The sequence below is a fragment of the Molothrus ater genome, chromosome 2 (assembly GCF_012460135.2).
Source record: "Molothrus ater isolate BHLD 08-10-18 breed brown headed cowbird chromosome 2, BPBGC_Mater_1.1, whole genome shotgun sequence".
NCBI lineage: Eukaryota > Metazoa > Chordata > Aves > Passeriformes > Icteridae > Molothrus > Molothrus ater.
This window is the reverse complement of record NC_050479.2, coordinates 99793293-100015546: the sequence shown is the minus strand read 5'-3', so window position 1 is coordinate 100015546 and position 222254 is coordinate 99793293. Positions and strand designations below refer to the sequence as shown.

Genomic DNA, 222254 nt, shown 5'->3' with positions numbered 1-222254 from the left:
TTTTCCTTTAGAAATTTGTGTGGTTTAGGAAGTATGATATTTGATTGTGTTGTAGAACACTGCTAGGCACTGGGAGGATGACTCCTTAAATGAGTGATAATAGTTTCTAATAATTGATATTTTTTTCTCCACAAACAAAAGTATTCTCTAAAGAACATCCCATTTAATTTTGAATGCCTCTTAAAAAAAAAAAAACTAATAAAAATATTGTTTCCATGTTATGCCAAAAAACTAGGCAAAAACCTACAAAGAATTTGAAGTATAGAATTGGAAGTGTTGTCTTCTTTTACTAATTAAGCATCCTGTCTCTAAGTATTTCAGATGTGAATAAAATGCTGTTATTGCCAACACTGAACATCTCTTGCTTGATATAGAACACTTTCAGCATAAAGCCCCCCCCCGCCCCATCCCTCCCAATTATACATTTCATGGCTTTTTTTTCTTTCATCTAGGAATCCTAATTTCAGAAATGGAACAAATTAAAATGATCTTTTTCAGGTAATATGCTACATTATTACAGGAACAATAGTTCAGCTCTTATCTACACGTGGAATGTATTTATCTTCATAGTATAGTGAACTTTGGTATTGTTTGTGATATGTGGGCTTTAGGGATCACAAAGTTTCTTGTCAACACTTTGGAAACCTTGCTTTGATAAAGAAATGGATTGGAGAAGGACTGAATCATCAGTACAAAGGTATGTAATACAAGTGGCAGAAAGTATAATGGATGGAAACATTCACTTTTCCAGATTTTTCCCATTTTTTTAAAGCAAAGATTTTTTCATTGAAAATACCCAAATATTTTCTAAATACTTTGTAAAGTTTAGCAAAGAAGCCTCTCGAACCATGCCCCTCCTTCTCCTTGAAATGTTCAGAATTAAAATTTGTATCATGTTCACCTTCTCTGACTTCCATTTCAAATTCTCACCTCCATTTTCAATCTCCTTACTGCTAGTTGGACCCTCTTCTAGGTGGGGACAGAGCTCTCAGCAAGGACAAATACTACAAAAACTAAACAACTCTTACATTTTCCTTGTCCCGGCAGAAAATAGATATTACAGGAAAAGGTGTCTTTTCAGAGGCATCTTTAATGCCAGGAAATAACTAAGCACAGTTGTGCTTTCGGTAGCTTTGCATAGGCACCGCTGTGGGAAGCACGGGCACAGCGTGGCCTCAGTGCTGAACGAAAATGGGCAGCAGAAATCGCAACGATCCCTGAGCAACACCAGTCCAGCTCCAGCAGCTCTGGGACAGGCACCCTTAGGAATCCATTCCCGCACCTTCCATTGACAAAACTCAGGAAATTAGCTGCAGATTCATGTTTTTTGTCTCTTAGGGTGTTATGAATTGTTATAAATGATCAATCAAAAGCCAAATTATAAAAAATGTGAAACGATTGATTTATCTTTTTCCGAGACCAAAATACGGTCCTCAAAACCACCACAGCCAAAGAGACAGTGTCAAGCCCGGGATCAGCGCTGTGTGAACCTGGATCTGACCTCTATTCCATCGAACCCCTGCCCTGTTCACGAGAGCTGCTTCTAGCGGAGATGTTTTATACAGTTTATTGTGCCCGAGGCGAAGGAGTCCAAGTTTCTTTTGTAACTCTTCACATTCATAGTTGGTTCTTTCACTGTACAGAGCTGGACAATCGTTGTTTCCTGGTTGATAGCCAGCATTGATTGAATCCCGGGAAGTTGCGTACTCACGACTTCATGTATCTTTCTGGCGACTTCGGCTATCTTGATCGATGTTATCAACAGGGTGATGATCGCTCTTAGGATCGCTCTTCCGCTCTTCCGATGACTCGGGATAGTGGTGATCATCGTGCTGGGAATGTCTATTCTTGGGCTAAATGCCGATCGTTATCTGGCCAACTCCAGGAATTTTGGAGTTTGAACAGACATCCGTCCCTCAGGCTGCTTGTGGTCAGAGACTCGTTTGGATTTAATAATCTTTATAAAATACATTCTTTTATAGCATGAATTATTTCTAACATATATTACATAAGTGATCAGCCAGAAATCCAAATTAACAAATGCGAAAGATTTTATTTTCGCGATCAAAATATGGCCGTCAAAACCACAGCCAAAGAGGCAGTGTTGAGCCTGGGATCAGCGCTGGGTGAACATAGATCTGACCTCTATCGCACCGGATCTCCTCTGTTCACAAATGCTGTTTCCAGCAGGGCTCTTTTATACAGTTTTTTATGCCTGAGGCAGAGGTGCCCCGGTTTCTTTTGTAACCCCACATATGTATGAAATTTTCTTTCATTGTGCAGGGCTGGACAATGGCTGTTTCCTGAGTAGTAGCAAGCGCTGGTCATGTCAGGGGAAGTTGCGTATTCTTCGGTTATCTTGATTGATGGTATCTACCAAGCGATGATCGCCCTTGGGTGTTCCCTGGTGGCTCCGGAGGAAGCCCATCTCCATTAGTAAGCGAGGCATTGTTCTCCTGCTGCCACCAGGAGTTTCCTAATTCCAGTGTAGTAATCTGTATCCAGGTTGCTCGTAGTCAGAGGCTTGTTGGATGTTAGATTCTTTTTACAATTTTTATTTTATACATTCTTCCCTTAAGCATGAATTACTGTATTACATATATTACAGGGGACAAGCTCTGAATGCAAGACAGAGGAGTATGGGAGGGAGTGGGAGGGAGTGAGAGGGTGTGAGGGTGTGTGCGGCTACCAGAGTAACGATGAATGACCAGGATGAATGACTGTGTGTGGGTGTCTAGCAAGTCTAACAAGTACAGGAGAATTTTACGGCCCGTTTTTTTATCTGAGCACCGCCAGCCTACGAAGGCCGAGGCTCATATTTCGAAAGAAGCCCTCTGTGAGAGCGCAGCCTCGCTGCGGCAGCGCTGAGGTGGCACAGCGGGTGAGGAGGAGCCGCCATGTCGGCCGGCAGGGGGCGGGGCCCAGAGCGGCGCAGCGCGCACGCGCGCGGCTCGCGCAGGCCCGGCCTCGCTCCGGCCCCTTCTCTCTGCCCTGCCACGTACGGGCGGTGGCGGCGGCGGCCGTTCCTGGGGCTGGACGAGGGGGCTGCACCGGCGGGACGGCGGAGAAGCCAGAGTAAGAGAGCCAGGGCTGCTCCCGGGAGCAGCCGCGTGTGGAAGGTGGCGGGAAGGAGGGAGAGGGGGGCAGCTTTGGGTCTGGGGTGAGCCCACCGCCCCCTCCTCCCGGCCCCATCGTTCGCCGGTGCCAGGGGCGACGCGGCCCCTGGCGGAGGGGCCGGGAGACCCCTCGCGTCCCCCCGGCCGCGGCTGAGGGAGGCGGAGAGCGGCCGCGGCCTCCTGGGCCCGGGGAGCGGGAGATCCCGGGATCCCTGCCCCTGCACGGCCCGCTGTTTCCTGGGTCACCCAGCCGCAAGAGCTGCGGGCTCCTCGCTGCCAGGCAGGGATTGACTGTGATTCCTGGTCCCCTTTGGGCCGGGCCTGCCCGAATGGGAACTGGAGAAAACCGAAAAGAGCTCTTCTCTGTTCCGCTCCCTCGCGTCACCCCCCCCGCCTGCCTTGGGAAAACTCATGGTTCTCTCTCGGGTGGCTTTTGGAAGGCACTCCTGCTTGCTCGTGTTTCTGTCGGCGTCACTCTAATCCTGAACCCCGTTTTGACAGAAAAAATTAAAGCAGGAGTGTCGGTCCCTCCCTCGCCTGGGCAAGGCTGTTTTTCTCTGCTGCTGCGCAGAAAAGGTAGTGAAATGCAACGTGGTCATGAGATGCTGGTTTTAGAGGGGACCCTGAAGTGACTGGCCTAGATTGGGCAATCCCTGTCCACATGCACCACCTAGATTAGTGCATGATGTGAATGGAAAGTGAGCCAGGAGGGGAGGAAAAGTCTGTACCTGCAAAATGCAAGTGGTACACCAGGAAGGTTAGAAAGATGTCAGTGTGATTCTTATGGAAAGCAGCCTGTAGTCTGAAAGATGGAGACGTAAATGGTTGGTTGCTTCCTCCCCGCCCCAGGAAAGTAGACTCTGATTTTGTTAAAAAGCTCATTAGTGTGCGTTCTGGATGTGTTCTCTGTAAAACTCGCTCAGTGGAGTCATCCATTCAGCTGTGTCACAGTGAGGGAAAAAGCTTTAGTGCTATGTAAGTCAGCAATCTGAGTATTTCACATGGTTTTCTGTAACAGTTGCAAGCAATTCCTGTGTTTAGAATCTGTGTCTTTAAATCTGGACACCTTCAAGCAGAATGGAGAACAGCTAGACCCAAAAAAGTGCATTTATTCTCCTGTTACCTTTTCGCAGTCAGTGATGGACAGCAGGTTTCTGTGAGTAATGTGGGTAAATAAGGCATTACAGTAGCTCCTTTCCTTGCACAAAGAAATGAACGATACGTTCAATCTGTTGAAAGGCCACAGGAGTTCAGCTGTGTCCACCGAAATGTGTGTATGTTTAGGACTTAGAGACGAGGTTCAGTTCTTACTGTTAACAGTTCCTGAGTAGCAAATATTGTAATGCTGAAGAAGCAAAACCAGTGCCCAGATCTAACGCTTAAACAAGGTGAGGAAGTAGCTAAATGAACTCTTTGGTTCAAGCACTCTTAGATGCATTATCTAAATAAATATAAATAAATATTATATATATATATATATATATAATAAATAAAAATATACAAATATTATGTGTTTATCCAGTGCAGTAAACTTACCTGGAGCTGTAGCAGGTCTGGGATGAAAGGGATGCTGTCTTCATGCCTTATTTCATAAAATGTGAGTGAGGCATCAGAAAAGTAGTCTCTTCGTGTTCCCCTGCTTCGTGTGTCACAGCAATCTCTCACTGTCAGGAGCAGGCACAACCCTTTTTAAAGGGGAGCATTTCCTACCCAGGATGAGAGGAGCAGCTGCCAGTCTTTGAGGACCAGAGTGGCTTTGTGTCTCTTCTGGGGTCTGCTTGTTCTCTCCCTTCATCCTGTATGTTCTACTTTACTTCCAGATGAGTTGAAAGAGGTGAGCTGGGAAGCCCAGCTTTATGTGAATAAAGGGGAACCTACTTTTTTTCTCTGGTTAGCAGTGAATCATCTAAAAATCAGATTATGGATTGTTGAAATTGGCTGTGCATGTGAAAGAGAGGAGTCGCCAGGAGGGTACACCCATGGGGTCAAAAGGGAGGAGCCAGGGATGTTCCCTATTGGACTGTTCTGTATGCTAAATCATCTCTTGATCTTAGTCCTGGAAAGGAATACATTACTGTTAGGAATTCCTACATGCCATTAGAAAATTAAAAAAAAATAAAATCTTTTTTTACAAAATTAGAAGTCTTGTTTGAGATCTCTTTTAGGTGAATGCAAATTCTACAATACTCAAAAGTGTAAATCTGATTGTTACATTATGGATAAAGCAAGGGTTTTTTATATTGGGTATATTAACTAAGATGTTCTAAAGTGAAAGATTGATGTGAATTGTGTCATTCCAGGGAAGTGTGACTGTAAATATGTTTATTTTCTGATGCAGCTTCCTGTTCCCTGCATTGATAGTGCATGGCGGCTTATCCTAACTCTGCCCTGAAGTGAGGTGGGAAAACTGTCCAATAATCCAGCATCACTAAACAGACAAGGTAATAATAAATGTATATTTTTGGAAAGGAGATTGAAGGAAACCTGTGGGTCGATACTGTTTTATTTTTTAATGCCAAAATTAAAAAAAAAATCCCAACAACCAACTTGTGCAAAACCCTATGCTTTTAAATGTAATTTAGAGTTAATTAGGTTGGGTTGATGTGCCTGCAGTCAAGACTCCTCTGTTGCAAAAGCTGAATAATGCATTAGTGAGCATTAACAGTACTATAAACCTCTCAGTTTGATCACAGTGCCTCAGCAGCAAGGTGGCTTTGTTAATTGCTGGTCCCTTTTCCCTGCAGTTAGGCTGTATCCACCTACCTCTTGTTACTTGTGATGAGAAGAGTTTTGATCAATAATTGCTTGTATCTTTTTGGGCTAAACAAAGGACTTTGCCTGGAATCTTTGCTTTGTATTAAGTTAATTACCAGCGCCCCCAGAAATTTAATTGCAGTCTAAAGATGACATTATGCTCCATCTTTTTAATGCAAAATATTGTCACTGAAACATAGAGGTGCATCAAGGAGTGTATTAAAGGCTTTAGCTGAGTGTCTTCTTTCTGACAGGAGAGAATTTTCAGTGCAGTACTTCAAAAATAGACTGACTATAGCAAAATTCATTTTTCTCATGAGGCACTGTGTTATAACATCCTTTAAGGTAAAAGAAAAATAGTTGCATGTCTCTGAGAGTTCTTCTTGTGCAAGAGAATGAACAATATACTTGCCTGCATCTGGCTTCCGAAATCTTGACTTGGATATGGGCTGCCTGTGTTTTAAGATGTCCAGTAATTGTCAAATGTTAAGTGTCCAGATGTCCAGTATGTCAAATGTTAAGATAACTGCTTCTTTAGTTGCCCCTCATTCCAGATGTATTGTTTTGGCCCTGTCCAAAACAGTGAAAACAGGAGGGGACATTTGACTAACTACCTGGATCTCTTTTTGTGTTTTTTTCCCCTCTTATTCCTTTTTTTGAGTAACTTCACTGTAGTTTCAGATTTTTAAATGTAAAGCCTTTGTGTTTTTAAATGAGAGATGCGTAATACAAAGTAGTAATGTTTAAATTTTCTTAACTAAAATGTTAAAGATATAGAAGTATATGCTGTGTGCTGCTAGGACACAAGATGGATACTCAGTTGGAGCAGTTGGTCACCTCTTAAAACACTGAGAGTAACAGACTGTTGTGACCATGTGTTGAGCCCAATGAGTAGCTAATGTGTGGTCTATTGAGCTGCTTTTAAAAGTCTAAAATCTTGGTTAAAATATCCCAATCAAAGTTTTCAAAAATTAAAAAATTGGGTATCTTCCTTTCTGGAGAGGAACCTTCAGTGAGTTCTGATCATCCGTGTGATAAAACCAATGTTTAGCTCTGCACTTCTTTGTTTAGACAATCATGCATGATTCAGCTTGATCCCCTTAGTAATGCTACCTTAGAGCCTGAAATCTTTGACATATTTTCTCTGGCAGTCTTTTCTTAAATGAAAAAAAAAAAAAAGCCATTTGTTCTTTTTTATAAGGGAGGGGCATGTAAAAGTAATCGAATTAGATGATAATGTAAAGCTTCAGAACTGTCATCAGATAGATTAAAATAACTAACACTTCAGTTTTCTGAAAGGTTCTTAATGTTTTGCTGCTAATAGGTCTGCAGGTGATAAGGAATCCACCATGAATGGGCAGCTGGACTTAAGTGGGAAGCTGATCATCAAAGCTCAGCTTGGGGAAGATATTAGGAGAATCCCTATTCATAATGAAGATATCACCTATGATGAATTGGTGCTAATGATGCAAAGAGTTTTTAGAGGAAAACTTCTGAGCAATGATGAAGTCACAATAAAATATAAAGATGAAGGTAAGGTTTAATTACTACTGTTGAGGTTTAATTGGCTGTTGTTGCTCTGATATGGTTTATCAATGGATAGAAACTTTGACATTTGCCTTTTAGAACTGTCCAATGTCACGGGCAAATGCAAGTGATTTCTTGTGAAATCTTTTTGATCAGATAATAGAAGCTGTATTTCATTATCTCCTGTTATGGTCTCTTAACAGCATTTCTTCTGTTTCTTTCCTGAAATATTTCCTCAATTTTTCTCTCTGAAAGTGCACTTTTTGCTGTTGCAAGAAGTTGATTACAGGTTCTCATCTGTTCATTCATTTTATCATTTTCTTTTGAGTTTTCAGTGGTTTTGAAAGTGTAAAGAGAATTAACATGTATGACCTAACACAAGTTCTTATAAGACCGAAAACTTGATCTAGGTGGTAGTAATTCTTGATTGTTTTTCTCCATCAGTAAAGATTAGAAAAATAATTTTAACTTGAAATAATGCATTAAAAGTTATCTTTCCTCTCTGGGACCATTTGAATCTGTTGCACATTGGTTGTTCCAAAGAAAATATTGATCATTAGTGTTAAAACAAACATAACCTTAAGGACTTCCACAGAATGAGGAGTGAATGAGCCTTTGAGATGCATAGAAACAAAAAGTTATGATTGGAGGGCTTTTCCTCTTTGAATGTCAATGGGACACGAATAAGTTACTTAATTTGGGACAACATAAAATGAAACTTGGAATGAAGTGATAAAATCCAAAGTCTCTTAAAGACTGATGATTATGCTGTTGCACAGTAAAAAGTGCCATGTTACTGAAGCATTCAGATTCATTTCTCTTTATAGCCCTAGGAAACTTTAGTGCTGCTTGTGCTGCCTATAATGTCAGCTTTTGTTCATATATCTAAGCAATAAAATTTCACGCCTGAGACCTTTTTTTTGAGGTTCATTAAATTTTTGAGATGCTGCTTATCAAAATTGTAAGTAGTGTATGCCTTGGGTTTTGATCTTTAGTTAGAATGAGCTCAGTGGATTTGTGGTTGTTTTGTTTTCCCTCTTACCACATTTTTTCCATTCTGAAATGAGAAAGGTGAAAGGAGATGGGATGCTTTTACATCAGATTAAATCAAGTTAGTTACTTTGGTTTTTTTTGCATTCTTACCCATGCTTTAAAATATGGTCATTTGGGGGTTTTGGTGTATACTACTCTGTTTTATTCAAAATAAGATAACGATGTATGATGGAGACAGTAATTACAGTTTCATTCTTTGGTTGTCTTTCACAGTCTAGACACTTCCTGCTTTCACTTTTAGTTCTCTTTGTCTCAGAATTGTATTTGCATGGCCAGGTTTTGGTAGTGGGGGGGCTACAGGGGAGGCCAAAGTCAGGCAGCTCCAGGACAGGCATGCCACTGGCCAAGGCTAAATCAGACATAGTGGTAATGCCTCTGTGGTAACATACTTAAAAGGGGGAAAAAAGTTATGGCACAGATGTAGTTTTGGCCAGAGAAGAGAGGAGCAAGAATACATGAGAGGAATAGCTCTGCAGACAAAAAGGTCAGTGGAGAAGGAGGAGGCAGGAAGTGCTCCAGGATGCAGTCACATTGGAGAAGTTTGTGGAGGACTCTCCCACAGGAGGGACCCCAGGCTGCAGCAGAGGAAGGACTCCTCTGCCTGAGCAGTGGCAGAAACCATAACCTTCGTTCCCTGTGCCTCTGCACCACTAGGGAGGAAGAGATAGAGCTGAAAAGGAAGGAGGGGTTGATAGGTGAATTATCCTGCTTTGATTTTGACTGGTAATAAATTCAGTTAATCTCCCCAAGTTGAGTCTGTTTTGCCCATGAGGGTCGTTGATTTGTGATCTCTTCCTGTTCTTATACCTTGTCCTTTATTCTCTGTCCTGGCCACTTGTGGAGGGGAGTGATGGAGTGGCTTTGGTGGGTAGCTGTCATCCAGCCAGGGTAACCCACCACACAGAATGTACTACTATTCCACTCTGGTTTCAGTGTGTGTTGTGCTAGCTGATCATCACTGCTGTAAACTGTGTGGTAGCTGATCAGCACTAATCTAAACAAATAAATGTTCTTGCTATCAGAGTTGTGCGTGACCAAGGAAAAGGTTAACAAGGCTTCAGTTTGCTTGTTATATGAGAGCTGTTACATCCTTAACTTCATTTCAGCTAAGCTAAGATTCTTCTTTAAATCTATTTCAGTCGTTAGATGCATTAGATAATGTATATAATAGATATAATATATACATTTTAGCAATTTATGTTTTGTCATTTATCCCTGCAGATCTGCAGGAATGCTTGTCTGGATCTCTTATGAGGAGATACCTTAAACTGGTCTAACAATGTCCACTACTTCCATAACCTCCATCTGTGTCTTCTCTGAATTCATATGCACAGTCTTTCAGTGTCCAAAGAATGTTTCACCTACCCCTGCATATTCCTACATTATATTTAGATTATGTGGCGCTTTTATTAATTACCAGAGAAAAGAAGCCTCAGGTTGAATGCTGCTTTGTGAAGTCAAGTTTTATATTCAAGCTTTTGAACTCCTGAGCTAAGGAAATTGCTCTGCTAGATGTGAAACAATTTTCATATGCTGTTTAAAGTTCTTGAACACACATAACCCAATGTCAGCTAAAAAACCTCAACCCCAAACAAAATAATGAGGACTGTCAGCAGTGAATTTGTATGAATCAAAGAGTAAAAGTGCATCTTAAACAAACCCTGTAACTGAGTTACACATGCTAAAAGGCCCTATGGAGCCAATAAGAGGAACTTTACTTTTTTTTAAGTTTTGCTTGAATTTAAAACAGGGTGTAATGTGAGATTGGCCTTTTTGCTCTTGCTCTTCATTACCTTGTAATAGAAGATTGTTTACTCATGCTGCATGTATTCAAGCTGCTGTGCTAGTCAGTAATCTCTCAGCCTTTGGTAAATTTACTAGAGTGAAGGAAAACTACATTTTGATGTAGTGTGGTTTTTTGATTGTGTAGGGTTTTGTGGTTTGTTTTTGTTTTTTCAAAAATGGACTAAATGAGAAATAAAAGGGTGGATAAGTCTAATAGATAATGAAGCTTAGTAGATGAGGAAACAGCTGGCAGGGCGAAGGAATGAGTCAGATTTCTAATATCATGAATACTTCATGGTGATGCAGCATTAATGCTGAAATACCTTGCAGCCCAGTGGTTAGTTTAAGGGAGTCACTAGTTTATAGAAAGAAAAAAGTTAGAATTGGCATAGCAGAGAATGTGGTACATGGGAAATTGTAGAGAGAGAAAGCAGTGTCCCTTGTAAAAATGAAAAGGATAAATCTCTAAAATAACAAGATTAGAAGGGAAAATAAAGGAAAGTATGTTTTATTTTTCAACAGAAAATAATTAACATGCTGTAATTCTATCCGTGTCATGGTAACAGGAATTAAGCTTCCTGAAGATGAAGAGTTTTTTTGCTATATCTAATATACTTAAATTGTCAGACACTTCTATGGCTTGACATATACCTTATGAATCCTAGCTTATGCTCTACTTGGATAATAATTTGATGTCTGTCAATAAGAATCATAGAACTGACTTTATGCATCTAACAAGATTTTGTACTTGGTACTTGTCAGCCTTTTTTTTTCTGCTAACAATTTAAAATAGAAAATTTGTTCATTATTCTTAATGCCTTCAACCTAAAGGTTAAAATAGATGAGGGAGAATGAGGATGGAATGATCCCAGTTCTTTTGGGTGACATTAATCTATGTAAGCCATGTGTATTGATGTGCTTTTTGATTTCACTGTGAAGAATAGACTGCTAAGAACATGCATCTTGGTTCAGGCAGTGAATCTGACTGTTGACTGGTATGACAGAAGAGCATCAAAGGATGGTTTACCAATTTTGTGGATTGCTAAGAGAAGTAATTATAATTTATTGTGTTAGCATGATGATAGGGAATAGAAGGGCTTTGTGTTAAGACACTGGTGGATTTTGATATCAGCATTTAGGAAAGGCTGTTGAAAAGCTGGAGAAAGTGTTGAGCTGGAGGGAGCACACACCTCATCACACCCCTCTTTACTGCCAAAGTAAAAAAAGATCTGTTTAACTTTGGTAGTCTGATTGTCCAAGTCCTGTTATGGATCATAATGGCAAACAGGGACACGGAGCCTCCTCTTCCTGGCATTGGTGAGATGGCACCAGGGAGGATGCATGTCTGTGCTCACTTCTAATGTGTGCACTCCAGGACAAAAAGAACTTGGGAAAGCTGCAGAGGGGTCTAGCAGGGTGTGGTGAGAACAGGGAGGGGCTTCGTGCAGGTGGGAGCATTGGAGGGAGCTGGGCTTATTCACTGTGCTGCAGAGGGGGCTGAGGGCAGAACCAGTGGAAGGGGAGTTGCAATGTGAGCATTGAGTGCAGTGTGACCATTGAATGTGAGCAATTTGCAGTAGCACCAGGCGGCAGCAGCCAGAAATTGCAGTTTGAGAGGCTGAGCATGAGTTTTGGCCAGGAGGGCAGTGTGTCACTGGAACAGGCTGCCTGGTGGGGTTTGGAGCCCTTGCTTCTGGAGACTTTCCAGTCTCTACTCAGAGAGAAAATCCCTGACTGATACTGCTATCAACAGATGTCTTTTGAGATTGTGAAAGTGAAAACAGGACATAAAAAAAAAAACTTGGGAGGCAACACTATTTCTTTCAGGAAAACTTGAAAATTATTTTATATGCCATCACTTTATTAGTGTTAGTAACTTCATTTTGTTAGAAAGCACCTTCTTTGAAGACTGACAGGCACTATTGAGGTGTTACTAATAGTAGTTAAGAAAGCCTTCCTTTGCAGAGGTGTTACTTGTAGTCAGGGATGACAAAATTAGAATATGTAGTTCTTCAAATTCTGAGCTGTTTCTACTTGATATCATGTGTTTTATTACTATTCATACTGAAGCATTATCTTCTTTGAAAATTTTCAGCGTAGCTTAGATACAGTTTGCCCTTGTCACCAATGTGTAAGGAATTTATATACACTCAGAATTTTTTGGCAGTAATCTGTAATGAAAAACGTGTTCCTGTGTCTGTCCACAGAGCCCCCTTGCTACAGTGTTTTGTGGAGGAGTCTGGGCAGCCTGGAGTTGGCTTTGTTCCAAGCTGCGTGGCATTTATCTAAACACTGTTGCTTTTCAAGGTGAAACTTCACTCGGTGGTGTTTCACCTCAGTTATGAAACTGATCAGGCAGGAAGTGTTCCTGCTATCCCTTGTGCCAGTACACATATTCCTGATAATGTGCTCTCACTCTTTCCTTTGTGCTGCTTAGCTTGGGTTCATTTAAGCTATGAACCTGTTGAACATGTTGAACATGTTAAACACCAGAAAATCTGTCCTGCCAAAGACAATAGTCTTGTTTTAGTTGTGGTTTTGTTGAGTAAGCAAAGATACCTTTCCTTGACTCAAAAATCGTGAGAGACCAGACTTAATGGGAATTTGGTATCTCTTTTGAGGATTAATATGATTACAAGTGATCAGTGCTTTGTGCATAGCCCTTTGTATCTTAAGAATAAATGATCCCATTCAGTTCTAATATAGTTCCTGGGACAGATGCCAATGTGCAAATTCATTAGGATCCTCTGACATGTGACATAGAAGAAATCCATGCCTAAGAGTAGTCACTTTGTGTAAAATTCCTGTTTGAGAGAAGTTTTCTTCTCACTATTTGGGCATCTTCATGTCTTCATATTTATTTGTGAGTTAAAGCTGAGAGAGATCTTTACTATTCACTTCTACTTATGAACTTTGTTTTTCAGCAAGGGAATGATAAGTCTTGCAACTCATGTTCTGAATATATACCTGAGGAAGTGTTCTAGACATTTGAAATTTTATTTTGGTTTTTAAAAATTGAATTGGGTTTGGCTTGTGCCATTTATCTGACTCTTGTCTGTTCATGAACAGCACAGTTCTAGAGCCACTTGGTGTAGGCATTTCACTTACAACTGGTAACATCATTCTTCCTGGTGTTGGACTTGATGAACTCTTAGCTCTAATATGTCATCCTGTATGTAAACATAAAAGAACGATGAACTATATGGAACATCGAAGGGCTAATGTCAGAAGATTCCCTTTTGGAGCCATTCATGTTTCTGTCTTACCTTCTGGGCACAATTTCTCTGCACACTGCTTCTTGCACTAAAATAATAAACATTTTTTTCTAGTGAATTCACAATCAAATAGGAAGGTTATTTTTGAGTAATGAAGGAACACTTCTGTCCTGATATGAAGCTCAGTAGTCATAGGCTGTGATTTTAATGTAACTTTTTCTTGTTCTTTTCAGATGGAGATCTTATAACAATTTTTGATAGCTCAGATCTCTCCTTTGCAATTCAATGCAGTAGGATACTTAAGCTGACATTGTTTGGTAAGTATAGAATACTATGTTTTTCTATTTCTTTTAAATAATATTTATTAAAATTCGGGCAGTGAACTTCACTGAGAGGTACAAAATACTTTAATTGTCACCTCAGAAGGTGAAGAAAATGCAATCAGTAAGTTGGTACTGCTGAGTTAATACATAATACCTGCTTTCTCTTGATGTTTTTCATGAGACTTCCAAACTTAATGGAAATGGAAACTACTGCTTTTTTACGCTTGCTCAAAGTGTAAAAAGCATTAAAGTATTTGGCATGTGTGCATATACATGTGATCAGTGGTTCTTTCTTCCTTAGTGCCCTTTTCCATGTTCTCTTCCACTCTAGCATTTGTGGGGTTTTCTTCACAGGTGCAGGAGAATTTGAAGCTGACATCACACAGTGGTACACTGCTCCAAACTAGTGCTTGGAGTTGAATAGATGTTAACGTTTATTCTTTGGCCTTTGTGCAAAAGTTCTTTATTTTCAAACTACCATAGATAACTTAGCACATAGTTCCAAGCCTTTAACTTGGACACTGACCTTATTTATGAATTGCAGCAGTGTTGTGTGGACTGTGTTAGTTCTAAAGGGACACTTTCCAGAACCACTGCATCATTCAGGGTATATTCAGGGAAATGAGTAAACAATGCAGAGACTTACTGTGGACTTTGATACTTTTTAGCTTTTCCTGAACTGAGATTATATTAAAGGAACAGTAAGCTCTAGAATGAGTTCAGTCTGTGTGGACTAAACTTTGTCACTTTAAACTTGGCAAAGGACGATAATGCTACAAGCAAGTAAAAGTTGGAATTTTTTGGTCATCTTAAACTGGATGTTACTACAGTCTTAAGTTTATCTAATTGCTGTTTTGCAGTGAATGGCCAGCCAAGACCCCTAGAATCCAACCAGGTGAAGTACCTGCGCCGAGAGCTGATAGAACTTCGCAATAAAGTCAATCGTTTACTGGACTGTTTAGAACCGCCAGCGGAACCAGGGCTTTCCACCAACCTGCCTGAGAGTGGTAGGCAGCCTGGCAAAGAGCTGTTTGCTTTGATTTGCAGAGTGGTGTGCTGTTTACAAAGTGAAATATGGATAATTTTTAATTGTTGCTTGATGGCCCAGAACCTAATTTTTAATGCTTTAGTTATTTCAGAGACAGAATTTTTGTTCATGTATCTGGAGTAAAGCCCTGAACTAACTTAGGAATGAAACTGCAGAATCCGAGGTTTTGTTGCAATGTACAAAAACACTGTAACTAACACCTGTGAACTCCAGCAATGTCTTTTGAGGGCTTTTAGCCAAATTAATAGTTTGTTGTTGCTGAAGAGTTCTTGCTCGCAGTTGAGTAGTCCCTCTGCTTACTTTGGGCTAGCTCTGGTGCTTATCTTGTGTTGCTAAGTTTGATTCACTAAAACAGTAAGAAGTGAATTCAGCAAAAATTGTATTCACTTTTTTTGCCAGGTTAGGAAATTGAATCCACACATTTTGCGCTCAGACCAGCATCAGAGCTGTCTCAGGGTAAGCAGCACGAGGGTGCAGGTAGGGGTGGGAAAGGATTTTTGGGGGAGGGCAAAATGGGAAAGAAAGTCTTATTCTCACAGTTTTGAGGTATTGATCCCCTAGCTTAGGGCAATTGTACTGCAAATACTGTATCTCTGTATGCCTAACTACAGAGTTTAGGTAAGCTGGACACAGAAAATAATGACACAAAGCCATGAAGTACAGTGCTCTTAGTAAAGAGGTGAACTGAGAACATCAGCCTGCCTTTTAGGAAATGTTGCTTTTGTATTTGCACTTTGAAATTTTATGCTTTTGTTGCTTAAAAAAATCCCAGCCCTGTTCCTACAATTCATGCAATTTGTAATTTCAGTGGAATACCATGGATTCTGGTTACAAACTTCTTGGAAGGAGGTTAGAGTGATGATCTAAGAGTGTAAACAAAACTAGCCAGTCTGTATCTATCTGTAGTTGTTTGCTTTTAACAGAAAATGTATAACACTTAGGTAAGGCACTTCTGAGCAGTTCAGCTACGTGTATAGTTGCAAAGAGCTCAACTTCACCTGTCAGCTTAGGAATGATTAGTGGAGAAAGGTGGAATACAAACCAGAAACTGCAGATGATAAAACACTATAAGTTGGAACTATGATGTATGTTTTCCTAATTTTGGATTCTTTGTGGCCAGTTCACTTGTTTGAAGCAGGAGCTTTGTACCTATCATATATGATATTGATAGTCCACAGTGCTAGTGTATCTTTAAGTAACTGTGAAAGAAACCCAAGCTTTGTGATCCATCCCAGTTTGAGATCCGTCAGTGATTATTCACTGCTGTCCTAAGGTGCACATTCCACCAGTTACATTTATAGAGCCCCCCAGCTGTGCGGTGTTGCGATTGCTGCAGTGCAGTGTGTGTGTGTGCTGGTGTTTCAGTTCTGGAGAGCTGGTAACCGGGCGTTTTGCTTTGTAGATGCTGTAGATGGTAGGGACGAAAAGCCTGCTGCTGCTGACGCTAATGTTAAGCCATCCACTCAAGTTATAGCAGCGAGCATGTCTGCATTCGATCCGCTAAAGAACCAGGATGAAATCAGCAAGAATGTCATGTCAGCCTTTGGCTTGACAGATGATCAGGTGTCAGGTAAGGACGTGGCTGGTGAAAAGGAAAGCTAAACCTGTTCATAATCAATTGCTCCAGTTTTGATTTGTCACAAAGCATTTGTATGTTGGATGTATTAAGCTGTCTTCTGTGTTCACTGTGTCTTCAGAATTCTAAAACTTGCTATGTTAAGGTGTTGTGTCTATGTGCTAACTTTTGTATACAAAATATTGAAATGCTGCTGTTGATTTTAGCATTGCGTTTTAGCTTAGACTACAAAATGGCTTCATTTTTAAAAATTTTAATTACTTAAAACTGTTGTGTGGACTAACTTAATTTGTATCTGTCAATGATAGTAGAACTCACTGCTCTCTGCTTTAAGGTTTGATCTTGCAGTTCATGTTCTTGGCTTGTGCTTCTGCTCTTTGGGTCATTCAGAATGTGTTGTATGATCCCACCTTTTCTCTGTTTCATTTTAGAAGTAAATAGAATCAACGTTTTTACTGTTAACAGAAAGGAATAACATACTTGTCTGAATTATATTTAGTTTTGAAGAGCTGAAGGACTGCTGGCCCTAGTAATAGAATGCTAAACATGGAAACTGACTATACTAAATGAATCCTGTCAACTTGATACAGGGTAACTGAAGCTAGAAAAGCAGTGTAGAATGTGATAAGGAGTGTGATGCAGAACTTAGGGAAGTGATTTTGCACAGAACCTGTGCAGGCCTGGCAAGGTTTAGTGGTTCATTGAAACACGAGGATGGAACTGCCGTTAGCTAACAGGATTTGCTGTGTACTCTCATCTCCAGAGCAAGTGAGTTTATATGAGGTGTGAAGTAATGATACAGATGAGCAAACCAGTAGGAACTGGAGGTCATTCCTCCAGTATGCCTGCCATGGCAAAAGTGGGGAGGAAAAGTAATAGATCTGCACTGTGTGATTGTGACTGTGCAGTATCTAAAGTTGTACCCACAGACAGTGGTTGACTTCAATATGAAGTACAGGTCTGTGGACCAGGCCTATTGTGTGATCTCTTCCTCCTTGGCACATTTTGGGTATTGTCACAGCATGGTTCTTTTACAAACCAGGTGAAAACTTGCAGTGGGCTATCTGAACAAGTAAGCAATAGCAAGTGAAGCACAACTGGCAGAAAGTTTAAGTTATTTTTTGAATGAGTGGTTTTGATCAGTGATATTTCAATATTTGTGTCTCCATAATTCTTCTGAGAGAGGGAAATTACTTGACCATTCTTTGAATGTGCAAAGAACTCCACAGACAACCATTTAGGCAGGGTATAAGAAATCCCATTTCTAAAGCTGTAATCCTGCAGTTATGTATATAAATGCGAATGAAGTAGTAGGCAGATTTAATTAACTTTCCCCTAATAAGGTTAACATGAAAACACAATCAGGGACTTGTTGGATGCATATTTATAATGTGTAAATATAACTTGTCTTAAAATTGCAGATGTATTGGCAGCAGTTCTAGTACTTGTGCTTTAATTTGAAAGTAGTATCTCTTAGCATTCATACAGCTGGAAAGATACAGGTTTAAGCTTCCTTGTTTCTAACAAAATATTTTGCATTAAATTGTAGTATATTATATTCGTTCACATGTGTGTTTTAGAACTTCTTACTAATGTAGAGAAAATTTGAATTCCCAGTTTCCATGCTGTCTTTGGGTGTCAGCGGGAATATTTTCAGAATTAGCAGAGCAGACAATTGCTTTTAGACTAAAGCCTACCATATCCTGTCTGGGAGTGTGATTTTAACACCTCTTTGGAGGTTTTCTGTTCACGTGCTATTTGACTAGCAGTAAACACTTTGTGGCCTGGTCCATGTGTTTCACAGCAAGATGCTAATCCATTTGGATAGCTCCATGCAACCTTTTGCCTTTCCTCCAGATAAGAAAAAATAGGTAAGTGCATGTTGTGTCCAAATGTGGCAGCTCCTCAGTGTGTGTGCGTGCAAGGTTAACACTTGAAGCTGTTGAAAAAATATGCTGTCATGAAGGGTTTTACCTCACAAATGAGTCAGGTTCCTCAGAAGAATGAAATCTGAGTGACCTAGAGATAGGTGGAACATTCTGCCCCCTCTGCCTGCCCCTCCCAATATTTTCAAATGAAAGTTTAGGTGTGTAAATATACACTTAGTTTTAGCTTGGGTATGACACACATGTAAATCTGAAGTGGAAAAAATGTTAAAAACATTGCAAGGGAGGGATCTTGTACTAGAATTTTTTAATTCCAACTTGGTGTTCATTTCACATACTGTATTTTGTTCTTGCTCCTCTAGGACCACCCAGTGCCCCTGCAGAGGAGCGATCAGGAACGCCGGACAGCATCGCTTCCTCCTCTTCTGCAGCCCATCCCCCTGGGGTCCAGGCACAGCAGCCACCCTACCCCAGCTCACAGCCACAGACAGGGCAGGTGGAAGGTAAGCAGGGTGCTTTTCTACTGTCCAGGATGTGAAGGATGTTGTCTGATTCTGCCTTGAATTAGCAGACCCAAAGTGGATAGCAAACTGCCAATCCGTGTGTGCCCCTCGGCAGAGCAGCTTTTGTCCTTGCTGCCCGTGCTGCTCCCTACAGAAACAGCAGGTGGAGCAGTGGCTCTGTTTGAAGGGCGGGTGGTGTAACACCAGAGAATTTTCATGGTACTGTTTTCTGCTTGCATCTGTGCTCTTGTCATACATACACTGTGTGTTGTGTCAAGCTTTCACTCAATTCACAGTTTGTGGACTTGTCTACTATGTATTAAAACTGTTGTTTACTCACCATTTCTATCCAACAGACTGGAGCTAGTACTTCATTGTTTCCTTTTTGTGTATGGCTCTGTGCTAGTCAAGTTAAACCCTATAACGTTCTTAAATACATGGTCGTTCCTTATAACTCCTGAGAGCTCAGCTAGCTCTCCTTTAAAGTTAAGGTCTTAACTGACATTCAGTTTTGTTTGCACTATGACATTAAAAAAGTTATTTAACTTCTCAAAATTCATGTATTCTGAGGTTTCTTACATTTGGGCATCATTTCTTCTGGCGCTTTTTTCTAAGTGCGCTGAGCCTTCAGACCTTCACACTTCTGGATTAAACTGTCTGTGAAATAACCTGCTTTTTTACTTCTTCCTCCATATGAAGAATAATATAAAATTGTTTCTATGCTGGTGTAGGCACAAGTGAGAGCCCCCTGATGCTTGCTTTACTGATGCTTAGACAAGTGTAAGACAGTGATCACAGTATCCACAGTCACTTGGATTGCCTTGCCTGAAGGGAAAAAGTAACATTTTGATCAAGCACAGCATTTGAACAGCTGGTACTTATGTATAATACTTAAAGAGGTATGAATACTGCTGGTTGAAGTGGAGCTTATGAAACCCTTATTTTGCTGCTTTCAGCCTTTTCTTGCTCATTAGTCAAGTGTTATAGTAAGAGACATCTTTGTAGCTTAAAGATAGAGCAGTTTGGTGTTTATGTATAAAAGTTACTTTTGCAGAAAAAGGCTCCAGGTTCTTCTGTTGGCAGCCAAAAAACTTAATGTTCAAAAACCATATTCTCAGCTACTGAACTTGCATTTTATGAGTTTAATTTTTTACTTTAGTTTAATACAATAAGGTAAGAAGTTTTATTAAGTGTTGCTGTTAAACTGGAACTGAAACCAAGAAGTGAAGCACTTCAAAGTGCTAGCAGCACCAGCTTGGAATCCCATATGGCTGCTAACACCAGGGAAAGGGAAAAGTATTTGTTTCAGTAAAACTCATCTTACTTGGGGAGAAGATGTTATCTAGGCTTATGTATCAGAGTAGATGTAGTGATTTTTCTAAACTTGGGTCAAGGAAAGTATAGTAGCAGCAAGTACTAATTATAAAGGGTTTGATCTGTGCTTTATGTAGTTTTTATTATTGCTACTGCAATCTTTTAAGTATTGATTATATTTTCTTCACTCTGTGGTTCAGTCTTTGGGAAGAGATCAGAAGTAACTTTGTCCTTGTTCATTAGAAATTAGAGATACATTGCTTATGCTGTGCGTGGTATGTATGTGGTGAACAGCAGTCTCTCACCAAAGCTGGGTAATGTAAATGCAATTATCAATTTTATTCCAAAATGTTCAAAGACTTTTCTTTGAAACATGGTGTAGTTTTCTATACTTCACTGAGGTTTGATACCACCTCAGTCCAGTGGCAATTTGGGGGCTTGTGCTGTCCCCACAGAGCCATAATCCAGCCAGAACTTTGGATAGGTTTCGGTTGTTAGGTTTTCAACAGGACGGACTCGCATAAATGGCACAGCTGGTGAACAGCAGGGCTTGTTAGGTTTTGAAAATAGTTTGAAATTATTACTTCACTTCATAAAAACCCCAAAACTCCCCAAGCTCTGCTTCCCCCCACACTTTCCCAGTACTTTGAAGATTAAAGTAAACTGGTGATGGCAATCATGTGTCAGTCATTCTGGTGTATCAGGGTTTATTTATTAATGGATTTCTCTGCCAGTAAATGCCGTGATGATTATGATTTGGTATTCACACGCAACAACCTAATAACCAGTCACTTCACTTCTGTGTGCTGATACTACTGAAGGGCTGCCTCCCTTGAGAAGTTTTCAGCATTCACTAATTTGAATTAAATTAATCCAGCAAAGATGTTCTAGTACAGTGCTGTGCTTTTCTATCACTAAATTCAGTCCTAAGCACACACAAGAAACAATTATGTACAGATGTGGATGCTTTTTTAGTCTTTGCTGAAATACATGTGAAATCTCAGTCCCATAAGCACTTCATGATCTTCTAGGGAAAAGAATGTTGTGTGAATATATGTAAATGGTCTGTATTCTGAATCAGACTAAAAGTCTTTTTCAGTACACGGGAACAATGGTAAATGCTGGCAGACCTTTCACTGCAGTAAGCACTGCTAAGTACAAAACCAGACATCAGTGCTGTAGCTCATCTAGTTTTCAGAATAAAAACCCAGGGAAAGAAAAGACTCTGTGTGTGAGGACCCAGAGTATCCCTGCCTGTATTCATGGCTGCAAATTAAGAATGTTTTCTTAAATGGCACTGGAGCACCTCTCTGTTCCTCACTAACACCTCAGCCCTGGAGAAGACAGCAAACCTTCTCAGAAACCTTTGGTAAAACTCCATGCTGTTTCTTTACTATCCCTTTACCTGGGATTTCCAGCAGGTGCCAGTGTGGTCTCTCTGTTAGCTTGTGGGGAGCTATCCCAAGATAGGCAGCCTGCTGGTTATTCTCCCAGAATTTCCCTATGTCAAATGAGCTTCATAAACAGAACTTTCTGAGTTTCTAGTTCTTAATTATTAAGCTAACTGGCTTAAATTCTCTTCAAGCCTTGTGTTTTGCACTCTCATCATCCCACAACAATTGCACACCAAATAATATTTTAAGTGACTGCATCAGTATAAAGTATTCTAAACACCTTAGTGTGAATATAAAATACTGTTACTTTCAGCTGCAAGTAATACAGATAAAAGAAGAAATTAGGAGTTACTTTAAATCACTGTGGACAGGGGTCTGTCTGGGAGAACTTGGAGCAGAGTCAGTCGAGTTGCTTTTGTCTCTGTGCAGCTCTGAACACAGAGTTTACAGTCTATTTATACAGTCTGCTGATCTTTGCAGAATGAATAATAGTACAGTAACACTTCATAATAGTAAAGTTTCCATGTCTGCTTCAGTTCAGCTAAGCTTTAGTTTTGGCAGATAATTGATTTTGTTCTTTGACTGTGACTTTCTAGATTGAAAAACAGCAGAAGCATAAAGCCTCAACAGGACCCATAGGTTGTGTAAACAAATATTCTGCCTCTTCTGGCCAAGAAATTGAAAACAGTGAATGTAGGAAAAATAAGCACTGACTTGGACTACCAAGCTTAAGAATATATGGTTTTATTTTTGCTTCTGGTGTATACTGCTGGGTCTCTTAAGCAAACTTGGCAATGCTAAGAGATGGATGTCTTATCTGGAAAATGTGGTCAGCATAAATAATGTACCACTTGCTTACAGTACTTGGTTGCAGAAATGGTCTTAAAAAGCTAATCTAAACAGACAATCTGAGGACATGTTTTTAACTTTTGAAGTACTTTAATTTACAGTGTAAGTTCTGGAGGAGTTATGAAGATGTTTAAAGATTCCTGGTCTGTTACCCACCAGAGTAGTGCTAACTAAGGTGGCAGATTCTGGCAGCCTCTGAAAATGTGCCATAGTAAGCCTCACATAACTCTTTAGATAAACTTCATTTAGCCAGAACAGCGTGTTTCAGAAACTAAAATCTGTACTTTGATGTCACTGAGTTTGTTTCTGTGATGTTGAACTGTCAGGGTATCGTTCACTGTAATGCACCAGGGTACTGGGCTTCAACGAAATGCGTTTTTAATCCCTAGGTCAGATGTATCAGCAGTACCAGCAGCCTGGTTACCCTGCTCAGCAGCCGCAGGCTCAGCCCCAGCAGCAGTACGGCGTGCAGTACCCAGGTAAGCAGCTCTGCAGCAGCAGCTCCTGCAGTGCCCGACCCTGTCAGGCTTCACTTCCTGACCCTGTGGGCCAGGTCAAGGTGCTGAGCTGCCCAGGTGCCGGTGTTCCTTATGGGAACTGGCACAATTCACAAATTGCCAGGAAGAGAGTGCTGTAGCTGTTTAAATTGTTAATATGCAGTCAAAGTTCAGTCCTGCTTGATTGTGACCAAAGGCAGACCTCGTTGCAAATCAGCAGAATGCCTTGTTAGAAAGAAAGGCAAAATGAATCACCTAAAGGGTGAGCAGCCTTCAGGATTATATTCTGCAGTTATGGGGTTCTAGCAAGTAAGTGACTAAACATCCCAATTTAGCTTCCTTAAATATCAAAGATGTCTAAAGATGGCCCCTATTTCTTGCATCTAGAATGATCTCCGTGTCCAGAATTTACTGGTGCAAACACTGTAGTTGTCATTCAATAAATCCTTGGCTAATAGACATACTATAAATCCCAGAGAAACTTTCAAGTGATAGTTTTTCTTTTTTAGTTTTTGGTTTTGCTGATACCTTAAGTAAAGGTGCCAATAGACTTTCAGCAGAAGAATATTTTAGTGCGCTAGAGGTGTATGTGCAATGAAATATGAAAAGCTGCTTTGGTGTATACCCAAAATAAACTTGACCTCAGAACTTTCAGTTCCTTTAGGAGCAGCTGGCATCTAGAAATGCATAGTATATGCTAGGGATGATAATCTAGATGAGTTTTAGGGATGAACTTGTTAGAGTAGATTCTGTAACAAATTGCATTTTGCTTAACAATTTTAGAAAATGACACCAAGTATTTATCATTCCTTGTTTTAAAAAATCCTCCTTAAACTAAACAAAGGACTCCCATTAAGTGACTAAGAGCCAGTGTGACCTTTTCTTGGTGCAAAGTGGGAGTGCATCACTTTCTATAGAGATGAGAAGATTTGCAGAGCTCACAGAAAGAAATTCCATGCTTAGCTTGGATAAGAACCCTAGAATACTTGGGACTGAAGGTTTGTGCCTCAGACGTTGTTCCTGTGCACTGTGTGAGAGCTCGTTGGTTTGAGTGTCTAAATGGAATCTTGTTCTCTGCAGATTTCTCCCCAAATTGGTAATTAGAATACAGAGACAGATGTACTGAGGTATAATTTCAGAAGTAGCAAGCCTGTTGGAAGTAGAAGGGTCTTGTCTGACACTCTAGGCTTAAAAACTGAGTGGGGAAACAAAAGAATTCCAATCTGCTTTCTAGACATATCCTACCATTGTCTAATCCATTATTTTACTGATGTTCCTGTGAAAACTGTAGTGCAATGTGAGTTTTGCTTTCCAACATCATTGTCAAGTATGAATGAACTGCCACCAGAAACCTCTTGGGCACCTCTGTTTGTCATAACTAAGTTCACAATTAATTTTCAGAAACAGAGTTTGCTTTGAGGACTTCCTGACAGCAGCCTTTGGAGATGTTGAGTCATAGGATCTTTTTGTTTGTGTTGCTTTAGTTCTCATGAGTATTGTCTCCTTTCAAACCCATGTCTCCCCAAGAGCAGGATACCTTCCCACTCTTGTAGATCTACTAGGCAACAGTGGCTATTTATACATGGGTGTAAAAATGGACCCTTCAGAGGTTTGTCTCTTGAGTAAATTTTGATCCCAGTTTTAAGGTGAGTTTACTGCAGTGCATTCTTACCCTTACTCTTTCCATTTAGGGCTGTGCACTTTTAATAATTTGTGTGTCTGGTGTTTAATGCTGACAGGATTCCAGTCACTGGAGAGGTTTCATTGCAAGTAGCTGCAGGTGTGTTGGATAAAAGTAGCTATTTCTTCATGAAAGGACTTTGTTCCATTTTAAAATTTCTGAGAAGAGAAATTCCCTTTGGAAGCTAGTGTTATACAGAAAAATTAAATTTGGGACATGTGTAAATGGAAGTTTTGTGCTAAAGTGTTCAGTTCTACATAACCTTTTCATATTTAACTCTAAGGAACTGAAAACACCTATGATTTCACCAATTTTTTTTTAATATAAAACCGTGAGAGTATTGTCAAGACAGTTTAATTTGGAGGTTTTGTTTGGGAAAAGGATTAAATTTTGCCTCATTTGCCAATGAAGACTTTATGTTTTTGTGTGATATTAAGGAAAAGACGACTTGCCTTTTTTTAAATTTATTTCTTGCCAGTCACAGGGAAACTGTTTTATAGTAACTGTTGTCAGTGTGCTGTGCTGCCACGGTGTGCACCAAAACCCCGGCCGTGCGCTTATGTGAAAGGCAGGAAAACTCGCAGTTCACGCTTGGTTTGCCTGTTCTGTGCTTCCTGCATCGTTTTGCGTTTGTCGCTGTGACCATTAGGAACAAAAGGTCTTTCTGCAGACACCCGGGGCTCCTTAGTGCTTCTCACCCCACCTTGCTCTCTGCCTTTCCAGCAGGCTACAGCCAGCAGCAGCCCCCGTCGCAGCAAGCCCAGCAGTTCCCGGCCTACAGCCAGGCGGCTGCCCCGGCCCCGGCCGCCGCCTTCCCGGGGCAGGCGCAGCAGCTGCCGGCGCAGCAGCCGCCGCAGTACCCGGCGGGCAGCTTCCCCCCGCAGCCCTACACCACGCAGGCCTCGCAGCCCGCGGCCTACAGCGGCTCCCAGGCGGCCCCGGGCACCTTCCAGCCGCGGCCCGGCTTCACCCCCCCGCCCGGCAGCACCATGACTCCCCCGCCCAGCGGGCCCAACCCCTACGCCCGCAGCCGTCCCCCTTTTGGGCCGCAGGGTTACACCCAGCCCGGGCCCGGCTACCGCTAAGGACGTGCCCTGAAGACAGCGACTGACACGTGCGATTCCATCCCGACAGACTCCAGAATTTTTAATTGAGATTCCAAAACTGTAATGAGGCAAAACTATAGCTGTTAATTCAATTCTGCTGGGGGGAGGGAAATGACCAAATCTTTCCTGCTTTAAATTGTATTCGCTTCCTAGTTTAATTTGGGGCTGGGTGGTTTTTGGAAAACACTGCTTAAATGTCTGTAAAGTGATTGACATTCTAGCTTGCCTTATCTGAAGGATATGAAGATACTAGTTGGAAGTTTAGCCCACTTATCAGGCTTGTTTGTACTAATACCATGATGTACTAAATTAGATTCATTCTGGAGGTCAAACTAGATATGATGTATTATAAATTGTAATGTTCACATGGAAAAACTAATAAAAACCCTGAATCTATGAAATGCCTGATCTTGATTTTAGAAGTTAGGTAATACTGAACAAGATGACTGTGCTAAAACCAGCATGCATGCTGGGTGCAAAGACTTTGTGGTGAAGAGCAGCCTCCTGTAGGAGGAGAGGCAGATTTCTGGGTGTGTAAATGGAGAGGTGCTGGGACTGCAGATGGCTTTCACAGAGGTTTCACAGCAGGGGGTGGTTTTGTGCTGTCTGCTGTCATTAATTGTCAAGTGACTCTTTTTACCAAATTCTTAGAAACCAATCCATAAAATCTTAAAGCCTCTTATCAATTTTTGCTTTAACAAGGTGTGGGAGAGAATTTTTATTACTTGAAAATTTAGTCCAAATGGGTAACTTTTAAAATGAGCTCTTAAAAAAACCCCAACTTTCCGCAGGTTCTTTGCCACCCAGAAGAACGTGGGAGTGCAATCCTAGTGACTCAATTTTGAGCCAAGAAAAAGCAGATCAAGGGCTGTAATGAAGTCAATAGACCACATTACAGCAGAGAGCAAAACATTTTCCCAGTTAATATTTTCCATTTTGCAGATTCTAGGAATATGTAAAACTAAGTAGGTAATAAAAAAAATGAGCTGGAGTAAGCTGCTTGAGCTCTCCTAAAGACAAATTAGGAAGTTGAGTGAAAATATTCCTACCTTCAGCATCCTTAAACAGTGCTGTGCCCACAGCTACTCTGTAAGCTGTGGCTGTACCTCTTCCCATTTCTGCTCTTGGACCTTGAACACACCCCATGTTCATCAGGTCATTTAACAGGGGCTTGGTTCCAGCAAGCAGTTTGTTCTGAATAACAGCATTTACCAGAGAAACTAAGCTTTGTTTTCATGTAAAACACTTGAAAAAAACCACTTGATTAAAAAATATTTTATTAGGCGTACAGTGTACCTGCAATGTACTTTATAAGGTATTTTCTATAAATGACTACTATATAGATCTGGTAGTTCCTGTTCATATTTTTTCAATACATTAGTAAGGTAATGAATAACACCTTTAAAAAAACCTACATCTCTTTATTTAGTTCATAAATGTTCAAGCAGTACAACAAGTAGCTTTGGGAGAGGTTTTAATCAAAATAACTGTAAAGCAGTTTTGAAGTTCAGTTATCAGTATTTCCCCTTTGTCCCCAATGAAAACTGTTTTAAACCAGAATTTTTCTTTTAAAATAAAATAAACCTGATCATGCTGTAATAACTAGTTTATTCTTTTTCCTCTTTCATTTGTCTTTCCAAGTCCCCTTGCACAGTTTGGCTTTTGAACCAATAAATGTCATACTTTGAAAACGACATTTTCTTGAAAAACCCCAGCTGTGGAGGCCAGCTTTGTTTTTTCATTCCATGTACATATGTACCTGTCCACTTCAATTACAGAACACTAACCCTCCCTGCCAGCCACTGCCAGGCTCTGACTCCAAAGTGACAGGCTGAACATGGTTTGACTGGGGCTGAAACATTTGAAAACAAACATGGAAGAAAACTCCACTGAACTTTATCATTTAAAGCTGCACAAACAGCAACCTACCTCAGCATTATGGCAGGAGCATAAACTGTTTGAACGTGTAAGGAGAAAGTGCTTCAAGTTTACTGGCTGCAGGATATTAAAAATTATAGGATCTTTTCTATAATTTATGACTGGGAGATGTTACAGATGGATTAGGATGGGTAACTTATGGCACTTGCATTACAGGACCAGTGAATATTTAAAACTAACGCACATTGCATTCCATAATCAACTCTGGCATATCTGTGCCTTAAACATTTATTACAACACTGTGATAAATAATATACACACTGTATCTTTTAAAATACCATATAAACCATACCTCAAGAATAGGGAGCCAGCTTCCCTATGCATTATCCTACAACATGTCCCTAGCCTGTGTTTCTTTTTTAAATTCTAAAAACAAATTTGTAACACTGGATAACTACAGTAAGCGGCCTACACTATTACACAATTAACGCAGTATTGGCATTAGACTGGTACAAGCCTCGCGCGTTGGCCAACCCTGTAAGCGTTGCCTTCCTGCAGCCTGCGCTGGGCAGTGGGGCCTTGGCACCCTCTTCGTGTGGCATCACCACTTGCCAGGTATCGATGTGCCACACTCGTACCAGCGCACGTAGTTAATCTGAGTCTCCCCGCCTATCTTCCCAAATTTGACAGGTTCCTGACGAACTGCCCTGAAAAACCCTGGAACAGAGAAGAGAATTTTGTTGGCACGAAGCTCTCAGGACAGTACCGTGCTTTGGTTCCCTGAGAAGTCTGTAACCAACAATTCAGTGTGTGGCTGAAATAGTCACCAAGCCTTTAACCCACCTGCCACAAGCAGAGCTGTTTGCTGCCCCTACATCCACTAGCACTCTGCAATTTGCCCACCCAACTCAAAGCAAAAGTACTTGGGATGGCAGCACAGAGGTGAAGCGTGCCTCCCTGGAGATCCCAGCACCCTGCTGTGGGTGGGGGTGGCTGGGCCCAGCCTGTACTCCCTCCGTCCCCCCTCTGGCTGTTCTGGGCTCTTGGAACAGGAGGCAGCTCTGCATTGCAAAGTGACAGTGACAAATAGTCCCCACTGTGCAGCCTTGCACTGCAGTGAGCCTTAATAAAACCCGGCCACTGGGGAAAGTTCACAGCATCGCCCCATCCAAATCATCCTCCTGCTTTCACTCTGGTGCTTTTGACAACACATTTGCTTCCCATTCAAACAATTAACATTAGGTAAAGAATTACAGTGAGGAACTGGGGCTCCATCTAACCTGACCATAAGGAATCTATGTGTGGCTGGAGCCACACACACACAAAAAATACTGAGATGGCATCAGCTGTGATTGTCTCACAGCACTTCGGGTCAAATATACACACTGTGTCTTTTAAAACACCATATAAACCATACCTCAAGAATAGGGAGCCAGCTTTCCTATACATTATCCTATAACATCCCTAGCCTGTGGTTTTTTTCATGCTGATTCTCACAGCACTTCAGGTCAAATATGTGAAGTTATTTCAGAAATCAATCTGCTGCAGGTAGAACAATTGGTCTATTGGTTTGTTCAGTTCATTTGCTAGAAATACAAGCTACTGAAAAGGTGAAGTCTTTTGTTTTCGTCTTTTGTTGTTTATTTTGGCCTAAAAATGATCATAGTTCATTAATTCACTCAAATCCAGTTGCTGAAATCAAATTGGTTATAAGTGTATTTTAAACTGAGGTAGCAAGCTTGTTAGGTAAAAGGTTTTTCAAATATTCAAATATTTTTAAAAGTGTGAATCTGGTACAACTGAGAAGTTTGCTGTCCTGGCAATGCAAATTGGATTCTGACCATCTCTTACGCAAAATATCATTTTGGATGGGCAGCACTGACTGGGAAGGGAAAAGCAAAAACCTCTTTAGAAGAAACACACAAAACACATAAACAAACACCCTTCAGACCAGTTCAATAACTTTGTTTTTGGAAAAACTTGTGAAAGACTTAGGAACTTCACATTCATCTCCCACACCTACCTTGACGCGTATCTGGACTCGTGGGGTGTTTTGTAAGGAAGGTTTGGTCAACACGCTGATATTGTACTGAAAGCTGTTATGCTGTTTTCCTCAGTGAAATGTTCCATGACATGCTCAGCACGCGTGCACGTACCAGCACAGCCTGAGTTCTTACCCCACAAGGAACAGAACACCTCACCCTGGCACTGCTGCCAGCAGCAAGGCAGGACTTCAGCTGAGAGAAGTACAAATTTCTTATACCTCAGCAATGGATACAAAATAGCCAGGCAGGTCACGGCTGTGTTTAGCACATCCAGTGCCATGGCCACTTAGACCAGACTGGAATTTTGGGCACCCTTTTGCAATCAGCGCACACAGAATTACTGCAGCATGAATTATATTTTCCAGCCATAAATTTTCAGTTTCTCATTAGTACCAAACAAGGTATTTAATGCCCAACTGATTATGTACTGTGCTTTAAATCAACCTTGCTAGTTTGAACACACCACTTAATACCTCTGCAAACTCAAATTTGTGGTTGGGTTTAAATAAGTAATACCAACTGTGAATAATTTGTAGGGCTGTTTTAAACAGGAGAGAGGCTGTTTGCTACCTAACAGAACCCAAGTCATAACTGTCTTAATAAGTCATCATTCACTGTCAAAGAACTTCTTGACCCTCTTCTGCCTGCATAGCTGGCAGCTCCTTTCATGGCCCACCCCAGCAGCGGGCATTGAATCCACTGGCAGGAAATGGAAACAAACAAAGGAATTGCCCAGGTTTGCTACAGATACAGGTCTTGGGAATTACCATCTTTGACTGGCAGATCTTCTTGCTGTCCTGTCCTTCCATCTAAGAATGAGTCTACAAATTGGCAGTGATCTTCTCCATGGCCCCTCTGGTCTCCTATGTTATAAAATTTTCCTGAAAGCAAAGAAGCAGCGGAGTTAGTGAAAGCTATTTCCAAAAACTACCAGAGGCAATGGGCTGTGCTCTTTTCTCTGTGGGGAAGCCAAGGTGAATGCTATGATTCTTTTCCTCTCAGGACCTGTAGCTGTAATTTGAACATGACATGCAGGCTCCAAGTGCTCAAGGCCAAGACCCCACTCCTGGCCAAAATCTATGCCTGGACATAATTTTTCCCTCTCCCAACATTTCATACAGTATGGGAAATCCTGTTACTACCAAGAACATCATCAAAAAGCAAGTTTTGGTAGTGATTTGAATGGAAGGCAGGTCTGGTTCCCTGTCAGGAAGCCCCCAGTACCTTCAGAGATGTTTTTACAGACCACCTCCTAACATAGCCAAGGCCTGTTTTATAAATCATCATATTTTTACAACATGTATGTGCAAGTGATAGCCCTTAACATATAGATGACCTCAGAGACTAAGTACTTATCCAGAGCATGGAGTGTGCCCATCTAATTGCTTGCAGGATTGCTTAATAGGACACTTGACTGCAACTGAGTAGAAATCAACGTCTCAAGTGTCCCATGTAGCATGTGCTGACCTTAGAGACTGTGATTATCCTGTTAACAGGCACAGTGAAGAAGCTTTGACAGATGTTTTTACTTGCTGATTTGATTTGCAAGACATTAGTAAAATTCAGTTCAGAAGATGGAGGAGAGCATGCTATGTTCTCTTCCCAAACCTGGGACGGACAGCTTTGTAGATAAACTTACCATTCTTTCTAATCTTCTTTCACAGCACTTAGTTCTCAATATGTTCAACCTTTGGTTGAGATATTGAAAGGAAAGGTGAGAGAATTTAGAAAAAGGCTCAGGGTGGAGGTATAAGCTAGGTAGAAAGTCCAGTTACTCATTAGATACTAGGTGTTCTGGAGCCTTGAATCCATGCCAGTCTGGCCATTTGAGAGGTGCTGGGGTGGGTTATAATACTGCTCCCAAAGAGCAATTAATAAAAAAAAGCAGCCTACCAACAAACTCCAATGTTTTTGTGATCTGAGCAATACCTTGCCAAAATTTCTCACCTCCAGTTGATGGCCTCTGTGCATGTGGTTCTTCTCTAGCTTTACAAAATTATTTATTGCTATCTAGCTTTGGCTGCAAACATGTTTTTTTCCGTAGGAGAACTGGTCAGAGGGAGTTCCTCTCAGCAAATTTTTGCTCTGAAATTAAGAACATTCAGGCTGCCCAAAAAAGCCTTTTTTTTTTCCACAGCTGTTGAAGGTCACACATAGAATTTATTTTTTTCCTTCCCTCAATAAATACTTATTTTTAGGTGGCCTGCTTTTCTGGAATGCCTACAGTGACTGCTCTGGAGGACTGTTAAATGAGGTCAGCAGTAGATGCTGGTTTATGGAACAGTCCTGGCATGTGTAAAGGAGAGATCAGTTTTTCTCCATAAGAGAGAGAATAAGCCAGATATTTTAATGGCTAACACCAGAACAGTAACTTGCAGATACACACATATTCTTCTGGCCCACAGCTTAACCTATGCATAACTCAAACAATTGGTCTTCATAAATTAGCAGCATTCTCACTGACTATTACATTCTTACTGCCCAATTATTTCTGTAATGAAAGAACACACTTAAAACCATTCAGCTAACAAATAACTGGTTTTCTGCTTTGGGAATAGCAATTCTAGCACAAAGTCAGTTTTTTTCCCCAGTGTTCCCTTGTGGGTGGCCTTACAATCTTACATACAAACTTTGTTTTATACATTATAAATTCCACAGCACTAGAAGAATAAATTCATGCTAAAAAACAGCATGCAAAAGAGGCAGTTGCTGCCTGCCTTATACAATGGCATGTGGACAGAGCACCCCAGTTTCCAGGCAATTACACTGCTTCCACAGCACAGCTTTGGAAGGTTTTTCAGTGTCCAGTGGAATTCAGAGCTCAGTGCACACCTGGTGCAGCTGGCTGGTGCTTGCAGGGGCTCTTCCTGGCCTTGGGGACACGGCCAGGCGAGGTGACCCTGAGACACATCAGAGCAGAGCTTGGCTTCAAACAGGGAAACTTCCCACTCACACAGAGGCCTCACTTAGCAAACGGGGCAAAAGCAGCTCTCCTTCTACATAAATATTTCACTTTTAAATATTGTGACAACTGGTTAGCACTGGTTGTAACAATTCAAGTGCAAGAACCATGCTTAGCAAGTATAATGAATACAGTGTGTCTATCTCATCTTTTTCCAAGGAGGTTAAACTGACACCCTTCCAGCAAGAACAAAAACAATCTAATGAAAATAGGAAAATGGGCTCCTGATATTAAACTTTTCAGATTGGGGTTGCTTTCACTGCAGTGTTAATTCACTTGATTTAGGGCTGTAGTCTAGTCCTGCTAGATTAGCACTGCTATTTCCTCTGCTGGCTGGTTTTGGGACACATCATGCCTCATTGCCAGTGCTTGTCATTTGATCACAGCTGGTTAGTACAGCAACAGTTGAATGAATGATACATCTGTTCAAAACATTCTCTTTTATTCACAAAATATCTAAGATATTATTTACATATGGAATATTGTACTGACTATTAATGACAAGGCTTTCCTTCCTTTTCTGCTCATCAGAGAACGGTGCCGGATGCAAGGCACGGAAGCTTAAAATTATGGCACCATGGGCTGCCCTACACTCCCTTGCTCTTTTCCTTCCATATTCTTTTCATGAAGCCCAGAGCCCTGCTCCTGTGAGGTGCTGAGCTCAGAGATGGGGCAACTTTAGGTTATGAAAATGGATTCTTCCAGCCACAGTCTTGCCCTAGCTAATTCAATGGGATATGTTGAACACACTTGCCTGACTTGCACTCAAAAGGCTTTCCCACACATCTTTGTGTGCTCAGATGCCATGCTAATGCCATTGTCGCAGAGCTGTCTGTGATAAGAGATTTCACACAGAAGAGAGCCAGGAGCTTGGGATGCATTATAAGAAGTTAACATATTTAATGTAGCAGATACAGCTTGGACAAGCTGCATGAGACAAAAGATCTCCCATCAACTAACTGAAAAACACTTCTCAAAGGTTGTTTTCCCTGCATGTGTCACCTGATTCAGGTCTTAAAGACATCACACTCAACTGGCCTTAAAACACTGAACAAAACTTGAGAATGTGTAAGGCCAGGAAGTTTCCCTTAGTAATAAAATATAATTTGAGGAAAACAAAAAGGTGGGGAGAAAAGATCATAAGCAAAAATGGGGAATGTGAAAACAAAATAAAAATGTCAATGCAAGTGGGTAAAACCTGTTGACTAGAGTTAAAGTCATGTATTTATAAGCCTCTCAGTAATGAAGTAACCAGATGTTTACTGAAAGAAGTGGAAATGACAGGTGTAATCCTGGTATAAAATGAGGTCCTGATCCTCTAATTAATAATTCTAATTAATAATTATTCTCTAATTAATAATTGAACACCAGTTTGGTTGTTCTGATCTTTATTTGTTTTCTGTATGATCCCCAGTATATAAACAGTTACTTAAAAGCAGATGATCACCACAGAGAGGCTCCTCTGGAGTCTAAAAACTCAGTATCAAACATGTCAATGGTTACTGAGCACAAGCAGATTACTGTTTATGATTAATCTGTGAACTAAATCAAATTTGATCACACTTCAGCAGAGCTCATCTTGTTAAACTTCTTATTTCAGAAACCATAATATCTTTCAGGAATGCAAAATATGGACAGCACTGATTTGAATGTTTCTTACCTGTAAGTGAATCACTGAGGTATATCTTGTATCTCAAAGAATTGCACAGCTGCACACCCACAAACTTCTTATACCAAGTCCTCTTTACATATTGTTTGCCTTTGCATTCTGAGTATGTGTCTGAATTGAATGGGATTTCAGTCCAGATTGCATCTTTCCCCACTGCAGGAGAAGAAAAAAAGAGGCTGAAGTATGATGCTGCATACAAAATTACACACAACAAATGCATTTGAAAAACTAGAATTAGAAACTTTCATGAAGCAGAATGTACCATGACACCTGCATTTTGCACACGAGAAATATTTCAGGGAAGCACCAAAGTACGCAGGTACAATTGGTGCTGTGAACTCCTCCTGCTGTCCTCTGGTGCAGGTTTGGAATAGGTTCATTCTAGGACCTTGTTAGGGGGACAATGTTTGTACTGGAAATACTCTTATTTATGAAGTGTGTGATACAGTCACCATTCTTCAGTGCGTTCAAGCCAAGACAATCAACTTGCAGCAAACTGTGATCTAACAAAAAATACATATAAAAATGAAGTGCCATTAATTATGTGGAGAAAAATGGTTCCACGGTGTTTGTCAAAGTGAAAGTGATGACTATTACAAATACAAAAAGCAGCCCAATTTGCTCGAATGATCTCAGCTCTTCTTCAAAAGCTCAGTTCACCTTCCATCAAGGACAGGAAGAGTCTTGTAAGTGCCTAAGGCAGAGCTAGATCAAATCTTCTGAAGCAGAAAATTTTCCTAAAACACTAAGACAGATAAATAGAATCCTCCAAGTTGTGCTCTGTTAACTCACTTAAAAATGTGGAGTAGCTTATTCATTTTGCAGAGCTTTCTTTGCTTTAATGACAAGGTTGAGAAAATATGAGGCTGTCCTTGGCTCATTTGTGTACATTGGTTTGAAGCCATCCCAGCTGCCATGGGAGCTCCACATCACGTTGATTGCCTTATGCTCAGGTAAACAAACAGCCTTGCATGAATTCCTTGGCAGGGGCATGGGTGGAAGGAGGGAAATTGTGTGTGAATACTGTTTGATTCTGTAACTCATCCAGCTGGTGCAGCAGAACCACCCTCCTTGTAAAATTCTGCTATCTCATTTCTGAAAAAACTGCTGATCAGATTTATGTATAAAACACTTACTTGAAATTGGCTCACTCACTCTTGGGTCCGCTGGGGGAAGAAAACAAACATTCAATCAGACACTGTAAAATGAACGTTTCCAATAATTCTATGGAAAAGCATTGGTAAGTGATTTTTTACAGCTGATGTAAGCTGTAATTTGTGAAACAGAAAGAGTTTTGGAAGTGAAGTTAACTTTTGTATTAAATTAAATTAGAAGAAATATATTTCTTGTATGAAACTCCAGTATCAATGAGCTTTTAATAATTTTACTTATGGGACAACACCAGCCAAGCAGAGCTCTAGTAAAAACAAGAGTTTAAACCTGTAACCAGTTGTACCGTGTCTTATTAAAATTTTAATTTCAAAACCTAAATAATAAAAAGGGCACATCTGTAATACTTGCCACAAAAAACTTGGCTTTGAAAGCCCAAATGTGAGAAATGGATGTGTGCAATTAAGAAAAAACAAAACTGCATGCTTTATTTGTCCAAACTAAATAGGAGACAGAACATAAGCCTTGTCATTCATGAAAATTGCACTTGGCGCAAATGTTTTTTCACTTTTAACAATCTAGAATTACAAAGAGTGTATTCAGAGGTTTTAAATATGTGTGGCATAGTCTGCACTCCTCCCTGAGTAATCCTTTGCTCAGCCAAAATTCTCATCCATCAGTGACAGCACTAGTTGAGGACTATTAAATTATTACACCGGTCTCTAAACACAGATTGAGAAAGTCCCTGTCAAAAGGCTAAATCCATTTTGTGTTTTATGTGGTCTCTCAGTACTACCAAGCAATAAACACTTCTGCAGAAAAGATGGTATCTTGCTTGCCTAAAGTCAACAAGTCAGCAAGAATAGGCAGAACAAAAGCTCTCTGATTCTCACCTCTGAGTCAGAGAGAACTTCACCTGGGAACCAAGCCAGTGGCCAAAACAGGCTTGTATACACCTCTTTAAGAGTTTCACTGGAGAGTAAACAGGATGGAAGGGGACCTACTGGGACACTGACTTTTCACAACAGCTCTTTCTCAATCCTTATTTCAGCCAAACAACATCACTGTTCGCAGCAGCCTTATTGAACAGGTAGCAAAAACACCTATGAACACACCAGCCCAAAAAAACCCCTAATGTTCCCCATCCAGAAGTTGTTAATGTGTTGGATAGACGCAAAAAGGTCAGGAATATAAATCTTAAATGACTGAGCCCTCTCTAAGGATGAAGTAATTTTCTTTGCAATGAATACCAGACAAGGTTCCTCTGTTTTTTTCTCTTGCAGTCTGTCCATCTTACATCCCCCCACAACACAGTCCTGATCCCAGGCTGACTTTCCATGCATGGTGGTAGAAAGCCAATCAGGAGACAGTAAAGAGCAGAACTGAATGCACAAAATGACGTGAGAGGGTCTTTCATGCATCCCACAAACGTGGGTACTAAAGGTGCTGTACATGGTGGTCTGATCTTTGGAAGTTCTTACCTGATTCAGTACTGAATGACACAACATTGCTACTTGGACCTTCACCAAGGGGGTTCCTGGGTTTCACGTGGAATTCATAACTGGGGAATAAAATAGAAGAGATGAAAATTTTGCAAACTAAGCATTCTTGAATAGTCTGGAGCAAGCAAGCAACAGACACATTGGGGCTACTCGCCTTCTGGAGAACAAAAAAGCCCAATTTCTTGCCACAAAACCACTGAGACATTTTTTGTCCTAGCTGTGTAAGATCTGAACTGAACACAAAATTAACCAGTCCTTTTGATAATTCATTGCACACATACTATTAATATTTGATTTAATTCAACACTGACTTGTCTGTCTCCTCTCACACAACAGTTTCAGTTCTGGCAAAGGGAGCAAGTTCAGATAAGGTCTGAGGCAACCTGATAAGTAGAGACTGAGTAAAGGGCATTGCTATTTATTTGTACTTTTTGCTTTTTTAAGAACACAAACCTCCAATTCAATGCCTGTCAGGCCCACCCACAGTGACAGACAGGACCAGTAGCGAAACACAGGGCAAATCTTCCAGGACAGGAGCTCAGCCAAGGCAAAGATCCAATTTCTTGAATGTATGTTAATAATAAGTATTTGAAGCAATGACAAGACACTGTGCAGAGTCACTTTTGCATGTGTTTTTACTGATGTGGCACAACATTGGCCTGTGCTGTAGTGATCTCATGATCCCTTTTCATCACTGTGTTGGGAACCAAATACAGTGCTGTGAAAACAACATGACTGAAGAAAAAAATCCAAACCAGACTCCTTTTCTTAAGCCTCCTCCACCTCTGAGTGCTTGATTAGCAGTGGAAGTGCCATGTGCACAGGGACATCTCCCATACTCTAAGCACATGCATGGTAAATCTGTCCTAACAGAAAGGTTCTCTTTGTCAGTGACAGGCAGCCGCAGGACACGAGACAAAGGGACTGTAGGCCTGGAAAACAGGCCCCAAATAAAGGGTACTTTTGCTGTAAACACATAAAAAATGGGAGTCCCAGAAGTGGGCAACTAAACCTTCAGCTCTTGACTTGAGAAGGATCATTTACCCATGGTAATTTTGGTAGCTTGTGACTGTAACGTAGCATTGTAACATATTGCTGGAACCATTTCCAAACAGCAATTTTCTAAAGAAAGAAAACCCCCATACCACACTCTGCACAGTTGGAAATTTGTAAACTCCATTTCCAGCTCCCCAGAAGAATAATTCAATCCAAACTTTGGATTACCTTTCATTCCTCCTTGGCTCCCACAAAACCTGAGCTAATTAACCTCAGTGGAGTATTCATGTAGAATCCAGCAACTGTTTTCCATCCACTGTACTTCTAAGACAATATTTAACTTTAAAATTGCTTACTTAAGCAATTGCCTTTATTTCTAGGGTTTTCTTTTCTTTTTGAGGGAAATACTTATATAGACTGGCGTGCTGAACAGATGCATTGTGGAAATTCATGGATATTTCTAAGAGAAACATGGGCTTGTTTTGAGCTGAAAAAATCTATTTGGAGAAATCTTGACATTTATTTAAACATGCTGAAAGAGAATTTGGAACTACCCATATTACCCCACAGTAGGAGGGAGACATTAACTAAATAATCAATTTAATAAATTTATAAATCTTCATTCTCAACTTCAAATTGCTTAAACAAAGACATGCTTTTTAAAATAGGACGTGAGTAGTTAGTATTCACATTGTCCATGTGGTACAGTAACTTTTTTGGTCAAGAAGTATTCTTATCTGGTAGGAAATGTCATAATATAGAGAACTGTAGCAAAGGAGTCGGAGATTCTTTCTGAAGAATCACTGAAGCATAAAGATATCCTAATATGTTGGGTATGGGTTGGTTCCTAATATGTTAAAGTAATAGCCAGATGATGCATTTTTTTTAAAATGTAGAAATTAATCCATACCTAGAGATAAAAGACTGCAAAGAAGTTTTCCTGCTTCCTTCACAGGAGGAACACCTGATCTAAAGCTATTATTGTAATAATGATCATCAAGATGATGATTGCTTTATGGGCAGTTTATGGTTTGATCTCATGGGTGATAATTAACTGGTTTTGTCCCTTTGTATGTATTTTTGCTGATTTTTGAACAAATTTATTTTTCTCATTAGTTGATATTCTCTACTTTGGGCTGCATTAGGCAATATTCTTCATAGGAATCAGTCCTGTTCCCAAAAATCTTTAGTCTATGAACTTGGACTCATCAATTCTCTAATTCCAAAGAGAAAAAAACAAGGTTATTTTCCAAGCACTGTTTTTCATATTGTGGTTTAGAGATCACTAGGTTCTCTGCAAAAGACCAAACCACAGCTTGGAAAATAAAGGCAAAATTTAAATAAAGAACTACAATCTACAGATAGAGATTTCAGCCTATATAAACATATAAAGAAAATTGGAGAAAAGAAAAATAATAAAGAAATGTCCAAAGTTTAGCTCAGTCAATTAGGGAAACCTCTTAGTAATAATGTTAAAAGGAAATTTTAGAAACTAAAATACATGCAGTTCTACAGTTCTGTGGTATGTGTATTTACAAGCATCACAGGCTTCTTTCCTCTGCCAATTTCAATCCTAAAACAATACCAGTGGCTTCCAGAGTACAAAAATAACAAACAAGCACTTTTGGGGATGAAGAGAATTAGTTAGTTGACAGAACATTGGGAAGGAGAGGAAGGAAATGCCAGACTGGGATCACAATATGACATAGTTTACTGTATTTTTAAAGCTATACTGTGGCTGTTTTAATAGAAGACAATCTAAACTCTTCCTTTTTTTTGTGTAAGGTGAAAGATCTGAAAAAATATTATTAAAATGGCAAAAAAAGTGTACCATCTGCTTTGTTATGCACTCCTATAGAAACCATAAAGAAGGGGGAAAATGCTCAGAGTTTCAAGAAGAGTGTGCATCAAAATTAATAGAATCCATGTCTGCTGTTTAATTAAATTTACCTAACGAGTGTGACGGTATTCACAGGGGTCCAAGGATGAGAGAAGAGATGAGGATCTGACTCCATGTTTCAGCAGACTTGATTTATTATTTTATGATATATATTATATTAAAACTATACTAAAAGAATAGAAGAAAGGATTTCATCAGAAGGCTAGCTAAGAATAGAAAAGGAAGGAATGAATAACAAAGGCTTGTGTCTCAGACAGAGTCCAAGCCAGCTGACTGTGATTGGCCATTAATTAGAAACAACCACATGAGACCAATCACAGATCCACCTGTTGCATTCCACAGCAGCAGATAACCATTGTTTACATTTTGTTCCTGAGGCCTCTCAGCTTCTCAGGAGGAAAACTCTTAAGAAAGATTTTTCAGAAAATATCAGAGCTACAAAGGAGTCTATATTCCATCATTATATCTGCCTGCCTAGTATACTAACAACTAGCTGTCCTATGTAAGCAGCAATCTAATGCCTCACGCCTTTAACGTCTATAAGATTGCTATCCTAGAAACTTTTGGAGACCAGGCCTTCCAAATCCTCCCGAACTGTGTGAGACAGTAAAAGTCCTTGTGCAGATTAAATGGATTTGACTTGCAGTAATTACTACCTGGAATGAATTTTTCCACCACAGGAAATCACTATACCACATGGAACTCTGGCAAATGCAGCTGCTCCTGCATTTTTCAAATCATGCAGAAGGACAAGACTGAAGATTGCAGAACTGAAAATAGGTGAAGAGAGATTTTCACCACAATAGGAGAACTGGAGCAGCTGAGTACAGTCCTGGGACTTTAGGTCTATTTCTGGGGAGATGCTGGTGTTGGATGGCAATTGTGCAGGGCTCTGTGCACAGAGCTCCTCTGTGTCTGCAGACTGTGCTTGGATGGCAGTGTGACCAGGAAACAAAGGAGGAAAGAGAGAGAGAGAGAAAGAGAGAAAGAACTGCTATGCTTGTTTGAGGAATCTTTCTCCTAACAAAGTTGGAAGAAAGGCTAAGAAAAATGAGAAATGCTTATCCATGAACTGTGATATCAACAGCAGTTTAGTACAAGATCTGTTAGTTTTTTTATAAAACAAATAGAAACCTCCAGCATTTTTCTGCCACTTTCTGAATTTTGCTGCACTGAAGCTTTCTTTATAGTTTCTATCTCTTGACCCTTGCTGTTAACAAAAGCTAAACTCTCTGCATGGACAGAGGTTTTCTTGGGTTTTTCCTTGTACGTGATCAGAACATTTGGGTGCTAACTACAATAAAAACCAATATTAGATAAAGGCGATAGCAGCCTTAGGACACAATCAAACCCAAAAATCCAGCAGAAACCACTCAAAACATTTTTAAAAAGAAGAAGAGTATATTTGAAATCACCAAAATAATTAATGAGGAAGCAGATCTGTACCTAATAGGAAGCTATACAAAACTGTGGAATGCAAGTATCACAAGTTTTTTTTTTTCTTATTAATACTCTTTTTCTACAGCAGTAGGCTGGTGGGACACGTCCTCCAATGGCTACTCAAACTTCCCTAGAGCTATTTGTGACAAGTCTTAATATTTTTCTTTACTACCTTCCAATTACTGCCATCACAAACGTGCATGAGAACAGTTTTCAGCAGTCTTCAGGCTCTTTTTTGAAGGCTTGTATAGAAATCTGGGCTGTAGAACTTCCTGGACACTATGGTCTGTGCTATGGGCTACACTGCCCTTAAACAAACCACCAGAATGAAAGAGAAAATGTACACTGACCAAAAAAAAAGGGTTTCAAGATAGGGCAGGGATACAGAAATAAGAACTACATATTTTGGCAGAGAAACCAGCAGAAATAACAAAAAATCTCATTGGGAAAAAAACCCAAACAACATCTGCATTTAATATTTTAGGCTAGGAAAGTCCATGAAAAAACCCCAGATCAGTGAATCCAATTTTTTTCCAAGGAGAATATGCAGAGGAACACCATTATTACTACAGAAGAGATGGAATTAAGACAACAAAAACCACAGTAAGCCCATTTCTCTCTCAGGCCTCTCACTGTTTATTGCAAACAAGAAGCTCAAGGAGGAAAATACTGAAAATCATAGATAATAACCTTATCTTGACTCACATATGGAAGATCTTGCTTGACTATTAACATAGGAGAAATTGCTGCAATGCTTTCTTATGAAATTTTAATGTAAAACAAGGAAAGAGCAGAGTCCTGGGTATGCCAGTGGTACTCCCACTGGTAGTTCCAATGTAGCAGCCTTTTAGGAAAACTCAGGAACAGGAGACTTGTATGACAACTTAGATGGAATATTGCAGGTCTCATTCCTCAAATGGCTCCTTGGAAGTTAGACTGTAACTACTTTGACCAAAACGATCAGTCTTGCAGTTTGACTCTTTTCCAAGTGGAATAAACACTACATTTCTCACTATAAGAATCATGGAATTTCCATGTGGAGGATGAAAAATTGTTAGTTCATACTAGTGCATTTGTTTCTCTCATTTTTTTTTTTTTTGCTAAGATAGAAATGACATTTGCATTAACACACTAAGCCACCTCTGCCTGCATTAAAGAAACTGGGGGAAACTGAGATCTACAAGACCAGAAACTGCCCCTAAGGTCCAATTTTACAATAAATAATATGTGTTGTAAGACACCTATGAAGGTGACCTGGTCCAGGCCCCTTTTCAGCTGCTTTGAGCTCAGGGTTCATAGTGGCAGACACTCACTGTTTGAACAGCAGAGTAAAGACTGAGTAGCTCACTACTCTGTTCCAACTAACCAGGAGAAAGAAGAATAAATCTTTTCACTAAAATAATAAAAGATAGCAAAAACTGCAGAAATTTTGGCATGTGCTTCAGTGTGATAATGAACAGGGGGCTGAGTGAAATGTGACCTGAACCTACTCTAAAGTCCTTGGAAATAACGTAAAGGGTAACAAAAGCTAGCTACATTATAAAGTCATAATCAACACTGTGCATATGTGAATAGTAGATCACAGAAGAACACCTATAAGAGAAATGTTTAAGTAGAAGACATTCATAAAATAAAAGGAAGTTTTCTTCAGGCACCAGTTATATCCAATTAAATATCTGTATAAGGAAGATGTATATTGTCATCTGGCTCACATAGCATAACAACACTACATGCTTTGAGATATTTCAGGTAAAGGTTACAATCAGAAGCAAATCTGATGAAATTAAACAGAATTTTGGACTGAAACCGATCAGGAGCTTACTGACAGCAAGAGTACCAATTTCAAGAGCTCTGACCAACCAAATAATGGATATCAAGATTTGAACTTTCTGGGTTATTTAAACTATCAGAAAACTTCTAAAATTTGAAATCCTGCAATCACCACATTTGATAATTGATTTCTCTAGGTGAAAAAGAGGATAAGATATTTGTCCTATAAGGAAAAATCCTTTAAATTAACGTGTGGTTGTCAACTGTGAGGCATGCCTTACTGTGGGAAAATGTTATGGATATGATATGTCTTTCCTTGGGCAAAAAACAGATGGATTTCCAATGAAATCACATTGCACATGTTCCTCTAAAACATTTTTTTTAAATGAAAAAAACCCAAACAACCCGTTGCATTAGAAAACAGCTGACTGTTCCCCACATTTATTTAAAAGGTCTATGTCCTCACAGTCAGACTTTTCAAATCTCTATTTTACTTTTCATCTCAGAGTAGTCAGTCAAGTCACCAGGAACACATAAAGCTAGCATATATAAGACAGAAAGGCAACAAACTTCCATAATATATACAACTTGTTTTGTTTAAAATTAACCTTCACAAGTTGTGGTACACCTATGAAAGTCTATTTTCATTTCCATCGCCATATTGTCATGGTATGAGTCTGCTAAAACCAAGTACTTGATAACTGTACTCAAAGTCAAGACTCTTTTTTCAGCCAGTGCATTTTTTCTGGATCTAGTCACTTTTCAGACAGCTAAATGGACAGACAGAATACTACACCATAATCCTCATCCCATTTAACTTCTGTGTTTGTACTTACTGACAGCTGCAGTCGCAGATGCAATTTTTGATGAGCGACTGTAAAAGTCTCTTTGTTGCCTCCCTAACACTGTCCAAATTCCTGAAATATTTAAAGTCTGGCCATCAGCTCCTAATCTTTAAAAGCTGCCTTGTGTAAAGGCCAGCTCAAAGGGGGAAGGGTGTCTGCCTTGCTGCAGAGCTTCCCAGAGGTGTAGCAGTATCACCTATTTGAAGAATATAAAAGCTTGAAGCAAACAAACATCATGATCTGGCACCCAGATTTTCCCTGCTGCTTGTCGTCCCCCTTCACACCAAAAAGTTGTTTGTCCTGCTTCCCTTCTGTTGGTTTTGGGCAATTAACTCTTTAGCTTCTGGGCCAGGCACTACCACATCCTACCTGAAGTACCTCAACAGGACGCTGGACCTTGGCCAACAAGACTGCAGAATGTCTCTGCCAGGAACAGCTCCTCAAGAGCCCACATCTGCACAACTACAGCCCTGAACTGGCTTTCTGCTACAGGGGCTTTCTGGTTTAGACTTACCCATGAAGGCTCAGATAGCAGATTCACATTTTTTATGCCTTTTTGGGAAGTCTTTGTTTAGGTCTGTCCGCTTTAGATCTGTCCTGAACTGCCTTTAGCTCTGAATGCACTGGACCTTCAGACCAGCACAGGGGGTTCACACAAGCCTCACTGAGGGCTTCAGGAAAGCTGGAATAAATAGAGTCTCTAATTCATCTTGTCGGTTTCTCCAAAGTGTTCCCTGGCCAAGAGGTTCTTCCCAGTTAATTCCCTTCTGCTACTGAGCATCTCTCTTTCCATATATTGCTGGTACTTTTGCAAATGCTGATCATTTGTGGGAGGGATTTCTATTTCTCTGCCAAGTTTCTTTTCCAGCTCTACCTCTTCTACAGAAGAATGACAAGAAAGAAGGGAAAGAAGGGAATTATCTTCCCTTTGAGGCTAGTTATGGAAAAGTTTCCTTCCCAGTCTAATGTATTCCTTGATGAACTTTTAAACTTATTAGGGACTCTGTTAATGAATATTAAGCTGTGTTTAATTTTTGCTCTTCCTCCCATTTGCAGTCAGTTTTATCCACAAGCCATTTCCTTCATCTAATGAGCAGCTCCTGATAGACAGTAGACTTTTATGATGGACATATGATGTTTCTTGGAAGAACAGATACTGTCTACATGATGACACCTATCTTAACCACTTTCTTGTTTTCCCTGAATTTAGCGTGCCTGGTTTCAAGGGGTAACAGTAACTTGTGCTTCTGCCAAAGCTCTCAAGATGTCCTCACCATTAGGATACACACATTTTTATTGGAATGCGAGTTTTATTGAACTGAGCCACTCTGAGTACTTTACATCCTTAAATCTGGTGAGACTTGGGGGACAGGCACCACTGCAATTTATAGCAAAGCAATTTATATCAAATTTATATATATTTGGGCAGTGGCCCTCTGGATCCAGAAAGGCTTACACTGTCTTTCCTTTTTGAGGCTGGGGTTGGTGAATGGTAGCTGCTCCCTTCTCAGGAATAGCTATGCCTTTATATCTTAGTTTATCTAAAACAGAAATATCCATTCACCAAAGCCAAATGGATGGTCTTGCAGGAAAAACCCCAAGTGTCACTCATTAACTTTCTGATGCAATTAGTAAACAATGTAAGAAAAGACAAGTGGTTCTCTGCTCTGAATTTTAGCATAAAAAGAAGAATACTTTTTAATGAGATCTGATATTTAAAGATAGATCATGCTTATTTGAACTAGTTGCATGAGAGGCACACCATGAACTGGAATTCACTTGCTAATTTTTAATTTGCCAGCTCTTTTGAGACACTGAAAGAAAATTATATATTCAGGAAAAATGTGTTTTTTCTCTCATGGTAATTTCCTTACTTTTGACGAGCAGGTTTTCTGATACAATAGATCCCTTCTGCACCTTGTCCAGACCACAAATATTCTTGTAAATTTCCTAAAGATTCCTCAAATATGTTTTATCTGTTAACTTACAAGAAAGCTAAACCAAACCATACTTTTTTTTTCTATCAAAACAGGAGTAAAACCAATCAGGTCTTATTTCCATAGGTATTTCCATTTGAAGTGACAGAGAGCTGACAGTCTAAATTAGTCGGATTAACTTAAAAAATTATATTATTTAGCTACCTTGTGTCAGGTTTTAGGTTTTCCACAGTAGAATGGGTTTGATTTGTAGTGATAATTGATTTCTCCTTTTCACCATCACTTCCTCCATTTTCAGTTGACACAACCTCATACTCTGGAAAATTACAGTAAAGAAAAATTAGATCAAGTAACATCTCTTACTCGAGCTTCTTAAATACAGCCAGATAGTGAATCAGTATGCAATTTTACAGGAATTCAACCTTTCTGCCTTTTGCCAGCCTGAAGTCAATGCATGATGCGGACATTTTAATTCATTCAAGTTGGAAAAGAAAATGCAGGAAATGAATGAGCATGCAAATATGTGCATGCACACACCAAGAACTACCAAGTCCATCCAGTGCCTGCTTGTTACTCAGTGCACAAGGCAACAAACTGCCCTTCATTTCTGTGGCAACAAAAATGAGCAAAGCATGAGCAGAATGGTTTTGATTCCTGACACTTGCAGTTTTTATGAAAACAAGGAGGTGAGTGTGATCACTGTTTTGGTTGTTATTTGTCAGACCTTTCCATTATGCTTTGGTTTTGGGCGTACCCAATGAAAGCCCTTGTACACAGTTAAAGTCAAGTAAAGTAAGCATTCAAAAAGCAAAATGATGCAACAAACTATGATTTCTGTTTCACCTTTCTGTCTGAAACAGCACATTTATTTTTAAAAAAGAGATGCGATGCCTAAATAAGATGATTGGAAAAACATGCATAAACTACAAAAATAGAAAGAGATGGCAGCAAAACTGGTTTAAGCCTGTCTAAACACGTAATGTTGTACTGGTGCCAATATGAAGCAATCACTGTTTTCAGAAAACAGGATTCAATGCCTTCTCTTGAATTCAGAATTGATTTTGATGAGTCATTAATGGAGTTGTTAGTTAATTTCAATGTTCAATTTTTGTCACCCAATGTTGAAATACAGAAAACGATGGAAGAATTAAGAATGGCTATCTTGCATGTTTACCTGTCTGTGTGCTGAGCCCTGCATGACTCACAGGCATTTATTCTTAATATAAACCCTTTCCTTTAGAAATGAAAGAAAAAACAGATTCTTTTAACAGAGTTGACCCTATTGCAGTGGGTCATAATACTGCAAGTATTATGCTGGCAAAGTTCTACTGACATACTAAGATGGATATAAGCTTTGATTGTGCCTGGCCCATTGTGAAACAACAGCCTCAGGTCAAGAAAGATGCCTACATTAAGTGTGTGCATCGAGATATGCTGCTGTATTGTTGGAACTTCTTGACTAGATCTTACCAGATCCTGTACAGAGAGGAGCCAGAAAACTGGAGGAGATTTGAAGTCATATTTCTTAAGTATCTTTTCATGTCATCATTGACTCCAATGATCCTTGTTGTGTAAATCTTGTTATAATCTAGAAGCATTTTCTTATCCACACTGGAGCTGACAATAGCACAAAAATACCCCAAACCACTGGACTCCTTTAATCCCTGGGGATTAAAGTACTTTTAAATGACAAAAAACTACTGTGAAAGTAAATTAAGCTGGAAATACTGTATTATCACACAATGAGGAAAGAAATCAAACCAACCAGTAACAGTGTCATTATCTGGTTTTTCCCAATCCAAGATGACAAAGGATGGACAGCCCTCTACAGTCACCACTGTGAGGTTGGTTGGAGGATTCTGTGGAGGACGAGTGGGTTCTTCCTTGCTGCCAACTTCTTCTTGGGGAAAATGTTCAAGAGAGCTTGTGATGGAGCAAGGCACATCATCATCTTTCTTCATGTACTTGACATGGGGGGCTAAGAACAATATAGGGAAGAGCTGTTATTCAATAGAGTGTATTTAAAAAATGGCACTGCCATTTCACCTGGTGCACATCATCCGTCTCAGCACACCAAGCAAAAATCTGCACAAGCGAAACACAAAGCTTTCCAAATAAACACCATATATTCAATATTAAGCTGCCCATTCTCATCTTTGTTTTGGATTTTATATTTTCGTTGTTGTTTTTTTGTTTTTTGCTTGTTTTAAAAATTTTACTTATTGATGTTTGACCTGGAATCTGCACTGCTTCACCCCCTGGCACCACTGATGAAATGGCACTCTGAAGATATTAGCAGGTGATACACACTGTTTGAAAGAATTAAAATCTGTCACAAAATTTAAAAAATCCACTTTATTTCTTCTATAGTAAAATGAGACTATTATTCTACATGCAGATTTTGAGGGTCATGCTAATACAAAGACATACACTTTTGTTTCACAAGAAGGAGCAACAACTTTAGTCCAGAAAATGCTGGTTTGTACTGCAGCTCTTACATCTGCCACTAAAGTGACACAGAATCAAATAAAATGTTGGCCTTTGAATAACCAAATAAGATAATTCGATGCAAGATAGCCTGGACTTTATATGCTCCCTGAAATAAAAATACCATAGCTATGAGTATCCTACCTTGGTACCTTGGTTTTCCTGAAGAATCTGTTTCTGATGTAGGACTTGAGCTGAAGACTGTTGCATCAACTGTAGAAAACACAGTTATAATTTGCAATAAATACAAAGTTTCAGTGTTAGAACTGCAGCATTTCACAGTTCCTTTGGCATTTTAAATAATTATAAGAATAGATAAATGGTAGACCTTTGCTGGCAGATCTGGCTCTTCATTTTAGGTGTTTTTTCTGTGGTGTTTTGTAAACCCTGTTCTTACCTGTTAGTACAGCCAGCCATAATCAAAATGACAGATTTAATGACTGCAGCTGGATTCAATTCATGCAATATATGTAAAATACTTTTAGACCATTGTCTTGCATTTGCTTTAGTTTAATTTTTTGGTAAGGAAGAAAAAGGTCAGCCATGGAAAAAGGAGGTTTTAGCACTGTTCTGGCTGTTTAGCTTGGAGCTTTTTTGATGTTCCTGGGATATATAGAACTATTACATTGGCACAGTAACTTCTCTAAAAATAACCATAAGGAAATAAAAAAAAAAAAAATCTGTCTTCAGAGTGTACAACTTCCACAAAATTTGAAGGAAATTGAAAGCAAATACACTGGTGAAGAGAAATGTGCTAAAGCAGTCAGGATTCATGATACAATGTTGTATTAATCAGCCACTACACTGAGCATGATGGACCTCAACAGATAAAACACAACGCTTCCCAACAAGCATTTATAAATAAATCTAGCATCCAGCATGCTTTTCTGGGCACTGTGGGTCACAGTGAGTTCCTACTCATTTTAAGGAGACAAAAATTTAAGTATTACTGTAAGTCCAGGAAAATTAGAAGCAGTATCATTCATGACAATATACCAAGAACTGCACATTTGGGCCCAAAAATTCTAAGCACATCCTCCTCCAAACCCATTACTGTATGCCACCTTGAAAAGACTTAGCTCTGAATCTGTAATCAACTCCCAGTTTTATAAAGGGCAAATTACCCTCTGACCACTATGATTGCACTGCTACAATTTTTTCAATTTAAATGGTGGAAGTTTGATCAAATAAAGGAGGCTATCACATCTATGATGAGCACTGTCAGTCACTGACAAATAATATGTTGAATTTATGTCCTGGGAAAATTGAAACATTCAGGAAAAGAAGTGTCTTGTCCAGCCTTTGCACAGTTTTGTGGCCACAGAGTATTATTAAAAGCCTACTAAGCATGTATGGATTTCTAGGAAGATGTTCTCAATTACCAAGAAGAGTATGAGAAGGGAGCTAGATCTCAATCAAATCAGAAAAGTCAAAGGCATTAAAAAAATCAGAGTCACTCCAGACAGAATACTTTCTTATCTTAAATATACAATGCATCAATAAAGTTCAGGGAAGGGAAGCAAAAGAAAAATGGAAACCTTAATGTTAATCACAAAAAAGAAAAAAAAAGAAAAAAAAAAAAAGAAAAAAAGAACAAACCAGAACTGTTTGTAACATGCTTACCATAATACTCTGGAGTTGCAAAAGCTGTTGGTGTCTTATATAATGTTCCTGTCCTCACAGGAGGTGTTGGTCCAGCAGGCTTAGCTATAGTGACAGATGGAGGGACTTGTAGCAACAAGACATTCAGCATTTGAAGGAGTCAAACAGCTTTCTCATTTTCTAAGAGAACTCAGTTTGTGACAACTGCTTCATGCAACAAGTATTTTCATTCAAATCCTAGTAATCCCTCAGCTGGATTCAGGAAAGTTCTGAACTGCGCTAGTTGCAAACATAACCTAATCCTGAAACCCAGTAAGAAATTTCTTTGCTACTTAGAGGTTGTTTTGGAGGACTTTAGTTGGCTAGAATATAACCTGGTTTAATGCACAGAACCATCCTACACAGACTGCTAAAAGGATGCAAAATGACCAGCACTGACATTGCTATTCCTTGAAGAAAGAGCACGTTTCTTCCTGAGTTGCAAGGCACAATAGCTGAAGTCAGCAACTGAAACTTAGATTCTTCCCTCAAATATAGGTAAGATTAATTTCTGCTCTCAATACAGCACATACATTACTGGTGCTGGAACATTTCTAGTGACAAACACCAAGTCCTTAACTGTGGTCTGCATTAAGAGTTTAACCACAGAACAGTACTGGAGCTTACACTAAATAAAATTAAGATACACTTCAAATGAAAGCAAAGAAAATGCAGCCAAGTCCAGCATTTTCAACTTTTATAGCACTATATCACTCAAGAAGAAAAGTTTTCTTGCTGAATTCATTTCTGTAGTAGGTTCCATAAGTCTGGACAGAAACTAACTGATAGAGGCAATGTTATGACCTATAATTAGACAACTATTTAAAAAAAGTATTTCAGATTATGTGACATTGCTGTTATTCTTCAGCTGTTACCACCTAATAAAGAAAACAGGTTTCTAAGAGGCAAACAATCCATGGTAAAGGTCTTGATTTCTTGCATAATAGCTGTAAAAGACAAGAATTAAATTCATAAAACATGCAGATACTCCCAGATAACCATGATTTGACAGTGAAATCTCAACCCTTGAAGAGTCAAGGACTACATAATGTAGTTACCTCCCCATCATATATGAGACAGAACATGGCAACTGAAGGCAGAACTCTGGTCAGCCAAGTTTAAGGCAACAAAAGTCCCTACTTTCCACTAATTTTCTTAATGAAGTGGAAATCTGAAAGATTCTCGCTAGAGTTCAGTTTCACAAAGTTTCTGGAACTCTCATTTCCATTTCTTTTTACCCATTCAGGAGACTTTTAATGTCTGCATAGAAACCTTTCCATAATATCCACTGGATGAGTTAGAAAGATGCAAGTAAGGAATTATTCATGGTGTTAATGAGAAATAGGACAGAATTCTGACAGGAAAAATCCAAGAAGAACATTGAGGCAAATTTTTCCTGTTGGTACAGTGGAACTGTCTCTCTCTCCAGGGAACCAGAAGAAACAAAATTACAATGTTTAAAACCAAGCTGGATAAAACACCAGGAAACACAGAAGAAGGAAAATCTTCTACTGTCCCCACAAGGAAGAACCAGATCATTTAAGCAATTTATTCCAACTTGAAAGCCTAGGAAGGTATGGTAAATACTGACTACCACATAACCTGGCCTCCACTGTCAGGAAAATTTGAAAATATTGTTGAAATTTCAAAACACTGGTAAATTAATTAGACACTTAGTGGAGCAAATTAGTATAGACCCCAATACAAGCAAAAGAAAATATATCAAGTTTAAGACTGATGAGGTCTTCTGTTTTCTGGGAACTATTACTAAGGAAACACCACCCAACAACAACAAGTACAGACACAGTATTTCAGTCTTGGCTCTGCTGATGAATAAATATATAGATTGTCTCATCCATCCTGAAGATTCTTGCTACTCATCTGCCACACAAAATACTAAAGTATTATTTAGGTCTTTAGTACCTTAATAGCAGATAAAGTCCCAAATGAAATAAACAAACAAACAAAAAAAAACACAATAGGAAATCCAATAGAGCTGTATATTCATATGTAGCTGTATATTCTAATATATAAAGACCTTTATATCTCCAAGGAACTACAGAGATCAATATGAAGAGGAAAAAAGCTGTCATGATGTTAAGCTTAAGGAGATGATAGTTTCTGACTATGTAGAATAATGTTAGCCTAAGGATTCTTATATAGAATCCACTGACAGAACATCCATGTGGATACTGAATACTTGCTTCAGGATTAATTTAAAATAAAATAGGAAAGGTGAAATTTTCTATGTCCTCTTAAACCAATACTGAGAAGCCAGAATACTTTAGCACAATAATCAAGCTAAATTCTGCACATGAAACAACTCAGTTGCTCTACTTCCCAGTATATAAAATAGACTCCCAGTGCTGTCAGTTGTCTAGGTGACTATTAGCTCATTTTTGCAGTGGTTAATGGATGTACCATATATATGTATATATATGAGCAATTCCATAACAAATAACCAGTTAACAAATAACTAGGCACTGAAGCACAATAGTCAACATCCCCCATCTGACATGCACATTAAATAGCAAAAAATTATATTAGTAGACAAGAAATATTCTTAAAGTTGATCTTAAAGCATGACTTAGAGTATGCTATTTTGCTTTCAGCTTCCTTACTAGGCGTGATTTTGATATAACTAGGTTAGAGAAAAAGAAAGAAACAAGGTTTTTGTAAGAAGACAAAAACCACAAGGCCTGTATGTTCCAAAAGACTAGTTTCTATAGATACCACAGATTAAAGAAATCGATGCTATAGAATTCTCCTAGACCCTGCTAGCCAGTATTATCACACACAATAAAATGATTATGCTGAAAAGCTGAAATACCTTGACTGCCTGGTTTACCAGTCACGGTGTTAGGAGGCAGAGGTTTTCTTCTCATTGGTGTAGGTCTGGCAGGAGGTATAGGAGGGCGCTGAGGGCCAGGTGGTATAGTCACTGAATGACATTAGAAGACAGCATTATTAATTATTTAACCTCAAATTCCATCAAATCAGAAACACACTAGAAGTTGTATTCTGACTTCTCAAGCAATGTTTCATGTCTGATTTAATATCAAAAGTGGAGAGGTGAGATTAGGAGATGATCTCAGTTGTATTTTCAGCCTTAAATCTCTGAGAACAGTGTGCCATGAAGTTTTAAACAAAGTTTACACAGAAAAAATGTCGTTCCTTTGAGATTTTGCACAAGTGTTTCAGTGACTCACTTTCTGTGTAGTTACTCGTTTCTGTCAACAGTAATTTTTTGGCATTCAAATGGATACATGTTCACACAACAAACACCACCTCAATGCGCTAGGAAACATCTTCAGTATCCTGCTCACAAAATTTCTGACCTCTTGTACTTTCTGACTAATACAACTGGCCACCCTCAGCTTGAAGCAAAATATGTAAGAAAATGAAATTATCGTTAGGAACAGTTTATTCTATGTCATTCAAAACTGAAAAAAGTTACTGTCACCTCATACAATGACATGGATAAAGAGAATTACTGTTGTTGAAATTTCTGAAGCATCCAACTTGGTTATTTCAATGTGCAGCTCCAGCCAGTACCCATTACATTTATCTGATAATTTCTTTTGACAGTGAGGTCTAAAAGGAAAACCTAAGCCCCTTAATTCATACTTACAAATCCTTTTACTGTATTTTCCAGACAATTATGAAGGATTTTATTATGCAAAGGAAAGGCAAAGATTTTTGTTCCACTATTCACCTTTGCCCTTCTTTCCTTAAGAAAATCCAGGAGATATGTGCAACACATTTATGTAACAAAAGCCTTTTTGTACCTAAAAGGAGAAAATCCTCAAGAGTAGTATAATCCTCATAAGGCTGCCAATGTCAACAACTCTGCAAGTTGCCTGATACTGAATTACTGGCTCCATAAGGTACCTCAGGTCCCGTGTATCAGTCCTTGGCTCACCCTATAAATAGAGAGACTGTGGGCGAGAAGGGAGCAGATCCAAAGACTCATTTAGGAGAGCTTTTTTGGCACTACTTACAATATACAACCAGGAATATCTCCATCTCTCTCTCTTCCCTTTTCCTTTTTGGACTCTTGTAGTCACTTATAAAACAGTTGATTTATTTTTTTTTAAATCACTCAGATCAAGACAGAAAATAATGCTCTATCTAATTTAGGAGGATGTAGTAGTTTTGAAAATAGCATTTTTAAGTTTCATAGTAAGTCCTAATTTCCAGATAGAGATGAAAAAATTATGCTTAAGGCCAGAAAAAATAGAATAAATTTTTTATATATGTCATCATAACCTAGATATTATTATATGGTAGTATTCATCATTACTTTTCTCCCTGACCATAATTAGAGAATGGATTGTTCAAGGTATTTATGAAGTAAAAATGTGCAAGTATTGACTTGCCACTGGTTTCTATCGTATTTTCTGAGCAGCACAACTACAACTACAGTTTGCAGGCAAACTAAAACATTGCATTCAGAGTACTGGGTCACTACTGAATCTACTGTAGTGTACTCTGGAAAAACAAGAATTCCTACTACTGCTATTCCCTTCTGCTACTTCAGACAATGATTTGGGTGCTGGTTGATGATGCTACAAAATCCAATTACCAGTGTGTGGAGACTGAACTTGTAAACTAGGATGCACAAGATTTAGGGATTTCGCGAGTGTAGATTCTTATAAGTTGCACTAAAGTCTCTCTGGAGCCTTCTCTTCTCCTCATTAAACAACCCCAGCTCTCTGAGTTTCTTCACAGCAGAACAGCTCCAGCCCTCAACAACATGATGAAATGTTCTTATTTGATTAATCTGTAGGCTTCTTCATGGACTGGAGTCCTTAAGTCAGACATTCTTGATGAGCAGCCTCTTAGGGAAGACATCTTTATTGGTCGCATAGACAATGGGAAGGAGTGCGCCCTCAGCAATTCTGTAAATGATACCAAGCTGGTTGTGCAGTGAACATTGGAGGGAAGGATCCCACCCAGACAACCCCGGCAGGCTGAGCAGTGGCCAATGCAAACTTCCTGAAGTCCATCACAGCCAAGCACAAAATCCAGCTCCTGGATTGGGGGCAATCACCAGTCCCAGCACTGGCTAGATGAGAGATTATAAACAGCCCTGCTCTGCAGGTATGGACTTGAGGATACTGGTGGGTGAAAAACTAGAGACAAACCAGCAATGTGGGCTTCCAGCCCAGAAAGCCATTTGTATCCTGGGCTGCACCAGAAGGACTGTGGCCAGCAGGGCGAGGGAGGTGATTCTACCCCTCTGCTGGAGTGCTGCATCCAGCTCTGGGGTCTCCAGAGCTGTTAGAACAAGTCCATGGAAGGGCCACAAAATCCATCAGAGGGCTGGAGCTGTTCTGCTTTGAAGAAACTCAGAGAGCTGGGGTTGTTTAATGAGGAGAAGAGAAGGCTCCAGAGAGACTTTAGTGCAACTTGCAGTACTTAAAGCGGGCTTGTGAGAGAAATGGAGAAAGGGTTTCTAATAGGGCCTGCAGTGGTAGGACAAGGAGAGACAGTTTAAACTGTTTAATGGGTAAATTTATAATAGGTAATAATATATACTGGAACAGAGTTGGTTTAGATTAGATATTAGGAAGAAATTATTAACTGTGAGGGTGGTGAGGCACTGGAATAGGCTGCCCAGAAAATTGTGGATGCCCCATCCCTGGCGCTGTTCGAGGCCAGGTTGGATGGGGCTTGGTGGAAGGTGTACCTCCCAAGGCAGGTGGGGTGGAACTCTGATCTTTAAACCTTCCTTCTTACCCAAACCATTCTACGATTCCATGAATTTTGATAAACGTGTTAAGGCTGCATGAAGAGAGATGAGACTGCAGTTACATGAGAAAATTATGAAACAGTAGTAGCTAATTTCACAACCATACCAAATTTCCTGTCATGACTACAGTTCAAGGTACTGACTGACCTCAAAGCTCTAAAAGCCTAACTTTGAACATCAAATGTCATAAAACAAGTAAAAGTTGGTCTTAATGTCCCCTCAAATTTATGTGAATAAAATCCTTCAAGTCTCTCCAAATCACAAGTTGGATTTACTTAAGGAAACACCACTGCCTGCCATTCAGTAACTAAAAGTGCAGACTATCATCCTTGTTTTGAGCTTACACTTTGCCTTCAGCTGCTACTAATAGTACATCATGCTAGATTTAATCTTTGCAATGTACAGTGGTTCAGACTGAATAAACTAAAAAAGGATAAAACATCAGAACCTGGCCATCAAGCTAGGCTCTTATCTTTGTAGAGGTAAATTAGGTGCAAAGGAAATCCAACAGGGATTAGGAACACACAGCAGTTTATAAAATAGTGCTTTAAAATGCAGTAACATTATCAAAGAAGAAGCTGCCTAAAAAGAACATCAGAAGCAGAGTAGTAAATCCAAGAGTAAAACAAAAGATTTCATTTTCAGTCAGTTCCTATGTCAGTAAAAACCACAGCTAAAGCAAATTTTGTTCTTGATTATGCTTATGAAAGAGAGAAATTCTTTACACATCAGGGTACTTACGTGTTGTATGCATGTTTCAGTCAAAATATTTTGATTGTTTTGAAAACATGATTGCAAGACTTGCCAGAAGAGTAAACCTTACCAGTCTTGTATTATACATGTAAAAAACCCCTGTAACCTGATTTACTCCACATTATTTTCCTTCAAGCCAGGTGTTCTAATTTTCCCAACAATCCCAATGTTCAATGAAACTTCCTCATACATGGGAGAACAAGTTGGTTATGTTTTTATCTGATTCTCCTTTGCTATGTGGAAAATATTAGCATGAAAAAAATCAGTGCTTACAGTATTGTAGCTGTTAGATCATAAGGATATAGCTCTGGTGGTGAAAATTTCTACCATATGTAGTGACTAAGAATATGTAAGTGACTAAGTAGTGGCTATAAATTATTCTTATTTTTATCTCTTTTAGTAGCATCCTGAACTCATAAGAATGTGTATTGATGAGGATGATAATGAATTATTTTTTCTTCTCAGCGGACGTGCTTTGTGTGCAGAAAAGGCAGTGTTTTTATTTTTAATAACAACTGTTAAAAATTGCTCTATTGTTTACTTTTATTAACCTTACCAGAAATTGGCCTTTGCCAGGTGTCAACATATTCTGGAGGTCTTTTGACATCCATGTCAATTGGTCTGGCAGTAGCCTCAGGTGTATAAAAGTCATCTGTGAAAAAAAAAGAAATGAAATAAGTATCTACAGTGTGGCACCAAGTCATGGTATACTTGTGTATTGAATATGTTCAAACTCCAGCTGACATCATGTGCAAAACCAACATGTGTCTCATCTATGTTTTTACTGATAACTTGGTGATATCCATTATCTTCTTATTCAGGTAAGTGGAAAGTAATCTGGTTCTACAAAGTCTGCAGTTTAATTTTAAACATCCCTCGAGTAAAGTATATTTGGAAAGAGAAAATTAATAAGATGAAGAGGTAACAAATGAGTTAAACCAAGATTATATGTGGAAAAATTAGTTAAGAGAACATTCTAGTTTTTCAGTGTAAAGAGTAAAATGTCCACTGATTCTTGCAAAGTTCTCCTTCTCCCCATTATATGATCTCTGGTCATCTTCCATACTAAATGGTTAGAGCAATTCTGGACCAAATATATTCACCATGTTTGGAGTACAGGAGACAAAGTACACAGAACATCCAGTTTGTATATAAGAGAAAGTCCTACTTAAAAGTTATATAAACACATTTTTAAAAAAGTAAGTGGCATTAAAAGATCAACACAAGTCCTGGTACAGAACAACTGTTTCACATGCTGGTATTTACAGGACAGCCAGAATGTTAAATTAATATCCTGTCTCTACATAAAGTATATTTGCTTTATAAGACTGTATATACAGCAAAGCAAGAAGATGCATTGCAACTTCATCGTATTTGTGGGAAAACCCCCTTGCACCCTTGCTAAGAATGTAAGACAAAAACTCCTAAAATTTGTCATATTAAAAAAAAAAATCTCAATATTACTATAACTATCAAATTCCAACCCTGTTCCAACATGATCTAATCACTTCAGCTAAAGATTTCATAGATTTATGATCTGGACCTCAATTTGTTTTGATATTTCACTAGTATTTTAATGGTATGAAGTAGATAATTTTTCAATTACTTTACTATTTGACCATTTTTGTTGCATGTTCGTTACAAATCCACAGTCCATACATGATAAATAATTTACTGAAGATTAAAGTAAGCTGGGAGTAAGACTTGCAGGAAGCTTGGAAATGGACACAGGTGACCTGGTCCCTGTGTCTAAAATATCCGAACACATCATATGGTTTTATATAATTGCAATTTTTCTTCAGGTAATTAAAAAGATTAATTAGATCTTCAGATATATAAAGCACCAGAGTGATAATCAATGTTTCATGTGAATGATGTTCAAGGAAGAAAAAGCATGAGAAGACCAGCACCAGCCTTAAAAAAAAAAAAAATCTTGTACATCATGAGGTATAGTTAGCGCAAGTTATAGTTTAGTTTAGTTTCTGAGCTCAGCTTTAAGTGAACATATCAACAAAATGTGGTTCCACATTGACTAATTCACACTAAATCACCCAAGTTTGTATTACAAGTCTAACTTATTTGTGCATGTTAAAGTCTCTACAGAAAACCTATCTCTATTCTGCTTCTTAGAATCAAATTTAGATTAATAATCTTTCCTGAGTTATGTCAGCTGAGAATGAACAAAATATTGCACATGTTCTAGCTGGAAGAAGTAATTTTGTTTTCTTTTCAGAAACATGCACTGCTGTTCTGACATTAGTAAAGAAGTAATGAAAAGTAAGTCAATGTTTCAAACCACAATACCTTCATGTTGACAAAATCTCCTATTTTGAGTATTTCAAGTCACATAAAAGTTTGTGTTTTCACACAAGGTACCTGCACAACCAAAGTTTGCTGTATTTGTCATAGCATTTGCCTTATTCTACCTAATGTAACTTGCTTATTAAAACCACTTATCACATTCATCCAAACTTTTAGCCAGAATTTAGAATAGACCTATTACTTGCATATGTCTTTGTGTCTTCTTTTAATTCTATATTTTTTCCTGGAAACACTCACAGGGGTCTGGAACATGTTAAACTAACCTCTCCTGGTTCTGATGTCTTTAATTGTAGGAATACTATTAGGAGAGTTGATCATTTAAAGGGAAATAATGGAAAAAGTTCCCCTTGATAAAATAAACTGAAATACCTTTATACTTGAGTTCCTCTGGAACTTGGCTATACACACACAGTTTGTAAATAAAAAGAAAATAGAACACAAAGTTAATGGTCATTTTAATGAAAACCATGTATGCCTCCCTTTCACAAGGGAAATAGGAATGTTGCTCCAAGTTTGTTTGCTGATATTTGTCAGAAAGCTCAGTAGATCAGGAGCAGTATTTGCATGGTTAAGAATAAATTAAAAAACAACCCAGTAAGATAAGTTAGGCACACCAACATGAAAAGCCATCTGAATAAAATGGCATTCTAGAGAAAAAGGCTAAAACATGACAAAAAACTAAAAGGAATGCTAGTCATGAGGAAGCAATCCCTGCCTCTTTTCCACAGTGCAGTTAACCACCTGGCACTAGAGCTGGCCAGAAGGCTGAGAAGCCTGCCAGGAAACAGCCACAAACCCTTGTGCTGGTGCTGGAAAAAACAAATTCCACTGCTTATCATCTGGGCCCTGCAGCTGCCAAGCCCTCCCTGCATGGGGTGAAACATCTTTGCACTGAGGCTAACAAGCCCAGTCAGGAGCATGAAATGGAGTACAATCAACAGTCCAGCAAGGAATTAAAAGATCCAAACTGGTGTCCAAATAACTGAATATCCAAGAATAAGTGATGTAATGTCTAAAGGTAAGTCTGAAAACATATTGTTACACATATAGAACATATTCCTAACAGCCCACTTAAAAATTCTGATCATCTTAGGTCAAAAGTTCAGGATTTTGATAAGCCAACTACAGAAAATATTGAAAAAGGCTTTTTTTTTGTCTTTGCTCAGCTGGTAGGATTTGGGGTTCCAAAATCCTTATAGAGTCCTTTCCCAAGTCTGTTTTGCAGACTTAGGAATTCTTTTGCAATAGAAAATTAACTGCACATTGCCTGGGAGAGATACAGAAGATTTCTTTAATTGGTTACCTGAATTCCTTTTTGTGTGAGTTTATTTTTGTGGGCACAGTCAGCCCTGTGTCTCAGACACTGGCTCAATACTGTGATGTACTTGCCTTACAGAAGACTTGGGATTTCACTTACTGATCATCAAGAAAAGTACAGACTGAAAAGTTGTGACAAGCTGCAGTCCCCTCTCAAGATGACATAAATGTATGAAATTATTGGTGATTTCTCTTACACTTCTCAGAAGAAAGGTGCAGACTCACAGAAATGTGTCAATGAGCTGTTGTGGGTTGGAGGTACAAAGAAGTGGGCAGGAGATAACAAAGGCCTTTGGTACTTTGGATACTTTGACTTAAAGGGCTTACTTGGCAGCACTAAAATTTAGCTAAGAGACATCTACAGCATGTTCCTTTAACTTAGAGAAAAAATATACTTATTTAACTTGGCGATGGAAACCACTACTGGAAGCATCATTTTTCAGAAGAATTCTAAAAGAAGGTACTTATTTACCAGTGAGTACACATAGCATGCCCAGTAATTAGTAGTTTTGTGGTGACTTCTGACACCATCTACCACAATGAAACTCTAGCTCTTCCTGGCAACAGGCACTACTATAAAGGCATGGAAATAATAACAAATGATGGGCACGCCAAGAGGGCCACTTACAATATGATTGCTTAAAACAATACTTTAACAACTTAAACCAGCATTAAGCACATAAAACTCCATGTAGCAGTTTACTACTATTATATTTATACTATTGATTTACTAAGCATGTGTTAATTTTTGCTGGTGTTTTTAATAACCTACCAATACCTCTGCCAAGGTTATATCTAGAGGTGAAAAGAAAAGCTCAATGTGCTGTGTAATGTAATTGTGTGCCTGTGCATAATTTCATAATGTGATCACTCCTGGACAATACCTGTGTGTATTCTCCTATTCCAGTAATCAGACATGAGAAAGCTCACTTGTATAAGGTGATTTCCAGTGCAAATTAGCAACAAAACCTTTTGACCCACAACTACTGAAATTGGGTAATTAATGCTTTAACTGGCTCTGATGTCCTGGAATTTGATGGTCTCATTTAATTTAACAGAAGGACTATGAAAGGTCAAAGAACTTGTACCTCTAGTGAAGGCATTCACTCTATGTGTAATACAGAAATGTATGCCATACTCTAAACAGGTTAAATTTAATTCAATTTAAATATACATCCATCTCTGCTGAGTTTTTACCATTTCTAACAACATTGTGGGTTTGTGAAAATGTACAGGAATGAGTAGCTCAAGACATTCTATGATCAGCAACAGGTATTAAATTGCCAAATATAGCAGAATGAAACATTACACAGGCCAAAATGTTTAGAATAGGTGGAATATCCCTCCGGCTATCCTAATCTAGCTAGCATAGAAATAATAACAGGAGCCAGCAATAATATGGGACAATAGAACTTTTAGTGGGTGGTCAGCCAAACGTTTGCCTTGTGTATGTACATTATTTATTTATTTATATTATTTATTATTTTAAACTTGAACTGTTGGTGAAGAATCCCAAAAATATATATTTAATTAACCAATGGCTGTATAAAAAATAATCCCCAATGCTATTTGTATTGATGTGATAAATCAATGCTCTATGAAATAAAAAAAATATGGATTCATTATGAATTATCACTGAAAATATTATGTTGATTGGATGGAAAAATCAAGTCCAACTGAAAAAGGATAAATTATTTTTCCCCCAAGAAGACATGTAGTTTTAATAAATCTTTGTGGTTAGGGACATTTGTTATCTGTTGGTTAAGGATATGTAAATTGAAGATCTCACTGTTGTCTGCCATCGACCAACATGGAATTTTGTGGTGCTGAAGTATCCAAGCCTGAATACTGCACAGTCCAAATACTGCATGGTCTGAGTGTGAGTAGGTCTGATGTGAACACACCATGGGCATAGGGAGTAACTAGAGAGATACTTGGCTTTAAGGCTTCCCTACCAAGCCTCCTGACTTGGACTCCAGCAAATGGGTGATCTTTTTCAATGAAGCATTTTCCAGTACTTATTGTGGATCTGAGATCAGAAAACATTAGTAAAGAGTAGCCACACAGTAATAAACCTGTAAATTTACACAGGCTGAGTGCCAATATAATTTCATAATCACCCTCAGGAATTGTATAACAAGATCAGTAGAAACACATGGCACTCTGAGGAATTAGATTCTAGAATAAAACACAGTGAGATATTTTGCAGGGCTCAAGATGACTTGGGGAAGTCACATTTCTGTCTTTTATTGATAAATTATAAAAAAAACACCCCAAACCCAGAACTCTACCTGTTGTTGGCATAATCCACTTTGGCAGTCCAGGTGCTTTTGTTCTGACTGGTGGTAGTGTGGTTCTACTAAGAGCTGTGAGAGCGTTTCAAAAGAATAAAAGGAAAAAGAAGAAAAAAAGAAAGAAGTTCCATGAGAAGAGTACCCAACAGACTTCTATGTGATGCCAAGAATTCCACACTAGAGAAGAAGTAACACCTGCTCTGATGACACACATAGTTTTGGTTTAATTTCTTTTTTCTTTTTCTGATTGGAATCGCTTTACCACTAGACTTATTGATTGAAAAATATCCCCCTTTTTCCCTCCCAGCAATACTTAAAATCCCACTAAGAGTAGATAAAATTAATTAACTATTTAATCTCCTCCCCATCCCAGACTGAATAAACATTTATTACCAGGTCTGGTCTGTGATTTATCCGTAGGCTGTGGTCTTGCAGAAGTGAGACGAGTTTTATGAGGTGCTAAAAGAAATAAGGTCCTGTTTCAATGCTCTGTGTAACAGAACAGGGACAGTGCAGTGCAATTTGCCAGACAAAAAGGTCCATGCACCAATGTGATACAGCAAAATGGACACATGAGAGCTCTATGAGTTCTAATCCAAAATGCATGTGGAAAATGCTAGTTTCTTTAGTGGCCAGATGGCTCCATCATGCAGTCTGACCAGTTACATTCATATGTAGGTTTAGGAAAAAGATGTAAAATATTTACAGCCAGTTACCCAACTGTATATGGATACAGAGTTAGCTCTGCAAGGTATCCATGGCCTTAAGACATTTAATTAGGTTCTGTAAAAAACAAACAAACAAAAAACCTCAAAATAAAACACCGAACTGAACCCCCCAAAAACAAAGACTTAGATAAAACTATGAAACATTAAAATATTTCTGAGAAAACAACTGGGAGCATTCAATGCAGGCACTGTGCAGGGCAGCTGAAGATCAGTGTCATCAGCAAGGTTGAAATCAGAAACCCTCAACCTTTTTTTATTGTTGCCTTTCACTTGCAAAATAGTTTTGATACTCTAGATGTTATGGGATCTCTGGAAGCTGAAAGCATAAGCAGTAGTCACTGTTATCTTGTGCCCAATTAGCAATGTCTGTAAATCAGTTTTTTTAAGTAGAGCTGGCTATTTGATATTCAAGACAAATAAATGTTCGACCCATAACACTTAATCCAGCCTCTCCAAAGCATCAGAGAAAATACAGGTCAGAACATATTACTCATTTTTAACATTTAGATTGGGGAAGTTTTACAGATTTTGATTTTGTAAGAAAAAGTTGGAACTCGGTTACATCGATGTTTGCAACACTATATACATATGAGCATCCAACACACAGCTCTAATGCTGTTTAAGAACTTCACATAATCTTCAATATTTGAGGCAATACTGTGCAAATCCCATTTTCAGAGCATAAACTAAAATATTTGATAAGGGGAAAAATAAACGTTTATATTATGTATTTGAAACAGTTTTAAAGGTAATAATGAACAGACCATTAAACTGTACTGATTTTACTTAAGAACTACAGACTCTCAATACAACAACTTAAGAAAATCTTAAAAAATTACCTGTATCAAACCAAGGAATTTCAGTTGCTTGACCAATTTTGGGCCTGGGTGAAATGTGGTATGTTTCATTGGGAACTGAAAATGGACATATTACTGCTTAGCAAATGCAAATGGTTTCCTTTTAAACATAAGACATCACAGATGGAAAGGAAATTCAAACTGTCTGTGCAAATCATAAACAAAAGAGTCAGGGCTAGAAATCTGGCTGAAAACCATGCTTTTATACATGTAAAAGACCTTTCAAGTCTGCAAGATATATATTATTAGTAAGTCAGACAAAACCAGAAAAGATGATAAGGCAATGCCTTTTTACAATGAATCCTCAGCCTCGTACATGTAGTACTTATTTCTATAAAGAATCACATGAATAAGAAAAATGGCTGGAAAATTAAAACCAGCAACATTTTGTACATGCACTGGACTGTAACTAACAAACGAACATGACAAAGATATTTGAAAGTATTTCTGTTGATTAAAGTGTAGGTTTAGCCATATAGCAAAAGCAGAGAAAGTAAAGATTGATGAAAAATAAACTGATGCAATATTCTCATTACCCAAAGTTATTTTGGACCCATCAACAACATGAACTGTTACAAGGTTAATTGATCCCAGGTGTGTTGCCCTTGGAGCTATAAAAAATAAACCATTGTTCTGTGAGAAGGCAAATTAAAGAAGTTGGATTTCATGAAGGATCTGTCTCTCCATTGTTTCCTTAAAACCTATCTGCACATCTGCTAGGACAATTTTAACAGACATGAGACAGGCACATTCTGATTAGTCTGGATGTATTTTCATGCTGACAACCAGACAGTGCAACTATTATGCTGGGCCCCCACTAACTTCAGAACACTTGCCCTAAACCTGGAGTTCTATGGTCTTTCTCATATTGTTGATTAATTTACATGTCTCAAAAAAAAAATTCTAGAAGCTATGAGTAATGTATTTATTTTTCAGATCTCACTCCAGTTTGAATTAATTAATTGAAAGGTCTCTAAGTTACTGGATGAAAAGGACAGACTGGCAGGCAGAGGCCCACACTACATGGCTCTTTTTCTTTCAATAAATAAGAAAATAAGGTGAAATAAGGTAAAAATATGGAAGCTGGAAATAAACTACTTACTCGCATAAGGAGCAGTTGCTAAAGGGTGCCATTTATATTTCACAGTAAATGTTTGTTTACAATTTTTCTACCAGTAGCTGGTTTTGCATATACACCTTTATAATGATTTAGACTTTACATATAAATTTTATAACGATTTTTAAAAGGCAAAAAATAAGCCTCTAAATTCTCATCTCTAAAATTCTTTCCCTAAATCTAAATTTGTAGTGGTACCAAAAGATGGCACTTGTTAACTATGGCATGATTGCAAATAGCTCTTATTCAACTGAGACTTAGAATCTAACTTGGTTATTGAACAGCCTTTCAAAACAAGGTATTTAGGAAAGAAATCTTTTTCCTGGACTGTTCAGTTTGATGTTCACAGTAATATATAGGTACATATGGTGAATGTATAGATTGAATATAGTTCTTGAATGAATAGGGTCTCTGCTTGAAATCTCTTTGGCCATAAAAAATGGACAAGGAGAAAGAAGTGATGGGGGGGAAATTACTAAAGTATTAATTAAGCTATTTGTCTAAGAATAAAATTTTATCAATTGAGAGGTTAGATGAGAGAGAAGGAAAGATCAGGAGCTGCTCTTATAGATATGTAGTCTCTCCTCACCTAACTGTATTTTTCTCCTTCCTCCTTAGCAATTTTTATTGAAATTGATCATCTCATGGTAGAGCTCAGATATCACCACCCTTCACTATAGATGTGCATCCCTGAATCTACCATGGTTACTGCAAAAATCACTGGTATTGAAGGCACTTCTACTCTTAGCATGTCAAATATCTTGGACTGAAACTGTGTAACCTGATTTTCAAAAGTACTTGAGAAATAGAATCAAATGTATTTAAAATAAAAAAAATCCCCAAAACAAAAGAACTTTTTGAATGTAAGCACAGAAATACATTTTTATTAAAATTAATTAAATTTCTCAGATTTTTTGATGACTACTAAACCCATCCAACTGCTTTCCATGGAAATTGATCCAATTCTTGGGCATTCACTTTTTTATGGACAAGTTCTCAGCTGAAGAATGATACAAAATTCTGTCTACTTATTATGCATACCCATTGACCACAAAACTCAGTGACAGCAGAAATATAACTAAGGCAGTGCCACAGTAACACTTCTAAAGTTAAAAACTGTAAATTACCAGGTTTAGTTTGTGGTACTTCTGGCCCAACAGATGTTTTGGATTTGGAAGGAATGAGCAGTGTTTCTTTTGGAGCTGAAAGAAAAGGAAAAAGATTATTATTGTATTCTTCAGGAATCATGATCCAATGCCATACTTAGCCCACAGAAAATGCATGCCTCAAATGCCTGAAAAAAAGACAATAACAATTCCATGGCTTTCTGGAACCTGCAACAAAACGACTAGCCAAAACACAGAAAAGTCCCAGCAGTGTGCTGTAGGATAAGCTGAGTTAGGGGCTAAAATTCTTGCTCTAAAAGAAAAATTAGGCCACTGACTTCTGGTTGGAGATCTGAAAAATACAGACTTCTGATCAGACATAAGCTGTAGGCTATTTTTGCTTTACTTGACAAATAGAAATGAGAATCCTCTGCATCCTAAGATACATACATGTGGCAGCAGAATGAAGGATAGTGGAATGGTGTTACATAAATACCACATTGGAGCATGTTCTCTAGAAATTTCTCTACTGAAAAATGAGAAATACCTGCATCTTAATGTTAAGGAAACTTATTTACCCATTGTTGCCCTTGAATGACCAGTGGTGGTAGAAGATTTTGTAAAAATTGGTTGCGGAGTTGTCGGATATATTGCTGTTAAGGAGAAAATGTGAAAAATCTTAGAATATTTATCTGTAATCAAAAAAAAGCAGCATTTGCTAAAACCTGCAAAATGTCCCAAACAATGGAGTAGCAGAATATCTTGACAATCAAATGCTGACAGACATAATTATCTCTCTATTAACTTCTGCTGTACATTTATACCAAAAATGGGAAAGCACACAGCCCTCCATAATTATTTTTAAAGCTATTTTTATTTCAGTACAATGTCTGTGGCTAACTGCACAAGCACATTGTAAAGAAATTCTGTTGCATTTCGAGAAAAGATTAACAAAAAAATGTTCACAGAGGAGTACCCAAGATTACCAGTAATGACAGAGAACTCAGTCTGCCTAGGCACTGAAATTTGTCAATACCCACATTACTACATTCCAGTCATCATTTTCTATGTGTAATAGACAGAGGAATACCATTATATATATTATAAATTACATATATACATACATATTATGTATTCTTACTATTATTTGTAGTGCAGTTTTGGCTTATTTTGGGGTGATCATCTGAAGTGTAATGCATTTCTTTCACCACAAAACTGGCTAGGAATAACCCCATTAAGAAGCACAAAAACCTGAAACTTGGGGAAAGAATAATTAAACACAAAATTAAAATAATGCCTCCATTACCAGGTCTGGTGTATGGCACTCTTGGTCTTTCAGTTTTTCGTTTGGTATGAATGAATGGTTTTTCAGTTGGAGCTGGAACAAAAACAAAAAGCACCCAAAACAATAATGAAAAAACACACTGCTTTTCACAGCACATGAGGAACATGAGTACGATCTGATCTAGAATAAGGCAAATTATGTAAGAATAAGCTGAAAGCTGGAATTCCTGCAAAGAAAGGAAAACAAGTTAAATGGCCACTTATACAAGAAGACTTCTAAAAAAATATATACAAATTTGTAGTTCTGCATCAAGCAGTCTGGAATATAGTCATTAACATCATCATATGGTAATAGGACAAAAATAGACAGTGGTAACCTGTGTCTTTCTCATCTGCCACACATGAGTAGATGAGAAAAGGATTTCTTTTTCATTTGTGTCAAACTTGATTTTTAGATTATATTATTTTGTTCTTATGTTGAATGATTTAATACTGTTATCTTCACACTATACAGATAAAAAAATCTTGTAAGTAAAAGTAGGAATAATTTCCTGGAAAAGGTTATCTTAGCCCTTTTTAGTCTGTGGTCTGCTCCAATGCAAGAGGTCCAAAATGATCTGCCTTAGCCTGTGCAGTTTTCATCCCCCTTGCTCTGAGGAATCATTTTCTGCATGTGACTATTGCTCAGGTAGCTCAGGTGTTTACAACAGGGCACCTACTTCATAAAGCTAGATGCACAGATACTGAATGAATGCTAACCTCAGTATCATTGCATACAGGGAATATAAATGGAAATAGAAACATGTTTAAAAGCAGTTTTAATTTCCTCTTCCTCAAAAAGAAAAGAGACATAGTTTGAAGATTATAAAATGCCTATTAATATTTCATTCTCAGAAAATATATACCATTTCATTCTCAGAAAAGCACAGTTAAGGTCTGTCACTGAAGCTGGGGACAGAAAGCTGGTTGAACAACAATTGCTCAAGCAATGCTCTTGCTCCTGGATAGTGCTTGAGTTCAGTGACCCTTACTTGGTCCACATCTGACAATTAATTTAAGAAGAACACTCAACTAAGGTTTCATATATTTAAGCAAGTCTTCCCAATCTGGATAACTAGAGGAAAGCAGAGAGGATGGTTTCAAGTAGTAGAGTGGGATTTAGATGGTCACATATCAGGTCTGGAGACTATGCCGTTGTTGATATATTAGAATTTTTTTCTGTAAAATTAAACCATGAGGAGTGAAGAAGAAGAGTATTTTGGAATTAAATTATCCACAATTAACATGAAGAATAGGGGATTAACTCAGTTGGTTAGAGCATGGTAATAATGCAAGGGTTGTGATGGGCCAGTTTAACTTCAGAGTTGGACTCGATGATCCTTGTGGGTCCCTTCCAACCCAGAACATACTGTGACTCTCTGAAGCATCACTATCTGCTCTTTAAATAAAGTCCCCTTTTACTGGAAAATAGATAACCTGGAGGAATTGCATCATCCTGACTGGAAAGGCTAGAAGAGGATGAAAAGAACCTTTGAAAGTAAAGAGTTCATGCATTATTACCCTTATCAAGACCAAAGATAAGTAAGTATCTACAAGAAGAGCAAAATTTCATTATTAGCTTTTAATAAAATATAATAAGCTCTCTCTAAGATGATATTCTCTAAAAAAGGTGTAAAATAGAATAATTATGAAATAACAGTTACCAAATATTGCCTTTGTTCTTTCAGGAATATGAGGGATCATAGTAGTATCTCGTTCATCAAACGTTGGAAAAATCTCTGTTGGAAAAATTGTCAATAAATTATCTGAATAATGAAAGCAATCTCCCTTTCCTCCTTTTCTAAAAAATCCTTTCAGCACTATTCTGTATACAACAGGAAAGGGATGTTTTAAAACAGCAATGGGCATTTACCCTCAGAAATTTATGGTTAGGAAACAACACTAACAAACCTTCAGTGAAATCACTGATTATATTACACAGGTCAGTTGGATTTATGATGGGGAGTCACCTAAGCAAAATGTAATTAAAGGGAATCCTCATACTAATGGGTGAAATGCACATGTAAAGAAAAAGCATTACAACAGTGTTAGGAGGTTTCTCTCATAAACGCTTCAAAAACATGGTGCACACTATTAAAGTGTGTTGCTCAGATAGAAGCTGCAAATAACTTTTTATCCTTGATTAAAACATATAGGCTGATTCTATTTCTTCTGTTAATATCTGCATAAAATACAAAAAACGTTGAACTGTTGAAGTTTCCGTCAGATTTAATTGCATCTCTGCAGAGGTTTCTTAACCTAGAATAATAACCAGGTGACAGCTGATGCACTGATGATTATTCCCCCCGCTTCCACCCCAAAAACAATTGTTCAATTATCTACCGAAGCTTCAAAAAGACCAGATAATTTACCAGGCCTCCTGTATGGAGCATCCGGGATGGGAGTTGCTCTAGGTTTAAAAGGAATATGTTGTGGTTCTTTAAGACCTGAAAGAAAAGATCTGTTTTAAGGGTTTATACTTTGACAAAATTAGGCTTGTTGCATAGGCACTGCATATCTCATGCTTGCAAAGAAAAACAATCTCTGCATGACAACCTGAAAAACTGAGTGTCAGATACGCATCAAGAACAGGTCAGATACATGTCAGGAATTCAAGAGAAAACAAAATCCTGAATGAAAACATGAGTGGAAAATTAATCAGATAAGCCAAATCTGAAGTCAAGCAACAAAGCCAGAAAGAGCACAGACAGCTACAGGGAATATATTTCTGTCTGTATTTCAGAACCAATAACTGCAATACCCATGGTGTGATGGTTTCCTACAAGTGTCAAAGGAATTACAACATGTGTGACAGGGAAAGAAATTTTATGTGAAGACAACAAACCAGCTAGGAATCTTTCAATACCTGCAACAGAGTAGAATGTAGTTCAATTAGTAGAAAAGAAAATAATTCAAAACCACAAACAGATTATGTGAAAAACAGACTAGTGATATATAGACATTGGCCCAAGGAGTAGTGAAAAAATAACAATGACCAGCTCAAGGTAACAAATTTACCTGCTGCTGTCTTTTGTTGTTCAATTGTGAATGGACTAACGCCCAAAACTCCATAAAAACAAGATTCACAGAGTTAGTGGTGAGTATAAGTTAGTGGTAAAAATACTCCCTTTGACATGACTGGTTAGTTTTCAATTTGGAACACATTCCTTTTTTTTTCCTTTTCTTTGTAAAATTAGTGAATATGCACTCACTTAAAATAATGTTCAATGGATACTCTCAGAACTGTTAGAAGTTACAGAGGTTTGGCTGTTCATTAGTATGTAAATCCCTATTAGTTTATTTTTGAGGGTGACATTCCATCACCAGGTCACACAAACCTATGAGTGGTTTCAGTTAGAGATATTTGAGTCATACATGAAGGCCCTCAAATAGGTTTTTCTCCAAGCATCTTTTGACAGGCACAAAAGAAAAGCAATTTCTTCCAACTTCTCATGATGTTTCTTTGTTGTCTACCCTGCTCTACAGATTATTCAGCTGTGATAGATGTTATGTGGCTGAAAAGCAGAGGCAACTACTAAAACTCAGACATTAAAAATAGAAATCACTTCTGTTTTCCTGGAAACACATATTTAATGATCATCAGAGAATGTATTTGTAATATGAAGAAATGTTAATCAGCACTTGATTCACTGAGGAAAGACAACCCAAAAGAACCCCTGGATATTCAAGCACAACAAAACAACAATCTGTACCAGGTTTTGTGTGTGGGACATCCGGACTTGGTGATGCCCTGGGCTTGGAAGGGACTCGCCGACTTTCTTTGGGACCTGTGGAAATGAGCAAAGTTTTGAATTTATTATTGAGGATGATGATTCTTGGTCTTATGAAGATGGGCAAAGTTTTGAACACATTGTTGAGGATGATGATTCAACATATGTCCTTCGATTTTTCTGCTGAATCAGAAGATTTGTTTTCTGCTAAGAAAATTTTTAGGGACTACTTCTGTCATTTTAAAATAATCCCAAAGAGATCTCCTGTAATCAATACAATGCCAGTGCATAGACTAAAGACAAAGTGACTTTTACAGTGCAGTGTCACATCAACTTTCTACTCCTAACAGCAATAACAAACACAGCTTTCTACAGAGTAAACTGCTGTAGTTCTAACACTTCCTAGTTGTGCTTCACAAGTGTGTCATAATCCAAAAACTTGCTGCTCCTTTGAATCAACTCTGCATTAAAAAAAAAAAAAATCTTCAGCGAAGCAGTCAAAGCAGAAGAAACATGGAAATTTACCTCTAATTTTCAAATTGACAGAGCTATATCCAAAGTTTTGGGAACAGAAAAGTACTGTAATTTTACACTTTTAAAGAAGCAACTCAAAAATACAAATATTTTCTAAGGAAATCAAGATTCCTGTGTGCAAGGGCTAAGGATGAGTGTTAACCCACACATCTCCATTGTGTTTCATTGACATGTATAAATATCCAGCAGATTATGTTCAATGACAGCTGTATAGCAAAATTTGATTATGACAGCGAAGCACAGCCTGGAAAATAAGTACCTCTGTATCTTCACAGAACTCATCAATTTTGAACATTTTCAAAGTGATGAAATTTTCATGCACTAAAGGGCAAAATATTGATAAGCTTACTTGCTCTCGTTGGAGGAACACGTGGACTGGGTGATGTTTTAGGTTTGGAAGGCTTGTGATATATATCTTTAGAAGCTGAAAGAAAGAAACTGGGTTAAGCATTATTAAAGTAATAAGTAGCTTCAAATACAAATAAACTGTTCTGTAATGGGTGTAGTCCTGGAATGATTCGCAATATTAAATTCAAGTAACAAAAATGCCTTAGTCAAATGGATCTGCTTCAAGCAATCTTATGACCCAGGATTAATGAAGTGATTGTGCTCTGACAGTGAAATTGAGGTTTGAGTGGAACAGAATTATTTTCCAGCCCACTATGAAGGACTGAATTTCATTTCATAAAACTGGAGGGGGAGGGAAGAAAAAGAAAGAGGAAGGGAAAGAAAGCTTTCAGGATGCAGCTCTGCCCACCCATGGTGCTCTGCACCTGCAATGGTGCTATCTACACAGGATGACTGAAAACACATAATTAGGATCCTGTTCTGATCTGCCCTCTGCTTCTTACCATTAGATGTTGAAGGAAATTTTCCTATCTTATGTGCATAACAACTTGAAAAAAACAAGGATTGTCCTCATTTGTTTCATAGAAAATAAGAAGATACCGAGAACTTTGACAGTTAAATTATTAAGGAACATGCAAAAAAAGGTGACAATTTTTTTCAGGTCTGCTTTTAACAGTTTGTGCTGAAGAAGAAAGACAATGTGACCTTTCAAACAATCAAGCATCATTACCTATTGTTGCCTTTGGTTTCTCAGTTCTAAATCTAATTGTTTCCAGAACTGCATTAGCATAATAAAACAACAAAACCAAAGTATTACCAAGAACAATCACTGTCTCCACAATACTCATACCATCCCTGCTAGGGCTGATGACAGATAGTCACTCCTCTCTGAAACTCAAGATCCAAGTATAATGTTCCACAGAATTTCCTCCCGTTCAAGGTAACAGCTCTAATACAGAACAGATCCCAAATATCTGAAGTTTTTGTAAAAGCCACAAAGAGACTATGGGTGGTTTTTTTTACCTTCAGCTTTGTACACTTTCCTGACTTATTTCAAGGGTTTTTTTTCAAACAATAAGTGCAGACTTACTGGGGAGAAAAGGAACCTGAGTTGTCTTTCTGCCCATCTCTTCACCAGCACCATCTAATACTCCATGTACCTTGGATACCCATACTGGGTCTGGCTGGAATGGAGGTTATTTTCTTCACAGCAGCCCCTGTGCTACTCTGTTTTGGACTCATGAGCAAAAAAGTGTTGATAAAATACCAATGTTTTACTTGTTGCTGAATACGCCTTGTCACAGCATCCAAGAATTCTTTGTTTTTCACTCTGCCCCCAGGCAAGAGGGCTGGGCTAGGGGTGGGCAGGAGAGGACACAGCCAGGACAGCAGGACCACCCTGGCCAAAGGGATATTCCACCTCACATAAAGCCATCTCAGCACCAAAACTTTCCAAAGCACCCATTGTTCCTAGACTGGCTCTGCTCTGCCTGTGGGATGTGGTGTGAGGTTGCTTTGTGCCACTTGCTTTCTCCACCTCTTTTTATCCTCCCTTATTAAACTGTCTTTATCTTGAACTATGATTTTTTTCCCCTATATTTTTTTCCCCTTACTTCTGCTCTCCAGACCACTGTGGGGTGGAATGAGCAAGAGGTTAGTGTGTACTTAGCTTCTGGCCAGGGTCAACCCACTATGGTGCCTCATACATGCAAGTGTGAGTTGCATAATTTACTTTCTCCCTCCTTAATTCTCCTAAGGTTGTTTATGGGTATAACAACCCATGCAGACACAATTATAGGAAGTATTACACATTCTTAAATTTCTGAACAACACAAGGGCTCTGGAAAAGTGAACCAACAAGTTCACTTGAATGAAAGCTTGTGTCTGGAAAAGAAGAAACAGGCACAATTTAAAAAATACAGAGCAGAATCCTTCCTTTCTGCAATGACACCCCTTGTTTTCACCTTTACTTTACTAGAACACAAGTTACACAGAAAAGACATTTTCACTGAGAATTTTACAGAAAACATCAATTTCTGCAGTGACTTACAATGTAATAAAGAACTGAAGATATTTTCAACTTACCAGGTTGCTTATAAATTCTATATGCCACTGGATTTTATGCCTCAAGGAATGTTCTAAAATATATGCCCGAGGAATACACACAAATCTGAAGCTCCAGTGATCACAGTAGGATCCATAAGACACGTGTCAGTATGAAGAGGTAAAAAAATAATGAACCTACCAGGTCTTGTTCGTGGCACCTCTGGGCTTGGTGATGTTCTAGGCTTGGAAGGAACATACTGTGGTCCTCTAGGAACTAAAAAAATAGCAAATATTAGAATTTTTTGGGAACAGATACTGACAGAAAAAATAACATTAAAGAAGAACATATGCCTTTGGGACCCTTTGGGACCCTTTGGAATCACAAAAACGTGAGTAATGGAGAAATATGAACACTTGGTACATAACAAACCCCAGTGCTGATGGAAAACCTCTGTAACACGACAATATAAAACAAGGCCAGTATTGTTGCACAGTATGAAAAGTGAAGCAGCACATGATAGAAATGGAGTATAGAGACAAGCAGTCAAAGGTAGGTTGTAGTGCTTATATCCCCTTTGCAGAACACATTTGTGTGAGGAAAAAAAGAGAAAAAGATTATTATGAATTGTTAGTGAAAAATCACCAAACCCCCCCTTACAGGATGAACTTTAATGGTAAAAAATTATGAGAGTGGAGTGCAATAAAGCAGTGCTTGTGATGGTCAGTGAGAAAAAGCTAAATGTGATGGTCCCCAGGTGATTTACCCTGTAGGTAAAACTGTTACCTATTGTTGGTTTTAGTTGATCAGTTCTAAGTGTTATAGATTCCAGGACTGTATCAGAAACAAAACAGAAAATACGTTTTGAAAGTTGAAAATTTACAATTAGCACTATTTTTTGAATCCTGTACTTTGTTTACTGCCTTATAGTGAAACAGTTGTATTAAATATCTGAGGAAGCAGTGAAATCTTCAACATAGCGTGAGCTTTGTTCTCCCATAGGCTTCAATGAAATACCCAAATATTATCATTCTGTTATTCAGAAAATGGCTTTTTAGGGACACAAATCTTATCCCTTGGTGATGTGTTTCAAATGCACTCTATTTACACAACTGGAATCAGACAGTACTTGCTTGTGTACTGAACACTGTTATTAAAGAGCATAACATGGTGTATTGCATTGCACAGTCATATAGTTCAGCTCTAGACTGGAATGGATCTAGAGTCCATTGGTTTAGAGTAATAAGGATGTGAAATTGATGTGTCAATTCTTCTGTATGGATTACAACTAAAAAAAAAGAAGAAATGTCTTTGGATATTTTAAGACAATTACAAGATAAGTGGATGATGCTGTAGAAAATGTTCTGTATATTACAGATTCTTGAAGAAACAGTAAATTGTAGAGGCTTTTGTTTTTGTTTGTTTGTTAGTTTGTTTTAAACACAGATCAATACAAGCTCATAATATCTGTGTGACAAAACCATAAACCATTTCTGAGAAAGTCAGACTACTATAACAATGAAAAATGGCCACAAAGGTAAAAAACTGAGTGTATGAGAAGTTGCATCTTAAGGTGTAACTTGGAAACAATGTTTTATAATCAGATGCCATTGTTAAAAATTTATGAGAATACAAGGATTTTGACTGTTTGCTACATGAGGAAATCACACATAACAGATAACATCAAATTTCAAAAATATTGGTCTATGTCTACAATTTAAAGATCTTCAATAAGTGTTTATCCTTAAATTTTTTACATTTACCAAAGGATAACAGATATTGATATTTGAGACCCTTGCATTTTCTCTTGCTATTACCAACTGGAGAACATGGGACAGAAAGTAATTTTTTCTGCCTCTCACATTTAATGACATAAAAATCCAGTATTTTGGAATACAAGGGAAAGGATCATTAATGCCAATAAATGTTTATAAGCAAATACTAAGTATGCATGTATAACTAGGCAATTTAGGCCCTCATGCAGAAAATACTAACGACATGAAATTAACTGATGGTGGCTTAGAAGGGAAACATATTTATTTTAACAATGCAAAGCAACGTTGGAAAGAATTATTACCCCCAAGTAGCCTCAGTACACGCTTTATTTTCTTTGTATTTGTTTTAGTTAACAAGGTTAATCTGAGTGTAGCTACACTATTCTCATCCTGTTGGCTTGAAGTAGCAGAGGCTTATTCTTTTGCTCAGTGAAAAATACCTAGCAAATGTCACTACTCATGAAAGCTGCAATTAAATTGCTGAATGGCACAGAACAGAACTTCATTCTGTTTTAACTGTCTTAGGTAACTAAACAGCTGCTTATAAACACATTTCAATCCAAAACAAACTGTACTAGAAACAATCACAAAGTAGTTTACCATCTTTGGCCTGCGGAACGTGAGGTTTGGGTGAAGTTTTAGGTTTAGAAGGAACACGTGGAGTCACCCTTGGAGCTGGAAGAGAAAATGTGGGCAGTTAGTTGGTTAAATTGCACAGCAATTAAATCTGATACCAGCTGAACACACAAGCACAGAAATCCCACACCTGCAACTGAGAAGAAGTAGGCAATCAAGTAATACTCTCCATGTGTTTACAACAATCTAAGCAAGAAAGTGGAATTTTAGTCATTTTTGAAGCTCAGTTTTTGTTTGTGTTTTTAAAATAAAAACTGGAACAAGCGCAAATAAGCATAATTATGAGAAAGGTGATTGAAAGCTGCCAGCATAATTTCTTTTTTCACAAAGGAGACATTCCAGCTGTGAAGAGAGCAATACACTCAACTGTTTTGAATGCCAAGCAAGATAATTACCTAGAAGAAAAATGAGGTTAATTGAAACAATCCTGAGGCAGGAGGTGACTAACTTCACTGATGCTTGCTGTGATGTAAATAAAGCAAACACAACAGCTTGCCAAGGAAATATTATTACCTATGGGTGACCTTGGTGGTTCAGTTCTAAGTGTAATAGGTTCCAAGACTGCAACAGAAACAGTGTGACAAAGTGAGTAAGGAACGCACTTAAAAAACTTAAATACTCCAGTGGTAAGTAGAAAAGCAGGCACTAACACAACACCACAGTAATATGGATCTTCAAGCTGACTTTTAAATCATGGGCAATTACAATTCTTAATAATACAGGTAAAATAAGAAATAAATAATTGGACAAACTTGACGACAATAGAAGCAAAAATATGTGGATATAAATCAGTAAATCCAAGAACAAGCAAGAGAAGAGATTGCAGAGTTTAACTTAGAGACAGCAAGGGACTCTTGATATACAGAATGTCAAACTGAACTCTGTTACTTCAAAGTAGTGTGCTGACCATGACAAAATAGTTGAGTTTTTCCTCTAAAGTGAGTAATAAAGCAGAGCACTAAAAGGCTGCTATTGGTAGAGCTGTATTTATCAGTCAGCTGAAAAAAATTAGTTTGATAAAGCCTGTTATTTTTTTCTCATATCCACTTAAAATTTGAATCACAAAACCAATATATCATGCCTTTTTCCTGGTGAAAACTGTACCAAATGAGACAAAAAATTATGAGATGGCAGAATCTATAAAAATTTCTTGGCAATAAAGAAAACCTATTTTAATGCATTAATTCTTTCATCTCAATGCAGTAACAAGTCAAGTAGCATATAACACACAGATATACACACCTAAAGACAGAACCTGTTCTCTAACCCACATTCACTTATATCCCAAACTCTCTTATGCATTTACCCATTTTGAAAATGGGCTTTACAGTCAATAACACTATAAAACTTTGATTGCAAGTGAGGGGGCTAATACTAAAGTATTTATTACATGCCTATTAACATACACAGTACATTATTCTGTAGTATTAATATTACTGCAAATGAAGAAAAAAAAAACAAAATAACCAGTCTTCTACTGACAGTGGTCAGATACTCCATAGAAATGTCAGACCAGCCACTAATTTTTCAAATGTTCTCACTATATATGCCTCGTTTGCAAAGACTTTGCCATTATTCAAGCTCATCATTATTCAAGCTCATCATTAATTACCTTTGGAATTAAAATTGAAAATCTTTTCCCAGAAAATACTAATTTCTATTTTCAGGTTGCTTTTGAAAAAATCAATCATTTCTTACAAAGAGAAAACCAGCTTTCAATAATAGAAAGATATTTATATTACTTTTTAGGTCTGCAAATTGTTTTCTGGAGCAATATGGTTTCCTTTTGTACAAGTATTATCCAAAAAAATTGAATGTCTCTTCTCCCCACCAAGAGGAAAAAAACTGTTGTTCTCCTCTTTACTTTCTGCTCTAATAGCAAGTCTCAAAGTACATAATTTCAAAAGAAGTGCCTCATCAGACTTAGCCTGATCATTTGGGCTTCAAATGTGAGGAATGTGTATTTTGGATACTGGGAAATGTTTGTTTTGTGGAAACCTGCATTTAAGCTGAAAGTAAATGGTCCCATAGCAAATCACATTCAGGTTCAGCAACAAAGAAATTAGGTCTAGGAAATGAGCCTCTGTCCCTCTCAGTGAATAACCACAGAAAAAGGAATTTTACTATGTGTTTAATGCATGAAATATTGTTGGATATGAACAAAACAAGCAATGATTATCCATTTGTGCTGCTCAAGAACATCCAGCTCTTTGATGGATAATCAAAGAGCTGGATGTTCTTGAGCAGCACAATTAACTACTCATAGTTTAGTCAAAAGCCAATGAAAAGACTTAACAAGCAATGCTAAGAAAAGATTGTTATGCAATATTGACCTTGAGAAGTCAATGTCATTAGAGGAGTTTTGAGAGTATTTCATGGTATAGAACTTGTTGCAGTTGAAAACTACGAGTTTAAGTGAGTTGTTGCTAATTGACCAAACCAAACTGATTCTATTTTATCAAATCATTTAAGTAAGGCTTAAAGATGTCCTTGTCCTGTTTCATGTATGTACTCAACTTCATCCAGGTTTTAAAGACCAAAACTAGATTGCTGAAAACATCTTGAAGCCCTTCTCAGAATACAGCTTGCACAGCAAATGTAAACAGTGACTTAAATTTTCCTTTCAATTAGATAAAGCGTTTCAGGGCTCACTGCAAAGGAGAGCCCCTTGTTCTTTGTCTGCATAAAAAATGTATATATTAAACACATCACTTAACATATATTCCCATACTAAAAAAAGGCCATGTATTATTTTATATAAACTGTGCTCCTCATTAAAAATAAAATCACTTTTTTTTTCTTTAAATTGAGCAAAAGTTTGGATGGATTAATTGAAAAAATGCAGTATTTTCCATACATTTGAGAAAATATCAGCAATATGCCACAAAACTCCTTCTGCAGGAAGTGTTTACTTGTGTGTAGTTTAAAATGTCATTTTAGATGATGTTATTTCTATATTCCATAAAATCTTTATTATTGCAATAATTCTTATTCTTTCCTCTTCTAATATTAGTGAAACTTTCAGGTAAATACCTTTGAAGTGATATCCTGCCTTTTAGAAGGCATCTCCATGTTAGAAACATGGAGAAATAATAAAGTACCAAGATCATATTTCCATTTGCTGGGTTTGGACCACACATGAATAAGCAAGAAGCCTCCAGGAAATGCTGTTTTCAACTGCACATAATATGAGACCAGTGAAAAGAAGAATGACTGAGATGACTCATAATCATTACCCTCTGCAGTCTTTGGACGTTCATATGTGTAGGGACTCCTAGAAGTGACTGACACTGGAATGGTTGCTGTTGGAATAAAGAGAATTTTCTTAAGAGAAATACAGGTGCATCGGTATCTGTTTTTTTAACTGCTGGTACAGCTCACCTGCTCTTGCTTCCCAACTAAAATCTTCAAAACTCTTCAAATGGAAACACTGAATGAATGATAAATTTACCCTATGTGACTTTTGCTGCTTTTGAAAAATAAAAAGTGCATTTATGCTACAGGAACACACTGAGACAGGAGCTCTCTAAAGCTTCACCTTCCTGTTTTACTGATTTTTTAAAAAATCTCTTTATGACTGTAGACCACTGAAAAGAAACAGCTCCAGAGAACTCCATTTTCTTTGGCAAATCTTTCTATTAATTTTCCTGGGTTTCTTCCATAGTGATACAAAGGATAGATATGAAAGGCTTCATGTGTAAATAACTGTAAAGTCCCAGAAAGCAAGGCTGAAGATCCCAGCAGATTATCTAGTGCCACTGCACATTAGATCATCAAGTTAACAAGCTTCCCATCTCTATCTAGAGTACTTAATTGGGTTTGAAAGGAACAAACCCCAAACACCCTGAAAAATATAAAGAACTTTGAAGTCAAAATTGGTAGAATTGTTTGATAGTAGTGTGACTTTACAAACAGAATCCATTTTCATTCCTAAATACATCTACAATCATGGAGTAATCTTTGTGGTTACCCTTTAAATTTTGCTTTGTTTCTCTGTTTTGACTCTTAGCCTCTGTCCCTCCCAAAAGATTTTAATTAGGAAAGAAAAAGTGATGGATAAATATTGTATGATGGGCCTCAAACTATATTTTTGGACATACTAACAATTTGTCATGTTGTAATTCACAAGCATTTTGAGACTCACAGGAAAACTTATTTAAAGGAAGTTACCTTAAAATTTTGAAATACAATAAAATCTGAGACATAACACTTCCAAAATTCCGTCAGTTTAGACAGAAAATCACATTGTTAATTTAAAAGTCTCTATTTCCCCACATGAAGGTTTATGGTGGTTTACCTGGGTGGAGGATGTTTAAATTTAAAAGACTTAATTATTTCAGATTTCTAAATTTTCCCTCTTTTCTTTACTGACTTTTTTTATAGCTTAGACAGCTTTTATATTTGATAATATTGCTACTATTTTAAGAAAGCAAAATACTCCAAAATGTCTTCAGGACAAATAATTCGTGCATTTAAGTAAATGCCCAGAGAAGTTTTGGAGTCTCATTCCCTGGAGATATTTAAAAACTTTTCTGTAAAGAAAGTGTGGCAGCGTATTTGTGTACACAATAGAAAATTCATTATTATTTCCTTTCCTGAAAAATGGAGAATGTTTAGAGAGAGATATTCATGCTAACAATAGTAAAAGTGAGGACAATGGCTGGGCACGATCACATTGGCAAGAAAACTTTTTTTTTTCATGTAGGCAAGAGATTCAGTTACCCAAATGCCAAGAAAGAGAATGAAACTGTGAACTTTCACTAGAATGTACAGTTTGTTAGCTGGAGAATCTGAAAATCATTTAAATGTTTGGGGTTTTTAAAATGAAGATTTTTTTTCTCCACTGCCAAAAAAAGACAAATATTTTACCAGAAACAGCACAAAAATAATATTAATAATGAGAGCCAAAATTAATTGCTAAACCCAAAGAGAGTTATTTGGCAATAATGGCAGTAAGTAATTGATTAAATATGAATTTGGCATATATTGTTCATTATTTTGATTTACTCTTAGGGAAGGGTGACAACCACTATCTTGACACAAGTTTCTAATTTAAGCTGAACTTCCAGGTGATGCTGAAACACAGACAGGGCACTGCTCTTTCACCATTTTGCCACCTCCCCAAAAGCCAGCTTATCCCCATGCACTGCATATTTTATGGCTCAAATAATATTTTCTGAACAAGAATATAATTTGTCACATTATAACATGCCAGTTTCACTACCTACTTACAAGAGAATCATGACAAGCTTCATCAAGATTAAAAAGTGTGTTTCAGCATTCTACCTGATTGATTCATGAGACCACCACTGGGAAAGAAAAAACCAGAGGCTGGTGTACAAATATTTTAAAATGCCACTTTCTTCTTAGGCATATAGAAACTTGCTATAGAACCACTCAATGTGGAAACACCAGGATAAAATCTTGATCTTGGCAGTCCCAGAGTGTAAAACAAATCTATGCAACAGTTTCCAAATGAGTTGCTTTTATTTTTGTCTCAGGCAGAGAAAAAAAAGCAACTCATGCATGAGTTGTGCATGAGTTACTGAATATAAATCTGAGTCCTGCATGTTGTTCAAAATACAATAGGCAGGACTCAGAATTATATTCAGACATAGACATCTACAGCAGAGACAAAAGTAATGATTCTTGTAATACAATACTGGATTTCCTACACTTAAAATTATGCAGGAGCTGTAATCAGCATAAAAACTAATGATACTCAGTATTCTGAGACAATTCCAAGTCATAAGTGCCATTTCTTTAACAAGCTTCACAGGGAATAATTTGGTCTGAAGAGAGTTCATTTCTTTTTATGGGCAAAAAATAATTTGCAGGAATCTGGAAGGAATTTAATAAAATCATCTGATCTCTTCCAGCATTGAGTAATATATTCTTACAATAAACAATTATGCAATTTCAAGCTTTATAATTTCATTATAAACCATGTAACACTAGAAATATTTTTACAACTCTATTTATTTATTCTCCATGTCCAGAAAATGCCAGGTGTGTTTTACTCTCTGCCATACATTATAGATGAAATTTAACATGGTGTGAAGGTGCTATTTCATTTGGGATCATAAAATATGTCTTTACTGAATTCCAGAATAAAATTCCATTCTTACTTTCACAGTTTCAGGTAAGTCTATATATGCTCTAATGATCACTGAATCAATCAAATCCTATGGTTCTATGTAAGATCTTATAACCATCAGCAAAACAGTAGAATTTGTGTTTTCTGGACCCTATGCTGAACTAAGTTGGAAAACTTGTTATTCCAAAATGAAAAGCAGGGAAATAATTTGCTTTGATATCTGGCTACGTGAGTTGGTGACTTGGGATATAAAAGTTAAAAGATTTTTTGCTTTGCTTCTATTTTTTGGGGGATCCAATACAAAAATATTATTCCTCAAAGAGTAATTCCTCACCTTTCTGATGATTAAGTGCTGAACTTCACATTCACACAGAAGAAATTCAAGCTAAAATGCATGACTTAAGTGAGATACTATAACAAATATTTGCTATGGAAATTAGTTACCAGGTTTAGTTCGTGGCTTTTGGGGTCTGGCAGATGGTCTAGGTTTAGATGCAGAAGTAGTGAGCTTTGCTTCTTTAGGAGCTGAAAGAAATATACTGGATTATAAATTTATGCTTTCCACTGTATCACAAAAAAAAATTAAATGAGGAAATGAATGGCTACTGGGAAAAAAAGCAAGCGGTAGGATCAGATATGCCAAGGAGGCTTCTCAAAAAATCTTCCTGAGAATTCACTAGTCCAGCAAGATCCCTGTTTGTCTTTCATTGTAAAAGTGAGTAATTGCATTTAAATATGCAGTTGAAGCTTGCAGTCACATCCAAATGTTCTTCTAATTAAGTTAGCAAATTAATTTTTGCAAGATACCTAAGAGATAAAATAATAATGCTTTTTATAATTTTGAATTCCCGGTAAATTTGAAGCCATAAGAAGACATCTATAGACAAAATATACAGAAATGTCCTCATTTTTTGGCATGGTAAAGAAATTACTGGCAAACAGCTGAAAGAACATGGAATCAAAAAAAAAAATTGAACTTCTTCATAGCTGCAGTCATTGAATTCTGCTAATGGAATAGAAGTAGCTAACATAAGTTGAGTAATATAAGTAGAATAGCAGTATCATGTAAATGCTAAAAATTAAGAACAATGAGTTCCAGAAACCCTTTTCCCACCAAACATGCATGAGTTGAAACTGTAATTAGTTAATCTGCCTCTTAGTCTGACTCCAGACAAAGTGTAAACTCAGTTTCAGGCAGAGGTAAGTAACTTTGTACATTTTTAAAAAGCAGTGCTATGAGATTGCTTTCCAATGAAATGTTTCATAGCAATTGATGCAGTGAAAAATGTTTGACGTCTACAAAAAGAGCAGAGAGGAGTGAGCCATGAAGTGACTGAGAGGTGCTTTTCAAGCCAAAATGACATTCAGAAGGATTCATAAAGCAGTGGAATCAACAAGTTAACCTGGTACCACAGGAATCCTTCACTGAGAGTTCTGGAATTAACACCCACAATACCACCTTTACACTTGGCAGTTCAACTGTATTTCCAATGAGTTTTCTGAATAGAGTGTTGCCATAGAAAAGCTCTCAGCAAAATGGAAGACAAAAATTCTTACTGTACCATAGAACTCGAAAAACTGCGTGAAAAAAATGGTTTCTTTTTCTCCTAAGTTTAGAAAAACATTTCTAAATGCTTATCTCCTAACTTCCTTCATCTTTCAGAGAAATGGATTAAATACAGTGAAAGCTATGAGCTAAAGTAACAGAGTACAAACTGTGGCTTGGACTGCAAGGAAGAGTGATTAACAGCTACAGAAACATTTATTACCTAGGGTTGCTTTTGGTCGTTTAACAGTCTCAGAAGTTTTAGGCTCCAAAAGTGGTGGTTTAGGGGCTAGAAAAGAAAAATTCAAGTGTAATCAAACCAATCATAACCAAGTTGAGATGGATGAGTTAGTCAGGATGTCCATGTATTGCATAACTCCTGTCCTTTTTAGGAAGTTTTCCTTAGATATTTTTAGAGAACATATCTCTGCAAACCAACTTATGAAAATGATGTGCACAATTACCAGGTTTCACATGTTGTACTTCTGGGGTAGCAGATGGTTTCAGTTTAGAAGGAATAAGTGGTATTTCTTTTGGAGCTGAAAGAAAGAGCTCATTTTGCAATGAAAAATTGTTTAACAAGCATTTCCCACAACAAACAGCACATGTCACATCATGTTTATATTGAAGACAACTTAGTATGGAATGTCAAAGCCAGCTGATGAAATCAGATTTTGAGGTGTGGAATGGAGATGATACTGAAATGCTGTACATTGATCAGAAATAAGATTCTGTGAGCCCAAAAGAATGAAAATTTCCATTTTGAAAGCTTTACTTATCAGAGACAATCAGTGTGTGCATTGGGAGTAAAAGAGACAGAACACTAATAAAATGATGACGGTGTTTTATCATGCAAGAGACAAGTTTTATTTCTCTGAGACAGTAAATCCACCCAGAAGCTTGTTCTCATAGGCAGGTATGTCAAGAGCAGTCAATATAACAATGATGGAAGAACAAGACTCTAACCAGGAAGAAGAATGGTTATGCATGTGAAAAGATACGTGGAAGGAATGCATTCATATGGGATGGAGTGCTCAAAACAAACACAGAGTTTTTCACTGGATGAAAACAACATTACCTAATGTTACCCTTGGCCATTGAAAAGGACGGGAAGTTTTAGGTGTGAAAGATTCCAGAATGGATTCACTTGTTGCTGCTGGAAGAAATGATGACAGTCATAGGAGAGCAAGGAGCTAATGGAAGAAACTCTTCCTTCATGAACAAAAATAATTTTTTTTTTAAGAACAACAAATATTTCACTAATGTTTGGACATTTATCACTTTAGTATGCATTAGGGAGAAATTCAGAACTGCACAGAGCTTCAGTGACTATAAATCAGCACATCTGTGATCCACAAAAATTCTGGATATTTATTTCCTCCTGCTTCATTGCAACTGGTCTGGACCTCAACCACTGCCAAGTCAGATTTTAAGTAGAGCTCTTGAACATTTTGAGTTTTGGTCCAATACTTAAGGGAGGTGGTACAGTGTACAATGTGGATATTTAATGAAGAGGACATGTTGAACAATCAATTAGTCACACATTAAAACATATAAAATTTGGAATAGAAACCTGACAACAGATCCAGCTGTGGTTTCAGCCCAAAACCACTGAATGTCTGTAACTGTTAACCAATTTCACGCTGCTAAGGATGCACTAATGTTAACGTTTTTACTGATGCTACAACAATAAAATGCAACCCGCAGTTCACATTACAATGTTTTCATCAGAACTGCTCTAAAAATACTGTTTTCTCAATTTTCTATGTGGCACATTTTTTAACATACTGAATCATATGACTGTGAGTTGCCATATGCATGTGAGAAAACACCAGGTTCAACCATTAACAGCAAGACAAATTTGAAATCAGCTCTTAGGGGCTAATCCAAATGTCCACTGAAAATAACAGCAGTGTATTAATTTCACTTGAATTTCAGAGCATGATTTGAGATGCTGAATTAAGAACTAGGTAGAGATTATTGTACCTGGTCCAGCTTCTGCTATTTCAGGCTTACTAGGTGCCACAGGACTTGAAAGAAGAGGCTGAATATCACTGAAAACTATAAAAAAAACCATGTCATGTTAGCTGTGATTATTAGTTCTAAACACAGCTTTTTTTGATCATAGAAAAACAACCAAAAAAAGTGATATGTTATGGCACACCTAATTTGCACTTCACCATAAGCACACCTTACCTCAGGAATGGAGCAGTATTGGATTAGAGTGTGAGCTGAAGGTAGTGCTTAAAGTGAGAATTAAAACTAAATTGTCAGCCAGTCAAAGCTAACGTTGCTTTCCACCACATGGTCCACACAGCTTAAAGCGAACCAGAAAATACAAAGATAAAACCTTCTAATACCACAATTATAAAGTACTCAATCCTCCCCCAATCCAAAAACTATAAAAACTAAAAAACACTGCAAGTTTATTTCCATGAAGAAAAGCACCTGCCTTAGTTCTCTCCAGCACTTTTTGTGTCAATATTTTTAGTGAATTTTAATGTCATATAATCTGTCATACACACATGAAAAACAAGGGTGAAGTTAAAAAAATTGTTAAACAGCAAAAAAATAGTAAGAAAGGAGCTTCCTATGCTGTCAAGACAATATTTGGTATAAAAACATGTGTTCTAACTGAGCATATAACAATAAGGCTTGTAAGAAAGCAACAAGTAATTTAAGAATTCTTATTAAGATTTAGTCAGTAGTAGTATTAAACATATTTTAGTAGCATTAAACCAGGTTTACTTCATGCAAATATATCTCAAAATAGCCCTAGAAGCTTTTTGAGAAATGAATGTGAGATCAGAAACACTACCAAGTGAGTTTCTCAGCAGAAAGTGCAAGTTTTCATGTAAAAAAGGATGCTTTCAATGATCATGACTCTCACAGGAGACAACATGGAGGATGGTGAAAATGCCTAGGATTAATAACATTTCAGAAATGGCTGTCCAAACATCAAAAGGGGTTTAACTGAAAAGCTAATGCATTACTATTACCCGCAGTAGTTGTTAGCACATGAGGTGTTCTGGAAAATGGAGGCATAGGCTTTTCCAGGTCAGCTGAACTTGTAACTGTGGAAAAATGTAAATACCCCTGAGACAGGTGCATATTGATGCAGACATAGCAAGGGGGGCAAAAATCAGAAAAAGAAAGATTGCTTTACATTGCTTCGCAAGATGCCAACACCACTATAGCAGAGTTTCATGTATTTCCAATTTAAAAAGAAAGTAACAAAACTTCAAAGTTTTGAAGATGTTACATGGACCTAATAGACACAACCTGACAGGAACTGCAGTCCCCCTAAAAGCAGATTTATCAACAGGAGTCAATTGCTCTGTACCCATCTAACATGAAAAAAAACCTGTGCTTTTGACTTCACCTGCACCCATAGAAAGAGACCTATATACTTTAAATACATGCAAATATGAATTTGTAAAACCAGGTATTACTATTGTCAAAGCTTAACATGTTTCAATATAACAAAAGCCAGTATTTTGACTAATGGATTTTAAAGTACTACACATCATGAAATTTGTCATTTGTGGAATTTTACCTAATTGACATAATACAAATTAAAAAAACTTCTGTGATAGATAGAAGAGACAGACTGAGGCATAAAATGTAACACAAAACGGTTGAAATATTGACAGCCAGGTTTAGGATAATTTTCCTTCTTATCTCTTGCACATTCCTACCTCTGTAATGAATACAAATATGTTCTTGAATACCTATGACCCCAGCAATAAAAGTTTCAAGGTGCAATAGAAACATAATCTGAAAAAAATCTTATGAATAGAGAAAACTGAAAATTAATGTGTACAATATGGCTAACAGAAAATCCCCCATGGTGAAATGCCCCGGTCAAGAACATATCTTTATAACTGATAATGAACCCATCGAGCTATTGGTCCTTTTGGTCCTAATCTATTCAACAGCTTAAAACCATACAAAAAATATAAATTCCTGTGGTTTCATTTGTATCCGATCCTATTCCACAAAATATCACCATGTAATTATAGAGCCTATCAGACACTGCAAGCAAAATTCTGCTTCAGACTCCAAGCAATCAGGGCAAACAGCCTGTAACTGTAGCATCCTTCATGCAAAACCAAACACTAAGCAATGGAAGTACCATAAATACAATTTACCAGTCTCTGTTTTTGATATTTCTGCAGATGCAGAAGTTTGGGACAGGAAACTAATATGATTAGAGTCCAGTGAAGCTGGAAAAAGAAAACCAAAACAAAACATTTTTTCGCAAAATCTGAACATATACACTGAACAGGTTTCAAGACATGACTAAGAAACTAGGGATTCGGGAAAGGAAAACATCTCAAATGAACATGCCATGGATTTCCTAATGTAAATGTGTGAAAATGCACTGATGATGAAAATGATGAAGAAGCTGCTAGAAGAAATATGAAGAAGAGATCACATTACAAGAGAAGTGAAATTGCCATAGCCAAAGCCAGAATTAAATGTGGTTTTGCACATGTGGCCCCTTTTATCTCCACACTAAGCTTTACCAAAATCTAGGCCCAAGAGAAGGAGCAGGCTGGCTAAAAACACAACAATATCTCTTGGGACAATTCCTTTCCCACATCACTACCAGAGCTGCAAGAAATATTACTGCCACAGACAGCTGGTGTCTCCAACTATGAAGAAACATCCTATGATTCACCAAATGCTGAAATGAGGTTTTGATCTTAGTACCCTAACATGGCCTCAAAAGCAGCAGCAGAGAAGAGCATTCACAGTTCCAGGTGATGGCAATGGAAAGGTGGGTCCTGTTGTGCCAGCCCAGCTGGGTTTGCCTCTTAGGAACGCTGTTGTGTTTGAATGCATCAGAGAAAGCAAGACCCACCACCCAAACACAAAGAAGCAGGGGAATGGAGCTGAGGGCCAGGTGCAGCCATGTGGTCTCTCTGCAGAATGTCACATGCGTCCTGCAGAAAATGCTCACGGGCCATGGAAAAAGCGTGGGATCAAACAAGAGAATTGCAGAACCACTGTAGCCAGTGCTTTGGCAAGCCAAGCTGCACCAAAGAGACTCCATCCTGTCCATGGCAGAAGACAAAGGATGCCAGGTGGTTTGGGGTGGGAGATGTGATGGGCAGTGAAAGAGATGGCGGACAATGGGAAAAGGAGGCTGTTGCTAGTTACCCATGACAGTTTGTTGAGTTGCCGGGGAGGGAGGAGTGGTGGACTTCGGCCTCGGTCTTCGAGCAGCTAAGATCAAACACAGAAACTGCCTTCAGCTCCTCTCACACGCTGCTGTCACACAGGTCACATCAAGACAGAGCTACAAAGAAGGGGACGTGGCCTTGCTTGGGCCAGGCTACCATGTCACAGCTTCACTGCCCACAATGGTGGCACAATGCTGCCTTTCAACTGGCACTGGCAGCCAAGGCATGAGAGCAAACCTAGAAACAGTTCCCCAGAACATCTGCAGGTAGAATGATTTTTAGTAAGGAGCCATAAAGATCCAGCCACATCACTGACCCACTCTTTGGGCCAGCAGCACATCTGAACAGGCTCATCACTGCAGAGAAGAGCATGGCCAAAGGAAGCAGTGAAGGAGGGAATTGCTGGCTATTTACCCTTCCTTGTGGTTTCCCGTGGAGCAGATGAGGTCCATTCCAGGTCTGGTCTCTCGGTTGCTATGGTCAGACACAGAAATGATCTTGAGATGTGCACTCAGCCTTGCCCCAGCAGTACAAGCAGCACCAGCAGTACAACACCCTAAATGTCTGTATTTAGGGCCACACCTGCCCTTTCCTGATAGCACCCTGTGACTCAAACCCGCAATCAAGTGTCTTGCTGTGGTTGCAACCAACACAATACTCCCTGAGCCTCAGTGGCTAAATGGCTCCACATCAGCAGAAAAATGCCAAAATATCCAATTCATCAAACCACTCCTTACACTTCCTTGGAAGATGCAAAACCAGCAGGAAATGTGGACAGAGCATGAGCCAAGACTCATCTTTCAATTCAAAATTCAGGATGACAAGTGCGGGGTATGTCTCCAATGCAAGCAGCTGCAAATGCTAATTACTAATTTTTCAAGCATGAGAAATAAACTGCACATTGTGCTATCAATATGCGGTCATAACTCCAACCTTTCTTAAAAGTTCAGTAATTTATGGAAGTATTTTCTTACTGTTTCCTCTATTAATGTTTTTTACATGTAACAGCATATATAAGCTCTGATCATTCACATGAAAGGCGTTGCAATTCCCTGTGAAATATAATTCCCCATGAAATATAATTCCCCTTCTTCTTTACAGTTAGTCTATAAATAATTGATTAACATGCCTATTCATCAAGCTTGAACTTTAGTCCTCATTCAAAAAGATTTAAAAATGTTCTGTATGCTAACAAATCAACGTTAGTAAGAAGACACAAAATTATGTTTCTGCCACATTGGAATATTTCATTCTAAAAAGAATTTTCAAAATAACACCTGCGTATAGAGTCACACAGGAATTCTGTGATAAATACTTTTTGTCACTGGTCCATTCAAAACTGACTTTTCAAGTGATGGAAAAAAACATGTTCAAACATCATGACTGTGCCATTAGTATGGCAAGTGTTCTAAAGTGCGTTAACAAACCACAGATATTGCTTAAAGCAAGTGAAAATTACGTCAAACGACATCAAGAAAAAAGAAAAAAATTAACATATATTTTTACCCTCCACTGTTCCTTGGCTTGCAAGGGAAGAAGAAGAAGATTTCAGCTTTGGTCTCTTAGTAACTAAGATTAAACCAGAAAACTTTTAGAAATAGTGACTAATTTTTTTTTTTTAAAGATGAGTCAGTATGGAACTGTGTGATTAAAGTCCATATTACACTCAGATTTTTACAGAACTATTTGCATTCATTATAAAGTTATTCAACTTCAAAATCTGGAGGGCTTAGTTGAATTAATGTAGTATACAGACAGTTAATCTTTTACTGAACTAAGTCTATAGAGAGGAAAATGAGGAAGAGTAATTGAGAAGCCTAATAATTAAGTATCTCATCATTTACATAAATGACTGATGACCTTGCTGAAATGTTTGGCATTGCCACTATCAGCAAAAGAACTGAAATGTTTGGACTAAATTTTAAAGTACAGCTTTTCTTATTTAAGTATTGTGAAATGATAGAAATTAGGATGGAATCACTGTTTACCCATTACTGTCCTCGTGGTTTTCAGGAAAGGAAAAGATGTGGGCTCCAGAACTGGTCTTGGGAGAGCTAAGGTTAGAGATGGAAACTATCTTGAGATATTATGGCAGTCTCTCAATGCATATGAAAGCATAACTTCAATCACACCCAAATAAGTAAATATTTAAATTGTGGTTTCTCACATATGTTCTTTCTACCAAATAAATCCTACATCAGTTCATAGTCACTTGATATTACCACAAACCCCCAGCACTAGCTAAACACTGCTCCTATTGCACAATAGTGGCAGTCATGATGCTCCAGAGCTGCAGTAAATGATACATTCCAAAATCCTTTTTCAGGCATCAAATATTTTCCAAATATAAATTGCAAACTAGTCAATGAATATATAGCCAGTACTTTTGTTTGCCCACCTTATATTTAATCTGAAAAACTATTAACTAGCTCTGATTATTATATACTTCACCACACTTAAAAATGAATATGGCCTAAACATATATATGCCTGTAAAAAAAAAAAAAAAAGAGAAACAATAGGCTCTCCAATGAAAAATGCATAAAGGTGAACTTAATAAGGATTTCCATCATGAGTTGGGCACCCTTGTAGAAGAAAACCAACTTGTGCCTTCTTAACCAAAATGCATAAGAATCTCTAGTAGAGCAGCTTGATTAATTTACAAGTTTTCATTCTGAACAGGTATGAAGTACTATGAAGTACTTTGAACAGAGAGAATTTCATATAGACCCTGGAAGACAAGGATAAGTTACAAGAAGAGTCACATTTACCACACAGTAATTAGTGAACAGATATGGAAATTACAACAGTGAATGCAAAGATCCCAATAAAAATCCCTTCTCTTGTCTAAGAATGTATTATTGAAAAGCATAGAACAAATTCATAAAAGCACAGAACAAATTCCTAACACAAACAGATGATAGTCAAACAGTTTATCTCAGAAAATGGAATCAAAGTTTGGACACTGTCACGACACTTGCAAGAACACAGTACAGAAAAAGTAGAAGAGCACAAATCTGATGGACCAACAAAGAGAATATTTCGAACAAGGAGCTCTTGTTCTGAAAATTCTGTTAGACTCCTCCAGTCTTAGCGAATAAAATCTTTCAAAAATACATCAAAAGTTTGTAGGGTAAATTGACCAGGGGGTGGATTGAAAGAGTTTTAGAAATGTATCCCTTTTCACCTGACTACACACTTCTCTGTGGCACAGGGTTACTTATTGTCCTCTCCATCTTAATTTTGTTGCTGAAAAATGGAAATAATATGAGTTTCACAAGTACATCTTCTGAATATCTTCTCCTTGTCTACCACTGGTTTAAAGAAGTGCTTAGCATAACTGTTATGATGGCAAATATAAAAAGATGTACCTACTTGTTAATGTACAGGGGGATACTATAGAACATTTACAAATATCTATACAGATCTGCAGTAGAAGACAAGGTTCTGAGTATATCAGGAGAAAAAAAAGGAGAGTTCATGTGTTCAGCATTAAATTTGTCCTATAGAGGAAGAAAATATGAAAGAAATTGACTGGATCATTTAGGACACATTAGGAAAGCCAACAAACCTTTATCTTTCCAAATAAAGGGTTTTTTTCCCCCTAGATATAGCTAGACTATCAAGTCTCAAGCTGTTTAAAAAAGCCCCTAACCCTGACCTTGAGTTTGCAGTGTTAACTATGCTACCTTTAATCTCCCTAAAAGGATTTTTGTCATAGCTGGATAGTCCTCCTTAATGAGAAATATGCTTGAATATTCTATGCAACTTCAGGATTTACAACTTGAACAACCATTAAGTTGTTTTAAAACCACAACTGAACATAAACAATATTTATAGAAGATAAATCCACAGAGAATTTCCTGCACATGTCACTCTCTGCCCCCAGCACTGCTACTGACCAGGACAATGTCTTAAATATCAATAGCCATGGAAATACACTTTGGTAATGAAAAAGTAATTAGAAAATAAAAAAGAGTATGACTTGAAGCAATACTACAGCTATCTGTATCATGATACACTGCATATAGTAGAGAAATTAAAGTTTGGTTACAAGCCCCACAGTATCACATGGTAAAGTTCTATGACCTTAAATAATACATAACTGGTCAGTGACAATCATGGCTAATACCACCAATTAGTACTGTAAAGGGGAACTCAGAATTTGGAAAGAAGTTAATAATCCAGTATTTTAAACATCATAGATATTGCTTTAAACAAAAATAGCACTCGATGCAGAATTTTTATCTTGCAGTTGTTCTTATCCCCAAATTAAAGGAAATCAACATTTCACCAAAAGCATCCTGGGAACCCTTCAAGAACACTCAGTTTGCAAGAAATGTCAATACCAGACTGAGCTGATGGTATTTCCGTGACTCCAGATGCTTTAGATGGGAATTGAGAAACTGTCTGTGTTTCATTAAGAGCTGCACAGAAAATCTGGATTTAAAGTGCTGAGGAATCTGACTGTTGCTGGGATAGCAAACACACAAGCTGTGTTGTTCAGGATGATGTCACTGCAAGCACAAGCAAGATACTGGACGCTTCCAAGTCCTTTCTGTATTATGTGAATAAGGAGAAAGATGTGTCCCAATATGGTGACAAGCAGATCCAGTATCTGATGCTAGAGTGAACTCCAAAGAATCTTCTTCAACCCTTTCTGGAGTTTAAATTACACCAACACAAGGAAGAAATTCATACCAGTGGGTGAAAAAGATCAGTCTTTTTGCACCTTGAACCAAAAATGCTTTCTAGCTGCTGATCAAGAAGTGAAGATAAAAAATTGTCCTTTAACAGGCTGGCCATTTGGACTTCGAAGAAAATGTGTTCACAGCAGAAAAAAGGCAGCAAGTGGCAGTGTGTTGAAAATTAAACCTAACTACTTTTTGCTGCGAGAGGGTTTTGGTAACAACTTGAAACAGACTTTGGAGGAAATTGTCATTATTGAATGGAAATTAAATATTTCTTCTTGCAGGGACACTAAACAAAACAGAATTTTGAGCACTGATAAAATTGCATTTGTTCAGTGTCCCATTTTGTAAGGTATTGATAAATTAGATTATTTTATGAATTGAGAAAGTAGAAGAAGCCTAAAGGATAAATGCTGATAAGGAAGAACAGGAAAACTATATAGATTATTACATACTATTAGGTGTAATTCATTTAAATGTCAATAAAATACCATTAATCCACCAGTTCAATTTCACTGGGATCTGGTATAACAGGTTTCAAGGGTGTTTGGAAGCATCAGATCTACCATGGAAGTGTCTGGTCAAGAGCAATTTGTTGCAAATGTTTTCTTTAATGACAGTGTTGTGCCTTTTATTTGCAAAGCTGTACTCAAGCAATATAGTAATACACTTGACATTGCACATTTTTGTTTCTATTAGCCTTGTGCCTATGCAGTCTCCCTTTCTTGCAGCCAAATGTCTAACTTAATCACTGTTTTAAATATATTCAAATTAAAGCATTTTAGAGTCTAATCTCCACTATTTTGAACTCTCTATGTTCATTGCTATTGTTCCTGCTATTTCTAAGGGCTTACTCAACAGTTCCAACTTAGAATGGTTTCATTCAGGGATTTATACAAAACTTATATTACCTTTCACTATACTCCTCTGCAGTATTGCAACTTAGAAAGAAAACTCTACTTTATGTAATAAGACATGCCCATTAACGCCAAACACAGCAATACAGACTTGTAAATATACCAGAAATATAAGCCAAAACCAGAAAAAAATATTTACTGTTTCACGCAAAATTCCCTAAATTAGTCTGGTATTTGAGAGAGCAACCTAATTACAACAGTTATCAAGCTATTTTGAGTAATATTAAACTTAACTAACAATATACAAATTTTTTGATTAAAATCTCTGGGGAAATTTCTATTTAAAATCACATTTTTCAAGTATTACCAGGTATAGCTGATGGTATTTCTTGGATGCCTGATGTTTCAGGTCTTGAAGAAATGTGCTGATTTTCATCAAAAGCTGAAAGAAAATCTGGAGTTAAAATTAGAACTGGCTTCAGATCCACAGTATTTGGCTATTAGCTCAAGACAACATTGATGTGAGATCAAGCAAGGTGACAGCAGCTGTAAAGATCAAATGAGAAATGAGGTGTTACATGAACACTGAAGCTGGTGTGAAATGAAGGATAGTCAATTCCAGTAGCTCATGTGAGGCAATCTTCTTCTCACTGGCCTCTTTTTTAAAGCACTTATTCTTTGAAAGAAAACTGCAGTTGCCAGAAGAAACCTAGAGGCAAAATAAGCTAGCAGAGGTCTATTTGTGGATTGCTGTTCAGTCACTGTGGGGAATTATTTTCCAGCTTAGACAGCACAGAAATGGCTGAGTTGAGCAGGGGTGTGGGTGGAGTGTGGGGAGAAAGCCCAGCATCAAGCAGTCTTTGGAGCAACGTGTCTGAATGAAGCTTGGCACTCTCCACAGCTGCTGGAAGGGATGGCAAGCAATGGAAAAGCTAATGGAATTATAAGCTATTTACCCATGACACTCCCTCTGGTTTCCATGGAGGGATGAGAAGTGATCTTCAGGCCTGATCCCTGGGTAGCTAAGATCAAATATGAAAATAATCTTGAAACAGTTAGTGAAATCAGCCTTTAGATAAGGTGATCTTCAGCCCTTAGCAGGTCCAAGGGACATATATTTATTTTATGATCTTGTGTGCACACTTCTAATTGATATTTGTGGTAGCCTACTACATTTTTGTCTCATGGGGTAATTTTTTTTTGGATACATAACATCTAATTTTAGGCATTAGCTACGAGGCCAACTGTCTGCATCTGATTTTAAAATTCCATCCAATAGCAACAGCTGACAGTAGACCCCTTCTCCTCTACACTTTAGTTTGGATGTGCCAGAAAAATCTTTTAACTAAGGAGTTGCAAATGCCCAGTATGATTTTGATACAGCATGCACACAATTTTCACACAGGTGGTATCAAAACATTTTCCCAAAAATTCATATTTTGGCCAAGAATCAGATTTTCCCTGCAACTGCCACAAAGCTACTTTGATAGAAGCAGGCTTTTTGAGACAGGCCATCCTTCGCCAGATAAAGGCTTAAAAATATTTTTAGGTTTTTCTGACAATATATTAATAAAAACACAAATTTAAAAAAACCTAAAACCCAAAACCCAACAACAACTACCAAACAAAACAAAACAAAACAACAAACAAACAAACAAAACACAAAAAACCCCAACAAACCCAGATTCTATCAGCCCCTTAGACAACCATTTCCATTAGAGAAATCATGCAGCCTAGAGCATGAAAGAAACATTTATATGAGTGGTATTATATGAAAAAATGAAGAGTGGGTACTCTTAATGTTAAGAACACTCATGATTTAATAACGTGTAAGGCCAAGTAATAAGTAATCTAAGTAGCCCAGTTCTTTAAATCAAGAGAGAAGGCTGTGGTAACTTGGTGAGAACAGTACTGAAGGCAACAGCAAAGTCATGCCTGATAAACTGCTAAAAGTTTTCTGCCTACTGAAAATAGAAATGACCTTGGATAGATAGAGTTCTCAGCTTCAAAAGAAAACAAAGGTCTTGTGTTCATGCAGAGGCAAGATAACTGTCAGCACCACCCACTGAGTATTAGTACAGCTGCATCATGTTTGTGTTCAGTGTGAATCCTACAATAGATGAAAGCTTTTCTAAATTTATCTGTGAAGGGAAGCTAAAAGAACACTGACCAAACTGTAGCCAATTAAGACCAGAGAAAACACAAATAATGTATGCATGTTGTAATTAGCTAATCTTCAGATGATGAACTACGTCAATGCTCATTTACTCAATTCCGTTTGATTGGTCCTCAGAAAGAGAGTGTGTTTGATACACTGATGTAATAAAATGTCACTTTTTAAATCATGCTAGCATGAACAGAACCAAGGATGAGAACCTCACAGCAAGCTTCTACTATTTTTTATGACTATATGCTGGGGAAATCTCATGCTTAAATACAAATGCATAAATTGTGCCTAAAAATCTATATTCTTCATGAATAAATGGAGGGAAATAATAAATTATTAGCAGAAGTAACTGCAGAAATAGCTTTTAGGACCAAAATTATGTACTGCAGCAGCCTTTTAAGTATCAGAGACTACTTCACAAAGTTGTGAACAGGAAACCAAAGACCAACCAATGAATCTCTTTAAATGTGTCTACTAGGTAAAGAAAAACTTTCCCACTACAAAGGATAACTGTTATGCTGATATCCCAAAATTCATCAAAGCCTGAGAGTTTCCTCTTAAGTGCTAAATTCTGCCCCACTGACCACATCAGAACCCTTCAGTAATACAATACTAGCCTGAAAGCGCCAGGTGGCATCAGGATCACTTACTTGAGGCTAGAACTACTAATTATACACTGGTGATTACTACAAATAACATGAAGCCATAATGAACAAATGAAAGATTACTGGAGATAACATTAAAAATAGAGGACATATAAGAGACATCAAAATTGTACCACTCAAATATCAAGAAAAATCAAGGACAGGGTATAAAATAAATGCCATTTACCAGTCTCTTGCTCTGACATTTTTCCAGATGTAGAAGTTTGGGGAGTAGAAGTAACATGAAGGAAGTCATGTGAGGCTGGAAAAAATGGTGGCTTATTATTTAAAAAATACATGAACCATCATACCATGGCATCATCTGCAACCATGGACTCAATGGTTTAGAGTACAAACAATAAAAAACAGAAAAAAGATATATTTTGCAAAATTAGCAGAATTTTAAAAATGAATATGTTAATATGCAAAGATGTGTAAACCCACAAAAAAATACAATGCAAAAAATTAAACAGAATGACACAAGGAATATGGAAAAAATTCCCATGTGGTTAGAAGGAATGCAAGACTGAATAAGTACAAGAACACTGGCCAAGAGGAGTCAAGGAGAAAGTGAATTTATGAGATGAAGATACTGGAAAAAATCCAATTTAAAATTTTGGCAAAAATAAGAGAATATAAAAAGTGATTCAGACAACATCACCAGGCAGGGAAACAGAAATTAATATCCTTAGCCCAGCCAAATTTATATGCCTTGTTATAATTACAAGTATCTGATTTCTCCACTGTAAAAACAAGAAACCTCAGAAAATTACCTCAAGTAATGCAAAGTAGGGAATGTAAATTCCCTGGAAAAGATCCTGAAGTGTGTGAAATATCTCAGTTGATATGAAAGCAAGACTACTCCAGACAAAAGTGCCAAGTCACTTTTTACTGTTCATTACATTTTTAACTCGCACTCAACTTCAGGTTTTAGGCACATGAGCCTGCTCATGTAATACTTTGTTTCCCCATGGGCCAAAAATACTGCAAGGACACAGGACTGGTCTTGCACACCTGCAGTGTGAAAGGAGCTGTTGCCACAAGCAACTCCCTCACTGTTGATAAGTGCCACAGGCAATGCCTGAACTAAATAGGGCTTGCATGTATGGCCCCATTTATATCTACACTGAAGGTTTATCACAATGGAGGCCCGAGAGAAGTAACAGGTTGGCTAAAAGCACATTATCTCTTGGGCATGGCTGCCTTGCATAGTTGTTAGATCTGCAAGAAAAAATATTATTTCCAGAGGTTGCCAGTGTCTTAAACCATGAAGAAACATACCAAGATTCACCAAAAGCTGAAATGAGGTATCAATTAAAAAATAATAAAAATAACACAAACTCAAAAGCAGCAGCAGGGCAGAGCATTCCCAGTTCCAGGTGATGGCAATGGAAGGGCATAGGCAGAAGAAAACCGGCGGCCTTGAACGTCAGTGGTGAGGAAACCAAGAGGTGCAGCCTTGCCCAAGGAATGCCTGGAGGGTGGCTGAGCTGCTATGGTGTGTTCTTGTGCATTGTGTTTGAATGCATCAGAGAAAGCAAGACCCACCACCCAAACACAAAGAAGCAGGGGAATGGAGCTGAGGGCCAGGTGCAGCCATGTGTTCTCTCTGCAGAATGTCACATGCGTCCTGCAGAAAATGCTCACGGGCCATGGAAAAAGCGTGGGATCAAACAAGAGAATTGCAGAACCACTGTAGCCAGTGCTTTGGCAAGCCAAGCTGCACCAAAGAGACTCCATCCTGTCCATGGCAGAAGACAAAGGATGCCAGGTGGTTTGGGGTGGGAGATGTGATGGGCAGTGAAAGAGATGGCGGACAATGGGGAAAGGAGGCTGTTGCTAGTTACCCATGACAGTTTGTTGAGTTGCCGGGGAGGGAGGAGTGGTGGACTTTGGCCTCGGTCTTCGAGCAGCTAAGATCAAACACAGAAACTGCCTTCAGCTCCTCTCACAGGCTGCTGTCACACAGGTCACATCAAGACAGAGCTACAAAGAAGGGGACGTGGCCTTGCTTGGGCCAGGCTACCATGTCACAGCTTCACTGCCCACAATGGTGGCACAATGCTGCCTTTCAACTGGCACTGGCAGCCAAGGCATGAGAGCAAACCTAGAAACAGTTCCCCAGAACATCTGTAGGTAGAATGAATTTTAGTATGGAGCCATAAAGGTCCAGCCACATCACTGACCCACTCTTTGGGCCAGCAGCACATCTGAACAGGCTCATCACTGCAGAGAAGAGCATGGCCAAAGGAAGCAGTGAAGGAGGGAATTGCTGGCTATTTACCCTTCCTTGTGGTTTCCCGTGGAGCAGATGAGGTCCATTCCAGGTCTGGTCTCTCGGTTGCTATGGTCAGACACAGAAATGATCTTGAGATGTGCACTCAGCCTTGCCCCAGCAGTACAAGCAGCACCAGCAGTACAACACCCTAAATGTCTGTATTTAGGGCCACACCTGCCCTTTCCTGACAGCACCCTGTGACTCAAACCCGCAATCAAGTGTCTTGCTGTGGTTGCAACCAACACAATACTCCCTGAGCCTCAGTGGCTAAATGGCTCTACATCACCAGAAAAATGCCAAAATATCCAATTCATCAAACCACTCCTTACATTTCCTCGACAGATTCTAACAGTTCTTGCAGAGGTAACATGGCAAGAATCACATCTATGTATTTAGAATTCAAGATCTGATTTCTCTTTCCCTACAATCAATGAACTCATTCTATGGGTCAGAAATTACTGTCCCTGGCACTAATAAAACACAGTGCAGAGAATTTATCTCTCTGTATTTAAATGCTTGCAAGCAGGTGAAAAAGAAATATTTTCCACAGAATTCTAGCACATCTTACTAGTTACACTTGTACAACTCAACATGTCTTTGTGCACTGAAGAACAAGTCTGTTTAATCATGTCATCCCCTCATACCCTGTTATCCTAATTTTGCACAGGGAGAATGCACAACCTAATACATAAACTAGTCTCAAATCTGGACTATGTGTACTCACTACTACTGTGCATATTTACCCATTGCTTTGGGCTTGGTTTCAGGTTTAAGGCAGGCAAGACTTGTGACAGTTTACAAACATGCCCTTGGATGCAGCTGGTGGCAATACGGAAATAGTGCTGAGTGATTCCTCTGGGATATGTTGATATTCCCAGTCTTTGGAAATGGAAATCCTTCTGTTCAGTTTTCTTGGACTTGAACCTTTCCTAGCAACACTCAATGACTCACTAACCAAAATGTCTGCACCTGCTTAAGAATTGTAGCTAAATCTTTTTTCTGCCAGTGGAGGAGCTTTTCCAATGTGCAAAAGGAGCAAATTTGACATGTTAACATTTATTTAATCATTCCTAACAATGATGGGGCCTCTACACATATATAAATATATCTATCTATACAAACAATCCTTCACAAGAAAATCCGGACGAGCTAATTGTTTACCAACATTAAAAAAAAATTCATCTTATCATTGCAATATTTCATTCCAAATGTCTCAAATGTTGCAGCAGATGCAACTAGTTTCTGCCTCTCCAGCTTTATAGAGAGCAAGTCAGAATAAACCCTTCATTTAGCAAAGCATTGCTGTGTCTTTTGAGAGGCTGCCTAGATGTGAGGAGAACTACAAAGACAGATATCGTTACCAGCTGAGATTGGTGGCATTTCTGGCATGCCAGATGTTGTGACTCTTGAAGAAAGAGGCTTCCTTTCACCTAAATCTGGAAAGATAATCCTGTGTTAAAAGGTTTAATCGCCTCAGAGCTACCTGAATAACTCAGGACTTGGCCAACAGGTGTGGTTTTGTTAAAATGGAAGCAGAGGGAAGATTGCTTGGAAGTCAGCTGGGCATTACTCTGTCGCATGGACTGTTGGGCTGGTGTGGAAGTCAGTGTGGGAACCATTTTATTAATACTAATGAGAATTCTTATTACCTAATAATCTTAGTAATAAAACACCTTTGGATCCAGAAAGTAGTTAGGGGGCTTGCCTTTTAATGGAACTATTACACAGAAATATGTGTAAGCTTTTTATTCCCTCTCAAAACTAAGTTTTCTCAGCACAGGAAAAAACTCCCAAAACTAAGAAAGGCAGGTTCACAGCTGGGAATCTTAACAATGAGAAAACCAAACACAACCAACTAAAGGGAACTCTCATCTTTGCCTCTGATCCTTCATCTACAAAGATGAATGATAAGTACAGATGAGAATCTAGTTAACAACACCAGTAAGTGTATGAATTACTATGATGGTGACAACTAAAGCAATAGAAAACTTCCAAAAATAGCAGCAAGGATAAAAAAAAAGAAAACAAAATTTTGAAACTATATTGAGGTCAACTTTTGAATTTTACTCCATGCCATTCTAATAGCTGAAGCTCTGTAGTAATTACAGGCATGGATATTTCCAAATCAGTAGTATCTCTAGCTGCTGTTAAAAAAACCCAAACAAAACAACCAAACCTGAGAAAGAATTTCATGTAAGTAAATTAATAAGGCGCATCTGGTGGAGAGAAACTTCACACTACTCTGCAAAGCATTTATTATTTTTTGTCTATTTATTTAAAAATTAACCTCCTTTTCCATTTCAAATATTATCACTAATTACTTAGCTGAAGATGTCAGCTTGGGCTTCCTCACCTACCTAAGGCTACAGGAAAAATATTCTATTCCCAAAGCTATAACTCAAAGTATAGCTTAGTTGGAAAGGTCTGGCCTTAGTTGTGTTGACTTATTTTAAGATAATGCATAGGAAAAAAAATCACAGTAAACTGTATGTGAAAAATTGACAGGATAAAAGAAAGAAAAATATCTTATCACTAAAAAGCATGGTATTTTACTTGACTGCAACAGCCTTAGGCCTTGCAAAATTTAAACCTAACCCTGACACACCTCTTTGATCAATACTGCATTATTCTACAAGCTACTTGCAGTCTTGCTTTAAACTTGTGCTCTGCCTGATCACAGGAATGAGGATGGTGGTACAGGAGTTGAAAAAATAAGATGTAGGGCAACACCCATGGCAAGCGATATGCAATGGCGGTCTGAAATCATCAATATGGAAGCAGCAAAGAACTTTTCATCACCAACCAATCAAAAGGGTATGAAAGGCTTCTGAAAGAATGTTATTAAAATTTACCAGTGCCTGATATTTCTGAAGATGTAAAAGTCTGGGGAGTAGAAATAACATGAAGAAAGTCATGTGAAGCTGGAAAATAAAAGCAAAAATAATGCTGTATTGTTTTGAAGTGATAAGAAACCTTCTGCAACATCATATTCCTTTAGAAGCTGAAAAAACTTCTGGGTAATACTTAACATATTATGTTCCACAGAAAGGCAGAGTCTGAAATGTACAATAACTGATTAAGTGTGACTTAAAAATTATTTTCAAAAACACGCATTAATGCATAATGCATTTTCTAACCAAATTTTTATCTGACTCACATAAAAAGGTGAAATACAGAGTTAAAAAGTGAAAATACAAGGCTATTCAAAATAGGAGAACATATTATTAAAAAAAAGTAGCAAACTGTGATTGCATGGAATTTTTTTTTAGGATCAGGAAGGACAATATCCTGGTGCTAAAACTGGAGAAGGAAAAAAGATGACAAAACAGGAGCCTGACAAAATGAAACATAGAAACTGCCTTTTGTCAGACATGTGAACAGCTGACTATTGTAATCAATCTCCCCATCAGTAATGGATTTCCTTCAATGTTAATTTCTTCCAAAAACATATGCATCAGGCATTATACTATTGGCATGCTAATGAAATGAAATCTTTCCAACTGGCTCTCATCTTATTATTTTTTTTCCTTATTTTAGAAAACTGTCAGTTGCCCCAGGCAAATAACATCTATAAAATAATAGAAACACATACTAGAAATTTTGTAAGGACCAACTAGAAAGCATCTGAATCTTCAGTGATATGTTTTTATAGTGCCAGTTTAGAAATCTGGGCAGAACTATAGCTATGTTTATACAGAAAGGCTAAAAGAAGAGTGATAATTTCAAAATATGTTGGAATTTCTTTGGTTTTCATTAATCTCTTACAACTCAGAATCTTTCAACAAATCAGGATATTCTATTTATGAAACTCGGGTGTGGACAGTCTTATTTAAATCTGATATTTACAGTAAGTCCAATTTACTTTTAAAACTAATAATTACATGCTGTTGCCAAACATGGAAAACCCCCTGAAGTACTAGTTTAGTATTTCACATAGAATGTCATAAGGAGACCTAATACTTGATGCAGCGCTTTCATATCCACAGTTATTCTTAATTTATGTTAAACTGAACAAACTATTTCATGAGGGGCACTGTCTCCTCCAAAAATTCCCAACTGTCAAGAGGATTAACCTCATGAGAACCATTACCGGGTTGGGTTGGTTGCACTTCCATGGTACTGGATGGTTTGGATCCTGAAGAAACAGTCTGTTTTTCCTCAAGAGCTGAAAAAAGAATCTAAGCTTAAAATGCTGAGAGAGCTGTGACTTGATGGATTAGCATCAAACACTGAGCAAAGGCTGTGCATTTCCAGAAGATGCCAACGCTAAGCTGAGCAAGACGGCAGATGGCCTCAAGTGAGATGTGACACAACGGCTGCGACAAGGAGAGGGGATGGCCGGAAAATACGGGTTTCTAGCCTTGGAATGCAAGTGCTACATGCTTGAAAGAACTCTTACCAGCAAGGAATTCTCTCTTATTAAATTTTCTGGGTAAGAGCTGCAGCTATACACACAGAAATGAGATGACGACGAGATATGACAACACTGTGTTTGGGCAGTTTTTAAGCTGAAAACGGATACATTCTTCAGGTGGTTGGTTACACAGACACACGAATGGTGAATAAGCAGCTCTCTGTGAATGTTGGTAGCCAAGATTAAAATTTGCAGATCTATATGACACCAAGATGAAAAAACTTGTGGAACTAATCTGTTAATTACCCATTTCCATCTCTTTTTTTTCTGTAGAAGGTAGAGATATGGATGCCAAGTCTGGACTCTGAGTAGCTAAGAGAAAACATGAAACAAAATTTTATCATTCCAAGACAGACTCTTCTGGCAAGTGATACAAAATCTATCTAATTTCAACTGTAACTAACAAGGGTTTTTTTGTTTGAATGTCTCTTTGCTCCATTAATTTCTACCCTATTCATATTTAGCATACCCTACCTAATCAAGCTGAACCCTTATTTCTTAAGAGGATTTTACTTACAGCAAGGCAGCTACAACACAACATTTGATATTCACACCACTTGCAGGTCACTAGTCACTACAGCAACATGTATAACTATTTTTAAAGAAGTTGTAATGGTAAAAGGTAAGAGTAGTACAATGAAATCAGTGAAATAATAGTTGAAGTTAGTAACAACATCTACTAGCTGTTATCTGTGATGAGGATTATTACAAAGACCTTCTGGTTTCTTCACTTAGAAGTATGGATAACCTGAAGTGTGCTTTAATGAAAATGGAGCCAAGATGGAATTGGGCACTCTTACCCAAAAGCCATCTTGAACAACCTTCCACCATGTGCAGGTTTTGCACTGCTGTGCTGCTACTCATCCTACTTCACAGTATGAACTGATCAGTAAGTATTTTTCTTTCTGTTAAATCCCCCATTCAAATAATTAGGTGTAGTGTTCATTTCCAGTAGAGGAAATATGAATATCCATGCCAAAAAGTGAACAGCTTTTTTTTCACACATTTGATCTGCTTTCCCATTTACTTTCAATCTACCTTATCACATTAACAATTTGGATCCCGGGTTACTATCCTGATATAGTTGGCCTCAGCAGCTGGACTAGATGATCACTGCAGGTCCCTTTCAAATGAGACCATTCTATTCTATATGTCTAGAGAAAAAAACACTGCCAACAAAAGCCATACGATTCATAGCTTTTGGCAAAAGCTTCCATTGATCCATTTACACCCAGCAAGAACTATAAGAGATTTCCCAGATGCATCACAACACTGAATGCGTGTTCACAAAGCTATCTTTTCAGAAACATTTGAATCCAAAAATATACTGACCACACAGGAAGTCTACAAAACAAAGGAGAGATCTCCCTCTAGCACAATCCAGATGGAAAAATAAACAAAAAATTCTTCAGGGGAGCTAGGGCAGAATACAGGTCACACACAGTTGAATTTCATAAACTAAATTTTGCTTACTTTGCTGGTTTTATGACAGCAGGTGACCAAAGCATGCAGAGGTACAGTGCAGAGAAATTTCCTCTGTATAACCATGCCCCGACTCTCACAGAATATCTTTGACTTCAGCAGTGATTTCATGGAGAGCACAGATGCTCCCTTTGACCCAATGGCTGGGCCTAGCCTCTCATAATGAAATCCCACTTTTGCCGAGTGAAACGATTCAAAGGGAATGGAGGACATGAGAACAAAATCATAATAAATACTTGAATGAAACACTTATTTTTCCCTCAAATGCTATTCTTCCACATTTACCACTGAGACAAACATAGGATAAGATTATTCTTTTTTTTTATAGAAAGAAAAAATATTTTACATCCCTAATATTTTCAGTTTTCCAACTACATTTATATCAAATAGGTTTTTAAATCACTGTGTTTCTCTTTTTCCAGTGCTGCTTCTAATTGGATTTAACCAAATGTCTCTCCCCATTCCCTCAAACATATCTGGAAAAGAGCTGTCAAGAGAATCTAACCAATTAAGAACAGATTATGAAGATTATTTTCATGTTCTTGAGAATCTACTTCAAATATGCATTTCATAAGAGGCATTCCTGGAAATTATTTTAAAATTTTGCAGACTAGATTAAGAAAAAGTAGGCCATCCTAATAAGCCAGCACTATTCTATAATAACTTCTTGACTAATGCTTAATGTCATAGAAATGAATCTGATTCAAGGGCCCTCTAGGTAACCAGTGTAATAGCTGTTAATACTGAAAGCAGCAGCAAGCAATAGTTTTGCTAGGATGAGCTATTTTAACACAAACACAGAGAAAATACGGGCCTGTTATGAAATCAGAGGTCTTGAGCAAGGGAGACACAGGGTACAATATAGAGGAACAGAGGCATCAGATGGTGAGAGGTGGGACTAAGGCTGGCACTGGACACCCCCTGCCACAAACAGCTCAACAACATCAGTTATAAAAACTGCACACTTGGAACTTGACAAAAATTAGTTTAGATTAACAACAAGGACACAGAAATAATATCTACCATATACAAATGGTCCCCTATGCGGTGAGCTCACATCTGAGATGTCTCCCAGCAGAAGAAAGTAAGAGAGAAGGGAGGAAGAACAAAGCATCCACACAAACATCGTGTTCTTCCCAGCACAGGACTCCAGATGCTCATAACTTGCTGAAATATCCCCACTCATCACCAACACAAGCACCAAAGCACCGAGCTTAGAGTCCAGTTGTGCAACGAAGGGGTGTACAGAGCATCCCAAAAGGGGCACAATATAAGATTGTGTTACTGTTTTAATTACATTACTTCTCTTATGGGAGCAAGCTTTGTGAAGATAATTTTTTCAGTAAAGTTTACTCATATTTACAAAGAAAGTAATTACCAAGTTCTGTCAATGGACTTTTTGGAGCATCAGGGATTCTGTATCCAGAAGGAAGTAGCTGTATTTCGTTAGAAGCTACGATAAGAAAAATAACCAAAATGTCTCTTGATTAAGAATAATACAAGGCACAGCATGGATTTATATTTGGCTTCTGGACCACTCCTGAAAAAATGATAATTAATAAAAAAAAGAAAAAGTAGTTCCAATCTAGAGAAAAAAACCACAGAAATTGTCACTTTAAAAGGTATGTGGAATATGAAGGAAGCCCTTTTTTCCTTAATTGTTAGACAAAGATCTATCAAGCATGAGAATTTGACAATGAACATCTGCCAGTAACTTCAAGCACCTAGTTTAAAATTAATCAATGATCTATCTTGATTAGTTTTCATATTTTAATCTTTGAAACATAGCAAAACCAAGGAAAGTTGAGTATGGTTAAAAAAAGGTAATTAGAAATTAAAATGAAATTAGATTGACTGCTGGTTTCGCTTCAGTAAATTCTGGGAATCTGCTGTCAAATTTAAATGAAAAAAGAAAAAAGTGCAAGTAAGACATTGATGTAAATCCATAAGATTGTGTAAAATGCATTTATTGAGAAACATTAACAGTTCTCTTCATGGGAAGATCTGCATTTCAGTCCTGCAAGCATTCCTGGTCCTTTCCTTTATCATACATCCTCCTGAATGCAGACTAGCTGTGCTTTAGAAAAATCTAAGTGACGTTTTTAAAAAAATAGAATTAAATACAACCTGAAGTTTAGATTTGTCCTTGCAATTTTGCATGGCTCAGGGAAGAAAATACAAGCAATAAAATCAACATTAGGGAATTTAGAATTCTGAAAAACAGAACTAAATAAGTGTTACACCAAATCACAAAACTAACCATACAATATTGAGAGAAAAAAATTTTAAAAATCAGTAGAACTTCTCTTTCCTTTAAGGCAAATACAGTTATATCCCATCACATGCTATATAAAATTGTTCTTACTCTTTGCTGTTGGTGTTACCTAAAAGAATCTGTAATCAGAGGAAAATCAAGGAAGTAATTATTTAAAATCTATCACTGAGGTAAATTTTACAGATGGAAATTTTATGTTATGTCAAACATGCAGATCACATAGACAGAAAGTATTTATTTCAAAAATCAAATTGAATCACGCAGTGAAATCCGTGAAAACCACAGTTCAGTCAGAGCTAGGCACATCCTGCTTTACAATTCATTCCAGTATTAGTCACTGAAACCACAAAAGAAACCAGAATATTTTAATCAGGACTTCCTTGGGAGCCAACACAAAGAGGATGCAGCAAGTAGTAGAAAAATTCTGCAGAAGGTAAAAAAGTGTTTAATGCAGAAAGAATGTAAAAAGCAGAAAAATTAGTTACCCGGGATGTTTTGAGCTTGCACCAATTTGGGTTTAGGCGTCGATCTAAAAGCTTCAGGTCCGTGTGTTTTCCCAGCCTGAGCTAGAAGAAAGAACCTTAATGTAATTTAAAATCCCCCTGAACTTCTCTTCGTCTACTACCCAAAGGCTCATGCTTTTCTTATCACCATTTCACATCACATGATTAGAATGATTTCTACAGCAGCTCAACTCCACCATGATTAATATTTACTTTTGTTTTCACATGTGAAATCTATATGATGTTTTGGATTTATTTTGCTGCAGTTTTATATTAACAAAAGAAAACAGAAGTCATGAACAGCAAAGTTAAGGTCACACTGTACTTCTGTTACAGCCTCTTAAATTCATTACAATAGATTATAAACAAAATCCATTACATTACAAAGCAATTTGCACAAAATATTTACAAATATTTTCCCTGTTATTCAGAATGGTTTTTAATCCTTTTAATACAAAAAATTTTCAGGAACGTAAGAAATACTCACCTGTAATATCTCAGAATTATTACTAATCTCAGAAAATTACTAATTTTCTAGTAATTATAGAATTTGTTATAGAATAGGTTTTGATTTCCATTCATTCTTCTAATTGTACATTTTTAGAGTAATACACAGGCAGTTTATTAAACAGCAATTAAATGTACCTAAACTGAATTGCTGGCCATATTTTAATAAACCACTGCATAACTGTACTCTTCAAGCTGTTTCATATAATGATTGATGCCAATAGTAAGTCAGTCAAGGTCAATTCTTTCCTCTGCATCTTGCTGGAGATCCCAGAGGTGTTTAATCAGTCATGCAGTACCCAGAATTGGTCATCTAAGACTGTAAAATGACAATGGCTATGGAGCACAGAATGGTAAGTTCTCAGCCTTGAATGCCACAAGCACATTAATGCCCTCCACAGAGCAAATTGCACAGTATTTAGTGCATGTAGCTACTTGGAAGAGATCTTTAATATTGATGGTTGGCATTAATATAGCACTAAGTTTTAGTATTAATTTAATAAAAGATAGCTTTCTTTTTGAGACACATTAGAAGACATTTTGGTTTTTCCTGCATGCTCTCCAAGCTTTTTCCACAATCTATTTAACACACTTCAAGCAAGAGCTGATCATGGATGTTTATAAGCTTCTTACTTCATTTAGTGAAAAAAAAAGGCGCTGTTTCCCACATTCTAAATAGTGGGATTCAGATGTTATTACAGTTACACTATTTTCTAGTTTGGAGAATGTGTCACACAGTCTGGAGTCTTTACAGATGCTGCTTTGTTATGGCTCAATTCATCTTCTAAGTCAGTCACAGTGCTGTCTCTGCCATCAGTGCAAGGAGCAGTTCATTGTCCAGAGAAGGAAGAGAAATTTCTCTCTATGAAACTTCACTCTTAATACTGAAGCAACAACTAACTACCTGTACCTCAGGAGCAGTACAAAATCTAACATTTCTTGTTGGTGAGGTGCAATAATGAAAAGAAACTCAAACACAAGCAAATACAGAACTCATGATGTCAGAGGGTTTACACTCAAGTGAAATGTGTCTTTGCTGAGCAAGCTGAACAAGATAAAACATCCCTAGAATTAGAACAAAAGAAACCAAGCTCTCAGTTTTGCACAAAACATTGTAGAGATGACATGAAAATAAGACAGATATTTTTGTTAAAAAGAAGATACAGGAAGAAGAAAGTTTAGGCCATGAAAGCTAAATTAGAGAAAAGAGAAATGCCTCTGATTATTCCAGGGCAGCAGGTAAGCTAGGCCTATTGTAGTGGTTCAAGGCTGTCTGCAAAGTAAAGCATTAACACAGCCAAGTTATTTTATCATCACAGCCTGGAATACAGCAAGAATGCACCTAGGCAATGTTTCTTAAACTGTTTCCTCTGATTTCCCTTGATTCTCTTTTCATCTTCATGATGATGAAAGACATTATGATGAAAACATTAATCTCACTCCTGATATACCCTGTGAGCACAAGGGGAACTCTTCAGGGGGCAGAATGAGAACAGGAGGAACAGAACTTGGGAGACATGGCAACAAAGGAGTTATTTCAACTGAACATGAACCCTGGTTGATGGATTCACAGGTGGCACTTCTCATTTCAAGACTATTCCATATTTCACAAATCTAATTCACTAAATTTGTAGTATGACCTCCCACATAAATAACTAGCTCTCTTTTTTTGCTATTCTTTTATTTTTTTTTTTACAGAAAAACTTCATGTCTGGGACATGAAAGAACTCATATGTGCTCATATTTCTAAGGGCTGGTGAGCTCCAATTTCCCTGTAAAGTTATTAGAAAGACACATTTAGCAGAGAAAAAAAATTGTAGCAGTAGTTTGAGGTATATTAGACAACAATTCAAAGATTGAGGAAAACACAAGAGATTTGAGCTGTTATGTTAAGAATAAATTAGTCCTGAGTGGAAAATATTGTAACAAGCCTGGCAAAAACAAAGAATGAAAGAGCTTACTAACAAGTCTTTCCATGGAAATGCATGCCAAGGGAGGGGAGGATTGAAATTAAGAAAATGATGGGATTCCTGGTAGACAAATACATGAAAAAAAGTTACTAAACTGCGTCACATCACAGAACACACCCTCTGATGAAGAGCCAGTGGAATACAAGAGCAGCCCAGCTCACAGAGCCTTTCAGATGGACTGCTTGCTGAAATACTTGGAGCTCCCTTCCCTTCTAGTATGGCTGATGACACAACAGCTGCTACAGCACAGAGCTCCTGCTAAATCACTGTGCTCTTGCCAGTCTGCCACCACTCCTTAAAACTGCCACAGCAAATAATTATTATGCCTTACTCAAAGAATCCAGTATGATTTTTCAAATAGCAATGTCTGATTTAAATATAATGAAGTAGATCCTATTGCTAAACTCAATTAATTATGTCTATATACTACACTGTTTAAATGCAACCCTTGAAAAGGGTTTGAGGGTTGGTGCTCAGATCTCTCACCTAAGTTACTCATAAAAGAATACTTCAGCATTTTAGCCAGACAAGTTCTTTTTCCATGTTCCATGGCACGACTTGAAGAACATTTTTCTTTTAAAGGATTAATTTGCACTTCTCTGTTTCCTGGCTTCTTTTTTTTTTTTTTTCCTTTAACTGAAATAACCACAATGGAGTGTGACATACTCTAACATGAGGCACTGGTGCTGAGATCAACAAATAATATCTGAAAGGAATGGTCACCACAGGGAAAAAAGGCATGGAAGCAAAACCACAAAGGAAGCTTGAAATGGAAGATGAAAATTCCAAATATTTCCATAAGTAACTATTGGTGTGAGAGCAATAAGAATGTGTTTAGTTGTTACAAATTGTTACTAAATTGTTACAAGAAAAGAGAGTACTTGCCAATTATTACGAGAGTAATGAAAACTTGGACTTCATAAACATACAATTCTTTGCCATGTCAAGACACAGCATTCTTTATGGTTAGAAATTCTACATGTTGGTACATAAATATAATTACAGAGCACAAAGGAAAGGAAATGGAATGAACCAATGCTCTCCTCCCCAGCTGCCACATTTCACATTCCTTAGCTGACTGACCAATACATTCCATCAACAAGGAATGACACATTTTGATTAGAGGAATTCAAGCTTGAGGGCTGAGATTTGAGGACATGGATTCTGATGGAGAACCAACCAATATATTGGAGAACCAATATATAAAATGTATTCAGTTCTCACTTTCACAAAAAATGGCAAAGTTCTAGAAAACACACTTCCAGATTGCCAGTTCTTGAACAGCAGTTACTTAAACAAGGTAAATAATCTAGTAACATAGTAAAAAAATTTAATTCCAAAAGAGACATTGCACTGTAAGAGAAAACAAACCAATCAAACAACCTAAAAAGACTCCTTACAGCTTTCTGAAAAGATCCACACATTTTCAATGCGTCCTTTGATAGTAAATTCTTGTGAAGAGGCATTGCTTTTTCCCCTCTTAATATTTAGGATGAACAGTAAAGAGCCATCCCTATGAAGGTTTTGCAGACAGGAAGGAACGGTTTAAAGTAGAACTTGGAAAATACATTTATCTATTGAGTAGAAAATAAAGTTCTAGCATTTTCATAGAAGAAAAAAAGATGGATTAGTTAGTCTGAAAGATTGTTGTCAATGATTACATGACACTGCTGCATTTCTTTACACCTTTTCAATTCCCTATGTATTTTTTGAAGGGTTTTTTATTCTGCTTTGGTTTTTTTTTAAGACTAAGGTGCTATGATGAAGTTAAGCATAGCATTTTTTTATATACTTAATGAATAAAATAAACACAATCATATTTAAGGGTAGTATCTGTCTGACTAGAGTGATGTCAAAGAAACCACATACTACACTACTCCATCCAGCCAGGAAAGGCCTGACAGACAGAAGAGACTAATGCCAGCAAGATCCATAATATGTCTAAACCAAACCAAAGCAAACCTCTGGTTATTGTTTCCTCAAATTCCTTTTTAGTTTTAAAATCTTGCCACTGTTCAAGCATCCGTTCTTCCTTTCAGCAAAGCAGTTGGCAGAAGGCAGCTATTGTCTCCTGTGACAGCAGAACCAAGACTTTCAACACAGTTATAGGATTAGGGCCAGACTATAGAAAATGAAGATAGGCATATGCCTTCTTAAGCAATTCTGAAATGTGGGTCAATAAAGTGGATGATAAGTTGATCTTCATCATTCGACTCTGAGCAATTCAGCTCTTTCCAGTCCTTTCCACCCCTGCCTCCAGACTGAAAATGTTCAAACATATGACTATACTTCTCATACAAATTCATAAAGTAGTCTGTGTTACACAAAAAAACCCTCACTTTACCATTTTTCAAATTTCAAGGCATGCCGCAAAGTATGATTCTAATTCTAAGTAGTTTTAGAAACCTAATAATTATATCACCTGAAACTTTTGTCCAAAATTAGATTCGGATTTTTATCCACATTACCACTCCTTGCTAATTCAGCCACTATCCTCCTGTTTTCCAGCTCCTATTTTAACTGTAGAGCACAAAGATGGGTTTCATTTTAGTTTATGTATTTGGCAAAGATATTCCACAGAGTTTCTAAAAACAGAATTTTCATTACCTGGAAGGGACTGTGGGGAGATTTCTTGAACTTCTGGTGTTTTGGATTCAGCAGGCCATACTCCAGTTTCATTCTTAGCTAAAAGAACAGACATTAGAGAGTAATTACAAAGATGTATCTGCTCTCTTTTACCACAGATTTATTTCTGTCCCACTTTAGTTTGACTAAGTAAGCCAACGTGGACAGCTGAGTACCTTTAGGACCCAATGAATTTCCACTGCACAATCACTGCAAGCTATGTTAAAAACATGTGGTTTTGGTTTTGTTTTGTTCATTAAAAGATATTTTAAAAATAAAAACTTACAGCAAGGATTTAATGACTTATGAATCATTATTTTCACAGTGCAAAATGGTTTTCAGCATTTCTCATTTGTTTAGCATTTCTGCTTACCCAGTTTTTTCCTGGATGCTTGAGGTATGTCATCTATTGTCAGGAGAGGAGGAAGTTTCTGCTGACTTTCATTGAGACCTGGAACAATTAGGTGCACTACAGAGAAAGACGTATGCCATTAATTCCAGAAAACATGAAAGCACACAGTCTGCTCTCTCAGATGAGTAACTACTACTAAACCACTGGGAGCTCACTCTGAATATCTGGAAAATGAATTTGTTCTATCCCCATTTGGTGCTATTTGCCCTTTATGCCACTCCTTCTATCACCACCATCTCATGATTTATCAGAGGTGGAAAGCATTTGACACTGGAACACACAACTCTGGAATACTGCAGCATCACAGATACTGAGACAGATTCTGTCTGGTGGGCCAAGTGGGCTCAACACCAGACTGGGTTTTCATGTATGTGTTTGACTCACATCAATACGCTGAAACTCACACAAAGAAAGCTTCAGCCAAAGTTATGCAGTCATAGAAAATATATAAAGGGATAAACAATAAATCCAGGAATAAATTGGTCACAGGGTACATGGTGCAGTGAGCCTTTCATGCAAATTTCAGGCAGACCAGGAGTTCACCACCCTATACGACAGACTTTCCCCCAGTTTAATGTTCCAAGCCAATATTGCATATTCTTATAGGTGAAACAAGAACAAAAAGCATGAAACTGAATGGCTTGGAGGGAAACAGTAATGTCCTGAGATCTATCATCAATTTCTAATGGCAAGATTTCTGTAGTTTAATATGTCAGGTTTGTGACTGTAGATGTGATGTTACTGTGCTACCTTAAAAGCTCAGTAAGAACAATCCCTCATCTCAACAAGATCTTTGCCATAGAACTTCATTTGAAGTATGAAAGAACTCCTTCACTTAAACAGTCACAGTTTCTTCTTTTAAATACAATGACAATGAAATGATTCTACTTCAATTAAGTAACAACATTCTTGAACCATCTGTACCGCCATAAAATGTAACAAATATTGTCTGCATCAGCTGCAAAATACCCTTTGATATGCAAGGAAAAACAATTAAGATCACGGAAAATTAAAAGCATTTGCACAATTCTAAGTTTCAACCAGGGGTTAAGAGAAATAATAAAAATATCTTCTAGTCACCTAATATTGCTCCCGGGAGAGAAGAACTATCTGGTGCTTTTGACTGCGTCCGATTTTGAATAACTGTGGAGACAACACAGGGATATTAGAAGCTAATTAAAACAACAACAACAAAAAAACTGAAATAAGAAACAAAACCACACCTGAAACAAACCCCAGCATTCTAAAAACCTTTCCTCAATATTTGCAGATTAGGACACCCTCCTAATCCTTTCTGTATTTATATTCAGTTTAAGAGACTGCAAACTCTGTTTTCTCTACATCATGTCCTAATTGTGCATCTCCCTCCCCTGGCATATTAATTTTGCTGAAACTGAAATTCTGTGCTTATGTTATTATAGGGCCAGCTGCAGGACATCCCATTGCCCTGACACTCATTTTAGTCTCAAGTTACTCTTGCGGAGTAGAAGAATACATTTGAAACAATGCACAAACTTACTTTGTTTGATTATTGTGACAGGGACCAATTTCTTATTATCACTCAGTATAATCTGAAAAAAGAGAAAAAATGGATAAAAGTAGTGCCTTAGGAGAACTGCCATAATAGTAATTGAACTGAGTAATAAAAATAGAGGGTTCTAATCCAATACCATGCCTGTTCCAATTAAACACTGGATATGGCTCTGGCCCTGGTCCCTGATGGTTGTGCTTCAGTTCCCACAGGCTAATGTGGTAATACTGCATTTTGATCTCCTTCTATCAGCTTGAGATGTTTTGCTTAATAAAACCAGAGTATTCGACAGTTTAGGAAATCCCAATTCTTTTTTCTCTCAAGGATCTCTGGAGCACTCACTGGGGAGTAGTGCAAAATGCTGAAGAAAAGATGAAATTTAACTACAGCAAAACATGTGAAATATATGCAATTACAATTTGGTCACAGGACACAAATATATTCTCAGGAACACTATATTTAGAGCACAGACTATTCCAGAACCAGGTGCACATTTGTAAACCATTAGCACTCTTTGGTGCATAGCCTGATTTAAGTAGATTCGCTCACAAAAATTTTATTTAGTGGAATTGTTTCCAAAGCACAAGCGGCCAGCCACCCACATGATTCTTAAATTTTTATGCTAAATACTTCGACTCTTATGCTGTTCATATCTCTTTGACCCAGATTACATCTTGCCTAAATGTGAATGTGAAATTATATTGATACCGTTAAAAAAAAAAAAAAGGAATACCTGAATGGACCCCACAGCTATTAAAAGAAAACAGTTGATAACAAAGATAAGAATTATGAACAAATTCTGAAAGCTTAATAATACACTCAAGTGATGAGAGAAGGTAGACTGTAAAGCTAACGACATAAAAATGCTACATATATTAAAAGGGAATTGTTTTACTTATATTTGAGTTACAAGAAAGAAAATAACTCCTTCCATGCTAAATGCATTCCGCTGAAATCAGAACCAGAGAATGGTAATTTTGCGCTTTATGCCATCTGGCCTACTTGATGTGAAAGAACACTTGCACACTTGAGAAGTCAGCATTTGATGACAAAGTGCTAATCATTTACCTAAGCATAACTATTTTTATTCTATTTTAAATACTTCTGAAAAGCTTTAAAAACAATGGTTGGGTACACATTAAACACATACCAAAGTTTAAGAAGCTGGAAGAAGGCCAATCTCCACAAGTAAGATGAACCTTTTCTTGGGGAAATGGATGGAGGCAACTTACTCTGTGATCACTGTCTGCTACCTAATAACAGTTTTGCATTGGTGAGAACATGACTCAATCATTGTCATTATATGAGGATAAAAATAATCTTCCTTCTTTATTTTTCCTCTTTTACATTTCTATTTTGTTTTCTAATGAAAAAATTGTGTTGCAGATGATCAGCTTTTGAAGTAGCTCTCCTATTCATGTGACTAACAAAGGGGATGGAACGCATTTTTTAGAAGAAGGTGTCCATTTTATTGCATTTCTCCTCAGCAGCTTTACAATCAAATGAACAGCTCTGAGGCTGTAGTGAGTGCTTGTGTAACCTCTACTGTATAACTTCTAATCATAATTACTATCAGCCTTTTTACTAGTAAACTGTTCTTAGATTGACAAGAACATTCTTTCTTTGTTGACTAATAATGGATGGCTACAATGATAGCACTATAAAAACTCAAAATACCTTTAAATATATTAAAAGTGCAGTTTTTCACTCAGGAATGAATAATTGACATGAAATCCATGTTCCTCAGCTGCTAGAATTAGATTGCTCACCTGTACAAATCTGTAACTGCAGCACTTGAAATCTACCCATGCTGTCAAAGCTTTCTTCTCAGTTTCCACAAAGTGACTAATTTAGATAGTCCTAGTAATATTTACTACTTATACAAACTATTTTGGAAATGTCAGCCCATCATCTGTAGGAATGGCACTATCAACCATATTTTTCAGATAGGGAATATAAAGCATATAGGTATTAGGAACAGCAGTTATTTAAACAGCTGCTGCCATCATGAAAGAAGATGGCAAATAATATATTCCTTATTTTCAGAGGAAAATGAGAGATGTAAATCATACCATAGGTCAGGCATCTCACTTCTTACCATATACATACAGCATATTCTTACAGGACTGCAAATCTCAAATGTTCTGTGAACATGGTAACATTACTTTAAGAGACTTGTTCTTTCTTTCTGTGTTGTATTCTGATACTTCAAAAAGCCAAAATTAACTGGCATGCACATAATAGATTCTTCAAGGAAGGATCATGGTCAGTCTGGACTGAATAAGGTTTGGAAGAGCAGGAATGTTTCCTTCTAGAGTTTAACAAATGGTAGAAGCTAAGAGTCCTTTTTGGCTGGAAAACTGGGAAGGACTCCACCTTCCAGGCCGACATGAAACTAGAGGAACTTAACCAGAAAGAAGAGGAAATAAATTTCTACTGCATTGTTTCTGTCCTACCACTACCCATTGTTTATGAAGGGAAGAAGAATGAGCATTCTAGAACACTCCTTTTCTTCCACTCTCTCCTGAGCTGCTGCTTACACAGCCCTGGGAGCTTAGACAAACTTAAAGGAGGAAACTGCCAAAAGAAACACAAGATGATATGTGACTGATGTTGAAAGGGCAGAATGACTAGATGGGTTGGTAACATTATTTTCATAAACAGCCTTTAAAAATGTCCTTACAGAGAAGAGTTAGGACCATGTTGATATGAGTCAGTTGTGTCTTTGGAGCAAAATAAAGTGCAAACAAACTTGGCCTAAATCACACTCATTCTGGCTTTGCATCAATGATCTGACCACACCACTGAACCATACCACACCTAGTGCTGTGGAAACTGAAGGAACAATGTGAACTATCTGCTTTTTGGCTTTTTGCACCACTAAAACAAGAATGATAAGAGAACATTTAGAATAATCTATGGTATGTTTTCATGATAATTCTCTGGAGGGTGATAAAGCAGTGCTGCTCTGGAGTTGAGCCCTGTGAAGATCACAAAAAGACTAGATGTTGGCTCTAATCTTCCTTTCATATTTGAGCCGCGCAAATATTTGGAGAACTGGTTTAGCTCATTTTCTCAGGACTTCTCCTGCATAAATAGAATCCCTACTTGCACAGAAGCAGCATAACAGTCAGGGTTCTGGCACACAGGGTTTGCTAAGAGGAGCAAAGGAACTCAGCTTGCACTCCATGGTCCAGGGTGAATTCCCTGATCTTGGGCTGTGCAACTTTAAAGACGCTCGTGGGACCAAGGGGAAGAACAGTAAAGGTGACTTCAGTAAACAGTAAAGCAACATAATGAGATGAGCACCCTCCTGAATATCTAACCAACTGGATTTATATTACTCACAAATAAAACCTTTTCTCCTGAACTCAAGACATATGTATATTTCCAATAATGTAAGCATTCCATTGATCTTACTCTGTATGTAATGCAATTATTGAAATATTACTGCCCTAAGTGAATGGACATGGCCTCAAGTTGCACTGTGGAGATTTAGATCAGATATTAGGAAAATTCATTTTCACAGAAAGGGGTGTCAAGCATTGGAAATGACTGCCCAGGAAAACAGTAGGGAAATCATCATGCCTGGAAGTGTTAAAAAATACATGGATACAGCACTTGAGGACATGGTTTAATGGTAAACATGGTGGTGGTGCTGGGTTAGCAGTTGGAATTGAGGAAGTTAAAGATCTTTTCTAACCTCATTGATTCTATGATTCTGTGCATACCTAATTATTCCTAGAAGAAAATGTATTTAATGAATTATGATTTGATTCCTGAAGGAATTCCAGGTCTGATAATTACAGACCATTTATAATATTCTGAAATATGAAAAACAAACAATGAGAAAACATGCATTACCATTTCCTACCATGAAAATATTTGGAAAATCTCAGACAGAAGAGAATTGTGAAGAATGGTTTATTCTTTTGTAATAATTAACACTCATTACTTAACCCTCTAAAGTCTTTAAAGTAAGAGGGATTTCTACAACTTTTCTTGGGACGTTGTCCATAGTCTGCCTCAGGGATAATAACCTAAAAAGTAGCAGAACAAAAAAAAAAAAATCCTCCAGAAGATTAAATGCTGAAAATTGCACTTTGATTAAAAAACAAGGAAAGGAAATATAGAGAAACCAATTTAATCTCATAGTAGAATTGGTAAGGCTCAAAAGTTATGACTTAAATGTCTCTTTTTCACTGTATTAAAACCCACTAGCTGGCTTGATTTAGAGAGCCTTCATTTATGCTTCAGCTCTTGGAAGAAAAATAAATCTGGGTACATGAACCCATAAACAAATTAAATCTATCCATACTTGTTTGAGAATGTTTATGGAAAAAGTCAAGTGAGGGGAAAAAAATCTTTATTTATAAAAATCAATTTTTTTAAATTAAGTGGTAAAAATTTTACCATGCCACATAAAAGGATTTAATGGACAGCCTAGCAAACTTGATTAAATTGCCCTTTCCAGCTTCCTCTGGTTCTGCAAACACTTGCTTCACATATGGGAACTATCAGTGAATTCAGTGGGATGACTAATTTAGAAAACTTGAGTATATACAAAATTACTCTATAAAATCACATCACCATGTTTTCCCTAAGTTAACTAATCACAACAAATATCACAGTTTAATAAACCTGACTTCTACAAAGGAATAAGCAACTTCTAAATTTTGAATCTACAGCTGGAAACCATCAGATTTATCTGAGATAGGTTGGAAAAAGTGTGGGTAATCATCTCAATTACAGTTCTCAATTATTTTGTCCATCAACACATTTAAACATTTTCCACACAGTGCATTTAACAGATTGTTTTCTATATTGGCAGTTTGTGGCCTTGATAATTTCTTTCTCACTGAACACTAACAGAGAATAAAAAATTTGATCATATGAAACACGAATCAGCTTCAAAAAGAGACTGTTTTGCATACCTGTGTTTGGGAATTAGGTACCAACTTATACATATTCTGGAGTTGTCCATTTACTTTTTTACCTGTTTTGACAGAAAGAAAAATAAATTCACAGAATTATTATTTTTTTTGTCCAAAGCAAAGCAAACCAAGTTTATCCACCTTTTATTTGTCAGCTTGGAAAGTTAGAAGGCTTAATAAAAAGCCTGTATAAAAACACACCATGGAAAAATTGTTTTGTCCTGTGTCTCCAGATCCATTAATATATCTGCAAGTCCCACTCTTCACATTTTGACAACAAGGAAATGAAATGTATTCTTCTTGTTTTGTTTATGGTTTTGTTTATCTCAGTGTTTCAACAAACTCCCAGACTTAAACTCTGAATTTTTTTCTCTTAAGTTTTCCTCTTAGTTTCTAAGTATTAGAAGTTTCTTGTGATGCAGCTGTTGAGTAAGTCAAGAAAAAGTCCTGTTCAGCACCTACTCAATTCTAGCATGCTGCTTCAAACTTTCTCTGCATCTTCCACCTTTACACTTTTCTGCTGCCCTTCCAACAATGGATGTGCAAACAAGAGTCAAGCTACATGTTTTTTCCAAATTCCATCCTAAACAGATGAGAAGTAGAAAAAAAAAATTCAACTCTAAAGAAATATCAATTGAGACACCTTTAAGTTGGAAACAAGTCTTTCAAAGTGCTCGATACTTCTAAATAACAGGACTTACTATTGGCCTAAATTCAAGGGAAAAGTGACAGAAGTTTTTGAATCACTTCATGAGAAAATCATGGCAAGACAGTCTGAAATAAGCTACTTTCATCTCTTCTGAAAAAAATCAGTTAAATAAATTTGAACTTTTGCCATGCCTTTCATGTGTTTTCAAATCATGAATTAAAAGCAGATTCTCCTCCCAGCCCCTCCCAACATGTTTAGTATATAATAAAAATTCGGCCTGTGGATTCAGCAAATCCAGGAACATGCACAAGAACTTTCAGTTTGTATAACTGATATATTCTTCAGTGGGAACAAGAACATTTACAGTGAAGGATGTTCGGTTTAGGTTGAGATGCTTCTCCTATATGAGAAGAACTTGACACAAAACAAGAAATTAGCACAGAAAAGAAATGTCTATTTGTGTTGATTGATAAACTTTACAGGCATCTGGTTGTACATTTATTATAAATATGCACTCTCTGTTTACTGGCCACATTTTCTGTATCTACCACAAAAAATATGAAAGGCTTGAATTCAAAAGTGCTGACAACTTTCCCATTATAAGATTCTTTATCAGTAGACCAGAATGTAGACATGCAGGGTAATTACAAACTCTTGGGATTTAACTGCTGCAGAAGCATCCACTGAATACACAAGTCTACACTGCAGACAAAAGAAATCTTATGTAAATAGAATATGAACTCTTAGAAGAAATAATCTTTCAACCAAATTCAATGGGTCACCATAAACTAACATGAATGATTCTCCTGACCTATTAAAAATGTAAAATGTCTGTAAGAAACAGAATTTAGAAATACATCATATAGAAAGATAAAATTTGGTGGTGTTTTCACCAGTCTTGAACAAGTAATAAACTATAAATATTTGCACTCATCACTCCCTCTTATTCTAAGTGCTGAAATAAATTTCATCACTTGCTCTACAGATGACTTTAAGATGTTTGAAATGTAGAAAAAAACAGAAAAAACCCACTTGGTAGGATATCTGTAAGGCTGCAAAGCAGAGCTTTTTGTGAATCAGGTATAGATAAAGGCTACCACCATTATCCTCTTTAAGCTATGGTATATCCATAGCATTATTCTGGACTGCTAAAAGAGCTCCATGGACACTGGGCAGGTGCTTCAAACTTACAGCTTTGTACTCTATAATTAAGGCCAACAAAACTGTTTATTAGGGAGTATGAAGGTTTTCCCAGTGTTATAAGCCACCATACTGCTCCCTTCCCCTATCCTCAAGTATATTGAGCTCTGTAACTCACCTACAATCAAAACTGAAGTCCAAATTAAATTTCAGCTGGAAATCTCATATGAATAAGGCTCTCTAATGAGAATTCCCATTCTTTACATTTTGAGTCAAGCTAAAAATACTAAGCATAGGAGTTTCCACCATCTTCTGAGCAACATCATGTTTCAAAATACCTTTATACAAATACTTGAGGAAAATAAATCAAATGGGATAATCTGTTAAGTCCTCTTCTCATTACAAGGAGGAAAACTCGACTGATGCCTGTTTCCTCTACTGGTATGAGTGATTCTTTCAGCAGTACATGGTTTTACAAGGGTTAATTTGACATCACTTTTCCTGCATTGTCTTGGGATTTCAGAGGAGAACCTTAAAATATTAATGACATCCAGCCATAGGTGTTATGCACTGCTCCATGGAAACAAAAACAAAAGCATACATGACACTGCATGCTTCAGACATGATAAATATAATACTCTGATTGTAAATTAGCTTCAAGTTCATCTTTTGAGTGGAGTAACAAAGGGCTCATTGAGGCAGGACAGGCTCCATCTAACTTGAAGACCAGCTTCAATGTAAATGCAGGTGTAAAAGAAGATTCAAATAACGCTAATAATTTCCATCACTCATGATGGAAAATAAATTCAATGGATTAGTTGGGTGATGGTTGATGGATTAGTTCATTACTTGATCATCTTATTATTCATAGCCTAAGGAAAAAGCTTAGAATCCAGCCAGAAGTATAAGTATTTATACTCAACACTTGATGTGTATCTGTACTCAACACTGTTAGAATTCTATCAACCTGCAGCGGACCCTCTATTTGCAATGACAAGAGAGTACCTTTCAGAAGATTAGGTGGTAGTTTTTCAAAACCAAAATATTTCTAGTTTCAGCAATTGATAAGAGAATTTTTAGGGGCATAATGGATGGCATTTAAACCATAAAAACTTGATCAGTAACTTAGTCTAATTAATACCACAATAGAGAAAAAATACTGTCAAAATCAGCAGCTATTTGATTAACTACTGTCAAATACTTACTAGAGAGAACTGTCTTATGATTCAAAGTCTTGCTCCAAACACTATCCTCTGCATTGTCTTTAACTCCAAATTCATAAGGTGTGTTTGGCTTCAGATTGTCAATCACTGTCTCTGTAGCTGGGCAGAGCTGAAAAACCCATTTCTTGTCTTTACCTTTTTCTCTGTAGCGAACTGTATAGAACCTGCTCAGGGAAAAAAAAAAAGTAGATCTACTCAAAGGAATTCACTATAACAATTTTTGTGAGAAAATAATAATGATGATGATGATGATGATGATAATAATAATAATGTTCTATTGTTCTTGTTCTTCTTTCTGGCTCTTTATGGTCACCAAATATCACAAAAGCCAGATTTATTCCACATATATGTACCCCATCATATAGACCCTGACATTAGGAATATTGTACAAAGATCAAAAGGACAGTTTCCTTATTCACAAACACCCATTCTATGCAAGGTTTTAACCACAAAGTGTAAGCTCATTGTCTGAGCAGTTCCTGTAATTCTGACATATGCCAGAACCAGTCAATTGAAGCATGAGCCTGCTAGTCAAGAAGCCTCTACTGATTTCTCAAAATCATCTATATTCATCCAGTGAAAGGTGTTCCTGTCAAAATTAGCCCAAAAACACTTTCCAGGGAAGACCAGTAATATCTGTTGTTTGTGTAACACATTCCTCATTCAGAGATCCCATTATGCCCCCACTTCAAACAAAAAAATAAACCAAGACATTACTTCCAGCAGTTTAATAACATGATGAATGCTAACAGATTGTGAAATTAGGAAACATTTCTACAGAAATTTCCCAATTCTGTCAAGGAGCACCACCCTGAAAAAGCATGACTGCAATGTTAACCAATCAAAAAAAAGGTAGTGGAAATGGTGAGAGCTTAAGCACAAGAACTCCCCTGGCTGACTATAGTCTCATTTTCAATATACTTGCTGAATCACAACCAGAATGGAGTGGAGGTTTCTTTTCTTGGAAAAGCAAATCTCAGAGAGATTTGGCAACTTTTTAATCCAAGTATTACTGAAAATTGTTACACATAACATAAATAACTCATATCCATCATCCATATTTATCTCACATTTACATCATCTGAAAAGGGACGAATTCAGTCCGATTGTATTTTGCCACACTTAAATAGAACAACTTAATGCATGCAAATCAAGTTTGTGAGATTTATTACAGGAATTATACAGACAATTATATAAAGACAAAGGATCTCTTCCTTAAAAAAACCCAAACCAACCAAAAAAGGGTTCTTAAACAACTGAAAAAGTTTCAAAAGTCCAGACTAAATTAATTACTCCGTGGACCAAACTTAATACAGCCAATTCATAAATCTGCTTCAGCTGAAGTTACAGAAGAACACTTTCAGAGTACAATTTAGATGAAATGTGACTGTTGAGTAGACAGAAATTCCTACTTCACTATTAAAACACAACCTAAGACAAGGCAAGTGTCTCTCATGGAAAATATTTCCATACATAATGGTTCACCTTGTTTACAGATTTTATCTCATAACTATCAAATTTGGTTTTTGGCACCAAAAATATAGATTCTCCATGTAAACCAGGAGCTACAATTCAGCTCATTCAGGTACTTCACCAGGTTCCAAGATCAATATTTATGTTCACATAACTTCTTTAACTGTACTACTCTGTGTTCAAAACAAGATATAGTCTAACTTAAAACTTGAAAAGGAAAGAAAAAAAACAGTAAGGAAAAAAAAAGACAGACAAATAGTGAGTATCCTCTCTCAGTTCCAGGACTACCAAGTAATAATCTGCCTCCTTAATTCTGTGGGCTGTGATCTAATCAAATGTCAAATAATAGACCTAATTGCAGTTAAACTGACAAAGAACATTTTAAACATTTTAATGTTGCCAATCCATTATTGGCAACATTAAAAGAAGGAAAAATTCTTCTCCTTTGTCCTCTTAATCTATTTGTATGTAGTCACAAAGCCATTAACCAACAGAAGCTTATTTGAACTCCCTGTCACTGTCTTGCAAAGGATGTACCTTTAATAAACAAATTCAATCTTCAACACAAATGCCTCTTACTGGACCCCATACAGTTTTTTGGTGAGGGATTTGGAGTATAGACAGACATGAGATGTGAAGTGGAAATAGTCACCTTCTTTCCTTGTCTGAAAGAGGAATTTTCATTGATTTTCATCCTCATCCTTACCCTTTCCTACCTATTTTAATCCAATGGGATAGAAATAAAGCATTTGTATGTGATGGAGAAAAGAGAGTATACTGCTTCAGTTCAGTTATTGAATCAGTTATTGAACAATCTAAAAGAACAGCTGCATCAGAAATGAGGAGAAAAAAACTTGTTGATAATGAATAGGCTTTTAAGTGGCTGTCCCCACTTGCTTCTAGTGGACAAAATGTTCTACTTTTTAATGCTGTCTCCACACCTGGAAATTTCTTCGCTCTAATATAAATTAAAATACTAAGAACACATGCACAATAAAAAAAAAGGGCCCCATCTTTCACTTAAATTCAAGACTATTATAAAACCTGAAAACAAGATTTTCATAATTGTGCCAAACTATGCCATTAGAAAGAGAAACATACAGCTCAGAAGAAATGTGCTCTCAATTCCAAGATTTCCAAGCCTATAAAAACTTCACCAAGGGTATAATTATTTCAGTGGAAACTTGCCATAGTGAGTACTAAAAACACTGACTGTGATGACAGAATTTCCTCAACCATTTCAATAAAAAGCAATAAAAATGAAGTTCCATTTAAGAATTTGCAGGTCACAATCATTTGACTATTAAAAATATCTAAATATCTCCATGTGCTTTTGGGAAAATGCAATCATTTGTTTATAGAGTAAAAATTCAGAAATGCCATGTTTTCTCATCAAAGAACAACAACTCATTGTTAAACCAGACCAAAAAACTGCCAAATAAAATGCAATTTCAGTGTCTGCCTGAGAACACTGTACTGATTGAATGTTGTTGTAATTTTAATTTCTCCCTTTTTCAAACCTTTCTTTCATCAAAAATACAATATCAAACAGTCAACACGTATAATTGAAGACATGAGTAAGCAGTAAGATCCAGTCACCACTCACATCTATCAATCCCCTTGTGGCAGTGACATACAGGCACAAAATGAATGCAGCTGGCTGAACTGGAAACATTCAGCAAAACATCTGCATAGATCCCCTCCAGAACAACATAAGGCAGGCTGAAATAGAGTGCTGTCATACTTACATAGAAGGGAAAGCTACACTACATGTTTCTCAAATAAAACATTTCCCATTATCTCTGTGAGGTAAGAAAAGGAAAAACTGATTGCTCACCACGGGGTCCTAACAGCTAATGCACTGTGGAATCCTCCTAGGAATGCTGGTTTGATGTTTCAGCAAGGAGATGGCACACCCAGCTACACTTGGTGAGAAATTATTTCAATCTAGATCCTCAGCAGGTATAAAGACCTAACAATATTTCACTTAATTTAACAATTCATTTTGATTAATTGATTTGTTATGTGTTTTGGTGGGGGACGTTTCATCAGAAAAATGTTTATTGAGTACTCTTGTATTTATATTTACAACAAGTATTAATCAAATGATTGCAGGGGTTACTCTGTTTCTTTGCCAGCTAGCACTCTATAAAACATTAGAGCTCTTTTATCAAACTCCATAAAAGTTAGTACCTCCCTCTCTCCCACTAACAGGCAATGCTTCACTCATTTGAAGATACCACCAATGAGGCCACCCTAGGAACTGCAGAAAAATTTTACCTCCTCCTTTTTTAATAGACAGCTAAAACTCCAACAATTTAAAACAGAAGGTGCCATGAGCAGGTGAGAGGGTTTTTTCACTCAGAAATAATCTCGGTAATAATGAGGGGGGGAAAAAAAAAACAAAATTGGCCACAGCAGAGGAATAAAGATCCTGCATTCATCAAGAGAGCCTCTTTCCATGTACATTTGTGCAAAATCATGGAATGTTTAGTGTCTACATTCTTGAAATTATGTATCTTTGATGGTATTTTTACTTTGCTTGCCTCCACATATGACATACACAAAATGTGATGGCAGAAATAAATAAGTAAGAACAAGTTCATAATTTAAAGGAAGCCACAAGAGCATAAGATTACTCATAGGCCAACCACTGTAGTGATTACTGCAGCTGCAGAGTCAATGTAAAAGACTCTCAGCCTGACACAGAAGGTTGTTTCTCTTCTATGTTCAGCTTACAAAGTTTGTTTTTTCAAACTCCGTGATGCAAGGCAGTGCTCAGTTTAGAGACAGCCTTTTTTTGCACTGGAAGTCAAAATAAAATGACCATTTTAAAGAAAGAGCACAGAGGGTTTTTGCTATTGAGATGAAGCAAATCTTATTCACTGTTAAAAGAAATAGAATTCTAGGATGGATAGGCAAGACATTAAGTTTTCATCTGTCAGTGTGAATGATACTGTTTTGCCAAGAATTCCAGTGCCATTTTTCCATTTTTTAACCAAATCTCATTTCAGCCAGATACCCAGAACATGCTTGCACAGTCAAATAATCAGACTCAAACAATTAGATACTGGAAATCTTATAAGGCAGATTATATAAGGATGGTTTTGTGAGATTTCAAGACTAGGTCAGTTTGTATAAATACCATGGATTTATTTGGAACCAGGTCCCAACTAAAACTCCAAACAACTTAATCATCACTATTTTAGTCCCACATAGCACTAAACAAACAATTAAGCCTTGGAGATACAAGAACATTCCAGCTCTGTGATTTTGTGTTGCCAGAGACAATCGATTAGAAAGGTCATTTCTTTTTTGTTCACAGAAATGTAATCAGAATTTTTTAAAAGAGATTATCAGCATAACAGGTATTTATTTATATACAGTTAGATTTCATTAGAAGTGCAGCATCCATTTAATGCTAGAAAGCAATAAAAGAAATGGTTTGAACTATGATTTTTCATACACTGAGTGTTGCACAAATTGACCCGTGAAGTTGATTATATTGTTTCCTTTTTTACTGCTAAGTTTACTTTAAAGTAACTGACACTGGCATATATAAAAAATTGAAAGAATGACACTAGTGGTGGTTACCAGTTGGAGGTTTACAAAGCACTTTCTAGTTTAGTTTTGACTCTTACATAATCACTAAAATTCACTTCTTCCACTTAAAACTTTTAGTAGAATGACTGAAAGGAAGAGTGAGAGTCTGAAAAAGGAGAGACTGAAAAAATCATTCCAGTTTAAACAAGCTTTAGCATGTACTCCCTCAGCAGCAACTCAAAAGCATCTGAAACTCAAGGAGTGTGTTCGCTGCTCTATGTTTTCCTTTAAGAAATTCTGCTATATTTAAAATACATTTCGTATGACACTTGCAAGACAAAGTATGACTTAGTTGGCAGCTGCGTAATGATAGAAGTTTGTAAATGAGCACAGGAGGAGATATGCACATTTCTTTCTGAATTTCAGATTTTAAAAACCCTACTTCTATGTACTATGCAACAAAAAGACTAAGTATGGACTCTTCTCTGGTTTTCCCTTACTGTTTTTCTTACTTTTTTTTAAAGCATCAGATAATAACAAAATAAACCACAAAAGTTCTGCTACTTGCAACTATGACATTAGGACATTTAAATTACAGATAAAGCAATTAAAACAATGCCAATGTGAAAATGTCACAGCATTTAACTTAAAATAGACATACCTTCATGTTTTAAATTACTATTTTTGCATGTATTTGAAAGTGTGTTTGTTTTTCTACACAATCCACTCACTAGATTATTATACTTTACTGTATCTATAAGTTCTGCTTTAATCTAATACAGAAAACAATGGGTTTTGTTCCATCCCCTGACTTTTCTTCCTAAAGAAGTAAAAGTCAAAGTCCAGCTTTTTTGACCCCCAGCTACAGAGGTGTTCTAATCAAAGCAAATACAAAGAAAGAAAAATCTACAGAGTACCCTCTCTTTCTCAGACTTGGATGGGAGAGTAAATGAAGCCCCAGTACTTTTATTTTGACAGATCTGTCCACTAATATTTGTTTGAACACAGCTATGCAGAGAGGAAACAAACCTCTTACTCTCTTGGAAGTAAAAAAAAAAAGAGGAACTGAACGTGGCTCTGCAGCAGGATATTGTGATTTTGCCATCTTCCCTCATCAACTGTCTTCCACTGGTGTCAGAAAGCAGAGGATGCTGAGAAAGGTTCCACCAACTGTACTTTCTGGTGTTATGTAGTTTTCATTAGTTACATAAAACTAATCACTTGAGTTTTTTGATTTAGATATTTTTGGTTTATTTTAAATTCTAGTGCTAAGGGTCAGATGAGAGGTAATAGTCACTTCAAGAATGCTTCAAAATTTCATCTTCCATTTTTGGTCCACAAAAATGGCAGTGAATACTTTTGTTACAACAAGGGATTAGCATTTGGGGTTATCTTGAGGGTAATATCCAGCACTCTATTGGCTTATGCTCTTAATCTCTAGGGAGTTAAGCCAAAAGAATGGTTTGTTGAAAAATGTCACAGTAAATTTTTTCGTTGGAGTTTCTTAAAAATCTCATCGATACAGAAGACCACTATGTTCCCTGAAGAAGGAAGCAGTAATTTCACTGAAGCAGTAAAAGATATTAAGGCTGTTTGAGAATATGGCACCTCTTATTCCAAACTCATTTGCTCACAAAACCAGATCTTCCAAGGAATATCCCACTGAGGTCAAACTTGCACTGGAGAAAACCTTGGCCAGCAGAATTGCGCTATTCCATGTGGTTTCTATCTTCTGACTCAGTAACACATTGAAATAACTGTTATTATGCAACACTTGTACAAAAGCCTAACATCCACATGGAGATGGTAAAATCTGAGAACAGTGACTCCATTTCAGGTCATGGGGAGTTACAACTTTAAACCTTGGTGGGAAATTGACTGACAGAACTGAGTTAAGAGGTTCTGAGTACTGCTATGTACTGCCAATGCCAAAGGTTAGAGGTCAGCCACTAACAGCAATCTTGAGGATGATTAACCGTCACAGTGAGGAGAATATGACAGATGAAAAAGCATCAAGCCAGGTAGACTGCCCTGAAATAGATTGAATTTTCGGTGAATCTGTTACTGGCTTTTTAAGTCTTGTACTTTTATCACAACACTAACTTGCTAAGAATAGACAACTTCCTATTTTTTTCTTATTGTACATTATCAACAGTCATTCAAATTAATATAATAAATTACTAGTTTTTCTTCTACACACTGAGTAGAAATATATGTGGATCTAATCTCTCTTAAAATTCTAGATATACACACCATGGTCACATAGACAACTGTTTTCATCTTTTATACGAATCACAAGCACTTTGGTCCAGTAAAGGTAATATTAATAAGAGCACCACTTAGGTGACTTTCCTTCTCTTCATTAACTGCCTTGTTATGCTTGATTGCAAAAATAAAATCTGGTTACAGGTATATACCTATCTTTGATAAGATAATTTGTAACGATATAAATGTTTTTAAACTAGCTACTCCTGTCTGACAATATTTCAATAAAATGTGCACTTTAATCCCTGAGAGGAGGAATACTTCAGAATATATTCTAAACATAGCAAGACACTAGGAGCACACTGCCCTAACTGAAAAACTGTGTTAGAAACTTTGTTCCCACTTTGAGTCAATGAGTGCCCAAAAAGAAAATTCAGCTACTGAGGAGAAAACACAGAATTGATGAAGGCATGCTGGGGGATACCATTTGCCTTGAATTTCCAGGTGGATTAATACGGGATATAGATTTCTCCTGAAGCGTTCTTCATTCCCACAACATTGGTGCTGACACATCACATAAAGATAAAACCACTATGTTAGAACACTTTACAAGCTCATCCAAGATCAGCTCATTTCTTTAGTTTCACAGAGTAGGAAAATATTTGCTTCTTCCTTTATTGAAAGAGCAAAATCTAAGCCTTAACCAACTTTTATTTCTATTGAAGAAAAATCTGATCAAATTTCATCCTTGGACATTTACTAACATTCCATAACTGTTTCCTAACAAACACTAACATTTTTTTAATAGTTTGAAATTCTGATTGGTGATGAAGATCCAAAATTTTTTCATGAGAAGTTTCTGATGCTTGAAAAGGATCAGTCCTTTTGTGAGGTATGAAACTTTTGTAAAGGTATGAAAAAAGTAATCCTGGCTAAATGGGATGTGTTTTTTAACATAGCCTATATTTGACATCCAGTTTAATTGTGTCAGCTAGAGTTTTCTTATGAACACCTGAGTAAGAAAAGTCAAGTCTAAATTAGACAGCTACAAATTTGACAAATATTAAAGAGGTAAAAGAAATGTTCTAAACCAAAAAAAAACCCCAAAAGAACATTTAAAACCCAAAAGATAACAGTTGCAAAACATGTAGATGCATCCCATGGGTTCACGATGTTTCTTTTTAGTTTTACAAAACACTGTTGAGTAGAATAGAGCTTCACATAATATAAATGAAAGTAAAAATATTCAAGGAAGAATATAAAGAGAAACACAAGTAGGGAAAACATCTGCATTAGCAATTTAAATAATTTTATTCATCTACAGAGGGTTGAGTAAACCATAATAGTGCACTTAAATGAGAAGCTCTTCTGCACTATGACTTCTCTTGAAACTGCTTCTTGGCGAGCCTTCCTGAGTTTCCCACTCACTGTGTCACCCAGTAAATGCCAAAAATACTGACATAAAAGAGATCCTTTTTTACAGAAGAGATCCTTTTTTACTTACAACAGAAAAATAATGAAAGATGTACTGCATCAGTTTTAGAGATAAGACAAAATAAAGGAAACAAAAATCAGTGTTACAGCATCATTCCCCCACCTCAGCACAAAAGGCTTCTTTTACACTATTTCAGTCAACTCTAAAGTGAAATTTTTCCTGTAATTCAACAAAGTTTCAATTGGTTCAGATACAAATGAAGGTAGAGCTAAGGCCATTAGTTTAAGAACAAAGGATCCAGTGTGAGATACAAGATTTGTACTTCAGCATGTAGACATCTCACTAAAGTTGCGGTCAAGTAAAGATTTGCAAAGCACTAGCATGAGCAAATGAGAAAACTGACTTCACATTCAGAACTATTGTTTACCACATTTTAATTTTCACTGTAAATTTATATTATTCACAGCAGGGAGCTGCCCTGAGTGAACTCATGGTAGTAATAAAGCCTGTCCTTTTCTGTTGTTACCTGTCACTAGCACAGTTACTTGTTGCTGTCCAGTCATGTTGAGGGTTGACAAGGATGCCCCAAGAGAGGAACACAGAGGTTGGGGTGAGGGTGCCAACCACCAGCTGCAGAGGCTTCTGTGTCTTGTTCCGACCTACATAAGGAGCATATAAAGTTAATTTCTCTCTCCTGCATTATATAAAGTTTTTGCAGATGGACAATTAAGTAAATCATGATCTCTTCTAAGCTTGAAGGGAAAGGTACAACAGTTCTCTAATTTTCATGGTCACTATTTTTAACATGTGATTTTCAAAAGTGACAGTTTCACATCATCATTCCTTCAACCTAACATTCCAGTTAAAACTAGTTTTTGAAAATGGTCATTTGGTGGTTTAAGTACACTTAGTATAAGAATAAGCTATTGGTAGATTAAATTAAAAACTCTGGCTATCTTGGACTATATCAAGACACGACAGAGTCCAGGACATTAGAAAGTCTCCGTGAATGTGATAAAAATAGTATCTTCTTGGCAGGTTTCTCAGTAACACTGCAAATATATCTACACATAATAAATATTTTCTAGAGCATTCTTAAGAGTAAAATAAAACCTACAAAAGTTCTTTTGCTTTTAACTGAAGGCAGATCTGAATCAGTGTCTTTATCTGCAGGAATTTTCTCTTTTAATTACCGACTACGTTGAAATCAGGTTTTGCAGGATACTGAACTTCAGCTTTGCTCTATATAAAGAAGCAGAGCTCTTGTAGGGAGAAAGAACTTATTTTAAAAAAGTTTAAATGCTAATAGATGGAAATGAACAAATTATGTAGAGACTCTATTTTGAACCTGTAGTTTATGAACTACTACCTGCCCAAGGAGAATCTCTGGTGTTTAAAAGATGATTGACTATAGGAAATCAATATATTCTTTACATCACATTACATATTCCAAAACTCTAAAGGATCTGTACCTCCTCAAAACATACAGGTGACCAACATTTCCTGAAAATTTATAAGCCACTGATCTAAAGGGTTTTTTCTCACTGTTGTGAATCAGATTTTACTAACTTTCTACTCGCACCTTGTTAACCCTATTACCTCTTCACTTAACCAGCCCCAGTGACAGCCTGTTTTGTATTTTCAACCAATATATGTGTGTACATTTAGAAATGTTAACTATGCTGGTTTTAACTTTTTTATGTTGATGATGAATATGTTGCTACAAAACCTACGTTAAAAACCAACATATATATGTTGCATCTGAAGGGTAAATCACTTTCCAAAATCTTTCCAGACATATTGTGCTACACCTAGCAAAGAGCAAGAAAAGATTTATCCCAAACATTACCAGGAGTTAGGAAAAAAAAAATCATCCAAAGATCATAGAATAATTTGGGTTGGAAGGGACTTTTAAGGTCCTTCTAGTCCAAGTCCTCTGCCATGAGCAGGGACATCTTCAATTGGATCAGGTTTCTCAGACGTGATCTGTCCAACCTGACCTTGAGTGCTCCCAGGGATAGGTCATGAGTTTATTTTTTGTAACAGTCCAGTCATCCTGCAAGAAGTCTCCACATTAAAGTACAGAATTAAGTCTCCATATTAAAGTAAGATTTGACAATATTAATGGCATGATTAAGGTCATATAGAAAGACTTTGAAACGATGAGAACAAAACTCAGATTTCTACTTTGCTGTGTATAGATTCAGCTGGAAATATCACTTTCTGTAACTTCTTGCAATAGTAAACTTAGTAGTAGATTGATATAGAGACAGACACACACTACCATTTTCCAGCGAGGAACTAAGAACATTAACATGTCTATGGATGAAGGAATCCTTACTTGTAATTTGGAAAGAATAATTTTAATGTCTTTAAACATCAGAAATTAATATTCTAAATTTCAATTCTCATTTGTAAGAATTTTATGCAAAAAAAATCTTTAGGTACATCTTCATGTTTTGAGCACCATGTGTATGGCTACTGACTAGGGAATGCTGTCCTATGTTTTACCTTTTCACATATGGAATTTGTGCATCCCAGTGAGATGCCTACAGGTAGAAACATCTTTTCAGAGAAACCCAGCACAAGGGTCTGTTTTCTTTCAAATATTTTAAGAAAGAGATGCAGTAATACTAAAATACCTGAACAAGATTTCTTGTTATTTGAAACACGTGCTGGTCTTACTGAAACCAAATACCGCGGCTCTGCATCTACAAATGAAGGAAAAAGGAATTAGTACAGATGTGCTATTTATTGAAAAAGAGATTAATCTGAAATTAATAAGAAAAAGTCAAATAGTTAGTGAATTCTTGACACATTGTCCAATCTTCATGATCTTTAGGCTGTTTTCTTTAAAATTCATTGAGTTCAAAATGTTAAATGATTTGATTAAAACGAAGTTGAGATATTTATTTTAGTTTGGGGAATTCCTCTTCAGAAATAAGATTTTCCCTTACACTTAAAGCCAGGTGTCAGAGATTTCTGCCCTTCTTAGTTATTTAAAACCAAGCTCTATTCCCTCTTAACTGCAACATGAGAGAAGGAGATTCCAGAAAGATGTCCACGGGTAGAATTTGGCTCACTCTCTACTGACCAAAATTATTTTTACTATTGCTTTTAAAAAACAGGATTACTCTACATAGAATTCTTATTCTAGTTTAGATACATTTATCTAAATGTATAAGTATAAATAAGAGACTGAATTTCCTGGGTATTTCAGTGTAAGAGGCAGCTTGAATTCTACCAGCTAAACAGAACTGCTAAGAAATAATTCATTTTTCTCGTACACTCACTTTTCTGTAAAGAGAGAGAAAGGAAAAGCAGTACCAAAAAACCAAAAGCTTGCTGTACTACTGAAAAAGTTCTTCCAGTGTGGGGAAAACCACTCTAACTTATTTGATTCTGTGCACATAAAGCACTGGAAACCCATACTATGAATGTACCTTAATTGTTTAATTAGTCATTTAAATGGGTTTCATCTGCACCAAATAACCAAGATAAGCATTGAAAACAGCTGTTCAAAGCAGTGTGGAAAAAAGAATTAGTTAAAAAATGAACTCCAAAGTGTAAATACATCTTCATTTACAAAAATTTTTTTTAATATTGAGAGGGGTACACAAGCGTGGGAGTGGTGTAACCACTTGGATATTTTTTTGTATTGAGACTGAAAAATAGAAATAAACAACACTTTAAAATAATTTTGTTTCCCTGTATTGTAAACCCAGTTTTCTGCTCTGCATTTATGCCCACTTGTGAGATGTTATAACTCTCACAAAGTATTCAACAGGATTATTTTAAAACATGACCTTGAAAGTTCAAGAACTACAAAGCCAGTCTTCAAAACTAAGAATTTATGGGTTTATCAGTAAAATGTCCAAGAATTGTGAAAGAAAACTATTAAAATACTTTGAAACAGTTTTTCCCTGCTCCATAAATGGAAAAATTAATTCTGGCTGAAATCAGAAATGACTTGTGTAGCAGTATAGAAATAGATAAGTGCTAAACAAAATATGGCAGTACACAAAGACTGTTAATGCCTCACTACAAAACCTGGCAGCCTTTCAGGATTCATTAGTTCTAGCAGGTGTTCTTGTTCTGTAACAAAGTGTTTTCTGTGGAAATATTTTGTGTTATATGCTGTTCATTAAGCTTTATTTTGGTGAGTTCAAAATATTGCCTTAATAAAGAATACAACACATTCCCATTTTCCAGAGGATTCATGGCTCTTCTGACTGTAATACAACCTAAAAAAGGAAGCATTTAGGAAAAGAGGCTGAGACTAGATATTGAGAGAGAGCTGTTAGAGAAGAGGCAGGTTTAAAAAGTACCACTTCTTTAGAACCACTGAACTTAAGACACTATTATGATCATTTTAACTGAAATCAGAAAATGAATTTGTTAAACAAATCCACTCAATACATGGGATACAACAATAAGTTTCTGTACTGTGTTTAAGCTATATCTTAATTTAGAAATATGATTCCATGATTCCTGAGCACAATTACCCATGCTACTATATAGATATTAAGAGTAGAGCAACTCTAATTTAAGTTAAATTCATTGGTTTTATGCACAGTACCAAAGCATTATGCATGGACAGGAGGGCACATGCCTTGAAATGCTTTTATTCTGGGCAGATATACATTCTATATCCAAGACACATGAAATTAAAAAATGCAGAGAGCTTTTTCAATATCATATAATGAGCCCTGACTCATTAGAATTGGGAGTTGTTTCTTAGTCTTCCACTGCAAATCAACATTTCTTTTAGTAAGTTCAGAAGACTACTGAGTTTCTACATGGATTCAGTCTTGCTGAGAAATATGACTATCAGTCATCATCACAATGCTGAAATCATCTGATGCTACTATGACTCAATTCATTTTCAGGGCGTTCAAACATTGCCTCACCCATGTATTAAATTCTGTCAAGTTACAGGAAATATTTCATGATAATCTGTGTTCTTTTATGATGCCTATACAGTCATAATCCATGGATTCCATGGATTCTTATAGACAGATCCATGTCTATAAGAAGTAGGAATCTTGGGGAGAGGTGAGTAACACAGCAGAAGAAAATGAAAATTCTGCAGAATACCAGAACTCAAATAATATTTGCACTAATTCATGTAGTGCTTAAGAGATAAATTGCTGAAATAGAAGGTAGGTAGGAAAATGCGATAGTTAGTCATAAAAATATGGATGTTTGACTGGATGTAATTATGATTCACAGAACAAATAAGCGATTTGCATGAAAATATATTTAAGAAGAGAAGTTTGTTTGAAAAATAAAATTATAACCTCAAGTAAAAGCAAACTACACCGCAGAGTACAGAAAACCTTGTTTGCAACTGAATATTGCTTAGTTTTTCTGAATTGCATTTAGTAAGAAAAGGATAGTTACGTAATTAAGATCAATGTTGAAATGTCTGGACACAGATGCATGAACCCAGCATCTGCCTCCAAAATAATTTCAACATTAATCAGTATATAACAGAGACATATATGATGAAGATGCAAAATACAGACCTATGAGGATCCCCATAAATGAAGGATCACTACAAACAATGCAAGCTTTAACAAGTTAAGCTTGAGATACATTTGTCAGTTTGCTATGAAAATCTTAGTAGCTCCTTGATGCCTAAGACATTCTTGGAGGGCTGCTACTCTAAGACCACTTTTTTCAATCTATTACTGTCTAACCCCCTTTATTAAGGCTAGAACAACTAATATCTTGGCTAAGAACTCCTTTCAGATCAGAAATAAAGTCCACAGAATGACCACCTTCAATTCTTTAACCACAAAATACTCTAGGAAAATGCCCACGTGTACCAGAGAAGTGCTCCTCCATAAATCCATGCCTAATTATTAGTGGTATAATTCCCCAAACATAGGCTATTATATTAATAAATTAAATTATTAAAAGAATGAAGCTTCTATTATCCACCTTAATAGCTTATGAAGACAACCAGAATGTAACAAAAAATACGTGCCACTGACATATCAGATTAACAAAGGAGAACACTTTCACATGCCATCAGCTAGGCTATCAAATCAATGGCAGCAAGCAACTAACACTACACTACAAAATGCTAGGAAAGTCTGCCTCTGTTCAAGCACACTATTCAGGGCCTAGCCAGTATGCACTTGCAAGCAAAACAATGTAAGTATGAACTGACTGATGAACGTAGATAGAACTTAGAATCTTAAAATAGTGTTACAAATGCATCATTAGAATTCATGGACCACTGGATTCAGAAATCAAAACAAAGTATTTTTTTGCTTCAGGCTGCAGGCCCTTAATCCATATTTAGAGATTGCTAAAAACTTACCATGGGATGTTGTTAAGGACAAAGTTGGAGGAAGGGGAGGATGGAAAGTATTGTAGTGTAACAAGCATGGGAGAAGACAGAGAAGTGGGACAAAGAGGCTGGCATGAATGATCCTGCTGCTGATCAGTGCACTTTTCTAGAGGAAGGGGCATCTGCTGGACACCTCCAGCTCCTCCCTTCCACTAGGCTCTGCTAGCATTAGCAATGGGAACCTGCTTTCTGGGAAGTTAGCAGGAGGCAACATAATGCTGAATTAACATTCATGTTATTTGGCATCTTGAAAAGCATGCAGCTAATACAACTGCCAGTCTCTGGTAACTGATAAGAAACTGCACAGCAAGATCTTTTAGCTAATCACTGCCCTAGCACAGATCCTTGAGTTACACTCTCTACAATGTGCTCAAGGTGGTACTAGAACCCTCTCATATACATACATAAACATGAAATTCACACAACACTTACTGGCAGTGTTATGAAGCAGGATTACCAATACATTCTCCTCTTACACTGTGCAATCTTGTGCAAGAAAAGGAAAAGTAAAAGCATTGCCCAACTTTGAGCTGGTTTTAGAAACTGAAAGGGAAAATAATTTTGCTCATTCTGTTAAGTAATTGCTGTTCATTCTTGCAAAAATTCCTGCGTCCACCCAACATTTTGGGTTTCTCCAACAGTATCAACAATTTCTAGGAGGTGGGCTTGCAATCTTCCTAGACAAGTTAGAAAAGACTTACACAAATCTCTTAAGCAAGTACTTTCTTTACAAGTCAGGAAGACTGAAAAAATTAAGATAAAGTTTTAAGTCAAGCCCAGAGCTTTTGGATGGGTCCATTCACCTTTCTATCAGTCTAGCGGAATTAACCTCTCGATATCTTTTGACACTGAATAGCTTTCATGACCAAAAATCATATTGTTTACTGTCATGTGAGCACATAAAGTACACTCAGCACAAACCACATCTGGTGGCCTGAAACAGAGGCACAATTCTTGGGAACAAACTTTGCTGCTGCCTTGTCATTGACATTTCAGTATATTCAGATCTATCTGCTAGAGCATGAAGCTGCTCAAGACTTTGCTGCCAGCAGAAGCTCATTACAAGTTCAGGAAATCCAACAGGATCTTTTTCTCTTTGCCCATGCCCTCTGCAGGCAGATCCCAATTCGTTGATAATGTTATCCAATTGCTGCCACAATTACTATATAATTAAACGAAGGGAAAAGAGATATTTTAAGATAAGAATTACTGCAGTGAGGTGCTGAATATTTTAATGGATGAAATGTAGGTGAATATCACATGTACAAAATAATATATCTTTTCTGAAAATCCTAGGAAATGTCATGTCCTTTATAATTGCTTTAAAAATATATCCATCTGTAGACATGTAATATTATAAATTAATACATCTGCTGACTTCAAGCTTCCTGTTAACAGGATCATAAAAGTGTGAGACCCAGCAGAAAAACTGACAATAAATTTCATATTAATCTACAATGGGTTGGAAATATAGAATTTCTGGGTCTTACAAATATATATTGTTGTGTTTATTGTCATCTTCTATATTCCAGTTCCAACTGGGGACAATTATCCCAAACAAAATTCCAATTATGCTGCTCCATTAACAAAACCAGGGATGTAGAACTAAATCACAGAAATGTGGAAATGTCTGCAAGGCACTTCATTCTACTTGTAGACACTCTTTTTTAGAAAGGAGAAATTATATTTTAAAGGACTGATGTGTTTTAGGAAGGGAATAATGACTTGTATGTGAGGTCTGTGTGTTTTTTACATTAACCTAACACATAAATTAATGTTGGTTTTTTTTTAGCAGTGTCTACAGCTGATTGTGTATCTGTACAATTTTTCCTTAAAAATTTTCACAGAATAAACAATTTTAATCCTACCAGCACAAGATCCACTTTCATGGATCTTCCATTTTCCTGGATCTAATCTCTCTCCCAGGGGATTATATTCCACAGCATTGCTCCTTAATGCATTAGAAACACATACAAACCTTTTAGAGAGTAACAAATGCCATTAAACATCCATTTCTCATCTTTACCTTTCACTACAGACTGATTTAAGGTTGTGATCATAGTCCCTAAATTGACTGGGAAAGGTTTCTCTTTCCACGAACTACTAAAACTGACAAGGGAGGAAGCATTAAATTGCATTAGTCCTGGTCTAAATAGACCACAATAAATTTTCATATTTGGGAACCACTTCTTCCACATTCTGCTCAATAAATGCCTCACCTATCACTGTTCAGGGAAACCACCTGCTTTCTGTAAAATTCAGATAAGTCAAAGCATGAGAGGACCAAATAGGAGTTCTCAGGAAAAAAATGAATGTTTTTTTTTTGTATAGTTATTAATGTATAATGGTTTTTTTGTATAGTTGTTTTGACTGTGGAAAAATGTGTGGAACACACTGAAGACTATTTTCAGAGTGTGCAGCAGCACTTGGATCACTAGAGTATCTAGAACGTGGGATTGACAACCTTGAGTGTGAAATTTAAAAGTACATTGTCTTAATATGAAGACAATATACTAGGCCAACTTTATCACATTGTACTAGAAGTACAAAGATAATTTGAGATTTTTCAGCAATAGAGTCTAAAGGGTTTATATCTTTGGCATATTTCTTGAGAGTATTTTTATTGTCCCTCTACAACACCTTGCTTTTTCTAAAATCAATATAAAGTATATGCTAGAGCTGAGGTCTCTGGCTGCCACAATAAAACTTACTCATTGTTCCTAGAATTGAGAACCATTCTGCAGTTCTTCCAGTTTCTGCCAGCAACTGATCCCTAAATACGATGGGGAGGAGGGAGTGTGCTAGCAATCATCTCTGTCTTCATTTCTGCCACACAAGTCACTCTAAAGTAGAGCCAAAAGCACAACTGATGTTTATTGCTTTAGCTCGTGTTCCATACATATTTGGAAAGCACAGTCAAAGCTGCAGTTTAATGTTGTGTTTAATATTTGTGAAATGGGAAAGATTATGCACTCTCTGCTTCCAATAAACAAGTCCCCAAGGCATTCAATCTAACCCTAAATCTCTCACTCAAACCAACTTAAACCACTTAAACCAACAGATCCAATAAACGTACTGGTAATTGCCTCAAATAAATGTTTGCAACTTGAAGTACATATTGCTGATAACTTCTTTTACTCCTGTCTTTTCAAAATCTTCATTTTTCTGAAGGTTAGAAATGCTTGTCTTGCTACCTATATTATGTTGCATTTTCCATTTTTAGTTACTGGACATTCAGAAGTCACAAGCATAGATTTATTGTCTCAAGGAAACTGACAATTTCTATCAGCATGAGGGAGATAAAATTTTGACATTATTCTCCTTTGAAATAATCATAAAGGAAGAGTATTCCTCAACATTTGTGCTTTTTCCTCTCCAGACACCCTACAGCAAATGGATATGCATATGGTCAGTGCTCTGATGTGCTGTGGAACTAAAGAAAGGAGCCTAGAGACCATCCATTAACTGTTAAGGTTACAGCTACAAAGTATCAATATACCTGAAATTCCAGGTGACCTTGAGCTTTCAGTTTTGCAAAACATTAGATAAAAAAGCTTCTATTACATAGGGAGCTAAAATGATCTTACACAATGTTACATTCAGTCCTTTTTCGCTCTTCCCTAAGATCTGAGTACCTGAAAAAATTAATCCTCAAAAATTAATCCTCACTACTCCTGCAGCAGGTATTGTTATGCCTAATGCACAGTATACTACAGAAAATCCTGTACATTATTCTTAGCGAACTGATTCAAAATTTACACATAGGATGAATCAGGTAAGCCAGACCCAGCTTAAGTGATGGTTATGAAGTCAAACACTGGGTGGGTGATAGAATTACAGAGAGATCCCAGAAGTACCAACTCATGAAAAGGAAAGTTAACCTTTGCCACAGTGATCCTATCAGTCTCCCATATCTTAATTATTCTGTGTCTAACATCTTACTTTTTCAGTTTTTGTTCTGCAGTTTTCAGTCTGAAGCAGACGCCCACAATGGCCTTAACTGAACACATCAAAAACATTACAGTTATTACTTCTATGCTCATGCATCCTTTCCTCTCCCTTGCTTTACACCAAGACCACCAGCATAACAATGATGAGGGTAAATTGATTGATTTCAGGCTAGAAAAATCTAAAGAAATCAATAGGAAAATCTTAGGGATTTAACAGGTCAAATCCTGATAACTCAATGTTTTAACAATTCATTCTTCCTTCCTTCTCCCTATTCCAGATAACAGGATATAGCATTCATGACATGGTTTAATCTCTTCCATAAAACAGCTCATGGAATTCCATTGGTAACTTCTGACATGGAAGTTAGAGGTTAGTCTACAACATGCAATACGGGAGTAGAGCCCTACAAGAAGAGGCATCATGTTGATATGAATGTTTCTGCCAAAAGGAATCAACCACACAATTCTCAAGACTCTTTCACTGCTTCTTCTATTGTTTGTTAAAAGCATGTACATTTTTCTGCTATTCTCCTTTATAGCTGCATCTTCAGGCAAACCATCCCATCTGATGTGTGAGTTGTTCAAGTGTAATGCAGGCTCTCACTAAAACAAAAATCTCCAAAACAAATACCAGTAAGCAAAATTTCCAGACAACAAGAACTAGCTGTTCTCCTTGAAGGACCGGCTAATTACACTTTCCACTGAAATTCTTTACAGCAACCTTAAAAAAACACAAAGAAACAATAAGAGCTAACCCAATAAAACAAAAAATTAGGTGAACAAAACATTCATACTCTCCTCAGTCTCTTCCCATAATTCAATACAAAGCAAATATGTCTTACCGAGCTCTGTTACATAGTTTTTTCCTTCTGAAGGTAAAGGGATGTACTGATTAGAAAAGAAGTTGCTTCCATAACCCAGGACAAAACCTTCTAGTTTGGTGCTTTGACTCGGTCGAAGATACCTCATGCAAACAGTGTCATCTGTGGCATTGATCTGAACCTTCAGACTCTGCCTTTTCACTGGGGAAAGAGTGAAAAAGAGGAGATCAGAATGCATTGCCTTGCCATCACATATTGTAATGGAACATTACAAGATAACAATATAGGGCTGTTTAATTTGCTAATAGCATGCAAGTGAAAAATTTCTTATAGGTGATGTCCCCTGGAAAAACACTGTACTTATAAAAGTGAACTAACAGTCATGCATAATAGTGGTTGCCAACATGACTGTTTTTCCACTAGTTTAGCATTATCATTTGCTTTAACATCTACAATTGCAGTAGTAAGACCATGCATGAAGTAAGTGGAAAAAATGCAAGTGTTTTTTCCTTTAAATGCAAGAGTTATGGTATTAGTACATATTAGCCATATGTAGGACCCATAGGAGAGAAATGTACAAGTTTTTGGTTTGATTTTTTTTCCTTCTTAGTAGAAAATATGAAGTTGTAAAATTAAGTTAATCAGTTAATCACACTCAAAAATTATGTTAGAGGATAAACAACTAGATCCAAATAAATCTTCTACAATTTTCCCCCCTATGTTGGGCTGGAAATGTAATTTTGTATTTGGAATTACACCAGGACACCTAACTAACATAAATACTTTACTCAAAACTACAAAAGAACTCTTTTTAAACATTCATTTTTATGCTTTCCAGGGGAACAGCACATAAAGTAAGAAACATCTTGTATATCCATCTGCAAAAATTTAACTTGTAGCAACAGAGAATGACTTCACAACAGAATAAATAACTTTTCAGGCTACAAGTTGGTGTTTTGGCTTCTTCTTGGTGGGGTAAGGGAGGATTGGCTTTTCCCTTTTGCTTCCTTGGTATGTACAATTTTAGTACTCCCTTGTTACTGTTAGGCCTATCATATTTTCAGAACTGTTGAGTTGCTGGCTTTCCCCCAAACTTACAACACCAGCACTGGACTAGTACATTTTGTGTTGTTATTTCTCTTCTCATTCTCAAAATATAAATTTTTATCCCCAGCAGATTTTCAGGCATCTGTTCAAACATGAGAGCTGAAATTAACTTATCAGGAAAAACCCGAATTTTGCAGATAATAATTTTGATTCAGGAACTAAATCCTGAAGAACAACTATGAGATAAATGATAAATAATACATCATCGAATAATAGGATAGAGCAATACTAGACTTTTCTCTTTCTTTCTTTCTTTCTCTTTTTCTTTCTCTCTGTCAGTAATTGCAGACTGATATTCAAACTTTCTCTAGACAAGTACATACTGATTCTCTAATATCACCCCAACATACCCTGGTTTTTTAATAGAAATTCTAATGACTAGAGTTGCCAAGAGACCAAAAACATCACTTTGTTTTAGTAGATGATTTGAGCATCTGCAGTTGTCTGCACACAGAATGTAAAGCCTTAAGCCAACACTTTATGCCTCTTCCCTTTACAGAAAGAAGTGTACAAGTAAAATTGATGGAAAACATCTGCCTCCCTTCCTTTATCTAAAGACTGATCAAGAAAAATCATTCAGCCAGGAAACTGTCACAATTTTCCGAAGGCAATTCTGCCAGGTTCCAGAAGACTGCAAGGCTTCTAGAAAATTCAGTTCTCTGGCATTTTCAGCAGAGCAATACCTTCATGGGGAAAAGTGTGGCAGTGGCTTCTAATCTCTGTGACATACTGGCTCATTTATTTTCAGTACACAAGATTGCTGAGGATGGGCAACTCTGAATATTGACAGGGCTCCGACAGGACGAACCAGGAAGAAAACACAACACACTTCAAATACCCCAAACAGGCTTCATAAAGACACTTAATAAAAGCTGGTAACAAAGTTTAGGATTATTATCTCTGACTGACAGTGAGCTACATCTGTTTAAATTATGGATTCTTCAAAACCTATTAAGCATTATTGAAATGATGGTCTCCTGGTATCTATCGAGTATTCATGCCTAAGAATAAAAGAAGACTTAGATAACTTAATTCAAATATGGTAATTTGATTTCCATAATAAATTTCTTAATCAGTCTTAAACCTGAATTTATAAAAAAAATCTAGAGAACATCTATTTAATTTTAAATTTACAATAATTTAAACCATTTCCCCTACACTTGTATCTATGTATCTCTGTTATACTTTACATCAATTTGAAGACTTAATTCTATATCAAGATTATATTCAACTGGATCTGATTTCAGTTACATGGATACCGTGGTTTATTCATAAGCAGTCAATTAGAGTGGCAAAGAGTCTTGATTTTGTTAAAGCCTTAAAACTCAGTGAGGTTTCTGCAATGAAAAAGCTTAAATGGGATCCCAAAACAGTAGTATCTTTGAAATAATACCCTCTAGACCTATTTTTTATAGCTAGCATATCAAAATCACCAAGAGACCTTTTAAAATCAAAGACAGTTCTAGCAGAAAATAAAATAAACAGGAATAATGTATTTTTTTTAAAAAAAGAGAATAAGGCAGGAAAGAAGAAAAGGAGATACATTTGAAATTTTAAAAATAAATTCTTGTCCTCACCACCCTGTCTTGACAGGGCAGGTCATTTTCCTCTAATTTACTTTTAAGTACAGTGATGGCAAAAAGTATTGCAGAGTCCCTGTAGAGTTTAGGAAAAAACAATTAAGAAAAAATTATTTAGGTTGGAAAAGACCATCAAGACCATCAAGATCAACCATAAACCCAGCACTGTCAAGTCCACCACTAAACTGTTTCCCCAGGTGCCACATCTACATAACTTTCAAATACCTCCAGGGATCGTGCCTCAAACATCATCAGTGTGTTCCAATGTTTCATGTTTTGGTGAAGATATTTTTCCTAGTATCCAACCTAAAGCTCCCCTGGCACAACTTGAGGCCATTTGCCCTTGTTCTGTCACTTGTTACTTGGGAGAAGAGGCTGACCCCCACCTGGCCCCTGCACCCTCCTTTCAGGCAGTCGTAGACAGAGAGAGAAGGTCCCCCCAAGCCTCCTTTTCTCCAGCTCCCTCAACTCCTCCTCGTAAGACTTTTGCTCCAGTCCCCTCACCAGCTTTGTGGCCCTTCTGTGGACATGCTTCAGCTCCTCAACACCTTTCTTGCAGAGAGGGACCCAAAACTTAATATAGGATTTAGAGTGCAGCCCTACCAGCGCCAAGTGCAGGTGGGTGACCACTTTCCTGTTTCTGCTTGGCACACTATTGCTGATAAATGGGCTTCCACTGGGCTCTTAACCACTGGGGTGCACCCTGGCTCATGCTCAGCTGCTGGTGACCAGCACAGCCAACACCTTTCTCACCAGGCAGCTTTGGGTTGTCATGAGACAGGTACAGCATTTGGCCTTCCTGAAGGTACACAACATCCACAACCTTTTCCTCATCCAGTAAGTGTGTGACCCTGTCATAAGAGGAGATCAGGTGAGGCAAACAGGACCTGTCTTTCCTAAACCTGTCCCAAAGAGCAGCAAAGAGCAAGCAGACAAATCTCCTTCTTCATTTTAACTTGGCCGCGTGTTTTTCAGGGAAAATAACTGCTACAGCAACAACACAGATGCCACACTTCATATGACTAAACCACATTCCTATTAATGGGCTGTGTGCATTCCAGAATCAGTGAAAATGAAGGATGAATATTAACTGGTAAAACAATAAATGACCAGTGTTTGGAAGTGTACAAACAGAAATGGAGCAACCAAGGACAAGGAGAGCTCAATCCTACGTGCTGCACAGACACAGCCAGTCTAACCAAGAGAGGGCCAGCTGGGAGCAAGGCAGATACAAATGATATGTAAATTATCTTGGTAAATGGGAACTGCCCCCAGCAGCATATTAACAATATAGATTTCATTTGTGCTGATCTCACAGTGGTTTGAACAATTAATCAGGAAAGCATTCTCATTCTGATTAATACGTCTCTTTTAGTTATCACTCAGATAAATATTCATTAAATATGATTAAATAGACAAGGGAAATCATAGGAACTTAACTCTTATGATACTGTGATAGGAATCTATTTGATTTTGAGAATTATTTTTTGTCTTAGGATTCCAGGAGACCTTTTTTCCCTGCACCTCCTTGATAGAAGACTTAAATGATAAACTAGATGCCCTCTAATTCCATTCATTTGTGTCAGTTTTTGGCATTTGTTATTGAAATCCCGTCCTAAGAATTTGCATTTGTAATGTAATTCTTTTACATTGAGGCCATTTCCAAATGGAAGATTCTGAGATCTACAGCTACCTCTGAAACACAATCTTTCCCTCCATGCTTGCCAACAGAAATTCCACACTGATCTGCAAGTATTCTCTTCAACAAAAGTCAGTTGATGGCCAAGATCAGCAGGAGAAACTGTGCAAAGCACATCTGAAGTAAAAGCACAACATTAAGTGCATCAGAGCACTTGGAGTGTTGGAATCACTCTGAGAAAAGGAGTCTGCCTATACTAGGAGAGAATGAAAAACAACTTAATAACGAATCAGCTGCACCATCAGAGGATCACCCACCAGCAGCTCTTCAGAAAGAAGAAAATAGGTACCAATGGCCCAAAGAATCCAGCTGGAAGCACCATAGTTTAGCTAGTTGGAATGCATAGGCAACAGGAGACAGAGGCAACAATCTATTGAAACTTTTAAAAGTTAAGATGGTACTCTCACTCATACCAGGAGTCTACTGCACACTTTAGGTGTGCATGGTCTCTTGTGATCAAATACAGTCCTATTTTTTGTTTTTATCCATAGAGTGAGGATCCTTGAACTCTGCCCTACAAAACTAGAGGGTGAATACAGCTGTAGTGTATTACAGCAAATTTGGCTTTGTTGCCAGAATTCCTTTTGCCTTACATTGAAACTGTTTATTTTCCACTATTTCAAAGATTTTAAGGGGCATGAAGGCAAGACCCAGCACTGCCTCCCAGAGTGCTAGACAAATGAAGTGTGCCTTATGAAAATATATTAGCACCATCTATTTGTGAGCACTACCTCATTTATTCAAATCATTCACAGCAGTGCTTTGATTTTTCCAAATCTGGTGTCATAGTACCACCAGGCAAATTTTCAATGATAATCTAAGACTATGAAACTTTTCTGCTCTTTTATGTTTTTGTATTTATTTTGGCTGCCAAACATGGAGAAATATTGGTTGTTTGGCTGCAACCCAAATATATCTTAAAATGGGAAACACTTAAAAATAGTTCTGTTTCTATGTACTACAATAAACAAGACACACTTCTAAAGCAGCCATAAGCACAGAATAATGGAATAACAGAGTGGAAGGAACTTCTCTAAGTCATCTAGTTCAACTCCCTGCTCAAAGCCTCAAGTTGCTCAGGGCCACATCCAGCTCAGTCTTGAACACCTCTGAGGACACAGATTCCATAACATCTCTGGGGTAATCTGTTTCAGTGCTTAGCATACTTCTGTTTAAAAAAAAAGTCCTAATATCTAACTGGAATTTCCCGTATTCCAGCTTGTGCCCAGTGCCTCTTGCCAAATTACTCTGCACTTCTGCAGAAAATCTGTCTTTGTACTCTCCAATAAGGTAGCTGAGGATCCTTTCTCATAAGAGATTACATCAAACACTAAGGTTCCTAGCCATGAAATTCACATTCACAAATACTCTGAATGATGAAAGTAGGTGCCATATGAAGAGGGCAACCAAGAATACCTTTTTAGGGGAGGGTGAGCTAACAGCCTTGCATGTTGTTTTGTCAGTTGCAAATGAAGTTCCTCAATAATTTTTTTCAAAGTATTATTATGCCTACACAAGTCTAACATTGCTTCAGAAGAATTGGCTGTCAACGTGCAACTGTGCAAAACAAAAACAAGCATGTCTGTCTACAAAAACCTAACCCTTGAGCCCTTAACTTCCACCTTCAAACTACTTTCATTTCAAAGAGGGCAACTTTTCTTAGGTGATCAACATTCTTAACAGAATGTACACAACAAATAAAATAGCATAAACTGTAATTCCTTCCATATTTCTTTCATATCTGGGGGCATTTTAGTAATTTAAATGATAGAGAAATTCACTACTAAATGAATAGTGAATTACATACTGAAGAAATTCACTACTAAACAATAGGAATTTCAGGAGTAGCTGAAACATGCAGTAGGGAAACTCCTCAATACTGGTGTTCAGCTGAAGGTAGTGAGCCAAAAGGAAGAGATGCCCTGTGAGGGCCCAGGGTCAGCCTCATCCCTTCCTGTGTCCTTTCTCCCAGCACTATTTCAAGGTTACTCACACCTTTTCCTTCAGTTGCTATGCACATCTTGTTTTATTAAATGCTACTCAGAAATATGCTGCTCTTTAACGTTATAAACTAAACATATACTTCTGAAAGAGAATTGTTAGAGCATTTATATTACAAAATCACAAGGTTTTAAAACTTATTTTGCCAATCCCTCTCCAGTGATTATAACAGTTCAGAATTGAGTGAATAAGCTGTACTCATTAGTACTTTAGGACCAGTTAGGTCAATGAAGAGGTAAAGATGTAGTTATTAGCAATTCCAGCTCCTATGTAGCTACAGAAACCATTACACAAAGGAAATTCATTGCTCAAATGTCGCCATCTGTTTCACCTGTTTTCGGGTCATTCAAGAACTTCACTGAAGTTCCACTTTCATCTTTATGTCCTTCACAAGGCTCCGTAAACATACTGGTTTAAATTTACTTTTTAGTTGACTTAGTAAAGTAATTGTCCTTATTTTTAGGGTGAAAAGCTGAAAACAGTCTGGATTTAAACTTGGGATCCCATTTCAGTGGTCCAATCCCCAATTCCACCTTTCATTCTGCAGGTCATTTTTCATTATTTATTAAAATATGAAACAAAACTGAAAACAAGGAAGAAAACTTGTTTGAAAACAACCAAGTCTGCAGCTCTGATGGAAAAGGGAAGAGGAGTTAGACCTCTGAAAACTTCTTTGGTATGATTTAAAAGAACCTGACCCTGGCTCCTCTTTTGGGATTCTGTTTAATTTTTTGAATTAATTAGATTAATTAATTAATTAGATTAATTAATTAATATTTTGAACCTTAGAAAATTCAGCTCCTTTATGTGTCCAGTTAGTAAACTTAGTTTGGTGTTTGATGGCAAAAATTTATAAAGTTCAACACTGAACAATTGAACATTTTTGAAGGATAGGGACAAAACCAAGCCCATTCATTATTTTCAATGCATAACGTCCTTTGAAACTCCTTCAAGCTGAATAATTTTTGACAGATAACACTTGTAAAATAAACAGTGCACAAATTTAAAAGGACAAGACAAAAACTACTTGTTAATAAAGGAATTTGAAACCCTTATTTCAATTTAGATTATGGATCACTTATTTGTAGTAGGATAAAGCTTAATTTTGATCTGATGTCTTTAGGTTGATCTGTTTAGCCCTTTAGCCAGGGCCTTGTTCCCCTGGCTTTACTCTCAAAGCTCCTTATTTGTTGTTGTTTTTTCCAGACTGGCCTGGTATGTATTTTTCAGGATGTAATTTCACCTGGACAGAGCTGATGAGACAATGACTGCATCTTGCCCAGAAGAGCTGTCTTTCCAATCCTGGCTCCTTCTCCTGTCCAAGGAAACAAGTCCAAGGCCACTCCACCCAGGCTGGGCTATGGAGAAAACTGTGTCCTGGCCAAAGAACCTGACAGATTCTGCAGAAATATGTTTCAGTAAAGGCAAGCAGAAGACTGTGCAGAGCAAGGGGAGTCTCACAAATTTTCTAGGCCTAACTCTCTTTTTTAAGCCTTTAAAAAGCATCAGCCAATGCAACATCAAAAGAGAAATGTGGTCTTTGGACTTGGCCTCATACAAGGTCGTCATACTTCAGAGTTGGTCAGTTGAATAAAATCAGGGACTTTCTTTAACAACCTCTTCTCAGCAGGAAAAGCTCAACAAAATACTAAGAACTTGAGCAGGTGAAGAATTCAAATGCTGTTGGACTGGCTCTGCCCATGTATTGAAGCAATTGGTATTAAATACGACAGACCTGAATGCAGGAAGTCTCTTATGACTGTGCTCATGAGCAGGCAGTGCATTATCACTGCCATTACCTGCTCAGTGCCAGGCAGTGTTCGGCATCTCCACTGCCTTAAGCACCTCTCATTTACAAAGATCAGTGCATTTTTGAAGAGTCGAAAATTGAAGGCATAATAAAAAACAGTCTGGAACTGCAGCCACCTTTGCTTCTGTGAGAAGAGTGAGGACACTACACTTTGCAATCCAGGATGTTCATGTTTATTACTGAGTGCACAGGTAATCTGCTACATGGGTTACTGTGTACCCAGGTTGTAGTGAGGGACTCATTTCCTACAGCCAATTTGGAGTCTATTCCTTACATATCATCACCATTTATCATAATACTTTCTTTTTTTTCACTCTGTGACTACTCATCTGGGATCTTTTGAAACACTTTGGGAGGAATCATTCAAAAGAAGAATATCAAAATAACCAACAGCAAAAAAGTATAAATTCTACTGTGTTACAATAAGGCAGCTCCAAATCAACAGTTTAAAAAATTTCAAGCAGCAATAAATTGAAATTTGCATGTTTATCTGTGTTAATAGAACAAAATAGGTAGTCATACACTGAAATCCTCTTCTGTGATAAGTATTACCTCATTTGCCTTAATCCAAGCAAATGAAGGAGCAAGTCTTTAGCTGAGTATTTTGTAACATTTCGTTAGATGTTTTTAAAGCTTTGTTTTACCTCCTTCTCTGATTAAGCACATGGTTATTTTTTAGGGACAAACCTGCTTAAAGATAGTAGTATTTAGACCACTAGGAGGATCTACAAGCTGTAGCAACAGAATAAATTTGAAACCAACATTGACTTCCAACCCTTTAGCTGTAAATTAATCTATAAGTCTCAGAATCCCCAACATGTCTAGGTATGTTTCAAAATTGTTGCCTTCTCTATTTTAAATCTGAAGAAATGGATCCCAGTCCTTTTATGTTAGTTCTCACTTCTAAAAAGGTGTTTTATCACTAATGGATAAATACACAGAGCACTGCACAAAAACCATCTTGATAAATTCAGGAAAAAAATCAAATTCAATGACTAGAGGTACAGAGTATATAATCCAGGAAAGAAGCCTGAGGAAATAGGAGTCATTGAGCTTGGAGGAAAAGTACGTAGACAGATATGAGAACAGTATCCAAATATATATGGTAAACAAAGCCCCGAGGAAAAGCAGTATAAATTACTTCTGCTCCGTATTTGTGAAGAGAAGAAACCAACTGCAGCAAGGAAGATACTTGGAAAACTGATACAGGGAGCTACAGTCTAGGACAAACTGTCTTGGGAATAAGAACAAGGTGGTCAAAATGAGTTCAGGAAGTCCATTTCAGCCCTATGTTTCCTTGTAAAAATTACTATTTTTCCAGTTGAAGGCTACTACTTTTGTTCTGCACATCTAAGTACATACCATAAAGCCTCAAGGAGGACTGCCCTCCACAGTGCCCTGCACGAATTCCAGAATCCTACTTCCTATCTCTGAGATATAGAAAAGGAAAAAACAATAAGGCATGGTCTCTTCACTATATAGATAAGCATAAGAGAATTGCCAGGGAGAAGTAAGATTAATTTGTTACGGAGAAGAGAAAAATATCTCAGTGCAATCGTTTGAGTAAAGGCAAGAAAGAGCATCCAGGAAACTGCAAGCTGCTGTCCCTAGCCTCAGTCACCAGGAACAATCACACCTATGCACATGATGAACAAGAAGGTGATTTGGAACAGCCAGAGCAAATTTACCAAGGCCAGGCTGTCTGGCAAAGCTTGCTGCCTTCTGTAATGTTATTCCTGGCTTTGCATACAATGGGAAAGGGGTGAACATCATTTACTTCAGCTTTGGCACAATTTCCACAGGTATCCTTCCTGTCAGACTGGAGAAATGCAGACTGGATGCCTACATTACTGGGGAGATGGAAAACTGGGCTCAAAGAATAGCAGTCAGTGCTTAAAAGTCCAAAGTCCCTTTTGATACCTCTTTGATATTGCTTAAGAAGCTCTTTCTGGTTCTTGAGCAACATCCAGTGTAATTCCTATTCTCATTTCAGTGAGGGAGAATGTTTTGTGCTTTGTGTACACTGGGGAAAGAACTTGGGTTGTGGAAAACAATAGAAGTAGATGAGTTGTCCATAATGACCTGCTTTGGAATTGAAGGAAAACAAAGCTGACATCCATTCAGAAATAGGTGACATTATGTTTATAAGTCCCCCCACCATGCTGAGTATAGTTGAAGCAAGAATCTTTAAAATAATATGCAAAAATATGGAAATGGAATGGGATTATCGTTTTTCTGAAGTCACAATGGTTTTCCATTTCCAGCATTGCAACTTGCATATGATCACCCAAAATACCTGTGTTCTCTGCTCCAAATAGCACCCAAGACCTACAGAAATTCAAATAGAGCAAGGATTAATAGCTCTGAATGGCACTTGGCAAAGGTGCTTGCAATATTCTGTATTAACTTTGGAATAAATTGCCCGCTTTTAAGAAGTGGACAGATGATAAAGCAATTAAATATCTGAAGCACACATAAGAATTCCTGGGCAGTGTTGTATATCAAATGCTAAACTCAGAAAGAGTAAGAAAACTCTGTCAGTAACAAAAGCAGTACTGAAATATTAAATTCTATTGGGCTTGGACAATTATGATTTGAGCTAGTCAATGGAGTCAAGTCTGTCAACAAAGCTTTCAGCCAGTTACTTTCCTTTGGTTTAGAAAGCTGTAGATACAAACAAACAAACAAAATGTAAATTTTAAAAATTTGCCCTATGTTTCCAAAATAGCAGTCAAAATAAAGTGGTTTCACTTATGATCCTGGTCTCCAAACTGAACGTTCTTACACATGTCTATGACACTTGCTGGATCTAGCCCAGTCCTATAAGGATTGATTCCAACTGCACATAGTTTTCCCAGCTGGAAAATGTATCTCATCTTGCACCATTAGATGAGACAGATCTCAGACTGATGACTTGGCTTCTTACTACTACTCTAAAATAAACCCAACAAAAACCCCAACAGATTAAGAAAAATCAGAGGTGATCCTTTTAATCTTCTTCTATATTGTTCCACATTTGGAGCTTGCAGAGATCAAAGGAAAGATTCTACAGATCAAACACATCTGGAGAAAAGAAGCAACAAATTGCCAGTACATCTTTAATTTAAAAAGTACTAATAAATACTTCATAAATTTAGAATGTATTATTGAATTCCTAAATTTGACAGAAATTCTTTATGAATACACTGTGAAGCAGAGTCATTGTTAACTCATCTTAAGAAAACTAAAATATGAAGTAAATGGTTCCACTAAATCTGCTATCCACTAAATCAGTGGATAGCAGAAAATAATGGACACCAAACCAAGTAAGTATACAACATGTAAAATAAAAGCAATGCATATGATTAATGGAGTAGTAAGGTAAGACAAATACTTATTTTTTTTATAATGTAGGTGTTTCATCTTTTCTCCCACATATTCCCCTTCCTTCCCAGGACATGGCATAGAGTTCATGTTCTCTGACTATATTTCCAAATTCTTTATCTGTTACATCACCTGCTCTATTTTCACCATGTTGCCTTTTATCTCCAGAGATGAAAGAAAGCTGCAGGAAGTAATCTCTCTTTCCAACCTCTCTTCCTATGTCTATATTATTTTTTAAAATAGATTCTCCAGCCAGTGTTTCATTGAAATAAAAATGCCAATAAAGAATACTATCAGCTACACAAATGGAAGGTTTATGAAAACTTTGAGGTGGAATAGGGGCATGTACACCTATGCACACCATCAGCTAAGCAATCTTTGTAGGCCTGACTTTGCACTTTTACTTGTACTTCTCTCAGGCATTTATCCAAATGCTCATGGAGAATTTATGGTATGTAGGAAGCTATGTCTCTCTCATTACTGATCTTGTAACCCAGTGTGCAGTAGATTACATTAATTCCCAAGGAATGCTCTCTGACTTAAGAGTGTATTAAGCACATAAATAATGCTTCATGACTTCAGAGTTTTTACATGAGATATATTCCCTGTGCCAGTTTTTTTGACAAGTGTTTTAATACTACAAAAACAAATTATTGAAAAAATCTAGAAGGGCCATGTCATGGAAAAAATTATTCACAATGCCCGAAGTTTCAACAGGGCATAAATGAGATTATCTATTCCCTATACGTAACTTTTCTTCATCCTTAATACTATGAGCAACCTCACATTGCCTTCAAATAAGTATAATAATAGCATATGATCTCCCTTGCTAATTGCTGTAAGTATTTCTGAGTGCAAAGGGAACACAATAAACATCTGCTACATTACAGAGAAGCTGCTTTCTAAGAATTCATGGCTGTACATTAACAACATACTAATGCTTTTATCAACTGCTATTTGAACATGTTACCAAAATTGTGAGAGTACAGGGGATTGATGAAAGTGTGAAGGATTAAAATAGATAATTTTTTATGTAATGCATTTACCAAAATCAAATGAGCAAGATCCCACACTGCCTTTGTGTGTGCACGTGTATGCCTCAGTGTACCAGAGAGTCTGTGTGAAATCACACTCATGACTTGGTTACTTATGTGCAAAGTGAGTACAGATTTTCTGTTAGGAGCAAAAATCCCCAAATCTGCCAACAATTCAAAAGAAGTTCTTCAGCTAAAATTAATTGCATAATTAGTATTTTAATCTTCTGGGGAAAAATTCTTATTTATGTTTATACAGACTTGATTAACAAAGGACATAAATAACCTCCTACTCCATAACAGCAACTGACTTACATCAGATTCAGCTACTAAGGAGCACTGAATAACCAACACAAGCAAGAAGACATTTCTGTTAGAATTGCCAGTTTTTGTGTTCCTTGTAACTAAACCAAAGAGCAGGAAGGATTGCTGAAGAGATGCAGTATTGGTGCTTGTCAGATCATAGCTAAAAGCTGGTGCTCATCTGTAAGGTAGCAAATGATGAGCTGTCACTGTGGAGCAATTTCATAGTCATGTTCACACAGTAAATGTCTCTTAATTAGCTTTATGACAGAAGGAGACCTATTGATTCAAGCTGAATATGAAACCTCACTGCTTTTACCTGAGTCAGCTCTCCATCAAACCAAGGGAATTCATGGCTCTTAAGCCTGACTTCAGCCACTTCCCTGACTGTGAAACAAGCTGCACACTGTGCTATAAATAAAAACTCTGCCCTGCCATTTAATCCAACTACTTCAGGGTTTGCATGAGCCACAGAATGGAACTCTGCCAAAACATTCAGGTCAGACAGCAGAGTTTTATTTCTATTATTTCTATCCCAAATGTCAATCTCTTATCAACTTTCAGACTATTTCACCCATGCCTTTTTTTCAGTGTGTCTGTCCATGTTGTACTGACACTGAGCTTTTAAAAGAACAGTGATAAGTCATAAAGTCTGAAAGTCCTGTAATTTTCTCAGTGTGCATTTTTCTTGTTCATGTATAGGCTTGAACAGTGCTAATGAGGCAATCTAAATTGCCAGAAAATGTTTTAACTTTGGAGTCAGAAAATGATCTTCTGGGACATTTCAAGCATACATATTTGTATTTTTGAATCAACCACAATTTTATGTGTTCTAAAATTACTCCAGACATTTCCATCACAGAAAGAAAAATGAAAGTGAATAATTAATATAAAGCAGATATTGCAAGCAGCTGACAAAAGAAGTCTTTTCCAAATGTGAGTTTAAAAATAATGTTATCCCACATACACTCTCAGTCCTTTAAAATTGGCCAGGTTCCCAAAGTATTAATTATGTAAACTCATATCAAACATTCTGTGGCCATTTATAGATTCATAAACTAATGCCACAACTGCAGGTGATTGGAAAGAATCTTTTCCCACTTTATTGAATCATGCTATTCCTGAGCATATTTTAAGAATAATGCAAAACCTTAGAACTATATTAAAATGCTGGAATAGCCCTAAAAAATAATTCCCTCATACTTTGAGAATCCATTTTGCCATCAACTCTTCAGCTTGAGAAAGAGTATTGAATTACAATTTCTTTTTAAGTACATGCAGTGAGACCCTAGTGTTAGCACACCCCATATACACACAAAATAAATAAAAATCAAATCACATGCAGAGGCTTATGCACATTATTAAGTTGAGTTTTATCAAAGTGGATTTATTCACATGGAGCCCTGATGACATGTTTGTTCAAGGTAAACAGTATATATATAAGAGCCATGGCTACAATTAACCTAAAAAATTTATGGATTCACTCTTCTCATTTATTTTTCTTCCAGAAGATGCTGTAAATAATACTAAATTATTGCCAAGTGATGGACCTCAGCAACAACTCTAAAGCATTTTAGAGAACACAGGTTATATTTTGTCTACCACCCTCTGAAGTGCAGTAAAACTCCCCTTCAGACTGGGAGAAAAGTAGTTTTCTCTCATAGAAGAGCATTCCCTACCTCCCTGCCTTTAGGTCTAGAATCTTCATAGCTAGAGCCTTAACTCTTTACTAGCATTTTATTCAGCAGCTCTGAATGGGTGAAGACGCTGTGTTGATATTCTTAATGCAACCATCCTTCCATAACCTTGCCTGGATACCTGCACACTCTGATCACATCACTTTGGTGAAGGAGTGAGTGCAAAAGCATTCAATTCTGATGACCATAACTACAATCACAACTTCATGAACAGTAGAAATTCACTTGGTGGTTCAAAACTTGACCTGTTTTTTCTTCCCCTTGATATGACACACACTGGTTTGCTCAAGTGAGGAGGTTTAGAGTTGATGTAGCCAGAGTAAAATGGCACATGATTGTTATGTTTTGAGGGATGGCAGTACTGGAAAAGTTGGCCCAGGCCTTGCCCACACAATAGTTTCATTCATGATGCTGCCAGTAGTCATCTTCACAAGCACCATTCTCACAGCACAGTAAGGCAACCATGTACCTCACAATGCAAATTAGCATTACGTACATGTTATCCTGTATTGTAGAAAAAACAATTTTTAACTAAGAACATTTGAACTAAGGCCTGCCAAGCAAGTCTGGGTAGCATCTGGCCTGTTTCCAGCTGCCCTTTTCACTTGGGAAGACATTGCAGACTGGCCTGTTATGCTAATGGCACCTATTTCAGGCTGCAGGCTGTCCAGAACACAAATACCTGCTTCCGTTCTCACCAAGACCCACCATGGCAGTGAGGAGGACTCCAACTGTCTTCTGTAAAAGGCAGCAGTCAAGAATGCTCCACAGCAACAAATCTGTCTTGCTCACAAACAATTTCAAGTCTGCACTTGAATTCCCCCAAGGAAAATAAATCCTCTAGGAGCTGCATGAACAGTTCTGACTATGGCAGGTCACTGCTAGCCATCTTCTCCCCCTGGAGCAGGCAGAGGTTTTTGTTTCCACATGCAGTGTGCAGTGCACACCTGGTGAGTCCAAAAGGTCCAGAGAAGGCTCAAATCCATTGTCCATTCACTGTATCATCACTCAAGAGATACACAGACTATACCTCCTATATACAGTGGGTCTGGCCCCACAGCAGCAGCAGGATTTAGCCTACAGCTCTCCCCTCAAGTGAATTATGTAGCTTGTCCTTCTGGAACAGCTAGAACCAAAGATTATATGAAGGGCTGAAAAATAAGTTTCAAAAAGAGATACTTGGGAATATGAAAATTAAAATGAAGAGGTGGAAGGTTATATGGATTATCCAACAGTGAGATCATTTTGGAGGCATTCATATGCAGTGGAATTTAATTCTGGCAGAAACCACCCATATGTATCATCACAATGTTGCACCACTGGATGTGCCAATACAAAAATGGAATTCTGGTATTACAGATTATCTTTGAACTCAGAAGCCTGACACTCAGTACTGGGTTTTGATATGTTTATGTGCAAGCCTAGGACACAACTGTCTGCATGATAAGATAACTTTGATTAAATGAACTGCTATAATTGTTACATTCTTATGGGCTGTTTTCACTCTCAGCAAGAATCAGCCAAATTTGCCATGACATATCTGGTGACTGAAAACCCTTGTCACTCTATTACACCAGATAAAGGATACCTTTTAAATTTCCTGTTGAACTTGTCACTTATGTGTCATTAAACATAAGAAAAATATTTCACAAAAAACCCAAATTAATTTTGCGCTTCTTTTTCCAGACACAACAAAAAATGAAGTTAAATAATTTAGTTCAAACTGGCTCTTCTTCACAAGAACATTTTTTTAAAGGTTAATGCATTGTGCATTTTGAAAAATAGTTCCCAGAAAGATGTTTTATAAACCATGGGGACAGTAACATATAAACCACATGTCATTTCAATCCTTTTGTGATATTTTGATATGCCAGCTTCATTGCATGCTCAAAACCCACAACTTCCAGGGGACTTTTCCCTGTCTTACAGTTTTTGCCCTGCCACCCTACAGCTACCAAAGGCAGGAAGTGAGAGGGCAGCACAAAAGTTTAAAGTTTGGCTGTTGCAATATAATAACTGTGATACATTGAAATAACTCCACATTGTTTTAACTGTTTGACACTAGTAAATGAAAACACATGCTCAGCTTAGTAAGATGTATTACGTAACATAGCACAGCCAGCAAACTTAGCTAGGAATAAAATTAGTCTACTCTTTTTCTCAAATGTCAAAGTTTGGGAGTCTACTGTAAATACAGAATTCACCCTAAAAGAGATGTCAGTTATAATTACTTTAAGTACAAATATTAGCTAGCAGCTATCTACAATATCAGACCAAACATATTCAGGACTTCCAAACAAAGAAACAAATCCTCAGTGCAAAACAATTATTTTTCCCACTTAACCGCACTGCTGACAACTGTAGATACAAGGAAGTTTTGGATCTGGTTTTCCCTACAGGAGTTTGTAAATCAGGCTTTTTCACATGGTCCCCTAAGACATGTCAAGTCCATATTCTTTTTCCCTAAGAGGACAGCAACCAGGAGAAAGCCAAATTAGGGTTTCCTGAGCCCTTCCTGGACAGCAGAGTAGGATAGGTCTGAGTCCTGGAAAGTAGAACCAGGATGGACCTGAATTCCACTGTACCTGATGACTAAATCAAATAGTAGGAAAACCACAGTGGTCAGAAATATGTCAAAATATCCCCTGAAAAAAACCCAGAAAAAACACTGAGACTCTTTTTTTAAATAACTTCCTAAAACTGAAATTTTATAAGAAGGGATCAACCCCAAATTCTTTTCAGATCTAACAAAGTAAAACAGAACCTGAAGATAGACAAAAGCTCTCAGAAACAGAGATTTTAGTGAAAGGCACATGGAAATGTGGTTCTGTGTTGTAACTGGAAAGTCAAGTGACAAAATCAAAAACATGAAATGCTGTTTTACCAAACACTAAGAACTTATTCTTCAGTTGTTCCTACAACAATTGTATCAGCTCCAACTGGAAAGATGACAATGAAACACGGTTTGTAGGGCAGTACAATCATGGGGATTACGTCCTGTAACTTGTTTGTTCTGGATTCTGTGACTTTGTTTTCTCATCTCTGTCTCAGATCTGGGATGATCTGCTTACCAATTCATTCTCTAAAGACAAGTCTTTTTGTCTGTACTTAATTCCTGTCTAGAGAGACAACACTCAGCTCTTTAAGAATGGAATTTTCTGTTATGCAGAACCATAAAAATTAGAGTATGTTTCCATCCATCAATAAAGCACAACAGTGTTGAACTTTAGAATCATGTATGTTGGGTGGCACTGGCAGAATGGCATAATGAGAGAGACAAAAAGAGAAAAATTCTAATTAGAAGAAAACTTCAGAGGCTAGACAAAGTTGAACAGACAGCCACTGAAATACTGGATGAAATGTCATCTGTAATGGTACCACCATCTCTGACTCTGATGTTCTGTGATCCCTCACTCAGTATCCAAAGGCATTGACTGCAGAATTTTTCTTAGCAGCTGTTCCCCCAGATGAAACACAAACATAACTGCAAAAAAACGACTGCCTTCATACTAAAACACACTACCCACCAGCCTTCCTTTCCCAATTGTCTTTACTTATCATTATTATTCCGCCAACAATACCTTAATCTTTGGTGTCAAAACAATGAAAGAATTCATTAATAAAAAAACCACTTTTGAGAACAGCAATAATATTTTCTTTTTCATCCTAGTAAAACACACACGTATGGAGGTGAAAGTACAAAAATACATGGGAAAAGGGAGCAATTTGTGTTCCAGCCGCCTGACCAGCACATTTGCACATGTCTCTCAAACAGCTCTGGAAGTCACTGTACTGGCTCTGTTCCTTTGCAGCTGCAGGAGGCAAGATGTTCCTTCCACCTTGTACCAGTGCAAGGAAATCCCAGTCCATGAGACATGGGGTCAATGTGTTTAACCTCTGAGAGAGAAGATTTGAGCACTAGAATTGCAAAGTGCTGGTAAGAAGGGCAAGATTTACTCTGATAACCTGTTCCCACAAGTACCCGCACCACCAGAAAGCAAGTTTGGCTAGATTGCTCTCCTTCATGTTATGAACTTGATTTCGCTGTTCCCCAGTGAGCAAGAATGACTCTGAAACCTCAGTTACGTACTTTGGGACTTAAAGAGCACAGGAGTTCACTGGAATTTAAGCTTGCAGAGCAAGGCAGAGAAGCCCTCTTAAAACAGAATATTACTAGTACATATTTTCATTTTTAAAACACTTTAAAATCCACATATTCTCTTTGCTTATGATAAAAAGTCTGTAGTCCCTATCAAACAAGACAATGCTGTAGAAGACAATCCTTTGAACATCTCTGGATAGCAGCTAAGTACAAATACGCTTGCTTTTTCAATGCATTATTTGAAAATAGTAACTGGAGAGGCAGCTACAAACAAAAGAATAAGACTGCAATGGGAGGATCTTAAAAACGTTATTTCACTGAAAAGAAATGAAGTTTCCACCTGCAGTTTTATGCACTTGGCAAACAGAACTTCACTTCTGCAATGTTATTTTAGGACAGAAAAAATGCATGCCAGAGTTAATCTTGCAGTGGATTAGAAGCTTTGTCTGAATTTCACAGTTAGCATAAACTTAGAGCCACTATTCTACAGTAGTGAGCAGAAAGTCCAGTGAAATAATTTAAAAAGACAAGCACTGGAAAAGTTCCTTCCCTCTGTCTAGGCAACACATACAAGATTCCTGTCTGGTCAACATAATCCTCTCTTAAGTCCTTTTTTGACAAAACTAAATTCTTAGAGTTAGCTTGACTTGAACTGCATATCTGTTACTTGCAGACTACACACTGTTCTACTATTACCAGTATGCAAAAAAACTCCACATTGGCTCCAGAACATGAGATTAAAATAAAGATAATTTCAAAAGAACATCATCATAGGAAAGAAAGAAAAATAATGAAATTCTGGAAAAAGAAAAAGTATCTTAAAGAGGGGTGGGGATCAAAAATCATCTCAACTCTCCAAAATACCTTTAGATTTCCCTTCTATGAAAGAGAATCTCCTAGGAAGCCCTCAAAGTGCTTATTTGTTAATAAACACTCTCATAACTAAATCACAGGTTCCTCTAAATGTCGGTGGCTGCAGGAGAATGCAGATGTGAAATGCATTACAAAGCACAGTGGACTCAGGCAAGCACTGCCACAAAGTGAGAGCAATACGTCCAGCACAGAAAGAGTTGTGAAATTGCTGCCTTAATGCCAAGGCACTACAAAGTGTTTTACCATCCAGATAGAGAGATATTCTTTTAATTTTATGCTATGACTGCTCTTCCTGTAGTAAGCAATAAAATACTATTAAAATGCCTATGTTACATGTGTCATATAACCGTGGAGAAGAAGAGATCACTGCCAGCTTTGCAAATCTACTGTACTTCCAGACTCTAAGAGAAAGGAATGGTTAAACAAATATTCACACAGGTTTGGAGGGTTTTTTCCTACTTGTATAAATTTTAATCAATCCTATTTCTCTCCCTCAAAATGCATGCAACCTGACCAACACTAGTCAATTCCTACTGAATTGTTAGGAGAGATATAAAGGGAAAGTATACAAGTTCTTTCAAAGACAGAACTGAAATCTTCCACCAGCAACACAGGGTGCCTCCAAGTCACATTGTCTTTAGGATATTAAACCACAGACCTGCACACTGCTGTCCAAATCACTATAAAATCATTAAACACAGTAACTTTGTCATGATAATTCTCATTAGAGTCACAAGATACCATGAAAACTTTTGAGCTTATTTTATTCAAGAGCTTTAAGGGTGCTGTTATACCTGGATTTGCCCTTTTCCCTGACCTCCTTTCATCTTGTCTATTACCCTTAATCATTTCTAACATCTTGAAAGCAAATTTCCATAACAAAACACAGGCTTTAAAAACCCCGAAATCCCACAACAGAAAAACAAACAAACCCCCAGAAAGTCGTTCATAGCTACTTGCCTCTTGGCAATTTCTGAGTATTTCCCAGGTTTAGTGCAATATATCCACAGAAAAGAAGACAGACAAATCTTGACATCATGGTCACAAACCCAACCTCGCACTGGGAATGGCTCTGACAGGTATCACACAGAAGTACTGCAGCTGCATTTAAGGGAACCGTTCTCTCTGTGACAAGAGGCAGCAACACTTTGACACGAGCTTAGTTTACACTGTGGGAGGAGACAGGATGACATCATTCACTCCCACTGCAAAACCAGAATTAGCATAAAAAAATATTATCAGGCTCCCCTGGCGATAATCTTCTGGGGCTTGTTACGAGATCTTTTCCACCACTAAGGGTAAGACATTACCATTTTATTACTTATAGATCATGAAAATAAAATCATGAATATCAAACTTTCTATTAATGGAAAACTGATCTGAGAGACATTTTCACTGTTTTATCCAAGAGAGCTGGACTTAAACTGCAAAAACAGCATTTGCAGTACTCAGAGAACTGTTTGCTATATTGACCTCAGTATTTTTGCAATCTCAACATTTTTCTTAAGGTTAATTCAGGCTACTTGTGGCTTTTGTCCAGGCAAAATAAATACTAGTTTAATTTGACATGACATTATAAACAGACATTGTAAATATTTATTCAGCAAAAGAACTGGACTTGAAAAATCTAAATGTCATTTTTTCACTTGTATCTAGTGTTGGCAATTTAAAAATACTTCATAATTTTCCCTTTCATAAGTGTCTGGTGAGTTAATAGGTACAAAGCACATTGAAAGGAATAGAGCAACACTTCTCATTCCAGGGTGATCTTCTCACCCGTTACATAACTTCAGATGGAAAAGAAGTTCCATTTTTCCATTAAAAGCTGTTGCATTCCATGTTTACAATGAGCCAAGTAAGCACAGCATTTGGTCCCACTCACAAGTGAGAAGATGAGAAGGAAAGGGTAAAGCAGAAGAAAAGGAAGAATTTAGTCTCAGTATCTGGAAAAGTTTCTAAAGAGATTAAATCTAGTCAACTACGTAGTGATAGCTCTCTCTCTCCCCCTCAAAATAAAAACCCCAAAACCAAACAACGAACAACCCAACAAACAAAGAAAACCCAAAACTGTCTCCAAGGGGAAGAAAATTACACAAAAAAAAATCTAACCAAACCCAAACCCCAAAGAACCATCAACAACCAAACCTAAACATATCTCTTGCTTACAATATGTGAAGTTCTTCGGTAGGCTTAGTCTGCTCCCACCCTCTGCTTGACTGGACCTGACATTGTTCTGCTTCCATCGTGTCTATAAGCAGGGAAAATCACAGAGCTCATACCTGGGTTGGAAACTAGTAGTTTAAAATAGAAAAGTAATATCTTGAAGCATACAGGAACATTTCTTAAAGATCAGATTAATCATGTACTTAAAAAGACTCTGTGTTTGCCATAATTCAAGAAGAACTTCACAAAAGAAACCAGCAGTCATTGTCTTAGAGACAAACCTGAGGAATTTCAAATTCTTCTAATCAATATGGACAGCACACAGCTATAACAAAAACAGCTGGACTATGGGAATGTGTTCCAGACTCATCATACTATCTGAATTTGGACATAAGGAAATGTTTTTATTATTCACTAACTCAAGTCTGGGAAGAGCAACTTGAAAGTCAATATTTGAGACGGACCCCAAAAAATCCCCAAACACTATTACCTGAAGGTTTTTTGGGAGGATTCAGATCTTGAATATGAACACTCTGCACAGGCAAATGAGACAGGTACAATTAGAAGGAGATGAAAAGATGTTTGAAAGGCCATACAGTTAGACAATGGTCTCCCTAAACATCACACCAAAAGAGTGTTAAATGGCAGAAAGATGGATACAGAGAGCAAACATGCCATTCTTATTGTTTTTTAAGTTGAAGTACTGTTTTCAAAAATGCTCCAGAAACCATATTCTATTTTTTCTCTTCAAAATTAAAAAATAAGAAATCAGTCATTTGATGTAACTGTCTCTTGGGAGGAGTAATGGAAAAATTGCTCCATGGTCACACAGAGCTATCTTTGTATTAGTGTAAACTGGACTCTCCTATTTGTATTATGGCAAATTCACTTTCCTTCAAAAGATTACACAACACCTTCCAAAAAAATGCACAAAGGCCAACTTCTACTCAGAGAAATCTTAGTGAAACAAACATATTAATTACTTGCCTACCTACACCCTCCCTCACAGATAAATATGGTCCCATCCCTGTTTTCACAACTGCTTTCTTCTCTGCTTCCACTTACATCTTCTCCCTCCTTGGTGCATTATCCAACCATGTGTTCTCTGGTTAGGTGTCCATATAGATATTTAACCTTCCCCTTGAGACCCTGGCAGACTGTGCAGGTCCCTTTCCCTCTGATCCCTGTAGAACACAGCTCTTCCCAGCCCAGAGTTCAAAAACCCATGCCAAGACACATTTTCTTCTGTCTTATCAAGGATATGCTTTGTCAGGGACAATTTTGGTATAAGCAGATGCAAGTGTAAATTTCCATTAAATATACCTCAAGAGTACAAGAACCAGTTATATAATATACTCTTATAATTTTCTAATATGGTCCCCTCCTCTGCACCATCCATAGATATAAATAGATTATCACTGATTTTGTCCACTTCTTTTCTTGCAGGACTAACCTTTCTTAGGAAACCTCTGCTACATGAAAAATGAAAAAAGAAATTATTTTTTTTTTTCTTTCTCCTAAAGGAAAGCTTCTGCTTTCCTTTCTCCTAAATCCTCCTGCCATTTCAATGTTTAGTTTTGCACTGTGGTAGTCAAGGGATGTTGACTACCACAGTGCAAAACTAAACAAGAGAACATAATGGAGTTCCTGGGACTTCAAATACTACCCTGCACTTCCATAATGTTGTTCAGGTATCCAATTTCTCCTCCAATTTACTTCCTCAGGTATCCAATTATCTCCTCCATTGAAACAGAGAGAGAATCTGATTTCCATTCACAAAGTTTTCAAACCTAGCACATTCCTCAGGTTTCTCTCATTCACACCGGCCTGGAAGTACATTACCCATCCTTTGACTCCTCAGAAGGAAAATATTAAACCAAGAAGATTCAGTTAATTACAGTTTTATGTTATATCTTTAACATAAAAGGTGAGAATATTGAGCTAAGTGCAGGAATGAAAAGTCTCAAGCAGATCAAACAGGAAAAGACAAAACCTCTGATCCTCTAGTTTCTCCTCCTTTTCAGCACCAAACTAATATTTAAGTAACAAAGTCAAGTACTCAAAAGTTTACTTGCTTACCTCAACTGGTTCTCTGTGGGTTAGATCACAAAAAATGGAGATTCCAACAAGATAGTACCACAGCACATCTAGGGGCAAAGCAGAACTTTTCTGGTCGTCTTTTAATAGTCCCACACCAGCAAGTACAACAAAAGTATGGGAAGAAAAGAGGAAGAAGAGGAAGAAGAGCAGGAGACAAGATTTTGCATTCTGTTTCCAAATACAAATACGCTTTTGTTGAGATTTGGGCTTGGTCCCAATTCACCTATCATTCCTGATTATTTTGACAAGCAAAAGCCAAGGTGCCACAACTCCTTGCTGTTCTAATTTAAAGCAGGAAGAATGTGCAAAGAATAACTTTAACAAACAAAATCCTGTCTTCACTTTGAAAAGCATAACCATGCCATGTGGAGCTCTCCAAGAGTAAGGACTTACTCACAGTACACTTGATCTGCTTTTTCTCAGAAAATTTCTGGTTGATACTGTGCGTTTCAGCAATGCTTTTCAATTATTTGTGAAGTGTCTTTCTCATAAAATATGCTATATAAACATTAATTATAACTTTCATTCTCTTATGGGTGACTCAATTATTGGACTCTTTTTCTTGCAAATATCATGGGATCTCCTCTAAAGGCCTTAGGAAAAAAGAGATGCCAGAGAACATTCTTTCAGATGTGCTGTTTATAGAAGAAAAAGAAGACAAAAGAAAATCGTAACTCTACTTCCTAGAAGTCTGTAATTACTTTTTTCCAATATTCCATTCTCATTTTGGTAAGCAAATATTTGAGCTCTCACATTATCAAAAATACAGGGTTCACACACTAGTCTATTAGTCAAATGTAAGACATAGACATATTCATTTCATAGCATAAAAGACAAAGACAGGATAAGGACATTCTAGTGTCCTTGTCCCAAACTGATTTCCAGATTTCCAAATTAATGGGATCTGAGACAAAGAGAAAAGAAGAAATTCATTGAAAAGGAGTGGACAGAAGATGTTCTTGTGACATGTTTTACATAGTTCAAACTCTTTCTGCACTCACTCATTTGACACTCATAATTTCAGACAGTGGCTCATCTTTTTTAACAGGCAGTGTATTTCACCAAAATTCTGTACAACATGGAGTGAAATTAAAAAATTCCATTTATTTAATTCTCTATTAAGTACTGACTTATCGTTCCCTTTGTAATGCAAATAAGCTGCTACACTCAGTTCTGCAGTTTTGATAACATTATCATGACCTGCCACATGAAGAACCAACACAATTCCAGGTTTTTCACAGTGCCACTGCTCTCTGTTACCAAGACTTTGTATTATTTTATTTGGGGCTTATTTTTCCTTTTAAAATTATTTTTTAACCATCAGGTTTTGGCTGATTCCAAGGAAGGACTCTGCAGAGTGTCACTAGGCTCCTGGTACCATCCACAGAGGGGAAAAACATTTTTTCCTTATAACCAGTCTAAACCTCCGTTGTTTAAGCTCATGCTTGTTTTTCTCCTGCTCCCACCACACAGCAATGTGAGGAGCCTGTCTCCATGTTCTTGGCTACCTCTTGGGAGACACTGTAAGGGCTGCTGTTAGGTTCCCTTATCCCATCTGAGCAAGTCTCTGACCATCTTGGTTGCCCTTCTCTAGACTTGCTCCAGTTTATTGTTGTCTGTCCTGAATTTGGGGGTGTGGTGAGAGCCCAACACTGGATGCTGCCTAGCTGTGTAATTCACCAAGTGATGAGTAGTGGGGGGAATTACTTCCCTCAATCTCCTGGCCATGCTCCTGTTCATACAGCCCTGGACACTGCTGACCTGCCTTGCTGCCAGCACCCACTGCTGGCTCCTGTGCAGCCTCCTGCCCACCAAGATCCTGAACTGCTTTCCACCAGAGCTGCTCCCAACCAGCCAGTCCCCAGCCTGTGTCTCTGCAGGGGTTAATCCCAAGCAGATACAGCACTTTGCAGTTGCACTTGTTGAATTTCATGATGTCCCTGTCAGCCCATTCCTCCAGTGTTGTGAGGGCATCCCTGCCCTAAAGAGTATCAAGTGATCATCCAAATTTGTGTCAAAGATGTTAAACCAATAGGTCCTAAGATAACCAGCTATGGTGCTCCACCTGTTACCCCCATCTAGGTAGTGTATGATGCACTACTTACTGCCTTCTGAGCCCAAGCATCCAACCACCTATTTGGCCAGATAGTTGATCACAGTCTCTGTGAACCACTTTGGTAGATTTGCACTCCATCAAACATATGATGTGTGCTACAATTTATAATTTAAAGCACTATCTAGAAACCATCTTCTTCAAGAAAACACTCAATACATCAAATGGGTTCCTTACCTGAAGGCTTCCCCTTCATTGTTACATCCTAACAGAAATAAATCTGCCCAACCTCATCAAGCCCCCAGAGCAAGAACCAAAGCCTGGCCTTTGAAATGCTATGTAATTACCAGGTTCTGAAGACACTGCTTCTGTCTGTGAAGAAAACAACCTTATTCTCCTGTTCTATCAACACCTTTGTGCCACTTGAGATAATTAACACAATTACAGCCTCTCTTTTATCGGATTTCCCCTGAACATTCCTTCCAAACATCCTCTGTCTCTGCTTTTCCCACTATCATATTTCTAAATACTTAGCACTGCCTAAACATGATCTGATTAACTTGAAATGCAGGTAGAAGCAAAGAGCAAAACACAAGAAGGTGTGTGACAGTAATGAGCCTTTAACAGAGTAATTGCATGAATGAAATCTTAGCATATATTGATTTTCCTGTGATTAGAATGACTTTTGGATAGCCTAAATTATTCTCAATTATGAATCAATTATTCCATACCTGCTTAAAATATGAGCAAAGACTTTAAGCATCAGTCCTGTCCCAGATTGCTTTAGAAGGTGGCCTTCATAATCCATGCTGTACCGAGTCTTGGTCTTTCTCCATTACAATCTTCCTTTGCAGAAGTCAGCACGTCCTGGTCTCTTTCCACAATATCTTCTGGCTTGTGCAGATAATGCAAGATCACAGTCCAGATTAGTGAACTCAGATGTGAAGTCTGGAGTCTATTACAATACACTAGGATAGGATACAAAATCTGTTGTACATTTAGAACATGAATGTTGATGCCGTTGGCAATTCTATTCTCAAGAAGAGAGATCTGTCTGTACCACAGATCTGCAGAAGCACTCACCTCTGAAGATAACAATGAAGCACTAATGATTGACTTCTCTGATGCTTGCCAAGTTATATTATAGTGGGTTTGTACAGGAGTTAATACCACATGCCACATGTCATATCACGTATCTGACACAGATTCGGTTTATTTTGGATTATTGCCACAGGACAAACTACTATGCCCTTATGCTGCCGCTTCTCATTGCTCAGCCACATTCTATCAAGCACTTCTGGCTTCCATCTCAGAGATATAATACGCTTTCTTACTTCTCAACACCTCCACCATTTTTCTGTGCCCTGAGCCTTTACGTCTGGCTCGCTCCTTAGCTGCCCTTCCCAGCGTTCCAGCTCCGGGGGATCCCGCCCCGGGCGCTGCCGCCGCCGGCCGCCAGGGCGCGGCCTCGGGACAGCGGGGACAGCGGGGCGGGGGCAGGGGGGACAGCGGGGACAGCGCCGGCAGCGCCGGCTGCCCAGCCCAGCTCCGGCCAGCGGTACCCCGGAGTGCACCGCAGAGCCCCCATGGGCGATCCCGCTGGGCACCGGCAGGAGAATGAGCTGTGCCCCTACACAGCACAATCCGTGTCTCTGGAGAGAGGAAGGAGCGGGAGGATTGCTGCTGCTCAAACTGCTCCTCCGTGTAGCCACACACGGACAGTGGCGGTCACCAAGCCCTGCTGGTTCTGCTCATGGGTTGCTGGGCTTTTCCCTGTTTATTTCGTGGCGCCTCCCAGCATAAGCTCCAAGGAGAGAATGGAGGAGGACATCAAACTGCTCTTGTATCAAGGCGATGCACAAAGCACACAAGGCTGTTGCTCTTTTACTTAAAATAGAAAAATTTATTCTCCCCATGGCTGCTGGCTCAATTCATCACAGAAAAAAAGAAAAAAAAAAAAAGAAAAGGGTTTAAGTTCTGCCTCACTACAGTGGGGACACTGAACTGAATGCAGCTCAGCACTGAATCTGGCCCACTCCAGAGACAGCAGGTGCAGCCTTAAACTGTGCTTATTTCTCTCTTCCCTCCTCCCTTTCTCTACACCAATCTCTCAAATATTCTGACAAAAAGCCAGGGGAAGCCCTGCAAAAACTAGAGCAAATAATGAAAACAAAACACTGTCGACTTCTCCACTTTTCATAAAAGTTAATCTCCAAGTTATATGAAGGAAGAGGACCAGATTCTTAGTTTTAATAAAATATATTATTTTCTTGGCATAAGAAAATTAGTTCTTTGGCTAGGATGCAAAGATTTGATGAATGCATGCAAAGACAGGAGGGAAATAATTCATGTTTTTTCCTCTCTCCTTATGAGTCATTTTGGCCTAAATCACATCTTCCAGAAACTTTTTGGCTGAATTTGGCTACATTAGTTTGCACTCGACATCAGCAGGCTTATCTAGGTCAGAATACTGTGAATAACATTCAAGTGTCATTGCTTGTCACTACTGTGCACAGGATTTAAACATATAAAAAACACTATGAACTATACACTTAACTTTAAGCTGAAAAAGGCAGCTAATGACTAACAAACATTATTATAAAGTACACAGCACGTTTATAAAAAAGAACTTGTGCACATTAATATGAAATTCATATGTTTACTTGCCATAATTGTCCTCTGTATCCAGGGATTAAAAAATAGGAAGTTATATTACATGAAGATTAATGTAACAGTGCATGCACAATTTATTTGAAGCAAACTAAACCCAGGATTAAATAAACTCTGAATGCTGTCTTTAGAACAATATTATTTGAATAGCACTTTTGGAGCAAGTATTTAACAACTGTAAATCTAATCAAAACAACTCTGAAACATTATTGTCAAAGCACATCATCTGTAGAGGAAAAAGGTTATGTTTCACTTCAAAAATGAACAGCAACTGCCCATTTCCAACAGGTAGCTCTCAAATGTGTGTTAGGAGATTTCTTTTATGCCGAGTACTGTGCTTAGCTTTAGCAAAAAGCACAGCCCAAAAGAAATGGCTTTGTGTGGTCAAGCAGTGCATCTGACCCAACATCCTTGCTTTAGGTTTAAGGCAGAACAACAGTTACTTAATACTGGTCTTAACCTGGTCCTGTGGCCCAGATGGCCAGTGGTGTTGTCATGGGTTGGCCAAAGCCAGATGCCAGACACCCACAAAAGCCCCTCACTCACTCCCCTCTGCAGCTGGACAGAGGAGAGGAAATTTAACCAATGGTCCATGGGTTGGGATAAGGACTGGGAGAGATCACTCATTAAATACCATCACAGGCAAATCAGGCTCAACTTAGAGATACAAAGTGAATTTATTACTAGCAAAATCAGAGCAGGATAATGAGAAGTAAAATAAGCCTTTAAAAACCACCTTCCCTCCTTCCCAGCTCTACTGCCTACCCCAGTGGCACAAGGAGACAGGGAATGGGGGTTATGGTCAGTTCATCACCTGAAGCTCCTCCTGCTGCTCAGAGAGAGAAGTTGATCCTCTGCTGGTTCATGGGAGCCCTCCCATGGGAGACAGCTCTTCAGGAACTTCTCTGACATGGCTCAATCTCACAAGCAACAGCCCTCCCAAAACTGCTGCAACCAGAGTCCTTCCCATGGGCAACAGCCCTCCCAAAACTGCTGTAGTGTGGGTCACTCTTCCATGGGGTGCAGTCCCTCAAGGACAGGCTGCTCCAGCCTGGGAGCCAGGGCTTCTCTCCCCATGGGTCCCCCACAGGATCACAGTCCCCTCCAGGCATCCACCTGCTCCGGTGTGAGCACTTCCCCCATGGGCTGTGGGTGGATGTCGTGGACCTCCATGGGCTGCAAGGCGACAACCTGCTTCACCATGGTCCTCACCATGGCCTGCAGAGGACTCAGTTCCAGTGCCAGGAGCACCTCCTGTCCTTCCCTCTCCACTGACTCAGTGTCTGCAGAGTTGTTCTCATATAGTCTCATTTCCACTCTCATGACTCATTTAAACTGTGCCACCACCTTTGTTATGATTTCTTTTTGAATCTGTGTCACTGTTTGACGCTGGCACAATGCCAGTGGCCCCCATGAAAATACATTCCCCCTGGTGTCTGCTCTGAGATGTGACCAGGAATAGAGCAAAGCAGGCTCCAACTTAGGAATAAAGAAGAGAAAACTTTATTAACCTACAACTATATGTAAAAAGAAACACACAGAGAAAGAATGAAAACCTTCCAAAAACATTCCCCCTCCTCCCACCAAATTTCCAATACATCACAGTAAGCCAAACCTTGGATTCTCAATTCAGTTACCAGCCCTCAGATCACAAACTCTCAGTCCATCACCACCCTTTAGATAATCAATTCTCAGTTCATCAAGAAGAGAGGAGTCCCTCTTGTGCCATAGGCTTCCCCTGGAAACACAGTTGAGACCTCTTGTGTTTCCATGTCACACGTGGCACTGCCCGGAGGTCATTTGCCATCGTGACATCTTCCTTCCATGCCCAGTGCCCTCACCAGTGTGCATGGACCAGAGCTGCTTCTAGGGTTTTCCTTTTAAGGGTGCTTTGCCCACTTCCAAAAGAAAAGAGCACAGTCTCTCATTTTCGGGACACCTGTCCCCCACAAATTCACCCCCTGGGGCCGAGGGGTCTCGAGAACAGAGATCTTCTTCACTGAAGATGGAGGGCACCACCATCACCCTCCTCACCCATCGTCTCTGTCCACGCACTCCTTCACATCACATCACTGCACTCTCTTGGCTCTGAGCCATTGCCTCCCCCTAAATGCAGTCTCTGTGTCACAGGAAAAATGTTTCTGTCCATGGCTATACAAGAAAAGTCCAGCCAAAGGCCACTCCATCACCTCCTCCCACCTAAGATTCTTCTCCACTTCTCTCGTGGCCCATTTCCTCTTATCTCTATATCTCTTCTCATTCAGCTCCAGGAGGATCAGCATTTGTAAGGTTTCCATCATCCAAGAAGAGGGTTAAAAATCTCAGGCTCTGCCTGTCCAGAACTCCCACAGCTGCCCTGCTGGACACCTTCTCGCCACATCCCCCCACTTCTCCTCCTCCTCCTTCTTGGGTGCTATCAGAATTCAAGGTGGCACAGGCACAGACAGTGGCTCTCTCTCTCTCTCCTGGGGCGGGGGTGGCTGCCCGATGTCCCTTGGTGCTCTTCCACCCTTCCATTCTCGGGCCCTGGCCTACCTCACCTGGCCACATGGCTTCTCCTCCCCTGCCCAGCCCGCAGCCGGGCAGGGGAGCTCTGAACCTTTCCCTGACTGGAACCCAAGAGAGAGTTTTCCTGGGAGTTCTCTGCTTTTAACCCCCTGTGTTCTCAGAGGCATATCCGTGTCCTCAGCAGCCACACCAGGTGCCAATATTCAAATCTGAGCACCTATTGGTTTGACCACAGCATCCCCAAGAAACTCACTTCCTCTCAAACCATGACAATCTGTTATCACAGAGGCCTTACCACCATCTCCAATTAGCCCAGTCTTGGCCAGCAGCATGTCCATCTTTGGAGTTGCCAGGAATTGACTCTGTTGGACACAGTGGAAGCTTCTAGCAGCTTCTCACAGAAGCCACCTCTGTGGCCATCCTGGCTACCAAAAACCAAGCCATGCAAACCCAAGTGGCTATAGAGGGTTACAGTCTATAAGGTGGTTCTTACCTTCCAATTCAGTTCCATTTGAAAATAGTCCAGCTGTGCTATCCAAAACATTCCCATCACATCAACAAAATTAAGTGGGGATGAGCAGGAGAGTCTCTTTCCAGGCATTCATATATATATATATATGTATGTATATGTATATATATGTAAAAATGGAACCAGTGGACTTCCTAGCATGAAAATTAAACATTGGAGAACACAATCTTTTCTGTAAATTAAAAAATTTAGAATTCTGTCAATTTCTAAATTTAAAATACTATTGACAGCTAAAGAAATTCAACAGTTTCCCTTACACCAAGTGAAAGGGTACTGCAACACAGAAGAGTTATAACATCACATGTCCAGAACAAACCCCATTTTAACATAACTTGTCTTAAAAAATCCTTAGTATTTGGGAAACCTAGAGTTTCTGAACTGTCTCATAATTTGAAGAACTGGAAAACTGAATTCTGTATTCTTTGCTAGTTTAAAATCCTGTAAGACTTTCATATAAAATTGGATTTTGTGAAAATATGTAGAACCTCTTGAACCTGGTTGTACCTCAGGATCTTGAAAAACTTTCAAGGAACATAGATGTAGTGTCCAAAGTGCAAGTCTTCAAGAGCTCAGACAGTCTGTAAAAGCTGGGAACTGCTACAGAGACATGGACACTCTCTGGAGCACACCCAGTTGTAATAGTACGTTTTGGAAATCTCTTCTTGTGCAACAGTGAGGTATTTTTGTAACACTTGATACTACTATTTATCAAATAATATCAGCATCTGTGTTTCAACAACAGCATTTGTTGTTAAGCAAACATGACTGAACAAAGAAAAACGTGCACGCAAACTTAGAGCTCATTTCAAAACCTTTTTCCACAAAATTATTGTTTCTGTATTTTCAGAGAAAGGTTGACAGCACAGAGTAGGACAATTCTGAAACATTCCTGAATGGAGCACAGAGTGCCAGATGACCCTCAACTATGAATTCCTGTTTAATCACTGGACAAATACTTTACTAGGTCAGTAACTGTATTCTGCCAGTTTGCATCAGTCATAAAATGGAAGCATGTTCTCCAAGCAAGGAGACCTCCTCTCTCAAGCTGTTCATCCTTGGTGTCATTTCAGACAAATGAGAACTCTGAGCATTGTGTGCATTTTACAGGCTTGACACCTGGCTGCAGTCACTACCAGTTCATCACAGAGATGTTTGCAGAGGACCCTGACCCGCTCTCAAATTATGACAACCCATGAAACACCACAAAACCAAATCTTCTGGATGACTATTACATGAGATATAAAACCCTCATTGGCAAGGTACAAGAAGCCACATAATCACATACATGATTATCTCCTAGCATAGCAAGAAAATAAGAATTTTGGGATACTTAATGGATGGCAAATTACATTTGTTCCAAATAAGTTCAAATTTGTATCAATTAATATAAAAACTAGAAGTTTTTAAATAAGCTCTGTATCTGCTACACCAATGAAAAAGTGAAGGATTCAATGATGAGAAATTCTGGAAAAACATTAACATATGCCTGCTCACCATTGCATTGATTTTCAATTTTAATCTTGTAATTAAAAGTAATAGAGACTATGAAGATAATTTGTGGGTTTGATTCATTCATGTGTAATCATGTCCTTCCTTTTCAGATTGCAAATATCTTGCTATAACCTCTCCAGTGCACAGGGGAAAAAAAAATCTCCCTTTTTATTTTAGTTAAAAGCTACTTACTGGCATACTGTGAGAAAATGAATCTCTGAATCTTAGCTACAAATCTGTGCATTCCAGATCAGAAGCAGTAGTAGTCCTCAAATGGATCTAAATCTCCTTTCACTCATAGTCACATACCTATGAAATTGGAAATATATTCTGATCTTGCATGTGCCATTCTTATTTTTATAAGCAGATGCTGAACATGCTTTTGCACAGATGAGCTTTAAAAAAGAATTGACAGAGGAGATTTCCTACTTTGAGTGTGGCATAAGATAAACTATCAAAACTTACAAAGAAAAGGATACTACTTGGTAGGAAACTCTTCAGACTGTAAAGGCAGAAAAGAATTACAGTACTACCATTTCTTAGTTTAATTTGATGAGAAAATGAAGAGACAGATGTGCAAAATAATTGGTATTCAAAGTTGTCATGACTTGTCCAAACAGAATGGATCCCACTCTCATTACATGATGAAATCACTTTTCAATTAAAGCAGTGTATGTGCTTCCCTGTGGATGAAAATTTCCCTAGCCAACTCAGGAAAGTACTCAAAACTTCAAACTACTAGCGGGATGTGTCTGGCTTTTGGATAGTATCAGAAGCTAAATAGCTTGCATTCCCTTGTATAATTTATAACAACTCTGATAATACCAGGAGATTTGGTTTAGAAAATTTGGAACATAAAAGGGCATCAAAAGCTCTCAGAAGTCTGCAAACAGAACTCCTGGAATGGTATAAAAATGTTACAGAATAACATAATGCACATCAGTTTTGCTACTGTACCAAATTACAACCCAGTCTTAGCTACTGGAATAATTTAGTAGATAGAGATAAACCTTTTGATTAACTACACATGGGCATACAGGCATACCTTTTGTAACAAGACTTTCCTTTAACAGCAAAATATTCTGTCATCTGCCACATCCCTAAAAATTTGTGGGCAATGATGAGTAAAAGTAGTTAAGGGGAAAAGCCCACAGCATCAGGGGTATTGTGTGAGCAGTACAAACATGGAGTTAATCTACTGAATCAACTAATTCTTAAATCAATATTCAAGATGTTGGCTCACCCTCAGTGAACCAGGGACAAGGGAACAAGTGCTGCAAGTGTAGAGCAGTCCCAAAAAAAGAGGAAAAACAGCAGAAAGAAAGATGACCTCTTCATGCTCTCAGGGTATGCTGAAACCTAAATTAGCTCAGTCTTGGGTCAGAGGATTCTTTCCCCTGTTCCCCCCACCCACTCTTTTCTTCTATAGGAGAACTGAAAGAAGTCAAACATGACATGGACTTAATTCGCAGAAATTCCTCAGGCATTGGTTATGCACTTTCCACAGATGTTAGCTGTTTTCAAATGGAAATTACAGTGTCAGACATCATTTTCTCAGAAAAACAGTTTAAAACTCTTTTGATCGGAAGAGATTTAGCTCAGTTTCACATGAGTCAGGGTGAACAATTTCTAGAAGGTCCCCTGGGAACAGCATTTGGATGCTAAAAGACAAAAGCTTTTCAAGCAACATGACAATAGAAAAACTGGAGGTATCTTCTGTAGTGTGCAAGTAGGGGAAGGGAATGGTGGGAAGAAGTGCATGAGGACTATAGGGATTTTCCAAAAGAGCATGTGAGAAAGCAGCCAATAAACTGACAAAGCATACAGCATCACTTATTTCACAAGCAGCATTTAGTCTCTAAGGTACAAAATGGGATTTTTTTAGCTTTCAAAACAACTCACAAAGCTGCCAACTGTTACTCAATGCATTGTCAAGTTAATGGAGGGAAGGGGTTGGGGGAGACAGAAAGAGAGAGCTTTTATCTTCTACAGCACTGACCAAAAGAATGAAGTCAAAAGTAACAACTCCAGGCATAGATCAGGATTCACCCCTGCAGGGCAATGCATGGCTGGATGAATATTAAAATCTACACAAAAGTGTGCATAAAACAACTGCCTTGAGATCTCCATATTCAAAATGAGTATTACAAATATATACAGCTGGTTATGTGAGCCTTTATTTTTCATTCATCTTACCTTTTCCTTTTCTAAAAAGGAAAAATTCTACTAAGTCACCAGCATGTCCCTTACATGCTCATGTTACAGCATTCGTTTTATGCTTGCTCTGCTGTATTGATACAAAGGCAATTGCCTTTCTGTTGCATTGTGAAATTTTTCTTACCATCCTTTTAACACTGTGATGAACAAATTTACTATAGTAGGCAGATTTCTGTTCAGTAATACTTAAAATCATTAAATGAAACAATTTTGAACATTCACCTTGAGGACTGCCAAAAGTCAAAATAATCCTAACAAACTGCAACAAAGATATCCTGGATTTAGAACATAACATTTAATTCCCTCTTGCCTTCGTCCAATGAACAACTGTCAAAACACTTGCAAGTTCTGGCTTGAAACAGCAAAGGCTTTTGCAAAAGAGCTCTTCTCCTCCGACCACGCTCCACTTCACTCCTGTCTCTCAAAAAAATAGGGCAGACACATTACTTAGGACACTCAAGTTCAAATGCTGAAAAATTCACAGCCATTCAGCAAGTTTTCAATCCACCTCACTATCCACTTATCTAAGCCATAATTTGCCAGTTGGTCTATTAGGATTTCACAGGACGCAGAAGGAATCCCAGACCATCCTGTCTTTTAAGTAGTGTCTGCAGCGTCCTTTGAAAGGCAAAAAGGAGTTAGAAGTAGCAGCTGAATTACTGAGAACAGACTGTATTTATCTCTGGTGTGAATCCTGTTCCCTATTTCTTGATTCTTATTACCCTTGTCTGATGTTCGTCCTACAAAGGTATTTGTGAGATTTCTGCTGATTTTTTCTTCTCTTTCTAGTTGAATTTTAAGGGCTAATCAAAAATACACAGGACAACTATTGCTGTCTCAATATTCTGTTGGGAACTTTTAAAAAAGTCTAAAGAGAATGCCAATAAGGATTTGACCAAAACATGATCCTTATAGTCTTAATTACAGTAATATGTTTTTCTATACCTGGAGCTTTTCTGTGTAACTACTTCTAATAACATTTTAATAACATGAATACTGTTAAATACTCCTGAAAATAAAGTTCAAGTTATCTCTTAAGGAAGATCTTTGATAGGAAAACAGGAAAGTCTAGAAGAGGTTGCTGGAGTCTCATGAGTTTACATATTTGTGTATTTCTACATAGAGAGGAGGGGGTAATGCTGAATTACATATTTGCCAGAAACACAATGGAACAGATGATCTAATGAGGCCTAGATACAAGGGAGGCTTCACCTCAGAAGAATAACTGAGTGTATGTAAGCCCATGGAGCGTGACAGAAGGAATCCGTGGATGCTGAGAAAGCTGACTGATGAATTTGCAAGAACACTCTTGAATATCTTTGAAATGTTGTGGTGATCAGGAGAGATTCCCCCTGTTCCCCCCACCCACCCTGATCAGAAAAAGTGTCACATTCTTCTTCAAGAAAGGTGAGAAGGTGGATCTAGGTAACACAGAGGCCAGTTCACAGCAAGGTGATGAGGATTTAATCTTGGAAACAATTTCTGGATACACATTGGGAGTAATAAACATGGATTTATGATGGGGAAATCTTGCTTAATAAGCCTAAAAGTCATCTTCAATGGTGATTAGCTTGGTGATAATCTTCCCTTAGATGAGGGAAGAGAGGTAGATTTTCACCTCAACTTTAGTAAGGCTTTGGACATGGTGTCCTGGGATTCCGTCCCCTCAGGTAAGTCTAAGCCTGAGGAGCTGAATTTGCTGAGATGTTTGGTATTCATATTTTTTTTTCCCCCTTTCTTAGAACAGCTGACTTTCTCTGCAGTACCAAGTTTCTGACTGTAGAAGCAGGTTTAAAATGCTGGCATTGGAAAATTATGGATTGTTGAGCAGTAACCTGCTTAAGGTTCCACTTTGTTATCCCTCATGACTTACTATTTGTGCTGGACAAGCTTTATAGGTGATCAATAACCCTTCTCCTACCAAAGAGGGATGCTGAGGAGAAAGTGGTGGTCAGGAACAGGACCAGTCCCAAACTAGTGTTCAGGCTGCCCCCACATGCAGGTTCAGGTGAGCAAAGAGGACAGTGTGGATGGGTCTGCTGGGTCAGTGTATTTCCAGAACTTCCTGATTCCATGCTGCAGGGCTTACACACACACAGACAAAATCCACAGTGTCAGGGAAACATTACAGCACTGAGAACTTGTGGATCAAATACCTTGAACAGGCACCACATGGAAGAAAGTCAAAGCAGCAGACCTCTCCTTGGTGTTCAGATCAACTTACAGCTATGCTCTACTCTTCAATGCAAAAGAAGAAAAAAATTAAGAAATAAAGACCACCATTTGGGACTCAGACAATAACTGGACAGGACCTCCCTACTCAAAAAACTTTCATTAAAGCCAATATCTGCTTTTACTGAAAACTGAAAATGACTTGTTATACACAGGCAGTAAGACCAAATGATGTAATAGTCTCTTGTTGTCTTAGAGACCATATGACTGCCCATAACAACTGTGATTTTGTTCATAAATATTCTGCACACAGTCCTGAAATCCAATGTATGTTGTGACTAAGTTGATAAATACCAGAAATACTTGTATGAGATTATACATACACATGATTCTTACACAGGCTCCTTATGGGAACCAAAGGAGCATTTTGAAAAGAAAGAAAGTAAAAGCTGTAACCATCCAGAGGAAATCTGATAGCAATGAAGGCAAGGCAGGGTATCAGAATATTTGCTAGGAAACGAGCAATTTGTTTATACACACCCATCATTACATCAGCTGTTGCACTGCAAGTCACTGTTAATGAGTTTTGAGAAAAGTGGGTTTGTCCTTGACTGAGGTGGTTCCAAGCTTTATAAGGGCTTCCTAATTTCAAAACTGGTGCTCAGTAGCTCTAAAATCTGTGCATAAGAAAGCCATGAGTAGTAAGTCATGAGGTATAACAGTGTGGAACCTCAAGCAGGCTACTGCTCAACAATCCATAATTTTAGAATTCCAGCATTTTAAACTTCAACACCTGCTTCTACAGCCAGAACCTTGGTACTGCAGAGAAAGGCTGTCAGCTGTTCTAAGAAGGGAAAAAAATTAATGAATAGCAAACATCTCAGTAAATTCAGTCTCTCAGGTTGAGACTTAAAGGACTCTAAAGAATTCTGAGGGTTCTGAAACCAGAAAGAGACCCATGTTAAGCTATTCCAGAAATAGTAAGGCTAACAGAGTCTCATGTCAGAAGCTAGTGGCATCTTACTAAAACAAGGAACACTTACAATCAAAATACTAGTGTCAAGATCTCAGATGATGCAAATTTATCATTAGCAAAAATAAGTTCTAAAGGATGCAGAGATACAGTACTTTGTCTATTTTGGGCCTGGTAATTGTCAACAAGAAATTGCTGGGAAAAACATGTATTTCAAAGACCTGCTTAGTAAATATTGACCATATATGAACTGCAATTCCAATACCAATGCCATTTCAGAATTCCCTTAATTCTCAATTAGAGTTTACCATACCATACCATAAGCATTAACACTGAAGATACTAATAAATGTGCCAAGCAATTTTTTTTTATTTTACAATAAATGTGCCAAGCCAAATAGGAATTAAGAGAGACCATTCTTATGGAAATACTTCAGAATTTGAGGCTTTTTACTATATTCTTCTCTGTATGCTAAGCATGGCTATGATCACTTGTGGCAGTTCCCTTACCCTGGTGTGAGGAAATCCTTTGTAATGCCTCCACCAGAGTATGATAACACAGATGTAAAGCAATGTGATTTGAGAGATCTCACGCAGCTTATACAATGACAGAATGGCAAAATTAACAGAACACAGAAATTTAACATCTGGCTGAACTGACAATGTTGGGAACAAGGTTTCAGATTCATTCCAGAAAGCAAGAATGCTTCTGTAATGCAAAGATCCCATATAAGAGACAAGTTTCATCTAAACATTAGGAAAACTGTGCCAGTGGCACATAAAAAAATAAAATTAAAAAGTCACAAACAAGACTTTAAGTCACAGAATGCCAGAAAATCATCAAGTGCACAAGACAGTGTGGTACTATTACAGGTAAAGATACAAAAGTCCCATCTCTCCAAGAAAATGGTACAGATTAAAAAAACCCACAAAAGATAAAAGTAGTACTTTTGATTTCATAAATAACCAATTAATTTGATACTTGCAGCTCCAAGCAGTTTACACTTTCCCCTTCAACCTTTTCTAGTGAGACTCTGGGCTGGTGCTGTGGTTATTTCTTCAGGCAAAACACCCCAATGTTCATCATCCCTGAATCTTGTCTTTAGAAGTTACACCTGTGCCAAGCAGAAGCAAAACTGAGGGAGGCAAAAGGCTCAAACATCCCCAGAGATAAATTCAACTCAGCTTTTGTAGCTTTTCTAACCTTATCAGCTGGCAATAAACCCCCATACCCAATAATTATTTAAACTAATTAGCAGGGAAACGAGGGACCAAAAAAACCCTAAAGTGCTTCTTGAGCAAAATCAACCAAAAAAATTAGTGCATGGCTCATGTTTAAGTTGCCCCACTGCATTTTACAAGACTTCCAAAATAGCTACACCATGCAGCATCATTTATATAATGTGAAAGATAGCCCAAACCGTGTCAAATACTGATTTTCAAATTATTATTTGCAAATATTACTGACATATTTTTATATTTTGTAGCACATTACTCTATGTTTACAAAAACTACAAACTTCCCTTTGTCAGAACACATAATTTATTTATTACACATCATTAAATACATGCCTGGATAGGATTCTTGACTAACAGTGTTAATCACCCTGAGGCCATGCAATCATAACAAAATAAGTATGTATTTTATAATGTAATTATAAAATCACATCTGATCTGTGTCTTTAGATGAAATGCATGTTTCTCAATAAGAAATTTTTGAGTGTTATAAGATTCTAGCACAGCCTTCTGAGCAAATGCAATTTAAATGTGGAAGAGGATTGACAATACAGGATAACTGAAATATTTCTGCATGGTAGCAAAAGAATATATCTTTGTACAATGTAGTTGCCTATGTACACAGTTACAATAAGAGAATACTTTGGTAAATGGGCACGTAGCTAGGTAGGGACTTTATTACACAAAAGCTGAATTAATTGGTATTAGTTTGCAAACTTAATAAATAAATAGTAGCAGCATGAGTCCTCTGCCCCCTTATTTTACTTAAAGTATATGATAGTCATGATAGGGTACGGCTGTTTCTCAGTCACTCTGCTCTCTGAAAGGAGCAAACAGAGATGGAACAGCAGGAAAATAAAACATATGCTAGTGAACACTGAAAAACCCAAGATGCAGGAACACAAAAGCAATGGGAAATATAAGAAAAAAACTGAAAAAGAGCTCAGAAAATAATTATTTTTGGTATGGTGATATGCATCAGCTGATCTTAATGTAAATTTTGATGAAATATTTGAATACAGTGGGTTTGGGAAATGCAGGGAAGATTTGACACATTCATACTGTGAAATCTGCTCCCTGAACCAGTTTCCTCCTCTTGCAGACAGAAACAGCCTGTGCATGAGAAAGAACATGTAGCTGAGAAATTTCTATCATGCTTTTTCTGCTTAGTCTAAGAAAATACTCATGGTGAGGCTTTTAGAACAAGTTCATTCATCATCTTAAAAACGTTATTTTATTAATACAAAATACAGTGGATATGACTTTGAGACTGAAGAATACTTACTATATTTTTGGCTAAAGAACTAGAGATGAGTCAAAAGGAACTTCTTGTCACTACCCTGCCCCAAGCAAACAAAACAATCAGTGTATTTTACAATCAAGTTCAAGAGGAAGATGCTGCTTGCTCATAACTCCTTAGGTGGTTTAGGACACGTGCAGACTTTCCACACTCACACTCTGATATTTTAATCAGAATCTCTGGTGAGCAATCACAAGTTGATTCTCTCATTTGCCAGTGGGAGAATCCATCTGGTTCAAACACTGCTAGGCACACTAGCATGATGCCATTTCTCTGAGGCAAGGTATTAATGCTCTGTTAAGAGTTCTCTGATTTTCTGGTATATATAAATATATTTTCTGATATATTTTTTGCATTAGAAACTGTCACCGGTCCCATAACAACACTCTCACTCTCTGTCTCTCTGGTGGGCAGAATGCCAAAAAGAAGAAGACAGACTAGATGGCTCTTACCATTTTCAGCCTTCCCCCACAGGAAACCAAACAATAAAAAAATTCTATTTAAAATCTTTATAGATATTTTCTGTGAACCACACAATTTTCCTTTCCAGCCTGATCGCTTCCTTCTCCTCTCATATGCATTAAATATATGTATTTCAAATTAGACATCCATATTCTCATCCAATTTAAATATGCCACATACAGAGAAAGGAAGCAGTGTTTTCCTAGGTTGGAAACACTGAAACACCTACAGAAAGATCCTCTCCTCACAGAATATAGGAATAGCAGTCAGAATAAAAACAGCTTCAATAAGCAGCATCACCAACAAAAACTTATTGTTACGCAGTCACAAAGTGATGCCTACCCAAGCTTGTGAAAATTTACTCAGTATTATGCTATATAAAGTCTATTTTAAAATAAAATTTATGTTTTCCTATATTTCCAGTGTGAGCTCAATTACCACAAGAGAATTATTTTGTCAGCCTACAAGTAAATACCATTGTCTTAGTTCTGATCATTGACGATTAAGCCACAAGGATTTTTTTGGATTCTCACATATGGTCTTTTTTCTCATCTTAGGCTGAATTAATTTGGCATTGCGACTGTAAAAGTCAGGAAATTTTAGCTTACTGGAAATTATTCCAGAAATTCCATTTTTTCTGAACATACTTTGGGCTAAACATCAGACTTTTATCTGCTTGCACAATCCTGTAACCCGTGGCTTACTCATGCATAGAGCCTGTAGTATTTAGAATCACCATCCTTACGAGGCAAGAGTTGTCAAAAGCAAGGGAGTTCATTTGCTTACCTTCTTGACTCAGGAATTACTAACAACTTCACTGTCTAAAAGCTGAGAATTGGAAAAATCTCCTGTATATTGTGCTCAAATAGATTTTTTTTTTCCCCTACCAGATGCATCTGACACTCCCTCCTTCTGCAAGTAAGCCAAGCCACATGAAAAGCAAGGGGAGAACACTGTGTAACATTGTTCTTGATGAACCCTAAAAGAATCAACAAAATTATTGGTGGAGTTGGAAAGTCTGACCACGCTGGTTAACCTGAAAGGAGCAGGCACTCCACTGATACACTCTTCAATCTTCATTACACAGATTAAATAATAATGCTGAAGTTTGACTGCAAAGCAGAGGACGAGAAAAGAAAATTTACTTTGTTTTGATGGCATTGCTGAATGCTTATCTGGCTGCTCTGTCACCATATCTTGTTTAGTCTAACATGAAACTACTCTTCTTGCCAGTGAATAAAAACTCTCACTCAAGAATCTGACTCAGATACTATCTAAAAATAATATTCACTATCAGATATAAAACTCAGAGAGAAAAGGTATATTGAAATAGAGAAGGTTAACATCACAAAAACTCACATCTGAGTAGCATTCAAATTGCTTCCCATGTATTAAAGCAAATTTGGCTCGGTCAAGTCCACAGGAAGCTTTAATCCTTAAAAAACAATATTCAAAATGAGCTGGTCATTGACAAAGCCCCACATTCTGGCTGCATTTGTGGACTGCAATTCTGATGAGCAACAAGAGCTCAGCCCATGCAAAGATTTACACAGAGAACTTTAAAAAATAGCAAAATAAGATGAAGACCTTAAATAAAAGTGCCTACTGAGGCTAGTGTTTCTGTCTTGGAAGCCTGGGCTCCTTTTGAGTAAGATATGAAAGAGATTTGCTACTTTCAAAGTTTATTTTCAGGCTTGCTAACTACAGACTCTTAAAAATGGCAAGATATGGAACCAAAGCCTTCAAATAATACAAAATAAATTTCATTTACTTTGCTTTAATGACCATGCATGGCAAATTCGGAAAGCCTGTGTTTTAATAGAATAATTTTAAATTGAGTAAGTTTATCTGATATCCGAGTAGAACAGATTCACAGAAGACATTTTTGTCTCCTTTTGTCCACCTACTTTAGGATTCTGTTGGTTTGTCTTTTATGATGATTGTTAAGCTGTAAATCTCAGAATCCCCATCTTTTTTTTTAAATAGTACATATGACAGAAGAAAACCAGCTTATAATAAATTCACAGTTATTCCTAGCTATTTACATGCTTCTTGTATGAGAGAACACATATTTTGCTTTGGGAATTTTTTTGTTGTTGTTCATGTGACAGAGAGGGCATGATATTAGAAATATTGCATTAAAAATCCACAGCAGGGGAGCTATATATATATATCATTAATTCAAAACACTATGTCTTCTGTTCTGCTTATTGTAGAGGTAGTAGCAGTTCTGTAAATCAGTGCCTAATTCTCATCCTAGAGAGTCCTGGATTCACATAGTTTTGGGGGGAGTAGCTACATATCCAAACTGACCCTGAGAAAGTATTCACATAAATGTGTCATAGGAACACCCTAAATAACTAAAATTTATTAGGAAACTCTTCGGTCCCCAGTAGTCTGTCAAAGTCAAAATGTTCAGGCAGAAGTTAAACCATGAAGCAATCACATCTGCTAAAAAATCTGTCTTCTGCTTTAATATGCATCGCTTACATGCTTATTCAGAAAATTACAGTCTGGAAAGATATCATGTGCAAGAATGATGATGCATGTTTAAAAATCCCAAATAAATACAACTATTTATCCATACATAATTATATATATACATAGGTACACCAATAACCCCTTTCCCAGGGAAAACTTACTTCCCTCCAGCTTTAGCCTTGCGTCAATAGGGCTTCCCTCCTTTTAGCTTGCCTCAACTTCTAACAGTTTTGTCTTCAGTAGCCATGTGAGACATAAACCACACATATATAACAACCATTTGATGATAAGGGTATTGTTTACATTCCTTCACTTATTTAATTTGGATTATTAATGCTAATTGTATCTAATTGCACATGGTTATTCTCTCTTTAATGACAGGTAGCAGATTCCAGATCATTTTCCTCATCACCACTGCAGCTGCTAGCATGTCCTACAAACCACAATGGAGCATGCAGAAAGCTTTTCACACCAGTGCTGTTAGCAGAAAGCTGCAAATCTCCACCCACTAATATTTCCTGACAGAACCCACGGCTTCAGTCCTAAACTAAGGGTCAATTGCTAGAATAATCTCTCAGTTCAGAGATTAAAGCCCTGACAACGTAATTCCATTGCTATACAACTTCCACATGGGGAAGGAAAGAGCCTATTGGCAGAGACCAAGTACTTTCCAGAGTAAAAATGTCATTGTTTACTCCTTGCCTTTTAACTCCAGGCAGAGTTACCAAGCCTGCTGTGCTTGGACAATTGCCTGGTGGTTTGATCAGCCTGAGGCAAGCAGGAGGTGCTTGAAAGCTCATCCAGATCCATTTGTGATACCACAGTTTATTTTCTATGCAAAGAACAATTGACAGTTCAGTTGATTTTTTGAGGTTTTTATATTTAGATAATCTTTTGCACTGTTTTCCTTCAGCAGTGCAACTAGAGGAGAAAATATGAAAGTTGTTCTTTCTGCTGTGGCAAAGACTCAGATGCACAACATTTGGCCTAGCTATAGTTCCAAAATATCCTAATGTGGACATAGCTTTTACTGGCAAAAGAATACTAGTTAATGTCACCATTAGCTGAATTAGGTTGAGCAGTTTTTCAATTATTTATACTTTTTCCATTTCTACAAGGTTTCAGCTGTCCAACAATTTTCCTAACCCAAGTGTCCTTTAAATAAATATGCTCCTCAGCAACAAAAAACAAATCCCAATTCAGGCCCAGATCCAGGGTAAAATTTACACCATTTAAAGTCACTTCCTAAAGAGATGGCTGGACAGAGTGAGTACTTATTTAACAGAGTATGTCTCTATCTCCATTCCTGCTTCCAAGCTTTGTGTTAGAATCCTTTTATTTGGGTGGGCTTACTGTAATGATTTTCTGTCATAAAATAAGTATTTCCACATCAGAAACATTTCACTTGTCTCTCCTGAAACCTTTTCATTTCACTCCTGAATATTTCACATGGATGCACATTGCCAAATTGCAAAACCAACAAGATGCTTTCCCATCTTCAATTATATTTTTCAAGATAAACACAGATGCATGATGATGATAGGTTTTTGACTTTAGATAAAATGTTAGTGAGTGCTGACAAGATCCTGAATCCATGTGAATAGTTTGCACTTTTTTCTGACTTGGCACTGCCTAGAATTTGGATAGGTACATTACAGAAAAAACATGTAACCAACCAAAAAAAAGGAATTTCATGTAAGGGTGTCCCTTTCTTGAGAGAGGGTCAAAGAATGGGAGGATGATCAGGATTTGAGCTGGTCTCTGTAATGTAGGAAAGACTCTAAGCCACTAGATCCTTCCACTCACATCTTCTGGGTATTCATTTATATACTTGTTTCTAAGTTGGTACAATGTTGAGTAGTTTAGAAGAAGGAAAAACAACTTTCAGCCATGCAAGATGTAATTTTTGGTAGATAAAACCTCTTTTACTTTCTCTTAATTAAAGTCAAATCTTCCAGCCACAGAGCGGTGAAGCAGAACTGGTGCAATCTTGAGACAATAAAGCATTCATAAACAATAACATATTTCAGAATTAATCTATTAGGATAGGAGGAGAATACAGGCAAAATATGAAACAGGCATCCTTCAGCATCTAGAACATTCAGGCTATTGCAAGAAGAAACTGCAATTCTAGGAACCAAAGGAGTAAATTGAAATTGTAACACAATTTACTGATAGTGGAAGAACAGGCTTGGGAATGAAAAATTCTGCTGTTCAAAGAGCTGCTGAAACTGTCTTGAAGTGAGTCAGTTTGGAATTACTAAACCAGACAAAGTTAACCACATCAGTGGCAGGAATGGCCAGTTACTGAAAGTGTAGTAGAAGGCCTGTAATGACAGCATAGAATTTATATTCCTAAACACACTGTTCTCCTCAAGGGTGTTTTTGAATATCCTCTTCCTGTTCTTCCATTGTGCAAAACAGTGTGGTGGTGATGAAGAAACTACAAATTTCAAATGATTTACTTATTCAAGCCCTAACACCATTTCCTTACTCAAGCCCCGACAATATGAAGTCTTAAGTTTTTGAACAGTCTGCAAACATGCACTGAAAAGTTTATTTCATAAAACAAATCAGAAAGGTGATCTAAATGATACCTGTCTAGGAGGGCAAGGAGATGACATATGACCTAACACAATGGTGAGTTGGACGCACAGTATCAAAATCTTGGTACTAACTTGGGCTTCTTTGCATCTCCTCAATACAGTGAGCCAGCCCTTCTAAAATAAATTCGAACATATTTTGGAAAATGCTGTTATAAATTAATACTCCAAATTAATAATAAGGAAATTTATTAAGTAATCAAAGTATAAATTTGGAAAAAGCCACAAGCAATTCGACTCTGAGCCAGGCAACCAGAGTTGGGGAAACCCAGGATTTGGCCTCTATCACACCAAAGTCCCTGTGGGTCTCCAAATGTCATTTCTAGGAGGTTCATTTTATACAGGCTTTTGGGCTCTGGAAGGGGCCCTTCTTTAGCATATTTTAGCATATTATCATAGGGGTTTTTTTTCTTGCTGCCACATTTATCAGAACTGGTGAATAATTGCTGAAATCCTGTCAGGTGAAAATCATCTGGGATAAACTTCTGGTGTCTAATATTATCTTATTGATGATGCCTATCAAATACCTCCAGCTGGGGACTTGTCAGATGAAAAAAATGCCTTGAAATATAAATCTCTGGAGACAGTGTCCTCCTAGTGTTTGAATCTCCATTCTCATCACTTAGCCTATTACTGCTTGCTGACCAACACTGGCTTTAGTACACAAAATGCTCTGGTTTTCAATTTCCTTTAGCACTAACTATATTTATAACATATTACAATGTCATTCACAATTTTTCCTAAATCAGATCATACAAAGCAAGTGGCAAATGAGATCTCAATCATCTCTCCTGGCCAAGCCCTGCACTGGCTTTCCATCCTTACTCATCAGCCAGCACCTCCTTGGTTCACAGCTGGGAGAAGGTGCAATTTAACAAAAAAGCTATTACTACCCATGGAAAACCCACAAATTCCCAGAGGCACGTGCAATGTGTGCCTCACAAACCCCACCCCTGACTGAGTACACTGCGTTCAAAGGCTCACAACTTCCTCAAGCACCGCTTCCCTCAGAGCATGCCAAAACAATAATCCCAGAAAAGCCAACACCCACATGAACTTTTAAACTGTCTTTTTAAAAAGAGCACATTCATTACCAAGTTTTTTTGTCTTGCCTATTTGTAATGACTGAAAAAATACTGAATTAAACCAGAATGAAAGAAACATTACAAACAGGAATTACGCTAACTTGATTACAAATTTAAATACACAAGGTAAAACTGAACACCATAAATACCAAATGGAAAGAGTTCATACATTGATATCTACTTTTATCTACTTAGAGAACATCATCTGTAAAAGTGTCCTTCAAACTTTTGTCCTCCACACCTGTGTTCCTCAAAATACAAGTATAAGTTAAGAAAAAAGAGATAAACTGTAATGCAACAAAATATGCTGTTGACCTAGCCACACAAATCAGTAAAAAAAGACAGTTGAATGAATAAAAATCATTAAGAGACAACAAAGAATATCACCGTGCCTAAACACTCTATAAAGCACAGAAGGTACAAGTGATGCAGCTGTCTCTGCCCATGCCCTAAACTCAATAAAAAGGAGACGACAGAACTGAAAAGATGAAGAAAAAAAGCAGCCGTGGGCAAAGTTCAGAAGTAGATGCAACATGAAGAAATTTATTTCAAAATAAATGAGTAAATAAGGCAACAAAAAAAACCCCACCCAAAACTTTTCAACAGGGGAAACAGCAGCTGAAGGCTCCTACTCTAAAGATGTGTGAATCAGTAGTGGAATCTTGAAGGTGAATGGGAAGCAATTGTTTCCTTTCTCCCTAATCATGAGGCCAGAAAGCATTGAACTAAACTTTCAAGGGCAGAAATGAAACATGCCACTTTTTTTTTTCTCCTAAAATACTTACTTAAAAAATAGAATGGGATTCAAACTAGCATGTATGTAACAATTTCTCTCTGCTACTTTCTCCTGGGATGTTTACAGAATCTTAATATTACTGCAGCATAAAGGACACTTATGGACAACAATGTAAGCAAAATATATGCTCATAACAGCTTCATTTTCTTAGAAAACAGACCAAAAATGGTACACTGGTCCTCAGACAGTGCTGGTAAACCAGAATTTCACAGTAGTTTAGTCCATATGCTGTTCTTCCATGTTTCATCTGGTTCAAATTCAAGTGTACTGTGGATGGTAATAGTCTGAAATGCACTATTATAATTACATATTCATATACTAAATTAAAAATCTACAGGGTGGGGCAAGAAGATGAGTAGATTGAAGGAAATCTCTTTTTACACAAATCTCATAGGTGTTCTATGTTCACACTTTTACTAGATTCTAAATAATTTCCCAGGGTAAGAAAGATTAAGATAAAAAAATACAGACAAGATACAGAAAAAAGTACAATTGTGAGACACAAATCTGTGAGTTTATGGAATGTGAACAAAATCAGGAGGATTGTTTTCATACTCTGAAAAGCTACACAAAGTTGATTTTTACTTTCATGTTTTTGGGGTGGGTAGTGGGATCCAATCCAAAGAAAGCTATAAGGACAGTCCAATCCAAAGAAAGCTATAAGGACAGTCTTAAAGAGTATCATATACATAAACTAGAAAAAAATAAACCCAACCATTTTAAGAAATAGTAATACTGGTAATTTCAGCACAATTTTTCATTGTGCTGAAAAACTAAAAAACTAAAACTAGAAAACCCAACAGCTATTTATGGAATATAAATATCCATGGGTTTGAATTATTTCTTTTTTCTTAATTTAATGAATTCATATATGGCATCCTTTTCCAAAAGTAATTTCAGTTTTGACAAATGCACATTCTTAATAGAAAAAAGAAATTATCTAATATTCCTGAAAAAGTCTGGATAAAAGGTAAGAGCACTTCACATCAAAGAAAGGCAAGTAAAAAGCAGCTTTAATAAATGCAGTACTTTCTATGGAAGATTCACAGAAAAGGAGTGACAGAAGCTTAAATAAAATGCAGAGCCTACAGTTGCCTAGTGTTACCTACACATGAAATTCTTTAGGTAAGGAAACACCAATGGAGCAAATTCTTTGATGCCAAAGTGAAAAAGCATAACCAGAGTAACAACTTGTACCAGTTATGAAAGATCACATTGTACACAGTATTGCTTATGATACATGCTTGTTATAAATGGCAGAAAATTTCCACTAGACACCACAGTTTATTATTTATATAGAAAATGTTACTTGGGGCTAGCTACAAGAATACTTGCCAAAAGTGAATCCCAAATGGAAGTAATTTTGAATTAGCCTGGGATTATGAGAACATCAAAAATATCTCACTGTATAATTGTACTTTAACTCATTCATGAATTATGAAGTTAGCATTTCAAAACTACTCATCTATGCAGCAATCAGATAAATAGAAGTGGAGTAAAACCTCAAAGATGCATAGCACCATCTTACACACTAACTCCTGAACCTAACTTTATATAAATATCCTCTTGATTGTATAAAGGAAATTGATTCTGGGGAATACATAGTTAACTACTACAGAGCTACTAACAACTGGGTATCACATGCACAATGTTAGTTGATCAAACTACCAAGGACAAGTCAAGTCTATATGCAAATTATTACAAAATATCATATACCATTTATCCTCTACATTTTGAATTTCTTCCATCTTATGAGCATTCTCTCTTACTAAGCATCATAAGTGCCAAGATGACTGATACTTGTAATTTCCTGGCACATACATTCATTTGAGACATTTGCATTTCTACATCCTCTTTAGACTAAACCAGTCCTGTGAAGGGCCACAGCAGCAGTAGCTGGTATTTTTTACTGTGAGAGTAACTGGAAGAAGCTACTCAAGAAGAAACATGATAACTTTCAGATTACTGGCAAAGTTCTCCACTCTGTGCTCAAGAAGTTCTAGCAGTGAATTTCTGAGAGGCAAAATACTATATCATGACAAAGGGATTAGTAAAGATCTACTCCAGGGAGGCTGTGACAAAAGGAAGGAGATACCTCCAGAACAGTGGCGATCCACCAAAGAGGGATATTTCTGTACACTCCATTACTTCCATTAGTAAGTAATCCTAACAACCCCAAGGCCATATTGCTTCTGATATAAATGCAGTTGATACCCACAGCAAAGCATAACCTGCAGCTCCTGATTCTTTCTTAACAACTGGAAAAGAGGTGCTAGGCTCAGAGATGGCTGGGGACAAGAAACCAGTGCAAGCCATTTAGCTCTGAGAGACATCTATTTTATTGATACACCCTCTCCTGAGGGGTCTGGAGACTACTTCAATCTCACACCAGGGACAAAGACACTAAAGAAAAGTTTTTGTGGGACATCAAAGTTGTAAAATACAGTAAGTTATGTCACAAAGAATGAAAATAGCTGTGGTTTACATTCACAACGTTTTTAAAGGATATTAATAGTTGAAGACCTAGAGAATAAAAGTAAACCAAAAATATATCTAACACTCAAATTGCAAAACATATTTATTAGTACTACAAATAGTCATTGCATTTTTTTATACCTACAGATATATCAAAATATAATCAATCTAAGCAGACAAATCAATACCAGGTTTCATTTCAGAACACTTAAGCTTAATACAGAAAACATATAATACAAAGCCTTGTCATTAACAAATACTGTTTATAGACATAACATATGGCTGTACTGCAGTGGACAGCACTGTCCAAGAAAATCAAAAATTAGAACTGACACATGAAATAATAAAAAAAACAGAACAAAGAAGCAGCCTCACCCCAAAGAAAAACTAATCTTAAAGAAAAAACAGATTAGTCTCAACAAAACCAGATACTGATAAAAATGAGAATCAAAGTCTTAGACTGATAAGCAATGCAAATATGAAACTCAGTATCATGTCAACATAATTATCATCTGTTGTTTGACCCAATTCAAGAGATCATACATCCATCTTTATTTTAGGAATTAAGATAAGAAATTAGTCATATGGGAAATTAACTCAGCAGAAATTGCCTAGGAAAAATTTAATTAGACTTCTCTTTTACTTTAGAGTCTGTTGTGCATCAACACAGTGACTAGTAAAACTAGACACAAACAACAACCAGGTTAAAACCTAGGCTGGAATTGCAAATCTCATAATTATGTGGATTTTGAATGACATGATGTGTAAGAAAGACTAAAACTAAGAGAGCAACGTAAGTACATTATTTCAGATAATATTTTACAAAACTTTTATCTTTATAGACCATTGTTATCAACTGACATTATAAGTATATACAGAAATTACCCTCTGTTCTGGTCTAAGTAGTAAAAACAGTTGCTCTACGTATCAACATCTGTAACAGCTTGCTGGCACCCTCCTCAAAATCTGGGGTGGTGCAAAGGGAAAATAATTCACAGTCTACTCAACTCGTGACTGAAGTTCATTTGTTCAGCAGCACTGTGACTACATAAGCCATCCTGGTCAGTACAAAAATAAACAACATAAAGAGCAAAGAGGTAAAAAAAAGTCTGTGGCACCTGTCACTACAATCTCTGAATGCTAATAATGCAGTTCATTTCTAAATGTTAACTTCTTTATTACAGAAATTGATTATTTCACTTCCCATAGAGGAATTTACAAGTGCTAGCTACATGTTTTTAATACATGTGATTAAGTCTGTAGGAAAAGTCAAATACTTCATAGTTTCATATTAAAGATTTACCTTAGCATAGAGTAAGAGAGGTAAAATGCCTCGCTTGACTCATATTACTCTGAAGGAAAACAGGCAGAACTAAAGCATTTAAACATTATATTTTTGGTCAGCAGTCCAGACTTAGTTAACCAAACCAAATTTAAAAAACTGCAAACCTCAGAAAAATACAAAAAACCAAAACAAAAAATATGCCACTGTGCCAAACCTGAGACTTTTCAAAGGATTTTTTTTCACAATTTCCCACAAGAACAACCACAATTTCTACAGTTTTCCCAAGTCAAGATTAAAATAATTTGCACAAGACAAAAAATGTAGCATTTGATCCACTAGGTGACAGATATAAAACAATATACAGTATACTTAAATACCTAAACTACTAGATAAATACCTAGATCAAGCACAGCCATGTTTCAATGCTTGGCCACATATTAAGTTTAAAAGGTCTGTTGAGTTTCTATGATGCAGGACTCTCAGATTACTGGTGGAATCTGTCAGAGTACATGGATTAGTGTCTTTTTCCATTAATATGTTCTGCTGAATATGACATTTGCAAGAAGATACATATGCATGGAGCTGCACATGACAGGTGAGACGATGCAGCAGAGAAGCTGATACACAAAGAACACATTCAGTCTTTAGTATGACCTCTTCCAGAATGTCTGGTGACAGCACTACCTGTTTAATGCCAAGTTTAATGCCCAACCAATTCAACTGTTTATTTAGCAAAAGCTGCCAACAAAGATATCAACACCATAAACAGTAGTTAATTGTGCAGTTTGGAGAGCTGCCTGCTGGGAGTGGAATCGATGCAAACAAGACACAACAGACTACGAAACAAGCATTGGAAGACTGTTTTAGACATAATTTGTATTTGCACAGGGTTTCATGGATGTTAGTGGCTGAATGGGATTTCAACACTCCTAGCTGCAGTAAAGCAATTGTTAATAGATTATGAAAGTTCACCAGATATAAATCAGTAATTGAGGGTATTGAATTAGTCCAGTCTTTAACTTACATGTGTTAATTCTATGCATATACTTCCATATTCTCACATTAATATACCCTCCCTATCTATTCATAACATCTCATTTTCTGTCATTAAAATAGATGCAATTGGCAACGTAGGAACTAGCTGTTGATTAAGTTCTCTGAACATTGTCTCAAAACACAGTCCACACAAGCACAATACGCAATCCAAATTCTGCATGCCAAAGGGAAAAACAAAAAAGATTACTGCATAGCTTAGCCTGTGTAAAACTGCAAAGGTTAACTCTCAAAGGTTAAAAGTCTTTGAGGTCTTAAAGATTCAAAAAGTTTTGACCATGGCTGGCACCATATTAGACTGTGTCCGAGGAATTAACCAGGACAGTCCTATCTGGCAAGTAAACCAGTGCCATACAGACAGCTTAGAAGGGAACAACACATGAGGGAAGCAGGGGAAAACTTTGCCATTAAATGGTGAGCCAACGAGTCAGCGCTCAGACATTCCACTTTGGGCTGATCTCTCGTCTTTCTCGTGGGCCTTATTCCTTAGAGGCTTTTTTCTATCAGTCCAGCATGTCAAGAGAACAAAGTTTAGAGCAGTAAGAACCAGCCATCAAGCCTTGGAACCTTCAGCCCTTCCCAAAAGAAACAAGACCTCTATGTTATTTTAGGATTGCTTTTATAAACAAATGGTTTTGCAACTTTAAAACAAATCTCAAAGAGCATACCTTAAAATTTAAAGGGAAAAACATAGAAAGAATACCATCTTCATTAGTTTAATCAGTTCTTAAAGGAAGTGACTATAGGTAACAAAAATAGAAAAATTTTATCTATGTGCATAAATCCCTCTGTCACCAATTCTTTCTCCTAGCTCAGTATTTCCAAATAACTGTACATCACACCACACCATAATTTTCCTGAAAACTGAGCTATTACTTAAAAGCATAAATGTTTTGAAATTATTTGAAAGCAAGTCAGGAAATAGAAAAATATGTCACCTCTTACTCCTTTTGGAGCAGCACATTAAGAACTGCAATCTACAAGGCATGAAAAATGTTATCATTCTCATGTGGGATTTTTTTTTGGCATTAACATCCATAATTTTCTTTGCCATAGTATGGTCCCAATTCTATTACTCATATATTACAGCCAAAAATATTAAAGGACAGCCACTGTTCAATGTTAAGAGCTTCTTGAGGTGAAGTAAAATATTCCAAAATTCACCCTAAAAGAACATTCTAAAATACCATGTGGAGTCTATAAAAGAACAGCTTTTCTGATAATTAAACTTTCTCACCTTAATTCAGCAAAAGGCACCAATTCTTAACAGAGAGAGCAAAAGCTATTTCTGCTCCTGCTACCTTTCCCCCTTCATTCCTTTGGTACTTCTAAACCCTGGAGAGGACAGAATTAAAAATGAGCTTTCTTTACTTGCAGCTTTGTCAACATCTTGCTCAGGTGACAGAAATATACTGCTTTTGAGCATTTGTTGTTTTGTTAAAAAGGAATCCAAATGTAGGCATTGCTTACATATGGAGTAAATTTAACCAATGATGATTAAATAAGGAAAAAACGGAGAACATTCAAGTCCTTTCTCACCAGATTATATTTTGTCACAAACATCATATGCTATTTTTAGGTGAGTGTCATAAGTAACAATGCTTTTAAGTTTTTGATGTTCAAATCTCTCTTTAAAGATAGCTGGCTCAGTTCACGTGTAAAAGATGAGGCTGCCAATGCGCAGGTTATTTTCAGATGAGCAAAAGCATTAAAAAGAATCTTAAGATGACTTGGCTCTTCTACTATCTTCCCTATCAACAACTGGAACATGCCAAAAACATGATATTAATTCACATGTACATTATTTGTCAGCAGATAAGCTGAAGGAGTTTTTAGAACAGCATAGGAGCGAGCATGGCCCTTAGGTGTTCCTAACTTTTCCTGCTATTAACCCCCACAGCTTTTTAAAAAGCTATAAAAAACCCCAACTAACAAGTTTAACTGCGTAAGATATTTGTTAGCAACACACAAAGGTAGTGCTACCATTTTGACAATGGTAGAGCTTACAAAGTAAAACTTAAATCTCAACTCTAATCGCTAGAACAACAGAATCTGATCCTCCTGTTCTCATTGTCACACCCACATCAAAATCTCATCATGTCATAGGTATGCCACTATTTGTATTTCTGTGGAAGTGACTCTTGCAGGCGTTATTTATCCTTTAAAGATTCTGTAAACATAGAAAATGTACTCAAGATAGTCAGAGTACAGTGCTGTGCTCTGTCACTGCACCATACTCTTGAAGAAAACATGCTACATCATCTTAATTGTAGCAACATCTGCATTTGCACAATTGTTTCTGCATTACTTCTTGTTAATAAATCAAGATGACAGAAGTAGAATCATGACCATTTTTTCAGAGATTTCCACTAGTTGAATCACTACTGTTGGCTGACTCCCAGCAGAGAGCCGAATGTGGGAAGTGTCCTAGACTCATTGACAATACTGTATTGCTGCCCCTACAGAACCTCCCTGCAAGCCATGCTGCATCAATTATTCAGTTTCAGAGCCGTTTTAGAACATTCTAAAGATCACATTCAGCTCTGTAAATGAATGCATTATAGTGTTGTCAGAAGTATTATTTAAAGACGGTGTTCTGGCAGTTCTGCTGCCACCGAAAATGAGGAAAGCCGGGTAAACAGAGCTCCTGAGCAGCAGTGCAGCATCAAGCAGCGAGCGAGCGTCGTCAGCTGCGCCCGCGGGCCACAGCTCCATCCAGCGTGCACTCCCATCCTCTGCAAGCGCATCACAATTCCCAGAAATTCATACATATTATAATTGCTCATTACCATAAAACCCTCTGCTGGTTCTGCCCCTTTCATGGTCTTTGGCTGTGGCTGCATTCCCAAGCCAGATACACTCCCCTCCGAGGTTCCTTTATCTCCCTCCGGTCCTCGCTCAGTGAGCACATCTCTGCACCCTGTTTCTTTGCTAAGAGAACACAGATGCAGTAGAACTCCTTGTTCTTAGATTAACCCTTTGAAATCAATTCCCCGCTTTGAAACGTCTCAAATTCCTTAAGGACATTTAAATTCATATATTCCTGAAGGATTAAGGTCAATCCTTTCAAGAACACGACCAATTGCAATGCTGACAATTATTACATTTATAATCACCATTATAGTGGTTTCCTGTACCTCAGCCAGCCATCCTTTCAGGGACCATTCTCTTATTTCTTGGAAAATTTTATTGAGTCATTTAGTTTCAGAGGCTGTTTGGATAGCATTGCTGTCAGCAACTTGCTCTATTTTGTTGTCTTTGGAGATCATTGTTACATTTGGGATGTGCATACAACATGGATCTCTATCCACAAACCCCTTATTCTTTGGCCAATAATAGATCCAAGGGCATTCTGGTTTGTAATATTATTTTAGTATCTATTTAAAATTTGGAATCGCTCTTCTGTGACTTTGGATAATTTCTTTACTTACCAAGTTTCTTTGCCATTACATTAGTCAGATTATCATATTGAACCATTGACAGATTTATGGAGATAATTCCCCAAGGAATACATTCCCCTTCTGAATTGGGGATAGGGAGGCAGGCTGTAATGCTGAACAGATTACACATTTTACCAAACCCCTGGATTAAAGTCAATATTAAATTTTCTTCAACACCACAGCCACCTAAAGATAAAATGATTCCTATAAACATTAGTCTATACATTTTGCTACTCATTTACAGTTGCTCTTGAAATTTTCAGCTACCGAGGTCTGGTGTTTTCCACTGTCTACTCCAGGTTGGGAGCCCTCTTAATCTGGGTGCAATACATCCAGGAGTTAATTCCTTTCACTTTCACAGCAATTCTTGTCATATACAGAAGCAGAAAAGGTCTTTCCCAGTGCTCCTGAAGTGGCTCACATTTCCAGGTCTTGATGTATATGTGATCCCTGGCTGAAATCAATGAACTGGATGGAGTATGTAGGGTAAGAGATTCTGAGAGAAAGATAAATCTTTCATGTTAATTCAAGATTTCCCTAATGAAATTAAATATCCTATTTCCTGATTCCCAATTTGTTCCTCAGACTCAGGGAAGGTTGCAATAGTCTCCCAAACAAACTCCTAAGGGCTCACCTTCAGGGTAGTTCAGGCCTGTAGTCAAATTCATAACAAGGCCAGTGGAAAAACCATTTCAAGAAAGTTTCCTGACACATTTTGCTAATGTGCCCTTTCAAGGTTTGGTTCATTTGCACAACCATTCCTTTAGATTGTGGTTTCCATGGACTACATAAATCCCAACTAATACCCAACTGCTTACTAAGTTGATGTAACACTTCAGATATAAAATGGGGTGCCCTATCAGATGACATCCAAACCTGGGTATGATCTCTTTGAGGAGTACCTTGGTGACTTCCATAACCTCGTTGGTGCAGTAGGGGAAAACTTCTGGACACCTGGAAAAGGTATCTACTAATACCAGGAAATACTTGTATACTTGGCATGGTAGCTCAGAAAAATTAACTTGCCAGTAACCCCCAGGAGTGTTTCTTCTGCTAGTTATTCCTGGGGGCAGTCTTTTTGAATTCAAAGTATTATTTTTAGGACATATCAGGCATTTTTCTGTAACAACATGACAATTTCTTTCATACATACACCAAGTATGTGAGTCTATAGACCAATCACCATAGCATCGATTCCCCAGTGGATTTCCTGATGTTTCTCTTTCACAATTTGCAACACCAGTTGTGGTGGGAGTCACCAACCACCCACCCTCTTTATTCTGGGCTTTGAGCTAAGTAATTAACGTTGAATCAACTTGACCATATCCAGGGCTAACTTCTGGAAGTGAAAGAACTTTCTTATGTATTAATGCTAAGATGCCTTGTTCCACAACCTCTCATGCAGCTTTCTCTGCAAGTCTGCTTCCTACATGAATTTGGGAATCCCCACATTAGTGTGCCTTGCAGAGTAATTTTAGGGTAATGCTTACAGGCTAAGCTCATCAGAACAGCCTGGAGCTCTGCCAGCCCAAATCAAGGGTGTTACTGCATTTTCTATGGCTTCTGGTATTCCTCCACAATTGTCTGGTTCTAGTGTTCCCTGCAACATAAAAGTCCTCTGCCTCAATGGCTTTAGTCTTGGGTACCAATAATTGTATTTTTCTAGCTTTAAATTCAATCTGAGCCTCCAGTATATTTTATCATCTTATTGCAAAGCTCCCATACCTTCTCAGTGATTGCTCATAGGCAGCTCCTCACAGCACTGACTCCTTCCTCTTCACAGCACAGCCAGCAAACTCCATCTCTCCTCACCCACCTAACCCACTTTTTTGTTGCACTGTCTTCTTATTGGACACAGCTGTGGCCTATTAAGGGCAGGCCTGCTCCTAATCTTTGGTGATTAGTACAGCTGCAACTCCTCAGGTGTGAGACTACCTTCTGCACTATCTTTGTTTTCTTACATTCTATCTCTCTACAAATATACAGGTCTCTTCCTAAAAGAAGAACCAGACACTCAGGCTTATATAAAAACTGGTGTATTATCCACTGTTTGCCAAATTCAAAGCTAATTGGGTTAAAAAATATTTGTTTTTCCAATTTCCCAGTCGCACCAATAATATTTGCAGTTTCTTGGCCTAATTTTTCCTGGTTGGTATTTAACACTGAATAAATAGCCCCAGTGTCTGAAATTTTCTCTTTCTATTCTTTTTCCTCCTTCTGTTAAATGCTCCCCTTCAAACCTCTTCCAGCCTTGCAAAATACAATCTAGAGGTGAATTTCTTTGTATTCCTCTGTCTGGAGCCTGTGATGAAAATTCTAAACCTATACCAATCTTGCAATCACTAAGACTGAAACAAGAGGGCACTTCACACCCACAGATGCAATTTCAGCTACACACACAGAAATCAAAGCACAGTGGATAGCAGTTGCCACAAAACCCCAAAATTCACTCACCCATGCATCACTAAATGAGTGAACAAGCAAACGACCCTTACATCACGAGCGTCCCTGTGTCAATCCTATGTGCTGGCAAACCCAAATTAACACACAACTCCCTCCCATACACATGCACTCCAAGAGCCCAAAAAGGCCTCAGAGCACCTGAGCAAACCCCACCACAAACCATGGGACAGCATCAACCATTAGGAAGAGAATACAGCCATCACCTCAGCCAGGGACCCCGTGGAGGTCTCGGGGCTGTAGCGGGGCAGTGTTGCTGCCCGGGCACTGCTGCTTGGGGCTGTGGTGGTTTGAGAGGAAATGTGTTTTTTGGGATGCTGTGTTTTGGGCCAATGGATATTCAGGCTTTAATATTTGCATTTAACCTGGCCATTAGGACATGGACACGCCTCTGAGAACACAGGGTTAAAAGCAGAGCTCTCCTCTGGGAGGGTCCTCTTGGGTCTCCGGCGGGAAAGAGTTCGGGTCTCTGTCCCGGCCCAGCTGCTGGCTGGGCAGGGGGAGGGGAAAGCCATGTGGCCGGGAGAGGTAGGCCTGAGCCCGGGGGTGGAAGGGTGGAAGAGAGAGAGAGAGAGACACCGGGAGCCATCGGGCAGCCCCCCCTGGGAGACACAGAGAGAGAGAAAGAGCCGCTGCCTGAGACTGTAACCTTGAAGCTTGATAAACATGGGCCTGTGACGGCAGCACGGCTGGGACGGAGAAGAAGGGGGGGTTCAGCCGGCCGCTTGTAGGAGCTTTTAACCCCTTTTCGGAGAATGAGAACTTTACAGAACATTGACCTCTCCTAGAAGATAGAGTGGAAGATGAGGAAGGAAATGGGCCAGTGTGAGAGAGGTCTGGGCGAGTGAGAAATAGTGGAAGAGTAGAGAACCCTAGTGGGAAGAGATGATGGAGTGGCTTTTGCTGGACTCTTTTTGTACAGCCATGGACAGAACCATGTTCCTTGTGACACAGAGACTGCATTCTAGGGGGAGGCAATGCCTCAGAACCAAGAGGGTTCAGTGTTGGTGCCCCTCGGCCCCAGGGAGTGAAAAAATAAGGGGGGGACAGGTGTCCCAAAGGAGAGATTGTGGGGATAGGTGTCCCAAAGGAGAGACTGTGCCTTTTTTGGAACGGGACAAGGCATCCTTAAAAAGACAACCCTAGAAGCAGCTCTGGTCCGTGTTCAGTGGTGAGAGCACTGGACATGAAAGGAAGAGGTCACGACGGCAGATGTATTCTGGGCGGTGCCACGAGTGACACGGAAACACACGAGGCTTCAGCTGTGTTTCCAGGGGAAGCCCATGGTACAAGAAGGACTCCTCTCCTCTTGATGAACTGAGGATTGATTGTTTGAAGAGTGGTGCTGGACTAAGAGTTGGTGATTTGAGGAATAGATGTATTGCGTTGGGAATTTGGTGGGGGGAGGAGGAAATGTATTTGTAAGGTTTTCATTTTCCCTGTGTATGTTCCTTTTATATATAGTTGTAGTGTAGTTAGTAAAGTTCTGTTTTCTTTCCTAACAAAGAGCCTGCTTTGCTTATTCCTGGTCACATCTCACAGCAGAAACCAGGGAGAAGGTATCTTCATGGGGGCACTGGCATTGTGCCAGTGTCAAACCATGACAGGGGCAAGGGAAGCTGTGTTGGAGCTCCTGAACTTTAGGGTAATTGGAGAAATGTGTCCCCACAGAGTCTATTGCAGAACCCAGATAACCTGGACTTCAAAACTTTGGAGGAAACTGAGAGGTTTGTGGGGGGAATAGGTGTCACCACATTTCTCTTCACAGAGAAAAGCAAGGCACAATTCTTCCCAAGAATATTTCTGGGTTTCACATTCTCTGAACCTCAAAGAATGATCAAAACAGTTCTTATCTCATTTGCTGTGCTTGTGTTTGTGCAAAAGTAGAATGCAATATGGAGATTGTTTACCCAAAGTGACAGTGTTTTGTTTCCTTGGTCTATCAGGGCCAAGCATGCGTGTGTGTCAGGACTGTTGGCTGACAGTCACGAGATTCTGTGCAGTGCAGTGCAGTTGTGTGCAGAGTTGATTGCTTGGCAGATTCAGTTTAGATGTAATGTAATATAATACAATAAAGTAATTAATTAGCCTTCTGATCAGATGGAGTCAAATGCATCATTCTCTCCCCTTGCTGGGGGCTCCTGCAAATACAATAAATATGTGCTAGGCTGTTTGGGGAGGCTGTAGCTTCCCAATACCTCAGCCAATGGGGCAATATGTGCTGGGAGTTTGGGTAAAAGGAGGCTGCAGTCTCCAAAAACTTGAGAGAGAAACCCCATGAGGTTACACCCGAGTGGACTCTCTCCCTTTATTCAAGCAAAAGTGCAGGACTTTGGTGTCTCTTTTGTGAACAGTAGCTTTTTATAGCATGATTTTTCACATGACATGAAGATGGAAATTGAAGATTATAGAGATTGAGATACTGGTGAGTGGTAAGAATGCTTAGTTCTTTAGGGCAGGAAATTCAATAAGAGGAGGGACTGGGGATTTGTCTTTTAGAAGAACAATTCTTTAGAAGAACAATTTCTTTTAGAAGAACAATTCTTCCCAACAAGAAGGATTTGTCTTTTAGAAATTATGGTGGTGACAAGTAGCATAGCAGCTTGTGAGCTCTGGAAGATCAGAGGTTGGGCTGCCCAGTTGTCTCATCTTTGGGCTATAACAGTGAACCTAGAGCTTAGCTAAGGATGGTCCTATCAAAAAGGCTGGCTTTGTGTGTGTGATGGTTCTGTTTGAAAAATAATCAAACCAGCAGTAATGGGGTACAGACTTCAGCATTTCCAGTGAACAGTCCGGATTGGACATTAGGAAAAGATTCCTTACAGAGAGGGAGGGGGGGGGGAATCCCCACCCCCCCCAAAGATGGGGGTCACTGGAATGGGCTACCCAGGGAAGTGGTCACAGCATCAAGCCTGCCAGAATTCAACCAGTGTCTAGCCAACACTCTCAGTCATAGGGTTTATTTTTAGGTAGTTCTGCGAGGAGGAGTGAGTTGGATTCGATCCTAATGGGTTCCTTCCAACTGAAGATATTCCATGATTCTATCAGTAGTTCAAATCAAAGGTGTTACTCCCCTCTTACAGCAGCATTGAAAAAAACACAATCACAACAGTTCCAGTGCTGGATAGGAGTGATGTGATAGGAGTGATAAATTAATGGAGACGACCAGATAAACTGGAAAGTAAATGGGTTTTTTTTTTGCATGGCTGCTAGGTCTAGCAAACAAGTTTTTACCTGATAGCCTTGATAGTGTGCTGCTGCTCATGGAGAACAGGATGGGAAGGTGAGCAGTAATTGTAACAGAAATGGTGCAGAAGCAAACGTGTAGACATTGATACAATAGCAGGGCAGCAATACATGTGTATAGTAATATCAAATTCCCCAACTGCTTGTCACTCCAGGCTTTCTTGTTTTAATCTTCAATTAGGAGAGAAAATCCACATTTAAAAGATCTTGTCTTAAGTTGTCAGGCTAGAAAGACTTATGCAAGGGTTTCCTGCTCAGGATTTTCTAGTGATGTCACTCACAGAAATGTCATGGCTGGGTGAGGGACTCGTCCTGAGTAGCCACCATTAATTTAAGACTTTAGTAGGTCAAAACTGCTCTGCAGGTTGTAGCAGCACTACATCTGTCTGATGATACTGTAGTAAAGCAACCCTGTCCATCCTTTGACTTACATGTACCTTAGTGGTTTGCACCCCTGTGCTGCCTGAACCTCACTTTTGAAATACACAGGGTGCACAGTTGGCATTCATAAAGCAATATGTAAAATGTTTCTTGGTTCTGTGCTTGCAGGTTGTCAAACACCCTGAAGTAGCTTACAGTTGAGTCTTACACACTGAGAGTCTTCATTGAAGTTAAAGCAGGGATGCCCTGAAGCTCCATTTGTTGGATTTAGATTTGTTGGGGGGTGTTTGGTGCACGGGTTTTTTGGTGGAGGGTTTTTTTCTGGTTTGAGGATTTTTGTTTGTTTTAATTTTTTTTAACAGAAGAAAAGAAAGTTGATACATGCAGTGTCTGTATCAACACACAGAGAATTTTAACTTGAATGCAGGCAAAATGGGAGAATGCTAGGTAAAACAGCTGATTTCAAGGGATAAAAACAGTAGATGGTAAAGGCAGATGCTTTCTTTTATGGGGAGAACAGGTTTTGGTAACATGTTTTAGTAACATGACTGTCCAAAATGCTACATCTCTTGGGCTTAGTACACTTCAAGAAGCTGTAGGGAGAAAAAATAATGCTTGTTGAAGTACGGCTGAACTTTATTATTATTATTATTATTATTATTATTATTATTATTATTATTATTATTATTATTATTATTAACTACTATTTCAAAATTAAGATCAGTGGGAATGAAGGAAACATTCTTCATTTACTGTAGGAGATCTGAGTTTTCAAAAGCCAGAAGCTGGATCAGTAAAAACATGGAAAACAATTTGAAGCAACTACTTTTATCTTTAAACTACTTAGCAGTCCTGGAAACAAAGGTAGTGAGAGTAGTTAGCAGTTTTGAGATTTACAGCAGAATCCCTGCACAGAAGAGAGGGGAGTTAGCTGCAGGATGGAACTGCAGGGAGCAAAAAGAGATGAGTCTTTGAGAGGCAGCACTTCATCCCTTTCCTATGTGTGCTGTGAGATATGTGTTTCTGAAGTCTTGGGCCCTGTGTGTAATTGGATACTGTCTGAAGAAATTTCCCAGTACTCCACCATCTTCAGGTGGAAAGAATCAGTATTGGTTTGTCTGTTCTTCACATAAGGTTTTAACTCACCAAAACAGATTTTTTGCTTTTTCTCTGGAAGCCTGTGTTTTAATCCCTAATTCTGGGATTAGATTTAGATTTGAACTGTGAGGCTTCTCTTCTTTCCAGTGATTTTTTTTTTTCCACAGGCTTTTAGCTGTGGATTCAACAGATAATTAGGATTTTTTGTTCTTTCAAGTGGGTCATGATAGCAAGATTTCTTGGTTGCTTGGGTTTTTATGTTGGGGGTAGTTTTTGTGTGTTTTGTGGTGGGTTTTTGGGTGTTGTTATTGTTGTATTATTGATGATGATGATGATGTTGGGGTGTGTGCCAATTACATGAAAAGTTTGTCTTCCAGAATCTTCAAGGAAAACATCCTAACTGTTAGCAAAATGAGGATGTGGAGCAGTGACTGCGCTGCTATGTAATGATGTAGGAACTAAAAGCTACTTTCACCATCATATTGGCCCAGCATGGCCAACAGTCATGTAGAACTTCTTGGGAAGTAAAGCAATCCTTCCAGTTACCATGGGAAGAAGATCTAGGAGTCAGCAGAGACTTAGCTCAAGTACTGCTTGCTTAGAACACATCCTTTGGAAATAATGGCAAGTTTGGCAGTGGATGTAATTTTTTTTAAGATGTATATTATTTAATCAGGGGTTTATACATTGCCATACTGAACATGGTTACTGAATTTCAGTTTCTTTCATGAAAATCTGTAGCACTTCCAGGCTGACTGCAGGAAGAATTCCTTGCAATACAGCTTTTTGTCCAGCCATTGCTGGGCACTCTAACTGAGAAGGAAAGTGTTGGGGGCCAGTCAGGACTCAAAGCTTGGCTTTGCTTGAATAGGATAAAAGTCTCTGAATGTTTATTACTTGTGTGGCCACCAGACACCACTTTCATCTGCCTCTCAAAGCACACTGATGAATGCTTTCACAGATGATGGAAAGCACACATCCCCAAAAAAGACATCCCAAAACGTCCCAAATGTCCCAAAAACAAGTGCTCAGAGAAAAAGGGAGAAAAGTTGGCAATAGGATGTGCTCTTTTTGCTCATGCTGCTGGAAGCTGGGAAGATGTTCCAGCCCCTCATATTTCCTGTCTTTGTGGTCTAGGAGTCAGGTCCAACTCAAGTTGCCATGCCAGCATTTGCTTTGCAGTCAGCCCTTGTCATTTCCACTTGTGTAGGTTTGCTACATCTCCTGTTCAAGTCCAGCAACTCTCATCTCTCCTCCCACACACACTCACCCCTGCTGTAATTAGCTTAACAGCTACAGGTTTTTTGATCTTAAATGTTAATTTGATTCTTTTCAGCCCCAATGCAATAAATTAGACTGACTGCATGCAGCTCCACAATTGGAATGAATAGTCCTTCCTGCACTTAAAAGGAAAAACAGCATTTGGGGGAGCAGGAGGCCCCCAGCTAAAGGAAAGTACATACTACAAAAATCCTAAACTGGCCTTCCTTCTAACAGATTAGAGTATCATCTGGAGAAATGAGGAGCTCGTGTTCTTGCTGCAATTTAGACATCTCCTCTTTTTTGCTGTATAGATTTGCTCTTCACAGGCTTTCCAGTTCTAGGTAGCAAAATTTGGTTCTTGATATCTTTGTTGATATCACAATTAAAAAAAGTTGAGACCAAGAACTAATCACCATGTTTAAAAGGAAGTTAATTTGGACTTTGCCTGTTTGCTCTGGGATCTAAGGACATGTCCACTGCAAGACCTAGAACATTTTGGACATAGATCCACAACATCTGGAACATTTGCCATCCAGTAAAATTACATGGGGAGTAGGCAAAACAGGGAGATTTTACATTTAATGCTTGTATCAAACTAGTTGCTACCATCTGTTTGCAAAAGGATGTTGTTTTTAGTTGTTAAAAAGAAACCAAGCAAACAAAACTCCTACATGACAAATGGGTTGTGCCCAGTTGCAAAATGGTGAGCATGTTTCTCTGCCTACTAACAGTATTCACGGGACCAGTCAGTGATGCACAACTTCCAGTCAGAATTTTTCTGTTGTGGAGTTTAGTAGAAAGTGGCAAATTTTCCTAACCTAATTTTAGTTATATCTTGGAGATGTGTTTCTCTCCTCAAAGACTTCAGTAGAGGACTGAGATACACATATTTTACTCTATAATTAACAATTTTTTCTATGAAACTCTAAATACATGGTTGTTTTCTGCAGATGTATTGATTTAATTGATCACATAGTCTTGTAGATTACCATGGTATGTCTTTAAGACAATAATAATAAAAAAAATAACGGGGTGGGCAACAGCAAAATTTAGAAACTTTCTTCTTTCCACTCTTCCCTTCAGTGTGGATAGTGGTGATACAAATGAGTTAAATGACTACTGCATGCCCACTTTTCTCTTGGAAATTGGCTTTTCCTCTCATATTTGACATAGAATTTATTTACATTTTTCTTGAAAGTTATCATTGAAATGAAGTCTTCTGTAGTAATTTGGGATAGCAGTCTAGATGTAACAGGCTAGTCTGTGCCCCGTCCTTAAGACAGTAGCTATTGACTTCTTCCCTGAAATATCCTTACCTATTGTCCCATACTGGTGCTCACTTCTAATTAAAATAGTATGCTCATTCTTTGAAGTGCAAGTACCTTTTCTAATGCATCTCTAGGGCACAATGTCAACAATAATATAAGACTTTTAATTGTATTTATCATTTGTACAGGTATAAAAGTAAATTACTTGGAAAGCATGAGTGAAAAAATTCTCAGTTAAGTACCAACCTAGAAATTCCAGCAGAGTGTGCTGTAGGTTATCTGCTTAAATGCATTTGAGAGTGAGGGAGTAGAAGCAGTGTTGGAAAGGCAGGTGAGTGTTTCCCTTTGATCCAAAATGTGAAGTTCAGATAACGAGGTAGAGCCTGTATACACACCTCAAAAATTTCTCAGGTGTTATTATTAATTGTTGAATTTGGTTCCTGTAGAATAATTTTATTTATTTGAAGCCATCACATTTTATTATTCAGCCTGAAATAATAGAATAGATCATTGTCAGCAAGTCATTTACATTTTACTTCTTTATTCAAGGTTACCCTGTTTAGGAGACTAAACTGGTGAAGCAGATATTGAGAGGGAGGAGGAGTGTCTTTCACTCCAGTTACTTTATTGACTCTTTCTAGCTTCTGTTGGTAATTGATCTGAATGGAGGGAGCTTAATTTATTTTAGATAGAAACATTTGCTGTCAATAATACCAAAATGTTCTTGATACTGTCAGATACCATGAAATACTTTGTAGTATTCACATGCCCTCTGAACGGAGAGAAGCAGAGAAAAGAATGATCAAAACAATTCTTGTCTAATTTGCTGCTCCTGTATTTTTGAACATGTGGAATGTGTTGGAAGATTGTTTACCCAAGGTGATCACTTGATTGGATTCTGGTGATGGTGTTTTGATTCGTTGACCAGTAGGATCCACATGTGTGTGTTGGGACTGTTGGCTGACAGTCACAAGTTTTTCAGTAGTTAGTTAGCAGTAAGTATGATATAGTATAGTTATAGTATAATGTAATATAATATAGTTTTAATAAAATGAGCATTCAGCATTCCAAACCCATCGAGTCAGATGCCAATGATTTCCTTCATTGAGGGTCCTGATTTTACAATAATACTTCACTTTCACAAAGATTGATCTGTGTTTGTCTGCTGCTTTCCTAAGAGCCAGCAATGGTCATTCCTGTCTGCCAAACCTGTATGCACTACATCAAACAGCCTTTATGTAGAAGCCTTCTGAACGAAAGCCTTCTGAACTATGTTTGATTTTGAGTTTTTTATCTTCCCCTTTTATCCCAAAGAACAAAAGGTGAAAAGAAATAGCACGAGACTTTCTAGAGAGATCTCATGAGAGAGGCTCAAGTTAACAAACCTTTAAAATGAGGAAGCTGTAGTACAGCCACAAAAACACACACACACCACATCCTCACACCAAAGAAAACAAAGCAAATGCCCACTTTAAATATGTTCTTTTAAGTGCACTACTGAAAGAGGTGTTCTATGCTTTGTGAGCAGCCAGAAGGTGTTGCTGGAAAGGCACCAGCTGATTAACTGCATTCAGGTTGGTATTCCAGCATGTCCTACAGGCTCTCAGTTGCTTAGTCAGATGGCAGTCTATTTTTATAGACTTGCTGGTTTGTTGCCAAATGGGATAAAGGGACTCATCTGACTGACAGGAAAGCTTAAATTTTTCCATGCCTGTCAGGAAAGAAGTCTTGTAGTAAGGGGAAAGCTTGCACTATGCCATTTGCCAAAGACAGGACTGACAGGAGGTAAGACTATTAAATAAATGGATCAGCTTTCTTTACTCAGAAGCTGTGCAGGAATGATACACCATCTGCTCTCCTGATTGTCCTTAAAGGATAAATGAAAATTGAAGAGAAGTTTGGCCAGGTTTTCTCCTTCATTCTTTGTAATGAGCCCTCGTGCTGCTAGTTCAGCATGCAATTTCAATTTAAGACAGCTGTTACTCCTTATGTCAGCTGACAGCTTGAAAAGACCCTGACACTGTGGTTTGTGAGATACGAGGAGAACCATGTAAATGCAGAGAATTTTCTACAGGTAATTTGAAGGAGAGGTAATATATGTTTAACAGGTTATACTATCTTTCATGAATCTTTATTTGTTCTGCACTATTAGGGTTTGAGGTGTTTCACTGCTTTGCTTTTCTGTTTGGTTTTTGGCCAGATTTAATGGCTTTTGTTGGGTTTTAGTTTTGCTCTTTTACCAAAATTAATTTGTACAGCTTCTGTGTGAACTTTCCTCAAAAGCTTAATGGGCCTCTTCAGCACCCAAATAAGGCACTAATATAATCCTTGTCTAATTAATTATTAGGGGAGAACAATTAATAGATTGAGGAAAAGGTGTACAGATAAATATAATTTGGCCTACCATTAACCTGAGAAAGCTGTTTACTTCCCTTGGTTCTATGGAAGAGGAAGTAGGTGCTCCAGATTTACAGATATTTAGTAGCTTAGCAGCTTGCCCAGAACAACACAAAAACCCTGTGACAGCTAGGAATGTGGCCCAGAGCAGAGAAAACTGAATATGATTCTGTAAACTAAATGTACAAGGCCAGACATAATTTCAGAATATAAGAATGGTGTGTTTATAACTATATAAAAAACCTTTTCTTTCTTTTGTAAGTTGGGATTAGTGGGATTTTTGAAGTTATCAGCGCTCATTTGATGCATCTGTTGGGTAGGCTACCTACTGGGAAACCATGTCTGTGAGGTTGGGAAATCAGCCCAGTCACCCCAATCATTAAAAGTGTTTCATAAAGGAAGATGGGGAAATCTCCACAGAGAGCTGTGGACAAGAGTTTTCTATTGGAGGTGGTACAGAGAGTGGGACAGCAAAGGGTGGTGGCACTAAATGGGATGGATAGCAGCACAGTAAAGCAGTGCAGGGTAAGAGAAGGTAGGTATGTTCCTGGAGGCAGAGGATGAGTCCTGTTAGAGCTCCCAGGCTGATGAGGATGACTGATCAATGAAGGCAGTGTAATTGAAGCTACTGCTTAGGGTAACTATCTGAACAATGCTACACTGAATAGCTGTGAGGAAATGTGATGAGTGTAGAAAGGCCAGTGGTGATGGGGCTGAAAGAAAAAATATCAAGCTGATGAGAGGGATCAGATTCTATAGGCATTACAAAGAAAGAAATAGCAGGCACAGGCTGGAGATGAGACACACACAAAAAATGCTGTGGTCAGTGTCACAAGTGTGATATCTTTACAGAGGAAGAATCCAAGATTGTTTTTGACCACATTGTATTTAAAACCATTACAGAATGTCTGAAAAATAAAAAAGTGAAACTTTTTTCAGGATCCAGGAGCTGACAAAAGGTGGATCAAAACTTATTTTCTTTGTGAACAGCTTGTGAAATTCACAATTTTTGAGGGAAGAAGCCCCCTTAGGATCTAACAGAGCTAAGAATGTGAATCATGAGAATGTGAGAAAACTTCTAGCAGAATGTGCATGCAATAACTTTCAAGAGCTTTGTTCCCTTTGGCACTGCTTTCCATCTTTGTTTCAGAGAACAGGACAGTTCAAACTTGCTGGCTGGGATAGCTCTGGGTGTGTACATGATTTTTTATGGGTATTACACAGATATGCTGATTTTTATGCTAAGTAAACCCAGTCTCATGTAACTCCTTCTGTACCCTGAGGCTCACCTATATCACAGCAGCCATGCACAGAATGTAAAGCAGAATTGCCAAAGGCAGATGAGGAGAGATGGTGATGGCTGAAGCAGTAAAGCAATATGTCAGTTTGGTGTGGTCAGCTCAGTCAGAGCTGAGTCCTGAATGAGAACAAGAATGAAGTCCACAAACATGCTCATGCTCAAAGGTATTGCTGTCAGATGCCTTCAAGGGTGCCCATCACATTTCCCTCTTGTGAAGTTCAGCTGTCCCATTTTAGAAAGCTGGGGGGAATAGTATTTAGGTTTGAGGACTCCAAGTGGAAGTGAGTCCGGAATCCAAGCAACCCCTGAAGAACCACTGTGTGTCTAAATACCTGAGTCCTTCTCATTTGTTGCCCAGTTCTTTTAAGTTCATTGTCAGGTCACAGGATCTTGTTAGATGTCTTTGTATGCAAAGTCCTCCAGTCTCAGACAGCTTGTTTTATTACAGGTGAATAGCAAGACAGACACATTTTAGTCCTTATTTTCAATTATTAGCTCATGATAATAACAATATTGGGGCATAACAATCTGATCAAGGAAAGGCAATTGGATATAAGGGGATACAAAATATTGTTTAAAGTTGAGACACCTGAGATAGCACATGAGAAAATCAGCAGCCATTCAGTGTACAACACACCTTCAAGTCCCACTTTATGACAGGAGAAAGTTAAATATTATACTACATTTTACCCATACTATAAGAAATGCAGCTAAGAAGTGGGAAAAGTTGAGAAAATTGAAGAAGCGAAAAATCAGAAACTAAAAGAGAAACGAGGATGCAGAAAACAGTAAGAAATAGAGAATATGGTCTTAGCACACACCCCTTTTTTTCTCTGAGTGTTTTCTGGTACATCTAATAACACTGAAGTCTGCTGCAGTAGTTGTGTGTGTCTTTTTTTTTTTTTAATCTGTATTTGATATTTTATTTTACTTATTCATTCACTTGGAGACTGAGCTAAGAGTTAACAAGGCATAGCAGGCTCAGCAGGTTCCACAGGCTGAGTCCTGACAATGAGGAAGCTTGCTGACTACAAAGTTAGAGACAGTTTTCCTTGTATATTACTGCACATGTAAACCCAAAAGTGACTCTAGCACCAAGGTGTGCACTCTGAGTTTAGGCTCACCCAGAAGAATGTTACTGCATCCATGGTTGTGATGATGTGTGCTCCAACATGGACCCCAAAGCTTCTGAGAGTTCACTGCAGAAGTCTTTGCAAGGCACAGAGGCACCAATCATGAATTAATTTCTCTGGCTTTTGGAAAGCATGGTCCCAGAGGAGCTGCAAATTGTGGGAAGCCACTGCTAGCTTAGACTCTGGGAACTGGACACGTTACCCATCCTCTTGGGATCTTTGTTCTGGTTTTACACAGCATCCAATAAGACCCTTGGTTTGCCTTGCAAATGCCACTGCACTCTGGTTTGAGCTGGTTTTGTGGAGCTAGCAGTGAGTCTCTGGTACCTCCTGTCCTTCTGGTTTACCTTTTGTTAGAACAGCACAAGCTTATGTTGAAGTTTTATGGTCCATTTCAAAGCAAACTTTGCCCCTTTATCTCTTTTCTAGGACTCCATCTAGTTTCAGCCAACTTGTAATTGTACTTAAACCTGTGTCAACGGTTGCTTTTCTGGTTTTATATTTATGTTATTGTTGTTATTTTTCTCCTGGAAAACTTGTTAGAGCAGTGCACCAGCTGACAGAGAGCCTTAAAGAAGCCATTTGTTTTGATGAGAGACAGGAAACTTGTCAGGACTCTCTGAAAGCAAGGCTCAAATTAAGCAGTCTTTCCTTCTGTCTGTGCCACAAATACATAGAAGAATCTGAAGGACAAAGGCTGTGGATTGAAATCTTAAATGGACAAGTGTCAAGAAAATCCTAAACTGGGTTGTCTTTCTAGCAGGCCATGCAGGTATGGGCGGGCATCTGGGCCTATGCACTTTCTGGCCCTTGAGATTCTTGAGTAACTCTTCATGCCTTGAGCTTCATTTTCAGAAGAGTACCCCTTGAAACTTTGCTCATTCCTTCAGCCAGGAATTCCACTGTGGTTCAGCAGCTGTGTAATTAATAGCATGCTAGACCTGGAAGGGAGAAGTCACTACAGAGAGCACTGTGTTTAAACTACAGCCTGGCGTTTGGTCCTTTAAAATAATGCACACTGTTCTCTGTTGTGCAGGGTTACTTTTGGCTCCAAATATTTGGTGACTAAGTAGTTACTGATGCTTTATTTTAATATTATTTTTCTCAGAGTAAGGATAAAAGCCCAAAGATACCTGGAAAAGTTTAGCACATGCATGAAAATGTTCCCTGGGGAGCCCTGCCAGACAGTGTATCCAGACACAGGTGGTCAGAGCAAGGAGCTGGTGTGACTGGAGTATGAAAAGACATAATATGATCTGTAAGATGGTGTTTCTGGCAGATCTCAATCCCTTTTACTTATTTCTAGCTTTGTCTTACTCGGCGTGTTTTAATCACCCCAATAAAACAGGCAAAGGAGAAATAATAGAACGTCTCCAGTTTGCATTGTCATGCCTTTGATCAGTAGTGATTAAAGTGTACATGGGGTAATGAAATAAGAACCCTTATTGGGGTTTTTTTTTATTAAGAGGCTGCAAAACAACAGGTGGAGATTTGCCAAGGAAACTTAAGGGATTTCTCTGATGGGATTTGTGTTCCTGGTCCTTATATGATGTGAAAGTAGCTGCACTCAGCCTTAGCCAAAAACACACTACTTGCTCTGGGATAAAAATAAAGATTTAAAGAAGGCAAGCAAATTATCTTCTGACTATCCCAGTTTCAGGTTATTCAGAGAAGCTCCCATATGCCACTAAGAAAGATTAGATATGTTAAACAGCTAGTAACTTCTGCTATGTATAAAGTGATTTCCACATTTCCAAGTGATAAATTAGCAGGAAATTCAGAGGACTTTTATGTACCTGTTGCTATTAATTTTAAAACTGATAGTATTTGCTTGCATGTTTCCTACAATATTAATGATTATATTTCTTTTAGGAAAAAACCTTTCTAACTCATAGGGAGAAATTGGAGCATGAGAGAGCAAATTTATAAACAAACCAGGTAACTCAAACTTGGATGGTACTCTTGAATAAAAAAAGCATAATGTTCAAAAGAACTCATGGAGGCATGGAAGCTTCTGGCTTCCTTGTTCTGGGTGATATAACAGCTGCTAAACGTGAATCATGGTAAAGTAGCACTGCCATAGCAGCAATGATTTAAGAAGCTAGATAAAGCTTTTAGAAAAGAAGAATATTGTTACACCTACTGCTTTGGGGGATTGTGATGGAGGAAAGAAATAGATGAGATTTTGGGTTGAAAACCATAAATCATCATGTTCCCTAATAAATGGAATAAAATAATGTCTTATTTTAATTTCTAGTATTGGATTGGTAGTATTATTTGGCATTCAGCTGTCCTCACTTCTCAGGTAAATAGACCTGGAGAGGAAAAGAGTGTTCTACCCCTCTTTGATCTGTCTACCGAGAAAGCCAACAAGAGTTCCAGTAATGGTGGTGGATTTTGCTTATTTTCCATAAAGCAATAAGTCACCAGATGGTAAAGGTTTTTATCCATTCTGCTCTAGCTGGATTTGTACCAGTAAATTGGAGGTGAAAGGTACCATATGCTACTGTTAATCCCCAAAGTATTCATTATTCCTAAAATAATTTTCAACACCTTTTAGTGCTGACATCTCCCTTTTATTAACATCCATACTTATTTATGTGGGTAATGTTCAGATGAAGTGTAACTTTGAGTACATGGGGTTTTGTGCGAGTGCTCATGAGATTCAGCGCCAACTAGAAAATCAACTGTCCTTGGATAATGATTTGGTGGTTTATGTGAAATGGTCATATCTTGGCAGTCTCCAGTGGCTATGGACTGTCACCAACAGCTCATCAGAGAGGCAAACTGCAGATAAGTGTGATAACTTGAGAAGAGATACGTGTTTGGGTGGATAATAGCTAATTATTACTACCAAAAAATGTTTTACTGTGAGCAGTGGTGCTTGCTGTCACTGCTGGCAAGGATCTACTAGATTGGGATGAGACTGTTCTGAGGTTCTGGGAGCAGAGCTTATTGAAGATATGGTTAAAGATTGGGCCTTGGTGACTGTGTGGGTAGATGGCAGTTTTGGAGGGAGCTGTGAAGGAAAGGATTAGTGTTGAAGGAGTTTACCTAGATCAGAGTTTTTCAAGACTGGGTCATGATCAATTCTGGGGCAACACTCAGGGGTTTGTTCAATGGCTGGATGTTCTTCAGGCTAGTAAGTGTCCAGGGTGATGTTCAGCCAACTTTCTGCAGAAAGCACCCTGACTATAACACGGCGCCTCTAGAAACACCTTGTGGCAGATTTCTCAGCAATGTGTCAATATCTGACTTAACAGGTTGCTTTTTAAAAGTGATAGGCATAAGATTTCCAGCATGATTTAAAGAAATAATTTCAAAGCAAGTAACATGTCAAACCTTATGCTGACTTGGAATAGGACTGCATTAATTCAATCTTCCTTTAAGAAGAGAAGGCTGTACCAGTAGTTGAGGTCTTCTGCAGAGGAGTCAGTCTCTTTCTGTAATAAACTATGAGGTGAACTGTCAGATCCCGAAACCAGAGAACACTTTTGTCTTTGTAGTTCTGTCTGTTCAGGAGACACTGGAAAATGTCTGTTTGACAGCTGCAGTGTTTCCACCCTTGGCAGGGAGCACCCTTCCAGCCTGTACCATTTGGAGAACCAATACAGTGCTGTGTGTGCCAGATGTGAGCACCCACCAAAGCCAGGACACTCTTCTTGGCCAAACTGAACTGCCCTGCCATCTCTGGGGAGGGAGCTTGGCCTCCCTACCCATGGGAAGGTGTGGATAGGGGTCCTGCTGAGAGGACAGCTGCCATCAGTGCAGGTGAAATGACCAGGGTGATGTGGGCTGCCCCATGGGATGAGCCTGTCCAGGCCAGCAGTTGCCAGCTGCAGCTAACCTGCTTTTCCAGTGCTCAGTTGCTGATCAAGGCAGCACTGTTCAAACTTGTGTGTTCTGTGAGGTCCCCTAGTCTGGCAGCAACCTGAGCAACCTTACAGTCTATGTCGAATAGCTTACCCAAGAGGACAAATTGGCCTTCACTGAACTTCAGTTTGTGCTACCCTGCACAGGATCTTTATCTCTAGACTACTGCCCTGAACCCAAGCTAAGCTGGCAATCTTCCCTCGTAGTACGATATCTTTTTGTGGTCTGCATGTTTTATGGCAGCTTTACTGGGCTGACACTTGCTTGGTAGGCTGTAGTTACTTTGGTCTTCTTGCTGATGCTCAGGAGAACCCTGCTTGTCCAGAACTTATTTTGAAAGCAGCTGCAAATGAGATGTAATCAGTTGGAATCAACCAAAAACCTTTTAACTAGAGTAGGTTGACATCAGTTCTTTGTCCTGCCCTTGGAAAGGCCCTATCAACACAGGTGGATGAGACTTCTTTCCATTTCTGCAGTTTCACATAGGCTTGTATCTGAGCTGTTGTTGCTGAATCAGACTGTAGCTTTGTCTTTTCTCTGTTTTTCCCCCCATCTTTTGCTCCTTCCTCCCAGCCTCAAAAGCCCTCCAAAGTGGGATCCGGTTGCTATGGGTGTAGAGCAGTTAGTATTGCTGTTGCTACTGGGGTGGGCTGCTTCTTTAATTTGAACCAAGTTTTGATTAGGCCTTTCCAAGCTGAAGCTCTTTAATACTAACTAGAGGGAAGAAAGCTCAGAGTGGCAGGGTTTTGAGGCAAGCACCCTAGAGATAAGCAGATGTCCTGAAATGATCAAATAATCCCAGATGGTTGAGACAGCTGATGGTCTTATAAAGTGCAGCCAAAGTAATGGCATTTTGATGTACAGTTCTGTTTTTCAGCATTAATTTTCTGTAGGATTTTTCATGATCTTTCATTTAAAGCTGAATAAATACTTCTGATTTTTTCAGATTTGGTCCCTGAATGCATCCTCTGATGACTGATCTCTACTAAATTTGAGATTTCCCTTTTCTCAGAGTAGAATGGAGACAGGGCACAACCATTGTATGTCAGGAGGCTTAGTTAACTAGAACTGCTTTAAGAAATGTTCATGAGAGGTTCACATGAGTGTTGGAGAATTCTCATCTTTGGTTTTCTATATTACAGGACTGAACAGCTCTGCTATATTTGCTGGGTTACAGGGTTTTTCCCCCATGATCAAGTTTCTCCTGTTATAAAATCACCTGGGTTTTGCATACAAGTAATTAAAGAGTGGGAAGTTTTTTAAGTGCTTCTGAAACATACTGGTCATCACAGCTCATCAGGTTTTTATATGATGACAAGGGGTGCTGCAGTGCTCCATCTGGAGAGGAACAGTGCACAGTTCACAGGTTTGTTCACAGGCAGCTGAGAGTACCTTACACAAGGCAGTTCTTGAATAGGTGCTGAGCAGTGAAGCTGCAGAACCTCTGCTCTACAGGGTTATGCACATCCCTCACTAATATTTCAGAAGTAAAATTTTCCATGCAACCTCCAAGGACAGATGCACACAGCATACTTAATCCTTCCTCCCTGCTCATCTCTGTGTGCAGAGAAGGCTGCAGAGGGCCTGACTGAGCAAAATTCTCAGAGTTCTGGCCTCCCCTTTGCAAAGCAATATTAAGGATAATTACATAAAAGCTTGACTTGACTAGAAGGTTTATCAAATCATAATGGTTGTGGGGTATTTCTCCTCTTCCTTATATAGGGAAAAAAAACTTTAAAATATAACCTCTTTGTTTACTTTTTTCCTGCTGACATGACTTTATTCCATCTTTCCACGCTAAATGATTCCCTTTTAGAGACTAGTTTGGTCTGCCTGAAAACTGTGGACTGGTTCTCAACTTTGAAAACCTTACCAGGAGCTTCTATTTCCTTTCTTTTCTTAGCAGATAAGTGAAAAGCTCTCATGTGCTTTGCTGTTTGAAAAATGTCCATGGTAGCATCAATGTTCTTAGAGAAAACCCCAAAGCATTTACCATCCACCTTACTCTAAAGTCACATAGCCACTGCTTCTGCTTTTGTTAGCTTGGTGTATTCAGTGGTGCATTAGGCATGTCCCATCAGGAGCTATCTGTGCAATGCTAAAGGTTTTAGGGTCAGTCTCTGTGGTTATGAGGCTCCCATTCACATTCCTTGCCAGCCCTGGGAGGACATTCCAGTGTGGGATTGTTTTTGAAACTTTATGGGTTTTTTAACAGATATTCATGTGCTGACTTTATAAATGTTACTGTGGTGGGAAGAAGAGCAAAGTGAGAATTCCATGTGGAAGAGTTCTGTAGACCACACTGCCTTCCCACCATGGCTGTGGGTTTGCCTCCATGCCTAAGGGGGGCAAACACTAAAAATAAGTGTGGGAAGGTTTTGTTGATTTTTGTTGTCATTGTTGTTGTTGTTTCTGGTTGTTTTGGTTTAATTTTTTAATAAAAAATTAAATATAAATAATAAAGGACAAAAAAAGAAAAGAAAAGCCACTTGGTCTGACAAATGAAAAAAATCCTGGCACAGGAATAGCTTTGGAATTTTTTTCCAGCTGCAAAACCAAAGCAAATGGATCAATGTTATATAGAAGATGATGCATCCATTCCCAAACTGGATCAAGGAGCAGAAGGATAAGACAGAAATGCTGCTAGTGCTGTAGTACTCTTCAAATAAACCAAACACCACAAAAGCCCTGTGAGTTTTTTACTAATATTTAAAACAGTAACAATGCCCTGACCCATTTCCTTTGCTGTATAGAGTCAGTCTGTGTCTGTCCTGCAATGCTTACAGATAGACAAATAAATTGGGATTGGTGAATATTTTTGTTTTGTGTTTTATAGGATGAGATGACTGTCCCTATGCTCTAGCATCTTTATGTGCCTCTCTTCACAGAATTCATGGGGCAGAGGGCTCAAAGTCCTCTCATACTCCTGCAGCCCTTTAGAATAAGGACCAATTCCTGCAGGCCTGATGAGAAGTGTGAAAGAAATTCTTGATTATTAAAGGCTTTTTTCATTCTAACATTTAAGCTGTAAGTTCTTAAAACCTAAAAAGTTTATTCATGCACTTCCTTGGTTTGGAGGAGATAAGAGAAATGTGTAGTTTCAGCTGTCTCTGAGAACCTGAAAAAGCCTTTATTTCTGGAACTAAACTGTTATCCAGCAGTACAGGAAGCTCACAGTCTTGGGCTTCATGGAATAGAGACTCAGTTACTTGGTATCTTTTAGCTTCTTGCTGGAAAAGGCTCTGTGCTCTGTGAAAGAGCAAATACAGGGCGAGCACACAATTCCTGAAAGGCTTGTGTGCTAGACTTGCAGCTCTGAACACTTGTTTTCTCTTAGAATTTCTGGCCCTGGTAGAATTCTGCCACTGTGGATTAGTGCCTTGAGGTTTAAAAATGAGGCCTTGAGAGATCCAGCCTGGGCTGATGTGTGTTTGAGATCCTCTGTTAAAGGGGCAGCTGGAAGCATCCTGGGGAACCTCATTTTCTCCCATGTTGCCAGCCTTGAGGGGAGCCACAGATGCTGATAGACCTGTCAGCATTTGGTAAACAATACCTGCTTTTTTCCATGCTCTTAAATTAAGCCAAGTCATTCAAGTCATTACTTTTATCTAGCGAAAAAGTGCATGCTCACTGATAATAGATTGATAGACTTGTACACAGAGCTGGTTGGGTGGTGGTTGGCTTTTTTGTTGTTTTGGGGGTTTGGGGTTGTTTTTTGTTTTTGTTTGTTCTCTTAGGATATTTAGAGTTCTTTATCTTTGCCTTGGATCGGGAAAGTATCAAAGAAAGTCAATCATTCATTAAGT

General features: G+C 37.9%; 2 protein-coding genes across 4 annotated transcripts; one reads left to right on the top strand and one right to left on the bottom strand.

Moving 5' to 3' along the window:
* Nucleotides 1-2963: 2963 nt before the first annotated feature.
* On the top strand, nt 2964-26028 carry TFG (trafficking from ER to golgi regulator). 3 transcript variants are annotated; one of them, XM_036406841.2, is made up of 9 exons: nt 2964-3075; nt 5455-5557; nt 7195-7403; nt 13684-13767; nt 14634-14780; nt 16224-16391; nt 18646-18786; nt 22733-22822; nt 25248-26028. In XM_036406841.2, exons 3-9 carry the CDS (start codon nt 7220-7222, stop codon nt 25604-25606), a joined length of 1173 nt encoding a protein of 390 aa, XP_036262734.1. In that variant the 5' UTR covers nt 2964-3075; nt 5455-5557; nt 7195-7219; the 3' UTR covers nt 25607-26028. The 3 variants fall into 3 exon arrangements, with proteins under 3 accessions (XP_036262734.1, XP_036262724.1, XP_036262743.1); XM_036406831.2 differs by having other exon boundaries at nt 25245-26028; XM_036406850.2 differs by lacking the exon at nt 22733-22822 and having other exon boundaries at nt 25245-26028.
* Nucleotides 26029-26887: 859 nt separating this feature from the next.
* ABI3BP (ABI family member 3 binding protein) lies at nt 26888-164045 on the bottom strand. Its single transcript, XM_036406819.1, has 57 exons — nt 163900-164045; nt 143392-143571; nt 134881-134949; nt 132765-132897; nt 123565-123746; nt 120571-120632; nt 115625-115676; nt 115186-115248; nt 114067-114162; nt 113676-113753; nt 108574-108654; nt 107192-107266; nt 104578-104643; nt 104008-104082; nt 102770-102838; nt 101279-101353; nt 99924-99983; nt 99487-99552; nt 97827-97901; nt 95785-95850; nt 95196-95270; nt 91270-91335; nt 89696-89755; nt 89259-89324; nt 88244-88318; nt 87092-87166; nt 86079-86153; nt 85171-85248; nt 84557-84631; nt 84316-84381; nt 82991-83071; nt 79686-79751; nt 76963-77010; nt 76414-76488; nt 74825-74872; nt 74240-74314; nt 71996-72070; nt 71095-71169; nt 69754-69828; nt 69046-69120; nt 67365-67436; nt 66637-66711; nt 66080-66154; nt 63818-63892; nt 62644-62709; nt 62248-62322; nt 56874-56969; nt 52640-52750; nt 49792-49875; nt 48313-48381; nt 47447-47659; nt 45886-45997; nt 36773-36852; nt 35318-35347; nt 34173-34334; nt 30318-30431; nt 26888-28222 (listed from the first exon to the last, which is right to left on the bottom strand). Exons 1-57 carry the CDS (start codon nt 163976-163978, stop codon nt 28107-28109), a joined length of 4731 nt encoding a protein of 1576 aa, XP_036262712.1. The 5' UTR covers nt 163979-164045; the 3' UTR covers nt 26888-28106.
* Nucleotides 164046-222254: the final 58209 nt, after the last annotated feature.

Coding starts and splice junctions, on each gene's coding strand:
- ABI3BP (XM_036406819.1), bottom strand. CDS start 163,978: ATGATGTCAAGATTTGTCTGTCTTCTTTTCTGTGGATATATTGCACTA. Junction 77,011..79,685: donor ACGTCCAAAGACTGCAGAGG/GTAATGATTATG, acceptor TTTCTGTTGCAG/TCTTGGAACCTATTACACTT. Junction 56,970..62,247: donor GTGGATTATGCCAACAACAG/GTAGAGTTCTGG, acceptor TTTTTTTCACAG/ATGACTTTTATACACCTGAG.
- TFG (XM_036406831.2), top strand. CDS start 7,220: ATGAATGGGCAGCTGGACTTAAGTGGGAAGCTGATCATCAAAGCTCAG. Junction 16,392..18,645: donor GACAGATGATCAGGTGTCAG/GTAAGGACGTGG, acceptor TTGCTCCTCTAG/GACCACCCAGTGCCCCTGCA. Junction 18,787..22,732: donor ACAGACAGGGCAGGTGGAAG/GTAAGCAGGGTG, acceptor TTTAATCCCTAG/GTCAGATGTATCAGCAGTAC.